Source organism: Agelaius phoeniceus, chromosome 8, assembly GCF_051311805.1.
Source record: "Agelaius phoeniceus isolate bAgePho1 chromosome 8, bAgePho1.hap1, whole genome shotgun sequence".
Lineage (NCBI taxonomy): Eukaryota > Metazoa > Chordata > Aves > Passeriformes > Icteridae > Agelaius > Agelaius phoeniceus.
In genome coordinates, this window is record NC_135272.1 from 31800023 (window position 1) to 32044207 (window position 244185).

Sequence of the window (244185 nt, forward strand, 5' to 3'; positions counted from 1 at the left end):
AATGGCTGGAATCTGGCACCAAAGCTATGGAGAAAATGGAGAGGTGGGACTGGAAGGGAATTAAGTCACCCCTTTCCAAAATTTTCAAAACTGCTCGAAAGTATGGACTGAGAGATCAGCTATTAAATGGAAGTTCAGCTATGAATGATGATAACCCAAGGACTCTAGCAGGACTTGCAAGGAAGCTGTGAAGCAGGAAGTCATTCAAAGACATCTGCAGTTAGTTCTGCCATGCATCTCTGGCCTTGCTGTAGACTCTGCAAGCATGGAACCAACCTATGCCTGAAGAAAAACCCTCAGTCACTCACTGAAATTCAAAAGTTCAGTTATGTGAGTGACGAAAAAAAAATCCTGTTTCTAGATTTTGGTATAGAGGCAATGTCAGAAAAACAGGAAGCTTCTGGTTTTACCACCACCTCTTTGAGACTGATATTCCAGATCTGATCCTTGGAAATAGGTCATTAAAAGACTAGAATCTGGGATGGAGATTTTGAGGATATGCTAATGTCACATTATCTTTAAAATGCTCACAATTGCATGAGAGACATTAGCCTTGGGAAAGATGTAAAGTTACCCTGTAAGAAAGCTGCAATGCCATCCAAATGAACAAGATGAACAGTAGAAATTACAGCCTTACGCTTTTGTTTTTCAGTATCTGCCTCTGATTTAAAAGATCTTAAGGCATTTTTACCAAGCAGGGATAGAGGAGGATAGAAATGCACATTTCAGAATAAAAACTGTGTAGAAATACTTGCAAATTAAATGCCTCTTTTTACTTTCATCAGAGCTTTCTTTTCAAAAAAGAATCAATAAAGCTTCAGAAGAGTAAATCATGTGCAGTTTGTTCTTCCTGCATCAGCATCAGTGCCAATTAAATTCTGAACCTTAAATCTTTATTGTTTCCTATTAGCTGCTAAGTAGAAGGAACACAGTGATTTTCTGAGATCCCAGGCTGAGACTTGCCACAGCAGCAGTTAGAAAAAAAATGATCTTGTTTTGACTTGTCTGCTGGGTAAACTTGACATTGAAGCTCCATGGTGGAAAATAAATACATAATACCAAGATGTTAATTTTACAGCAACACTTAACTCTTGTGACCACAATTAACACTCAGGGAGGGGAAAAAAAAAGAAAGCCATTGACAGGTCTGCCTGGCTCCTGCTTCTGCACTGCTTCCCAGGCTCCCTCCCAGCAGAGGCTCAGCTCCTGCACAAGCCAGGCTGGCACTGACCCCAGGGGCTGCCTTCAAAGCAGCACGAGGGGGGAAGAGGGGAGCAGGATGGCAGGGAGGGAAAAGCAGCTGTCAAATGACATTGGCTCCCAGCTAGGATCCAAAACAGAAGCCTAAGAGCAAAGGGCTGCTGAGAACAGCTCATCCTCTCCTCCTCCCTCTCCCACCCTCAAGCTCTGGGAACGCCTCTAGAGGAGGGCAGGACATGAGTTCCAGAGAACAACAGTTTTGTGGGAGCTACCTCCTATTTCTGAGGCAGGACTGGTGGCCTTAGAATGATGATGCTTCATTTGTTATAAAATGACCAAAATGGTGCATTTTGGGAATAAAGCTACGTTTGTTTTGCATCAACACTGCTCCAAATCCCTCACTCTACTCCCTGAGAGCACAGAACCACTGTTGCAACACTGAACTCCTCCAAAATACCATGAACCTCATGATACAGTACTCTTACATCTTTTCCAGAACAGTCACATTTATCACTACACTGGAAAAAGAACTAAAAGAAAACCCCAACAAGTCATAATTTTAACAGTGGAAGAACATGGATAGCATGGGTAGAGAAATTAATAGTGTGAGCATGTTTCTATTTATGATATGAATACTAAACTTTCTAGTAATTTCTAATGTATCAAGGTATTACTTTCTAGCAATTCCTAATACTACATTTAAATTGCCAAGCAGTCAAAGAAGAAAGTGTAAAATAGACTTTTTTTTATCCTATTCCAATTGCATTACAGTAAGCTGGCAATGATTCACAAATGGGAGAACAAAAGTATGCAAGGAATTAACTTTTTTTTTTTTTTTGTCTGTGGAACCATCCAAAGTCAAAGGATGGATCCAAAGTCCTTTTGGTTGAAGAAGAAAGTCACCATGGAAAGAAATCCCTGAGGGGACACTAAAACCTTGAAGAACAAGCCAGCTTTTTTTACTTACTCACTATCAATGAAGATAACAATTTGCTACATGAAATCAATAAAGACTGTGAAATCAAAATGGCAGCCTCAAGAAAGGCCAACTAACTACTGACCAAACCCAACCAGATCCAAGGACATAAATGCCTATCAAACCTTAATAATTAAGTAATAAACCCCTTTAAATCAATATATTTGGAAGACTAATTCAAAATTACTTAAGAAACAGATAACACTCAGAATTAAAATACAGAGCACATAATGTGTAAACACTAAGCACAAAAGTTTATTAATTGTTATATACTTCTCATGTATTTGCACTACACTCATATTTCAAATGCAAATATTAATTTGGAGAGAAATACCTACTGTATATGCACACACTGAAACAGTTTGCTCAGCTATACTGCATCAATGGTTGTTTGACAAGTTATAGCATCACAAGCTGCTCATTTACATATTCAGCTACTCTCTCTGGTTTTTCCTTGAGAATAAATTAATAAAACAGATCCATACTAACAGCTTCTCCTCTGAAGCACAAGGATATTCTTAGTTATGCAAATTCAGTGTATAAAATTTATACCAACAAAATGACATCAAAAATGTAAAAATAATTCCTGTCTAAATCCTAAGAATGTGTAATATTTTTAACTATGACAATTAACACCTGCAATAAAAATTTAGTTGATAGAAAGAATTTCCATTACATAGTCACATAATAATTAGTGAAAATTCAGTCTCTGAAATATTAATGTGCACTATACTGACACACAAGCACAGCTTTCAAGTATAATTCAACACACAAACATTCTGCAAAAAAGCATAAAGAACAGTATTTTAAAAGTACTTTTCTGACTTACAGTATTTTTTTTTCTGTATTGCATCATAAGGAGAAAATAGTACTTAGAAAAGTTAGGCCAGATATTGATATTTCATTTAAACAAGTAGAAATTAAGAAATTCGTAAAAGCTGTTTTCATTAAAACCTATAAAATTCAATAAAACAGAGGATGAAAGGCAAAAAAGAGAAAGCAGTACAAAAGAAAACATGTATGTGAGCAACCAAAAAAATTAAAGAAACAGAAGGGAAAAAAAATGAAAAAGAAGATGAAAAAAAAGAAGAGAAAAAGACACAGTTTACTAAAGAAGCAAAAGGACCTATAGAGTTAAAAGTAAGTTGGGTGACTGTCAGATTTTGTAAGTCATATCTGAGTGATCCTAGATCTGACCTAAAAACTGACACAAGGCAAAAGACACAAAACGAGAACTGAAATTGATTTTCAGTTCTCATCTGATACCAATGTCGTGAGACAACAGATGCTTATTTCAGACTATGCTAAAATTATCCTCTACTTCAGACAGTTTGCACTTAGGCTGCAGAACAAACATTTAATCTCCAAGTTTTATTGTTCCTCACTTCAAACTGATCTTAAGAAAGAAAATTAAAAAAACACAATGCTAATGTAGTTCTCTAAGAGAAAAACTGTTTCTTTTTTATTATTAAAAAAGCTTGTATTAAAAAGCTTGTCTTACTGCTCATGGTGACTCTTTGCATGGCTGCTCTGCAGTGAGTTGAAAACACCCACATGCACTTTCCACTCAATCTTTCATTTATTTGTTCCTATTCCAGAAGAATTCCACCACCTCTGTCTACAAAATTATTTTTAAAATGACACTGTTTCTGCTACAATGGAGGCTTCCCAATGCTGCAGGATTTTAAAATACTGATTTGCACCAAGGGACTGATGTAGATCCAGCCCTTATAAAATGGAATTGCATTGGTGTTTCACTTCAAACACACTCCTAATCTTAAACCTCCCACCTGCCCAACTTACTGCACACTTCAGCTTGGAGGATGAAACAGCCTGAGCAGGCAAAACAAATAGGATTAAGAGCAAAGTGAAAGAGAACATGCACAATTTTGAGATTTCAATTAATAAGAAGCAGTCAATCCACAGGACCAGCTAGAAATGGACACTGTTAAAATGCCAAAATAGATAACTATCAGAGATCTTTCCCATAAATAGGTTTTCTCTGCAGACCTCTTATTGCACTGTCCTCTGTGCTAATGCAGCCACAGCTGTGAACTGCAACTTGGTCTGTGGGAAGATTTAAGGAGGAGTTTCATCTCAGTTTATTGCTCTTAGCACACCAAAAAAAAAGAAACTTTCAGCTCACCACAAACCTCAAAGAATGATCTAGAGAATTTACATATTTTCCACTGGCCTCACAAGAGGTATCCTTGAAAAATTGATGTGGACCTGCCTGATTTGGCAGTTTACCTCCTGTGTCAGGGTGAGAAGTTTCACTGTATTGCTTTGTACTACCAAAAAGTGTCCTCTTCCACTCTTCTGTTGTTGCTTTTTGTGAATATCAGAGCTTCTCCATTTTGTTTGCCTTAGTCCTGGCCTAGGCTGCCCTGTGGTCAGAGCTCTCAGCTGCAGTCTGGTCTTTTCTCTGCCAGCCCAAGGTCAATGCAAAGAATAAAAAAGAGCCAAGACCTTTTAAGCAGAGTGGGTGACAGAGACTGTTAGTTGTAGGTGAAATTGTCAACACACAAAACCCTCTGCAGATTAATCCAAGCACTTCTTACACTCCCCACTTTTGAATTATTCAGGAATAAGTCCTTCTTGCCTTAAAAGAGGAACTTTGTGAGTAAGTGCAAACAGAAGTTCATGCAAGACACAGAGAGGAGATGTTGAACTGAAATTCATCTTACAGTTACAGAGAAATTAATAACAGGACACAAACACAGCTCACAATGTTTCTTATTTAAGAGTCCCTGTGTTACAGTTGCTAAGTTCAGTAAAAGGTAGCTTGTCATCAAAAATGAGTGAAATAAGACCAATATAAAACCTTTCCCTTTCTCCTAAAAGAAATGGCAGAGATATTTGGGGTGCCGTGATGCTGTGAAGAAAATATCTGAAATTAAGTCAGTCCTTGAGTTGTTGGGGTTGGAGTAGGATATGCACAGCTCTGCTGTGTGATACCAGACAGACAGACTCACTGCTATTTTATTACTACATATTTGTAAGAAGAGCTCTCTTTCTTAATAGAAATTGTAGAAAAATAGCAAAAACTCCTTGTTCTTTCTACTCCTCTTTCCCTTTTTTTTTCCTTTAATTGGTTATTTGTTTCCAATACTGTGAAGATCCTCAGCTAGTTCGTACTTCCAAATTACATCAAAATTTCCAAGAGACCTACTGGGCATTAGACACACCAGATAACAGCCACTAGATAGAATCACCTTCCTGGGGACGAAGGAGTGTGAGAGTTAAAGTCTTGTACACCAAGTCTCTGTTGTTTACACCTCCCTCCCCACTTTTCTGCACTTCCCATTAATCAGAGTTTGACCAAAAAAATTCTGCCTTCTAATCAAACCTAAGCCTTTTTCTTTTTAACCTGATGTGATTAATGAACACGTTCCTGGTCATTCACAAAGTTCTAGTTCCCTAAATATGATAAGAACAAGCAACATAATAAAGCAACAACAAAAAGCCTTTGGTCATAGCTCAACCCCCTTTCCAGGCAGCACCCACCCCAAAGTTCTTTTCCTCATCTTTTCACAGGGCCACATAACCAGGCCCTGCTCTGGATGGCATTTTCTTGACACTGCTGGTTGTCCTACTTTACTACCTGGTTCTTTGGTTTTTAAATAATTTTACCAGTCAAACAATACTTTATTTAACAGTAGCAACAGGAATCTCAGTGTGATTTTGTTTGGGGCAGTCATACACGTGTGGTTTTGGGGTGAGAAACCAGCTGGTTTGGGTCCCTCTTGGTCTAAGGAGAAGCACATCAAGCAGAAACCACTGAAGCCAATGGTTTCATCTACATAAAAATGGCAACACTGGACATACATGTTGGGTCTTTTGGGGTTTTTTGTTTGGTTGATTTTCCTAGGGTGGACATCAAAACATTGCTTACTTAACCCATCCTACTAAGCACAAAAGATGCAGAAAAATTATCAACTGATTTTTTTTTTTTGCAAGCTCTGTTGATCTTGAGAAACAGAAGAGGGCACTGAACACAGAGCTCCTCTCCTTCTTCCTGTGGACAGGAGCAAGTTCTGCAGAACTGGGAATTAATCTTTGGTCAGAAGATTGATGATCTGATCAAAAATGGGCAAATTTCATAGAGGAAGACACTTATGGTGTGCTCATGTGCTGTGAACATTGTCCTCAGAGGGTCCTTAGAGTGTTCAAAATCAACTCTGCTGATCTGACCTGCAGGTAACCCCAAACTTCACTCAAGCTGACAGATCTTGTGGCAGCTGCTCCTCTTCTGGAAGATTTGGTTTTCCTTTCCATTCTTTCTAAGCCCAGTTTGTCCTTATGGCTTTGTCTGGCTGTGTTTTAATTAGTTTGCCTCCACCATACCCAGAGGAGGTTCAACTTGAGGAACATCTGTAAAGTATTTTTATTTATTCCTATGTGACCCCAACAGTGGTCAGTCTCAAATAATTTCTTGTGCCATGCCTACTGTGATGCTCCTCTGGTTGGAAACTGGGCAGTTTGATTTGCCTGTACATTAAATATGGATATTTTCACTACAAGGTTGTATCATTTCTGCTGTTCACCATCATCCTCATGTAACTTCCACCATCACTGCTTTCAAAACAAGGTAAGAGTAAGTTCACTTTGGTCTGCTAATCTAGGCAGGGAAAAATAAAAGTAGATTTGAGGCTTGGTACAAACCCAAAAATTGTGATCAAACTATATAGTTAATAAATTGTTTGTCTAAATCTTTCATGTGTGATGAAAGATTATTATCATAATTCATTAGCAAATTACAGACTTTGTAATGCAGGCAGTCACAAATTTGGCTTTGTATCAATCAGTTGAGACCAGCTGGGTAGAAATTAACACAACTCTGGGATACATAAAATGAAGTGCTCTTTCATTTTCAATTCACTGGAAACTTTGAAGGAAAGAAATGGAAGCCCTTTCAAAAATGTCAATTTTCCCTGCTTTTTGTAAATAATTCCATTCCACTGTAGAGATACAGAGATACAAATAAACATACATGGGATGTATGTAACTGAACACCACAGAAACTGCTCAATCAAAATAAATTTAAAGTATATGAAAAGCAGTGCAGTTTAAAAAGTCCTTTCATTATTTCTGAGACAGTCATACACATTAGAATTATTAAACAAACACAAAAGCTAATAGCCAAGCTACTCACAAGATACAATATTGTCAAAATTCCTGCTCTGAGCTCTCCCAGTCTGCCAAATGACCTTGTACAAAAATGCTTGTTTTGATTATGTCTCCTTTGCCTAAGCTACAAGGCTGTGTATAGTGACAGCTGCATTTGGGAGCAACTTAAAACAAATTTTATTTTAGTGCCACCTAATCCAGAGACTGGTACAAGCAGCATGGAAAAGTCAGTGTCAAAATTAAACAATGAAGGCTTTTCTAGGAACAGATGCTTTTTCCCTGCAGCTGTAAAAACCTTAAAACAATCCTATGCCCCACTGTCTGGTCACGCAACTACCACAAAGCAAGGCATAAATTTTGCCACTTATTGCAAATATTTGCTGAGAGCTGCTATAACCCTTTTTAAAAACAGTAACAGGGATTTCTTGTGGGTGATTATGAGGCCATTTTATCCTTTAAATGAGTGCAAGGCTCTCCAATTTATGCCCACAATTCCTGGTACAAAACCAAAAGGATAACTTTTCAAATTCATGTTTTACACAGATAGAGGAACAGAACTGAAAAACCCTAAGGAACAGGTTTACTACAGAGATGGTGCCCGTGTCACTAAGATGTTATGGATGGGACAAACATTATTAATTCACAGTTGGAACAGCAACTGAGTGTTTTCTTTGCATAGTAATTACAAAGCAATGTAGTGCAGCACCATCATTATGCTGCAATCAAGATACTTGTGACCATTTTGGTGTTGTAACTCCACAACCACTACTTTAAATATCCTTATCCCCACAACTATCCAAAAAATTACCTCCTTCTATTCAGTGAATGCAGAGATAAACTTCAAGCTGAAATAGCAGGTCTTAGGAAACAACTTCTGTAACTTAATGAATATAAGTAAATCCTCAGTTCCCAATTAAGTGAGCAATTTACAATGTCAAGCATGTAGTTACGCTCCATATGAACTGATGGGGATTTTAGATTAGCTTCTGTTGTGTATTTAAAAGTGATAGCACCAACATGATTTACATAAGTAAAATATTTTCAAATATTTTCTCACCAAGCAAGCACTCTAAAATTGTGAAGTGTTTCCTTTCTTACTCAAGTTTAAAAAAAAAAAAATCAACTTTTCCCGAACAACAGTTCATTAGCACCTCACTATTTATAAGTATAATTGGGTTGTTTGATGAGAAAACATGAGAGAACACTGTGCCTACTATAATTTGCACAAATACAAATTTCATTGTTTGAAAACAAATCAGCAATTCAACGAATGTGTTTTTTTAATATAAGTGTATATCATGCAATAATAGAAGTGATCATATTATAGTTAACACGGGATAGAAAGGTTAAACCACGTTCTAAACCACTTTAATTTACAAGCTGTAAATTAATTTTTTTTAATTGCAAAAAAAATTGCTAACTTGAATTTTTCATTTGTTATTCAACTAAATATAATTCACACAGATAACAGCACTGAGCTATTTAGCTACAGAGTGCTGCTTTCCCACTCTAAATAGCACAAGAGCTGGGGAGAGAGCTGTTTAATATGTTCATAAAGCTGCTTAGGTTTTCTTGTCATTTCATGCTAACACCTTTTTAATAGCTAGCATTATGATAGAAGCCTTGCATAAAAATTCACCAACCCGAAAGTAAAACACAGCAAATATTCAAAATCAGAATAGCAAGCAAAGGTTTTAATTGCAGTTTTTAAAAAATTCAGGGTTTTAAATTAGGTCTTGATCCCCAAAATCCTTAGCATCCTTAAATTACATGAGCAAAGCCATTCAATTCAACATGATTACTTCTAAAATAAGGACAACTCACATGACTGAGCATTTACAGAGCCAAACCCATAACCAAAATTATAACAATGACTCCTCATTATTTTCAAATTCAAATAAATTGATCCTTATCCTTTGAGAGTTTCTCTCCAACCCAACTTACACTTAGGGATGGAGGGGAATAGAGACAGAGAAGGAGAGAAAGGAAGAAGAGATATAAACACACACACACACACACACTTAACTGAGTGCTGACAAACTGAACGTTAACAGATGTGTGACTTCTAATTAGTTATAATAATCTGTGCTATTGGAACCTGCCTCGCCTTCCCTTGCAAATCAAACAGCCTCCTTTAGAGTTTAAAACTCTCTGGGTGCTTCTAAATTTATGCAAGGGAAAAAACCTTGCTTTCAGCAAATTTTAGATAAACTACAGTGATAACTTTATGAAAGGAAAATATTAAATTATAATTATCCTAAACAGACACAGTCTTGTGAAACTAACCCTACATTCATATGAAAATACAAAGCATTGACTATAATGAATTTGATTCATCCTTGGACACAAAGCTTTACCACAGTAAACTCAGTCAACTGTTGCTCTTGCTTTTATATTCATAGTACTTAAATAGCGCACTTTAAAACAAAAAAAACTCCAATTGGCTTTTCATACATCCACCCTCCCCAAAAATAACGCACTTGAAAAACCCAAATGATATGAAAAGGCTTCAAGGCCTCTTTTCTCCTTTTCACAGCACTTTTTTTTTATTTCTGTTTGCAGTAATCTGCCTTTCACTTTCTCATTGCTACAGAACAAACGAGGAGGCTCAGCACTTTGAAAAGGGGGCTCAATGTGTAATGGGTCCACTAGAATTAATTTAGTTGCACCAAATCCATTGAGCAGTGAGGTTTTTTTCTCTTCTCAAATCATTTTGAGTCGGATGCAGCCCCCAGCCTTTGTAATTCTAGTAAAGCACTTAAAGTGCACAGTAGGTGTTCATCAGGACCATCTGGTCAAAAGCAAAACAAGCTGCTGATTTTGCCTTTGAATAGAATGAAGCAAGTGTGAATTAGTCTCTTCAATTAGCACTATTACAACCTGTCAAGTGCATATTGTAAAACAGGATTATTACAGTATTGGTCACCAGTGCAATTATTTACTCTCTGCCTTTTCTTGCATATAAAAATGTCCATGTTTACTAGTTTTTAATAACTGAAGATCGTTTCTTTAATGATATGCACGTCCAAACCTACCAAAATCAAATTACAGGTTATGAAACATATTCTGTCAGGAATATATTAGGTTTCATAATTAAGTGAGAAGTAGTGCCCTTTCTTTATCTCTTATTGCTGTTTCTGTTGCAGAAAAAGAAAAGTAGTTATATATATTTTTCAATGAGATATCTTCAAAACAGATCTCTTCAGTCAGGCATTAAGATATTTTAAGTGCCTAATAAAGTTATCACTGTTGAACAGGTACCTAAAAGGTATTTCCTCTTTATTTCCCAAGGAACTTCATCTAATTCCCAACACATGACCACTTACAGAAAGTTTATCCGGATTTCTTTCAGGTTCTAAAACACATTTTACCTTCAGAATGTGCTGGTTTTCTATTATACAAAGGCAAAAAACAAATCGAGAAGTTGATTTAGCTTTTTAAAAATTTTTCTCTCCTCACTGAAAAAGTCAAAGCCTGGCTGGCTAGCACATCCTCATTTACCACTGCAGAACACTGAGGCTATCACAGTCATGTTTAAATTATGTATAACGCGGTCGCAACTTGCAATAAATTGAGTATAATTTTAAGATGACAGATTTCTTTAAAAAACAAACTAAATGTTCACATTTCACAAAAACATACAGGTCTTGAGTACAATGAGTGTAGCAATGTATTTTAATAGCTTCTCTGATACTAGGAGTTATTTGAACAATAGAACGTTTGTGCAACTCCTATTAAATCCAAAAAGTGCTAGTTACTGATTTTCACTACAACAGCAGTTTTCAACAATTTTAAAGCAAGCACAAAATGTCCAACACAAAACAACTGTTTCTGAAATTATTAATATATGTACCCTATTTGGGTATGTCTATTTCTGGTAAATGTGTTTTATTGTAATTATGTAGCTACAGCATTAAAAAGAGTAACATTATTTATCCATGCATTTCATGTCTCCATGCCCGTGTCTCACGTTTACTTTGAATGATCTCACTCACCAACAACTGTCTTGAAAATATTTTGTTCAGACACAAAAAAACAGATCTGAAAAAGGTACAAGACCTTCAGCCAGATTATTTTTCTGCCTGCTGCAGGTAATTTCTCAGCTTACCTATATTTATATATTACATTTACTAAGGCCGTTTAAATGAGGCTTCTGCCTGCATGTTTATAGTGGTGATTTTGCATCTTGCTTAACATTCATCCACTCACGAAAAAAGTTTAAAGAAATTCATCACAAAGGATGTGATTGGGGTCTGTCAACAGAGAATTTACAGTTTATCTCAGCCCAGGCAGTTGTGTGCACAAATAGTTCCTCCTCCTGCCTGGAGGGCTATTGGATACATTGCTTTCCATATTCCACCTTAGCCAGCGAGTCTGTGGGGAGCAGAGAACAAATATATTACCTAGCACAGGTGACAGGGATGCTGAGCAGGCAGCCCTGCTTAAGTTATTGGCTAAAGGAAGGGAATAAAAATCAGAGGCAGTTATGCAGAGGCAGCCAGTATTTAAAAACCCATCTTCTCTGCATTGTTTGCACAGATTTTATGTTCTACCAAGAATTCTAGTGCCCACTACTTGCTTTACATAGTATTCTCAACTGGAATTTCCAGCAGTTACAAACTAAGATCACCAATCTGTGAGGGGACTGAGCGTTCTGCATATTTAACTCATCCACTCTTTAGCAGCCACAGCTTGTATACACTGGATATTTTTGCAATCCTGCAGGTAGGAATCACAAAAAGGCTTCAAAATCTGTATCAAATGAGTAAAATAGACAAATGTAAAGTCCTTGTTTTTAATGGAGCAATCCAGTTTGTTAAAAATGTTTGATTTTTTTTTTCTGTGTCACTGATTAAAACAAAAAGTGTAGAGCACATTATTGTGACAAGAACTCAAGCCCATTAAGTTTTTCATGAATTAGTTTGTCTGCTCCAGGATCAGAACACAAACTTGCTTTTAACACAGTTTTAAATATTCCCCGTTCTGAAGAAGGCTTTCCTTCATTTCTGTAAAATAATAAAACTACAACATACAAAAATGAAAAATAGTAGAAATGTTCATTTCTAAATGGAACAAGCTGGTAAGTATAGACAGAAATTATTTTTAATGTGGCAATGCCCTGTAATAATTTAGCACAGAGCTTCTCAAACCTGAAGTTAAAAAATCTCTCCAATTTCAAACAGCCTCTATAAATTATTGTTGCAGAATAAAGAACAAGTCTTCAGACAGAAAACTCCTTTTAGTCTTGTATTAGGAGTTCAATTTGTCAAATTGTCTTTATATAACCATGTAATACACTGGAAATGTATTCATTAACAGTCTCCTAACCAGCATAAAACCTACCAATTTCCAATTTAAAATGCAGATCATGGAAAAAACTAACCATGATATTTCCCAGAACAGTATCTGCCCAGAATTAATTTAATACTGCAATTTTACAAGAACAAACGGATGACAGAAACCTGTGACACAGATTACCTTGCAATTTAGACCATCATGTTATTATTAACTTTCCAAGTTAACTACTCCCCTGCCCAACTAAAAAAAAAATTTAAATTGAATATACAGAATTTTTGAGAAGTTCCATTTATTTTTTTATTTCATTTCCAAAGATTCTGTATAAGTTCATGATCACAAAACAATATAACTGAATGCAACTTATATTTTTTAAGATGACAAAACAGATCTTAATACGTAAAGAGTTAGATATTTTGGCAAAGAATGTTAAAAAATAAAACAAAGGGATTTTCAAGTACCCTCCAAAATCCAACTGTTAAAGTAATATGCAATCAATTTTGGAAGCAGACATGAGCACAACGGCACCAGGCTTCTCTCAGCTAATTTTTTGTCACATGGTTTCCCCATTAAACACCGTGATTTCTTTGAGAAAACAATTCATCCAAATATCATTTACTATTAAACATGCATCCTAAACAATAAAAACAAAAGAGAACTGCAGAAATAGTAGTTTAGGAAAGCACAGTTGTGAGCTCACTGGGTTTTGCATTTAATGCACTGCAAAACATTTCTGCCTTCTGAAAGGGTGGTGGGGTTGAGTTTTTGGTGCAAGTTTGGGGGGTTTTTGAGACCCTTGGAAAAAATATCTATTCCTTAAAATTCAAAGTACTAATAACAACAACACACTGCACCAGTAGCCCTTGAGAGACAGTTGCACCGAACTGTGGCAAGAAGTAGAACATTTCTAGAATCTTAAATATTTCTTTTAATAATTGATGTAGTCATTTTGAATCTTTCTGCATAGGATATGGCGTGTGAGTAGATTGCATTAACACTGCTTAAACATTTCAACTTGTCAGTATGGCCAAGTCGATTTCTGAAATATTTGCTGTATTTTCCCATCGAAACAGTAATAAAGGTAGAATAAATATATGCCACTGCTTTATAATCACTGAACATTAATGAATATTTTATGTCTTTTTAAATCTCCCTGTTTAATTTAAAAGGGTGAAATTAAGTCTCCTCCCTGCAATATGCCAATTATCTGTAAATCAAACAATAACTTGGCCATTATAGTCCTTTTTGTTAATATACCAGAAGCTAATTTGAAAACACTGAGCAGCATTTTTAGGTAATAATTGAATAGTCCTTCCTGCCCTCTTGTGGTTGGCAACTGCATCACTGAGCTTCTCCACCGTTACAAAAATACACCAGGAGGAAAGTAAACTATTAATTTGTTCAAGTGTGAACAAGAGAGTGAAGAGGAAAAAAAAATCTAACAGTCCCTGGAGAGGACAGAGACAAAGGAGATGAGGAAAGATACCACTGATTCCTCCAAACCACAAGGACTGCCTAGATTTGTTACAATGATTACTCTGTGCTAAAAGAAAAAAAAATTAAATTAAGAAGCCATTAGGGAGTTAACATTCAAAACAGTGCTTGTTTTCTATAATTAGACAAATGTTCAGCAACCCTTTTACCTCAGCAAAATCTCCAGAGATTTCCAGGAGCCTTTGCACAGTTCACCTGTTCAGCATCAGCTGCACAAGGGCCAGGGAGCTCCTTTCATTTTAGCCCCTTCACAATTTTATACACTCTATTGAGTGTGACACTCAGATACAAGAAAGGCAAAGAAAGGTTTTCTGCTCATGCTGGTTATGTGGTGATAGGGTTTTTATTTTGGTTGTTTAAGGGAAAAATCATAATTAACTTTTAAATTATGTTTATTTCCTACTGCAACCTCATGACTCTAACCTGCCATTACCAACAAACAAGAAAACTTCAGTGGATGGAAAGGCAGCTTAGATCCCCCTGTCACTGCTTTCTGGTTCCTTTAAGCCAGGTAAGACCCACCAGCAAAGTAAATGATACAGCATTGATAACAGACCAAACAGACAATATATATGTATGTGTTTTCTTTTAGAATCTCACCATTTTAAAATTAAAACCACATATTTGGATGATTTATTTCCATTAACACGTTCAAATTCTTTATAATTATAGAGAGTCAAAACTCAGCCCTTCAAAAGTCAAACTGCTTCAAGTATGTGTATTTGTATTACCAGGAAAAGCAAAACAGAACTTACTATAGTAGATCTAAACATAAGAAATAGATCTTAAGATCTTAAGAATAGATCTAGATCTTAAGAATAACAGGATTCACAATGAAAACAGTTAGTGATCATTTTTCATTGTTGTATGGAATACTACTCCCATAGTTAATATTACAGAACTTAAATTAATTCTGTCTACCATGTCAGCATGCAACACAAAAAACTTCAATAAAATCCGTTCAACCCTAAAAGACTGAGAGAAGTGTCAGACCAATAATAGCAAACATACATTTAATTTGAAAAGCAAACATTTAATCTTAATATTTTGTAATGTGAATTCTGAAGATTCACATTTCTAGGTTGTTTGTCAAGTTTCCAGAAGGCAGTGGGTTATATGGAAAATAACATCCACAACATCTGGCATTAGATACACCATGGAGCACTAGACAACAACCTTTGGGCTTGGAAAGGAGTTTTAAAAATATGCAAGGGGTTGCTTATTCTGAATTCAGAGAGTCCAGAGTCACATCAGAGATATTTGTTCCTTTAGGACTTAATTCTGCCGAAGTTCTCTCCAACATCACCCCTTGCTGGCCGTTCCACAGAACGGCAGCAACGTCCATTTCACACAAATACCAGGCCAGTAAGAATTACAGCACCCCAACAGCAACCAGCACAGGGGCTGAGGTGCCCACACAATGGAGACAGAGCTGGTTAAAAGAAGGGAAGACAGAGGGAGCTTCAAGGGGTTTCAAGTAAAATGAAATTTGAATAACTCAATAAACTGTTTGTGTATACACAACTGTTTGTGTATTTTGCTACTACAATACAAAAAGAAACATCCTTTCTGTATAATTTAATAGAACACCTTTTTATAACTGAATTCTTTAATCAAATCTTGATGATCCAGCTGATGAAAATAAAAAAGACTAATAAAATACAGGAATATCCATCAGGACTGTGCAAACCCCCTTTAAGAGAGCTGGCATTAGCTATAATGAGCTACATTTATTCTTCAGCTGTGAAACAGCACTCACCTCCTGAATGGTACTGCTTCCTGAGAAGTTGAGGTTGTACTCCCGCTGGACTTCTCGATGGGTGACAATCAGCATGAAGTTTTGATTTAATGACTCCTGCAGGGCCCTGAAATGGTTGAAAGAAAAACAGGAAAATCAGGGATAAGCATGTTATAGCTTGTTTTACAGTCAGATGCAGAAACCCCAGGGTACCCTAAACTCTGCATGGACAAGTCCAGGCACAACATTATCATCTCTCTTTTCACTCTTAAATGCAAGGAAGCATGCTGAGAATGACCAAAGGCCATTCCTGAACTCCTTCCTTAATAAGGTGACTGCAGCCTTTAAAGCTCATCTAATGTTAAGTATTTTCAAAATGGAGAGTCCCATTATCTTCACAAACATCAGGTGTATTTAGCACTCCTAATGCCATTAATAATAGGCTTGTCAGCATATTGATGGCCAGACCAAATATCAAGCTATGATGCACATTAAGAACTGATGGTAAATAGAATAAGGCAAAGCGTGCTCTTGCTTCTCAAGGGTTACCTGAAGCAGAAACCAAATGGAAATTCTTCTGCTTAGATTCATTTAAAGCACACAAACCCAGCTAATTAGAACTGGAAAAGTAACCACAGCAAAATTTCTCGTGTAGGTAATGAACATTTAGTTCTGCTCTCATTGTTTTAAATGTACATTCACAGAGGGTTTTAATAAAAATAAAAACAGAAATAAAAATTAAATTTAAAAAAAAATCTTAAGATACAGTTTAAACAGGGCAACCATATCTTCATGTTGTAATAAACTTGAGGGTTTTTTTCTGATTTTCCTGGTAGTAAAACTTCTGGATATTAAAAAGGCATCCTGATTGCTTAATTAGGTACAAAATTATGCAGCTAACTACTTTTCAAAGCAGAATGTAGGAGTTCTGTTACAGACATGGCAATTATGGCTGTGTGCAATCTTGCACATGCTACAAAACTGCAGCAACACTGCACCACACCTTGGGTTTCTAAACAATATTTGTGCAGACTTGACTTATTCAGTGGCATATGAAATTTAATTGTGCCTATTCAATTATTTTTTTTTCTTATCACATACACTTAAAAGAATGACAGATGTGGTTTTTTTTCCTTCACATCTTCACTATTCCATGACACTTCAACAAGGCATTCCTCTTAGCACTAAAGGACAAATTCTGAACGCAGACCAGCACAGCTGTATCTTATGAGACAAGAAGACAAGAAAGACTCCTCCATCATTTGAGACCTGATTTGTCAGTTTTAGCTCCTTCTGGAATTACTGATCTGCTGGTTTGCTGCTCAGATGGGAAGGAACTCATACAATACTCACTGGATGCTTTAGCAAGAGATACACAATTTGCTTGAACATCTCAGGGATATTTAGCTTACAAAAATATCTTCACTGGGAAACCTAATTTGGTTCCAGTCACATCTCAATAATCACATACTACAAAACAAAATCATGAAGTGCTATTTCTTGTCTTTAATGGTTTTCCAATACAGAAAATAAATATAACCCATTGCCAATGCTAAGTATGATCATGTGCATGAGAGACACTACAAATGTAACAGGAGTCATTGATGCTGAACATGTAGTTTAGTTTCCTGTACTTTCACAAGATTTTCAACAAAAGGCCTAACAATTCTTTTAATACCTAACAGTCCCTCAAAAGAGGGGGGAAAAATAAAGAGTCCTGAAAAGTTGTAAGCCTATTTTCAAAGGTAATTCTAATTTGATTGTTAGTAAGTTTTGCATCCCCATAACCATATTTTCTATTGGCAAATGTTCAGTAGCAACTAAAATATCCTGCTGTGCTTTTTCAGATTCTGATTTTTTATTTGTTTTCAGCAAATACTGGAGGCAAATGACATATTTAATTGCTCTGAAAACATTAATTACTGCATATGTGAGTGGCTCTGGATTCCATACAGACTCACACAAGGTTCTGTTATAGCTTATTTTGACTCTATCTGAAAATCTGCAGATGCTAACTGATAATATGACTCATGTTTTCATTCTGTATTTGATATAAACATAGAATAAACAGGCCAGTCTGATCAAACCCTCAGTCTCTCCAGTTATTCATGATCCCCTCACTTCAGTACAACTCAAATTACAGCTTGCTAATAAAAAGCATCCACTCATAGAAAAAGTTTTCCACTTGTGAGAGCAGGAAATATTTTAGAAAGGAAAAAATACTCTTCAAACAAATTTAAATGAAGCGCCTAAAAATTAAAAGCTTTAATTTTTGAACTAACAATTTTGACACCTCTACTTTTGGGATTTCTAAGCAACACAAGCTGAATGTTGTTAACAAGCAAATTCTCAGCACATATTCATTGACAAACAGAGTGAAAAAGAGGCTGAAAATTAAGCTGGCTAAAAAAAAAAACTGAAAAAAATTGAGGAGAAACTAGGTTTGAAAGTGTCAGCAAATGCAGTGCATGGTTAATTGTTCACTTTTTCTTCAGAAAAATAACAAACTGAAGAACATTACTTGTGCTTACACAGAAATGCACTGGTCAACTGCTCCAGTTCTTGGAGCTCCTACATCAAAATCCCACATGACAGCTGTAAAGCTTGGACAGTGTCCTCAAGAAAGAGGGAGGAGGAATTGATGGCACAATTGATGGGCCACTGGTGCCAGCACTGGTGCCCACCCTCCTGTATGGGATGGGGTTGATGTGAACACACAGCCAGAGATCTCTGGCCCTCCCATAATCATTTCCTCCAGCAAAGGGGGACACAGATTACTTCAAATTACTTGGACCAAAATACACCTTGCCCAAAAATTGTATTTCAGCCATTAAGGTAATGATGAATTTTACAAGGTGAAAATATTTATGGGAAACTTCTAACTGGCAGTAAGATGAAGCTTATTTCTATTTCTCTTTAGGTCCACATAAATATATTGAGAAGATTGACTTGGATTATAAGGAACATCTCTAAAATTTTGGCCTCAGTGTTTGCAGTTTTTAAATTTTCCTACAAATGTTACAGTTCACTACAATTTCCCAAATGAAATAGCTATATTAAAAGGGCAAAAAAAATCAGGGTCAAACTGTAGGTCCCATTAAAGACAAGACAGATTTTTTTTCCTTCTTTTTCTTTGTTGCCACCAGTGCTAAGAGAATACAATTAATCTGAGAATTAATTAGTGGAAAAAGAAAACTTAATTCTGGAAAGAGGACTAAAGTAGGCCACTCTTACCAGAACATTTTTTCCCAACTGCAAACCCCAGCTTTGAAGAGCATTTGCTGATAGGTGACATACACCATTACAACCTTTCTACCTCAGCTGAATGATTCTGCACTCACTGCGCAGCACAAGAGGCAAGGGAATCTGTATTTTTGGGCACCAATCCTCCAACTGAGGTACCCTGCCTACACCCAAAAAAGAAGTCCAAGAACACACAAAAGAAAACAGATCAGAGCACAGTCATTGCTCTGACCAGTTCTAGCAAGAGACTTGGATATAAAAAACAGATTGATTCTATCTGCTGTTAAGTATGACATACATGCTCTGTTTTTTTTATGTAATACTTTGCTTTTCAACAGCATTTTTCTTGGAAATTTTAGTAATATTTCAGAATTTGATACTATAAGTAAATCCTTAATCAATAATATGTAAATGGTCCTTTTCATTCCTTGTATTTTTATGAAATACACTCAGTATTTCCCACGAGGCAATATCTTTCTCAGTCACACAGAGATTTCCCCCAAAACCTCTGATTTTTATATAAACAGGTATGACACAAGGTAATTAACATTTCCATTTTAAACTTACAGATTTATATAAGCTCATGTCAACAGAAGTCCAAATTTACTGTAATTACAGATTATTTACATTAAAACAAAATAAGAAATCAGTATGTAAATGTAATGTTTGTTGTAGCTAATGCAGCAGGAGGTGGTAGATTAGGTTCAAACAGCAATCAGTTAGCAAATCTGGCTAACATGTAAATGAGCAGAAGCCCTTTTGTTTACATTCTATTTCATTTTAAACTTCAGGATTTTTAAACTGTCTCATGAACAGATGGGAAAATAAAACATTAATCTTACCATTCTTATGGAAGCTTTCAAAGTAACTAAAGCAAGGCACTGCTCCTGTCCAGCTAAACAGACAGGACTAATAATTGGAGTTGCAGGTTACATCGTTCTTAATTAACACTCTGCTACAGTTGATAACGTACAACAAGACACCACATCACCACCACTGCTCTGCAATCATCTAAAGCAGAGGCATTCAGCAAGATATGGACCTATTGCTTGAAAAAAGGCATCTGTGGGTTTTTTCTTTTCCACACAGATGATTACACTTGTTAAACAACTTACAATCACTTAGCAAAATTGCATTATTTCTAATAATCTCCATGGTATGCACCTGGGGTTTTAATGCTTTTCAACTTTCCAGTGATTCATCAAGTATAATAAAGTATCTTTGACTTTCAGCTATTTAGCAAGGGAAGTATAAAATACATTATATCCATTATAATGACAACAGCAACAAAAAATGATAAAAAATATCTGCCAGAACACACAGGATAGAAAGGAGAGATGATCTGGATGATCCAGCTCCATGGCCAGACTCCCAAGCTCACACTTTTCATCTTCCCTCTTGCATTCTCCTAAAGCTATTTCCTCAACTGAGTATTCTCAGCCTTCAAGAAGCATCCAAGGCAACAAAGGGAAGGAATTGCTGAGGAAGGGATTAGTCTAATCTGACAAAGCTGGTGCAAGGGATCTACCCCATGGATGCTGAATGATGGACATTCTTTGGCATCTTTCCTTTCAGGATTGCTTTCCAAGGGAAATCGTGTTCTTCTCCACCCGCCTGGTAAATTCTGCTCCCACCTGGTAACTTTTGAACATAGCCACTGGTTTTAAGGAGGTCTCAGAGTGTTAGAAAGGTCTCAAATACTAGGTGTAAATCAACAGCCAGGAGGAGGAAGGGGACCCAAATTACCACCCACCTCAACAAAAGGCTGCATTAAAAGTGCAATATTTTATATTCATCCAGTGACCCCTGGCCAGTGATGTCAGAACTACCCACAGGACATGATTTCTCCTTTCCTTTGGTACTACCTGACTGTGAGCTGGAGAGCAGATGCAGGACAGGCTGATACTCTGTGCAAGGGGAAAAATATTACACAAATGCTACAAAATATTACACAGATCCTACAAAATACACAACTGGAGGCAGCATCAGAGGTAGGTGAGATGATGGGAAGTATGGAAGGAGAAGGCTGATTTACTGCAGCTGCTGGGATGAGGCAGGAATTCACTAGAAATCAGATTTCATTATGTCCACAGCTCACAGAACACATGGTTATTGTTCTGGATATGGTGCATGGATAAGTATGGCTTTGCCAGCTGAAATTGTGGTAGCAGGGTGGAACAATACATGTGGTATTTGACATTTAAATTTAATCTTTCCACCTCAATTTACTAGCATGCAGTAGTAATTCACTGGGTTTCTATTACCTGTAAAAACTTTAGGTAGGCCACTGATGAACAAAGATACCCCAGGAGATTTTTGTTTGTTTAAAAGGCAGGATCACTTTGCCATTACATTTAGATGCTGGTATTCAGTCAGTTCTGGGTTAAGCCCATTCAGTCTGTCACAATAAACTTCAATGCCTTCATACCAATATGTTGGAATAGGATGTTTCAGACACTGTTCTGTCTCACTATAAAGAACAGACAAAAACTGGATCTTACACAGCTGAGGCCAGACTGTTCCTTTTAAGAAGGGCATATAGATAAAATATCACATACTGGAATCTCAGGCTTTTCAAATATCACTTTCTGGAGATATTCAAACCACGACTATTTATCTCTAGTTCAAAACAGAAGGCATTTGAAGAAAACAACAGATGAACTCCCAGAGCAAGAGGCAAAGTTCCTCAACATCCATTAATAATAGATGTGAGCATGACGCTTTCAAAAATTGTGGGTAACAAACTAATCTGAATAATAACTGACCTAACAGTAGGCAGTAAACAGTGTAACTGGGTTTGGTACATTGCTTCAATTAGATGTGTTTTGATCTGCATTGATGCTTTAATTGGAGGCAAGCCTCCCCTTTCATCTAGAATTTATGACTTCAGGAAGATGATCTAGCCTTCAAATTATCCGTGTTTAAATAGCCACTAATTAGACACCATTTGCTGTCCCAAAGCTACCAACTTTTATCTTAAAAATATCCAGAACTAATCTCCACTATGAAACAAATATAAACTATAAAAGGTAACAACTACTTTGATTTTACTGTCAAGTAAAGTTCTTTAAAACCATTAATCCAATAAAAAAGGCTAAGAACTGTTTTTAAACAGTTTGTTGTTATATACTTTACTGCAGTTGCAATAAACAACTCTCTTCAGACTCCAATTTTCTCTCCAGAATTAGAACATGCAAACTACAATATACAGCAATACCTGGGTAGAAAATTTTGGAATTGGAAATGGAACAATTAGCAGCTGTAGTGTCTTTTCACTGTTCTTCAAATATCTGCCAAGGTACAATGGCTTATTTTCCTCACACACAAATACAGCTCCTGTTTCCACATACAGTTCTTGTACACCACCCTCTGTTCCAGTGCTACTCTTCCCTCTCTTAATGCTCCTTTTCTTATAATTATTACTTTTATAATTCATAGCAGCATTCTTAATTCCTCCACAGACTACACGCTGATGTGCACAAGTACCTTTCAGTAATATACAAAGTACTTTCAGTCCTTAGGAAGGCAGCTACAAATTTCTATTGACTCTCCAAGAATTCCTCTCACCAGCAGAATATTCTCCTATCACCTACAAGGGCAGAAAGCCAACTCCCTCTCCGGACCAGCTGAAATCCGTGCATTTTTCCCCATTCCAAAGGCATCCCTGAGCTCGCCGCTCCGGAGCAGCTCCCTTGGCAGGCTCAATTCCCTCGCACCCTCTAGCGGCTACCGAGGAAAATTCCCATTTTCCTGGGAAACATCACATACAGGGCTGCCTTCGGGAAAGGGAAACACACAGAAGAAAATTGCTAATTACGTTAAAAGAGTGTTTACCATAGAACATCATTTCATTTTCAAACCTTCGCAATATTCCCTGACAGCAGAAAGAGACCTGGGGGTGCTTCTGGCCAGGGGCTGAACACGAGCCAGGGGTGGCCAGGTGGCCAGGAGGGCCAGTGCCACCTGGATTTTATTTTAGCAGGAGGGCCAGTGGCACCTGGATTTCAGCAGGAGGGCCAGTGACACCTGGATTTCAGCAGGAGGGCCAGTGGCACCTGGATTTTATTTTAGCAGGAAGGCCAGTGGCACCTGGATTTTAGCAGGAGGGCCAGTGACACTTGGATTTCAGCAGGAGGGCCAGTGGCACCTGGATTTTAGCAGGAAGGCCAATGGCACCTGGATTTTATTTTAGCAGGAAGGCCAGTGGCACCTGGATTTTAGCAGGAGGGCCAGTGGCACCTGGATTTTATTTTAGCAGGAGGGCCAGTGACACTTGGATTTCAGCAGGAGGGCCAGTGGCACCTGGATTTCAGCAGGTATGGTGCAGGACCAGGGCAGGGACTGTCCCCTGTGCTGCTGAGGCCTCACCTCGGGCGCTGTGCCCAGCTCTGGGCCCCTCAGCTCTGGAAGGACACGGAGGGGCTGGAGCAGGGCCAGAGACGGGAATGGAGCTGGGGAGGAAAGTCCTGAGGTGACTGAGGGAGCCCAGGGTGCTCAGCCTGGAGAAAGCCTTCAGCTCAGAGGTGACCTTCTCACTCTCCAAACTCCTCAAAAAAATGAGTCTGTCTCCACTGCCATGTCCCAGGTGGAAGGATGAGAGGAAACGGCCTTAAATTGCACCACAGCAAGTTCAGATTAGGTATTAGAAAAACATCTTTCCCTGAAAGAGTGGTTAAGCACAGGATTAAGTTGCTCAGGGATGTGGTGAAGTCAGGAAGTGTTCAAGAGATGCCTGGATGTGGCACCTGGGATATGTTTAGAGGTGGCTATGGTGGGTTGAACTAGATAATCTTGAAAGTCTCTTGCAGCTTTGATGATTCTGTGACATATCAACACTCACTGCTTACTTCTTGAGTGTTCAAATCAGTAATAAAATATACTCTTCTCAAGTCAAGGAAATAAATTCTAATTAATTATTAATCAATAACTAATTCATTTATATTAATTATTCATCTACACACATCTTAAATGTACAAGATAAAATAATGTAACAAACATTTCATAAAGAAAGCTTTCATCAGATGGGAATGATTTATACAGATTTATAAGATACATTAAATGGACCAACATAAAGCAGCAACTTATGCAAGGCCAGCTCTCATTTTCACAGGGACTAGATTTCTGTTGAAGTCATCACATCTGTGAGATGTAAAATTCTGTATGTACCTAAGAAGTTTATGTACCCCACCAAACTTTTAAAAACCCCAACAAGCTTCTTTTCATCCCAACAGCCAATAGTGTAGTCAAAACATTTTGTATTTACTGACAGCAGATTCCTACAAATACACATGTGGCTTCATAAAAAAACACAAAAAGAAAACCCACACAAAAACAAAACAGACAAAGAAAAAACCAAAAAAAAAAAAATCCCAAAAAAACCAACCCAAACCCATACAAATAGAATTTATGGCCAAAAGACTTACCCAGAATGACTTGAAGAAGGAGGAGGCAGGTCAGGTGTTAGAACATAAAGACTATTATTTTTTGGCAAGTGTAGACTTTTTAAAACAGTCTGAGGGGAGAAAAATAAATATAAAACATTCACCAATTCTGACTCTTTTTCTTTTTTTTTGATCATAGGTATGTATTTACAGTATCAGCAAATATTTTGTTTCAAGATACAATTCTTGTTACTTTAAAACATCATTTTTGTAGGTGGGTCACATTCTACACAAACCAAAGACCAACTGATTTGTCCTGATTTTATTTTGCAATGTTTTAGATTAAGAGTTCTTTGTGTGCCACCCAAGACATCTGACACTGTTTGAAACTAACAATTCTTGCATTGTAATCCCCACCCACAGATGCTCAGTTTGAAACTGAATTCAGTTAACTGAAAACACAGTTGAAAACTTACACTATCATCTACATCTCCAGTCTTCCACCCTTTTAACAGCATTTTAGATGCAGGAATCTGAAGTTCATTTTCTAGAATATGTTTGATATCCCCTAGAGAGAAAAACAAAGAAAATATATAAAATACACACATTTACTGCTTTATTTCAAACAGCAGTGAGTTGAACTTAGAAAACAAGAGCAAGGAAAAATTTACTAAGAGAAGGATTTTCAGTCCAGTTACCCTTGTAACATACTCTTCAAACAGTAAAGGACAAATGAAGTTTAAAAAAATAATCACAAAGCTTGAATGATTGGAGAATCACACAAGGATTTGATGATTTGGACATATATACTGATAATTCTATATTCCATATTTATTAGACACACAACTGTGTGCTATCTGGAGCACCAGACTTAAAGAGGGTGCATATTTCTGATACCAAATTTCATTAGCATTAGTCCAGACCTAAGGAACTGGAATGTTCATGCCACTGACTGCTCTGACAGCTTTTCCAATGTTTTGTACATGTTGATGCTCTTCTGCCCCTGTAGTTATTACAGTCACAAAGTAACTCAGGCTGGAAGGTACCTCTGGAGCTCATGTGACTCAAGCCTAACTCAAAGGTCTAATTAAACTAGTTTAGTCAATGACTTGTGCAACTGGCTCTAGAACATGTCAGGATGGAAGTCTGACAACTTTTCTGGCCAACCAGTTTCAGTCTTCACCACTCTCACAATACAAAAAAAAAAAATCCTTTTATTTAATGTGAATTTTTGATGTGTCTCATGCACCTCCAAGACAAGCTTGGCTCCATCTTCTCCAGCAGGCAGCTGCAGACAGAGGTCAGCTCTGAACTTTTCCCTTTCCTCCCCAGGCTGGACAAATCCCCTTCTCCCTCCTCCAGTTAGCCCAGAGCTCCAGAGCCCTGACCAGATTTATTGCAGGATGTCATCATCTTTCTTCTTGTGAGCACCTCCAAACCCCACACAGTGCTCCAGATGCAGTCTGGCAAGAGCTGGATAGAGGGAAATAATGATTTCCTGAGATCCACCTGCTACACTCTTGCCAACAAAGCCTGGGACATGGCAAGTCTTCTTCACTGCAAGAGTTCATGGCTGAAGCACCCAAGATCCCTTTTCTTAAATTGTTTTCTAGCCCATCAGCCTTCAGCCAGGTATCAGGTGGGGATAACATGGAGTTATCCTATGCCAGATACAGGACTTCAACTTTATTTTCTTGGAACTCCAGGAGGCTCCTGTCAGCCCATTTCTCCAGGCTGTCCAGGAGCCACTAAACAGCAGCCCTGCCCTCCAGAATATCAGCACCTTCTCTGAGCAGATTAAGATTTATTTTGATCAGTTTTTTATCTTAACATTATGGATCGAAAAATACAACAGCAGAGTACATCAAAGGCCTTACTAAAGCCACAGTGACACTCTCTCCCCTTGTCAACTGAGCCAGTCATCAAATTGTAAAAGGCAAATAATGCTGACTGATTAGGTACAATTTGCCTTTAGTAAATCCATGCTGGGTGTTCCAAATCCCCTTCTTTTCTCTCCCATGCTCAAAAAGTGCTTCCAGAAATATTTACTTCATAATCTTCCCACAGACCAAGCTCAGCACTCACCACTGAACACAGGTTCACATTTGCCTTAGCCATTCTTCTCCTGATGATGTACTTACAGAAACCCCTCTAACCCCTCAGTGGTTTCACCTTCAGCTGAGATTTGGTCTTCCAAAACTCCAAACCTTCACCTCTCTGTGCTCCTGCTGGGCAGCCCTTCACTACTTTCCAGCTCTGGCTACTTTGTTTTTGAATTTAGTTCAGCCAGAAATGCTTTTTTCTTCTGTGCTGGCCTTCTGACATGCTTGCTTCTCTTGCATGTTGGAGGGAACTGCTCCTGTGCTTTGAAGAGGTTGTCCTTGAAGATCAACCAGCTCTCTTGGGCTCCTCTGCCCTCCTGGGCACCTCTCAAAAGCAAGCAGATCCCCATAAAAGCAAAAACTATTATTCCCTCAAGTCCACAGCTGAAGTTCTAAAATTGGCCTTGTTCACTTCTCCAAGGGCTTTAAACACAAGGCTGCCCTCCATCTTTATATCCCAAAATACAGAAGTTTACACAAACTGCCTTCTGCCCTACAGCTTTCAGGTAAAAGCCAACTATTAAGAAGTCAATAAGAAAAGAAAAATCAAAGCAGCACAGCTGAAAAATTCCGAGCTGATGAGATTTTGATGTCCAATTTCCATGGGCGTAACTGAGCACAAAGGAAAAGAGAGAACACCCATCGATAATTCAAACCGATCACCGCTAGGTGGCGCCACCCAACACCAAATCCATTGCTGAAAGGACAAGTCAGGATCAAAAGTTTCAAAATTTCCAAATTTCATCCCAGACAAAAGGCTGCAGCACGGAAAATTGCTTTCATCAACTATTCCTTCACGTATCTCCTTATTTGCATCTGTATAAGCTCTTCTGTAAAAATAAAATATGAAAATACTTTTCTTCCTTAGCAGAAGTAAATTAATTCCCAATTTGGGGAATGTAAAAAATAACATGCTCTGAAACACTAGCATACTTCTAAAATACTGCTTCAAAATGCATCATTTTTAGGGAAAGACAATAAAACTGACAGAATTAATCTTAATTTGAACGAAAGAGTCAAATAAAAATTGAACTATGAAGAATGCAATGATGTTCCTCACACCAGGAAGAATTCCTCTAATCTTGTCACTAATCTTGTGCAGGAAGAGATGCCATACAGATTCAAAGAGGAAATGCCAAGATCATCCACTTATTAATAGCTTGCATCTACAGTAATCCTATCCCAAATTACATTTTCATGCCTCAACTTAATTATTAATCCTCATTTTGTTTCTGAAGCAAGTTAATAAGAAAACTAGATTTCAAAATAAATATTTGGTAGATCACTAACCTTTACCATGGATTAGTGAAATTTTGCTTTTTTAAAGCTGTAAAGAGATTTGAGAATGGTTAGTAGCTGTGGAGGCTGCATTTTTGGGGGGATCTTTCTTTTTTTTTTTCTTTTTGGGAGATTTTGTTCTGCTTTGCTTTAGGACTTGGATTCTTGGGGTTGAATCTTCTTCATTTGTTTTTTTAACAGTTTCACGACAGCAGCTTTCATTTCATTTTTACAAATCCTTACCAACTGTGGAGCTGTCTTCAAGTACTACATCCACATTTCTGTCTCTGTACTCAACCCTGAAGTCCAGCATTCGAGGTTGTCTTTCCACTATTTGTCTAGATGGCACTACATGGCGAAATGCTGAGGAGGAGGAAGGAGCTGAGGAAGCTGCAGCAGAGTGGCTGCTGGGGCCGTACGCTGGTCCATGCAAAGTCTCTACACCGTACTCACTGAAACACAGGCAAATGAGATGATGTCAACAGAACAGCTTGGCATGTCTAGCCAGAAGTTAAGAAAATAAAATGACAGTATTATTCACTTACTACAGTCCAGCACACACCTCTTGAATCATTGCTGTTGGATCTGAGAAAAATGCTTATTAAAAATGAAAAAATAAATTCTGTATTAGCAATTTTAACCTTTCAGGGCTCAGGAGCGCCATAGAAGATCAGCATTGGTGACAAACAAATATTTTAAATCCACTATGTACCTAATACCAGAATTATCTTGAGGAGAGGAATTGTTTCTTGCTCCAGGAGTGTTGTGGCCATATAAAAATTGGCACCATGGCAACGACCAGCTTTCTACATCATTGGGCTAGTATCCAGTGGAAATGAGAATAAGAAATACAGCTCAAAATTCTGCACACAGATAGGTATTTTCTCACACCAAACTAGTGAAAAAACAAGTCAGATACGAAAATAGATACACATTTAAGGTAAATAAATTAAGATAATGAAGCATGTGTTTAAAAAGAAAACACCTAGAAGTACAACAGCAATGCAATGCTGAATTCTAGCTTGCCTTCAAGTTCAAATTTCTCCAAGGCTCCTGGAGATTCATATAAGGATGTCTCCATACCTGACTCAAGGATACCCACAGCATTACAGGTCAGAATAAACTGGAAAACCCTCACTACCCATAAGCACTTCATCTTCCTCAGTGAGCCTCTCCACAGGAAGCACATAACTGGGATTGGAAACAAGTGTAATAAAACATGACATTTCAGGAATTTTACTCCATGCAAAAAAAAAAACCCCAAAAAAAACCTATGATGTACAGAAATCAAATTTGGAAGGCAAGAAACTTCATCAGGTAAGCCTGGGGTGTTGCCTTTCAGATGTTCTTACCAGGAAGATGCTGGGCAGTTACAGAATCTCATGGTGGATTTCAGAAATGCTGCATCATAACTTGTCTCATTTCCATTCCTTATCAGAACTTATCTGAAAAATGCCTTCTGCTCTCTAAGATACCATGAGATTCTCAGTGGAAATGCTTCCTAGAGCAGGTCAAATCTGTCATTTAGAGGAGGTCTGAACTTTAGAAAGTGCAAATGTGGATGGCATGCATGTCACAGAAGTGCAACAGTACTCAGCTATTGCAAATCCCATCATTGTGCCTTTCACATTTGAAACAGAAAAACATGTTATGCTTGTAAAACAAGGGGCTCCTTCACTTCTCACATCAGCATGCTCAGAAGGATGAATGCCCAGCTACAAAGACCCACACTCTCAGACCTATGGCTCAAAAGTCAAAGGCCCACGTCAGAGCTCTAAGGAGCACAGGAAACAGCCTAATTTTCAGTATTTAAAAAAGTAGAAATACCAAGTGATATGTTATTTTCTTCAGCCTGGTGGACAAATATGAATTAAGTACAATTAAGTAACAATTCTGTTAGTAGACCCAAGAAGCAATGAATATCCCAGTTCTCAGGACTGGATTACAAAACAAGCAACTGAATTATACAACAAAGTGTACTTTTTTCTCTTCAATAAATTAACTTGCTTCAAGTCCAGTTGCATTAATTCTATTTGATTCCACCACAAAAGGCATCCTACATATCTGACCAACAACCTCTAATAGAACATAAAAAGCCCCACATCAGTAAAATAAGCCTTATCTGAAAACCACTGAAAAGCAGGTTTCTAAATCTTCTGAGCTTCCCTTTAAACCACTTCCACTGCAAGAATACAAAACAAGACCAAAACAAAGGAACAAAAATACCCATTTGAAACACATTTGACTATCTAGTAATTTCTAAAAATTATTAAATTACTGTGAAAGAAAATGTAAATTAAATCACCTTGTGATTGAAGACAGGCATTAACTACTCTAACTATTCCCCAGCTTCTTTTACCCAATCAAACTTTCTGGGATTTTGGATAGAAATGCCTGGAGGTCACAACTTATATGCAGAAAGAGAGCTCCACAATCAAGACCTGATCTCACATGGACTAAACAGGCCTTACAGTAAATATATGTTTAGTAACTTTACTGGGCAGATTTAGTTTTATCCTAAATCAAAACCTGACTCTGTTGAATTAGGAAGTACTGACAGGGATGTCAAACACCTGTATATGATATTATGTATCATATTTCATTTCATGGAAATTTTTTAAATAGTACATTAAGTATTTTTCTGAACAAATTTTTAAACACTGTTTTACTGCCTCTCTCAGGTAGCTTAATTCCTGATCTGCTGTTTTCAATTGCCTCATCAGCACTTAAAAGATCAAATTTCAGTGAGTTCAAGATATCCAAGCATCAGTGTGTAAGCCAAAATTTAATTCAGAAGCTGAAAGAAAATCAGTAAAACTACTTTTAGAAGGGAACAACCTTACTTTACTTTATCTATCACAGTTTCTCCTGCCTGTAATTCAATTTAAAAAAAACAAAAAACAAGTACAAATGGTTTTGGCCAGAAATAGGGAAGCATGGAATATCAATACCTTTATAAATGCATAAGGAAAAAGAAACACTTAGCCAGAAGCATACCAAAACACAGTCTTTGTAAAGAGACAACCCTGCAAAGAATGACCCTACCACCAGTGAAAATAAAATAAAAGTTAACTATTTTGAACAGATGTTTGAGCTAGTCCTCTATCAGTATGGGAAAAACTGAATGTTAAATCAGCTTTGCCAGGAATAGAATTTGTGGCTCCAGAAACAGCTTTAAAAGGAGAATTATGTCATCTTCTTAGGATTCAGGAAGGAAAAAAAAAAGTAACTGTTACCCAGCATCATCCCCTGCATGTACTACTCCAGTCCTCTGTGCTTACCTTTGTAGAATGCCATTTTCTTGTGGTATAACACCATTTATAGCTGCCTGAAAAGAGAAAACAAATTTTGAGTCAAGCATGCAGAACAAAAATACATCAGAACTTTTATAATATGTTTTGAAGAGTGATTAGTTTGCTTCAAAACATGCCCTAAAATGCTCCCTATTCAGTGAATATTCTTGGTGAGCAATATTATCATTATGGGATCTACATAAAATAAAAACCATACCCATGTGAACCATAATACATAAATACATAAAATAAAAACCTGACCCATGTGAACCATACCTACTTCTAACATCCATCCTCATACATCAGATACACCTGACCTGCTGGCCAGAACAGTGGGTGAGTGAGTGTCTGGTGCCCAGAGAAGAAGGGGACACTGATGTTTAGCAGTTCACAGATTCCCTGGGACTCCAGGAGGACAAAGTCAAACCCTGTGACTGAGCTATTGACAGTCATCACCTATCAACACCATTTGTACAAACTGACATTAAAAAAATGTAGCTTAAGTAAGTGCTTAATAAACACAAAAATAGATGCAATCAAGATTTAAATGCTATGGTTTCTGTTTCTCTGAATAGATAAATATGACTTTTTAAAAATTTCTATTAATAGTTAAGGCTACATGAAGTCATAATGTTTTATTGCTGAACTCAGCTAAGTTACTGTGATACTGCAATAAGATTCATCCTGCATTTAGAAACAAATATTACATTAATAATTATTTAAAAAGCAGAGAAGAAAAAGGTCAGAGGTACCCATAAGCTACAGCAACAACCCATGAGGCTGTATCAAATTACAGCGAAAACAAAGTTCCCCACCAGATCAGGTTTTAAATCAGTTTATCCACTGTGCATGGTAATAATCAGTGGTTTCTTTCTAACAACGTGTCTAATTTATCATCCTTGTGGTTTTTGCAGTCATACACAGCTCTTGATGGTGTTCATCTAATAAACCTCCAGGAAAGAGTAGGAGGTTTTGGTTTATTTGGGTTTTTCTGGATTGGCTTCTCCCTCCCATACTCTTCAGCAATATACATTTAATTCATGTCAGTCAACAGATAAAGTTGGCTGAGAGACAAAATTATCCTTTATTTTGCATCTGTAAGATACAGAGAGCAAACACAGGGTCTGTACCATAAAACCTACACTAATAATGATCTGCTGGTGCAACAAAATTCTCTTTACTTGGGGAAAAGAAGCTGCTTCAGCTGTGAAGAAATACAGCAATGTGGAATTTTCACACTTCTGTCAAAACTCTGTCTCAGAGGATTAAATCAGCTCAAACTTCTTCTGAGCCTAGTTAGAGGGGTTAAATACAATAGAGGCTTCAAGCTATTTTCTTTTAAACTGAATAACTCACTTGTTCATATATGCCCAGTTTTGTAAACTTGATGACATTTAAGGGGCACAGGAATAAGAAAAAACAGCAGAAGCATTATGTGCTTTTTTGATGGAAAGACCTCTATTAACCACACTGTAAAACTGAAGAGTCCAGACACTGTTTGTTAAGCAAGATGGAAGACTAAAATAATGTAGACAGCAAATGGTAGCAGTGCACATGTACATACTGCATAAATATTAAATATCCATGTTCTAACAAGACAGCTATAAGTAGACCCTGCAGAGAAAAAAAGAAAAAGGAACAACCATCTGCTTTAGAATTTCATTGGGAGAAGGTTGTGACTATAAAAAAAAAATTAAAACAAGAACACGTTACTAAGGCAAGATCTGCTCCAGGCTGTTCCTCCCCAGTGTCAGCCCCCTTTGAAAGAGGCTCACATCTCTGTGGTTATGCAAACATTTCAAGATATTCCATTTTTTTTGTCTCTCCAAACAGGGATCTTTGATCACCAAAACCACCCTGTGTGGCTAATCTATAGTCATGAAAAATGTGTGCTACTCTCAAAACAATTTTAATAACCAGTGCATTAAATCTATTTATGGGTTATTGATATAAAGAAGCCATGTCTGGATCAGAAAGCTCTTTCAGCTCCCAATAACCTGCTGCTGAGAGTGATGCCAGGGGAGCAGCACTCTGTGCTCTCACACTGCTGGATCCAGGGTACCACAGCTTGCTAATGCTATCACTATTTAAACAGTGAAGTTCACCTTAAATGGAAAATTACAGGGACTTCAGAAGATTTTTCCCAAAGCCAAGAATCCTAGGTGTGTCTCAGCACTATCCATACACTAATTCTGCCATAACACTGTCCCATCCTGAAACAGAATAATTTCTGTTTTGATGACAACCTTCAAACAATACCAGGCCCCCAGTTTATTTCATTAAATTATAAATTGAATGTGGCTCTTCTTGATTTATACATTTTGTTTAGGGATATCAATCATATAGCCAGGAATTGGAACAGCTTATTTAAAAATTCATTAAGTACTGCATAACCTGACCTAATTGGACCTACTTTGGGCCAGAAAGACATCAAGAAACAACTCCCAGTCTCAAGCACCTGTGACTCCACCATCTAATAGCACAGTTTATCTTGATAAAAATACTGTGAATCCTGGGGTTTTTTAAACAAAAAGGATGTCAAGAATGTGACAACACTGGACTGATAAGTGCCCGTTGAAAGGTTCAAAGTAACAATATTTTTGGTGGGTTTTTTTCAGCAGCACACTTCCAAGTTACAGTATTGAAATATATTCAATCCAACTTTTTGTTTCCCAAAACCATAGGGAACAATAAAGCATCAGGGTTAATGAAATGTTACCAAATTCATTAACAGTTTGGGCAACATAAAAAATCCACTGCATTCTGAAATTATTTAGGTACCTGAAGAACACTGTGAAGCAGACTGAAATTTTAGAAAACTTTTCCTCAAGGGAATTATTAACTTCACCAGATTAGTCAGTTGTGATTAATTGTGACTATCTTTTATGACTACAAAACAGTGGTAGAAAGAAAACCAAGAACCACCATTCCTTAATTAACTATTGAAATTACATCAATGACTTTCTTCAAAATACACAATTTCCAGTGCTAACCATTTAAAAATAATGAAGCACATCTTAGAGTGACTCTCATCCCAGGGTCCCATGAATAATGTGGGGTTTTTGATAGCACAAATATTCATCTCACAAGCTGTAAATACTCAGTGGTTTTCACAAAGTTTGAAGATGGACTGGATTTACCAATCATATTATTTAAAAGCAGAAGTCTACAAACACTGATTGAATATTCAAATGAGGCAAGGGGTTCCTTCCTCTTCACGAACTACAGATGGGAGGCAGTTTTTAAATTTCCAGAATTTAAAAGGGATATTTAGATTATTAAGAGTTAAAGGCAGTGCCAAGCAAAAGAGCAGTTAAAGGCTTTGCACTGGGTGAGGAGGGAGCTTTTCCTCAGTGGCCACCTCGTGTTCCTCCCCTCTCCTTCCCAACCTCCACAGCACACCATGGTTTTGGCTGACAGATACAGACCCCTGAAAATCTCTCCTTTGCAAGCTCCACCCCAGTGAAGAATAAAAGGTTTCACAAAGCACAAAGCAAGATCAACTCTCCAAAGCAGGGCACCATAAAACACACCCATAAGCAGAAGGAGAAAGCAAGTTGGGGCAGCACAGTGCTGGAGGAACAATCCTTTCAGAGGAGGAGGCTGGAGAGATGTAAATAACCTGCACACCTGAGAGATGCACGAGTTTCACTGGGATAAATAACCAAACCAGCTCAACACAACCAGCACAAGCTGCTCCCAGAGAATTCCAAAAGCCTTACTGAGGTTTGACTGCACTCAGCCAGTGAGACCACTTGAGCCCACTTAGCAAAACCCTCGCAGAGCTTTACATTTGTTTAGGTAAAAACTGAGGAGGTTTCCATTAAACAAACACAGTACACAAATGAGACCTCCAGACAGGGTAATGGGAACTGTCACAGTAAATGATCCAAAACCCAAAGGTGTCCAACCAAATGGCATCAAGGGCTCCAGGAAGTCACAAGGAATTATAATGGAGTAACTTGCTCATGGGGCATTTTCTTCCAACCCCCCAATTTTCTGACATAGTCAGATTTACAGCATTAGTAAATTTGTCATGTATTCAACTTAAGGCAATAGCCTCATAAACCACATATTTAATTATTTCTGTGAAACTCAGTAAAAGCTTTTTTGATGAGAAGATTCATTTATTATGACTTCCAAAAATCTACAGTCTCCTCCAGATGCTACAAACTCAGATTTTATTTTCAGTTTAACACGTCTGGCAAGCTAAAAAACCAAAGTTCTGCATTTTGTCTCTTTACAATTCATTTTGCCTCTCCTTCCTATTATACACTTAGTATCTTCTCGATATAAAAATGATTTCTCTCACATCACAAATGCAGAAAGTTTACCCCATGCTGTTTTCTACATTAACAGAGACAAAGATAGGAAGAGGTGTTAGCCACTTGTAGGACAGAATTTAAAATTAGAACAAAAAAAACAGGCATTTTGTTGTTTCATACTCAAAACAAATAAAACCTTGTTTTAATCTTTGACTCTTTCAGCATTTAATCTTAGATTTATTTTTCTGATTATTTAAGTGAATATAATACCAAAACTTACATACAAACCCTCACTGCAGAGGGTGAGATGACACACAACACAAACACACTGTGGTTTTGAGTTCTGCAGAATAAAAAAACTCTAGCTGTTATATTTTGGAAATATTAGCCTGTATTCATCTGTGCTTGAGGATTTGCTGAATTTTAAGAAGTGTAACAAAATACACTAAAAAGCCCTCATTAAGAATTCATCATAAATTTTTAAATTTTTTTTTGTATTTTATTATATATTTCCACAGCAAAAAAGGGGTCATTATAACACTGTTTACAATTGTCAGTCCATTGCAAATCATTCCACTCCTAATTTGGGCTAAATGTGATATTCTCCCTGACATACAATACTCCTACTCTAATTTTCTGCTTTCACATCATAAACATCCTAAAGATTTAAAATCCATTTTTTATTTGATGTTCAAACAAAATAAATGGACAATATAATTCAAAATGCTTTCTACAATGGAGAGGACAGGTTTTTTTAAAAGAAAGGAAACAAACCCCAAAACTGAACAAATATTATCCAGACAGAGGAAAAACAAATAACTGAATGATAAAGGAAAACATTAGTGAGACAAAGTATCCATGAAAGGACTGAAAAAGCAAAAGTGAATTTCAAACTACTTCCAAACCATAAATCTAAGTGACAAAGGAACATATTTTTACATGCAACAGTAAAGCAAAACAGGAGAAGTGCAAAGATTTATTAGTTCCTTTTGAGCAAAGAAATACTTCTTAAAATGAAACTAACTCACAGGACTCTGCTGCATGCAAATATCCCAGTAATAACAGTAAATGTGTTGAAATCATGCTCCTCTAATAATTTTCTTTTTGCAAATACTGATTTGGGCTGATTTTCAACAGAATTGGTAATAATGGGTACTGCCAGGTACAGACACATCAAAACATTTGCTCTGACCCTCATACTGTGATTTTGGGAAACTGGATAAAAAGTAAGACCACTCACAGACTTCTCTTGCAATCAGTTTACAACAATAAAAAAGTAGAAAATTCCAGAATAAACAGCAGAAGTTTTAGTCAGTGGTGCTGACAAAATCATCCTGTAAGTATCAGTCAAACCCTGCAGTCGGTGTGGATTAATACAACAAAGGTTTACTGAAAGCAACTGTATTAATTAAGTCATGCAGATTGGACCCTGAGATTCCCAAGCAGAGCAATGAACCTTCTGAACAGCTTCATGCAACTACCAAACCTCACCTGTTCCAAGCAAGTCTGAGATGTGTATTTTAAACAAGAAATTCCATGAAACCTTCTGCAGAAATACCAATCACTTTAACCAGAAAAAGGCTTTTTACAAACAAGATCACCTTACTACACATTTACTTTGAAACCATTACTTTCAGAGGTTACAAAAATTGACTGCTATGAGTTGAAGTAATAAAAATTATTATTCTGTTTAGGTTTTTTAATTAATTCAGTAATATTTAAATAACAAAATTACTAATTGTGCCTCAGTAGTAGGAGAAGCAATCTCTACCTGTGTTATTTTTGGCAGGCTTTTCAAGGCAAAGGAATGAGTCAGCTTTTTCCTGTAGCTTATGTTATACTTGCTGGCATCTCCCCAGCTTTGCAAGTCTCCAAAGTATTTCCAAGTGCTAGACGTGAAGTTACACCCACAAAGTTTATACAGAATGACAACATTTGTCCCCATCGTGGTTAAAATTTAACAAAAACCGTAATTGAACTACAATGAAATGTCTTCTATGCATTCTGCTTTATTTCAGCTTGCTTTCTTTACAACAAATATACTTCATGAAAAGCTGCAAAACAATAGGATTGCTAATAAAGCAAAAAATTAACATTTCATCAAAAAATGCCACATGAATACATTCATACAGATGATTCACTTCATCAGCAAGAGAGCACGCGTTGAAATAGTTTACAATTAACACTCTAGATGTGGGTTTCCCATTTCTCCCTACATCTTTGGTGGCTTCAGCAAATTTTTTCCTGTCACTCCTACAACATGCCTAAATGCACTAGGAAGCCTTTCAGCAGTTAGATATACTTCTAAAATTCAGAGGGAAGGAAAACCCACTACATTTTGAAGAGTTCCTTATATCTATGTTGTCACTGCCTAATTCCCCAAACAAAGTGCAACGGAAATAAAAAATTCATAACTGAATGTATTTCCCCAGCATAGTGAAAGTAAAGAACCTGTACAGATTCCTAAGAAGCTTAAGGATCAGCAGGTACCTGAGCTGACTCTAGCTCAGCAGGAATAAAGGAAAACAATCTACTCTCAACAACCCACTCAAAACTCATTCACATAGAAAGGGAAAGTAGCCCATGAGGTGCCTCTGCTTTGACACACACACGAGTACCTTGGTCTTAGTCATGAATGTCACAGCTTTGACATTAATGCTGCTTCTATAAGAAAGGAATGCTTATGCTTAATACCAAAACATATTTTATTACTCCTTAAAACATTAATAGATAGAAAGTAGGAGAGTCAGATAAATCAAAGGCTATGCCTTGATATGAATATTGGAAAATGTTCTGAACTCCCATATTTTTACCCCTCTCCTAGTAATTTTATGTAAATTTGAATGGCAATGCTAAAATGCAAATTTTAGGAATAAAATACCTCATGACAATATATTTTTTGTTCAGTCTTATAAAAAAAAAGAGGGTTTTTTAAAGTCATTCATTGTAACATACTAGCTCTTAGAAAGTACTACCAGGGAAATAATTTCAGGGCACAAGAACTCAGGACACAAAAAGTCACAGAAGTACTGGCAGAAGCCTAAGGTCCCTCCACTGAAAAGCCATAATAATATGAAATATCAACAGTGTTCCAATGACCCCAGCTGTAATCAGCCAGCTGCCTAATTACTAATCTATAATCAAAAAAATAGTTATGCAAGATTTAGCTTAAAAGTTTGGAAAGCAGAAAATCCCAAGGTGAAGTAAGTAACCTGCAAGTTGTCTCAGTATTTCTCCAACAGCCTGTGCAGTTCTGCTGGGGGGCAGCAATTCAGGACAGGCTAAGGAGAGTTTATTGAAATAAAACTAGAAACTGTTCAGATATTCAACAGTATTGTAAGTAAATCCATTTTTAAGACACTCTGCTTTGAAAGTCTGATGGGTGTAGATGGCTCCTGGCTTTTGTGGTAAAAATTTTCTCAAGTAACGTTCACTTCCAAAATAGCCACAGCACTGGCACAGATGCTGTTCTTAAATAATTTACTTAATTTTTCTCCTACTCACACAGTCCCAACATGACTCAATGACAGACTAAACACTTGTCAAACACATGTTTATAAGATGTGTGCAATTTTTAGTTCAACTAAATAGGTCACAGTCACAGGGTAATAAACTACAGATAACTCATACCAGCCAATTCACTATTAATATATTCTAGAAATTTGTTCTGATATTTAAATGTCTCAGGAGAAATGAATATTAAGCAATCTTTGTAGAAACTACCAATAAGAGGTAGCAGCTCTAAAAAAGAATTTGTAAAAGCTAAGGTAGGTGGGTGATGCATCCACAGAGCTCCAGCAGTACTATGGGGCAGTACTGGGATCTCAGGTGCTGCTTTTTATTTATTCTCAGAACACAAAAGTCTCTGTTAAAAGAAACAAGAGTCTTTCACCATGAGCAGAAATCTAAATGTCTCAGTCCCATTGCTTGTATGGTCACTGTACAAGAAAAACTTTAGGTTATTTCTTAACAAAAACTACATTAGTAACTAAAAACCTAAATTATTTAAGTAACTAAATTTCATCTGTTATTTGAAAAGGAGAGACAGAATTTACATTTTACTTTACAATATTGCCAGTAAAGCTTTACCTAAAAATCTTCTCCACTCTCTTTCTGGTCAGAAAGAAAACTAAAATTTCATATACATCATCCCAGCAACAAAATACAGCCATAAAACACATAAAGACAACCCCTTTTTTACCCTCACATGAATAAAGCAGATTTTTGGGGGTTGTTTTGAGGAGTGGTTGGTTTTTTTTAATGGATGAATGTGCATACAACTATGTGAAAAGCCATACCATGATTACAATTGCCTACAGACCCACACATTTCATATAATCTTCCATGAAAAAATACATTAAAAGGAAAGGTGTTTTATCAAAGATTAAGGCATTTGAAAGAAAGTAAAACCAATTCATTTAATACTGTTTTTAAGAATCAACAAGTCTTCTGTGCAACCACTCAGCTGCATAAAATACACAGCATCCATCTGAGCTTACTCAAAGACACACAAATGTCACTTTGAAAGCTGCAAAATGCTGGAAATAAGGAGAATGAGAAATACAACAATTTTTGCAAGCAGGGATCCCTAATTTAAGAGAAAATACATTAAAGACTTCCAAAGGGGATTTCTATAGTCCTTTGTAAAAGACAAGTTCACATACAATTGTGTCCTGCTAGGAGAGATTAATGCTGCAGTTGAACACACAAAAACCCCTGCAACTCCTAAATTTCCTGGAGAACAGGCACCATGCCCATGGGATGCCTGCACCAATGGGATGCCCATCCACCAACACTCCTTGGGATTATCTAACCCAGGGCTTTCTTCTTCCTTCCCTCTGCTGGCAGCAAGGTTGTGAATGCTGGACAGGCTCCTCACTGCAGTAACAGTGAGAACAAACCTGCTGAGCTGACAAGAACATGTTCCACAGGACACCCAGATCCACAAGAGAGCACCTGTCTAAAACAAAACTTTAAATGCTCCTTAAAAAAAAAAAACATAGATATATATATATACAAACCTCTGGTTCCAGTAGGCAGATGAGACTGTTCATCTGACCACAGGGAGAATGTTATTAATACACAGACAAGCCCATGTTCCCAACAGTGAAAATCCCTGAGATTTAGTCCTAATGAGAGGAATATACCCTGAACTTCTCACTGTTCCCACACTGAGTGCTGTCAAACCTGTGCCATATTCAGTATGCAATTCTAAAGGAAAGAAAACAGCAGGTCAGCAATACAAAATCAAAGGGCCAGTGTGATGAAGACCATCACCATAAAGTGCAGTCCTGGTTCCCAGGCACTGAAGCACAGCCTTGCAATGCAACAGGAGAGCTGCTGAACACAGGGCATAAACATACACTGAACACTGCCCCACATTTAAGGAAAAGAAAGGGCTGTGTGCCAAATTCAGATTAATCACCTAGTTTCTGGAGGCAGACTAATTCAAATCAATCAAAATAACATACAGGGAGAGACCACATCAAAGCTGTAGCAGGGCAAACCAGAGCAAGAGGGACAAAATACAATCTAAGTGTATCAGTTTTACCAGCTCCTACTGAAATTTGCTACACCTTATAACAAAAGGGTTGTTACTGGTTAGAGCACTGGAAGATACAAATAACAGATTGCTGATAACTGTCAAGAGCCTATTCTTTGTCATTCCCACCTAAATGGGCACCTCCAAGAGAAATAAAAAATTGCCAAGTCCTACCTGATTTTTCTCAATACAATTTTTTTGTCTGTTCAGTTACTTTGTTCCAAAAGATGTTACACAGATGTAAATACACATATACAAAATTGGTACTTAGAGTAAAAAAAAAATCCTGTCTGAGAAATATTCTTTTCCAAGAAGTTTACAAGCAAGATGCAAAAAAACCTCCATCTGTCTAAGTTATCCATTTTAAATTAAAAGTTCTAGTTGAGAGCTGAAGCTTTATAAAAACAGATGTTCAAAATATACAATTTCTCCTTCCAAGACAGAGAATCACTTCTTGTCAGGAGATTCTTGGAACCTGAGGATGACAGGAACTGCAAGTCATCCCATCTCCAGGTACACTAAACTGCTGGTTTTACTGAAGTTATACTGTGCTTTGTTCCTCTACCAGAATACAGAATAATCAAACCAAGTACAGCAGGAAGGCACAAAGGTAATTTTGAAAATAAAAATGGGAGGGGGTTATATATGTACAATCATTATACACATATTTACAAGAAAACTGAATATTGGAAAATAAACGCCCCCCTCCCCCCATTATTTTGATGAAATTTATTTTCTTCTTAACACAATACTAAAAAGTACCCATATTACAATATCTCTTGGAAAAAAAATGAAATAAAAACTATTTAAAACCAGGGAACAGGAGTAAAAACAGAAATGGTCATCCTGGAAAAAGCAGAAAATTAAGTGTGGTGAATTCTGCTTTTCATTCAAAAAACCTGTTCTGATTACCAGTACAGAATATGAAGTCATGCTGCATATGAAGGACTTGAATTTTTCATTAAATCTGTGAAAGGCAGAGCAGACCACTTCACTTACTTTCATGCACAGATTCAAGCACTGGATCTCAAGAGAGCAAAAAGCTCTCACCTGTGTCATAACCTCACCTATATAAAGATCCACACTGCATAAGGTCAAGTCACTAATGGGTGATTTTCCTTTAAATATGAACCAACATCAGAAACATTTCAACAGACACAGAGGTGGGATTTTTCAAACTTTTATTTAATTGTTTATACACAAAGTTTAAGATGCCTTTATCTGTCATTCCTTACCTTCACATGCCAAAAGAGAAGGTCAGAGTCTAAATGGGCAAGCTATGAAACCACATTGGACAGAAATTCCTAACTTCTGCTTCCTCAGATGGTAAAAATTACTGTAAATGAATAGAGCTGAAAGAAATGACACTCAGGAAATAACATACCAGCAACCCTGGGAGGCTTAAGAGAGCTGCATCCATTTATAGCAGAATGCCTGAAGAGATCATTATATTATCTATGTTGATCTTCTGTATCTCACAGAACATCTGAAACGTTTCATCGCCCAGCCTATAATAAGCCCTGTAATTAGGCTACAGTGTTCTAACACAGAAAAACCCCAAGCTGCTCTATATGCAGCAGACCACCACAAAGGCCAAGTCATATGCAGCAGAGGGGAACTAATTATTGGCAAAATTAGGCTTCATGATCCCACCAAGCAGTTTTTACACTGTTGCTGCATATGAATTCCTCTGCGGCACTCTTGTGACCAATTTTATTTTGAGCACTTGAGCAAAGCCAAGCAACCAAACATTTATGAAAGACAGCTTCCCATACTGCTTCAAGCAGCTACTGCAAAACATATACAACTGCTTTGAGCACTATAAAACATATACAACTCTGAGACATTTAAATCCAGTTTATTTAGTACCCAACTCAAGATAAATTAGAGGTAGTTTATATTGTCTTAGAGTATCCCATAGAGAGGATTAGAGATAAAGAGTTCTAACTGGGGTAAGTAATATTTTAAAGTTCAAAAATAGGAAGCTGACGTTCCAGTTCTAAACTGAAAAGGAATTCTTTTTAATTCTTAACAAAAACCAGAAATGACTATTAGAAAAACTAAACCCAGAAAGGAGAGCCTTACACTTAACCCAGGTTTAGCTTTGTTTAAAGGTAAAACCAAATGTCCAAAAGATACAGAACATAGTAACAGTAATAGGAAAGATACTGGTGACATTTTGACACTTAATAATAAATTCTAGCAAGACCAGGGGAAAAAATACAGGGACAAAGTCAGCAGCAGGAATACTTCTTCAGTGCAAACAAAGTAATCCTCAGAAAAGCTTACACAAACACACAGTACTTGTAGCACAATGTAAGGAACTTGTTTTGTGAGCCTAGCAACCTCTGCTGTCTGTGTGCATTTTGATGTACTTCTCTGTCAGCCCATGTCAGTACCTACTTCTCTGTTTCTGTTTGGGATCCTTCTGCTTTCCAGCTCACCAGGGCTCCTTCTCTTGGTTGTTTTGGCTGAAGTCCCAGAGAAATAACAAAGCCCTTGAGCTGAGTGTCAGAGAGTTCAAGAAGCAACAGGTGCCCAAGGGAATCTTCAACCTGGGTCTTTAGCACAGCCTCTGATAATGCACAACTTTTTTTTCCCCAAACAGGAACATGGAATTGAGATACAGATAGGCTGAGTGAAAAGCAAGAGTAAACAATCTCTTTGAGACAAGAACTTCCTTATGTTTTTGGTTTTTCCCCCTTTTGCTGCAGGAGTGCCTCTGAACTTTGGTTGATGATATCCAAATGGGATTTGCTTAGCTTTCTACTTATTAGCCTGGGTGCCTCACAGAAGATTTCCTCATCAAATACTGACTTCTGATTTTACTTCCAACATCACAGAAGTAAAGGAATCAACATTAAAAATCCTCTGAATCAGATGCAGAAAACGAAGTGAAATTAGAGAAAACAGAAATTGTGTTCTTCCCATTTACCCAACACTTGGGGTCAAAGGATGGCAGAGGAGCCCTTACCAAAATCATCACTACTTCACTATTGTCTTCATGAACTGTGAACCAAGTTCTTCAAGTTTGGTTTTCCTTAGAAATCAAAGAAAAGTTTTGCTCTGAGTTGAACGACATATTTAGTGCCAAACTAAAGGATTTCTTTCATTTCTCATCTCAGCTAAAAAAAAATCCAGGACCTTTTGAATGAATTAAAACAAACCCTCCCCAGTTCCTAGGCACTAAATATGTACTTGACTACTGAATTTAAGGTATTAAAAAAAAACCAACAAAAAACCCAAAACAAAACAAAACAAAAAAAACCACCAAACAAACAAACCCCACCACATGTGGATCATGCACTTTTAATTCTAAAATAAAAAATGCTACATTTCTCTTAAGTCATGAGCCTTTCCTCAAGTTCTTCTGAAATGCTAAAAAACCTTGCCTAGCAGAGATAGTTGATCCTCTCACACCCCAGGAACTCCTTTTCTTCACTCTTCTCTTCCTTCATTCTTTTGTTTCTACCTCCTTGTTAGATTAGCAGGATTTGACTTTCACTCCCACTCCCTTTTTTATTCCAGGGCTGCTTTGAATAAAAATGAGCCAGTGTCCTGTTAAGGACAGACCCTTAGGGCATCTCCTTCACTTACAGCCTCCTCATCATTATTTTTTTTCTTCTACAACTTACCATTTGCTTTTCATAGACATACCTCTCATTCATCTTCTGCCTAGTTCCAAAAATTATGTACCTTCCTCAAGTACCTCTTGCATTCCTAATTTTCTACGCTTTCTTACTTTCCCTATGCCTTTTTTAAGCTTTCACATTTGGGTCACTACTTCTTTCCTCTCTATATTCTACTTCTAGATCATCTAGTAATCATTAATAAATTAAGTATTTAAAGATGTCCTCATAGCTTTAAAAACTTCATTCTGCTTTCTGCTCATTCTGGAGTCTCAGAAGAGACTTGTTCTGACCATTTTTCATGGCACTGCCCTCATTTAACCCAACCTGCTGACCATTTATTGTAATGCACACAATTTACAAATCCCAGAAAACCACAACCAACAGATCTAATGGATTGTATTGGGAACTTCACAACCTGAACAGAATGAACAAGGCTACTCCTTGTCTTCCAGTAAACACTTGAATTTTTAAAAGAGCTCATGCCATGTCACTTCAAACAACTATGACAAAAGGTGTTTTAACTCCAACACTCAACACACATCTGGGTTTTTCTGTTTGAAGCCACTGATGACAGACACTCCCTTCTGCTTGCTGGTGTCTCACTCTTGCTCATACCTTGACATGTTGCAAAATACAGACTACAATGTTCATTTTAACATGTAGTTTCAAGTGTTGGGAGTTTGTACTGGTTTACAATAGGTTACAGTTCAAACTACATCCCTAGCCAATTTTGGAAATCTAATTTTTTTCATAATAACTTTCTGATATTTTGGACTGGTCCAAAGGTCACTCACTTGGAAAAGAGAAAAAAAAAAAAAGGAGGAAATCAAATGTTTTACAGTTGAAAGGAAGACCATTCACTTTTTAATTAAGTTTGTTGTAGATTATACTTCTAAACCTTAAGAAATTGGATTCATAGTTTCTTTATTTACTACTGCTATGAAGGGTCTTAAAACACCTAAGACTATTTTGCTTGGTTTTATTGGTTTCCTCCTACTTGTCTGCACATTGAACCTTGTGGCAAAATAGATGAGAGGTTTTTTCAGGATGAGTGTTTGCTGGATATTTTGTTTGTACTTAATGGTCTCTGGATAGCACCAAATCTAAATAAAGTTATGGCTTTAATCATCTGACTCAATCCTGCACAACCACCAACAGAAGAGCAACAATCCTAATTTTAAATTAAAAGCAGATGAAAATTTGAAGAAGTTGTTTTATCTTCCCTTTCTTCCACAGGAACCTAAATCCTCAAAACCCATGTGTGTACACACAGGTCTTCTAAAAACACTACCCTTCATAACATTTCTTACACAATGAAGCCAAGAGGAAACTAAAGACAATATGAAACATGGCTTTAGAGGACAAGAAAGAAATTTAAAAATCCTGAAGACAATCACAGCATAGCAGGGTTTGTGCAACTCAGGATCACATTTACTTGGAGATGAGGCTGGAACAGACCAGAAACAGTCTGCACATAACAGCCTGTTTGTCCCAGCCACGAGACACCCCCAAATTTGAAATAAAGCTACCAGCTGTCTTAGCAAGATGCCATGTCACTGTTATGTGGGGTTGATCTATGAAGTCATTTTCTTAGAATACTTACCACTAAATCCCAGTTATTTTGTTCAAGCAACGTTATAGCTTCATCAATATTTTCAATACCAGTACATGCCTAAAAATAAAAAGAAGCAGTAAAGAGAATTAAAAGCATTGATCAAAATCAGGGTATTAATACTTATAATTCAATTCATTTCAGCAGGATAACAGGAAAAGTATAGGTTTTCCCTTTCTGTTACAAAAGGGTAATCCAGAAATCAGACTTTAAACATCAAACATTTAGATATAATTCCCTGTTCCATCAGAGGACTCTTGTGTAACCTTGAGCAAGCCACCTAGGGAAGTGAGACCAAGCAGTTATTTGTAAAATTAGGACAACAGTGCTGTCCCATAAAGGTGTTTTACCTTCAAAACTATGAAGCACTCATATTACTTTAAAAGGGAGCACAAAAAACCTTGAACTTCTATCCCTGTACTCTGGCTTTACCTAGTTCAACAAATCTAACACAATAGCATTTTTAAGGTTAACCCTCATAAAACCATATTTGGAACTGAGCTTAATTGCAAACACAAGAGCACCTCTACTCAGCAAAACTGAGATGCAGCAACCTGCTGCCTTTTTTGATACCCAGACCTTTTCAACTATTCAACTTCAGCAGGCAGAGCATTGCTATTCATTCTGCCACATATTTGCCACCATTCACATTGAAGCATATCAGATCTATTTTACCAAAAGGGAAAAAAGGTAACAGTTAAGTTTCTTTCTGGAATTATCTTTCATCCTAACTGTATTCAAACACACAAGAGGAGTTCAGAATTTTACAAGATCTGAAACATGATCATGTTCTTTCTGCTCTACCACACAGTTTTATATAACTGTGGTATATAAAACTGCATCCAAAAAATAAAAAAATCAAACCTTTTAACAGTAATAACACAGAGTTAGATAGCAGCAGCAAACTATCAGTTTTCCTGATTTCCTTTATGTTGTAAGAGAAGAAGGAAGCTAAGCAGACACTTTTTTTCCTACCAAGACATAAAGAGCCATCAGGTCATATATTTCCCAGGTTCTTTTTTTCCAATTTACAAGCATGAAAACATAAAAAGAAGAAATCACGAAGAAATTCAAGGCAAATTCTCTCTTCCTAAATTCAACCCTAAAAAAAATCCACACTTACAAAGCACTACATGCAGTATGTCAACACAAAATGGACCAGTCTGAAGGACCACAAGAGGAAATTATGGAGATTTTTGCCTGCAGAGGGGAGGCAGCACACTGCTTTCATCACCACATCGATCCTCTCTGCAACAAAACAAAATTTCTTCCACTTCAGAGCATGCTGTGTTAATGCTGAATTTCACCCACTTCACATTGGGAGTGCTAAAAAACCACCACTTTGCTCCTTAGAAGCATCATTTTGCCTTCTTTTCCATTATTTCTTGCAGTTATTTCTGAAGTTAAAAATGGAACAAAACTTCAACACAATCCCCAGCACATGCTTCTACATTTATATACACTTAAGCCAGGTAGGTTTGCAGAGTACAGGGCTTGAGCTTGTCATTTCTGAAATCACAGGATGGTTCATACTCCCATCAACCTGCCACTGGAACTGATGTCAACAGATCTGCTGCAAAAAATCCTGCTTTGAGAAAAAGCTCTGCAGAAGTCTGAGATTCTGTTTACATCCCAGTGAAATACATTTAATCTGGTCATTACAGAAAAAGTTACTATTTCTCATTAGTCAGCCCTGCAAAATCTGCATGACCTTTTGAAGAACTACCTTGTGTTCCAACCTACAATAAGAACTTGACCAACAATGTGTTGTTCTCACCCTGGGCTGTGCAGGTGAAGCTGAGGAGATGGTACCTACAATACAGGATTTAACAGTGGTTTTAGTTGTCCCCTCTTTTTATCATTCCTGCAGCTCTGCTGACTTGCCACTGTCCTCTCTTAGCCCATACTAACTGCAAATCAGTTCAGCTCACTTTGGCATACTCTCATTTTGAGATAAACTAAACAAAATTAGCTTATCCTTCTGCCAGAGCACACAGTGGAAGGAGTCAACTCATGCCAGTGAGGGCAGAGTAATTAAACAGCTAATTCACCTGGCGTGTGCATCCTTCCTGAATCATCCTTCTGGTGACTTACAATGTAAAACAGAAGCCTGCTCTTGGTCACTCAGCAATGCAGAGTCACTGGGTAACAAGAACAGACAGGTGTAAACACCAGCTGAAAATAAAGATCATCAGAATTCTTAATAGCCAAGACAAGCATTTTTGGTCAAAATCTTTTCACCATTCTTACACTCCTTTGTAATATTTGATTTTTGAGGAGCTCTTAAACAAAGATTTCATTTTCCAGATGGATCATTTTTGCTAGCTGTCAATAAAACAGAAAACAAACATTTCAGAATTGCACCAGGAAAGAATGAGTGCTACTTATCAATGTAACCAGAAAAGAGGCATTCCCAGATCTTCAACACACTGTTAATGTCAGAGTTGCAGAAAATTAAGATTATTTAGAATCTTATTATATTGCACTATTTCAACATTCAAACACTACATACAACATACAAATCCTTGTATCAAGTCAAAAGCCATCAGTGAGACCAAAACCCCCCAGCAACCAAAAGCTGCTGCTTCCTTGTACCTGCATCATGTCATGCAAGCTAAACTAAAGAAAATCATCTGGTTTGCATGTCTTTGATTTTCCCTAAGAAATTAAGCACACAAGACAGGCAGTCCCTCAGTGGCAAGCCTGACATGACGTCAAAGGCTCTGTGGTGACAGATCAGTCCCAGGACAACCTGGCTGCTCCTGCCTTTGTTTCCTTTAGGGAAAGCACACAGGAAACCAGCAGGTTCTGTGAGCAACAAAATTAACAAAGTCTGGTTCCTCATGGGTTTGCCTCTCATCCCTAATTGCAAGGGCTGATTTCAGCTTTTCCTATGGCTGGAATATTTAAAAGAGCTTCTTCTAATGGAATACTTCCCATATTACCTGGTTGTATTTTCATTATATTTGGAATAGTTTCATTAGTACAAGTCCAAGGGACACCTGGCACCTTAGGGCTCTATGCCTCACTTATCTAGAAAGGCACACTAGTATTCACAGGGTTTAATTATTTACAATACATAAAAATGTTTTCCTCATGTTTATTCCTTTTATTCTACGCAAGCAAGAAACAAACAAACAAAAATTTAATGGGAAAAAGAAAGTTAAATTTGTTCAGAAAAAAAGTGAAAAAAACCTTAAAAATATAGCACAGCAGATGAGTCCTAAAGATGCAAAAATGCATCTCTGAACAAGTAGCGAGAGGGGCTGAGGAGACTTTTTTTATTATTCACAGATTTTTATTCAGCTTTATTTTCATGAGACATCTGCTTAACAGAAGGCATTAAATATTTTAAAAGAAAATTCCTACCTGAATACTACTAAATCTTGTTTCAGTGAACAACCAGCACATCCTCTAAGTCATCAAAAGATGAAAGGAACAAACCACCACAGAAAAGGTAAAACCTTGAAGGCTCACTGATTTGTAAACCTTTACACATCAGAAAGAAACCAAAGAATTTTTTTGGAGGACAAAGGAGAAGAAAAGGTAGAACAAGTTCCTCCTCCTCCCTGCATTTCCTGTAGATCTAGGATATCATTTTCAGACTTCACAGCAGCTCCAGAGACTCTGCAATCACTTCTGTGCTTTTCCAGACCACACAAGAGGAAAACGAATGCAAAGATGAAAAAACTTTTGTTGTGTGCTGAATACATAAACAGATTCTGAAGATAAAGTTACTGAATGTTAAAACAACTTTTTTAGCATCCTGCTTTTTCAGGGCAGGTAAGTGTTTCCACCAGGCAGATTGAAATTTTCACATAATAAAATTTCAGAGTGTTCTCCAAATTTTTTTTCCAGGTAGCTTCATATCCCCACAGCAATGGAGACCTTACCCTTGGAGTGTTTCACAGGTAAACATTAGGGTGCTAGCCTTGCACAGTAACATCAACCTTAATAAAAGAAGCAAAGTAGTTAGTGAGGAAACAACTCAATAGGAACAAGTTGTGAGGGCAGACAGACTCCAAGGCATTTGAGACAAAGCGAGGAGCTGCTTCCAGAAAGCTGTAATGCAGGATGACAGACTGGCTCTCCTAAATCCCTTGCAGGGTGGGCTGACCCCAGCAGCTGTAACAGCTGGATCTGGGGCTTGAGACCCTCTGGGACACCCCAGCCCAGCAGCCCAGGCTCCAGCCCACCTCCACAGCCCAGGGAGCAGCTGCCCTCCCCATCTGGCACCGGCTGCAGGGATGCAGGATCCATGGCAGAGCTGCCAGGGCCAGCTGCTGCTGCCAGCACAGGGCTGGGCTGCTCCTGCAGCAGCAGCTGCTGACACTCACATACAGCCTCACATGCTGCCCCCCTGCACAGGAGCTGCCAGGACATGGCATTAGCAGCAAGGCAGGATGTCTCTCACCTGTGGCACCATTCCCCCCCTGGCCAAGGCAAAATGCAGCAGGCAAAGCATCCAAAAGGCCACTTTTGGCCTAACAGCAGTAGCTGGATATGGAGGACTAAGTCTCAACGTTCCTTTTGAACAATTCCATACTTCCTGTGGATACTAAGAGTAGCTGTATTTTCTCCAAAAAGGGACCATCTAACCCAAATTAGGCCTAGAACATTTTGTACAACAGGTTCAGGCCCATTAAAACCAGGGCTGTAATTCACAGACAGCTGTGAATTGCACTGGGTACCACTCACTCCTCTAACAGTCAGATTAAAAACAAAATAATCTATAGCTCAGTCCATCATTTCAATGTTTAGCCAAATGCTACAATGCCCAAAGAAACAACTGCATGAAGGCACCAAAAGATTCAACAGGATTGCTTAGGAAGAAAAGCTTTCACCCTCTGGGATCCCCTACAAAAGCTCAGGAAGTCAGCACTAACACACCTGCAAGTGCACAGACAACACCCTAGGAAGTGCTTACTTTTGAAAGCACCAAATAAATTTTTATCACTAGATAGAGCACAGCACCTAGAGTTAACTCCATTCCATAAATATATATGAGGGTTTCAAGAGACATAAGAAACGCTGCCAAAGAACATAAATTGTCAAAAATCAATTCACTATCCCTTGGGTAACTTACTCTTCAAAAATTGAGAGATACTAAAAGCATGAAAAACTCTTTGAGTCCAGGCCACAAACCTGCTCAGGACAGCTGAATTACCCAGATCAGCAGCTTAAAAACAACAAACAACTCAGAGCTGTTCTGAGTAGCATTTGAGCTACAGCAAAGGATATTACCTATCTCCTTGCATACTTCCTGTGTAAAAGAATCAAGATTTACCTTACTGCTTTATTCACCTCTTCAATTACAACCAGACAGTTCACAGACACACTTCAACTCCCTGCCAGGTTTTGCATATCTCCAAAGACAGGGAGTCTACAGCCTCTCTGGGCATTTTGTTCCCGTGCTTTACCACCTTCACTGAGAATTGCTTTTCCTTATATTTAATTATAATTTCCCAAGCTGTAACCTATATCCATTGCCTCTCACCCTCAGACTCCAACTGCAAGAGAAATTTGATTCTGTATTGTCTGTTATCACCCACTGTACAACTGAGACAGGAACTAGATCCTCCTGCAGCCTCCTCTCCCAGGCTACACAATGCCAGCTCCCTTAACATCACCTTTCACACAAAAATGCTCCAGCCTCCTCCCTTCCTAGGTAACCCTTCACTGGACTTGCTCTGCTTTGTCAGTGCAGTGACTGATGGCAAACTCAGTACTCCTGGCAGCAGTGGTCTCCCCTGAACAATGAGAAAGAATGGCCTCCCTCAGGCTCCCAGAACACTTGTACAGCCCACCGAGTGGCTACTACTGCTTCTAGAAAAATCCTTAAGCATTCCTAACAAATCCTTAAGGATTCCTAACAAAAATCAGGTTCCTAGATGCAAGATTTTTAAACAACCCAATCCTGAGTTTCCTCTTTCTAGAGTCAAGCATAGGACTTTGACTCTAGCATAGGACTTCTTTTTCCCAGCCATTATGAGGAGAATGGCTCAGTAATCAAGGATAAATACCAAGTCTCTATAAAGAACCAAGGCTAGCTCCAGATTGTATCAGCTAGAAATCCACTCAAACCCAGAAAGATTTAGGATACTAAATCACTCATGGCATGTTAATAAGTCAGAAAATTTTCTTTAAATTCACACATACACTGTTGCAATAGTGATTACGTCAAAGCTACTGAAACGAAGTGTAACACTTCTTCCCCCAAACCAGGTAAAGTTAAGCCAACATGCCTAGCCAAGCAAGTAAAGGCTTTAGTACCATAATATCAAATTTAAGATGCCGTGGAACTCCCTTCTGGGCTATTAAGAGATGCAGCACATTCAGACACTCAGAACTTAGATTTTTTTGGTACCTCAGTTCTTCTCATCCCAGAGTCCCACCAGTATCAGGATCACCTCCACAGACTTCAGCAGCTCCACCCTTCTGTGGCATCCATCCCTGCTCATTCTAACCCTGCAACAACCCTAGCAGTGTATCGAGACTGTTCTTAATATGAGTCATCCGTGGTTATTAAATTAACTTTTACTTCTGTTTCAGACAAACACTCAGAAAACAACATCCAGGCATATCGACCAAGACACAGACTGAAAGGTCACCTACTGCAAGCATCTAACTGAAAAGATAAGAATGCTTCTCTGGTTTTTTTTCATACTCAGAAGACCATCTGGTAAAAATTAAGCAGATTCACCAGCTGTTCATTTAGCAAAAACAAGCTAATTTACTTACCAGCATCAGAAATCAAGAAAAGGTTTAGGCAAATATGCCAGAATAAAGTTTGCCCAACGCATTTCAACTCCCACACCCAACTACTTACAAATTTCATCATTCTCCTATTTGAGCATCTCCTTAAGCAAAACGAGGTGGGGAGGGGAGAGGGGAGAAGGAAAAATAATATTTATGAAGGTCACAGAAGACATTTCAACCTGTAGCTACCAAGCAGACAGGAGTGAACTTTGCCCATACTCTGAGATGACTGCAAGCCTTCCAAACAAAGCAAGCTGGGGACAAAGTCTAAACTGGTAGCATGAAGCTCTAACCACTTCTCAGCAGAACTAACTAACTCAGCACCACACTAACCACGTTCAAATGGATTCCAGCAGACTGTCAACTCTCCCAAGACTCTGGAGCAGATTCTGATTCCAGAATACCACGAAGGCAGATCCCTAGGAAGCCCATGAGCTGAGCCAAGACATGAACTCAAGCCTCCCAAGCCCCATGCTAACACTCCAGTGTTTAAGCCACACACGTTACATACAAAGAGCAGTGGTCAAACTGAATTAAAACACAAACCAAAAGTCAGTACCCATTAATTGGTACCCTACGCTACCAAACCCATTTGTCTTTCCTGAGGACTGAAGACAGCCTTTACCCAACAACTACAAACATGTTTTAGTTAGGATTATCCCAAAGTTTCTGTGTTTGTTTAATACTTTTATTAAGGATGTCAGTGAAAGCAAAACCCCAAGGTTTCCTGAATCATTTTGCCCTTACAGTATCACATAAGAAAAACTGATGGAAAAAAGAAAATAATTGCATGGGTCAAACAAATGCTTGCTGCACATTTGCACTCATCTCCTTTCTCCTCATTATCTCAAAAGCAGCAGAATTTTAAAAACAACTCAACAATAAATAAAAGCCACTTTCTAGATAAGCACACAAAGGAAGAGTACCGATCCATACAAAAGAATATTTTAGTCAGCATTTTGCAAACACTCTTTCTAATTTTTTGTGAAGAACAGGACAGCAAGAAACAGACATACTCTTCAAAACCTGGAAAAGGCACTGGCATGGTTTAACTCCAGCCAGCAGCCAAGCCCCATGGAACTGCTCACTCACTGCCCCAGCAGTGGGACCAGGTAGAGAATCAGAAGGGTAAAAGCTGGAAAACTCACAGTTTGAGATAAAGACAGCTTAATAGGGAAAGCAAAAGTCACTCACACAAGCAAAGCTACAAAAAGAAATAATTCCCTGCTTCCCATGGGCAGGCAGGTGTTCAGCCACCTCCAGGACAACAGGGTCCCACCACGTGTAGTGGTTACTTGGGAAGACAAACACCAACACTCTGAAGATCCTCTCTTCCTCTTTCTTCCCCCCACTTCATACACCAAGCATGATGTCAGATGGTCTGGAAAATCCCTTTGGTCAGTTTGGGTCCCCTGTCCCAGCTGTGTCTCCTTCCAGCTTCCTGTGCACCCTCAACCCCTTCCCAGCGTAGCAGAACAAGAAGCAGCAAAAGCCTGGGCTCTGAGCAAACTCTGCACAACAAAAACAAAAACATCTCCTTATTATCAACTCTGTTCAGCACAAATCCAAAGCAGAGCCCTGTAACAGCCACTGGGAAGAAAATTAACTCTACCCCAGCCAAAACCAACAGGCATCCAGAGCAGGGAAACAGCAGCACATTCAAACTCCAAGCACAGGTTATACCAATAGCACAGGCCAACAAGGGCTGAAAAGAAAAAAAAAACAAAACAAAAACAAAAAAAAACCCAAACCAAACCAAAACAAAACAAAAACCAACAAAAAAAAAAAAAAAAAAACAAAAACAAAAACAAAAACAAAAAAAAAAAACCAAGAAACAGCTTTATTAATATTATATAAGCTTTTAAAAGCATCAGGCAAGAAAGCCTGACAGGGAGTCAGTGGGACCAAAGGAAGAAAACAGTAAAGAAGTATTCAAAGAAGGTAAAGGCATATCAGAAAAGCTACATGAATTCTGTGCACTGATACCCACTACTGAGGAACTTGGAGACCATCCTGTAACACAGCTGACCTGTACAGAAAACACTCTCATCCTAAAATGTCAGCAGAGACAGACAGAGCAAACCACTAGATTTGTGAGAGTTCCCAAAACTCTAAAGGAGCTTATATTTAAGTTTTTCACAGCAGACTCCTCTTTAAATCAGTTTGATTAAAGGTGACATCAACACCACATTCCCTGTGTTGTGGTGCAAACTATTAGGGGTTAATATTTCTACAGCTCAAATTTGACTTCTGTACTAATAAGAAACAGCAGAAATTCCAATAAACTACATAGAATAGGCTTAGTATGTACATGTATACGACACACTGAGGAAAAGTGAACACAGCTATAGAGCAAACTCACATATCACAAAACTACTCAAATGTCTCTCAAGAACTCAGCCAGTTGAAGAACACAAGACTAACTCAAGCTGGCACAGTTTATTTCCAAAGTTTTACAACAAACTCATCGAGCTTTACAACAACATCATCAAGCTTTCAAAATGCTGACTTCCAGAAACCAGGATGAGGTAAATCCATTCACATCCTGTTTCTTTCAGCTCTTTCCTAAGGACCAGCCACTGCTGTAGAAAAGACATTAGGTCAGCTGGGTCTTCGATCTGAGCTGATATGGCACCTTTGGTATTTGCTCACACAAACAACCTGACCTTTAGAAAATAAAAAAAAAATTATAGAAGTGACTCAGTTTCAGTGTTCTTGTCTTTACAAATTGTTTTCTGCAATAGTTAAAAATGAAACGTATATAAAATAACCCAAGGGCTAACGTATTCTGTTCTAGTTTCAAAATGTTTCTTAAGAACTTCAGCTTTAATGAATTATCTTTTGAAAGCATTAACTACTGCTGTGGAACAAAGACCTGCTCAACCAGTCAGACATAGAGGACCAGTAGATGACTATTTCAATAGACCAAACAACATGTCATGCATACATGAAGGCCTTGATTTCCTCTTTGAGCAGTTTCTTTTTACAATTGCACATTAACTAGCCAACTCTAAAAAATGGGCTTAATTAGTAAGTATCAATCCAGCCAGTAAGAATGTCATTTCCTTTCATCCAAATAATGAGGGACGAGTAAAATGTTAGGTACTTCCCCAGGCCTTTTATTCTAGTTCCTACAGTAGTTAAAGGAAAGGACTCATCTAATGGCTGCCCCACGTATGCACAAATTTATTCACTGACTAGAAAAATATGAGATCCTGTCAAAGATTTGCCATGCAGTTCCTCTAAAAAGCTACCTTGTACTTCTAGTATGGAAGTGTGTGAAAACTAGGCTTGCAATGGTAACTGAACCATAAGAACTGCCCAAATACAGAGGAAAACTCTGCCCTTTCAGGCTTTCCAGCTCCAACACAATATTCTCAAGATGGGAGATTCTCAAGGCCCCTTAAAGACATGTAGCAAATGGCTCAAATGCTCATCCTCTCCCACACCTCCTTCCACACAGAAATATGAACTCAGTAAGTGTAAAGTTTACTGTAATTGATCCCTGCTTACTAAGACATATTAGCCATGTGGTATTTTCAATATGACAATTTGCACAGTATCTTTCAATGAAAGTCCATTCCTAGCCTTTGGGAGTACATATAATTATTAATTTCAATATTATAATTAGTACTGGTTGTCATGGCATTTGAAAAAGGATCCTACAGCTACCACCTCTCAATCTGTTTCAGTGACCTACTAACCCAAATACCTATATGAATGGGCTGATGGAAATGGTGACATGATTACTATGATGTCAAGAGTCTTTTCAAGGTAATTGAATGAAAAAACCAGAATAAACCTCTTTCTAAAGACAAATTGGTGCTCCAGTGGTAAATTATTCAGGTTCCTACAGCAGGAGTGTAATGCCCACAAATCAAAGTCAAAGTAGCCTCTTTCTTTTCTACAAATGTCAGTTAGTATTTCTAATTAACTGTCTGCCCTTTTATCAGAGAAATTAACTGGCTTTTCCATGAAGAGCTATCAGTGAGACTATCCAAGTTATGTCTCTAAAAGGACACCACTCTTACTCCAACTTCTTATTTGTGACTCTGGAACCCACTTCACCTTCAGTTTAGAGGCCAGTAAATCAATTAGCCTTGTTCTGATGAACCTGACCTTTGTGATGACAACTGAGCCTAAACGTATCTAAAGAAATGAAACTCCAAAACCCACAAGGAATAAATTAATAGAAGTGATGGCAGAAGTGACTGGTAGCAGACAGTGAAAATGGCAATAACCAAGAAGAACACACTAAGCATGCAGTATGTTTTTATCATGTCTCTTGGCCCTAGGGCCATTTACAGCAAACAAAACCAACTGTGTTCCAAACCAAGAGGTCCAGCTACCAGTTCCAAAGGTGTTACTGACTGGGTAATATAAAATTATAATGTGATAAAATCCAACAAGGATTAAAAGGAATTCTAATCAAAATGCAAATTAAGAGGCCTCACAAGTATGAACTTCAACATCCTACAGTGTCCTAAAGGCCTCTTTTTTTACACTGAAAAACAGTCCTCTTATCTATTTTAAAATTTAACTAAAGATACAGTAACCTATATCCATTAAAACAGGTCAGGTGAAGCAGTGCAGAGCATCTGGGCACCTGACTATGAGATACACAGCAGAGCCCACTTTTAACTAAAGACACCCAGCAGGAGGTTTGGTTAAACAAACCTGTCTATCCCAAACCCTGATTTCCAACCTCTGGAGTTCTGGATTTCCTTCCAGCTACTGTGCAGAGATCTGCAGAGCTCAGTTCAGCACCCACTGCAACTCCACATTCTAGAGAGGCCACACTACAGAGAGGTTTTGGTTTGAGTAAGACTGAGCTTTAAGCTCAGACAGATCTGAACAAATGTACACCCAGGTATATAGGGAGACCTTCTGATGAAAATGTAGGCCTCCAAGAACTTTAAATCTTTGGAGAGAATCCTCCAAAGGATGTTTAAACTTTGACTGGAACTCTCTTCAGCAACAACCTTTTGTTGAGAGCCTTGTTCCAAATTCCCAAACACTCCACTGAAACCCTGCAAAGAAAGCAAGAACAGCCCTTTCTGCCCCAGCACCTTAACATGTCTTTTTCTTTCAGAAATTAATATTAAGGACATCCACCTTGAGATTTGTTCAGAACCCACAGTGAGTGGTTTATCCTTACAGAAATGTTTGAAACACTTTCCAGCCCCCACCCTAAGTCACAGTCCAGGGCCAGAATCAAGGGTGTGAACTTGAAGCTATTCCTGTATCTGCCCACCTTTTCCACCCATCAAATCTTTATAGTGGCAATAAATTAAAATGACAGAAAACCTGACCCACCATGCCAACAAGCACAGAGGAAAGCAAAGCTCACTTAGCACCCTTAAAAAAATATATATACAAATGTCAATTCTGCACACACACACAGACTGTTGGACAGTGAAAACTGTTCACAACTGAAATAATCTCCTACGGGGCTGAAGCAGACAGGAACAGAAAAAAAACAAACCAAACCAAAAACTTTATCTTGTCAGTTATTTAACAGCACTGTGTTAACCTCCAGGTGAAAAGATTCTCCAGTTTCTTTAATTTTTACCATTCCAGAAGGAAACAAGTAGATTGAATTAGAATTAAATCTTCAAAAACAAGCAAAACAAAAAGTAATAAACTGATGTATCACTGTCATTTTATAATTTAAAACACAATCATTTAGCATGCTTTCTCACTTTGCTGCAAACTGATGGCAATGAGGTTCTCTCTTCCCAATTCCCCCTTGCTCCTCCCACAACCTGTTTTATGAAAGAGATTGACACAAAGTTGAAGTTTGAAAAAAAAAAAAAGGACATTTTTATACACAAGTGTGTGAATCACACAGAAGTAGTCTACCATCCAGTTTTTAAAAATTTTGGAAAAGGAAAAAATAAAGCACATACCTTGGTTTCACAATGAACATAGATGAAAGAGGGAAGAAGAAAACTACTAGAAATCCATTGTCTCAATGAAAGCAAGGGTTTTTGAGTTCTGTCATTTCACTCTGAAATCCTCCCACCCTGACCAAATCCTGACCATTACTTGGTCAATGAAAAACGTGAATTCTTTGAAGAATTTCCTCCTGAAGCTCCAGAGTGTCAGATATTCTTGTAATACATGGACACACAGGAGCTGGCAACCCCACAACACTGCAACCCTTAGGCCCACTCCACATTTAGGATGTTGTGAGGACAAGCACAAAGCATGAATAAAGGGGTCCTACAGAAGAACATAACTTATGAGGACAAGAAGATATTCTTGCTAATTTTAGTTCCAATCCTAAGTGAAGCTGTAAAAAAAAAAAAGCAAAAGTGCTAGTGTGCAAAAACATCAATATCTGACACTTCTGCCAATACTCAAAGTTAAACTTTGGGAATGAAGACCAATCTATGTCAATTAAATGAAGCTCTGTGTAACTAAATTTTACAATTTAAAAAGAAAAAAAAAAATCTGTTTTCTTTATAGTGAAAAGCAGAGCCCAAACTGCAAGAGATCATGAGTGTATTTGTACCATGGGAGCAGCTGGGTATCCCACTGAAGATGGAAGCACGCTTTGCACTTAAACACAACAAACAACAGAACAGTTGTTAAAAAATTGGTATAAATTATATGCCTTTATTTCCCCCAGTATGTGAAGTATGTTGCAGCATCACTTACCAATTCACATGCAGCTAGCTACCTTTCTGAAGAATTTATGCTACTAAAACAAGCTGGTGTGCTTTTTCCTATGGAGTTTTTCCTTTATGCCAATGACACTTTGTGGAGAAGTTCTGAATTGCATTTAGCAAAAAAAGCTAAAACTTGTTTGTGCACTGAACTCCACATCAGCTACTTCCACTGAAAACAATCAGGCTACTCACACACAAAGCAAAGCTTCTGCATAATCTTTCCTAAGTGTGGGCCTAAGAAGGAAGAGTTAGGCAGGTTGCTTATACAGCCCACATGCATGAATACGTATTTTGTGCTCCCTGGGTAGCACACAGTAGCCTCATTAAAAAGGAGAGGAAAAGAAAATAATTATAAACCACACAGAACAGGCTTAAATTGTTTTGAGACATTAGGCAAAAATATTTTGGTAGATCACTCACTGTGCCTTACTCTACACTCAAAATATTTCATAAAATACCATGGGTGTGTGTGTGTGTATATATATATACATGTATAAAATATATAAATTTAAACATATATCCAAAATACTTTCTAAAAAGAAGTAATTCTCTTTAGTACCTCCAAATGCAGAAGTAACCTGTTACTACAATCAGAGCTAAAAAGAAAAAAACAAATGCAATACAAATTCTTGCTCTAGTTGAAACCCAAGGCAAAACCCCTAATAACTCTGGAAGATACTAAATAAATCCATGAAAGCTTCACAAAAGCATCAAGCATCAGCACAATTATGATTTCATTTCTTCTTTTTTTTTAATGGGGAGAGAAAAGTTTCAGTTTCAGAAGTTTAAAGATCACTACTCTATCCCTTTAAACACAACCTGGGAAAAGTGAGGGTGAAATGGTGATGGAAGTTTCCTTCCCAATTTAATTCACCAAAGATTAGCTGAACTAAACTACAAAGAATTGCTTTTGAAATTTTCACTGTGTGCACCATTCTTCAATAAGACACCTCACATAAACATAGAAGATGGCAGCAGAACTCTGAGAAACATATTTATTAATTAAAAGGTACAGAAAATATAGGAGGGAAAATCATGCAGAATTACTTTGCACATAATGTTTTATTCTCCATTTTAAATTCTTAGTGAATGAGTTGCAAATTCCACCAAGTATTTAAAAGACCCAAAAACCTTGACTGTTTTGTAACAGCCTACAGATTCAAGGCCTAATAATGACTGACATTGTCCTTTACTAATCTGAATCTTTAACAGCATGACAATTAACAGTTCAGTACTTCAAAAATCAGGTAGACACTTGATATAATCTTAAAAAGAAATACAATGAAACAGGAAAACACAGTTGTCTGCTGAAATACAAGAGGAAAATGTTTGGGTTCTTTTTAAGCAAGGATTGGTATATGATAAAATATTTCCTGTGTCCTAGGTTCAGACACATTATGTCATCCACCCTTGATCTAAAACTGGCTTCTGTGACTCCACCACCCACCTGCAAGTTTGCAATGATACTTACTTGTCTTCATGGTACCAAACACTGCAGTTGCTCTTACACTTTTATTAATATAAATACACTTTTATTAATTCAAAATCCAACAATACTGCAAAATAGCAAAAATCACCTGCAAAGTCTAAATCTGTATTGAAAATTCTGTTAAACAAATAATCTTAAGTTCACCAGCCACTGATCTGATCTTCTGGGATTTCTGATTGTAAGTTCAGGTAATAATGTGGGATCCCATAAGAATCTGTTCCCACAGGTATGAATGCAGAATTGGGGTCCCAGTTTCCTTTCACACAGTGTGCTGTTCCTGGAAAAACTCCTTTGTGAAATCCCAGCCCTAAAATTGGGATGTCATCCCTTACATACACAGAAGTACCTCCAAGCACAACAAAGTAGTGTCAATATAGTAACATTTGATAAGCATTTTAATGAACACAGGTGTAAGATATGGGGTACAGGAGGGGATGACAGTTCCCTGTTACCAGCTGGGAACTCCATGGGTTACATCAGTGAGATACCTGGTACCTTTTGCAACAGAGGAATTACTTAATTACATAATACACAGGAATTATTGTGCACACCACAGTCACCCTACCTGTAGCTCCAAAGAAACACACGCACAGAGTGAATTGGTGGGATTATTTTTTTTTCTTTTCAACTAAATGAAATAGTTTCACTGCATTTTAAGAAGCTGAACATACAGATGGCAGTTTTACAAATCAATCCAAGGATATCCAGGTGCCAACCCATGTAAGAACAACCACTGCAAATGGACAGAGCTTAAAAAAACCCAGATGGATTAAAAAGCAAATATTAAAAAAGTATATTCAAATATCATCTGATTCCCTTCCCAGATGTGTTTGGCTCCCCCCACTATTTCAAATGCAGGTATCCTCCACTTTTTCACTTGGTCTTAGGAAAACAATATAAAACAAGCAATATCAAGAAATAATACATGCTCCTAAACACATCACTTTCACTTACAGAAGGACTTTATTCTGGGGATAAGATATAGAAGTCTGAAATTAAATTACAACCCTTTTGTAAGGGAAGGAAAGGTAACAAACAACTTGGAAGAGGATATTGCTCCCTTCCACACAAACACGCTGCTGTTTGGAATGGGGTGGGAAGAGTTTTACCGTCATCACAACAGTCATAGGCTGAGGCAACCATGGAGTTTAGTGTTGATGCTGGAATGGAAACACCTCTGTTCAGCACTAATCTGTAGTACCAGCAAGTGATTCACTACAAACACTGTGACAAATCATGTGGACTGATGAGTTTTGTATCCTCCCTGGCATTTGCCTCTTCCAAGTGAGCTGCCTCACAGCTGTCCCAGGGCCTGGGTGGTTGCAGTGGGTAGGAACGAGCAAAGTGGATGAAAAAGCTTTATTTTATTAATTAAAAACTGAAACTCTCTAAGTTAAAGAAGACATTTTGTTCACGCACCTTGAGAGAAGAGGGCACACGCTCCCCATTTCTGACAAACAAAAAAAGAAGGAAAGAGAGAGCGGAGGCTTCAGAGGGTGGGCTTCACACCCACCAGCCCGGACCTCCCCACAAAGAACAAGCAGCACAGCAACGAGGAGAAAGAGAAAAGCAGCGAGAGGCCACGGCTGTGTGGCGGCGGCTTGAAATTTACCTGGAAATCAGCCAATATCATTTCTCGGTCCATGTTGGACGCCATTGCAGCCAGCTGTGTCCCGGCTCTGCTCGGACCCGCGCACCTGGAGCCGCTGCCGCGGGGAGGACGGGGCAGGGTGGGAGCTCAGGAGCTCATGGAGGCGCCGCGCTGCGCTCGGGCTCCCGCGGCGCCCCCGGGCTGCCCCTGCCGGGGCCGAGCAGGGGAGGAGGCAGGAGAGCGGCGGGCCGGGCGCGGGGCCGGGAGCGGGCAGCGCTGCCTCAGCCGCTGGCCCGGGAAGGAGGAGGAGGAGGAGGAGGAGAAGAAGGAGGAGGAGGAGGAGGAGGAGGCAGCGCCGCTCCCCGCCTGCCTCCACAGCGCCTGTGTCGCACATTTTGCCTGTCATTGAGGTCGCAAAGAGGCGCTTTGCGGCCGCCACGTGACTGCCCGCCTGTCAAGCGTTCCCGGAGCCGGGGGCGGGACCGAGCCGGGACCGGGACCCGGCGGCACCGGAGCGCAGCGGGGAGCCCCGGCCCGGCCGGAGCTGCCGCAGCGAGGCGGACACAGCCTCACGTCCCGTGCCGGGGTTTGGCGGCTCCCCGGGCCCGGCCGCGACGCGAGGTGTCCGGGCTGGGCTCCGCCGCCGGCTGCGGCCTAACGGCTCTGAGGGGAGCTGGCTGCAGCCGTCCCCGGGCGGCGCGGGGAAACGCGGGCCGCTGCAGCTGCCGGGCGGAGCGCGGCCCTGCCTCTCTGTGCGGGAACGGGGCATCCATCCCTCCCTCCATCCATCCATCCATCCATCCATCCATCCATCCATCCATCCATCCATCCATCCATCCATCCGTCCGTCCGTCCGTCCGTCCGTCCTTGCCCCTCTCCCTCCATCCGCGCCCCGTGACCGCGCTGGTTTCGCTGGATGCAGCGGTTCGCGTCCCCTCGGCTCCCCCGGGACGCGGTGCCCGCCCGGTGCCCCGCACGCCCGGCAGGGCCCGCATCGCCCGGCGCTCGGGGTAGCAGCGACATTTCCCCCGGGTTCCGACTTGGCTCAAAAGAAGAAAATGCATTTTCCGCAGGTTTTTCTGAGCCAGCACACCGTGATCTGCACAGCGGCCCTCGCTCAGGCTTAGCACTCCAGCAGCACTGTAAGATGCCATTCTATTATATACCGCAAATAAACCTGCTTTAAGTAATGCAAATCTAACTGATGCTAAGTCTGCCTCCTACAACCTGATGTTCGTGTACCCCCTTAGCACCGACACAAAACACACTTTTGGACGCCAATTTGCTAATCCTGTTTTGCTCTGCTTCTTTAAGTGTCCTGTGCGTGTTGTAGCTGAGGTCACGGATTCATCAAGCAGCTTTCTGTCAGCTAACAACGCTACATTATGATACCTTTGAATCAAGATATTGATTCTGCCGGGTGTAGGAAGCAGCGTTCTTTATTGTTTCTCTGGTCCATCCGCGGGCTCACAGGGGGTTTCGCAGACTATCCCAGCTCCCTGCCCCGCCGGCCCCGGGGCGAGCTGCGGGGGGAGCCCGGCGCCACCGCGGACAAGCGCTGCGTGCGGAGAGGGGCGCAGGGCAAGCTCGGCTGTGCCTTCAGGAGGCTCCGTGATCCCCAGAGAAGCCCTGGGGATGGTTTAGAGCCTGCTGCGGACGCTGCTGCCTGGGCTGAGTTCTGGCGGCGGCGGCGGCGGCGCTCCGGGCGGGCTGAGGCCGCATGGAAACGCCACTTAGGATGCAAAGCCACAGTGCCAGAGAAGCTGGGTTTTTACGTTTTACCGTGTTCCTGCTCTAGTTTGTGTTGGCAGGGCTCGCCAAAAGGTTTTTATTGCCCGCTGACGTGAGCTTAACAATGAGAGCTCCCCACCACCGACCGGAGGGATGATAAATTAATTGCCCTCACACCTGCACCTTTTTTTTTTTACCCCCCAGTTTGATGTTACAGACAGTTCTGTACTAAGTAGAAGGTATGGTGCAATGCCAGGGACAGCCTATGCTAAATTACAAACAAATCCACCCACACATTACTAGAGAGTAACTATAATAAAGGCTGAAAAGCGAGTTTTAGCAATTGGATTAAAGCCAATTCATTCCTGGCACAAATTGAAGTTATAGGTATGTTGTCAAGATTAGTTCCACGGCGTTCATGTCTATTACAGTCATATTTTAAATAATGATATCTATATTAGATCAAAACAGGAAGGATCTGATCCAGAACATGAAGAAAAGGTGAAAAGCTGCACGTGCCCCACATCTCAGGAAGTTCACATTCAAGTCACAGCTAAAGTTTCTGTTTGCCTTCTCACAGCCTCTCTGAGCCATTAGAGGTGGGTTTTATCCTCCAACGAGTGAGAGACAAATTAGGGAGCAGATTATTTTACTCCTTATAATGCCCAGTGATAATATCTCCCTCCAGAATTTGTTTCTGGCTGGTTTCTTGGGGTTTTTTTCTGCTGGTTCTGGAGCCGATCAGGACAAATCTCTCTGTTTTAGGCGGAGTATCTTTATCACTCGTGAGAGGAAATGATCAGGATTAACAAACTGCTTTCTGCAAAGACTTTTGACAGACCTGCACAGCAGAGGAAGTTTGGTGGCATTTTCTGGCCAGGCAGCTTTACTTGCAGGAGGCCTGCAGCACTCCAGCTACACTTTACTTAATTATTTTGCTATGTGGTGTGATTAACAGAAGATGGAAGCTTTATTCTGAACCATAAACCAACAAAAAAATAGTGTGAGACTGTTGTAATATTTGCAGGTCTAATTTTGCACTAAGTTAGCAACAGGTAACACCACCAAAGCCTGTGGATTTTAGGCAGTAATTAGTCACAAAATAAGTAATTTATAAGCCATCTGACTGAATAATCCAAGTTTTACATATAAATTCCCTCTTTATGCAGAAAGCAACTGTATTTGAATAAACAGATGCTACTTGCATAGATATATTTCTGGAGCTAACTTTGAGGGAAGTTATCATTTACATTTTCGCTTTTAAAAAATGGGAAAAAAGAAGGGGAAAAAAGCACTATTGCTTCTGGACGAGAATTACCACAATGAGGCCCTTAAAATACACGTGTTTTTTCTCTCCTTTAGTGGGAATAGGAGTGGAGGATCAGTTAGTAAACTGAACAAAGCTGTTTTCCCTGCTTCGTGTGTAGGCAGCTCACACTTGTCACCTTTGTAATACTCGCAAACAAGCGTGGATGGGGGAATCAGTACAGGAAAATACAACTGCAAAGCAAAAAGCAACCGAAGCTGAGAGGAAAGCCAGATACAGAAGTCTGGCTTCGTTCAGCTGCAGATCCACGGCTGTAGAACCGGCTCTGTCTGACGGCGGCGGCCCCGACTCAGGCCCCGGCCCGGCTGCCAGCCGCAGGTTCCCCCCGCAGGGCAGCGCTGCAGGAGCTGTAACCACCGCAGGTTCCCTCCCTAACGCACCTCCCCGAGCTGTCTCGCCTGTTTACATTCAAAAATCACTTTCCCGTGGCGTCCACGCAGAAAACAGACGTGCAGATTGCCCCTGCGAGCGATGGGTTACGTGTGCTTATCAGGGAGCCATGACATCGCTGCTTACCTCTCGGAGGGTTCGCTTGGCAGAACGCAGTCCTCCGAGGGTCCCTGAAACCTAAAGCAATCCAGCCATTAAAGCACTTTAAGACACTAAACACTGTTAGGCAGAGTGGCGGTGACATCCCCGTCCTGTACCATCCTCACTTCTTCGCCCTGGGAAGGAAAAGCGAAGTCCTCGCGTCTTCTTGGTGCCCGGGCGCGGCTCCCCTTCAAAATGGCACTTCCGAATCAATCAAGGACACCAGAAACGCGGGAAGCAAGGAGCGCTCTCGTGGACGGTCGCCTTCCACCGTTAAGACAACTTGACATTGACCCTTCATCCTTGACCTTGTCCTCGGGATGGGAGAGGAGCCCGCGCCGCTGCCGGGGCGGCCCGAGCGCGGAGCCGCTGCCCGCGGGGCGCCCAGCCAGGGCGAAGGGGCCGGGACCGGCACCGCAGCCGGCTCCGCTCCCCCCGCGGGCAGGTGGAGACCGCCGGGGAGAAGCTCGGGGCAGCGCCGCGGCAGAGGCCGCCCTCCCGCCTGCCCAGCTCCCCCGATCCCGCTCCTCCCGCCGGGGTGCGGCGGCTCCCGCTGCTACAGCCTCCTTTTCCTTTCATTTTCACCCCCTAGGCCTCAGCAGCGCTGCTCCTAAAAGCAGCCGGGCTGCGCTGGCCGTGGCGGAGCCGTGCCCGGGCTGCGCGGCGAGGGGACGGCACCGGGCGCCGCGGAGCTGCGGCGGCGGCCGGAGCGCGGCGGGGCCGGGCGAGGGGCGGGCGGGAGCCGCTGCAGGCCTTCCTGCCCGAACTCCGCCGCGCCTCCTTAAATCTCTGCCGTTAAAATGTGGGCGGGTGTTTCAACTCAAAAAGCGCTCAAATTTTTTTTCTTTTCAAAAAAAGCTGATGAGGTTAAAAAAAAAAAAAAAAAAAAAAAAAGAAGGGGGAAAAAAAAAAAAGGAGAGAGAAACCGGCTTCGTGTCCTTAGGAAACAGAAGTAGCGATTGTTTGCGCTTAAAAAAGGGGGAGTGCAAAGCCGCGGGCGGAGACGGCGGCCGCAGACCGGCAAGTGCAGCTTTATTTGCGAAGTTGGAAGAGGAGGCGAGCGGGGCTGTCAGTGCGGCTGCGAGCGCGGCCGGGCCGGGGCAGCGGCGGCACCAGCGCAGCCCCTGCCCCCGCCAGGAGCTCTGCCCGCGCCCCGCGGCCGCGGCGGGAGCAGCGGCTGTCCCGGGGAGCGCCCGGCGGAGCGCGGACAGCGGCGGAGAGACCCCGGCGGAGAGACCCCAGCGGAGGGACGACGGCGGAGACGGCTCCGCGCCGCGGCTCCTCCACGCCCTGAGCGCGGGCGGCGGTTCGCGGCAGCCCCCCCGCGCCGCCCGCCGCCCTCCTGGATGCTCCGGAGCCGCCGCCGCCGGGGGCGGCCGCCGGCCGGGATCGCGCCCGCCCGCTGCGCGGAGGCTGCGCGGGGCCGCGGGAGTGAAGCTGCTGCTGCTGCTGCTGCTGCTGCGGGGAGCGAGAGCACCGAGGGAGCGAGCTGGGCGCCGGGACAGCCGCCGCCGCCGCGCCCGGCCCTCCGCGGGCGCGGCTCGTCCTTCCCTTCCCTGCTGGGCCCGGACTAAGCCGACGGAGAGGGATGAAGGGGGGGATCCCGAGCGGGAGTTGGATGCACACTGCTACAGGAGACCTTTCCTCCGAGCTGCTGCTGCTGCTGCTAAGTTTCAGAAACCGACTGTGAACAGGGTGGGTTGTCTTCTTCTTCCAAGATCTCAGGTCTGAGTGAGTCTCCGGTGTACGTGTATATATGTTACCTATAACATATACAATATCTTGCCTAGCTGTTAATCTATTCCCCCCCTCCCCCCGCGAAAGTGGCCAAAGTCTTTAATAAGAGTTACTCTATATGTGGAAGCAAAGAAATCTTGCTTCAAGTGGAGCTGCAGTTTTGCTGAATAATCACGTGTGAGTTAGGGGCGGGCTCTTGGCAAGGAGGTTTTTTACGAGTATTTACTACAAGGTCTTACTCCAGAAGATTAACCATCCCAATCCTTCTGTCAGTCTCCGATGCCATGCCTGGTTAAAAAAAAAAAAAAAAATCTCATCTTTTTTCCGATCGTCAGTCACCCTAAAGAATGGCCGAGCCTTCTGGGAACGAGCTGGCGTCCGCGGCTGCCAAGGGGGACCTAGTGCAACTTACTAATTTGTTGCAAAAGAATGTAAACGTCAATGCACAAAATGGATTTGGGAGGACTGCGCTGCAGGTTGGTATCCAGAGAGGGAGAAAATATTTCATCACTGGTACCTACGTGACCCGGGTTTCCAAAAAAGACAACGTTTTAAGCAGGCTGGTGGATGAAATTCGAGTGGTTTTTCAAACTCGTTGGATGCCATATTTTATAAGTTTAGTGGCTCCAACTCCCTAAAATGACGTACTTGAAATAAAACTGGTCAAAACCATTCTTTCAATCGGGGATCACCCTCAATGTCAAACGGGCTACGAGTTTGCTAATATTTGCTAACTTCGTGGGGAAGAGGCAAGGAATGAGAGAGCTGAGATGGAAAGAAATCAGCTTAGGTGAGCAGGATTTCATAGCAGGTCTGTAAACACAAATGTTCTGTTCTCTGAAGCTTAGGACTTTTATCTTTTTTTCTTCCTTTTTTTTTTCTTTTTTTTTTTTTTTTCCCTGCAATGTGCTTTTAAAGCGTGGCTCGTCTGGGTTCTGGGTTCTGCTGTGGATGGTACTTTTCCTTTATGCTCTGTTTGTGGGAATGACCTTTCTCATTGGGAATCATGCTGCTCAGAAGCGAGGACCTCCGATGTACATTAAGAGCTAGCCCTGCGAGCCAGGGTTCCAGCTGAATCACTTGCTTTTTCATTCATATTCGAAACTTTAATATTTGCTTTTTTCAGATCGGCTAGCAGGGCACTGCTTCTACTTATTCCCTTTCTGATCGTATAGGGTGCTGTGTCCTAATTTTTAACTGTGTAGTTGTGCAGGCAGGAGTTGGAACTCATCCAACTGCTAAGTATTGTAGCTGATGAAAGATTTTGCTTTTAATATTATCAGATAATGATGGCAAAAAGGCTAGAATACCTTCCAAATAGTGAAAGATGTGATTTATAAATCCAGAGGGAAAATAAGTGTGGTTATTTTTACTTAAGTTATAAGTAATGCAATGTGGAAGTGGAGCTATAGGTCTTTTTCATTTCACACATTAGTAAAATTGTTTTTTAACCCCTCTTCCCCCTTCCCCCAAAATCATGGTAATAATTTCTGAAAGTGGATTTTTAGACAGCATAGAACCTGTGAGTGTACTCGAGATATTTACAGCTTTTTGGCTTAACATCAAAATGTTAAAGCTGGAAAATAAGCACCTCTTGCTGATAATGCAGGAATGACCCTTTTTTGATAATTTCGCTGAAGCTGGAGATCTGTGAGCTCCTCGCTGTCCTGTTAACACCTAAATAGGGTATCGCATGGCAGTGCAGGCACTTGCAGCAACTTTTAAGAGAGTGAAAGGGTTTAAATTAAAAACTCAGACAAGGTAAATTCTTTAAGAAAGCAGGAAACATTTAGCCAGTTGATTTATCCTCTGGACAAGGGCTGAAAACCGATTTGTCCTACAGGAATGCTGGATATTTTTTCTAAAAGCAGCTAACTGTCCATATCCTGAATTAAGGTATATTTTACACAATTACATAGCATCCAGCTGTATTAACCATGCATCTGTGCCCTAACGATACTTCTTAGGGATTATAGCAACCGAGCTAATGAGCCATCACAAAAACCAAAACAGGAGAATCTGCCGACTTATTTTCAATATGTATCATCCTAAAATGTGCTGTGGGTGCCTGGCCACGCTCGAAAGACTTCTCTCTCAGTGCACTCTGCAAGAGTGAGATAATCTCTCTGTAATCTCTCTCTCAATTACAACGGAGAGAATGCTCCTATATTAATGTCAATGAATTTATATTTTTCCTCTGCATTTATGTTTAATTAAACAACTACTCGGCTTGTCTTGCTCTGTCCTTTTTATTTCTGGTGAAGTGTACCTATGCAGGCCTCAAATACATCTCCTGCCTTTCTGCTCTTCATCAGATTTATTAAATTAATGCTTTTTACTTCTTCTCCTCCCTCCCACCTAACATTATTTGCAAAATATAGGAGGCATTTGCTGCTCAGTTGTAGCCCACGGCCAAAAAGCACCACCTTTTTTTGGATTTTCTCCCCCTCGCATCTTTAACTGAAGCCTTCAGTCCCCTGGACTGAACACTGAAAACTCCCACTTAACCCAAATATATGTTTTGAATTCACAAATAATACAGCCTGGGCTCTCAAAAAGAGATCAGAATGTCCGGTTTTTACTAAACAAAAAGAGATCACAATGATCTTGTTTTCTTTTACATCGCTTCCATCTCTCTCAGAAGTGAAAGAACTGGCTGGAAGTCGGGAGCTGGAAGCCTTGAGGCACAGAGAGATCTCTTTCCCTGAATCCCAGCCTGTCTTATCTGCACTTTTGCTCCTGTCTGTGGTTATAATGTGCTGGGCTGCTTTACACTTCAAACGCTGTACATAAATGTATTTATTATATCTTGTTTTTCTTAAAAAACTTGGTATGTATTTTTCGTCAGGAGAGATTTTCAGCAAACCTCTGTAGAAATTGTGCCTTAAGCTAAATCGCTAAATCTAATGCACTGTAATGCTCGTTTATGCTGATTTTTTTTAATTATTCAAGATTTTCAAATCAATGTGTGAATCTCTCTCTGAGGAAATAGAAAAGAGTTGGGGTTTTTTCGAATTTTGTACTTACAATGAGATTAGTTACAAGGACAGGAAAATACTGCCTATAGGCTAGAGATTACACAATATACATTACAGTTTCATTTTTGGAAAGTGTGCAAACAAAAAATCAGGAATTGCAAGGAAATCGGTGCAAGCAGTTAAGTTACAAATAAGAGAGATTTGTGTTCTAATTATGATAGTTTTATGGTGCAATTGAGAAAATTGAAAGAAGCTTTTTTTTTTTTTTTCCTTGAGAGAAACAGTCAGAAAATCCAATTACTGTTGTTGTTGTATTTTTTTTAAGGGATGTTTTAACGACAGAACATAGCCACAGTTTACTTATAGAAAGGTTGTGAAAGTATAATGTAATATACTGATTTTAGAAGACAATTTTTGTAATTTTGAAACATTCCTTCTGACTTTTCATTTTTGGGTGACCTAATGAAACACAAATATTGGGGAGAAGAATTTCTTTTAACATTTATGTTTCTCAACAGATAGAGCTATGGTATAGTCCAAATATTTGTTTTATGATAATGCACAGACAATGTAAACACCTGAAAGCTTGTAAAAACATATTCTACATTTGCTGTTGCTTAGGTAAAATATCTGTTCTTCAGAGACCCTATATTTGCTGTTTAACAAGATTAAACAGTAATGCAGAGGTGTCTCAATACTTAGGCAAATAAAACCGAACTATACTTAATTTTTATATGTTCAGAAACGGAGATGACCCTCGTTAGGGAAAAAAAAAAAAAAAAAAGAAGTTGTTATATGCCATTCTGTGCTATTTCAGGCATTAACCTCTCCGAGGCAGAAAGCTATGACCACCGAAATGATAACATCTCTCACAATTTCACCGAGTTCAGTAACAAATACATGAAAAACGAGAGGTTCTGGTGTGTCATTAGCTCTTTAGGGAGTCTCCTCTGTCTGCTTTAAATGAGAACTGGGCTCTGACAAAAGCCAGGGCTGAGGAGCGAGGACGGGAGGCAGTGCTGGAGCAAACCCCCACCCGCGGTATCCAATTCTCCTCTCTCTTTCCCAGGTGATGAAACTCGGCAACCCCGAAATCGCCCGGCGGCTGCTCAGTAACGGGGCGAACCCCAACCTGAAAGACAGTACCGGCTTCGCTGTCATCCACGATGTAGCCAGGGAGGGCTTTCTGGACACTTTGCAGACTCTGCTGGAGTTCAAAGCCGACGTTAACATCGAGGACAACGACGGCAACCTGCCCCTGCACCTGGCGGCCCAGGAGGGCCACGTGCGGGTGGTGGAGCTGCTGCTGGCGCGCTCCGAGTGCAAGGTGAGCCACCAGAACAAGCGCGGCGCCACCGCCTACGACCTGGCCAAGCTCTACCGGAGGGCAGCCGTGGTGGAACTCCTGGAGGCCAGCAGCTCCTTCCCCCCCAGCATGGACTGAACCCCGCCAGGACAGGACGGGGGCTCCTTTGGACCTGAGGGTGTGCAGACTTCTTGGGGTGTTTCGCTCCTTTTTAACAACATTTGTTGCCACATTTATTTTTTTTTTCCTTCTGAACAGCTGGTAGTGTAAGTCTCAAGAAATTCCAGAGGTGGGTTTTTAGACAATGGAAACGTTTTAAATCCGTGCTCCCAGCAGTTTCCTATACCTTTCACTTTACACAGTACTCCCAGGCTCATCCGTGTGTATGTTGGTTGCTCATATCTAGTTTTCCAGTATCAACTTTTACAATTTATTTTAGGTCATTCGTATCAAATCATTAATACAAGAGCTACTATTCACTTGCTTAACATTGCTGGACTTTTAAGAAAAGGAAATAGTTTACTGTGATTTCTCCCACCTCTCAATGCACCCCTCCCTTCTCCTCACTCCCCCCACCCCTTTCGGTCAGGCTCAAGAGTCTGAGGTCCTGTTTTAGCTAAAAACATCCTTTTAATAAGGGGTCACCTGCAGCCCCTGCACAGGCAGAGCTGGAAGTCAAAGGCTGCGTGGCCTGAGGACAGGGGATGGCGCTTAGATGCTTTAGGCAGTAACTGTATTTTGTCACTAACAAGAGCTTGTAGAACTAGGTCACTTACTTTCTAAATTTACATGACACTTTTCCTCTTTGTGTATTTAAACTTTCACCAATCTGGTTTTGAATTTAGTTACCAGAAACAGTATAAGTGGTGTTTCTTCGAGTGCCAGAGGTTTTAAACAGCTCAGTTTAGTAGTTCGTGTTTACTGTGCACTGCAGAGGACCTTTTTTTTTCTAGTTTCAAAACAAGCAGCAGAAACCATTGTCAAAGAGGACACGAAAGCTGCAATGCAACACTTCTGGTCGCTTCATCTGCTGATTGCAGTTTAGATGTTCTCTAAGTAATATTTGCTTTCCATCAATATTCTGTTTCGTCTGGAAATAAACTATTTTAATGACAGCATCTCACAAAACAAGAACATTTGAATAAGGTGACATTTAGGAAGCAGCACTTTTGATATTTGTGAAGTGAAGTTATTGCTTGCACCTAAAATACAATATAACCATTGGAAATTTTCTATTGCAACACAGAGTTGAGAGTATTCACCAGACTGAAACTCATTTGCCTCTCCAGCCCCAACAGGAGCTAACGATGCTCAGCACCGTGTCGGGAAGAGTCTATTATGAAATTTTTAACATTTGTACAGGATTTACTTATGGGGCAGATGGGCAGTTTAAAGTGCTTCATTTTGAATAGTCTACATTTCAATCGTGCAAAATAGAAGGTTTTAAATCAATGCAAAATGAATACTACTTTAAATAGCACTTAAAAGAGGAGAGGGAATACTTTAGTTTAGATTTAACTTTTTTTTTTTTTAATTAGCCCAACAAAATCAGTTACTACATTTTCAAGTAAAAACAAAATTGCTGAAACTGTCTGTCACATTTACTATAAGCTCTGTCACACTGCTGTGTTCTGATTAAAAACCTCTGTGAAATATGAAAAATTGTGCCATGATCATTAATCGGAGCAGCACAGCACATAAGAAGCATTTTTGGGGAAATAACCCCAAAATTCCCGGTAGAAAGAGCACTAAACCACCTGAAATATTAAACCGAGCAACACAATCCACAGGTCCCTGAGATGAAGTGACCCAAATCGCTCTGTGTTGCTCTCCATCTTCCTTTCCTCGTGTCCTGGAGGATGCTCCAAGCTTTTCCCTCTCCATTCCTCTCACAGAGAGGAATTCCGTGCTACACCAGAAGGTAATATCCATCTTTCTCACGTTTGGTTTTTTGTGTTTTTTTTCACCCGTGCTACTAAAAAAACATCATTCCAAACCCGTTTGGAGCTTCATCAGCATTTAATTTACACTAAGGCGAAGTTTAAGCAGTGGCTTAATAAGAACAACTTCTCTTCCGAGAAAAATGCCCCGCCTAGTCAGAAATAGCGGCTTTTATTGCGTGCCAGGAGTTCAGGGTTAAAGCCAGGACGAATCACCCCCGGCCATGCCCAAAGCCTCGGCGGCTGAGTCACGGCTGATAGTCTGCTTTAAAGGTGTGTTTTATCTGATTTCGCTGCTGCGCTTTCTCTGTGAGCCCTCAACGAGACGATCAATTGAAATTCCTAGTTAGATACTTGGAAAGCAAGAATTGCTCTCTATTGTCCCAGGAAGGTAATAGTTACTGCAAAGAGCCTCTAGGAAACCAAAGAAAGCAGTCAGCTGGTGGGTTACACGCACCTTACAGGGCTTGTCAGAGACATAAAGGTGCCTGGTTGCTGGGGAATGGCTTTCCTCCAGAAGTCTTTACATTTACTGAGCGAGGAGAAAATAATATAATGCGAATCTCATCAATAGAGAATCTGGACACCTAAAAAGGATTGTAATATCGCATGTGGTTCCAGAAATCGCTTTGGCGCTTTTCCCCCAGTATTTTGGCAACATCAAAAAGTCCCGTTTCAAAAACTCGCATATTCCTGAAAATGTCGACAAACATATTTATCCAGAAATGCAAAACTGCAGTTTGTGAGATTGAATTGAAGATTTTTGAGAGCTTTTATTGAGACATAAACCAACTGCCAAGTAAGTCTCCAGGCAGGAGCAGAGATCGCCCTGCAGCAGCCCAGGAATCGGCAGCAAAGAGTGCAGTATCGAGATGAGAGGTATAAATAGAAACAAATACAGCAAGCACAGAAAAATGTGAAGAAACAGAGCATAAAATGTAGCTGTACCAGGATTCACAGTGACCAGGCTGTGTGAGGACACAACTGTGGGGCAACAGCCCTCTCCCCTATTTCAGTTACACGGGTGAGCAAAGCTGTTACACTTGACCTTTGTTTCTAAATTATCCTGGGAACAACGGCGGGGGCTGCTGGGCTTCTTTTGGAAAGGGGCAGATCCTAAAGGAATCCTACAGGGAACGAAGAGAGTTTCATCTGTGGCAGCAGCACCGTGAGAGGGTGAATACCCGGTCTGTGAGTGCTGGGAGAGAGGGGCAGAGGTGCAGGGCTAACCCTGCCACTGCCCTGCCCTTAGCGGGGGGAGAGTGAATGAGAAGGTATTTGAAGGTGAATTTTCCTCAGTCTCCAGTGCAATAAGCCACGGCACATTTAAGTACAGAAAAATACTTTCTTTCCAGCTTTCAGTGTGGGGAGAGGAAAGGAATCAATGGTTTATTCCATGGTGGGGTAAGATATTAGCTCCCTAGGAAATGCCATTGCAGTGTTCACATGAAGAAAGAGTTAACACGGGAGAAAACTACCACTTTTCATCTTCTAAAAGAAATAAAAGGTTTTCTTCCACAAATGTACCTGGGAATTCACTGGGCAGCCAGAAGCAGCCAGACATTATTATCTCCTGACTAAAGTGCTGAAATTCCCTCGAAAAAGCAAGGGGAGGAAAGCTTTTACGTTTATCCGTGGGGACTGTTATCCTGCTCATGGAGGGGAGGGGGGGGCGGGGGGGTGGGGAATAAAAAAAAAATTTAAAAAAGAGAGAAAGAAGGAGAGAGAGAGAGAGAGAGAAAGAAAGATTTCTCACCGGCTCTCAGCACAGCCTGCCCCACCACGCAGGCACTCAAAATGTCGGTGCTCCCGGAGGGCTCGGCAGGGTCCCCGGGGAGGAGGGAGGGTCGCGCCGGCCGAGGTGCGGGCAGGTCGGGCGGCCCCCGGGGAGCGCCGGGGCGCGGGGCCGCGGGGCGGGGGGGGGCCGCGCCCGGCTCCGAAACCGTTACTTTGGCTCCTGCGGCTCCGCTCCCCTTGCTCTTCCTGTCCAAATAATTTTAAATTTACGCGCCTTAAATAACAGTCTGATTTTATTTATTTAGTTTCCTCCGCGGGCTCCGCCGCCGCTTCGCTGCGCCCCGGTCCCCGCCGCCAGGCCCGGGGCTGCCGCCGGCCGGGCAGCGCAGCGCGGCCCCGGGGCTCGGGCACCCCGGCCGCCCCCGCCGCCTCTCTCCCGCCGCCGCCGCAACTTCCACTGCGCCCCTTTTTTTTTTTTTTTTCCCCTGTCTTCTCCTTCTTCCTTTTTTTTTTTTTTTTCCCCTCTTTTCTCTTTTCCCCTCCCTTTCCTCCCTCTTCCCGCAGCCCGGACTGGAGTCTCCTCAGCGAAACTCCGGTGCTTTCGCGGCCGCGGTGAGTACAGAGAATGGGGACCCACGTCTCGCCGGGGGATGTTTCTAACGCATCTTTGCGGCCGCTGCCGGGCGGCGGCTGCGGCGGGGCTCCCGCTGCTGCGCCGGGCTCTCCTCCCCCAGCCCCGCGCCCAGGGATGCAGAAGCATCTTCTCCCACCGCAGCTCACGTAGAAGGCAAAGCCAAGCAGGTTTGTCTCCAGGTTTCCTTAAAAAAACGGGTAGCAAGGTGTATCTCCCAGCCGGAGCTTTTCATGCATGACCTTGTGTCTGATTTTAAAATCAGACAGGAGAGAGAGGGGGGAGGAAAAATCCATGCTTCTTGGCTTCTGTGTCACAGAGGCGAGAAAATTATCTTCGGATGTAAAGTACATGGCACATTTCTGAGAGCCACATGTGCCAAGCCTGGCTCTGGAGCCCTGATCTGCAGAGCCCCACTCGGAAAAAAATAATAATTCACTTCTGCCATGGCTCTGAGTGGTAAAATGGCTTCTGCGTTTGGAAGAAGCACTAAGTACAAATCACCAGGGACATTTTACAGTGCCAAAGGTTCCTGCTTGTAATTTTGTACTTTTCCCCCGTCTGAATTACCTTTCAGCACAGTATCAGTTATAATTGTGCGAAGTTCAGCTTAAGGATCTACGAGAAAGAGAACTCTCCTATGCCGGATACTTCAGAATAACCTTGACCTTTGATTAGTGCTTATCCCACAAGATAAGTCATGCAGGGAAAGCATGGAATTGGGCAAGGCACCTGCAAAAGCACAAATGAAATGGCTCTATTTTTAAACTAGTGTTAAAATGGCTTCTGAATCTGACCAAACAAGGGGCACTCAGGGGCTAAAAGACAAAATCTGGAGCTCGGTGGCAAATTTCAGTTTGACACACAGAGGACCCCGAGCCAATTTCCTCATCCCCAGATACATTTTGGGCTGTTAGTGCAACCAGACTCAAACTGCCAGAAAGGGTAAATTCCCTCTGAAAGAAAATGAATCAGCCAAAAGTATAATCAGCTTTTCAGGGAAGTACAAGACCACTGAACCATGTTTCCAGTTGCATTTCTTTGTTCCTCTGTAACTGTTTTCTGGTATTTGCAGCAGTAATTATAAGGGCCACTAGCATTTATCAATCTTTTAAATTAAAGAAGCCTAATTCGGGGTAGGAAGCTTGAAACATTTTCTTCACAGTGCAGCCACTAAAAGGTTAAAGTCGATTCACAGCTCCTCTGAAAGTTTTCCTTCAGCAGATAATGCCTATCAAGATGGTCTTTCTCCTGTTACACTCTGAGAGGAGGAAACGGGGCAGCATTTCTACTGCAATACAGCCCTCTTCACTCCTCAATATTAAGATTATTACCAGCACAATGATATTTTAAGGAACACTTTTACATGCACGGAGCTAATGAACATTTAAAGGAAAAGATACACAGCATAAACCACAATAAAATGCGATGCCTTGTAGGAACACTGAGTATTCAAAAGCTTTTCAGGGTTTGACCTTAATGAAACACAAGAGCAGTCCTGGGTACAGATCACATTTATATGCAGAGTATATTGCAGGCTCGAATGAGGGCTTCTGCTAAAGTTAATTGTAATTTTCTAGTGAGGGAGGATCCATGTTCAGGCCTGAAGTTATTAACATCTATTCTGATGGAAATAGGGACATTGGGATAGACTTTGTCAAATCAAAAAAGAGTACTTTCTGCTTCAGATCTGTTACCCTAGAGGTGATGTACCACCATTTGAAAATCTGCACTTCCAAATCAGGCATGCCAGGATGGGACTGAATTGATCAGTCAGGAACTTTTGCTTGCATCTGGTAATGCTGGAGAACAGGCAGAGGAGATGTTCAGTCCACACTAGCTAGAATATACACAGGCCTGGAAACCAAGCTGTTAATTGTAAATGCTTCCTACAGAATGGACTTTTAAAATTTTTCTGAAAATAGAAGTACACTCTGCTAGAAAAAGCAGGTTTTTTTCTCTGTACATAACACAGTCCTTGAGGGTGTGACTGTAGGTACACAAACAAAGCTGTATTTAATCTCCCTAAGAGAATTTTATAGAGAACATCTGTTAAAGAGAGAAGTGTATTTGTTTCAGGAGAGCTGTAACATTTAGTAATATCACCTCCTTGCACCAACATACATGCTTTAAAATAGTGTGCTGTCTGTGGATTTTTCAGATGTAATTTGTTTTAGCTCCTGTAAAATAAGGGCTGCAAAGCTGTGCTACACTTTGATACAGCCACAGTATTCACAACCCAGCACAGTATGCATGTATTACAGGGAACACCAATTTCCTTCCTGTACGAGCATTTTAATTTATGGAAACATACTGTTTTGTGTAAAGAAGGTAGTAGATAATTAACAGTATTCATTTAATCTAATTATAGGCCTCTGAGGCAAAAAGCTGACACTTTTCATTGTGGTATATTCAGGGAAGTTAATTGAAACAACATTGCAGCCACAAGGCATAACATGCCCATCGTATATTTGATACTAATTCTTTTCTCAAAAACGGGACCAATCCGATGCTCGCTAGAGATAAGAATTGCTGTTACTCACTCGAGTAAGGAAAGTCTGGGGAACCTCATTATGCAATGCTGCATGCACTGCAATATCTCTGCAATTCCAGAGCTAACCACAGACAACTTAATTTGCCAAATTGCGAGAGGATTTTGTAATGTACACAAGTATCTACTACAAATTAAGAAAAGATTGATCACGTTTTTAGCCAGGACGTAGGTCAGAATCTGAACAGAGATCTGCCTCAAGAAGCAAGAGGTCAATGTACCAACTTTTAGCTCTGTTTAATCTTTAGGAGGAACCAAGCAGTAACAGCAAGCTTCTCCCTAGGAGTTGTTATGAGAAGTGTAGTTTGTGGATTTAAGCTATCAGTATGACAAACAGATAAATAGACAGCAAATCAACACCTGCAGATCCCAAGTATGTATAAAAAAATGTCAGACCATGTGCAGAGTAATTTTTTCTATCACCTGATATACACCAACAACTCAATCTTCTGACAGCAGTGCTGCTTTCATTCTCAAAGGGAAAGTAAGTCTCAGTTCTGCAAAGTTTGCCTTCAGCTTGCAGAAAATGTGACAGACCAGACACACTCTTTGTGGGGAAGCATTTGCCATTTATATTTAAAAAATTGGAATTTAACATAAATGGCAAATACTTGCAAGCTAAATCACCATGCTAGGGGCAAATTTCAAAGTTTCCCCCTGTTTTGCCACTGGAGGAGTAGAACTGGTGTCTCTGCAGCTCCAGCAGAGAGAACATTTAAAAGGGGGGCAGGAACACCTCCCACTCCCCTCCCTGGCTGCTGCTCAGTGACCTCCAGCTCTGCTTTGCCTGTGGGCAGCACCCAGCCCTTTCCCACTCTGCTCCTGCATCTCCAGGCCGTGTTGGGAGGCAAAATTGCCAAGGCAGGGCTGCTGACCCCTGTGATGAATTGCACACAATGTAATGGGGATGGTGCAAGTCCTCTTAGAGGACAAACACCCACAGTGAAAGGCCATCAGGCTGAATGTAGGGCCTTGCTTTGCTCTGCCAGGGAGAGACACTGCTGGCAGCCCTACCTATCATTTCAAAATTACTTGTAGCATTTTCAAATGGATTTTGCAGAAATACTTTTTACTGTGTTAAAAAAAAAAAGCTGTATATTGCACTTTAGGCACTTGAATGTTTGTTAACAAAATCAGAGAGAGGAAGCCTGAAAAATAAACAGATAATGACACGCGGTCACCTTAACTCCAGGGCTCTGGCTCACGAGATCCAGAACATGCGATAAAGATCTCTAACAAGAAAAGAAAATGTGGCTATAGATGTTAGTCATACCTGATTCCTGTTCCTATACCATTACAGATAAATCACAATTTGCATTTATGTCTGACTCAGAAGATCAGCCTAGTCTCAGAGTTCAGTCTGTACTCACACCCCTTCTTTCCCTTGATGCTTTTCCTTCTGCCTGGCTCCTGCCTTCTCTTTCTCCTCTGTGCTGTTTTAAGGTAACTCCCAGCTCTTTCTCTTCCACACTCTTTACCCATCTCTCCATTCCTAACTTCTTACACACCTCACACTCTATTTTCATCTCCTAGCTTCCCTTGCTTCAGCTGCACATCCAACCTCTTATTTTTTCTTAATTATTTCCTCTGGCATCTTTATCTCCATGATGCTTATTAATCTCCTTACCCATGGCATATTCATACCTTTTCCCATGGCATAGCAGAATCTCTTAATGTAAATATGTATAATCTTTTTTTTCCCTAGTCATGCAGAACTGCTCCCACAACTGATTTCTGTCCATGAGGTCCTAGGAGAATTATTACTGGTCAGCAGTAGTTGTCTTGGACTCTGCTGTCCTCATCTCCTCCTTCCTCTCACTTTCTGCTCCCTGGTTGCAGGCCTCCTCCCAAACTCCATCATCTTTGTGACCCATCCTCCTTTTCTCTGCAGGAGAAAGGGAGGTGGTGCAGGCAGGAGAGGCACCCAGCTGTCACAGGAAGGGAAGAGCACCCGTGGAGCACTGCCTTGGGCATGGACTGTGCCCCACTGCTCCCCAAAAGCCCCCGAATGCAGAGCGCGCTCCACCAGCTCGGTGGCCTCTGGAAAACTCAGCAAAATGACAAAAATCAATGGTTCTTAACCAATCACATGCAAACTGAGATTTTCTTTTTTTTTTTTTTTTTTTTTGAGTCTTTTAACGTTTTTTACATTTGGATGCACATCTGTGAAACCACAGCAGCAGTGCTGCCAAATTCCAAGTTGCTGCTTAAAAGGTGCATGGATGAAAGTAGACCAGTGACGGTGTTCCATTTCAAATTCCTTCTGTAATGGGGATACCAACACTTCTGAATGAAGCAACCAGATTATTATTTTTTAATATGGGCAAAATATTTTTTTAACCTTGTTCTTGAAAATAACTACAGTGGTTTAGCTGGCAACTGCCAAAAATTAAACCTGAGGCAGATGCTTGGCTTGGAAAATACCAGCCCAAACAGTGACAAGCAACTGAAAACAAGATGTAATTATGAGGCACTGGACAAGGTTAAGCAGAGCAGTGGAAGACTTTTAAGTGACCTGCAATGAGTTTCTTAATAAAAACTTTATTGAAGTAAGCAGAATTAAGTCAGATTTAATCTTTTTGGGTGAAGATATTTCCTCTGAAAATAAAAATGAAAATAAAGGAAAATAATTCCCTAGTGTTCTGATGTGAAGAAGGAGAGGGGAGTGTGCTCAATTGAGACTGGGAGCAGTATAGTTGAGGACTGGACCATTCTCTTTGGCAACAAAACCAACTTGAAAGATCTACAAAAGTGCAGAAATAAATGATCCAAAAGTATTCTGTGCAGATGAAATTTTACAGAGACAGCAGAGTGAAGGGGGAAAGGAATTGCTTCTGGTGGGATAATGACAAAGCAACAGAAAGGGATGTCCAAATATTTTGTTAGCTTTGGGGTTCCTAAATATCCTCATCAGTGCAGTTTACCATCATCACATCTCCCACAGCTGACTGTGAAAACTGAGGCAGCTCAGGAGTTGCTCCCTGTGTTGAAAGTTGCAATTCAGGGCACGAGAATTGTGAATTGTCATCCCATTCCTCAGCTAGGGACAAAAGTAAGAGGGTCACAGAAGCCCCTTCCAATGTACAATGAACTGCCTGTTAATTTGCAAGTACAAAGAGTTTTTGTCTATAAAATTAAGACTTTTAAATACTTCTAGTAGATTTAGTGGGTTCTCTGTCACTTGGCTGTACCATTGCCTAAAAGATACGTTCTTGCTTGAAAATAAATTAATTCAGGAGGTCCTGTGGCCTTTGTTTTGCAGGAAGTCAGAGGAGATGAAAATGTTGGTCCCTGTGGCCATCTCATCTCTATCAGTCTGTTTGTCTGGGATTTTAACAGCAAAATTACACTACTGCTGTAAACTTTCTCTGAAGTAAAAATAGCCTGAAATATCTTGCACAGACTGTGTTTGAAAATTTTTCATTGCATTTAAGCAAAATGCTTTATTTTAATGGTCATGATTATCCAAATTATGGTAAAAATGGTGACCTGTGGTAACACTGGAGGTCAGTATGAAATGAAAACTACTCTAATTTAAAAAAAAATCTATTTTCATAAACTAAAAGTTGAAAATTTTTGCTAGGTGCTGTTGTTTGGCATACAAATTCTTTTGCCTTTTTAAAATATGCATATGTTTGTTCTGTTTAGATTTCTTTTGGGTTTAATACTAGGCCTGGTCTGGCAGTGTTCAGTTCTGGGACCACTGCAACACTTACACAATGTACCTTACTCTCGAAGGTATCTTATGCTTAGCACATTCTTCCTTCTGATACACTTTCCCCTTTAGAAAAAAAAAACAAACCAAGACAAAAAACCCAAAAAACCTAGGAAAAAATTGAGGTTTAAGGATTGCAGCAAACTTGGCCTGACAACATGATCTAATGATCCACAAAGCAGCTTTCAAAGAGCAAAAGTAGCAGGAAGTTCTTTCATACCGGGTATTAAAAATAGACTGCACCAAGTCCCGGAATGCACACGGCAGTTATGTAATGATTTTTCAGTGACATGCATTAGGAAATATTCTCAGTACATGTTTTTCCTTCCTAGCATCCAGTTTACTTCTCTGAAGTTTGGAAATTCTTCACATGGATGCTTCTAAGAAGTCTAAAATTATAATGTTCATTTGAATAACCTATCAATTAGCCAGCCACATAATGACAACATCTAATGGTACAATTGAAGTATTTGAATTTAATATACCATTTTCATAATGGTACAATATGAAACACATGATGGAATCCAATTTTTTTCCCCCCACAAGTTAGGCTTAATTTATTCCTGGCAATGTAATGATTTTGCACTGGAGACACTAAAAGAGAGAAATCATTTTGGGTACATATCATAAATATTGAGAACACCAGCTCCCTTGGAGCACAGAGAAGTTCCCAAACATTTCAAAAAGGTTTATATGTTTTTGGGTACTTTCTATAAATGGAAAGAATGAGGGGAGACAGAACAGCTCTATCTAGTTTCCACCATGCTGAGGAAACTAAATGGTAAATTATTTTGAAGAATGCCTTCCTCAGACTTCTCCTTAGAGATTTCCCACAGGTCTAGGCTCTGGATCTTTGCAGTATAATTTGAGAAGGTAACAAAGGAGTTGGAAAACAGTTGAAATCTAACTTTTAGGCTTTCACAGTTGTATTGTTTTCTTGAATTTCTCAATGTTCAGAACAATCTGCAACATCCTCTGCCTATAGCAAGAGAATCACACAAGGAAGGCAGCATTACTTTCTTGTTTGCCAATAACCTTTTCTGCCTTTTCTGTTAAAAACCACAACCCTCCCACAGCCTCTAGCCTTCCATGGCCACCATGAACTTAACCACTAACATTTTTAGTTTCAATTTACACTTCAAACCCAGCAAAATTCCCTAATGGGAAAGCTCACACATCTCTCCCACCTGTGTCACACACAGTGTCAGGATTTCCTAGAATGCCATGTAGCAGGATGTACCCAGAAGCACAATTACATATATTTTTCATCACCCACTTATGTCAGTGATGGACAGTGATAGGGAGCATTATGACAAGTGAAATTTTGTCCAATTTTGCCTCCTACTTACAAGTTTTTCCCAGTTAATGTAGTGGAGATTAAATACCAGGAGATCCTAAATGGTCATTTATGACCATAGTAAAACAGTGAGAGTCTTTTTAAGATGAATAGAACTCCAAGTGTTGGGTCTGGCTTTCCTGAGATGTCTTTAAAATATTTTCAGAGCTAAAAATGCTTTTTGTGGAGCAATTGAAGCTCCACGCTGTTCTTTCTGAGAACAGAGAAAAACCTGATCAAAGTACAATCAGATAAAACATCTGATTTATTTTCTCTCTTTACTGTTCTGGGGAATGACAGAATTAAAATATCCATGTTTGACATGTGAACAAACTGTACCACATCCAAAATACTTCATTTGGGAAAGACATAAAAAACACCCCGAGAACAAGTCAGCATCTTGTAGGGAACCTGTTTGTTTGATAAAATATTAAGAAACATCTTAATTGGCAGTCTGAAATAAAATAAAAAGGGGCATATTGAATTGACATCAAAAATTCATTTTAGAAGAGGTAGGAAGTGAGCACCAGAGCAGAAATGACAAACATGATTTTATAAGATCAAAGTGTCTTTAAGGCCATAAAATGAAAGAAAACCTGGTTATTAACACATTCATTTGCTTCTAAATGCTGTTATACAAATATATTTCTGGGAATCCAGTGCCTAAAAAGTAATTTGTGAATAAGTCAATACTTATTTTTCTGCACTGATACATAGGCAAAGCTCGAGCTGTTTATGAGGGGAGGAACAGGGTTTCATGCATAGTATTCAGCAGTGCTCCCACTTACAGGAAGATTCATCATCCAGCCTGATTAATTTACAGGAACTGAAGCAAACAACAGTCTGTGTTTTCTTACATATTTTATGATTATTTTCATATAAGCAAAAATCAGACTTTGCCCTTGTTATGGAAATTTTAGAGCAAGTGGAGAATTACAGCCTCTTGTTTAATCCAACTCTTCTGGAAGCTTGGCTTCACTCAGTCACTTCTGAATATTTCTGAGTTGCATTTGATATATTAACTTATTTTTCTATGAGATTTGTTGCCACTTAATGTGATATTCAAGGTCAACACTGCAAATGTATTTGTAAATGAAAGTTTCTGGTTTGGCTGAATTTAAAACCTCAAGTGTTTTCTGTCTCCAAGCAAACATGGGAGGCCTCATTTGCATATTTAGAGAAAAAATTCCCCCCCCCCCAAATTTGTGTTACTTCGCTTGCAATTTTCCTTTTTTTCACAAACTTTATTCTCTCAATTAAAGTTGCTGATGTGTCTAAATTAACAAGTCTTATTATATTCATAAATGGGGCAAATTTGAGCTCACCTCTGAAACCCAAAGCAAAGCTCTGCCACACCACATTTTCATCTGCTTTCCAGAAAGGCAGGGATTATCCTGTAGCACTGAAGCTCTGCTTTCATAGTGGGAAGGAATTCTGGATTTTACACTGTTTGCTGGCTGTGCACAACAGAAGAATAGACAATACCATCTGAGCTTGGGACAATTAACAGGATGTCTTTAGAATATTTTTATTACGTTAATCTTTTCTTTTGCTTGAGCCAGCATTCCCCTCGAGAGGAAGAGAAATGATGCTGAGACAACTTACTATTGCAAATTAATTGTATGGTCCATTTCCCAAGCATTGAATTTGGCCACAGCAACCTGTTTAACTCAAATGAGTTGTCAAAAAGTGACACAAAAGAGAGGCCAAGTTCTTTAGAGGTGGCCAGTAATTCTAAAGGATGAAGGGAAATGGCTGGCATTATTGCTTTGGTCCAAGTAAAGCCTCTTCTAAACAGGGTGAGGGAAAATCAAGTGATTTGGCCTCACCAAGATTCATGCTACTTGAGACCTTTCAGAATTGCTGAACTCTGGACTGGAACAGAAAATAGCAAAACCATAGGAAACATAAAGAAAAAAAAGTGTAGCATTTCTTACTTCTCATAACAGATAAGTCTGACAATTGGGATATAAGTGTGGGACAGGAATTGGGATGGGTGCACCTGCTCCAATCTGAGCCACCTGCATGCAAGGCAGGTCTCTGTACCTGCATGAGAGCAGAGGTTGACACTTGAGATCTCTTCTGCTTCAAAGTCAGCAAGCTCTGATCTGATCTTTTCCAGCATGGCTTGTGTTCTCATTCTTAGCTCTGGAATTCTAGAAGTATTTCCATGTGTGTAGCCCCTGCCTGAGTCCACCCTTGGTATGTGGACCTCTGTGTTTTAGCCATCCTGGATTCCTTAACCCATTGCTTCCAGTTTTCCCAGCCTCCTGCCTGGGTGCCTCTCTCACAGCTGTATGGATTTCAGCTTCTCAAAGTACAGTTTGATTCATTCTCTCAACACAGGAACTTATCTTCAGCATAAATATTTTTGGAACCACAAAGGTATAATTTTATAGTTAAATAATCACATTTTCCTGGGAAAGCTTCGAGGCAGTGGGTAATGCAGATTAGGATTTGGCACTTTGTCAGACTCTCAAGGAATCTCTCTTTCACTGGCAATATTTATTGTTCAGGAAGCAACACTTAAAACTTTCTTTGCCATAGAAGAAGGTGATCTATCACGTCAAAGACGAATTCCACCAGCCTGGTCACTCTCTATAATGATGTATCCCTCTTCCACGAAGCAGATATAACCAAATACCTCTGATAAGGAATTACTCCTTGAGACTAGGACATAGATGCTTCAGTTATAGGGAGTAGAAGACTAATAGACATGAATAAAAATTTGGAATGGATGGAATACTTATAATGCTGCATTTTGAAGATAACCAGTTCCCTTTTTTGTTTGCATGTCCTAGAGATGACTTCTTTTCAGATAATTACTTTTCATAAATTTAGATTCCAGAGAAGTATGATTCACAGAAGTGCAGGGATTGCTTTTACTAAGCTGACCTTGAAGAACAGATCTGTTTCATTCTGTCCTTAGTCTCTTCTTTCCTGCCTCCTCTTATCACTTTGGAGCAGCCAGAACCATCAGTGATGTTCCCCCTGCAGGCTCCGTGCTCCTGCAGATGGTGGCCAGGAGCAAAGCTCTTTGCAGGGTCTGGGCACAAACTCCTTCTAAATGTTACTCAAAACCCCTAATCTCATTCTTGGTACCAGATATCCATTCATTTATTAAGAAAAAACACAGCAGACAACTAATGCTGCACTTTTTCTGTTATTCAAACCTGCTGCTAACAATGAGGAAGATGATGTCATTCCCTGGATGTGACAAAGGACTAATATTATATGCAGTAAAAACAATGAGTCAACAGTTTCTATTCCCTTGAGGTCAAACCATTCAGCAGTTTTGAAAGTAGACTGTTCTTTTTTGTGCACAGAGCTTGTAGTCTATTAACACAAAATGTGTAAAATCAAGATATAATTTGAAAAAAAAAAATTTGTCCTTTGAAGGGGAATTTTTCAAACCAAAAGGCAAATTGAAATATCTTACAACATAAACCAACAGATATTTTTTTCCCCCACATACACTAATCGTAATATTGCAAAAGTATTTTCTTTTTTAGGTCAAAGATAGATTATCCATGTTAAGAAATTATTTGTATGATTCTGAGAGGCACTTTGCAGTTCCCAGTAACAGGAGTATGAACTGTGAGTATTAACGCATAACTAAATAAAATGAAATTTTCTGGAGATATTTTGTAATGGTCTGAAGATAAGAAAGACCTTTAACATGAACAGACAACTGAAAGTAAGGAATGTAACAATGAAAATTTCCCAGATTTTCTGGAACAGATGAGGAATTGACCAAATCCTGGCCACCTCTAACCACAGCTGTACCTAGCTCAGGCTGGTGCAAGAAATGTTGTGTTCATACAGGTCCTTCCTTCAGCAACTCTCAAACCTTTGTGGAGGATTATTATCCTGTTCATACAGACTGTGAAACTGCAGCACAGAGAAGTGACAGCTCAAGGTCATTTAAAAGTCAGGAGAGTTTGGAAGAGAATTCAGATTTCTCAATCCCTGTCCAGCACTCTGCCCACTGGGCTCCAATGCCTGATAAAGCTCCTCTTTCAAACTGGACAGAATTTAACAATTTTGAGGAGTTTCAATTCATAATGTTGTTGCTTTTAATAATTTTATTTGGTGGAAAAATAGACTTGCCTAATTATATGAGGTTCAAGTGCCAGGGAATCCTAGGCCAGCTGCAGTCTCCATTCCTGTGATCCTTGCAGACCAAATCTGGAGACAGGAGAGCAAACTGGATTACATCTAGATGGGCTTTTATGTAGGAAGAAATACCATTTTGCCTGCATTGACACTATCTGACCATGTTTTAGATTAAAATGAGCCTTAGAGTGGAATAAATAATATTCATCATTCTGACAATTAATTGAAATGAAATCTTAGACTCTGAATCCCAAGGAATTTCCTCTGGCATGCTGTCAAAGTGCTGGATAAAGTCTTTTGAGCTTATGCTGACCACTTTAGCATGTCACCTAAAATAACTGCAAATGGCTTCAGGCATAGCCTGTCCAGTGGATCCCTGGCCCAAGTGATTACTTACCCAAAATGTGGAGGAGTACATCTGGCAGCCCAGCTGGTCAGTGTCCTGACAGATTTATTGGAGAAGATAATGCAGGAGGCGTGGCTCAGGCTGATCTTCAAACTCTGTGTCTTCTGATGCTTAAGGAACTCTTACCTTTTCAAGTATTTAGTATAATATTTAAACCAAATATCTAAGACCTAAAGACATCTCAGTTGTTTTGGGTGTTCTGTTACAGTGCTCAAGTGAGACCAGAAAGCTTGTTAGAGCACTTCAATAGAAACACAGACATTTCCACTAACAATTGCTCTTATAAACTCCAACAAAAATCAGACACGTTTCAGAAAAGGCAAAATAAAGAGACTAAAGCAACTTACAGAATTTCCTCTGGATGTCTCAAATTAATTGCAAATCCTGTGGCCTGGTATTTTCATTTCCATAGTCACGATTAAAGGCACAGTGATTTTGATGTCATGTAAAGAGGGATGAAATAAATTTCCCATATGAAATTAGAGTCTCCTTTTCAAGTTGTGTGGTATTTTTGCAGGCAACATGTCTTACTGCCTAATGAAAGCCAAAACCTGAATGTACTACAGGAAGAGTCACACACGCTGCAGCCATGGAGATGTGCTGTTTGACTCCAATGACACACAAAAATATAAATATATTTAAGTTATTATTGTCTATTTAATAGACTTAAGAACTACAAATAAAAATAGAGACTCATATCCTAGTATGTTCTAAAAAGGATCTTCACCTTATCTTTGTTTTTACAGGTCTCATCCCAGCAATCAGCTGTGAAAACTTGCCTAAGTACTCTCATATGACTGAAGCTGCTCCTTTGTTAAACAGTTAAACAAATTCAAACTAGGAACAGAGATTCCTATTCAGGAAAATAGTGAAGAACTTAATTAAAATTAAATATATCTTAGCATTACTTTGTAAATCAAATCTTAAGCAGGTGATACTTCCAAAAAAGACTGTAATGAGGCTACCCCAATGCAAAGGCATATTAATATCAGGAGGCATCAGCAGGATTATAATCAGCAGGATTATTTATAATTATAATTATAATTATAAAAAATTCAAAATTTTGTAGGTATGACATCTGGAAAAACTACTTCTGTTCAAAGTTAGTTTGACTGTCTGCACAAAAATTTCAGACCAGTAGCATTTAAAATTTATAAAGGAAAAGATATTCTCAATGTTAAGTAATAAAGACAGAATACAATAAAAAGTTTTTTCATGAAACTGTGAAACAAATCATTAGGTTTTGGATTTGTTTATGTATGTGCTTGTCACCTCTTATTAGATGTTTTTACTAGATCTGTTTTATTATTAGATCTGTTAGTAGGTCAGGCCTTTATTATATGTTGCAGTGCCTGTTTCAAACCTCACCCATAACTGTCACTGCAACAAATCAATGTATACAATATAGCATCAGTACAGCATTGTATTATCGATCTGCAACACTATTGCAAATATGAATATCGATTTAGTTATGGTCCATGGGTCAATATTTTTGATGTATTAATTTCTTTTACAGTTCTACTGTTACTTTTCTCATCTATTAAAGCAGGCAAGAATGTTTCATAATATTAAAAAAAAAATCCATTGAGCTGGAAGGCCTTTCTAGAGAAAATCTCCGTCTTTCTCTCCCCTGGTAATTTTCTATTATTGGAAGAACAAGAAAGAAACTTAATACTAATTTTAATCTATTTTCCCTGCCAAAACAAAGTAAGAAATAGGCACAGCATGAACAATATGTTACCTGTGTTCTGTCAGTCTGTGCTGTCTGTGGAGAATAAGCTAGCACACAAAATTTGAAATGGTGATTGCATTCCTCTTCTGAACAAATCCATATTCCCCTCCAGGAGGGAACGTGGGTGAGCCTGGCTGGGTCAGTATTTTCCCTGGGTGCACAGAAAGTCTGAAGCCTACACTTTTCAAGAGAAATGGGGAGAGAGGCTCTGAGAGGGGCCTTGACACACACTGTCTGCAGCTGCAGAGCTGAGGGTCAACCCATATCCCACATCCTGGGAGCAGCAGCAGGAACAGATTCCTCATTCCACACCAAGGGTGGAGGCAATGTGTTCCTGAACAAGGCTGGTTTGGGCATGTAGGATGGAGAACAGACCTGTTCCTGAATCCTAAAGTTAGACAAGGATGCAATTAATCAACATTGTAAGAGCAGCTTCAGCTAAGTGGGAATGGTGGGCTTTCTTATTGAGCTGAAGAAATAGGGCAAGATTTTGCCTGGGAATATTTATTTTCTTGCAGAATACATAATCTGCCTATCAGTTAGATGGAATTATTACCCACTCACAGCAACCTTTACAGCTAGAATGGTATTACTCATTCTCCTTAACAGAAACCTAGCACTGTGGTTTTGGTGGCACACTGAAAACTTATTTTGATCTTCGTTGTGTTTCAGATGGCAATGCATTGTCTCCTTCCTGATCTTGGATTGCAGTTCACACTGAACAAAATAAAATAAAATAAAGAGATTAGAAGTTTAAGTGGATTTATTTGTAAATGCTGGTTGTGGCCTTCCCATAATGAGTCAGCTTTCTCCCTACAAGTCATGCTAAGTACTCATTAGTAAATTATCTATTTTCTCTTGCAAACGCTGCATTATATACAAGAATAAAATATTGCTTTTTAAACGGGAGTGGATGTTATCACTTCAAATGTGCTTATATGTACTTCCTGTGCTGAGCTCCAGCCCAGCAATAACAATACCACAATTACCAGAATGTATAATCTATAATGTGGCCCTGTGTAAATCAAGCCCCCACTGAGCAGTCACACACATCCTGCAGGATACCACTGCCATCCTCGATTGCTTCCGCTGAGCCCTGCATCTGCAGCAGGATTTCTGAGCCAGCCTCACACCAGCTCCTAACTCACAACACTGCAAGGCACCTCCTCCCAGGAAGGTTCAGACATAAAAATGAAGCAGGTTTTGGTCATGACTGCTTAAATGGGTATCCTGCAGGATACCACTGCCATCCTCGATGGCTTCTGCTGAGCCCTGCATGTGCAGCAGGATTTCTGAGCCAGGAAACTCACAACACTGCAAGGCACATCCTCACAGGAAGGTTCAGACATGAACCTGAAGCAGGTTTTGGTCATGATTGCTTCAATAGGAAACCAGAAAATCAGGCTTAGGGGAAAAACAGTTTTGATCTTTTGAAAATACTTACGGGATTTCCAATAAAAGCAGAAAATTGTTGCAAATATTGCAAGGGAGAGTGTTCAGGATTTCAACTCAGTTGTTAAATTGCTAAAATAATGCATACCTGGGGTTTCCACACTGTGGAGACTTAGATGTATGATCTTAGATGCTGTCATTCATTCCCTTCAGAATAGAGCATCATTTTTCCTCTGTGCAAAATATCTGAAAAGTAAACATTTTTGAAAGAATTGTGCAAAGTCAAAGAAAAAGCAAAGTCCAAACTAAACCAGAAAAATGTCAATTTAATTGCAAGACACATTGCAGCCATACATTCAGAACAATCTTACAGGAATACTCTGACAATGTCAGTGTCATGATTCAGTTAGTTCAAGCTAACTCAAAAGACTGACTCAGAAATTAAGTCTACTTGACCTGTTCATGACTTTATATTTTTAGTTAGTTCTCAGGTTAGATACTGACTTTTTCAAACAGATATTGGAACCAATACAAAGTTTCAAAATACTGTAAACCACTTTAAAATATAATTTATAGATATGATCCTTAAAAACAAAATAGGTGGCCAGTGTGTTATTTGACAACTTTTATAATTGTACTCAATAAGCTTCTAACTCTCATTCTGCTTTGTAACTGGGGGACAAACCATCTTTCCTGGGTATACATAATTTCCACTGAGTCTCTTAACTAGCCAGAAGAATTTTAATATGTTTTAAAATAATAATGTAGCAATATAGAGGAAACATTATGCACACCCTGTTATTTTTCTCATTCTGATACAGGCCTAGCAAAGAGAGATTCCAGCTGGAGGCAGGTCAATGCTTGTCTGAATGGTATTTTAAGGTATCCCTTTTTCTTGCTGATTTTGGTACAAAAATATGTAATGAATAAGAGATTCAAGCTTCACTTGTCCACTGCAGAAGCTGACAGGGAGTATTTCTTGTGCTAGCACAAATACCTGGATTGCAGAGGCCACTGAGGGGAGCAGGGCAGGGGTGCAAGAAGCACCATGTGGCCAAGGGTAGCTGAAGAACTGACACACACCTTCTGAGGGCACGGCCAAATCCTGCTGCTCTTCTGGGACATAAAAATCAGTGCAGTCATCCAGATCCCTACAAACAACTTTTCCCTGGAAGCTTTATTGTCTTTTCTGTACTGGACACATGACATTCTACATTCCCTGTTACTGCCTTGTACCTTCCCTAGTCTGATCTTTTCTAGAAAGATGCTCAGAAACTTGAGCATCTGTGCAGGTCCCTCTGTAAGCACTTCGTACCCTTTGGAATTAATAATCAGCTGTAGATTAGCATAGGACAGGGAGCCTGGACATCCCTGGCTCTAGAGAAAACTCAGGAAATTCGGGTCTGATGTGCCATAGCCTGCCCAGGGTAGGTAGAAGCTGTCTTGGCTGAAGTTGTGGATGAACTATTCTGCTTATTCAGGCTGATTCCTGCTGAAGTGACCAGATAAAAACATGAGACACACGCCAGTGTTGGCACAGGTAACCCTGCTAGGAAATACACAGCTCTTCATCAGCCTGTCAGCTAAACCCTGAGCTGCCTCTTCATTTCTGTGCAGGATTTGGGACAGTCACAGGCGTGTGGATGCTGCTCTCACTCAGCAGACAGACCCACCTGAGCTCACACAAGGGGTTTAAAAAAAGAGCTGCAAACCTGTGATATTTGGCTTATGAAATGATTATTAATTCTTTCATGATGCAGATACTTTAGTCAGTTACAAAAAGCAGACAGAATTATCAAATTACTTTTGCCTTATTTGTTGCAAACTTCTTAGCTGTGGCACCACCTTGTGGACATCGCTATGTGGAGGGAGAACTCGACTGGTGGCAACAAAAGCAGGCAAACCAGGCATTTTGGAAAAAACAGCTGTGGTCACACACGCTTTGCTAAAGGAGAGTAAAATAACTGCATTTTAAAAACTATTCCTCAAAATCCACCTACGAAATAAAATATAAAATAAATATCATCATTAAGGTGCTCAGCTGTCTTTGCAGCTCTTACCAACTCTTCTGCCTGCCTGCTAAGAGGAGAGGCAGCCTTCAGAATTACTTTTGTTCCTTCTCAATTGACTCAGTAGCAGCATCCACGGCCCAGTTCTGTTCTTGCTGTACATGCAGACATGACTTTTACACCTATCCCAAGCAACAAGACTTGCAAAGTCAAAATCATAATACTGAATGCTTGGAGAAAACCTTGGGTCCCACTCCATAAATGTAAACTCAACAATGAGATTGGTGTCCAAGCTAAGCCAAAAGAAAAACAATCTCTGACAAAGATAAACTGGAGGGTCTTTTAAATGCTTGCTGAAACACAAGCCAAACAAAAATAAATTTAAATTCCACTCTCTTGGCCATTAGATTCTCACAACCATTTGCAGCTGAGGTAACGGGGTTCCTGTTATAAACTCTCTTATCAGCTATGGCAAAGCAGGAAAGCACAGGGGAGCCAGGATTTCTAACACAGATCTCCAAGCTGAGTGCAGCACACATTCTCTCTGGGTGTGTCTGTCTGAGTAAACTTGGGCAGCATGAAATAAAACATTGAATTGTACTTTCTACTTCTCTCTCTTCAATAGCATACAACCTGGTGCTTGCAATAGAATAAAGTGCAGGAGGAGATGAAGACTTGGAGCAATCTCAGACTTGCTAAAATGAAATACTGAGCACAGCAGCCAGGGAAGCCAACTCATGTCCAATGGAGCTCACCCCTCACTCTAGAACAGACACTACTCTTGCTGCAGCTGGTGTCCTTCCTCTGCAAACAGCAGCATTGTACCTGTTTTATGAAAGAACAGAGAGTAAAATGTCATCTTTTTTTTCATTATAAAATTATCGTCTAAAATATGACAATGACAGCACTACTTCCACAATTCAGATATTTAAAAAATGGTTTTTAGAAATGCATTTTTATTTTCTCTGTTCTTCATCTCAAAAAGATGAAGGAGTTTATGCTGGTATTTTTTTTTCCTTTGGCATATTCATACAGTAAGCATTAAAGTTATTTTATTTTTTTGTGCTTGGAAATTCCTTTGTATAAGTGCAGTGTTTTGAAAAAAATATAGAGCTTTCAAACTCTTGGTGATTATTCTCAGGCATCAACCTTTGTTTTCAATTCAACTTAAATATTTGTTTTGGAAAAAAATCAGGCATTGGCTATCCCTTACTCACAGTGAATGCAGAGATTCTCTTTCTCCTTAGGCACCATTAATGTAATTTTGTTCCTCATTGCAATTAGTTGCATAATGCATTCTCATTAATGGCTCTGGATGGTTCTGCATGGAAGTTTTCATCCACAAAATTGCAGAAGCAGTTACTGTAAACATGGGGTGAGTGACACAGAAAAGACTGAACCAAGTTTATTCTTATACAGAACTCAGTTTTAAAAAAGATCTTATTTCTTATTGTTTTTTGAGCACATGAAAATGTCATATTTGTGTCCATCACATTCAGCTTATTTGCTTTCAGAAAAGAAGCTGAGGAACTGAGGCAAAAATAACCTTAAATCTCCAAAATGGTACTTTTCCCACAGACTTGGATCTCCCTTGAATATTTTAGTTATCTCTTTCCTAAAAGCCAACAAAGTAACATGGCACTAGATTAAAATAATTTTCTTTGCATTTCTGCTAGAACTGATTTCTTGCTGAATTAGCATATCAACTCCAAAACCAATTTCCACAGCATCAGTGACCTTATGCCACTTTATGTATTACAGCAGCAAGAGAGAAATGGTTTCAGAGGGCTGTAACAGTTTAAAATTATTCAGTATAAATCCACTTACTGAACTGGTACACGCAGGAGACAAAGCCCTGAAATTATGTTGCTAACCTGTATGGCCTAAAGTCAGATTTCTGCATTTTTAAGGGCTGCAGCAACTGACACAGAGCTGTGGTGGGTATTATCAGAAAATGGGATGGAACAAGCAGAAATCTGTTCAGGCTGGAAAGTCCTGGGAGAGAGAGAATGAATGAGGAAGCAGCAGCACCCCCAGGATGAGATCATGGGGGACACAGCCCTCTGTGGGAACAAAGGGACAAGTGGAGAAAGGGACCAAACCCTACACACAAACATTTCAGGGGGTCCTTTAATAAGGAGAATTTTCCAGGTGAAATTCAGTAAGTCTGCAAAAAAGGATGGATAAACCCAGACTCTCCAAGCTGAAATGCAGAGCCAGCTTGGTCTGTACAAAAACTAAGGGCACAGCTCCCTAGCAATCAAAAGACAAGGTAATATTATTATGTTATTTAATACTTTTTACAGGGAATGAAGGTTGCATAAGCCTCTACGCTTATTAGACATTAGATTTAATTTCCTGTATTACTGAGAAATGGGTGACTTGGAGCTCAGCCAGCTTGGATAGATATAATAGGTTACACATTTATAAAAGGAAACCAGTACAAGTAGGAACTGCTGCTAGAGGTGTCAATTTAAAGTAATATCTCCCCCCAAAAGCCCCATCCCACACAGGACAGAGGAGACTGAATCAGAAATGTGCTGTAAAAGCATTAAGTCAGGGGAAAGTGCTGCAGAGACAGCAACCAATGACTAAGTACATTTGACCTTCATGTGTTATTTCCTTCTAAAGTCTTAATTTTGTGGTTTCACTAAGGGCTTATCCCTAGCAAAATTTGATGTGATAATTATCACAGGTGTTATTTATACATTTATGCCTTGGTCTGCCAGACCCAATGTGACTCCATCTATTGATAATAAAGAAACAGGTTATTTTCTTATTGTTTCACTTGCTGAAGTGCAAAACCAAAATGAAATAAAATGCTTTATAACCTATTTATTTCCTAATTACTTGTGCAATGTTGGTCAATTTCTTGTTTTCCAGTGTGCTTTCCTTTTTCCTTAGGAGGCAATATAAAAGACAAAGAATTTTCAAAAGAAGGAGAAGCTGGGAATTCTCAGTACTGCAAGTTAGCTGCTTGGCATTTTCATAAAGAAAAACCACAGGTGAATCTTCCTACCACTATTCAGATGATTAAAATAAAATTATCTTTGCCTTTCAGCATAAATCTTGTTTCAACATAAATATTTTTAAACTATGAAAGCCCTTTTTGAATTTCATCTTCCTTCTTATTCTGAAGATACTGTAAGAATAGTTACAAACTAAGTGCCATAGAATATGCAATGTAATTATATATTTTGATTTTACCTTGCTCAAATTAGGATATTTTCAACTCCTTGAGACATGGTATGTACATGGTATGTACATACCATGAATATATTCAGTTTGATATATTACTGAAGTAATATATCAAAATAGATTGTAATTTGTTTATATCAGAACTAGAAAGGAAAGAAAGTGTGGAACAAACAAGCAAATAAATTCTGCACTGAAAAGCACCAAGCATCAATTTCTAGAGTAGAATAGATGTTAAGATTTTACAGAGCAAGATTAAACTAAAATAAACATGTTCAGATAGGGAGAGGTTGTTAGCATCTGCAGTCCAGCTGAAGTGAGAGAACATTATGGGTATTCAGTGTCATTAAGACCCAAGTAATTTCTATTTTGTATTTTCAAGTGAAATATCACTCTGATGAGACATTCCGAGTACTTAGCAGCTCCCATTATGCCTTTTCTGGGCCTCAGCCATCTGGATGAATTTCTGGGGTCACAGCCTTTGCTCTCCTTAGGATTCCTCCACAGCTGAGTTGCAGCTAAAACACTGACAAGGCACAAGCAAACTGCCTCAAATATTCCCAAATATTCTGGAAGCATCTCCAGGCATCACTCAGCCCAAGCACAGCTCCAAGCTGGATCACCCAGGGCAGGGTGCTCGGGACCTTGCTCAGCTGAGTTTGGAATTTCTTCAATGATGTCAAATTCAAACCTCCCTGGGACCACAGGACAGATGCTCCTCTTGTCCATCCTCATGGCCCTTTCCTGCCCTCCTTCCAGCATGTCCAAGTCCTTCCTGCTGTGGGGAGCCCAGAACTGGGCACAGCTCTCCCACTGAAGCCTCCCCAGTGCTGGGCACAGGGGAATGATCACCTCCTGTGACTTCCTAGCAATGCTCTTCCTAAAGCAGCCCAGGATGCTGCTGGGCCTCTCTGCCAATATAGATGTTTACAGATGTAACAGAATTTTAAGGACATGATGAGTTATGTATTTCCAGGGTCTGCTCTATATCAAGGAAATACAAACTATATTATTTTGCTAATACATGTTTTATGTCAGTATCAGGGATTGTATTTATGTTCTCATTACATGATTTCCTAAATAACTGGCCCATTAAAACCATTGTTTGGGACGATTACAGAGTGCTTTGTAAAAACATCTGTGCACAGATTTCTAAAGGTAACTCTGAAAATCTCTAAATGCAGACCAGGGTATGTTCACAGGAATGAAGGCATCTTGGAAACTGCAACTCTAGAAGACGGGAATTCTCAATTTCATTGTGTTGTTAGTGTTAAGATCTAAAGATAGCAGATTAATTAGTATTCTATTTAACTCACAGATAACCTTTTGTAGCAGTAACATCCAGCTTATAAACTTCCACAGTTTCCAAAAGCACTCCACACTGTTTCAGAAGCCAAAAATCCAGTTCTCCCTAATGTATTCCTGAGAACCTTCCACTTCCTCTGCAGCTGCCACAGTGTAACTGTGGACAATACACTTATGTATTGACAACACACAAATTTTCTGTGGAAAAAGGTCCATAGACTTTCCAGTGGGTCCTCAGGCAGCCTAAAGCAATGAGATGGTCTATCAGATTTGTTTGTCTTGGCAAGGAAAACAGCAACCTTGTTCTTGAAAAATCTACATTTAGTTCCCCATCTATAAACAATTTTCATCAGTTCTTCCATCTGCAGTATAAGTCTTTGTTTGGCAAACAATTTGCAATGTTTCTTGTTATACATGTCAAATTGTTTCTGTTCTGCATGAGCTATAATGACTTAAAGGACCAAAGTTCCATGTGGTGGAAGGAGTTTGTTCCCTCTGAATCCAGGGGTACCTTTACTGCCCTGGTTGGTCCATGATTTCTTTGCATTTCTTACAGTCTGTGGCTGCAGAAAACAGGAATAAAATTCCTTCTCATTAGTGACATAGCAGTACACGAGCCAACACACAGCCTAGCTAATGTCCTTTTACCTTCTGGAATAGTTTAAAGCAGGATGCAAAATATTCTTGCAAAAATATACAAAGTCCTTTCCATCCACTTTCCTGTAAAGCTATGCCAAAAGCCCTGGGAAAGCCTTTTGACTCCAGTCTACATGCTCAAAAGAAATCTGGGAGACTGGCAAAAACCCACAATATAATTAGGACAATGCTGGGACCCAGATTAACATTATGGAAAGCAAACACCTTTCATACCACTCCCAGCTCTCACATATCCATGCTGAAGGGAGATTAAAATTCAGATGCTCATGAGCAGAGTAGCTCTTCCCAAAACAACACTAGATTGGCCCAGGTGGCCACAACCTGCACAGTTTTTCATGGACTGACTTTCAAACTGCCTCATGGCTGCCTTAGTCTCAGAGATGTTGAATATCTTTCTCAGCTTTTTCCAATGCAGACCAGATGTTCTATTGTGATAATTCTCTCATGGGCCTTTACCATTTTGACTCTCCATCAGCTAGGGATCCAAAGAGACATTACTTGAAAAACAGGAACCATAAAAGAGCCAGGAACTTATAAATTAAAACATAAACATTAATTTGTTTTCCAAAATACAGATGTCTTTTGTCAGTTCAAGCCTTGATCTCTCCACCAGTTAAAGGCAGCAGTTGTTCTGTGGAGGCATGCACTGGAAATTAGCCAACGGGCATTAACTTTTGGTTCTGATTGAACTGAGGAAAATTTGAAACAGAAACACAGAATTAAAAGTTGTGATAGCAATTACTGCCTGATAACATTTAAAAATGCTCACGACAATACCAGAAGAAGTGTCCTGCTATAAGGAACTGTAAATTCCAGAACCTTTTTGGATGAGGCTCAGGAGAGATTTGGGGTGTCCTTGGTGACAGCAGGGCTCTGTCCTTCTCCTCTCCTGGCTGACACAGCACAGGGATCAGGATCCATCCCTGGGGAAGGGCAGCCTGTGGTGCTGACAATGGGGTCACAGCAATGTGCCACCAGCACAGCTCTGGACAAAGGGACTGGAAGAGGAAGGGACACAAGACAGAGACAGCTTTAAAGGAACAATTTTATACATTACAGACACACGTGCTCAAGGTGCAACTGCAGAGATTTAGTTTTGTATTGGCATAACACATCAAGCCTTGTTTTCAAATGGCCCCTGAAAATCTGTCTTTTTTAATGTTAAATCACTTGATATATCAGTATTATTACATCTCTTAACATTTTTATCTCAATAAAATTTTGAGAATATTTAAAATAGCAGAAAGGCTACAGGCAACCAAAGAAAACATCTATAAAAATGTGCATAATAAAGAGATAAGGACGAAAAATTACTTTCTTTTTTTAACATGACCTACATGTGAACTAATTTTTTATCTTTAAAAAGTAGCAATTCACAAGTCACACCTCTTCATTCCCTTTGAAATCAATTTTATACACCTACACAATTCTTCTGACGGTGGATTACTGCAGGTTTACACTCAAATTTTGAGTTTCCAGTTCTCCTGTATTTTCTTGAAAAAAATCTATGAGAGATAAACACTACTCTGCAACTTTTAGCAAGGAACCCTCAGCAACTGAACATTTTATTGTACCTAAGCAGGGAAGGTACAACAAATTGCTCTTCTTGATCAGTAATCAGTTCCCTTCCTTCTCATAGGGGTATAAACAAACACCTGTAATTTATAATACAATCCAATCCAAGAAGCAACACTGAATGACACCTTTTTCTTCTACTCCTTCAGAGACTTTGCTTTTACCAATAATTACTTTTTCTAGAGCCTTCTGCTCAGAATAAGGCAATAGTCTGTCCTTTACACCAAGACCTGTCCTTCCCCTGTACTACAATGCACTCACCTGGTGGAGCAGGGATTGAGCAGCCCTTATTCCCTCTCTCAACCCTGCTGGAATAAATCCTTGCTTTCCAACACCCTTTCAGGATAAGCTTTACATCTTCATTTTCTTTCCCTAGGCTGCAGCTCCTCTAGATTTCTCACCATACTAATATCTGTCTGTACTCCTCTTGCTGAGTACACCCCTCTTGCTGAACTGTTCCTGCTTTATTATTGAAGTGCAGGGAATTCTAAGTAGCTGTTCCCACTTCATCTGCTCTTCCCTTGAGGGGTCAACCAGCATCTGCTGTTCTCTGTCTCCTGAGGAAGGAAAAACTTCCACAGAAAGGAGCTGCAAAGATCCTTTCATGGCTTCACTTCACACTGAGAAAGATTTTGATTGCACATGCTGCTGGTTCCAGCAGAATTTGCTCTCAGGTAAAAACTGTAGTTCTGTATATTGCTAAATTTTTAATATTCTCTTCCTTAAGGAGAAGACTGAGGTAAAAATTTGGAATATACATTTTTCTCAAAGGTTTTGCACTGGCTCAGATAATACATCAAAGATACCCTTCATCAAAAATGTGGGTAGAATATGAGAAGCAAAAGGAGTCAGATATTTCTGTGATTTTTTTAGTAATATACTGATAATGTGCATTTATAGTTGTACCTGTTAGCTTATTAAGGAAGGTGATTTTTTCAGATCTATATATGTTACAAATGAGCCATTTATAAAATTCCCAGACTACAGAATGATTCAAATCTAATTATTTCAACATGAAACAAAGTTATTTTAAACTTAACTGTGAAATGGCAGATGTTCACTCATTTCTAAGGATAATTTTAAATAGTAAAATGTATTGCAACTGGTATGTCTTGAAAGTGAAGATTCATCCAGACTACTATTGATAAGGACTAAGAAATTATTTCCTGGCTTTGCAATGACCAAATTCTGAACTTCTGCCTCTGTTAATCCCCTTGCTCAGTCAGACACCCACATGCAGGAATAGCAACCCCTGTCCTGCTCCCATCCAAGGGGCTGCAGTGGCACCCTGTTCCCATGCCAGAATCTTCTTTACTCTTGGCATCCCTTCCAAATAAACCACTCCAACCAAACTTTCCCTGGCTACACCACCTGAAGTGGCCACAGTTTCAGCTGGAGGCACTTCTGCCAACCTTTCCCTAGATGTCGCCACAATTTCTGGCTCCTTCATTCCAGCCTTAATTACTACATGGAAAACTATCATGAAGGTTCCTACTTTCTTCATATGGAAGAAACAGAAAACTATCCTAGAGCAACCCAATTTCTTCAGAGCAACAAAAAGACATTAGAATTATATGTATGTATTATTCTATTTAATAGAATATATCTAATATATCCTACCAAGGTCACACTGAAATCTGAAATTAGCTTTTATCACAGGCTTGTTTTCACACTCTTTTTACTTCCTACTAAGTGTGTTGACTCACTGAGTCTGAAGTTGCTGACCTCATCCAGTGTTGAAACAATCTCCTTAAGGATATTTCCAAAGTTTCCAGATTCAGTTTTTCATGCATACTTTGCTATTCTTTCTCTCTTAACAATTTTTTCAAAGGCTGTCCTTCTGCCCTTATATAATTTTGCCACTTAAAGACTCATTTGTACTATCCAAGTTCTACAGGACACTATTTTGGGAATTCAAGGCAGGATGCAGGCTTGTGTTTTAGCTGATTTGGACTTAAAACAGGGTTCTGAGGGCACCATCCTTGGTTCCACCCCAGTGTTAATACCTCTCTGCAATTCTCAATTTCTTCCTGTGGAAATAGTCTTTGGAAAGCACATGTTGATTTCTACACACGAATGAAGTTTCCATATTTTCCAGAAATATGAAGACTCTCCAGTCTGCAAAAATTACCAAAATGTACCAGATATTTTCTAAGTATTTCAAATTTCAGTTGTGCTGAAGTAGTCATTGATTGGTTGTCCACAAGATGGGGCTTCTACAACAGAGATCTTTATATACAAATTTAAGATTCTGATGTAAAACCCATGAATGGCACCACAGTTGATAGGAACATACTTTGAAATTTTGGCACAGGAATGGTCCTCACTGCATTCCTCATTTTCTCATGTAAAAACAACAACTCCTCAGGAAACCAAAACAGCAGCAAGTGATTTTATCTTGTCCTTAACCCTTGCATGGTGCTGTGTACAGCTTGTAAGCCAGAGGCAAAATGCTCCTCTGCAACCACCCTGTGTCTTGCAGATTCTGTGCAGTCCCCATGTCTAAAGGGCTGTTTGTGGGACAGCACACAGACCAAAACACCAAACGGTGTGCCTGTGGCTTTTGACACATTTTCTAAGTCAATAAGCCTTCAGAATTTCTGAAGCAGCCTACAAGTCCACTGCTAAGATGATAATGCCTCCAAATAAAAGTTAAAGTAGCTCCACAGAGTGTGCAATTTTTGTAAACTTAACTGAAAGAGGGAACAGTTTGCTGTCACAAAAGATAACTTGGCATGCATTTCACAATAAATGAAAAGAAAAATAACTTATTCTTAGACACAAAAATTTCTAAACATTACAAAAAATAAAAAAAGAATAGACTTACAGTACCTTTAGCTGTCTTGTTTCACTGTGGTGTTTGTTTAAACAGTATGTTCTGCTAAAAAAAAAAAAAAGGCCTTTCTCCTCTTTTGTCATGTAAGTAAACGAGCAAGATTTTCATGTCTTATAGGAATCTCCACACACCCAAAATCAGAACAGACTAAGAAATTGTACATTTACCTTCCTGTATTCCTTTTCATACTGTCAGAGGTTTAATTTATGATAACTTCTGTTTTCTGCATGATATAGTTGTTTTCTAGAATTTTTTTTCAGGAAGCACAGTAGCGTTTGAGCACGCAAAAGCAAATACTGGTACAAATTTCCAGCCTGTCCCTCCAAGAGGAGGCTGTACAAATACAGACTAATCAAAAAGCAAAACTAAATGTTAAGAAGCAACATTTCTGGCCAGAGGATAAAGTGAATTTCCCAAGGGCAGTCATTCACAACCACCTGATCCTTCTAGTACAAAATCTTCAGTGGTTCCTTCTCACATTCCTTCTGTTCAGTCTCCAGTAACTTGTCTGCTGCAATCCAGCCAGCTAAGCTGTCACAGACCAGAGCTTCAACAGGAAGTGCAAAACAGTACCCTTCAGAATAATCATCTGGAGAAGCAGAAAATAAGAAAATGTGAGTAGGCAGGAATTACATGGAGAAGGATAGGGAGTGACAGGAGCTACAAACTGCAGGCAATAAAGTACTGGGAAAAAGGAAGGACACTACATTTGATCAATGGCATTTTTGTACACACTAGGTAATATTCCTTTATTAAACACTGAGGTTTTAATTGGATCACTGTGCAGCTTGGGGTGCCATGCTCACTGGAAAAGTGGACCAAAGAATGAGGCTGCAGGACAGTGAAACATCTCAGAGAATTAAAAATCACGATTCATTAGGAAAAACTGAAACAAAGCACTGTAAGACTTTTCAGATATCTAAAATTTCTTTAACAATGCAAACAGAATACATAATAAAGAGTTTGACTTTCAGCAATATTACAGGAAATTTTGTGGAGCAACAAGGGATTATAACACAGTACCTATAGCCATCACTCAGCATCCAGAAAGAGTTTCAACAGTTTTCTGTCAAGGAATGACAAAGACATAGGTGATCTTGGACTTGGGCAGAGTTGCCAACCAGAGTTGACAGGTCATACTCCACAGGTTCTCATGAATCTATTCAAGTTTCATTTTATCACTATTTTATTGAAGAAGACCTACAGTTACCTACAGGAAGAAAACAGAGATTTTAGGCTACTGGGAAAATGGTGGAAAAGAAAAAAAACAGGAGGAGTATGGAGAAGGTGAACGAGAGGTGTTTTAAATTTTGCAGCAGAATGCATATTTAACTAAAAAAATTAATACCTAAACTCTGTTTCAAAGAATTACAAACACTTTGGATACTACCTTACTGCTGCAGAGAACTGGAGGAACAAGAAGTCTAAAATCTGGCTTCTGTGGATAGAGTTGACTCCTTGCAAATTCAGGAAATACTTGAACACAGCAAAAAGTGAAGCTCCAATTAAAATTTAAAATTAAAATGTAAAACATTGATTTCTGGGTATTGACTAACCAGTCACTTTCAGCACTTGTTGAAAGCCAAGCCAGCCCAACACTTGTGTCCCAAAGCCTGTCAGGAGGACAAGCTGAATGTCACACATGGTGGATGTGACATGTCAGCATGTCACACTGTGCTGAAGCACAGCAGCTCTCCTGCAGGAATTGGGATTTCTTAGTACTCTGCTATTGGGAACGTCCCCACTCATCCTACTTACCCAATTTTTTACCTACTGACATCTTTTCTTCCTGGCATTTTCTGAGGATATAAGGAAGAGTGAGAATCAAAATAACACAGCGGTAAAGCATCTGTTCTAAATCACCTGAGAGAAGCAAAACATCATAAACCAGCCAGGAACCTTTTGGGGTTATCTCCATATAATCTACTGCAACTAAAACCATTCCTGAGACATGTGACCTAATCTGCCTTTCAAAGCCTTCAGCAAATGAGATTCCCAGATAATCATTTTCACCGCCAAACTACATTTTCAATTTGAAAGAATTTCCTAATATCTACTATAAATCTCCAAGTCCATCACCTTTTGCCCTAGACCCACTGAACATAAAGAAAAACTGATTCCTTCTCTGTCTGCAGAGAAAAATTTTATATATTTGAAAGATCATTACCATTTTTCCCAACACCCTCCTTTTCTTCAGACTAAACAACCCCAATTCTTTCAATCTTCCCCCTTAGATCATGCTTTATAGGTCTCTGATCATTCTTGAAGTTGAGACTATGGCAACATGTGCTACAAGGAGAAAAAGAAAAATTGATTCCTACACAAAATTCCCCAGGAAGCTGGGTAACAGAGGGTTGTTTTGAACAGGTTACTTTTGTATGATGACTGTCTGCTTTGTTGCTTGGGTGTTTTAGTCCCAAAATACACGTTTTTTCTGTTCTTTGCAGCTCACAGTGTAGGTGTCCCACTACACAGAATAGGCAGGCATTACACTCCCCACTGAAAAAACATTTTGGACCTGGGGAAAACCATTATTATGGAAGGCAAGTTATTCTTGCCAGTCATGGAATACTTCTCCTTACCAAGATGGTATCTTTTGGAGAAATTGATATAAGCGGCATTTTTGTGATACCAGGATAATTTAGGCAGAAGTTTAAGTAATTTTTAGAAACATGAGTAAAATCCTGCATCACAAAGTCCATTTCAGGGAAATATATTAGTTCCATAATTGCTTTCTAGTGCTGCATTCACTCTGTCTCAGAAAGCAATATGCAGTTGTAACATACACTGAGAAACATCTACAGTTCAGCTAAAATCAACAAAACTAAAAATAATCATGTGCATTTTAGAAGATGCCATGTCCTTTATAACCAGATAAATTAATTCCACCATCCTCGTAATCAGATTCACATACATAATGGAAGAATGTAATTTACTTCCATTCTCCAGAGGTATACAAAGTCTTTTTTTTTTTTTTTTCCTTCCAGAAAAAGGTTTTAAAATTGCATTGTGTTCTATTCACCAACATTACCCAAGCAAACAGAGTTATCTCTGTACCTCTGGGTACCATGGCATGGAAAGATTGCACTCAGAAGTCAACTGGGCTTCTGGGTATGAATTGGGAAAACAATCCTATCCAGAAGAAAGATAAGACCTAATGAGAGATGATAAGTGCTGGGAAAATAAGCTTGATGGAAGAAAAGGAAGTGAAAAAACTTTTCCATGCTGAGGACAGAAAAGGTCTTTCAAAAACTTTTGTTAAGCATGACATATTAAACATATCCAAAATGTCATCCAACAATAACATGAACATGGACCATGTAAAATGGTGTTATCAAAGGGTCTTTCATCTAAAAATTAGGCAATTTATGACGTTAATTTTGTAGAGGAAACTCCTAACAAGAAGGACTTTTTATGTCCTCAGTGAATTTTAGATTTTCAACTCAAAAGGAAATGGATTTTTCAATAAAACAGTTCATCATCTCTAGCTACCTCATATGAGCCTTAAGAATACATCAATATGTCACTTGCTTCCTCTCATATCAAAAGCCTGTAAAATAAAACATAAACTTTCTCTGCACACTTTAAAACTTTTTTTTCTTGAATTTCCATTCTGTTTTGAAAGAGAGAAGATGCCAGCTGCCAGAAGGTGGTGAGGACAGACCCATGTGTGACATTGCTGTACCAAGGTGTACCAGAACAAGAATTCTGTACACTGGCAAACTTCATAACATAAACATTTCCACCCTGACAACAGATGACAGCCAACTGTTTAAATGTCTAGAGGGGAGAAAAAGGTTCATTGACTTGTGTTGCCAGTTCTGTATTGATATTAGTCTGACACAAATTTTTGTATTTGCACGATCTTTTCCATCTGTAGTATTTGTGCAGCCCTAAACCACAATGAATCTTTCTTCCTCTACAGGAGCATTTGAAGGCTTTAGAAAATCCATTCTGACTATTACTTGTTCCCCAAACTAAGTAGAGGAAGTAAAAACCAGAGAGAACTGAAGTAAGCAGTTAAACTGCCCTATGGTTCTGCTAAAACAAAGAAACCATACTCATAAATCCCATCCTCTGAGGACCCATCTCTCTGCTTCCTCGTCCCCAACCTGCAAAAAGTGTGGTAGCAAAAGGAGCAGGCTCACAGCTACACCTCAGCAAATGCAGGGATATTAAAAGACATTTATGAACACTAAAATTTTTCCAGTTTTTATCTCCTGGACCTTTGTACAACTTTTGAGCCAGTGGTGCAAAGCCACTACTAATGACCTATCTGACAAAACAGGAGTGAATGGCCAGGAAAAGCAGTGAGTGCCTTCAACCACCCCTACTTCAAAGAATCCAGGCATGACTGGTAGCAGCTCTTCCCCTTCAGAGCACTCCCAGGTGCAGTCTGTCTTGTTGCAAGGCCAAACACGAACCTCTGCTTCCTCTTTGGTCTCTGTGAGTCCACCATGGTCTCTTCTGGCACTTGACAAGTCTGCATTTTTTTTTAAAACATGCCCAGATTTGGAGCATCCTCTACCTACTAAGGGGAAAGTTGTAACTGGGATTAGCAGCTATTCCTTCTGGAGATCGGCCTCAAGGTAAATAAATGCAACATCTCTACCATGAGATGCAGAGGAAATCCCACCTATGTCCTGACTGCCTGTCAGGATGAGACCAGTTTGCACTCTGGTTTCCAAAGAAAGGCTATTTTGGCACGTCAGCCAGCAGGGAGGCACCACAGGTTTCCATAGGACCTCCTCACTGTGGAGGATCAAACTGTGATCACAGCCTCACACACAGCACGGTGTAACCTGTGGTTTTCACTGAACTACATCAACGACACGGGCCTGAGCCTCACAGAGGAAACAAAACATGAGAGAGCAGATAACTCAGTCTTTTAGCTGCCCATAATCTCCTTCCCAATGGTGCCACTGCACAACTGAAAATACCAGTGACAATGCTGGAGTTTCATCACCAGCTTCTCACAGCTCTGACATTGCCTTAACCTTGAAATCACGGCTGGGTGAGGCAGTGGTTCACTGGATCCCCTCCAACAATTGCTTGCCTAATTCTATTAAACCAAGCCAACAGACTCATAGGATAAACACCCAAATGAGCAAGCCATGTACAACAGTCATTATTTACAATGCACCACTGCAAAGCCTCTCTATCTTGAGCAACAGTCACAATCCTGCCCCATTTTCAGTTTCAGTTTCCTTGTTGGTGAATAGAAAACCCTGAAACTGTGTTAGAACACCATAAATGGCAGCAATCATAGGCTTTACACCAGGGTTGTTTAACTCATGCATTGATAAGCAGCAAAACAAACCACCCTAAACAGTAATAAAATCAAATATACAAGAATGAGCTCATAAGGATAATCAGCAAAAACTCTGATCCCAGATTGAGGTCCACCAGCAAAAGTTGTGGGGCCAAATATGTCACTGTGAACAACAGGTCTGGAGATACCGTGACCCAAGAGGTGCAAAGCAGGCGCGAGCTGTATCAGCAGAGAACTCAGTGATAAGCAGCAGCCACGCTGTACTGCTTTACAGACTGGACTTTGCAGCTGCTCTCTACATTTGCTTCATCTTAAAAACCACTTCACTTTAAAAATTGGATTTCAAAGTATTTTCCATGGTGTGAATCTGAAGGCCAAGGGTGCATTTTGGGGAACCAAAGGACCATCGTATATTCCACTCTGTGCGGGTCAGTGCTAGCATACTAACACAGGGACACAGGAGCATTCACTGTCCTCAAATTTGCATTTATCAGTACTTACCTATACTTACATCCAAGTAAGGATATATTTTTATGAAGGGGAAAAAAAAGGAGCTAAATATAGTACCTGCTCATTGCATAAAAAACCTTTAGAAATGCAAAAGCCAAGTGCCTGCTGCTGGTTTTGCTCCACTCCGGGATTCACTGCCCTGTGCCTACCCTGACCGTGCCCTCGGGTCACGCCAGAGACCAGCACGGGGAACCCCTTCCCTGCCTGGGGACCCGCCCGCGGGGGAACCCTTGGGAAGGTCCCTGGTCCGCACAAGCCCCTCAGCCGGGCTGGGCCGGGAGCTGCAGGGTCCCCGCTGCCATCCCGCCCCGTCCCGCCCCGCCGGGCCCGAGCGGCCGCCGGCTCCGCCATGCCCGGAACACAAACAAACACCGCGCTCGGGGGCGGAGCGAAGCGGCTCCCACCATTTTGGGGCCGGGGGAGCCCAGCAGGCGGCTGGGTCCCCCAGCCCGTCCCGTCCCGCCTCGTTCCGTCGAGGGCGGGCAGGGCTGTCCCCGCGGCGGGGCTGGGGGGCGCGGAGCCCAGCGAGGCCCCGCGGCTGCTCCCCGCGCCCGGCGGGGAGGGGTGAGAGGAGGAGCCAGGGCGGCCCGTGCGACAAAGCCCAGTGCGCAGGGAGCTGGTGACCGGGAAGCAGAACCGCGCCGGGCAGCCGCGGGGCGGGAGGACCCACCGGAGCCCGCTGCCCCACGGGGGGTGGGAGGCCCGTCCTGCCGCCCCCCCGGCTCGGGGGTCGGGGCGGCTGCGGAGCGGAGCGGGAGGCGGCCGGGCTGCAGCTGCTAAGCCGCTTAGGGCCGGGGCTGGCATGAGCCTCCCCGGCGGGGCGGCTGCGGGCTGCGCGCTGCGGCGGGGAGGCTGAGGGCGCGGATCCGGAGCGGGAGGAGGCGGAGGGGGGGCCGCGCTCCCCCCGGGAAGATGGGGAACTGCCTCAAGTCCCCCACCTCGGATGACATCTCGCTGCTCCACGAGTCCCAGTCGGACAGAGCTAGCTACGGAGACGGGGCTGAGCCGGATCAGGAGCCGCCGCCGCCATATCAGGTAGGGGAGGGGGCGACAGCGGGGCCGCGCCGCGGCTGCCGGGGGTCGCGGGGCCGCTCGCCCGGGGGCCGGCCCGCACCGCCCCGGAGGCCGCCGCCTCCCCGCCGCCGCCGCTCCGGCGCTGGGCGGCCCGAACCTCTCCCTTTCCGCCCGCACGTAGCGCAGGGGAAGCCGCTTTGTCTCGGCCGGTGCCGGCGCTCCGGGCGGGCGGGAGGCGCGGTGCCGCCGGCGGGGCGGGGGGCGGAGGGCAGGGGCCGCCCGGCCGGTGCCGCGTCCTTTGTTGCCGCCGGCGGTGACATCACCGTCTGGCGCGGGGACGCTCCGGGACGGGGACCGCGGGCCCTGCCCGGGCTTTGCCCGGGCCCGCTCGCACCGCTCCCGTATTTTTAGCAGCATCTGATCCTCGCTGAGTAACTCCCCCAGCGCAGGGGATCCTGTTTCCCTCCGTCCTGTGGGGCACCGGCGGGGAAGTGTTTCCCATTGTTCGGTGCGTTTTTTGGGTTTTCTTTTCCTGTCTCTGAGAGAATCTGTTAATTTACATCTTGATGACGAATCAAGGGGGAAAGAAGGAAAAGGCCCGGTATTTGCTTTGGTGGCTTTGCTGACAGCGGAGGATAGCGCCGATGTGGAGGGGGGATGGCGATGGTGTGAAAGCCTGCGCTTGGCCGCCTCTGAAGGGATGGACACGGAAAGGGAACCTGAACTTGGGGTTGCACTTGTCTGCCCCCGGAGATCTCCACCCCCACCTACAGAAATGTGTATTGACCTAAACAAGCGGTCTGCAGCACTCAAAAATGAAAAGGAAAACCATCCAGCGGTAGAACTGCACGTTCTATTCAAGTTTTGAAAGTATTTTCCTGCCTGGGATAATCGCGTACATACATAGCAGAGGCATCTGCAGAAACGGCAGTCGAGACACACATTCTGGGGGGGTGACTTGAGAGCTGTATGTTTTCTAGGATGGGAGTCATTCCCTAATTGCAGACCCTGATGTATAATTAACAAAATTGCAGGAAGTATTTAACCGGACAGGCGTGTAATCTATAAATGCTTTAGCGAGTTCAAGAATTCCACCCTGGTAGGAGCCCCGTGAGTGTTGAAGAGAAGCCCTGCACGTAGCAGCTTTTGCTGGTGCCCTGAAGCTGCACTGATGTTTCTTGGCAGTGTGTGCCTGATTGTTTTGTTTGGGTGCAAAAGCTGAATGCCAGAATAAATTCCGTGATGTGAGGAATTTTTGTGTTCTGATTTCTGAACTATGTCTGCTGAAGTCCAGTAAATAGAAAGGGCTTGGTGGCAGATCAAGTTTTTTAAAGGTTGTGTTGTTCTAAATTAAGCCTGAATGGTCCATGAGGTTTAGATGTTCATTGTATTTTTGTCAAATCAGCATAAAAAGTTTGACTGTTTGTGCAATTATTGCATTTATATCTCTGATTCTAAGAGGACTTGTGGAGGTTTTTGTTTTCTTATTCTTCCCTTTGAAAGCAACCTGTTAGCTCTTGTGAGAGTCACCAATCAGGTTTATACCTTATGCAGGCCTTCTAGTGTGGATGTTGGCATAGATAAGGACTCTTCCTCTGTGGTCAGAGGTTTTTAAAAAATTTTTCTTGATGAAAAAAAAACTTGTCTGTAAGTGTGGATGGTTGACTGAGAACCCGACAGACAGTAAAATAAATGAACCCACAGGTGTCTATTATGGAGTAAGTGTATTCATAGCAAACCTTGCCTCAGCTGAAGAAGCTGTGCAGCATCAGGTGATGTGCCCACAGGCGCTTGGCTGTGTCAAACATCACTGTCTGTCCTGAAAACTCCTCCACTGATCCTGGCAGCTCCTAAAGCTTCACCTTAGGGTAGCCTTTAGTGTCTCATAGTCAAAATCAAAGCTACTCTCTCCACAGGTTTTGAACCACAATGGATTGTGACTTAAAAAATGATAGATAGGCCTTAGCTACAGTATTATGCAGCATTTTGTGCACTTAAGAGGTTGAAGGGATTTATCATTTTAAATTAGTTAATGTTTACAAGCTACACAAAACTCTTAAATACAAACAACTGCTGATGCTCCAGTATTACTTTTGTGCTAGAAGTAAGTCACCCATTTTAATTTCAACTTCAACTGCTCAAAGTTACAAATGGGAAAGTTGTGCCCTTCTTCCTGGTAATTACTTCTTTCAGTGTCTTAGCCAGAGTTAGTGTATAATGTTTAGACATTAGGAATCAAAGCAAGGAAGGGGATAAAACAAGTTTGAAAACTTGTGGCAACTAGCCTTGAGGAACTGGAAGGTGAACAGTTTTGAAGCCAACTGCTGAAATTTCAGCGGCATATTTTAGAAGAGAGTTAAATCTGATGTGTCTGTTGCTCTTTGGTTTGCAGCAACAGTGTGTCATCTTCCTGAACAGCTCTTGCAAGGTATGCAAACTAAGGGAAGGAGGTTTGCTGGGGGAAGATAGACAGTTGCAGAAAGAAGATGACTTCTGTATTATTTTGACATTTAAAGTACTTTTTTGTGTTCTAAGAGGATTGTGCCAGGGGTGTTCGTGTGGGACTCTTGTTATGCCTTAGTGTTTATTTACCTATTGAGTTCCAACTGCAAAATGTAACCCCAGTAAAAATTGCAGTAGAGCATGTCACATTCCTTTGATCAGTGAGTGCTATTAAACTGGCTGTGTAAAATTCCTACTTCCAAAAGTCAGGTTGAGAATGGGATTGAACAGTATGGACACAGAATAATGGGGAATAACTTCCATTGAGAGGCTCTGCAAATACCTGTCTCTTGGTTCCTGTGGCAGTACCTGTTACCAGCTGCTGCAGAAAGGCCTCAGAGAGGAAGCATCTTTTTAAACAGGTGTCTGAATTAATAAGAAAGTGGCCCATTAAAGCATCAGATATTTTCTAGTGCATTGAGCTTAACCACTAACACGAGAAAAAAATGAAAACACACCAAAAAAAAAAGAGTGTGTTTTCATAGCAGGGAGGAAGGAAGTGATTTCAAGAGTGGACCAACATTTTCATAGACAGACACTAATTTTGAATGCCTCCATTTTAGAACCCAGAAATTACAACTGCTTTCCTAAGTGTTAAGAACATGCAGCTCCATTTTTAACCAGGGAATCTGTGATTAGGAAGGAGTTAGCTTTGGTTTTGTTTTTTTTTTCTCAAGTCCTCAAAATTGAGTATGCTTTCAACTTTGTTTTCCTTTTTGGTGTATCACTTCTTCACCATCTGTTGGCAATATGCCTTCTGCTGTTTTTCCATACAAGTTCACGGGGGTTTTTTTCAGTTTCTCTTATTCTAGTAGTTCTCCTCAAAGACTTTTTTTTGCAGAACAGATGTGTCCCTTTTCTTAAGTCTCATATTTCTGTTGTTAAATAGTTCCTTAATAGCTGTAGGAAATAATTTGCTGTTTTATTAAATTTTGGAATTTTTATCCAGTAAAGTACAAAATGCTTTGCACCTTTTCTCCCTAAGTTTCTGTAGAGTATTACTGTGGACAGAATACACTGCAGTCTTCTAAAAAGGGTGTATGGCACTTGCTAAATTACTTAGCTAAAAGCATGAGAAATAGGCACAAGATCTTGGTGTTGATAGTAACCTCATACAAGCTCGTTTGATATGTTGATGTGGCAGATGGACTGATAAAATATTTTACCTGCAGACCTCCAGAGCACCCTCTGGTACTTTGTACCACCACCATGTGTTGCCTTACAGGCCAAGATAAAATGTTTCAGTAGATGTAGTGGATTTTTTTCTTTTTTTTTATTTGGAGGGATTAATTTAAAACCTTTTGGCCTGGATACTCATTTGATTTGGCTGTAGGCACAAAATGAGACGAGAGATCACAAACAGGAGCTTAACCCAATGCTGTGCTCCCATAATCTTCCAAAAGCTGTTGGGGACAGCAGGTTTTGAAAGTGTAATTTAGGATGTCTCATGGCTTCTCCTGAAGCTGAGGTTGCTGCAATAGCCTCCTTGGCCTCCTCTGAGCTGAGTGTCACCTGTTCACAGTGTGCATGTCCTCATCCCTCTGGCTTGTCGTGCCTCACTCCAGCTGCTCCCAGTTCAGCCTGTCCTGGCAGTGCCACAGCGAGGAGCACAGCACAGCAGGTGCAGCCCTGGAGATGCTGAAGGAGTGCCCAGTTTGAACAGTCAGAGAATCTTCCTGAAAGAGCCCACTGCATTTCTGTGTGAACCTTGCCCTCTGGATGGGAGTGTTGGATGTTTTCTGCTCAAGAGAGAAACCAAGCCTTTGTTACTCTCTCCTCGTGACTTAAGTAATATGTTGCATTGGTGTTCTGATGCTGTCTTTTCAAAGGCACGGTAATTAATATAATTAAAAATTGCTAGCCAGATGAATTCTGATCTAGGAGTTGCACCTATTTATAGAAAGAGCTGAACAAAAAATTCCCTTGGGCCCTGATGGAAATGATTTATCATCTGTGACTGCTTGTATTGTACAAGAAAGGAGACTGTGGTAGTGTAACAGGTTATAATCTACCATGGAGTGGCTGTAAAAAATCTGGAATTCTTGATCTATGTTGGAACAGCATAAAAGGGGGAAAGATGCAATTGGAAAACGTTGCATACAGAAAGCTCTCAGTGAAAAAAAGCAAACCAGATAGTAGGGTTACTTTCATATAAGATGAAGCAGCATATTTAAAAGTTGCCTATGCATGTCTTGCCCTTTTTTCTGCTTGTCCTCCACATCTTGGTGATGGTGTATATGAATTACAGTTGCACTTGTGGATGTGAGCTGAATATCACTCCAGTCCACAACTCCTGAGTCTGATGGAAACTTCAAAGGGCTTCAAACTCTTTGTTTTTGTTGCTGGTTGGTCCCTTCTGGCAGCAGTGCCCAAGGTGAAATTCAGCTGCAATGAGGAGGGAAAGTGATGGAGGAGCTGAAGTTGAGAGTTTGCTGCATGGATAAGAAATGGTAGAGTAGCCAGTGGTGTTTGGTGCTTCTCCTCAAGGATGACATTGAATTACATAAGGTCTCTCAAGCAATCTCAGAAATGAAGTGTTTTAATAGTTTTCTGGAATAACATTTTATCTGTGAAAGACTGAGCATTAAGTGATAAAGTCACTCCTGATAAATAGTTATGATGTAGTTTAGACCTGCATTCAGAAAAGCTGTAAGTGTTACATGTTTTATGCAGCAGTTCTGGTAAATTATTTGTATGTGCAATGCAATAAACCTTTTTTTAATATCAGTATAGGGCTATACAGTTCACTTTCCATACAGAAATGAAATATATGTATTATGAATGTCATTATAGTAGCATTCAAGATTATTTGGTTAGTGAACAATATGCCATGACACTTCTTATTCTTTCACAGCTGAAGAATTTAGCAAGTTGTCTCAAGAATTGTATTGCTGGTAATCAGTTCTAGGTGAAAAGTTTCTTGAGGGTACTAAGTCTAAACTTCCTTTCTAGACAACAGTTAGAAAAAGCCTGCACCTGTATTTCCTGTCTCAATGCATGCTGGTTTCAGCATAGCCTGCCACACTGCCTGATGGGGGTGTCTTTCATTTTGCTGGTGAAAAAAGCTGGTGGGGCAGAGGGAGAAGAGAGGAAGGAAAACAGACCTGAAAGTAAAGGATACTGGATGGTATCACAGAGTTAGGTAACTTCAGTCTTGAAAATACCCATTCATAAACAGTTTAAATGAATATTTTAATTAATATTGGTTGAATATTGTAATGCTTTATCTGCTTAAAATAGATTTTAAACTACAGTTGGTTAAAAATGTGTTAGGCATGGCTGGAGGAAGTGGGAAGAGTGCGCTAATGTTTGAGTTCTCTGTGTTACCACCTTTCTTATAAAATTAGAGCTGGTTTCTAGATTCACTGTTGGTGAGTTGGCAGTTGGTAAGGATCTGTTCCAAACCACCCTGTCCAGAAGATCTTCCAAGGGGCATTATGAAAAGAAGATAATATATTCATAATCACATTTAACAGAGTATTGCTTTGTGCTTCACGTGGATTTCTGCAAGAAGCGTCTCAAGTTGGCTCAAGGTGCTCTGCAGAGTCTGCCCCCATTGTTGTCCTGTGTCCTTGTTCATCACTTCAACAAAGGAAGGAAGCTCAGCTTGATGAGCACTTCTGCAGACCCTGTTAATGGCTGCAGTCAAACTGGTTGCAGAATGTAAGGCAAAGAAACTAAAAATAACACCTCTTGCTTGTGGCAGACTTGTGTCTTCCAGTTCTTGTGCTTGTCCTTGTTTCTGCCTCCCCATATGCACAGGGAAACATATTTGTATTTTGGAGAATTCATAGTCTGTGGAGCAGACTAAAGCAAATCAGCCATGATTCTTCTATGAGAGAATGAAGCAGTTCCTCAGAGACCAAAGAATTACAAAATGAGCAGGTTTTTAGGGATGTCATGGTTGAGCAAGAATGAAACATTTTTGGGAGAAAAAGCTGTAGAGTCACTATTCTGTGGACTCTGAAAGGCAAAGCAAGCTTCAGTCTCTGCTTAGACGACAAGAAAAATTGGCCCTGACATTATGAAGGTCTCAGAAGCAAAGATATGTCTTGCTCCCCCCTGAAGGTAGGATGTGTTTTTGTAGAAGATGCTGTGATGTTCTGCCTGCCTCTTGGGGGACAGCCATAGCAGTGACCTGTCCCAGCAGAGCTAGAGTTGTGTAACTTCTTGCTGGGTAAAACTGCACTTCAACCAAAAAAACTCCCAGCCCCAAGACTAAACAAAACAAAATCCACCAAAAACCCCCACTCTAGCAGCCCTAGGGTAAGCCATCATCATCCTTATTTAATGTCTTCTGTTTGTAACTTCAGCAGACCACTTAACTGCTCTGTGCTTTAGTTTCTTCACTGTAAAATGAGGAGTGAAGGAGTAATAAAGTTTATCTTTAGTGCAGGCATGCTTAGTAATTTAATTCAAGTTTGTAAAGTGTTCAATGGTAATTTGATTTTAATAAAATAATGTTCCTCTATTACAAAAGGAACCTCTGTGGAAATTTATGACAAAACTGATGCTGGAGAAAGGGAGCTTTATCAGAAGATCTGTTTAAGGCAGTAGATAAGTCTCCTAAAATCTGTTTTGGAATCTGATAGTTCAGCATTTATTTGGCAGCCTCCATTCCAGATGCTTGATTAGTAGGATGAAGAGTCTGTGGAGATGGTAATAAGAAATCTTGCCTAATCAGGGTGATGAATCTTTGCTGTGCTGGGAGATGATGCATTCTTTTGGACAAGCCAACCCAAACATGCACTGCCACCCCCCCTAAAATCTAGGACCACCATGCCTTTAGGAAGCTCTTCCCGTCTGTTTCCCGTATGTACCTTGGGTTCAGTGCTGTGATCAGCTGTTGCTGGCTGTACATCTGGAGTCAGTTTCTGACCCACAGAAAATAAACCCACTTTTATGTTTTGGAGAGATAATGATCTGTGGAATGGACTAAAGCAAATCAGCCGTGACTTTCCTATGAACTAATGAAACAATCTCCAAGAGACCAAACAGTTACAGAGAGCCATTATTTTATTTACCAGCCCCTCCATAGGAATCTGCCAACCACTCTGTTTCTCATCAGTGAAGGAGAAGGTCAGAACGCTGGTGGCATAGAAGCTGCTGGGCCAGGATCCACACACGGTGACATGGACAAAGAGCAGATGCGTGCGGCGACCGGAGGAGGAGATAAAAGCGCCATCCTTGAACCGCGCTTGCGTCAGCCAAATCACAACCAGCTGGGTTATGGGCTGGGCATTTCTGCTGATCCACCACAACGCTCACGCGTGCTCTGTGCACGTTTGCACACCCTCTGTCAAAGGCCAGGCTGGTTTTTGAGCCTTCTCGTCCTCCCTCTGTTTTTAGCCATTGGTTTAGTTGAGGGATGATGTAGAGCTGAGGTGCATGGGAGAGGACTGAAACTGTTGGAAGGATGAGAGAAACTGTGACTCAGGAAATTCAGATCCTCCCTTAGTCCCAGCATGTGGTGATGAATGTGCAGACTATTATCCTTGCAATACTGAAACCTGTTTCCCTTGGTTGTATTTTTGGACACTGGAGTGGCCTCCATGTCCTCTCATCTGCTCTTTACTCAGAGGGAGCAATGTGTATTTCTAGAGGCAAGGTTCAGGAGCAGTCCTTGCATGTAGTACCTTCACTCCAAGGCCAAAAGCTCATGCAGGGACATCTTCATCTTCACTTAAAAACAAGTCTCAGCTGGCTGACAGGGCTGAGTTTCCCAGAGTTTGGGACTGTAGCTAGCCCACATGCCAGTGGAGTTTGGACTGCTAAGAGAGGTCCTAGAAGCATCAAGGAAAAGCCTGGTTTATGACTAATAAAATTTAATGAAGCTGCTTGACTATCCAGTTGTAAGCAAAAAATGAGTCAGTCTGTGCTGGTTTGGACAAAAGCAAGGAATTGACCATCTTGCAACCATGATTAAAACCATTACATCTACCACATGCCGCCAGTTTCTAATCTGTGTCATGGCAAAACTGCATTAGAAGAGAAAATCAGACTAGAATATATCCCACAAATATATTATAACATAACTACTGTCCTAGTATAAATAGCTCTGTGGAGACTATAAAGTGTCCCTGTAGTCCTCACCACTTTCACTCTGTGTGGCTCTCTGGATGATTTGTGTACAAGCTCTAGCCAGAAGGAAATGGAGCAATATTTCTCTGTATTTATTCCCATAAGATGTATCTTGGTAGTAGGGATACAAATCTCTTACGACTCTGTGTGAGCATTGCAGAACTGGATGAGGTTGGGTGCTCTTGCCCTTTCTGTTTCAGAGCTGTGGGAGGCTTATCTAAGAGATCAAAGTGCATCAGATTCCATTATTTTGGTATCTATGGGACAGTATAATGCATGAATACTCTGGGCCAATGCCTGTGTCTGACTTTTATTCATTGCTGTAATTAAAGCCAGATCCAGAGCTTGTTCTGTGCACTGAACGTTAATCACAGTGTTTTATTAACACAGTTGTCGAAATCTTTAATTCAGACATCGTGTAATTTTGCAATATAGATTAAGACTAGTATTTATTTTGCCTGAATACATTAATTTTATTTAAAGTTCAGAGAGAGAAGAGATTGCTCTCAGGTTTTGAACAAATGAGTGTAAGCATTGCTTGACTGCAGACATACCAAACTGCTAAACTGGTTTGGTCTGCACTGTTGCTTAACAAAAAGCAGTGAACTGCTGTATTCATTGGAAAATACATAAAAGGCTCAGCAAACTAGTGCTCTAAATTCAGATTTAGTTAAGACACTGAAATTAATGTTTTAACATCTGTAGACTTTATTTTATGCTATGTAGTAGTACTTGCTTAATTGCCATTGCCAGTTTCTGATGTTTTGGGATTTCCCTTGGTTGTTTTCTGTTTAAATATTATGATTTGGATTGCAGTTGCATCCATTTATCTTCAATTTAGCTTATGAAATATGACTAAGACATTGCTTTAGTTTCTGCTTCACAGAGTTCTTTAATGTTGCATCTATATACTTGGAGACCTTGAGGCAGTTGTGGATTGTCCCATGGAGAATGGTGTCCTTTAAAGTATATAACTCTTCTTGGAAGGGAAGAGAATCAGTTTTAAAATTCAAGCAAATACTTAATGTTAAATTAACTGTTAATTTTTTTCTTGGTTAGTGCTTTTTCACCTTCCAGTTCCTGGCTCTCCAAGTCTCTGTGGGCTGTTTTGATTGTGCTCACAAGAGCTAATGAAATCCCCTCTGTGGTCACTAAACTGAAATACAGGCCCACACCTCTCTACTTGACACTTTTTAGGGATCTGCTGATTGGAAGCAGGCAAGGGGCACTGCACGGGTGGTGCTGCACTGAGGTCTCTCCGAGCTGAGGAAACTTTTCCTGCCCTGGTCACCTCTTCAGGTAGTGGCACCTTCATGTGCTGCAGTGGCTGAGCTGGCCAGGTACCCCAGGGGCTGGGCTGACTTACATGGTGGCCCTTGGCCCAAACCTGAGTGAGATGCTTGCTTATTCTCCCACTTGCCCTCAGCTGGAAGTGGGAATGTGGTATTTAATCCATCGGAGTGGATTCATATGAAAGCTAGCCTGGGTTGTGTGCAATCATCCCAGCCTCATGTAGGAATCACAGATAAAGTGCAGGGAGGGATTTTATATTATGTCTGAATATAGACAAACTCCCTGAAATTTCTGAGACCTGAAGTTGTGTTTACTGTGTGGCTAAACTGCAGAAAGTAAGTTTACTAAAGAATGCCCATTCTTTCTGTAAATATAGTGAGTTTCTCAGTTTAAAGTGATGGAGTCAGGTATTCAGACAGTGTTTCATGGCAAGTTTTGTTTTTCAAAGTCCTTTAGGAAACAAAAAAATACTATCCACACAAGATTTCATGCTCCAAGTAATCTTTTATTTCTTTTATAAACTGTATTCTTGTTCAATGAGTAACCTGGTTTTTTCTGCCTCCCAGAAGAAGCAAGATGACCTAGATCTAGAGGTTCCTGGGAAAAAGTTCACCCTATATATAGTGTCTCCTGAAGTGTCTTTATGTATCTGTCATTTACTCTGAGCTGATGAACTGAAAAAGAGCTGAAGTTTTAGGCTGAGGTAGGAAAGGAGGGTGTTTTATCCCTGCTTTTTTGGGGAGGTCTGTCTTATGCACATGTCATGACTGGATTGCAGCCAGGTGAAGGCTGGACTGCCCAACTTCCAGCTGTAACACTGAATTTCGTGTCTCTGGGTCTCCTGAATGTGCTGCAGCTGAAAAATGACCAGCTACCTCTGTTAAAGGAGTGAATTGGATCCTGCCTGTGTGCCAGGAGGAGTTTCTGCCCAGGACTCAGAATGTGATATCCTGGGGTCACTGTGTTCTTTGCTCCGGTCAGATCACGCAGATGGAGACTCCTGCAAGCGGCACTGGTGGCACAGTGGTGTTTTTATTGGAAAGCAAAAACTGGGAAAATGGTAGTAACAACTACACAGCAGATGCTACCAAACAGGCTGTTGGTGTTGAGGGATCAGGCAAGTGTTTCCACCTCAGGGTGATGAGTCAATGGTGAAGTGTACTGCAGGCTGAGGGAAATCTGCCCATCCTTTTGTCAGCAGAAGGCTTTTTTTGGTGCAGGAGCATTTATCTGAGTGCATCAGCAACTTGAGCAGTTTGGACTTCTGCAGCCTTTCTGGGGAGAGAAGGGTACTTTCCAAATCCCTACAGAAAGTGCCCCTGCCTAAGGACACCACACACTCCTCTCCTGGGGCCTTCCCACACCAGGGCCAGTGCTGGTGGAAGCCATTGGTGCTGCTGTGGTGGGCTGTGTACACCTCTGGCCTGTGGAGAAAGCAGCATCTGTGTTTGTTTAACTCGATGGCAGGATCCTGCTCCAGCACTTAAAAATAATGACTTCAGCAGGCCCAGCTCAGGAATGAGCACAGCCAAAGCCTGAGGAGGGGCTCAGAGGCTGTCTCAGTGTTCAGCAGGCCATTGGCTGAAACCAGACAAAAATGAGGTGTGCCTTGTGCTCAGTGCTCTATGTGTAGATGTTTCTGGGACAAGGAGGTCTGATCTAATCATCCACTGCTGCCAAAAAGGCATTGTTTAGCTTTTCCCTCCTGTTTTCCACATGCAGCCATGTTCTCTGCAGTCACTCCATGGTGGCTCTGGTGCTTGGTGGGTCAGCTCATACCATTCGTGTGTCTGAAATGGGTTGTCTTCTTCTTCTGGTCAGTTTAGTGAAATGAACTGACTTTGTGGTGGACATTTGATTTATCAGCACTCTTTGCCACCTATAGATTGCATTTTACTTAGTGACATCTGTGGAAAGATCTAGAGGTGTCAGATATTAGATGTGGGCTATTGCTACTAAGTATTAGAGAAGTTTTGGCTTTTCCATGTTGAAATTAAGGCTGTACTTGGACTCAGCTGTGTACCAGAGCATGTACAGGATAAGTATCTGGTACTGGTTTGGGCAGTGAGTGCATTTGGGAACGGTCTGTGCATGAAATGCAGTAAAGTTGCCATTTTTAACTTCAGTAGGGTGGTGATTTCAGTTGAAGTAATTTTACTGCTTCAGGACAAATGTCTGATGTGGACAAAGCCTTAATTCTTTATTTCTTAAATGTGATCTTTCTACTTTAAAAAACCTCCAAAACCATTAAAAAAATAAACAAAATAATCTAAGTTTGTCTACCACAACCACCTTTAAAGATTCTTGAGTTGTTTTCCTTGCTATTTTTCTTGTTAAAGAAGTTTCATTAGTGTTACCTAACAGTTCATGAGTAGACTTGGTCAGTGCAGGAGTGTCTGAAGACTTGGGCAGCCTGTTCATATTGTGCAGCAGCCTGTGCTGTCCCTTGGGCACAGCTGACCACAGTAACATCATTGATCTGCATCGTGGCTTCTGCTCTGCCTCTTTCCTCACACAAACCTTCCAGTTACGATTCCATGGATGCTTTCCAAAGTCTGAATGTTGCTTGGCAAGCTTTGTCACTGCTGTTAGGAGTTTGATTACCTTTGTGCATATGTATGTGAGGGCTGCCAGTGTCTGTGGCTTTTAATAAAACAACCTCCTTGTAGTTGAAAATGTTTAGAATTAAGAAATTATATAATTGTGCAAGAGCAGGATCTAGGCTGGCTGCCTCCATTTGATTGTCCTGTTTTATATGTTGTGTCTCCTTATTCTAGTTTGGCATCACTCAGAGGAGGCCACTGATTTCCTGTTGAAGTCAGTCTTACTTAAGACAAATAAAGGGACAAAACTCTGTTTCAGAAAATAAATTTGAGAAACAAACCTTGCTGATTCTTCATGCATCCACTCATGCAGCATTACCAGTTCTCCTTGCTGGAGTAATGCTGTGCTCTTATGTAGCTCAATCCCCCTTGCTCAGACCTTTCTGTTCAGCTTTCTGAATTCAGAACCAGGAACACTGAACATGAGCAATAAATACCATCTGTACACAGTTTTTTTGCATCTCATTAACTGTGTTGGGTCAGGCTTAGTTTTTGACTTGGAGACCTACCAAAAAAACCCTCAAAGCCACAGGAGATTGGGCTACTGGGGCAGAGAGGACACCCTTCCTTGTCAGTGATATTCCACATTGCCATGGCTGTGGGGCACTGCAAAGCTGCAGAAATCGTTTTCTGAATGAGACCACTAAGGTTCCTTGGATTATTTCACAGAATATGCTGGCCAGGTTTCAGTTTGAATACAGTTATGCATTTCAGTTATGCATTCAGGACAGAATGAAACTATTTAAATTAGAGCAGTAGCTAGTGCCCTTTCTGCCTTAAAAAGACCTTAAGTAATATAGCAAATAAAGTAAGACAAATACTATTTAAAATCCTAATTGCAGAGTGGTTACCAGCAGTAAAGTGCCTGTGGATTGACACAGATTGCAGTAATGCCATGTACACTTGTTCACTGATGGCCTTAACATTTTGCTTGCCATGGGCCAAATCCTCACTAGTGGTGCAGCTGCCTGGTGCTACTCAAGCAACACAAGTGGAACTTCCAGCTAGCATGTGTTCAGCAGAAAAAACTTTATAAATGTCTTTTGTTCAGCCCTGCCTTCATTCCTGCTGCTGCCTGTAGATTGTGCTGCAGGAGAAGGGGTTTGGCCAGGAACATTTGTGCTCCACTGTAGGTATCTTCCACCAGTGGGCTATCAAAACCCTCCCTGAGATCTAACCAGAATTCCTAATGGAAAGTTATTTTGCCCAAAAATTTATTTTCTCAACATCTAAAGCTTTTGTTTTATTAGTGTCTTAAACTTCCAAGTGGGCATGGCAGTGTTTGCTGACTTGGCTTCAACAAAATGAGCCTTGGATTTAATGAGCGTTATCTTTTGTATTTTATTTAAATTAGCTTTGGGCTAAACATGACAAACATTATTGCTAGTTTTTACACTGCATCAGAGACTATATTAATGTGGATAACAACTGTTTTCAGTACAGTCTTGAAAATTGCATATTAACAAGTCTGTAAATTGGACTGGTTTCTGGTGTCTGGACAAGGGGATATATGGATAATTTTGCATACACTCAGTGAAGTTACTTTCTGCAGACCATGGGTGATTTTGAAAGACTTGGTCAAGCTTTGCCCTGTTGCCCCTACAGGGAACCTCTTTAGATCAACCAAGAGCTAAGGCTCAAGAAGCTTTTTTCACAATTCTAGATTATTAATGTAAATTTGCACCTGTTATTCTTCTACCAGATAGGTCTTAGTTGTTTCTCTGATGTTTACACTCCTGATTTATTTAGAGATCCTATATCCCTTTCAGCCTTTGTTTTTCTGGGCTAACACTTCTATTTTTATTTTGTTTATTAGCAGATATGATATTCAAACAACTTGGTTTTCCTGAAAAACAAAATGTCTCATCTACAGTCAGTGAAACCAAACAAAAACAACAGTGAAAAAAAGAAAATATTAAAATAGGGCATGTGTTAAGTGATGGAGGGAGCATTGACTGACCACTCAGCATCTTGCAGTGAATTTTTCATGGGGACTCATGGTAGAAGTTAGAGACAATACTGAACTCCAGATCTGCAGAAAGTGCAGCTCCAAGGGGTGAGCACCTTTTCATGTGCTGCTGGATGTTATCCTCTCTCACTGGGGTAAACCATTCCATAACATGAATGAACACCTCACCAGGAGTGCAGCTCTACATGGAATAATACAAAAAAAAAAAATAGAACCAGACCTGTAATGTATTTCAAGGCTAATTTCAGTATAAAGCTTGAGCAGAGCAAAGAAATTTTCTTTAACCTCTGATTTCGAGTCTGAAATTATTCTGCAGGGTACTTGCTTATGGTATTCAGCAGACTTCATTTGATGAACACTGGACTCCTTTTTGCCAAAGTTCATGGAGAAGGCCATGCCAATCATTTTCTGCCCCCAAGGAAGAACACAGAGCTGCCCTTCTCCCAGAAGGATCAGTTTATTTCTGTTTCTACTGTGTGATTAAAAACAAGTGACAGAACAAAAAATTGTTTGCTGCAGTAATTTCTACTCGTATCTCTACTGCACTGGAGATTCACCCATAAGAAAGGTGGTATCCCATTCAAAGACAGGAATTCAGGTTCATCTTGTCACTTTGCCTGTTTGGTTCAGCAAATCTCCTGGTGTTCCCAGGGAAGCACATTCCCTGACTTCACTTGGCTGCAGCTGACCATGAGGAGACAGAGTTTAGTGCTGTAGCCTTGCAGGAGTGGCACTAAAGGCCATCTGCTTCCCAGGCTGCACCCTCTGCCTCTTGGAGAGGTCTCCATTCAGGGATCAAAGGGTGAGCTAGGAAGTCTAGACAGTTAAATAAAATGTTTCATAGTCATTGAGTCATGATATTTCTGCTTATGAAGTTTGAGCAGTAAGCTGCTTTTTCTCTTGGGGCTTATCTAGGTACTACAGTTACCTCTGTAGTTACACCCTAATAACTCCCAAGGTAACAACTCTAGATGTCCAGACTAAATGTCGTAAATTAAACGTAAAGAACTCACAGGTTTTCTTGATAGCTGTTTTGCTGGGGCTGTGTGTATTTTTCTTTTTTTACCTCCCAAAAAAGCTCAGTGTTACTCCATTCTGGTGTTTTGTCGTGACTGCAGTTTGTCTGTGTGAGTATAAACTGACAAAACTTATTTTAGTGAGCGTGTAGGTTGCAGCAGGACATGGTTATTCCACCCTAAACATTAATGCAGGAGCATACAGTGAGTACGAGTGTTTCTTTATATTTTCATAAAGCCTGAGAGTGTTGGTAGCATAATGTTCATGACATTGGGCTCTCATTTCTGACTCAGGGGGACAGCAAAAGTAGCATGAACCTCACCCAGAGTGGTGGAGCAATGCTTCAGTGCAGGACCCGAGCTGTATCCTTGTATGTGTGTGTAAATGTTCTTGGTAAATTAGAGCTTTTAAATTTGCACAGACAAATTTTGTATTTCCATGAGACTTTCTCAACTCCAGCTGTAACACTGCCTCCTGTGTGTCACTGTGTGTAGTGTTCAGGGTTTCTGATGTTCCTCACACAACGTGAACGACGGGTTGTTGCGTATGGATGAGCTGAGGCTGGAAATCTCCAGGCTTTGCAGCTGCCCTCATGTGGGTGTGTCAGGGTGAAATGGGGCTTTGTCTTCCAACCAGTCAGTCCATATTCGGAAAAATTACTCCTCTGTTCTCATGTCCCTCCTCTCAAACAGTTTTCTGTTCTTCTGAGATTTTGTGGCAGCCTGAGCCATAATTCAAGCAAGTACTTAAGTACGTGCTCAAGTGCCATGTCCCTGGTAGTATTTGAAATCCTTACTAAGTGTGCTACTGGGGCTGTAGTGGGGACATTGGTAGATTTTATTGGTCCATGCAGATGAATCCATTGTGGAAACTCCCAAGTTTTCCTTCAGAAAGGCAGTTGCATGTAAACAAAGCCCCGTCCTCCATGACAGTGGGTGTAAGCAGGGGAATGGTCTGACAAAACAGGGGTTTTTCTTCATGCCATTGCAGCTGAACAAGATGAAATGGGAGCTGCAGAGGCTGGGTTGGGCTCTGTGCTCCTCATCTCCCCACTCACCTTTGCAAAACCTTGGACCTGCTTCAGTTCCTCCTTCAAACCGCCTACTCTGAAAGCACCTGTGCTGAAACGGACATGGGTATTTTTGGTGTGAAACCAGCCCAGGCAAGATCCAAAGATGAGGGTAAAAAGCCCCACTATGCCATAGATTGAAAAGTCTGATTAGCCAGGTGTTTGCATGTACAGTTAGTGGTGGAGGTTTTACCTTATTTATCTGTGAAGCTGAACGTTTACAATTTGTCCTGCTTGCACCAGCAACTGGCTGTTTCATACATAGCAGTGAAATGAATCCGTGTTGTCCGGTGACACATTAAAGGGATGACCAGGTGCCCATTGAACTGTCTCTGTGCAATTAAAACTTCAGAATAGTAGGAAAAATGTGTTCTGGAAATATTTCACTTGTATAACCAACTCCTGAGAGAGCTATTTATGATTTCTCTACCTGTTCTTGGCACAGGCTTTTTTTCTGTTAGGAGAGGTTTGACAGTTGCATGAGATCACACTTGGATTGGTGCCCTGCGAGCTGAAAACGCAGAGTCATTGCTTGCGAGGACAAGACTTAGCTGGAAAAAATAGAAACATTGCCCTTGTGTTCACTGCTAATACTGCATCCAGAAGTGGAGCTCTGTCAGGCTTTAGTGTGCCTTGATAGTCATGCAGTCATTATTTGCTTATAAATAGAGAACTGCTTTAAAACAAAGCCTAACAACCCAAGAGATTTAGAAATATCCATTTAATGCCTGGGACGTTCCTTTAAGATTAATAAATGACTGGATGAGATGAGCTGATAGATAGGCTGTCTCTGTGCCTGTGGCTATTTACAGCTGCTGCTTATTAACTCAGAGATGAAATAATTAATGTCATTATCAAATGATGCTAAACAAATAGATCACATTTTTTGTGTGTGCTCATTCTCCCTGAAGTGGGAGATGGCAGCGAGTGGGCGCCTGGGGGAAGCGTCAACGTCCAGACTATGGAGTGCCCTGAGCTGTGCCACTTGTGCACAGCCCAGCAGTTCAGGGTGCTGCTGGCATCAATTCAAACCCCAGTTCCAGCCTGAAGATGTGGCTGAAATCACAGAAAACCCCAGCCAGTTTCCCAGGATCTGGTGGAAGAGAGAGGGGCTGTTGGCTGGGTGGATGGTAGGGAAAACTTCCCCAAGGCCCCTCACCACCAGCAGCACACAGAGACTCGGGCTGTGCTTGAGGTGCCCCAGTGCATGGCAGGTGTATTTGAGGCTTTCCTGCAGGCTTATGCACAAACATGCTTAAAAAAACCCCCAAAAAAGCTGTGGTTATGCTGTTGCAAAATGCAGCCTTCATGTATCCTTTAACTGGCCTCAGGAAGCCTCCTGGCTGCCTGTGCACAGTCCCCTGCTGCACTGAGGCTTCTCACACACCTTGATCTCAGGGGTATCCACTGTCTATTGGAAATTCAGATGCCAATTAGAAAATAAAAAGGCCTGTGGAGCTGAGTGTACCATCAAACTGCCAAGGTGTGGCAGCTTTCTGCTTGAGCAAGCATTCGTAATTGAGGATGGCTTTGTTAAAAAGGCAATTAAAATATTTCAAATTGAGTACAAAGTTATGATGCAGTGAAGTATAGCACAGATTCCTGGATTTTGGAACAAACCCTGCTGTCATGGGCTGCCTCACTGACACAGGCTCACAGCAGGTGCCCCACACCAGCAGTTTCTCTGCTGCAGGTTTCCCGGCTCTGTGGTTACACAGACCCAGCTCATCACCAGCCCCATCTGCTTTTTGAAGCTCTTCTGTGTGGACTGACACACACAAAGTGTGTGGACTGCTGCCCCTTTTTCCCCCCCAAGTCATTTATCCTTAGTAGAGCAATCTGTTTTCTCTCCTTTCCTTATGCTGTGCCAGAGATTTTTACTGCATGAGATTCCCATTCTCCCGAGTCCCTGTTTGCTGTGAGGCCTGATGGAAAATTCTTCTGTCAGGTGTGGCAGAGGTTTGCAGTGTGTGAGAATCCTGCACTGCAGAGTCCCTGTTTGCTGCTTGTCCTGATGGAAAAATGTTGCTCAGGTTTCTGCTTGGCTTCCCTTGCTGGGGGAGCCATTGCTGTCCCACCTTCCCAGGCTCTGGCACAGCTTGGCCTCATCAGCTGGGCCCCAGCAAGGGGAAGGTCCCTGTCAAGGTTTGCAGCAGCCCTCTCCTGTGTTGCCTCTTCTGTGTATTTTGGTGAGGTAACAGACTATAAAAAGAACAGCTGTGTCCTCTTTCAGATCTCTCTTTGGTGCTTGCTTCCAGCTGGGTGGCTACAAAAAGGCATTTTGTGTCATGGGCTAGGACAGTGCATGAATGAGGGGCAGATGGTCTGAGTGAGCTGCTGCTGTGCCTGTTTGTTTGTGTTACCTGTGTTACCTCTTAGCTGAAGCTGAACTGACACCTCACAGGGACTTTACATAAGGGTGATGTTCTCAGTCTGGCTGGGACTGTTGTGTCTGTTCAAGTCCTGTTTTAGGAACCTGATGAAGGAGGACCTGTGGTCCTTGACAGGATGCTTTTGGATGTCTGTGGAAAGGAGCTTTAGGCAAGGCTGTTAAACTGCATTCTGGAGAGTCCTCTTTGCCCAAGGAGGGTGCTTGTCATGTGTTGAACAGTAACACTCAGCCTAGAGATGAGATAATTTGTCACTTGATTTCTCCGATCCTTTGATATCCTACTCAATCTTTTTCTAAAATCCTTTCCTACTTCTGCATAATATTTCTCTGCTATGTGCTGTGATGTTCTCATGAGTTCAGACTAGCACCCTTAAATACACACATATACATGTCTGTTTACATACTGAAGTACAGCCTGTATTTATGTCTCCCCTGATGGATTGACTGCTCGTGCCTTCAGCTTATGTGCATTTTCATGTTTACCCTCTGGCTTGGCCCCTTGTCCCCTTGTCCCCAGTCTGTTCTCTTGGCTAATTAGAACCAATTTCCATAATTTTGCTATCTTGTTCCTGAAGTCCTCAGAAGGGCTGTTTTGTTCTTAGAATTGCCATCAAGCTGACCTAATTCTTCCCAGAAGATATATTTTAACACTGCTATTTTTTAAGTGTTTGGAGTCAGGTTTTCACGATTGGCTTGAGTCCCAACAGGGGCACTCCTCCCATTTTCCTCTTGTGTGCCTGTCCCCAGCTTTCCCAGCAGCTGCAGAGATCTCACTGGCAGTGGCCATGGCTTGTTTGCTTTCTGTGAGGGGAACTCAGAGCAGTGTCCTTGGAGCCATTGCAAGGGACGTGGCAGGACCCACAGTCCTGAGGCAGTGCTGTTCTAGACTCAGCTGTGCCCTAATCCCCAAATTCCCTGAAATGGCACCATGAGCAGGGGCTGCATGTGCTTACCCAGCTGCACTGAGTCTGTGGGTTCAGTAGCAGTTCAGGGCACGGTGTGCACTGCTGTTCACTCTTAGTGCCTTACATTCCCCACCTGAAGTCCCTTCTATCCCTGTACTCCTCCCTGGGAATGCCTGTGCAGTGATCCATCCCCAGCCCTTCACACAGAGGACGTGCACACGCTTGTCAGAGTGGTGCAATGCTGGGAGCTTTGGGCCAGGCCATGTGTGGGGTGGCAGAAGCACGTGTGAGCTTTGTGTGCCCGGGGGTGAGTCACAGCCTCGGGTGGCTTGGGGTGTCCAGGACAGATCCCACGTGCCCACATCCGGGAGCAGGGCAGGCTGTGAGCAAAGCTCCCACCTGTGCCACATCAGGGAGCAGGGCAGGCTGTGAGCAAAGCCTGAGTGCGGCTGCACCCAGGGCCTGGCTCGGAGAGAGGCACGGTTGCCTGCAGACTCTGTGTGTTCCCAGGATGATCAATACTGCCATTTTTTAGCTGTTACCCCTTCGATTTATACTGTAAACAAGTTGCACTGACTGATATTTACCCTTTGCAGAAAGCAAACATCTCTAGAGGAAGTGTGAACTATTCTGTGATGTCTGTGTGGACTGCTCGTGTTCTGTCACCTTTTCCATCATAGATTCCCCGATCTCTTGTGCTTGAATGCAGCCTCCAAAAAACATGTTAACTCCATTCCTTTGTTTGGGGTGTTCTTTTTAATTTTTGCTTCCTGCTACCCAGCAGTTCCACAGCAAGAAGTGGGTGGCACTTGGTAGGTTCACTTCACCTTTCAGCAGAGGAGACAGTCTGGGGTATTTGTTTTCAGCCTTTTCCACCTCAGAACTGTTTTCTTTCCCTAAAAACTTCAGGCTTTTATTTGCTGCTTAATCTATTCTCAGTTTTCCAGCAGCCATCTCACTTGAAGAACAAGTGCTGTGTTTAACGCAGCCATAGCACTGTAATAACTGCTCTTGTCAGGCCTACGGAGGGGTTTCTGCAAAGAACCCCTTGGCAGAAGTGGCAGAGAACATGTACCAGTCACACTCATGTAGGGTTGCTTATGGGGCAGGGTGATCCACATTCACATGCTGGTTTTCCACCACCAGCTGCAGAATTGATTGCTGGCCCTTCCTGCTAGACTTTCTCCCTGGCCAGCTGCTTTGCTTTGTAGTCCCTGGGGTTTACCAGTCTCAGGAGCCTGCATTTTGTGCCTGAGTGCCCTTAATTTAATGTTTAGGTGCAACTGTTCTTTCCTGGCTTTTCTCACTGCAGCAGCTTGACAGAAAAGTGTGAATTTTTATAAATTGTTTATGTATCTTTTCCTTCTCAATAGAAAAAGAAGCCTATTAAAATAAACACGCTGGGAGCTGTAACAAGAGGGCTTTGTTATCTCTCAGAAGTTGTGGCCTGATGCTGTAAGTTGAGCTGTCAGTGAGGTTGTCTGGAGGGAAAGAATCAATTCTCTGGTGAGCAATTTACTGGTCTGGGACATGTTTGTGTATAAGTTACTGACTTTCCTGAAAAAATTCACACTCTGGTGTTTGATGGGATCTCTGGAGAAAGGAACAAGGACACCTAAAACTGACACAAAGCTGGTGAACAAGAAATCAGCAAGTGGAATCATCAGTAGCCAGTGTTGACGCCCTTGAGTCAGAGAAACCTGCTGTGCAGCCTGGAAATGTAAAAACTGGCTGTGTCAGGAGATTGTGCTTCCAGGGAGTAATTACTGCTTTTTAATTACTGCTTTTCCCCTACAACTCTTTCTTGCTAGTCTTTTGTATTTAGGTTTGCCTTGATGGTTAATCAAATTTCAGAGCAGGTGACTCTGCAGAGCTGCAGGTGATTTCCATCTGCCAGGTGAGGCTGGGTTTTCTCTGGCCAGGCTGCACGGGCACTGCCAACTGTTTGTCTTGGCAGTAGTTGATAGCCTTTTTGGGTTTGTGTGACAGCACAGGGATGAAACTTGAAAGTCCTTTTCTCACAGCCCTTGTCACTGTCTAGGAAAGCAGCAGGCAGGATACATCTACTTTGTACGTCCTCTCTCTGTCCCAGCCCTATTTTTGGTAGCAAAGCTGAGCTCAGGGACAGGTGATATTTTAAGAGTCAGCAGTCAGGAGTCACTTTCTTTCATGGTTGCTACTCTTTTCCAACTCTTCAGATACATTTATTTCTCAGTCATTTCAGTGGAATAATTGTGAAGAATGCACAAGACAGTTTTACAGTTTTGGTTATAGTGTGAATGAGGCTGTGCCATCTCTGCAGAACCACCACGGCTTTCACCAAAAAACACCTCTCTGAAGTGTGATCCATGATTCAAAATGGGTGTTGCTTCTCAACTGGAGTCAACAGCTGGAGAAACACAGCACAGATGCTGCAGGTTCCTCTCTTGTGTGCAGAGTGGTTCCTCAGTCTGTGGTATTAATTACCAACCGTATTTGCAGTGCCCATTTCCTACAATGCCAGAATTCTTAATAATCTTTCCTTAGGAGCACCCTGGTGGGAAATGTGTGTACACATGTGTCTGATCTGTGTGTCCCAAATGGGACCCCCCAAAAGGGAGGGGGACATGAGGGGATTTTTCTTTCAGAAGAACTTTTCAGTCACTCATACTGAGTGACTGTTTGTAAGCAGAAATATAAAAAAATTGGGTAACAATTTCATTACATGATGTTTTATAGCAACTGCTATTCACCTTTATAAATTAACTGCTCTCTTCTGTATGGCAGAAAAAGGCTTTTATACTTGGCAGGCTGCTCATAATATTCTAAGGATTATTAAAGTAAGCTGTAGTTGCTGTATAATGCACTTTATAATGGCACGTGGTTTTACACTAATGTGTCTTGGGGGAGGATATTATTTCAGAATGTGTATTCACATATGGATGGAGTTTGAGTTTTTTCACCCTGATCAGAATGACATTCACAGAAAAGGTCCCTGGACCATCATCCCAGCAAGTTCTTTGTAATAAAGTGGTGAGAAGAGAAAATTTCATCAAATTCAGCAGGAATTTTTGAAACAGACCTCAAAGAGCGCAATTTTTTTTTTTCTCACCTCCTGACTTTGCATTTATAAAGTGGGGTTGTTCATGTTTAGGTGAGTTATTTGAGCTCCCTGCCCTCCTTAGAGGTGAGAAAGCTGGGGAGCAGCCAGGCTGAGCTGTGTGCAGGGGTGATGAGGCTGCACTGGGGCTGCTGTGTGTGAACCAGGGCAGCTGCCTTCAGACATCCTGCTCCAGGCAGGACATTTGCAAGTCGAAGGGATTTCAGAGCAGAGCTGTGGGAACAGCTGGGGAAATGCAAATGGAACTGTTATATTTGCATTCTTTAATTAGGCAGCGACCGCAAGGAGCGTAAGCGCTACAGCTGCTGGTTTAAAAAGTGTGAAAAAGATGGAGGATAACATAGTTAGGGAGGTGTTTGTCTCCTCTGTTGGACTGAATTAACAGATACACCGTTGATCTGGTGATAAAATGCAAATTCATAAGAGACACACAGAGAGCACTGGATTAGGTGAGGAAGAAATTTTCGAGATGGAAACAGGGCAAAGCAATCAGTAGAGGAAAGCAGGGGCTGTAGACAGGATCTCAGGGACAGCAGTGAGGCTTTAACCTTGAACTATTCGGTGTTAGGAGTTATTCATCTCACCTTTGACCATCATGAAAGGATAATTTGGGCATGTTGGTGCAATTATAAAAACCACACACAAAAGCCCTGATAACATACTGCTGATATGTGGCGTAGAGGGATCTTAAAATAATCTTTATCCAGGGATTAAGAGTTTCTGATCTACCACTGACCTGTTTTCAGAGTATTACAAATTCATGGTACTTGCAGAAACAAGACAAAAAGGCTGTAAAACAAGAGAAAAGCAGATTTACAACAGCATAAGTTACTAAAGTAAGTTGCATTGATGAGGAAGTTTCAAACTAAAACCCATGCTTGTTGAAACCTTGTTTTTCTAGTCAAGAATCCAAAGTGTGCTTGGAAATCTTTTTGTAGAAAGTTTCTGGACCTTTTAGGCCATGTGTGAAAATGGTTTTTTTTCATTGGAAGTGAGAAATGCAGACCTCCAGATGCCCTCTGATTTTTTTTTTCCCCCTAAGAGGAGGAGGAGCTGGGGTGAGATGGAGACACAAACACTGCTGTAGTCCTTGAGTCTGAATTAATGCTGCTGTTTTTAAGGGCTGAATAAACATTGGGAGTGAATGATTTCTGTGCACAGAAAGCCAGGGAAACTTGTGCTGATACCACTGACTTTGTGAACAAAGAGAAAGTTGTGTGTCTCCAGGATTATGGGCATCTGAGGTGTTTCATCATTACTAAATTCTTATGGGGAAAAATAATTGACTAAAGCAAATTAAGTGCCAGAAAGTGATTTTTATTTCATTGCCTGACAGCGATATGTGGATTTGATTATTTGTTTTGGCCTTTTCTAGGGGTTTTTGCACGAAGTAATAAAGTTAGCATGAAATTTCATCTTAGTTCGAAGTGCCTTACATCTTTATCAAATGATAAATAACACAGACTTTGGCTAGAAGTTCAGTATTTTGTAATTTTGTCTGCAAAAACATTTTCCATGGTCGATAAGAGAAATATGAGACACCAGAGCAATAAATTCATGCTTGTCTTTGGAGTAAAATAATAATTACCTGGGTAATACAATCTTTTTTATATACACCCATGTCAGGGGACCCCTGGCTACAAATGTGAGCTGAGTGAAGTCTCGACTCACTTGAACACCCACCCTGGAGGAGCAGGACCTTGGTCAGTGAAAGCAGCTTTTATAAACTGTGAAGGATTGGCAAAGGGGTGATAAACCCACACAGGACCAGCAGCTTGGAGTTATTGTGTTGGGTGTTTTAACTCCCAAAATCGCTGCAGAGATTGGGATGGGGAGAAGTGCGGGGCTGGAGCTGCGGGCTGGGCCAGCTGGGTGTGTGCCCAAGGGGCTGCCGGGGGCAGGAGCCCAGCTCAGGGGGGCTGGCCAGGGTCTCCTGAGGGAGCTGGGGACGTCATTTTGCACTCAGAGAAACCCGGGCTCTCAGACTCTCGTGAATAAGTAGTTCCAGATAGTTTTAGAATCGTACGGGTATGAACACACCTTTTCTTTTTAGCTGTTGGAGGGGCAAGGGCTGGTTTGAAAGGGTCAGTGCTGATGTACCCTACAATGTGATGCTGCAACGTGTGTGGCTGTGTTGTTCATTTCCCTGGTGCATTGATGTGCAGGGCTCGGTTTGGGCAGGCTTTTAGCAGCAGTCGGGAGGGAGTGATCAAAGATCAAAGTGCCACCAGGCAGGGTGTTCAGTGCCCGGGGATCCAGTGGTCTCTGTGGGTTATTTACAGTAATTTGTTCTGCATTTTTCACAACAGCCACACCAACCCCAGCTCTCTGCATTCAGCAGTGTGAGGATGTCGTGGTGAAAGACAGCACCATTCTCACCCGGTTACTCCTCTGACAAGAGGTTCTTGTCTAGAATGTGAAATTGTAGAAGCCCCCAGCTGGCGACTGTAAATTCCTGCCTTAATGGGCTGTGTCAGACGCGTCGGGGTGGCTGTGCCGGGAGGGAACCTGAGCCTGGCTGCCAAAGGGAGGAGTTTCCATCCAGCCCAGAGTCGGGAAAGCATTGGTGTGCTTGGAAAGCATTGGTGTGCTTGGTGCCCAGCCCCTGTGCAGGGAAGGTGACACCCAGGGGAGAGGGGCACTGCAATAATGCACAAGTGGCTTCTCCAGCTGCAGGGTCCCTCAGTGGTCACTCACAAGTGCCTGTAGAATATTAGAACAAGGAATGAGGTTTTGTTCTTGTCTGGCCTATCATAGAAGGTTTAAAAGTTGTGTTGATTTCCTGTCCAAAACTTATCCAAAGCAGTTGTTGACTGGGCAGTGTGTGACTGTTGTTCCCTTCAGAGTTGTCCAAATGTGACTGTTCTAACTCACAGCAGATTCTTACTTAAACTGTAGTTTCTTTTTGTTGTATCATTTTTGCTGAGATCATCAGTTTGCTGTTCCTCTGCTACAGACATTCACCGTCAGCTTTCATTGCTACTTTCAGACATTTTGAGGATTTCTTGGATCTTTTGTCCTCCTGTTTTTGCCTTTCATTGAATTTTTCTGCATTATCACTTAGAGCCATGGCTTCAGCCATGGGAGCTGTATTAAGTTCAGCTCCCTCCCCTCCTCCTGCCCATGTTGGGACCAGCCTGTGCTGTGCCTGTGGTTTGTTGTACTGCTCCTCCTCTTTTCCTAGATGGGAAGGAGGGTACATCCCTCTCCAGTGCTGATTGTTCTCTACATCTGTGTAACCAGTGAAGGAGGTAGCAGTAATGTCCTGCTATTGCTTCAATAACCTGTTCAAAGAAGTACAGCAAAGCCCTGGGGGAAAAAAGTTACTGATAGTTTGTGGTGTTAAGTTCTTGAAACATAAAACCAGGACCAGGCTGTGCTTCGAGCTGAAGTGTTCAGTGCAGAGGGTCTGCAGCATTTGTCAGGGGGAAATGCTTTATTTGCTGGCACCAAAGGTTGCAGTCACTTTCTGAGTACTGTTCTATCTGACAGGCCTGCCCTAGGTTCAGCTGGTGCTTTTCTCTGTCCAAATGATGATTGGAGAATGCTTTAGATAATTTAAAACACTAAAAGGCAGCTAATCCAAAAGAATTCTGTGATTCTGTGAAATATGATTCAGAGTAGTAAGGAAATTAATCACTTGGAGAACCCCTGGCATTCTGTCTTTTGAACCTTCTCATAATTCCTCTGAGTCCTGCCAGGAAATGAGAGGGGGAGATCTTAGGCTAGCTAAATTAAGAGATGACTCTGAATTTTACCCCACAGCTGAATTGCCAGTGGCAGGCACTGTGTTCAGTGAAGAATTGCCAGGCAGACTTGTGTCTGTAATTAGCATTTCTCACCATCAAGGGCTTCTGCTGCTGGGTGGCACCAGCAAGAGCTGCTCACTCCTGGGACAGCTTTCTCCCAGCCTTCCAGGAGTCCTGTCTGGCTGTCCACGTGCTGTGATTCCTGGCAGTGAAAGGAGAAGAGCTTTACTGGGTTTGACAAATGCAGTGTTACATGTGGGAGGTGACCTGTGCTGCCTCAGCTGCGCACACCTGCCCTGGGCTCAGCTTCCACCAGCGTCCTCTAAAACAGCAAATTTGGCATTTGCCAAACAGATGATTCTGTGCATTGTGTGTCTGATGCAGCAGGTTTATTTTCAGACACATCTATAAGTTTAATTTTTTTCTGCTGTGTAAGAAGAACCATTAAAATGGGTCTCTTGCAAGAAATTGCCTCCCTGATAATAGCAGATTTGTGGCTACTGGCCAATACTGTCCTAATAGTGTATCCTGTTCAAAACTGGTGTTTATGTACCCAAAAATGCTTTAAAAGCAAGTAAATTAAATACCATGTTAATATAAATGTTAGTGAAAATATCTGATCTAAAGTTCATTAATATTCAAAAGAAGCTTCTCAGAATGTGGTTAAGGAAGGACTATATAGCATAATGGCTATATGTTTCCTGTATTTATTTTGAAAATATATACCTCAAACATATCCATAGTTGAATCCAGCTTGGGAGAACTTGTAAAGTCATATTAGTGTATAAGAAGAAACACAAAAGTTGGATTACTTACTTAAGCTGTTGTTTGTGCTGTCCAGGTTACATTCTTTTAACACATGAAAATTAAATTTGCAGTTCTAGATTTAAGCTTGTGTGGCCCAAAACAATTCACATACATTTTAGTTATTGCAGAGGAAGTAAAACCTTCCTCTCTAAAAATTTTGAGAGTAACCAGTATCCTTATCTTCCCAGAGAACTCTTCCTTAATGCAAAAAGAAGATAAAATTTATAGACTCTACTTTCAGATTTGCAGATGCTGGGGGCTCTCCCTAAGCCCTTACAGTGCTCAGTTCTGTACCTTAGCCCTTCACCAGGTGCCTGTAAGGTTCATTTGTCTGCTGGCTTGTGGAGTTTCTTGTCCACGTGTCTCCTGTATGAACAATTCCTGGAGATCAAAAGCTTTTGCAGAGAACAGCCACGAGCAGCTCCTTGCTCAAATACTGCCCTCAATTCTCTCTCCTGTTCCCATTACAATTATAGCCCCAAAACTGCCAAGTAGGAGTGGGAGTTCATACAAATATTTGTAGGGCTGTGAACTGCACTGTGCTGCGGAAGGCTGGGAGAGCTCTGGGTGGTTTTTCATGGCCACATTTTGCTTCCAGGAGCAGGTGCCTGTCCCTGTGTATCACCCCACGCCCAGCCAGACTCGTCTGGCCACGCAGCTGACGGAGGAGGAGCAGATCCGGATCGCGCAGCGCATCGGCCTCATCCAGCACCTGCCCAAGGGCGTCTACGACCCCGGCAGGGACGGCTCCGAGAAGAAGATCCGAGAGTAAGCCCTGGGACAGAGGGAAGGGATGTGGCTGCTGTGCCCATGGTTTGGGATGCTACCCTGGGAAACCTGGGCTTGCCTTCTTCTCAGGGACTGTGATTTAATGGAGCTTTTTTAAAAAGAAGGCTGATGTGGGGAGTAGCATCCCTGCCGAGGGCAGAGGGTTGGAACTCTGTGGACTCCAAGATCCCTTTAACCCAAACCACTCCATGCATCTGAGGCTCTTTCCTTTACCTTACACAAGTATCTACAAATACTAAAAGCATCCAGGAATAGATATTATACTGTTTTTAATTTCCAGGTTGGTAACAGCAAGTTTAATATTTTATTTTTCCTCTCCAGATGTGTCATTTGTATGATGGACTTTGTTTACGGGGACCCTATCCGATTTCTGCCGTGCATGCACATTTACCACCTGGACTGTATAGATGACTGGTTGATGAGATCCTTTACCTGTCCATCCTGCATGGAGCCAGTGGATGCAGCACTGCTTTCATCATATGAGACTAACTGAGCCAGGGTTTCTCTACTGAACCTTCGAGGAGACCATCCACTTCAATGGGTTTGATCCTTTTGTCATTCAGCCCAAAGAGCCAGGAATTAGGAATTAAGATCATGCACAAAGTATACATTTCCTAATAAATAAATAAAAAAATATTCCTGAATGGCTGCAAATATTGGAAAACATAGTATTTTAGAGACTATAGAAAAGTAGGTTGTTATTTTTAATGTAAAGCCTTGACCCACCATTGTCTTTTAATGTTTGTTCTTACACCCATATATAGGAATTGTGTAAAGTGTTACAGCAACTGTAAATGTTTAAACTGCGTGTATCCAATTTTATTAGCAGCAAGATAAGAGTATTTTTTTCCTAAATAAAGTAACCAGTTTTGTTCTGATTCTTTTCACAAGTCCTGGCATTTGGGTCAAGGCTTTATTGAAATCTACATTTTATAACACTGGCACAAAGAAATAGTTTTAAGCTTGTTTGCACAGTTCTTTTTCTTTTTCTTTTTCTTTTTTTTTCCATTGGAGATGGAATTCATTGCCTTAGGTCTTTTTAATAGTGTATTGTTATTGTTGGGCTGGCTCTATGCTTGAAAACCAGTTTATTTATAACCTGTTAAAAGTGCTATATTTTGTTTGCAGTTAGGAATATGCAGACTTCAAAGTGATCTCCTAGCTTATAAGCAAACTGAGATGCATTATCCCTTTTCTACAAGTGATGCAGATTATGAAGAGATGACACAAGTCCTGCAGTGAAACTCTGGTTTCATGGGGGTTTTTTTATAACTTCCTTCGGTTTTGATGAAATAACAGTCCTTAAACCTTAATATGTGACCTTTAACTTGATCAGATTAAAAGTGGGCCAGATGAACAATAAATAGTTAAGCTGCCATAACTGGAAAAAAAAAATATTTGGAACTAATCTAGTGTTAGCATTGATCACTTATTCTATTTTTTTCTCCCTAAAATGGTTGTCTTGGATAATAGCAAATGGATACTGCATCTCTCGTTCTTGTAGTTCTTAGGTTATCAGAAGTTAAGAATAAACATACTGTATCTCAGTCTCCTGTATTAAATGTATCTGTTGAGCCCTGCTGGCTGGCACATCAGTCCACCAAACAGGAATGAATGCAGAGAGGAGAAAAATAGACTTTGTTCTGCACATAAATGCAAAGTTTATATAAACACAGAGTGTCAGGGTAGCAGTGGAGGGGCAAACAGTCCTGCTATAGCCAGAATGACACAATTCCCTGATTTTTGTAGCAAACAGAACGTGCTTGTTAAGAGAGGCTTCAGCAAAGATTGTAGCTGTAAAGACCTTTTTCCACTTAGCATGATTTTCTCCTTTTTTCTTCTCCCCCACTCCCTTGATCTACCTTCTGTGACTTCTGTGCATTCAGTGCCACCCTGACACAGTGAGAAGCCCTGGTCTCATGAAATGAAACACAATCTCAAGTTAACCACAGCAAATTGGGGGATATTCTTTGATTGTGTTTCAGATGTAGTTTGAGTTCTTGATACAAGAAGTTGTGTTTAAAGACCCAGGTCCTTTGAGGACTTTTAGTGCATTTGCAGTAGAGGAGAATTGTAATTCTGTGGGTTATGGGTAACTGGTCAGCACAATGGAGAGTCAACATTTGTTTGTTATTCCTGCAGCTGACAGCACCCTGCTCCCTTAGAGAAGAGCTCCAAGGAGCAGTCAAAAGGAACTGAAAACACTCTGCAGTTCTAGATTCACTCAAATGGCCACACATTTATCTGGACACAACGTTTTGCTGAATTCATACATACCTAATTACATGGATCCAAATCTGGGAAGAGAGACCTGAAGTTGTGCAATATCATTGTTCCTTTTCATCATTCCATGTGTGTTCCTTTGTGTCCTCCTTTTTGTCTGTTTGTTTCAGGGGTTGGGTTCTTTTTTTTTTTTTTTTTTTTTGGTAAAACAATGTCCACATTAAGTATTCATTTCTTTATCTTGTTAAAACTGGCAAATGAACAATTTGAAAAAAACAGTGTTGTCATGGTGGTATTAATCTTTATTTATTACAAGACTTGATTAAGAAATATTTAAAAGAAGTAGGAAGTGATGGATTACTGAGCTGAATGCTTTCCTAGGCAGCTGACACCTGAGCAGCTGAACTTCTAACACTGATACTGACTGGGCTAAGGGAAGAAATTACTTTTATTAAAATACTTGTTAAATAGCAAAAAGGTGTGAAGGGCTAAAACTGGAGCTGATGACACAAGACCATTCCAAAAAAGTTCAAATTTTAGCTTAAAAACAAATGTGTAAATATAACAAATAAATCAAATTATTTTTCAAGTGTATAGGTACAATACTGTTCTGGGTGATTTCTATTTCAAATGCAAAGAAGAATTGATCTAAATTTAATGCAAAATAATGCATAACCTGAAATTTAGCTAATTGTAGAACCAGATCTGTGTTTTATTTCTACCATCTATAAGATGAAGATATATTTACCTCCTGTCCTAGAGGTGTCTAACAATTACTTGCACTTCAAACACATTAAGACAATCCAGCACAGCACAGCTATTCCCAGCTGGAGTCTCCTGCAGCTGGGTGAGGGGAAGGAGTTGGCTCTGGCTCACCTGGACCTGTTCACCCAAAGTCCTTCTTATACCAGGCTGGGCAGGCCCATAGAAAAATGTCTGCAAAGCAGTTTGAAGGAAAAAACAAACAAAAATCCTCTCTTAGAGCCACTGTGTGCAGGTACCCAAGTGTGGGGGTGCTTGACAGCCCCAAGAGCTGTTGCTTTGAAGCATTTTCCTAGGGCCTGTGCCGTGGATGAAAACACTGCCTGCAGTGATGGCATTTGTGATTTAGGGCTGGAAGTGGCACAGCAGCCCTGGCACAGCCCCAGCTGGGCTCAGGGATCACCTGGCTCCATTTCAGCAGCACAAGGGACAGGGGCTGTGAAACCCCCAGGCCCCAGGTCAGTGCCACCACATCACTGCTGTCCCCTGCACAGAAACTGCAAGGATGTGCTGGGGTTCCACTTGCAGATGAGAGTAGGAAATGGATTTTGGCTCCTGCATGACAGGGAAACTCTGACAAACCTGCAGCCAGAGATGTAATGACAAGTAAGGAATGCTCAGTTTTGTAAAGACCTTCATGCTTAAAAATTCTTGCATGGTACAGGAATTACCACTTTAATCATTTTACTTCTGAGGATGGTAATCCTTACTACTGTTGCCAGTTCATTATGTGAATCTGGGGGAGAATCATACATAAACAAACAAACCCAGCCCAGAGCATTTCTTTCTCAGGAACATGAGCCACATAAGGGTTTAAAAGCTCTTATGGTCTTGCAGCTTCCAGGGCTGAAAGCAGTTCCATGTTTGGAAGGCTGACAGGCTCCCTTTCCAGTGGCACAAGGGTACATTTCTGGGCTGAGGGATTATGAAATACCTGAATTTACTTCAGTTGCCACAGTTTCAGGACTTTGACATTTCCTGTCCTTGTGCAATTGTGGTAAAGATGAAAATTCTTTTCAGTCAGACTGCCAGTGAAATAAATAACAAGATGGCTGAAACTAAACATCCAGGGTCTCTCAGCAGTTAAATCATGGATTAAAATGACTCAGAAAAAAAGTGGATGCTGCTTGATTACAAATACAGTTTGTTACAGATACCACATTTTTAATAAAAACATACATTCTAGTTGACAACCTATAAAACACATGAATAAAATCTGTTCAGAAGAACCCTTCTTGACTTAATACCCAGAATAAAAATTAGCTTCAAGGATTAACTTTTCCTTTTATATAGCATTTAACTTTGAAGAATATAATTTATGCTAACCATCCTTTGCAGATTATCTTGCATTTAAACCTGTTCTGGGATAAGAGTTCTGGGCTTTGGAATTCTTGGTATGAAATGCAAAGTTAATGCTTTGTGATAAAGAGAACAGTCTAAATGCACTCTGCTAAAGCATCTTTTTGATTTAAGCAGAAGAAATAACTGTACTTTCACGCTAGCAACTGATTCATTACAACATCCACTCTGCTCTGACACTTTGCTAAGTAAAAGCTGCAGAGAGGAGTTTATAATGAAGAAATCCTTTGTGCAGAGCCCTTTCTGTGCTCCCACAGCACCGAGGTATTTGCTTGCTCAGCAAGAGGGGCCCAGGCACACGGAGAGAGCCCCCAGCCCTTCTCTGTCCTCTGGAAAACAAGCAGCAGAAACTTAACAAACCTGCTCTTTGCAGCACCAACCCCTACAAAACATTCCTCTTTCTTTCCAAAAAGGCATTTCAAGAGCTCTGCACACAGCAGTAAATGTTGGATTCACCACACACACTGCACAGGCCCTGGCTGCCCACACTGAGCCCTTTCCCAGCCTCACTCTGCTCCCTGGCTGCTCTTTTGCCAGGGCCCTCACTGCACCATGACAGACAAACTTCTCCTTTCCAGCCTCTTTTGCCCACACTTCTGCCACGTTAGCAGGAGCTGCCTGTGTAATGCAGGATTCACGCTGGGGAAGCAGATTGAGGGAGGCAGACAAGGCAAGAAGTCAAGGAGGGAAAGGATGAATCACTCCAAATCTCTTTTCTGAGCAGGACAGAGCCATCCCAGGCACTGTCCCCACTGAGGCAGAGCTCTGCTAGTCCAGAGTGAAAAATGATGCCTTCAAATCTAGAGCATAAAACTGCATTTTTGTGAGGTTACTCCACTGAAGGGCTCTTGCTAGATTGCCTGTTTGCCTTGGGATTTCATCTTCTAGAAGGCTGCAAACTGCCCAGTCCTGCAGTGTGATCTACTGCAAACCATTAGTAAAGGCCTTTAACCTCTGCATTTTCCTCAGCCACCACCAAAGCTTTCTTTTCTTTTTAAAGTATCTTGCCTTTTCTAAGTACCGAATTTAATAAATAGTTGAAGCAGTTAACTTTTCAAAAAGCTTTGGCTCCAGAACCTGTTACCTCTGTGTGTGAGTATACATACATAGATGTTTTATGTATATTTATATATGCTTTTCTTTATGTATGTGTGTGTGTGACAGATCAGACAACAACAGAGCTGTAGCAAAGACACTGTGCATGGAATTCCTGCTGTTCCTTAGAAATACCAACATTTGTTTGCATCAGTGATGAGCCCAGCCAGCATCACTGAATGGAAACCTGACTTTGGTATCCACAAGCCATAAGAATGAAAGGCAAACCAAATTTTTCACAAAATTGCATGAGACACTGGAATAATCTCCCCAAGCAATGTTAGCTCTCCCAGCACTGGATACCTCTAAGATTCAGCTTATAGGGTGCTGGACAGGGTGCAGGGCCACCTTGCCTAGCCTCTGCCTTTGGCAAGAAAGGTTGGGCCAGATAATCCTTGAGGTTCCTTCCAACCTGACATCGTATCTATGACTGAAATATCAAAACTGTAACTGGCCCTGACGTTTGCATCTAAAAACCTCTGCAGCTGCACAGCCTTAGTGGTGGTGAGAGCAGTGCTGTACCCACATGAAGATGACCCTGAACATGAGCCATGTAATTCTAGGATCCTCTGGAATTAACAGCCTTGCTTCACTCCCCAGAATGATTTACAGAACTCCCCTGAGATACAGTTCCTGTGCCACATCTGCAGAGCAGAGGCAGCTGCAGGCATCTCACAGCACATCAGGGAAAGCACCACACTGACAGAGCAGCAGCTCCTCCTGGGACTGCCCCTGTGCCACAGCTGACACCAAGCATGGCCCGGGGCTGCAGCGCTGCAGACAAACATCCCACACAGCTCCAGCACCAAGGATGTTGCTCTTACCTTCACACCCTGTGCACTGCAGGATGAAAGAACACGAAGAGGAAAACTGTCCAGAGTACTGCAGCTTCTGCCTATCTTCTCTTTCCTCCACATCACCTACATTACTTTTAGGCCACAGGCCTGAAAGTGCTGTTCCTGTACTTTGCTAGCAGAAGATAAACTTTTCTTTCCCTTTTTTAACATTGAATCAGCCCATAAAAAGAGCATGCAGGGGGTTACAAGTGCTCTATTTTGTATTCTTCCTGTAAAATAGCCAAGGAGAGAGAAAGCAATAGATTTCCCTGCAATGCATAATTCTAAATAAACATTTTGCCTATGCTTAGCCAGCAATGAAAATAAGTAGGTCCTGAGGTTTGAAAAAAACACAGAAGATAATGGAGCACAGCCCAGTCCTACAGAGCCATGACTGAATTTGAGCAAACACTATGCAGAACTTTACCACAGTGCAATGCAGGTATTTATTAACCCTGTTGCTATTCATAAATCTTGGAGACAGGGATTGACTGGGCATGTCCTTAAAAGAAAGTACTTGGATTTTTATTTTTAAAACACCTGAAGCAAACCTAGATAGCATCTTTAAAAAATATTCTATGATGACAAATCATTCAATTAAACACTTGCTGGTACACGCTTTGCACATCACCTGCCACCAAAATGTATTTGCAGAACATAATGAGAAAAGAAGCAAGTTCTTTTCTAGCCTGTTCAGGTTGCCCAGTCTCATTCATCAGTGATGTTGCCAACCATTACCCATTTTCCTGTAGAGCAGTAAACAACATGACTCACCTCTTTATCTTCTCCTCTTCCTCCCAGAGGGGAACAGTGTTGAATGCATTGTTTTGGTCATTTCATATACATTTGCTTTGCTGCTGTGTTTTTATGCTTGAGAAGGCAAAGAAATGCATCTTGCAGCTGGAACTGGAGGCTGAGTGTTGTATTTAAACTCTTGGGAGTGCTTTTTGCATTCTGGAACTGACCTGTAGGAAAGCTTTGTCTCACATGGAGAAGCATTACTTGTTGCCTTTGTTGGGCCAGAGGCACACAAGCTGTCAGCCTGTGAGCTTTTAGTGAGCTTTTAGTCTTGGACCCAGGCCACAGATAACTAAAAATACGAAAGCACTCAATACAGAATTTAATGCCAAAACCAGTGTGAAATGGGAGGAAATGTTTGATATGATCCTGTTCTATGCTGCTGTATTTCATAAAATGCTGTTTCCTAAGCCAAGCTTTGAGATGTAAACAGCCTGAGGCCAGGCACAGTCAGGAGGGGACAGTCCCTATTCCACCCCTCCCTGATGGCACCTGTGAGCTGTGCATGGCAACTGAACTGCAAGCAAAGCAGGCTCCTATGACACAGGTGGAGTTGAGCAACCTTAAATGTGTGTTTCCAGATCACAGTATCGTGGTTGTGACTTCACCAAATTCTCTTCTAGCCATCCAGAAAAGCTGTGTCCAGGTTGAGCTCCAGCCCAGCATCCCTCACCCCACAGTTTGTATCCAATCTCGTGTTACTCACAAGAGCTGGGAGCTGATGCAATTGCACCTGACCAGGCCTCAGCAGGAGCTGCCTCTCCTCCCTCAGTTCCCTTGCACTCAGGGATTCCACATCACTGAGCTCATGCTAAAGGGATGCCCCTTCTATGGCCTTGCCCTTCCTGCCAGCACCACTTTCAGGTGACAGCATTGTCCCATGGGCCACCATGGCTGCTGCTGCAGACATCCAGGAAACTGAGGAGGAGTTTCTACCCCTCCCTGGTTACTGCAGGAAAACACTTCCTAGTTTAAAAAAGGACACAGAAGAAGAAATCAAGTTTGTGGATTTTATGATGAAAGTCCTACCAAGTGCAGAAAACTTCTGCTGTCTGAGTTAGTAATGTTTGTCTTTGGGTAACATCTCTGGCTTTGCTGAGGATGGGCAAGAGCTGATTGCAGCAGTTGTTGGCTAAAGCTGGTGCACAGAGTGGGTTTCTCAAGCATTGCTCAGACAGTTCAGTGTTTGAATGCAGAGGGAACTGCTCTTTCTGCAGTTGAGGTGTGGACTATACCCATCTGCATCTCCTGAATCTTGGCCCAAGCTTCAGTCTCTGCTGTGCAATTCAATGACAATATCTGCTATTTTCTGCTGAGTACCCTGAGGGGAGAGCTCACACCTTTGTGCTTGCCCTGATTCACTGCATTTGGGACTCCAGACTGATGAAGCAATTTACTGTCCTGCAGGGCTGCTCCAGGCACCACACACAGCTGCTGGAGGAGCAGTGGAAAAACCAGCCCAGCATCAACCTTCCAGCCCAGACTGACCCCATGGAGTTTGGATCCCTGCCATGGAGGAGCACCAAAAGGAAGGAACTGATGAGCAGAGAGATGTTGGGCAATTGCAAATGTAACACATCAAAAAACTTACACAGTGACAATGTACCAGACCTTCCATTCATCTTCTCCTCAAGCGAATCCATATTATTACAGCCCATAAATCCTCACTGTATAAGGAAGGTGATTATTTGCTATGGCTTGGGAGCAAATTGGGAGCCAAGGAGTCAAACATCACAGTGAACTACAAAGCACTCAGCTGAAGCTGGACATCAGGCCCACAGTGTGACTGGTGCTGGTGTTTGGAGATGACTCTGAAAATCTAAGGAAGGTTATGACAACCTTAGGAAAATCTTGGGATTTTCATTGCTGCAAAGCATCAGGGAAGCTGGCTGAGTATCACACAGTACATCCTTTTGTAATCTATCTAAGATCAGGCAAAAGCAAGTTGTGGGTGAAATTTCAAAGATGAGAAATTAATCTACACTAAGAAGGATTGTTCACTTTCTGCAAAGTACAATTTATGCTAATTTTTCACGTGGCATTACTTGCTTAGAAGATGCTAAGGCTGCCAAAATATTTGAAAAGGACACAACTGGAAGAAGAGGCGTTATATGCATGAAGTAGAACAAGAAACTTTTTTTATTCTATACAAAGAATGACTGAATTTTTACACTGAAGTTTTGATGTGCAGCATGTAAATAGCATAACTGTTTATATTGAATTTTATCTGAATTGAGAAATTTATCAGAACTGAATTTATCTGAGAAAGTCACTTTAAAAAATGCATTCTTCATCTATAATTTTTAACTTGCAAAGACTTTTATAAAGGGCATCTATTTTTAAGACAATGCAAGTTCTCCATGTTGAGGAACTGGTGGTTCTGTCTCCTTGCATATTAATCTACAGTTATAAAACAATTTTATTTCCTTTGAGGAGCCAAAAGCAGAGCTATAAACTGTCAATTTTCTCTTCTGCTGGGAACAATCACTTTAGAAAGGATATGCACTGTGAGGTACATAGATATGAATCTTCCTGACAAACGTCTCCATTGGAGAGAAAGGGCTGTCAGAAGACCTCCCATCTCCACCCATCAGAATGGGTAATGGGGAAGAAGCTCTTTCAAAAGGGAGGTAGAAGTGTGCCCCAAAACCCCAGAGGCATACAGACATGGAGCTAGCCTGGAGAAAGCAAACACGAGGCCAAGCTGTGGTACCACTGACTTCAGCAGTTTTCTAGCAAAGCAGGGATTCCATGGCAGCATTGGAAAGCAGACCCAGCTCACTGCTCTATTCTCAAAGCCCCTGACACAGAAAACCTCCCAAAAGATCAATAAAGAGCAGAAAGATAAAGGGCTTTGTCCTTTGTGCTGAGGGAGCCTGCTCCAGCCCCAGCTTCCTCCCACAGGGAACATCAGCCCTGTGCAACAGGGACATCCCAGCTTGGGAATCCTAAGAGCAGCCACTGCAGGAGGAGCTGCACTGTCACAGCCACTCCTGGGTTGCTCCAGCCACTGCAGTGTTGCCATCTCCTAAATGACCTTCAAGGACTTGTGCTTTCAATTTGACATAAGCTTCAGATCATGTTCATTCTGACAAAAGACGTTTCCTAAGAACCTCCCATTGTCAAAGAAGTAGTGATGCAGTTTTATGCCATCACCACCTTTCCCCTTGCAATCCTCAGTAAATTAATTCAGCTGCTACAAGCAGCAGACTTGACAGGAAAACCAAACTCAAGAAAAAGTCAAGGTACTTGCATAAGGGAGACCATTCTTTTCACCAGCAGGGTTCTTACAGAAGCAAAAATGGGAAGAGAACAGCTTCTCTTCTGGTAAAGAGAAGCTTCCTGTGCACAACTAGACATGCCCAGGATCCAGAGCTCCTCCCTGCTGTGAGATTTTCTCCCATCATTCCAACTAAGCAGGTACTGGGAAAAAGCAATGCTTCCTTCTCAGCTGCTAGCAGTATGGATGCAAACAAACATTTAGAACTAACAGATTAAATCTGGAAATCTTTAAGTTTTGCTGTTTGGTTTGTTTTTTCAAATGTTCCCCTTTCACTAAGCAAGCTACAACATAATGTTGCAAATGCAAGAAAAAGGCACACAATTGAAAAATTAATTACACAGATGGAGGTGTGTGCAAGTGTCAAAAAGCCACTGTTGGAAAAACAATATTTTTCAGGGTTATGGTTGGTTTGAGAGATTTTTTGCCATGTTATTACACTAGATTAATGTTTTATGCATCACCTTTGAAATTTTAAGTTATTTGGTTTTTCACTGACTTGAAAGAAAAGAAAAAATAATTCTAAAGTGTCAGTAATTTTCTGCACCAAAGTTTTCAACAAACAGAACATCAAAGAAGAAAAAGTTACGACACTGCCGAGGCTCCACAGTGCATTCCATTTTCTGGGGCGGATTTGGCTTGGTGCAGGGCAGCTTGAATTCTGAAATGTGTCCTTGTTTCCATGGAGTAATTCTTGTAATTTTGTCTGAAACAAAAGAAAATCCACTCCAATTAATATATATGTTAAAACCATTTCTAAGTTATCCTTGTATTACTGTTTTAAGCAAAACAACAGTAGACAGCAAAAAATTCTTTCTTCACAAGCTCCTTTGTTGCCTACTCTAAAATACAAGGCATGTGTTCCTGGCCAAACAATGCAGCTCTTTGTTCTTTATTTGTAGTTCCACTGTCTGGCAATTACCAGAAAAATATAGCTTAGTAAGAAATTGAATCTGGTCCACTCAATCAAAATATTGAGTCCACATTAATTATCTGTAACATCCACTTAGTTTACATTCAGAAATTAGAACATTTTTTCTCCCTCTCAAAGTGTAACAGACTGATTTGAATACAAATATTTTCAGCATTTAAAAAAATCATTTTCATAAGAAAGACTCATTTCAAGAAAGTAAAGAGGAGGGGAGAAAAAAAAGAGAAAAAAAAGAGAGAGAGAAGGGAAGCTGTCCTGATCCAGAGGAGGGAAACACCCCATCTCCATCCTATGGTTGCCAACAATGTGAATTCTGTGTGTAGGAAATGAAGGCAGACAATTTGCTGCTCCAGAGCTTGGAAAGAGAAAGTGGGCACACAGCAGATCCCATATCAGCTTTTGAGGAGCAACTCAGCATCCCAGGGAAAGACTGGCAGGATTTCCACCACACACATCTAGTGCCTAGCTCCACACTGTCATCTGCCTATAGTTTCCTGTGGTTCTGCCATGCCCTAAAGAATTACTGGAAGATTCAAAGAACCTGTACTTTCATGGAAAAGCTTACATAAAAAAAAGGAAAATTTGCCTCAGGACCACATAGAAATTGCAGATCCTACTTAGTAGGAATTAACATGTCAGCTCCTACAGGATGGCTACAGAATCCAGATACAAAAGAGGATTAGACCATGCTAATTTTCTTGTAGAAGATATCTGTCATCTTTACAGAAACATAACATGAAGTATTAAACTCTGTGTATCTTAACAGCATTTCAGTTCTAAATTCATAATTCAAACCAAGCATGGCAGCGTGGTATCTGCCTGTGGCAGTGCCAGTCTCTTGGTGAAAATAAGGAATTCCATGCCCATCCTACACCAGCTTATCATTTTATGTATGCAACACCCAAGAGGTTGACTGAGAAAAGGAGGTGGCCAGGTTCTGCTGTGTGCTGATCTGAAACCCCTTGGAGTTTTCCTTTTAAATGAAATGGATTTTGTTGTGCCGAGCCCATATTTCTCATGAGTACACTGATATTCTTGTTTGTAGTTTACAGTCATACAAATAGAAATATTTCCATGCATGACCAAGCCAAAACTGTTTATCATCTCATCCCACTCTTTCTCCCAGAGCTGAGGATCCAAGCCAGCAGCAGAACGTGGATTTAGGTCAGGCAAATCAAATGTCAGGCACCAGCCAAGCGCTCCTGCCAACTGCAAAGTGAATTCTGCAGCCCCAGCCCCACCAAGGCTCTGCTCTCCCTCTCCTGGCTCCTGAGACAATCAGTGTTGGTAGCTGAAAGCTCATAAACCCTGAGCATTTTAATGCCACAGGTGGAAATGTAAGAACTGCACCTTTATTCATGACTGACTGAAACAAGGGGGTTTGTAATGAAGGGAGGTTTGGGTTTTTGTTTGTTTTTTTTTTCTGGTTGCTTGTTTGGGTTTTTTTGGTTGGTTTTTTTTCCCCAGTCATTGCAGTTTTCAAGAGTTCTTTGAGCACAGCAAGTCTGAGTAGCAGCTTTCATCCACTGGGCACAGCACATTTTTCAGAGCTGCTGTCTGTTAAGCCAAACACCTTCTCCTGAGAGGACCTGAGACACTCAGAGCTACCAGGGAAAGATGCAATGGCCAAGCAGCAATGACAGAAGTTCCAGCTGGAATCAGCAGCTCCAAATCATTCATTTCTAGATCTCTTGTTAAGAGAGATTTGAACAAAGGAAATGGGGACAGGAGAGGTGTTTTGAGGAACATGAAGCCAATTGAAACACTTTCCACTGCACTTTGGTAATGCAATTTTTGCTGCTCTTAATACCTTCCCTGAGTCTACAGAGAACCAGGCTCAGAAGCACAGGAGACTTAAGACTGTAATATTTTAATTTTTGTGCTGACAGGCTTTTGGCATAATCTTTGGTAGACTTGATTTGCTACTCTGACTTGCAGAGTTGCCTGAGTTGGACAAAAAGCAACATAAAACCTCCATCTGACCTCTCTGAGCCAAGGGCAGGCATTGGCTTTGTAGCTGCTCACACCTGTGGCAATGACTCTGCACATCTGGCCTCATTCAGGACCCAGGCAGAGGTGAACTGCCTTGCTCCTGCTACATGCTTGAAGAGGGACTTGTTTGGGTTGGATTTCCTCCCTCCCCATCTCTGCCAAAATTTTGCAGCAGAGAAATGAAGGTTTCAACAGAAGCAAAACCTGTATTTTGTTAATTTTATAATAAAGAACACACATGAGCAAGTCTAACTTCCCATAAACCTACTTTGCTAGAAAAATTACTCACACAAAACAGTAAAAGCAGGTGTTTTAGTTGCCTTGATGCAGATGAAACAATACAAAGATACCAAGCATAACCTGAAGTGTTATCTTAAATGTATTTCATCAAGGAAAAAAACAGATACTGCTGGCCATCAGTTTAAGTGATGCTATTTTAGCCATAGCACAGAGCTTTGATTAAATTTAATACATCTTTTATATGAACAAGAATAGACTACAAAGATTATTACATTTTGTTACACATGGATTATTTCTTATGGAGCCTTTGACATTCCTATTAAGATACTTAATTTTTTTTTGGCTCTTTTTTCAAGTCCAAGACTGAACAAATGCAATACCTACCACTGGAAAGGTCCAAACCAAAACTAAGGCTTGCATGCTGCCATTGGAAAAATGAAATGAGTTTCCATGATATTAATGAAATTATTCTGCTTCCTGCTAACCAGTGAAACACCAAACTGATCCACCAGACACCAACACAGGCTTTTCACTTACTTTGCTTTTTCCAGAAGTTTTATTGCTTCTTCTCTTCTATCCTGGTCCAGATACAGTATTGCCAGCTCCAGCAGGGCATTTGGAATTAGGTAATGGTCATATTTTATCTTCTTCTCACTGCATTGGAAAAGAAATAGCCTAGAGACCTTGAAGTGATATATTGTTTCCCTCATTTAACAGCTCCAAACACAAATAAATAGGAGATTAGCTAAGATCAGAAGGAGCAATCAATCTCTATTACAACACTTGTCATGTTCTCTATCCAAAGCTCCCTTCTGGGTTATTAAATGTGTATTTTGCATAAGCATCCTACACAGTATGTATAATCTCAGGATCAGAAAATAATGCCTTTATTATCAGGGAAATGTTACAAAAGATGACAATATCATGAGCTCTATCCATGTGAGCTGACAAAAAGAGATGCCATTCACCACATGATGTGCAGAAGGTCCCAGTGTAATCATGCTCCCACCAGTCTCTGCAGAGTGCATTTGTATTTTTGGGTACAGCTTCTTCATGACTGGGAAGAGGAAGGGGGCAATAAAAGCTAAGTGGTATCTGAAAAATTTTGTGGACCTACAGTCCCCCAAAAAGGAGAAAATACCTCAATTAAAAATTACTTTAAAACAAAATAAAAATTGAAGATTTGAAATTCTTCAACACATGGCTAATAACAGTGGAAATTAAAATTGAAATACCTTAGAGCAAACACTAAAGATACTGCAATCCTCTCTCCCTTCTATTCATATCATGGTTGCATCTCCTCTTACTTGAAACTCAAGAGCTCTCCTACATGCCAGGTATGAAAACTTACTTTAAATAGATGTAATTAAAGTGGTCTTCTGCTTCTGAGATCTTGCCCAAATGCTTGAAGCATAATCCCTTTAACAGCTTTATCACACACCGGTCATCTGCCAGTAGTTCTGTAGCTGCAGGAGGAAGGAATTGGCACATTTTAGAAAACTCTGCAACAGAGAAGACTTTCCTGCCTGTAGGGAAACTTTTCAAAGGTAAGTGTGAGTACAATCCATCTATGGAAACACAGGAAAGAACCAGTTGGTGAATTTAATTTAATGCAGAGACAAACACACCTCAACCTTTTCATAAATTGATTGAACTTTGTCCAAAATTTGTTGGGCTGTTTTTTCCCTCCCTGCTCCCACTGAACAGCGATTCCACAGTCTTACTGCTCTAACACCTAGAAAATAATTTAAGTTAGTATTTTGTATTAGTATTTAGACTTTAGTATTTTGTAAACACTAAAGTCCAATTTACATTCTCTCAACTCTTTGCCTTTATTGCCCTGTACAGCTCTTTTGCTCCCTGACTTGTAGACACGAGGCCTACTCATGGGCAAGAATTCTGTCAATTCTCCACCTTCATTTGGCTAAATAAAAATATGTGAAACTTTGCTACCTGTACCTCACATCTTACCATACCTTCTTTGGAGTTTATACTTCTGAGAGCCCAGAGTCTTTCCAGCTTCACCTAGTTCAAAATCCTTACTACCAACAATCTTTCTCCATCTGAAAATTTCTGCATAATGCATATCAAAGAAAACTGCAGGGTTTTTCATAGCCAATTCATATAAGCAGCTTACTCTTACAAGTTTAGAGACAAAATCTTCAGTTTGGTTGCTCATTTCCAATTCACTAAATATGCCTGAAAACAGCAAGTCAATATTTTGAACAGGCAACACTTTAAACTGGTGGCATATTTAAAATATATCCCACTTTTCAATTACATGTCCTCATAGTGTTCTACAAACATGAATCTGCTACAAATCCCTGCAAAATGCAGCCTTAGCCACAATTTGCCAACTAAGAAAAAAAAGGGAACAGGGAAATACTTCACTTTTTTAAAATGATGAAACAAAATGGGTGACAAAGAAGATGAATAGGTCAAAGGCCTTTTTCTAAGATGTCATATTCACTGAAAATATTTTCCCATTCTCTTTTTCAATTAATTAAAAATAGATAGTTTTAGCCAGTCTTTCAGGCAACCCTTTCAAATCTTGTGTAACTCACTGCACAGAAGTCCAAGGCCCTAGAAAAGACTGCAATGCAGTGTTTTAGCCTATATTCCTTTGTCAACAGGGGCCTGATCCTTTTGCAGGAAGGTTGTATATAATAGTAGTAAGATCAAATATTGGTCAAGGAAAAACTGACAAATGCTGTGCAGACTGCTTGCACTCCCACAGGAACTGGGAAAGACTGACAAGAAATAAACACCAATTCAATTTTCTCATGGATTGCTAATTAAGAGACTGACAGAAAATGTAGTAGCAGAGGGTGTTTCAGTTCAATCCCATATTGTGCTCATTGACAGAAAGGCCATCCCTGGTGTCCTGGATTTCTGCAGCACTCTGGTGACACCAGAACATTCAGCCCAGAGATCACATCACAAACTGACAGCACTTCTAAAACAAAAAACCAACTCCTCTCCTATTTATCCTTCAAAACTGAGGATAACAAAATCTGAGGGTAACAGAGCTTCAGGATCCAAGTAATGAAGTCAATGAATATCCTGATGACATCTAACAAAATAAACAGACCTTTATCACATGTCATAAACCACTCCTAACACACATCTGTGGATGGAAAAATCACTTACTATTATTGTAAATAGTTGCTACCTTAAAAATAAAAAAATTCCTATCTGCATAAATGGTTCATGGTTTCATTACCTATGTTCCTCCCGTGACCCAATTAACTTTACTAATGAGTGTGTCTCTATTCACAGATAGTATCTCTAGCTATTGCAGTGTAAAATAACTGCTTAAACCCTACCACTGGTTACCTGAACTTCTTGCCAATGCTTCTTCTGCTTCATTTAAAGTCTCTAACATGCCTTCTGTTAAGTTGGGACATTTTCCAATTACAGCATAGCCATTCCAGATATACATCATTTCCTGGGGTCAGGGAGAAATGACAGCACCATTAATTACAGCACTGGATAAATGTAGTTGTCAAATACTTCAGTTTATCTCTGTATGATGAAAAAGTTACAGGTTCGTTAAATAAAGTCAGTTTGTCAAAATGTATTTTCATTGCAACTGAAAACTTGTTACACTGTTTATCAGAACAAATTAGCCCTGGGAGACACCTCAAGAGCCACTTACTGAAAACAATGCAAAGGAAATTGCTTGAACAGAATGCAAACACATTCTCACTTATAGAAGAAGGCAAGTACCAACAAAACAGACTTTAAACGTTCACGGCACATGGCTAATTGTCACTTCATTAAGGTTTCCTCTTGTTTTTCAGTTCTATCCTAGCAAAGGCAGTAATACCCATAAATAACTGCAATGCACTGCTTCCACAGAAAAATTATGAAATCTCAGGACAGCAGAACAAACCAAAAAGAAAACCAAACCCTCAAACCTTTAAGCCAAGTGTCAAACAGACAGAATTTTAAATCTGAACTGTAAGCTTAGGTTCCTCAGGTTTGTTTGATGTTCCCAAAGAAAGCAACTTTATTATTCAACTGTCCGTGGAGTAAGTTTTATTAAAAACTATTGGCTGAATTCCTTTTTGCTATTGGGATTCTTAGAGTATATCACCAAATGTGCCCATTGCTACTACCAATCACAAAGGGAAAGATTAAAATATTATACAGACTTACAACTGGCCTTCATGACCTATTTAATCACAAAACCACAGAACATCCTGAGCTGGAAGGGACCCACCAGGATTGTTGAGTCCAGCCCAAGAGCACCCCAAGAACCCCACCCTGTGCCTGAGAGTGTTGTCTAAAATCTTCTTGAGCTCAGTCAGGCTGGTGCTGTGACCATTCCCTGGGGAGCCTGTTCAGTGCCCAATCACCCTCTGGGGTGGTTGAACCTTTATCTAATATCCAACCTAAACCTTCCCTAACATAGCTTCATGTCATTCCCTCAGGCTCTGTCACTGATCACCAGAGAGAAGAGATCAGTGTGTGATATATTTATTCTATTTATTTACATGACCTTCTCTGTGGGTGATAATTTAAAGCATTTGGATAAAATTCCTATATAGAACAACTGAATTGTGGAACTGTGGCACAAAAAGCTGTCAGGCTAGAATAGCTGAAGCAGCATGTTAACCACAGTCACTGTTGCTTTCACCATCTGGTCTCTGTTGATTGGAAAACCTGTGCTGAGCTTACTGGTACTAGTACAGATTCATTAACATGGTTTTCAAACAGGAGTATTCAAACCACATTTATTCAAGCTAAATCTCTGAGCTAAGACTTGCTTAAGGACTCACTCTTTCCAGCAAGCTTTCTGATCATGAAAAGAAAAATCCTGGAGCTGAGATTCTGTCCCCAGTTCCAGATCCATAAAGTGCTTTTGTCTGTTCAGCTGCGGCATCTGCTGCCTCGGAAACGCAACTGCACGGCAGCCAAGGACGGGGGGAGCTCCTGCTACAGAAACCTGCTCTGCCAAAATCCCAGCAGCACAGCCCAGCCAAACCCCAGTGTGCACTCCTTGCTCTCTGAAACCTGAAAGGCACATCAAAGTAACCTAATTATTTCTCTCACTTCAGTCTTACTAGTGGAACACGGCCCCTGGTGAATACCCATGCTCTGCTGTAACAACTATTTCAGTGTCACATACCCCTGCTGGGCTGGGGAGTGGTCTCCAAGAGGCTCTCCCTGTTCTGGCATTTTCTTAAAGAATATTTACCAATTCTCCATCTTCTTCTTAAAAACACAACAGCTGAAAGCGCTGCAAGTGTTAACACCACTGCACTTGGCAAATCCCGGGACTCAAAAATGGTTTATGTTCTTTTTCACATGTTCTTTGCAGACAGATTTTTGTAAGTGCAATGGGTGCCTCATGCAACTGGCCACAGGGAACAGGCCAGCATTACAGGGAAAAAAAAAATTAACTGCAGTGGTTTTCTGGGGTGGCCAAAGGAGTCAGTTTTTTCTCCCCAGCACCCATGAGCTGCTCTGGAGAGCACCAAACTGCAAACATTCAGGAGCACATTCAACAGCTCCTTACATGCAGTGCCCAAATCTTCCATTGTTTCCTTGACACCACCCCTCCTTGTACCTTATAGTGCTCTGTTAGCAAGTGACACGACAGAAGAGACCCAGGGCAAAGTTCCTCCAAAGGGGACCAAAAGAAAGCTGTTGGGAGCACGCTGCTCTATAGCTGGAATAATGAGTTACACATGCAACACATTTACGTGTCACAAACAGCTGGCTGAGTTCCCTGTGGCTGGTGCATGCCCCAGTTTTACAGCATTCCTTGCATTCATCTGGCTTTGCTTTGGGAACATTCCAGTCTCCTGCAGAGGGTTTACCTTAGAAACACGGAAAGATACTATTCCAATTATCTCTGGTTTATTTCTCTAAATTACAAAAATGTTGAAGAAGGGGTGTGTGTGGATATTTCTTACTTACCAAAGGTGGGACAGGCAAAGGAATGGGGTTTGAAGAAAGATACCGTCGTGCTTTCCGAATTGCAAACTTTTCTGTGGGCAGAGATTTCCCTGCAATTTTCAGTTTCAGGCTGGGAACAATCCTGAAAGTTTAGAGGAAAACGTAAGGAATTTTTCCCCTGTGAACCTCTGAGATGAAGACATTCAAACTTCAAAACCAAAAAAAAAAAAAAAAAAATCAAACCAAGGAGAAGTTAAAAAAGCTGTTACACACTGGGCTATTGCTACCTCGGGGAAGCTGAGCAATACATACTCACAAAAGCTGTCTTTATGCAGGGCACGTTTATCTCTAGGCTTCCTCTTTAATCAAGCAGGAGGAGAGGGACTCTTCCCCACTGAAAGATTAAATTAGATGATGCACCTGACTTATAAAGGGCTCATCTCTCTTCATAGACTATGAAAGAGGCAACCTAGCTTTTGTCTCCCCATTCTCCCAAAGACTAAAACTATTCACTTCATAATGGATTCCAAATTCAGTGAAATCTGTTGATAATGATTACAAAAAGACAGAAAACTTGAAAAGATTAATGTAATCACATTTTAAAAAACTATACTTCATATAAAAATTGTAAACCTAAAGTAACCAAATTTTCTTTGCCCCAACAAGCCTTTTGAGCTTAAACATTACATTAACACAGTGAGGTTATCTCACTGTGTTTATAATGCATAGATTCACCTGCACATTTAATTATTTCTTACTTCTCTGAGACTCAGAACCCAAGAATCAAGTTGTGCTGATGTTCCCACTTAGGAAGAACACATCTTGCAGAAAAATCTATTGAAGGCTTTCACATCTTACATTCCATTTTGATTAAAGGAAGCAACTGAAAAAGAATGCATTACATGGAACAGCAGCAGCCACTGTATGGCCAGGAGAAATCTGCTGTCTAAACTCAGGGTCCACTTTAGTCCAAGGGATGGTTAACTCTGCAATTTCTTACCAATCCAATGCTATTTGCACGATAATTTTCACTCTGTTCCCCCAACACTGTGACATGAAAAGATAGTAAATTGTTGTAACTGTGAGTTTGCAAATTTTACCTAAATAATTCAACTTCGCTGTCTCCAAAAGGACTGCAGTCATCTGGTCCAAACATACTGAGATAAGCAGCTTTCATGTAAATGTAAGTAGCCTGCAAATGCAATGAAGAATATCTATATAGAAAAATGAATTTACAGCATCACCTTTATTCATATAAAGCACAACAGCAACATAAAGGGAAGAAGTTGCTGCTTTTGCTCACAGTTTTACAAAAATTTAAGTAAGAGATAAGTATTTTAGAAAGAGAGTACAGAATATTGTTTTTAAATCATGTATGTGTTTGCTTAGTATCTATAAGTTTATAGTTTGTGTCCAAATTCCAAGAACAAATCTCATGCTTGAGTAAAGTAAGTTTTTAATACTGTTAGGAACACGTGCTAGAAAACCTAAGATAAGGTCATGCTCAGAGAAAAAAAACCTTATAATACACAGTCTCTGTGTCCCATCACAACTTAGTAACATATCCCAAATAGTAAGTTCTAGGAAACAGTCACTGCCTGGAGTTCAGGAGAGCAGACTTTGGCCTCTTCAGGGATCTGTGTGGTAAAGCTCCAAAAGATAAAGCCCTGGAGGGAAGAGGGACCCATGAAATCTGGTTAATACTCAAGGATCCCTTCCTCCAAGCCCAGGAGCAACGCATCCCAAAAAAAGAGGAAGCTGGGCAAAAACTCCTGGAGGCCCATGTGGGTGAAAAAGGATCTCCTGGACAAACTCAAAACACAAAAAAGGAAAACCTACAGAGGATGAAGGGAAGGACAGGTAGCCTGGTAGGAATACAGAGAAATTGTCTGAATGGCCAGGGATCAGGTTAGGAAAACTTAAGCCTGATGTCTGGCCAGGGATGGAAAGAGCATCAAGGAAAGACTCTATAGGTATGTGGGTGATAAAAGGAAGACTAGAGAAAATGTGGGCCCTCTCTGGAAGAAACCAGGAGACAAGTTTACCCAGGATCTGGAGAAGACTGAGGAACTCTGACTTCTTTTCCTCAGTCCTCACCATCAAGTGTCCCAGCCTCCCTGCCCAAGTCACAAAAAGCAAAGGCAGAGAATGTGACATGAACTGCCCAGGGCAGGAGAAGTTTGAGTTCAAGACCATCTAATGAACCTGAAAGGGGCAAAGCTCATGGATTCCAAGGGAAGGGGTGAATGACACTGCTGAGCTCCTGCCCAGCATATCTGTGAAGTCAAGCTAGCTCAGGAAAATTCCCACTAACTGGAATAGGGAAAATATTTTTTAAAAGGCAAAAAGGGAAGAGAGAGGGAAGAGAGCTACCAGGGTTCTGGATTGAAGAGCTCCTCCCTTCCAGACGCACAGGGATACAGGCGCCACTTCTAATTGTATTTATTACCCTGGAGGCACCACCGTGGCTAAGCTCACTCACCAGCAGAAGAGCTTTTACCCACAGCATAATGAAAGAAATGACAACCATTAATGGCAACATCTGATGACACAACCAGTCAATACACAGCATCTTTAACAAGTTGCTCTTCATCTACCAGTTGGGCCCAAAAGATTTGTGCTTGCCCACCATCTGTTCAGGTTTGGACATTTGGAATTCACATCATTCTGCAGCAGCCACAGCGGGCCAGGTTTTACTTTACGCTCTTCACCTTCAAAGCTACAAAAAATCAACTCAATTTACTTGAAAGTTTGTAGATAGAGGCCTCCTGCCCTCCTGTTCAGCTGAACTTACCTTTGACCAAGTGTTTTCCTTGCTCAGCAGGTCTGCATAGAAAAAAGCCATTTTCCACTGGCGCTTGTAGGTGAAGCACCACATCAGCTCCCAGTAGCACATGTGATGAAACTGCTTCCAGTACTGCTGAGCTTCACAGCATTCCTCGTACCTATGGACTGCCTGCACACAGAGATTGCCAAACATTGCCTTAGTCAGGTGTAAATGCACACACAGTGGAGCTGTAACACACACTGGGGCTCCAAGATCTGCCTGCATGGCTCCAGTATTTCCCAAAATCACATCGCTTCACCCAAGAGATTCTTGGCTCCACAGTCATCCTGGTGCTAGCAAGTTTACCCTGCCACAGAGCTCCACATTCCTTAAAATTATGTTTCTAAGCATATTCAAAATGAATGTTTGTGTCTTGGGAAATTAGAAAACTGAAGGCAGAGGACAGATGCTCAGCTGACATTTATTGCTGCACTTCCATGGATTTCAAGGGAGCTACTGCCCTGCACACCAGCTGATACTCTGTCTCAGAGTGTTTTGGGCATGCATTTTTCATCTTAATAATTTTTTCTAGTCTTTTATGACTCTGTTCACACTGAAGGCAAAGGATTACCACTGGGTCTCATTAAAGATACAATCTGCTGCAGGATGGGAAAGACAATGAAAAAACTGTGTCATTAATCCTGGTGGGCTACATTATCACCAGAAATTGAGAGGGGTAGCAAAATGAGGTGGAGAAACAAGTCAAAATAGTGTACAAAATTCCTGTTTGTAATTCAATAAACTACGAATTACATACAGGCCAAAGCCAGAGGAAGCATTAGCCAAAAAGGAAATAACATTCCTGGAGGAATTTTTCCAAAGCTTTTGAAATTTACTTTCTCAAGAGCAAAATGATTACTTACCGCATCAATATTACCCTTTAGTGTTTCTATCCTCCCTGCAAAAAACAGGAATATGGCTCCCTGTAATAAATAATAATAAAAACACAAGTATTCTATAACAGTTTTCAATCTGGCCAAACAGTCTAAATCTTTGATTTTTGGCATGAAAACATTAAATGACCACACCAAATAAATTATGATTCATTTTACCTTTGGATAGCGTGCCAAGTAAGGCTTAAGTAGTTTTTCTGCCTCCTCAACATTTCCTTTTCCTGTCCCTAGAATGTGTAAAAATGCAAGTGATAAAAATAGTTAGAAAACAAAGCAAAAAAGGAGAACAGGAATGCAAGGTACTGATTTTCCATCCTCAACTGGCCAACATGTTGGTTCCTCTCTCCACTAAGTAAAGCATAAATACAGGTTGGTGCTGCCCTAAGGCAGCAGCAGGAAGCCCTGAAAACATTGTGCTTCCTGACTTGAAAACTCAGGCACAGACAAACATATTTTGTGGAATGATTTAGCAGGAGATAACACAGAAGTACACATTAGAGGGAAGCTGTTACCTCCCAAAGAAAATCCAATGTCAACAAAGCAATTATCACTTACAGCCATTATTTTAACCTCCCCAACAATGCACCTGGCTAAAACAGATTTCAGTTCTCACAACTTTCTTGGTCATCCCCAGTATCTCCCTTCTCACCTGCTAAAAAAACCTCCATCTTGAAAATTAAAACACACTCTTCAGTTATTACTGTAAAATGGCCCACAAATGACCTACATTTCATCTGCTTACAAACAGACTATTCACCAACAAACAGGTGATGGAATCATCTTTTTCCCCTTTGTGTCCCACAAGAACTAATCAAATCCAAGAGTTATGATAAACAATCTTACCTAACACAAAGGTCATGAAAGTATGATAGCAAAGCAACAGCATGGTACACAGCACCGACCTAAAGCTGTATGAAGATGCTCCCTCTTGAAGCTGCAGCAGACCATGTTCCTGTGAAACACAGGGAGGGGGACAAGGTGTTGGGAAAGAACCAGGGCTGTGTTTTGCTGGCTTAACTTCTGCAGGGTCAGCTACAGATTGCTCACTCACTAAATTCCCTAAAAGGCACCGAAAAATTCCTCAAAAATTTTTCAAAAGGCACTAATTGCTTATACAGCAATTAAAGATAAAAATACACCTACTACTTTATCTAATAGCTTTTCTAATAGTTACTGCTTAGCCTGGAAAACACTTGGTGACAGAGTAGCAGCTTGGGATGTATTACATGGTTAACATAAAAAAAACAAGAGACAACCTATCACTGTGATCCAAGTGCTGCTGAACAGCATTCCAGAAACAAAATACAGGGTTTTGAAAACAAAAAACCAAAACCCACACATCACCATTGTACAGAGTATTCTTGTTTGCTGTGGTTCAGTGCACAGAAGAGTTAAAGGTATCAAGAAAATAAAATCTGCAATGAACAGAGGAAAATATGTCAGGGCAAAAAGACATTTTAAAGTATGCCAAGAACAAAAGGAGCTTTGCAATGATGTTGGCCCACTACCACCAGTGGAAAAATATGATGAAAAGAAGAGAATTTCTGTTCCCTTTGGGAAGCAATCAAGGATAACACTGTGTTCGTAGCCAATGACAGCATGATGGATAACCAACTTTAGGGATTCAAGTTCCTGAGGCAAGAGCATTAATCAGCCCACTCTAGGACTAGTTCCATGATATCAACAGCAAGAATATAAATATGCAAATGCATCAAACAAGAGATCTGCCCACTTGTAAATATGCAGAGTAAGACATCCACTGTGTGCTGGGACAAAATCTGTGTCCAAGTTACTCCATCACTGCCCTGGAAGGTTGCTGGAACACGATGTGTGTGACTACAAGGACACCTTTCCAAAGCAGCTACACTATAAATAGGAACCCTGAGGGAGGTCTAGCAGAGGCACCAGGAAGGGCATCAGGGAGAGCCCTCAGAGCACGATCCCAGCACAGATTTACATCTCCTGTGTGTCCTTGTTGACTGAGGGGTGTTGCACTACCGCGCCTTTACTGCTTACCATGTAAGCACTGAAGCCTGTAATCATATTCTCATTTTCCTCAGACATTAACTAGTGCAGTTAATTGTTTTTCACATAAATATAGGGGAGGTTGTGATTTTGCTTCTCTTTGTTTTTATTTTGAAAGCTCCTTGTATTACATTAATTACTGCTACAAGGAAAAATATGACTCATATTTGCAGATCAATTATTATAACATCTAGTTGGGACAAAATAATGAAAATACTGACTTGCATGTCACTACAGAAGAAATAAAAAGATAGTAAAATCATTACAGAAAATCAGTGACTTAATGGAAATCAAGTACTTAGGAAAATAAAACCAGCTTCATTTTCTGCTGAGAGGAAAAGTTTGATTGATACAAATAAGTAACAAAATATTATATATTCAGCTTCTTTAAACACCCTAGATGAAATCCACAAACATTTGTATTTTTAAAAAGTAGCACTTCAAGGTAGAAGTAAAATAAAACATTCTGTGGACTGAATTTTGGCAAAAAAATTTTCCAAAGTATATTTCCAAAGTACATTTTTTTGCAATGAAAATCTTCAGGCTGATATTTCACTGAGCCTTTACTGGCACTAGACTTTACAGCATTTGGTATCTGCCATATTATATAAAAATAAATATAAAATGAATGTGAATAGCACTAATAATGATTCAAACAGACTTTGTTTGTCATATAAAATAATGCAACCTTTGTCAAGTTGATCTCAATTATGTTTTAGTCTCAAAAGCATATTTGAGTGCAGCCAAACTCAAAGTTATAATCTGTATAAACAAGGAATGAACCCACACCCATTTTACACAGGACTGCATCCTGGATTACAGTAACTGGATTAAGAATATTGCCCATTCATCAGAAGAGGGCTTCAAATCTGACACCCTTAATTCTAAATTCTTGAACTGAGTAGTTACACAGGCATGAGGAGCTCACTGAGCAAGTTAGTTCACTCTGTGGAATGTCCAGAAGCCTATCCAGTCCAGCAGAGGTATTAAAGGCTCTTTACTTTTCACTCTGCCACCCAAATATCCCAAACTTTCTGTATTAAAATAATAACAATCAGTAGAAGACACAGCCTAAATAAAAGAAATCTAGAAGCAGTTGTTACTAGTATTTTAATTCTTGCTGGTAGAATACACTGCAGCAAAGCTGCTTCTCCTCAAAAAACCCTCTTGCACACTGCATCTCTCAGAATGGGATACCCAGAAAATAGGACTATGAAGGGTGTCATGGGAGTCATGTTTTACATCCCACACTCCCTAGCTGGCCTCCCGAGGCTCCCTCTGAGCCAGGCTGGGGCAGGGGTGCTCCCCAAGGAAGAGTTTGGCACAGCAGCCTGGGTCAGGCACATGAATCACCTTTTCAAGCACCACCCTTTCTCCACGGGGAGCCTACAGGGATTAGCCAGCAATCCCCACCAGCCAAGGGAGTGCCAGGAGCTGGGCAATGTAGGGCTCCCTGGGATCAGACTGAGGATCTGGGAACCAAATCACAAGAAGCTACTTGAGCCTGAGGAGTAACTCTGCAAACACAGTGCACTCACTTAGGCACTGGCACCAGTGAGTACATTATAGTTAATTGCCAGGACACACCTTCTAACCATAAATGACCATAACTACCTCCCACACCTATGTCACAACTGATAGAAGCAATCCCAAAACACCAGGAATGAGTCTCCAAACAAAGTCCATTACAGGGCATTTGGTGACAATATAAGACAGATGTCAAGGCAGTGAGTGTTCATAATTTTTCCAGAAAGACATTTTTGTAATTTCCCTAATTGACATTAACACATTTCAGTTTTATTTTCACACAAAACAAACTACTCTAAAGGATATAAGGTAGAGCACAGAGCAGACATGATCCAGTGTGGTAACTCAGCATTCTGTGCAAATTCCTCGTGACATCCCACAATCCAATTCTCAAAACTGTCACTACATTGTATTATATCAGCATCTCATTGATTCAGTTCTTGTCCCAAGACACCCACTACTTCATTCAGGACTCCCCACGTGAGCTCTGGGGATTCCCACAGCAACAAGGACAATGCTCAAAATCATTATCAGACAACACTGAGACTGGTTCATATTTATGTCAGCTGTTACTGACTAAAACCCATCAACTTTCCTGAAACAAAAGTTCTTGGATGTTATTTTTAAATAAATATTTTAATTAGGGATCTTGACAATGAAAGCAAAGCAGGGTCATTGTTCATGTCCCATGGCCTGATCACATTGCTGCAGGTTTAGCAAGGAGGATGGATACTACTAACAGCTTTACAAAGAACTGACTGATTAAGCTGGTAGGGTATTTCAGTGTATCCCATTAAATAATATTATATTTAAGCTTCATTTAAAATTTGAAGAGACTAAAATGCAATTCAAAAGAGATGCTTAGTGAGAAACTGGAATTCAATTTATTAGAAATTGAGACATCAAGAATATTCTTCAGCTTTGGGAAAAATGTCCTCCCACATTAAAAAAAAAAGTATAATTTGAAATAAATTGCTTCTTTCTGACAGTTTTCCTGCCTGCTCATGAAATCACGCTGTCATCTGACCCCCTGACAAATTGCACTTAACATATGGTAGGCTCATGTCAAACTGTTCTACGGTTTAGCAGCACAGCATTTGTAATCACCTATAAAATAAGCCCAGGAGTAAATATTAGCCTGAGAGCTGGCAGAGGAGGCAGTGGGGAGGGTTCAGGCTTCCAGGAAGACAGAGCAAGGAGTGTCCTGCTCTCACGTCACAGGTTTGTCACGTTACACACCCGAGTGCAGATGGGGCACACGCTCCACCTCCTGCCCAGCGAGGCTGCCGTGCTCCCCAGCACAGGGGGCCTGACTCCCCTCTGCCCACGAGGCTCTTCTCTCAAAACTGGGCAAAACTGCACCAAACTTCACTGCCCAGATGTGGGGCCTGTGCTACTAAACACAAATAAGCCCATGATTTCAGTACTGATGCAAGGGAAAGGAGCCTGAACAGTGCAAAGGGCATAGCTGGCACATCTTGGACTGGAAGGGAACAAACATGGCCTCAGGCTACTTTTTACATTTTCTTGATCTTATCCCACCTACTATTCCAGACTGCTGTTAAGTTGATCATGATGTCCACAGTGCCTGTAAATGGCTTAGGAAGTGCTGGAGCTTTGGGCATGTCCTCATTTGCTGTTCCCCATGACATGACTCAGAGATAAAGGAGAGTCCCCAGGGGTAAATGTGCTGGCTTTGAGGTAGGTTGGTATCCTGGAAGATCACACAATGCAATTTATATCCAGTTTTAATAAACACATCATCCACACCAAAATCAAGCTGTCCTGCAGTGCACTACAGCTCTCCCAGGTAATCTACAAACAGCTCAAGGCACTAACCATGACTCTGCTGCACAATCTGATACTCAGAGTAAGCATGTAAAGGGAAAGACTGCAGCATCGAACACAGGTGTATGAAAATCTCCTGGACAATTGAAGCACAGATGAACAAACTTTCCTCTCCTCCTCTGTCACTGTTTCTTTCACCTTCTAGACTCCTGCCTACTGTCCTGTTGGAAACTTTGGAAAACCACCACTGGAAAGGACTGCACATGTAATTGTAATTTTGCTTTTGGCTTTAGGCACCTGACTCACAAATGTTAAATGCAGAAAGAATTTTTTAGGGTGTTAAAATAAAATTTTCAACAAATAAATTCATTGTTGATCAATGAACTTTGATCAACATGTTTAAAATGCTCCTTTGTATGGTGTGCAAACAACAGGGGTTTTGCTCAAATTTATGGTAATCTAGGTCATGCTTGAGTGAGTTAAGGAACTGTAATAGGAGCTGACTCATCAACACAAATATCAGCCCACTCACAGCCATGCAAGAAATCCCAGGGCCAAATGAAAACTCAATTGCAGGGACAATTTCCATCTGCAGGAGTAGGATGAGCACTCACCAAAGTATTCTCAGAACTCTGCTGGCACATGAATTACCTTTACATTTCTAAGAGAATATTTGCTTTAAATGCTCTCTTGTTGAAACTGACAGGTAGAACTATTTGATTTTTGCCTTTACTGATGTGAAATAGCTCCTGGTCAGCTCCTGGAAATTTCTAAATTGTAATCCACACTCTGCTCCTTGCTTTTAAATAAGACATTTTATTTTCAGATATAAGATCCTTCCTGTAAACCAATAAAATGGTGATGACAGTAATCCACCTGCCACGTAAGGCTTCAGTTCTGATTTAAAAAAGACACTTTTCTCCTTAAAATTTGTTTTGTAAATAGAAAGTATTATAAAAGAGTGAGTTTTCTGGTGCTCCATTACTGAACTTCCTTCCTTAAACATATTGCTCAAACAACATAAGTCAGACTGGTTACTCTACAGTCAAAAAAGCCCTTACTCCCTTAGGCAGGAGAATTTAGGTGCCACACTCAAATTTCCAGTTGCTATTAAAGCAGAAATAAAATAGATTTTTGTTTTCCCCTACCATGCAAGAACCTGTCAGGAACATTCAAACCCCATAATGACAGTGACTACCAAGGAAGCTATATAAATATATTAAAGGCTAGGAATACACTTTTGGCTACAGATTTCTGAGCACAAGCTTACATCAAAAGACCAATAACTAAAAACCTAAATATGTTGACATCCCTGTATTAGGCATTGCCTCTACCATGTTTCACAACTGTTTCAAAACTGAACAATGGTACTACAACCTTTGAAGTGCAATAATTCAGAAAAAAAAAATAAAGTAAAACTGAGCTGCATGAAAGCAACAGTGCCACAGTGCACATGTGTGATACCAGAGGGCTACAGCTCATGTGAGGGAGAAGAGAGAAACTCCTGCCTCTGTTTTTTAAATTAAAAGTGAGGGAAACATACCAATAATATTTAGTTCACATTTACCTTATTCCCAGAAAATCCAACAAACTCCAGTAATCTCAGAATGCGTGCAGGAAACATGGACAATGTCTAGAGAGAAAAATGTTAAGAGTTATGCAGTAAGAGACTTTCTGCCTTTCAGCTACCAATGGCCTTCTACAATTTTTTCAAGCGCAAGAAATAATTAATAAAATTACTAAAATCACCTCTATATGACATTTTTCAGGGTAAATGTATACACCTGCAGTATTTTACATGCAATTTAAACAGAAATATGTTTAATATAGGCACCTTGTGTCTCCAGGATGCCCTACACAGAAATATGTTTACACAGCACATGCTTAGTAACTCCAGTACTTCTTGGATGTTTCAGAAATGCTGGGTTCATACCCTGCAGTCCATATTTGTTCTTTGTGCAGTAAATCTGATATTTGGGCACGTGCCAGACTCATGCAAAGCAATGCAAGCAAAAGGAAGCTCCAGGCACTTTCTGCAGCCCATCACCCCTCACCATCTCTGGGTCAGTCCCCTTCCAGGAACCATCCTGCACCATTTGCTCATCTGCTTTTTGGCCAGAACACAAGCAACAACAGCCAACAGTGGCTGGAGCAGCGCCTCAAACTTTATTCATGTACCCCACCCCTTCCAACTGCCCTGCTAACAGCCTAGATCCTGCTAGTTTTCCAAGTGTCAATAAAGAGTAAGTGGAATTCAACAGGCAGAGGAATTCAACTGGTGCTCCTGGGCAAGGCTTCTCTGGGCCCTCACAGCACATTGTGGGCAGCAATCTCTTTATTTCTGAAGTGCTATTATCTGCTCAGACCAGCACTGGGATCCTGCACTGTCAGAGCACACACCTAATTTTAAGCACATGATCAGTATGATGCCAGTGGAACTTCTCAGGAACTGAAGTCAGGGTGATTTTCAGGAGGTAGCAGGGCAGCAGCTCAGGATGGGAGTGTTGGTACATACCAGGTTAAATGCTCCAACTCCAAGTTTTACACCTCCCTCAAAATGAAGATGGTTCTCCCCTTTGACATAATGTGGGGACTGTATGAGACTGTCCAACTCCCTGGAAATACACAAGATTCTGTTACAGTGTCAGTAAATAACATGATTAATTATAATTCAGTAAGACAGTAACCCCATTACCCTGAACTACAGAGCAGTTTGAAAAAGGCCAATTTGCCCTCTCACTCAAGTGAACAACATCTACTTTTTGCTGCATTTATCAACAAATAATTTCTGTCACATTACTATCAATTAAAAACCATGGAATCCTGGAGAGGAATTCCTGCCAAATAGGAATTCAATAGTCAGTATTCAACCACATTTCAGCCTGAAAATGTTTCAAGGATGGCTGTTGGGAGCATCACCAAACTTTGCCACTGCAAAAAGAGATGATGGAGCAGTGCATGAGATTTAAATTTAAATTAGCAAATTTGACTTTGACTTTTTCCTAATTTGACTCCCTAATCTAGGGAGGTTCACTAATCCCTAGATTAAGTGCATGGTCAAAAGATTATTTTGTTTTATATAGGAAAAGACAATCATAACAAATATTATAAAATGGGCAGATGCATCAGAAATTACTTTCACTCATTTTTCTAACTTTTACAGGTCTCAGTTTTGTAGTGTCCCTTTATTTCCCATGTAATCCAGCTCAGCTTGAAATCAATTTGCCTCCAAGCTTTCTATAGCTATGTGGTTTTTACACTACTGTTTTAGTTTATTTTGTTAAGTATTGGGAAAGAAAAAACATTGGAAAATGGAAGCATGTATTTGTGTTCAGGCTGCCACACGTTTTTGATTGGTTGCTGCCAACAGACTCAGCACTATTCCCCGTAAGTGTGATCTTCTGGACCTGCTTTTAGAGCCACCTTCAACCCACACAAACATGGACACTGTCATCTCTCTCTCCCTTCCAGTGGCCTTCTGAACTTGAAGCTGTTTTGTGTCTGCTGGACACAAGACATTTTGTGCCCACTCTGAATCAAAATTTATAATTCTAAAATAAATAAAATGTGATGCATATTAAGCCTTCACTTTTTACTGTGCTTCAGCTACTGGCATTAAATGCTCCAAAAAGCTGCAGCTGGTACTATAAAGAAATGCCATTTCACTATGCCTAAAGCCTACAGATCCTGCAAATTCTGCTATGCTGACACAATGAACAGCACATCATTTAGAACAGTTATATTTTGGACATAATTTCAAGGATACAGTACTTGAAGTAGGAAAACCTTGGGAGTTAACAGAGCTAGGGTCCACTGTCTCCACAATCCAAATAACCATAATGTTCATGTCCTTTGTTATGCAAAGGAAGATTCTGTAGATGTGAGGCCCATAATAAAGACTGAGTAAATACAACAGTAATGAATTTGTGAATTGGATAATTTCACCAGCAGCACTTTTTACTGGTAGAGTGCACTTAATGACATCATCACTCTGACTCACCTGTAGGTTTGGTAACTGTTTCGGACTTTGATGCCTCCTTTTATGAAGCTGACCATATTCTCATCCTGTTGGAATGGAAACACAGCAGCAATATGAATTTGCAAGCATTATAAAGGGCTTTTGTCTTCTGAAGATGAATACACACCTGGAACATAACCAGCATGACAGACAATATAAGCCTCTAAGATATATTATACATGGATTTAGGATTTCCTTTCTATATTAAAATACTTTTTACTCTGCTTAGACACAGGCATTTTATTTTAATGCTTTGTGTGATCAGTCTAGCCCTTGTCACCTTTGAACCATCTGAATTTGCATTAATGAACACTGGGACTCAGCTAATAGATGTCACCTAAGGTACATGCATTTGTGGCTCTCTCAAAAAAATAGCTTTCTCTCATTTGTACTTGAGTGTAGTTAGGATGTACCTGGTGCTGAGCCAGGAAATGTTCCCAAGTAAACTGCCTGTCCTCAAGAGTCTGCAGAATAGAGTTTCATGTCCTGAGAGTGAAGCAGGGTCAGTAAAATTATGCAGGATATGCTCTTTCTGGTTTGAATATTCATATATATATACATGAGATCCATACTAGGAAGATAACATGTTACATGATAAGCTATAACAAAGTGATAAATTACAGCCAAGTATCTGGGGGACTATTAGTTAGAGGGTCTTTAGTTTCATCACTTTTTGAAGGCACTTTCTTGCCTCACATATATAATCTGTCCCTCTGCTTTGTTTTGATGTCTGCTCTTGCATTAACTCAGAGTCTACGTGTGTTTTAACAGAAGATACCATCACAGAAAAATCATAAGAGGGCATTGTGGAGAAAATACATGGTTTAGATGAATTAATGAGATGTACTAAGTACAGCATATTGGGGGGTGCAGCACACCCAGCCATGTGTAAATGTTCAGTTATATTTTCCTTTGAATGGACAGTGGAACAAGGACAGAATATGGCTTTAAAATGTTTACACTCAGAATGATACCAACAACAGGGAGAGAGCCAATGTGAGAATTTTTCTCAGCCCTTGAAAAATGCTGAGAGTACATTTCATGTGTTTTCAACTGGATTTGGTCACTTTTACTAAGCATCAAAACTAACCCACTTCAGTAGCTGTTGGAACCAAGTGCCTCTGTTTAATTTTTCAAACTGGTTCATGTGTTCATGAAAAATTAAACACAGAACAGAACAGGAAGCAAAGAGACTTTTGCAAAAGAGGACAAGAAATTGTTTTTGTACTCTTAATCCTCATGTCTCCATAAACATTTTCATAAACAGATATCTGTGAAAAATAGTGCTTAAAACCAAGAGACACTGCTTTAAAATGCTCCTTTTCTATAGACAAAATAGAAAAGTTCTCAAAAGTCTTCCTTTCATAGTTTCAGATCTCACCCAAACTGGCTACTCATCCCAAAGGAAAATGGAAACAGCTACACCTTGGTCATATCAAAGTCCATCATCAGCACTCCAGAAACTACTAGAAGCTCCCCTGATTATGGGTGTTGCTATGAAGCAATAGTTTCTAGCAGAGGGACTTAGCAGATGGCTGAAAAAGGTTACACGGTTCATAAACTCTAAGCAACATAAATCAGAGCCCACCTGGCAACTCCCAAACACTATAAAAGCACCACCTGCATTCCATTTCCTATCAGCACCCTTGCGCCAAGAAGCAGCAGCTTTTTTCTGACTGTGGCTTTTATTATCCCCTTGGTGGATGAAGAGGCCCACTTTCATACAGCAAGTACAGCCAAATCAATTAAAAAACCAGTATTTCAACTGTGACTAACAATTAAAATTGAATGCTGGAGCCCTAGCAAGTACTGCTAATGTTGCTCCATCAAACAAATCAAGCTTCATTAGGACAGGCAGATAAAATCCAAAGAAGAGGGAGAGCTCCCCTTTGTTAAAGACAGACAGCACTGTTAAGGAGAAAGCATGTGTGGAGCCTAATAGCTACACAGAACATAATTGCTGCTCAAGAACAAACCAGTGAGAAAGCAGCCTTGGGAGAGTGAACACCAGCCAGACTCAAACAAAACTCTTGCTTGTACTCCAGCACAACTTCAATGACCATCTCACCTTTTACTCTTTTTTTAATCTGACACCCCAACACATCATCTAAAAATTGGTGCTTGCTGCAGTTACATTTCACACATCCAAAAGGGAGTGGGGAAAGGTGTCATAGGGCACTCAGCACTATATGTCTTGAGATAAGTATTTTTTAGTAATCATGAGGGAAAACGAAACATTCTAATATCCACCAGATAGCCCAGATAAAATCCAGACTTGATCCAGCTGAAAGATCCATTAGGTCAAACTATAGTCTTCTATCAGTCCATTTAGGAAAATAAACCTGTATGATATTTTTCCCCCCAAGAGCCATGCAGGAATCCATACCTGGAGGAATGTGAGTGCTGCTCTCTGAAGTAAACATTCAGCATAACAAATTTCTGCATGGATTTCCTCTAACATCACACAGAGAGAAGAAAACAAATCAATCAGCCAGAAAGTAATTAAAAACCACTTAGCCCATTAATGTAGGAATAAGATCACAGAGCTCAAACTGAGAAAAATATTTTCCAAATTTGCTGTGGTGTTTCAGTTCTAGACTACTGATGTAACTCCAAACAGAAATTACACACAGTCAAGGAAACTTTGCAGAAACTTTTCTGGTGCTTTCCATAAATTTCTGGATCTAGAACCTTTACAGGCACTTCAATACTTCTTTCTAGATATTTCCTTACCCAACACTTCTTTCTAGATATTTTCTTACCCAGCAATTTTTGGGAGTGCTGAGCCAGAAAGCAACAAGACCAGTGATTTTGGATTGGTTACACTGCAATGGCCAAAACACTCACATTTGGTCTAGCAAATCCAGATCAGTGATTTTGTCAGTGAATCCACAATTTGCAAGCACATACTGAGTGAACAATTCTACAGGACTCAAACTGCATAAATAAAAAAGGAAAACATTACCCATGTGAAAGATGTTACCTTCAGTGAAGTGTTCAAGGCTTTGCCTATGCACAAGGTTGTTGATAGAATCAGCTACAGTAGATTTCTTCCTAAATCTGCAAGAAGTCAGTTTGGTCATTCTGAAGAAGGAGCATCAAGAACAGAGAACCACATCTTCCAGCCAGCCACCCCCACAGTCTCCAATGTGCCTCCAGTGCTCACCAGCCCCCTGTTATCTCACCACACACACAAACTTCAGCACAATCCACAGAGAACTTAACTTAGCCAACAAGGTCCTCTGGGATCTGTCTCTTACCCTTTGAGCACAGAAATCTATCTTGATGAAGGAGAGGGATAAGGGGGTGTTTTGATTTATTTTTTGTGTGTATGGGTGAATGTGGGTGCAAAAGTGGGAGCACAGTTGACTCAGACAAATGCAGTACAACCATCACCCATGGGAACATCCTGCAGTGTTTTAACATTGTAAACAACTTCCAGACACTGCAGAACCAGGACTACAGGTAGGACAAATTCTAATTGACAGGGAAAATCAGATATTGTGGTAAACTGAAGTTTTCAAGACTAGACTGCTGAACACCCTCATTTATGTGCTGTGATCCTTCTCTGAGCAGGAGGCTGGACTAGATGACCTCCTGATGCCCTTCCAACCTCAGTTTTCCTGTGATTTCTGTAAGATTACATTTCCTTTTGTATCCAGTTGCCTTTCAAAACTTTCCCAAGAAGGAACTATTTACTGACAGAATTGCTGCAGTCTTACCTTTGACAGGTGGCTTGAGCTTCCTTCATTGTGTTCCCTGCGTTCAGTATGTCCTGAGGATCAAATGTCATCATAGCTTGCATCTCCAGTATGGTGGCATAGGTCAGGGCATGATACATGCTGTCTTTAGTTCTGCAAGAAAACAAGGTGCAAAGCACAGCTGATTTGATTGTATTATTGCTTTAAAAAAGCAAATACAACCCCAAATCCAGAAATGCATCAGCCTCATGGCAACAAGGTCTAAATGAATTAGAAAAAACACAAAGAACATGCAAAATAATCAAGAAACAGTAATAGATTGAGATTTGTACAAGAAATTGTGTCTACAGTTCTCCATACTCTGCTAAAATGTATCAATTCTGAGCTGAGGATAGATATTTAACAAACATAAAGCACAGGAATTAACCACATGGCTCATCATTCAGAAACAATAGAATCATGGTGGGGTTTATTTTGGTGGGGGTTTTTTATTATCTAATGAATGCTCCAACATTTGACACAAATCCAACTGATATTCTTCTAATTTGGGACAGTTACTCAGTACAGGCTCAAGGAGATAAGTAACACAACACTAGAACCATGGCCAAAATAGAATCTCCTTGAAACAGATCTTTTCACCAGAAGCATTAAAGTCTGTATCAAAAAGTACAGCTTTTTTTTCCTCTCCCCTTCTGCCAAACCTCCACCTCAATCTGTTAAACATAAATATTATTCTCTAGGGGTTCAGACAGTGCCACGTTGGCAGAAAGTAAAAAACTTTGGCATCAGTGCAAGGAAAACAATTAATTCCTATGTGCAGCCATTGCTGGCACCTTTTCTCTGACAGGAAAGAGGGTTTATATATTGCACACATTTAGAGCATTCACCTGTGTCTGGTGTAATTCCCTGCAAGTGAATCAAAATATCTTCAGGCACAGAGGTCTAATAAGGACGACTTGAGAAATATGTTGAAGGGTGAGCTCAGATAAATTCCTGACACAGAAACTCTCTGTAGACCTTGCTAATCCACCCTGACAAACAGCACAACTTAAGACAAATATTGTTAAGGAGCAACGATTGCTATGTCCATTGTTTACACTCTGGAACAGATCAGATAGCTCTGCATGGCAGGGAATATTCAAAAATACTTGCAGTCAAACAAGGATATCCTTTCAAAATCTCCACCCTCAGCACACCTGTTCTCAATGTGTTTACTTCAGGTGCTTCTTCATTTTCTTTTTCTTTCAAGGAGAAAGGTGTGTGCCAACAATGTGCTCTTGACAAAGACAGGGCTGCATGAAGAGGAGTGTTGCTGCCAGCAGGATGAGAGAGGGGCTCCTTCCCCTCTGCACAACACTGGTGAGGCCCCACCTGGAGTGCTGTGCCCAGCTCTGGGCTCCTCAGGGCATGGACACACTCAGGAGCAGGGTGGGGAAGGTGATTAAGGGACTGGAACATCTCTCCTGTGAGGAAAGGCCAGGAGAGCTGGGACTGTTCTGGCTGGAAAAGAGAAAGCTCAGGGCATTCCTATAATATCCAGAAATACCTGAGGGGAAGAAGCAAAGAGGATGGAGCCAGGCTGTTTTCCCTGGTGCCCAGGAACAGGATCAGAGGCAATGGGCACAACATGAAGCACAGGAGGCTCTGGCTGAACATCAGGAAACAATTTTTCTACTGTCAGAGTGACCATGCAGTGGCACACACCACCCTGAAAAGTTGTAGAGTCTGTAATCCTTGGAGACATTCAAAATGGCCCTGCTTGAGTACATGACTTTCTGAGGTGCCTTCCAACCTCATCCCCTCTTATTCTGCAGGGGGTTTTTAATGAGAAAAGCCAGACTTTAAAGACACCTCAACTGATGTAATTACTCACCCCAGAAATACACTTGCCTCCCTAAGTTTTGGTATCTGGACTGGATTGAAAAAAATATTAATGGATAACTTCAGATAATCCTACATTAATCAATAATCTAATAATTCACTGTGGTGACTTGGGCCTGCTGCTTCCCAGCCCTCACAATGACAACAAGGGCTGCTTTTTCCAACACACAGGGCACAGAGCAGGATGGCTGCACTGAAGGAATTTGCAGTGCACATCTTTAAACTTCACTGCAGTCTGTGCTCTGTGGCTGTCCTTAATTCCTACTTGCCCTCACCATCTAAACCAATCTAGCAGAAAAGCTGTTTTGGGAAATATCCTGGTGCCATAAGTGCTATGAGACCCAGACTGTGCTACCATCCATCTCATTTGCAAGCTAAGAAGAACAGATAGATAATGGAGAAATTACTTTAAAATCTAGTGGAGTTAGGACAGCTCCTTCTTGGCCTTGTAAATCATGATTCTTTCAGCAGACTGATAATGTAAAGTAGAAAAAAGTGAACACACTAAAATGCCAGCCTGATGAAGTGTTTCTGTTCATTAGATTATTCATCACCCTCAGTGGGCACAGAAAAACACACTTCATCTTGTATTTACTACACTAAAACCCTTCCAGAGGCTCAAATTCAAAGCACAGGGAAGTGACTGAAATAGTACGTTTTCAAAATGACAGAAATTTGCTTTCTAAAGCAAAGCAGATAAACATTAAATTCACTGCACTAAAAGGAAAATTGGTACTTTTCACATACATGTGGTGAAGAGGGATTTCCCTCTTCAGTAATTTGTTTCTGAAACAAAACCACCCCTTCCCAAATCAATGGTTTCATCTATTTTACTTCTAATATTTAAAAGAGATAATAATTAATGTCTATCATTAGCAAACTGGTATTTAGCAACATTCAAATTTGTTCTTTTTATTTCAGGGGTGGAGATGCTGGCAGAAATGCAACTTATCTGTGCTATTTCTATTAACCATTCAATTAAAGTTGCCAGCTAGATCCTGGAATATTCCCAGGAGTTTTAAGGCCTGAGTTTCATATGGATGGATACAGAATGAAACCTGTTATCTTTTTACTTTTCTTCTTTTGATTCCTCAGCAGCAATTTCCTCAGGACTTTGTTGGAGTTAACAAGCCTGTATGACACGAATGCAACTAATATTGTGATTAATGACTTTTCCCAGTAGTTGGTATCACATGACTGAATAAGAGGATTATAAGTAATATCTTTAGGCAGTTATGGAGTTCTGCCACATGCCTCTTCTCCAGCTATGGTGCAATCATTGTCATCTTGCAGCACTATCCTTTCTTGGAGCTGCTGGAGAACACTTTTATTCCTGCTCTAAAACAAATGCTTAAGTGAGAACAGTCACAGCTTTCCAGCTGAAGTACGAAAATCAAACATCTTGGCTTGGTTTGACCTCAGAATTAACCCAGGGTTAGTAATCTTTTGTGAAAAATAGCACTCAAAATCTTTTCTGCAGATCCTTTAAAGTAATCCAGCAGACAGGACATGCATTTCTAAATTACAGAAACCTCAGATTTAAATCCATATGTTGATTTAGTACCAAGATGCTTCCAACACTTAAAACAAATCCAACAGCACGGAGGGAGAAAGACTCTGCACAGAGCAGTCAAGAGCCTGTTCATCCAGGAGGGCTCAAGAGTGAGAGATCAATGCCCAAATCAAACCTGCATCAGGAGAATGTGGTCACAAGGGCCCAAAGGCTTTCCTCATCTTTGATCCCAGGTTCCACCAACGTCTGAACAACCCACTAGACCTATGGCACAGGCTTTCACAGAAATGCTCACATTTGATGAACCAACATTTCTGATAAAAACCCTTTTCCTGCAGGACTCCCCAGTAGCAATAAGTTAACAACCAGCAAGGACCTCTCCAGTCAGCCACCACCACAGCTCCCTTGCTAGCACAAACCACCAGGATGGCCCAAGACAAAAAGCTGTGTGACAAGACAAAAAGCTTCAGCAAGAGAATCCCTGAGCCTTTTTAACCAAAGCCATTTTCCAAAGTTCCGAATCTGCTAAGTTCTTCCAGCAAAGAGGCGAAACCAACAATTTAGCTAGGTTTTGCTTGCAATTAATTTATTTACAAAGACTGTAAAAGTTGTGTTCTTCCAGACCTCAGGTATAGAAAAGACAAACTCCCTAGAAATAACAACCTTGCTCTTGTTCATGACATTCCTTACAATAAATAGCTAACCCAGGCTTTGAGGAACACAATTATCCATTCACTGTTTAGAGCTTGACTCTACCTGGGTGTGCTTCCCCCTGTTCTTTCACCACTCTCCATTTGACAATCACATCTGATCTTTGAGAGATCAGCTCCCAGGGAAAGCTTTCAAAGCACACTCATTCTAGAATTAATATTCCACCAAATAACACCAAGTGCTTTTTGGAGTCTATTTTCAGAATAAAGTCAACTGCCTGGAACTAATCACTGTCTTATTATTCCTTTAATATTGCAAGCAGCAACACATGTGGTGCTCTTCATCCAATGGTCCAGATAATTCTGTCACAAATTTATCTTATTTACCACTCTCCCAATGGATCTGATATCACCAAACTATCAGGTGATTATGCCATGTTTTCCTTCAGGATAATTATTAAAATATTAAGCATTTGTCTTGGAGAGGAAGGGAACATCTCACCAGAATCAACCCTTAATTTATTATTGTCTGTTTGCAATTACACAAGGGCTAAAATCCAGTCAGCATTTAATGGATTTACTGCATGTGTTAGGGCTGAGAAGGAAGATGAGATTTTTTTCCCCTGCTCCAGTGATTGGACAGTTTCAGTGTTATGCATGTTAACAGTTAACACATTACATATTGAAAATCACTGCTGTGCTTGGTGACTGAACTCTGGGAATTTCTTAAGAGTTTTTGGATGCAGTGTGAGTACTCCATATAAAAGAGAAATTTAATTAAACTTCCTGCAGAAAGCACAACATAATCAGAACCCACTATTGTACAATGATTGTTAATAATAATGAAAACTGACTCTAAAAGCTAAAAGGTAGTTCAGGAAACAAGAAAAGTTACATAACATGAGGCAAAAACACCAGATGTATTTTTTCTATGAAACGAGATCTCTTCTTTATAATGGATTTGTTTTTCTTTGTGATGGATTTGCTTTTCTAACAGGAAAAAAAGAGCTTTACCTCAACACAAGTCTAGACACCATCCTCAGATATTTATTTTTAAGCTTCTAGGAAAGCTCTTCTGATTTTAAGCCTCACACATTGTGCCAAATCTGCTGTCAGTTTCACATGGTACAAATTAGTTGAAAATACTCTTATTGTGGAAGTCAAATGTGAGTAATTTAGTGACTCTGCATTAACATAATACAGAGCAGAGTATCTCCTACACCAGAAGCGTTAGAGCCACAAAAATCTAAGATACTAAATTTTCCACAAGCATGTAAAAACTGAGAAGCATTTCTCTAAACATTGATAGTATGTTTATGGACTGAGAAAACTATTTTCAAATCTCAGCACATCCAAAAGGAACAGTGAGGAACTGGTGGCTCTGAAAGAAAACACTCAGGACTACCACATGTGCCCACTCTCCAACTCTTCTCATTCCTAAAGAGATGGAGTGTGTCCATAATGGATTTCATCTGTGGGGGAATTCAGCATCCTGTTTCTTCACCGCACTCACAAAGATCATAAGTCTCTATTTCCTTCAGTGCCAAAGGCAACAGGAATAAGGGCCTCCTCATAACAACGGGCTAAAATGAAAAATTAGTTTCAAAATGGTTTTGCAGTGTGGGATAGAGTCAGGTACAGAAAGAGAATCAGCTCATGAAATAATGTTCTGCAGAGCCCAACAAAAGCTGAATGAAAACCATATGCAACAGAAGAAAAATGGATTTACAGAAAAAAACAACCCATAGCTTTTGCAGTGTTTTGGAAACCTGCTGCAATGAAATATCCCCTTATTTTATGCTAAGCACTGAGTGAGCCTTCCCAGATGGGCAGAGAGGCTTTACTGTCAGGATTTAATGAAAATACAGTTATTCTTCTTACCATTTTTATTATATCTTCTGATAATATATAAATGCTAAACAACTTTGCTGTGAATAAACCCAGCATTACTTAAACAGCTGATGCTACAATTTATCATTAATCTCTTTCCCAGAGTGCACTTACATGGCTAAACTACAGATTCTGGCATCAAATACGAGACTAATACCTCAGCAAAGGAGATATGTAGCATTCATTGTAGTTACCCCTGGTGTATACCAAATTCACACTATGAATTTTACTTCTTTCATATTCCGGTGTCCTGAAATAAGGCATGATGCAATTTGCTGGTGGCTCAAAAATAAATGGAGCAAATTGTGTGGGTGGGGGAGAAATTTAAATTAACCACGGACTTCAACAAGCCAAGAACACAGGTAACTTCAGGACAGGGTATGACAGATCACAGACACTGTAAAGACACAACAATTTTTAGGAACTATTTCATGACCTCATTGCTTGCAGCTGGGCCACTCATTACACGTTGGGCTGCAACATAATTAGGAAACAGAGTGCATGACCACAGCACTGAATTGCAAAATAAGCTGTGAGAAAGTTTCTGCAAATGGTTACAACAACAAAGAAAGAGTTGATACCTAATGTTTCTCAAACCTTCAAATGATGGTCAGTTACTCATTTAGAGACATAACTATAATTATTCAGATTCTCACAATGTGCAGAAAAATATGGGAAAGAAGACAAAAATTAAATGTGACAGAAGATGGTTTTTACTCTTCCAGGAGGAAGAATATCACATACTGCATTACAGCTGAGGACATCAATTTTAGAAGACAAATAAGTGTTTTACACTTGTGTGAGTAAATAACAAGATTTTATTTACTCACACGAGTGTAAAGCACTTATCAGTCTTCCCCAAAACTTAACACATTAACTTACCCCTCCCTTCTGAACCAAAACCCTACAGACTTATCAACTATTAAGAGAGAACCAGCTGTCTGGTCAAAATCTCCTGAGAGATGGTGAAGCAAACTCAAATAAACAGAGAAAAAGTATCAACTTACTTTGCTTGTAGAGAAGCCAAAGCATCTGAGAACTTGTTGTTAAGAAATAAATCCAGAGCTGCCATACATTCACGCAGTGCCACGTTGAGGTCTGACGTAGATGACCTGCCAGAAGAGATAACAAGCTCAGCACATCTGTTCTCCTTCTACCACTGCATTATTGCTGCACTTGAACCCCCCTTCCTCAATTCCAGATTTATTCCCTTGCATAACCTACTATTTTATCTTAAGTGATTGCAAAAAGTAAAAGTGACTGCTATTATGTTTGTGGATTTGGGGTTTTGGAGGTTTTTTTAAACTATGCTGTCACCAAGTAAGATGTGAAAGAGACTGAAGGTTTTTTCTGAAAAAAAGCCAAACCAAACTGCACATACTTTGTGGTAAGAACCTGGACATGGTGAATTTGCCATGTGGGAGCATAGCAATTTGATGAGCTCAGGTACCAAAAACACAGAAGCACTGGGTGACAACGCACATCTCATTGTAAGGCTGCCAGACTCCAGCTGGTGACATCATGATCACGTTATCACTTTAAGGATGAGACATTGTCAATCTGCATCAGAATATTACACCAACTGCTGCTGGAACATCTGCCTTCATTCAGCTCATGTTCAGAGTGGTGCCTGAGCAACAAATCACTACAAACTCACAGGTGGGTTACAATTTCCCATTGTGCATATTTGTGGGAACGTCACTGTCTCTAAGAAGTGCCTCTGCACTCAGAATAAATTACTGTGGTATCTCAAAGTCAGAAGACTCTCAGTGACCTACTCTGGCTGTACTTTTCTCCTTTACAACATTCAGATGTCAGCCTGACCTGTCACAAGGCTTCTCAGCTGGTCTTTAGGGTTACTGGCAACAGGATAATACAGACCAGCTGAGTTAGTTTGGCCCAAGTTCATCACCACCAGAACTGCCGGACAAAAAAAAAAATCTACAAAAGAAACAATAAAGCCCTGCACTAATGAAGTTAAGGTCACCTAGCCAGTGTTAGGACAGTTGAAACATCTGCATCTAATGATCAAAGAGCTCCACTGCACTAATATATTGTATACAAGCATGTACAAAACATCCTCCAAAATACAAACAAATCCTCACCATGTTCCTGATTCTGAACAGCTCTAAATAATGTGATCTATCTTGTGACTTAGAAACTGTGTTAGTTCCTTAAAAAGTAGCACAACACAGAATGCTGAAAGGAAAACCAGAAAGCAAAGTCCTGATAACATCTTAAGGAAAAGGCAGGGGAGCACAGCACAAGTAGATAGCATCAGTAATAACCACCCACTGCAGCAGTGGTTTGGTTTTGGTTTCACAAATAATGACTGCAAAGAAATAAAGAGTTTATATATACAAAAAGCAGGACTTTAAATTTGAGAGAAACACTATGTGACACTGTTCCTAGTGGCTTTGTTATCACAACTTCAGCTACACTGCAAATCCTTTTGCACCCAAGACACTCTGTGAGTGCTTTGCAAGCATTGATTAACCAAGTTTTGGCATCCGCCTCATACAAAATGCAATATCATGTCTGCCTACTCTGAGCTATTCTGAGCCCTGCTTAATAATTAAAACTTGGTCAATTATTGCTTATTGTATTAAAACTCCTACCTTCCTGGTTTTAAATCTGTGTCCCTGAACCAAGTAACATATTTAACAATAAAGCACACCTTCACCTGTTTTAAAATATTTAGACTTACTAGCATTTTACCTGAGTTTTTTGTTTTTTCATTTCTTGTCATGCACCAGAATTGCCCCATTCAATACAAATAAACCTTTTCAAAATGTTCCTTTGAAACAGAAAGATGACAAAGAACAAAACCACTGCTGAAGCTCAAAGCAGAAATAAGATACTATAATTATTGGCATCTTTTCTGGAATAACAATACACACTGCTACCCACAGCAGCAGCAGCAACACAAGCAGCACATTTCCCTCATACTCCAAGGAAACCTGCCACAGGATGCAGCTCCCAAGTCAAGGGCTTAAGACCTGGGTAAAATACACACCTCACATAAATGCTATGAACCATCACTTGCTCCTGTTAACAACAGGGCAGAAATACTTTAGGCTCGAGGGTGCTCAGCATTTTAGCAAACTGATTAGTCATGCTTCAGTGGGCTGCAGATTCCTCCTGCTTCCAACAGCAGGACCAGAACTGCCTCTAAGCCAAACGCAAAATGCTGCGTGCTGCTACTCACCTCTCTGCTGAGTGTCCTGCGCGTTCTGACATAGTCATTGTAAGCCCACTCACAGCTTTTAGGCTCGAACATCGGCAGCACTCGGTGCTCCGGAGCCAGCTGCGAGCGACAGCCCCGGGGGGAGCGCAGGGCAGCGCCTGCTGCGGCACCACTCTGCGATTGGACCCTGCCGCGGGAACGGGAGCACCGCTAATGCACCGGCCACATCCTACAAACCCTGCTCCGGAGGCCAGGCCTTGCCACAGCAGGCTCGTGTGCCACAGCGGGGCTCGTGTGCCACGGGATCCAAATGCAGCTGGGTACCTCCAGCGTAGGAGGGGCTGGCGGCTGCCAGCCCATCTCTGATCTGCAGACCTGTCTGGAATGAGCAGCAGCAGCAGCAGCCACCTTTCCTCCTGTCCAAACCAGGCAGAAGCCAAATCCCCTTGTAATTACAGACCTGAAACAACAAGAATTACTGCATGTGGCAGTGGCCCACATCAGAAAGCTGCGAACCAGAACGGAGAGCCAAACGAGAGCAGCTGACAGGCGGCACTCGGGCAGTAATTGCTGTGAATGTGAGAACCACGCAGGCGAGAGACACAAGCAAGTGCTTCTTCCCAGCAAGGATTCTCCACAAAACAGGCTCCAACCCCGCAGCCAAACTGCTGCTTCTCGTTAGTTCCTGTACCTTTGGGAGGAACTGAGACGTTACACGCTCTTTGTAACAATCTCTCTTTAATGCCATGGAAAATGAGGCGAGTTGGCACTAACAATTTAATCAGGGGAGTGAGTGCATCTGGCTGATTTTGCCCAAAATGCAACAGTGAATTCCCCTGAACTGCTTTGCTGGCACATCAGCTGTACCAGCCCTGCACACAACTACAAGCAGCATTACCAGTCCTTCCACTCATTACCAGAGCTGGACTGTGGAAGTTGATCAGCCATGATCTACTTACATAAATTAGTTTCTCCAAGAGCATCTAATGGCAGAAATTATCTGTTTGCTAGATTACCCAAAGCAGAACCAATAATGAAGACATACACTGCAGAAGGAAGACCCAAAAATGATAAACTAGCAAAGGACAATTCCAGGAAGGTACTCTGAATCCATTAACATACCTGATTAAATCTCTTGCTGGTTTTATGGCATCCTGTACAGAAAAGCCTGTGCTGCATTTGGTAGAAAAATTACTGTAATAGATCCACAGGCTGCCCCAATAATGACTCCATTTCATGTTCCTAACAGCATTGTGTACCTGGGCCACAGCAGGCGATAAAAGACATTACTGGGTTTTTTTTCCCTAGTAGGAAATAACTACTGGTTACAACCCAAAATTAACTGGCTGGTTCCATGGCAGGATCACAGGCTACTCTGCAAAGGTTTTTCATCATTCTCACTAGATGTTTGTACAATTTCTAATTAATATTGTATTCTCCAAATAGTCCTTAAAGCCCTGTACGGTGAAGGCTCTAGCTGTCTCTGCCAAGTTCTTCAAGACTTGATTTGGCAGGTTTTTATTTGAATACTACTTCTCTAGAAACAACTGTATGCTCAGACAACCTTCACTCTGCAACCTCCCCCTCCCCACATACACGTATGTTTTAAGTAAAGAAAACAAATGTAAAAAACTCAGATCTGAATTATTTCCACATTTAGGCCATTTCCCGGCTGGTTTTACAAGGTTCTTTCCTTCCTTGCTTTTGGGCAGCAGGTTTTGCAAGGACAGTCATACGGTTCTTCTTGTGGCTTTGTTATTCATGAAATCGTTGTCCTCTGCCCCAGGGACCACGAGTGGGGTTGCTTCACAAATCACAACCACAGCACATCCTGGGAGTTGCAGCAAGAACTGCTCTCCTTACTCTGCTGCATCCCCATTGTCTCTAGCTGCAAACACAGGTCCTTGGAATATCCCAGGCAATGCCCCTTTTACTTAAGCACCAGATCCCTTCTATGTCAACAGCAGTATCAAACAAAATGAATAAGCAGAAATAAGAAAAACTAAAATCTGGAATACTAATGAATAGTAAAGCATCTTAAAAAAAATGTTTTCCATTGTCAAAAGGAAAGAGACACACGGTTTTTGAGCATGGGAGTTACCATATTTATGCATAATTTTATTTCACTGTCTGCATGATGTTGGCTGGTTTCTTACTATGACTTTGCAGTGCATAAGCTTTGTGATTTGTCACTGGGTTTACAGACTTCTTCAATAAAAATAGCATCTTGAACCTTTTACTGTGCAAAATTCTAAAGTACTCAGCCTCAGTAATTACCAGAACTTTACAAAGAAAGGTAAGTCTGAGGTTTGTGCCTTTGTAGTAATGCTTTTAATAGTAATTCAAGAGCTCCTTCAGTACTGTGAAACATTAAAAGCAAGTTAAATCAGTGATATCCTAAAATATGGATGCATTTCTCTGCCAAATCTACCTTATCTGCATAAGTCAGCTGCGGTTGCGTGCATGGGTAACTTCATTTGGAGGAGGAGGGTAAAATACAAAGAATCAAACACCATTTAAGCTTCACCAGTGCTAACACTTCAGTCATTCCCAGACGTGAGAACTTCCCAAAGCACATTTCAAAGGCCTCAGTTTCAGCGTTAAGGAAAGTTCCCTGTCTGAGCATCCAGGAGCCACTGGCAGTCACACTCCCATCACCTGAGCTGGGGCCAAAGCCCCTTCACAGCTGCACATCCCACACAGTGACACAGGCTCTGCCTCAAGTTTCCCATAACAGAGTCTCAGATGTCTCAATCCTTCAAATTATTTCATCTTGGTGCAATAACAAAATAACAGCTTCAGCTGGTGCCTCTGAGGAGGGACTCTGAACAAAGGAACCCCCAGGCTTTTATCCCCTCACAGACTAAGCAGGGAAAAGTCTGGGGGTCTTCATCCCCTGCTGTGTCCCCAGGTGTTCCTCCCTGTGCCCTTTGTCACGCAAAGGCTCAGCAGTTCACATCCCATGGTACCAGGATGTCCTTCCCACTGCCCGTTTTCAAAAAGATATAGAAACATGGAAATTCTTGCCATGACACCATTTTCTGTCCTCCTAATGCTGGATAATCACAGGGACATCAGGAGATAGCAGGGTACACCTTTTCCAGTTCTCCACATCATTCCTAAACTCGCTACTACTTTTCTAAATAGTTGACTTTGAGCAACACTGCACTACAAGTTGTCAGCCTGAAAAAAAATCTCAACATTCAAAGAGAACAAAAACCACAACACTTGGGAAGAATTCTTTTCTTCTGCAAGCATTTCCAAACCCACAGGAGATCAGAAATAATCTTGCATGAAAAGAACAAATAAGCAGTTCTCACAATAATTTGTTACTATTCAGTTTTCAGACAATACAGAAATATCTTCATAATTCAAAAGCAAGTAAGTTAATGCAAGAAAATTAATTCTCCCATATCCCTTCCTGTTCTATGTGCCAAGCTGTTAATACCTCAGCATTTATCTTTCTGTGTTCCTGAACACTTTTCTGGCCCATGTCTAAGACTCCTCAGTGCTGCAGAAATGCCATTACTTCAGCAACAAAAGTAACTGGAAAGATTTCAATATTCATGTTCTCCAAATATTTTGCATAGAGACACAACAGTGATACAACTCTGGAATTCATAGTATTTCAAGTTGTACATGGAGTATGACACCATTTATTTTTGAAGTTAATTCAGCTCTCAAATCACTGAGTTATTGATGCCTCAGCAATGTCAAAGGTCTTTTAAAAAGCTCTTCCATTCCAGCAAAAGCTCACAAATCAAAGGGTTGTGACAAAGCAGTGCAGTGAGCAGCACAAAGACCAGGGAATTGGCAGAGAATCGTGTTCTGCCCTTGGTCCCATCATGTTTAACTTGGACCAAGCAGGATCTAGTTTGCATTAGGCTCACAGTTCTCATCCTGTATTTGAATGGGCAAACAGTGCAATAAATTCATTAAGATAGGTTTGTTCAGACAAATAAAATGTCGGGGGTGTCATTTCTACTGTTCCCTTTCCTTGTTGTGCTGCCATGGCTGCTCAGAGGGTGAAATGCACCACCGTGGGTGAGCCCTCCCAGTCAGCAGAACTGCCTGCATCAGACAGAATGAAAATATAGAAAAAGACACACAATCCTGTCTGGGATATTACAAAAATAAGCCCAAACATCCTGCAACACCACTGATCTATTGGAATGTTCAAGGAAAAGGTTACCTCACACAGGATCAACACTGAAATAAAACAAATATATTCAGCATTACAGAAATTAACAGTATTGCTGCAATTAGGAGTAAATTTTCATCACAAATCACACCACAGTAATTTTAGCAAGCTTTAATAGCTCCTCTTTTTAAATTCAGATGATCTACAATCTTTGTCACTGTGAAGGGTAAGTGTGATTGATATCATTCCTTTTGGGGATTTTAAGGGTCTTCAGACAACCTTATAATACCCACTTGCTCTTTTTTCTAAGTCCTCTGACTTTTCAGTTTTCCTGCCTCTGGTCCACCTACACTTCTGACATGGTTACTCTCAATTTTTAAAGGTCTAATTTTCATCTCACTAAAATTAATGAGAAAAAAAAATCATCAAGAGCTGCACTAGACCACTACCATGCAATGGTACTGAGCACATTTAGGTACCCAGCTAACAAAAAAAATAAAGCATAAAGCAAAATGCAAACTTACTCTGCTGTGTTCATGGTAAGAAGCCAGACAAAATCTGTGAGATTTGCTTTTCCTAGGGACTGCAAGGTCAGGGTAGAGATCTGTATTACTTCTGAAATCAGACTGGGTGAGGCTTAGGAAGGGAAATCAGGTAATTCCCTCTTTTGGTTGGATTCTGCACTGATCAGCAATGATAAAGGCTGGCTAGGTAACAAGAGAGCTACCTGGGCATGTCTGGTTTGTACTTGTTTATGCTGACTTACACTTCACTTCTTTCAGACTTCAGTGTGGTGACCAACGTAGAAAGGATGAAACACACATTCTGGCCCAAAAAGCATTTTCCTGCAGTACTTCATGTGAGTTGAAATGCTTCCTTGTTTGGTTTTATTTCATTTGGTTGGATTTGGGGTTTGTGTTTGGTTTTTTGTTGTTTTTTTTCATTAAATCTAAGCAAAGTTTTTTCAAAATAAATTACTCTGTAACATGTTTTGCTGCAACTTAAAATCATGCTTTTTAAAATCATTCCACTGCTGAACAGTATCTTAAGCTCCCATAGAAATAATATATAGGAATGACACAAAATACTTGAACAAATAGGGGATTGCTGCTTTGCCTTTAATCATTGCTTTATGTGACATTACAGATTATGTTTCCCTGAGAGCTTCCAACAGCCTGAGTTTATTCTTCAGAAGTCACCTGCAAAGCATACTTCACAGCACCTTGATCACTAACAATGGCACCTGCTCTCCAATTCAGTAAAAATTCAAGCATGGCACTTCAATACACCTTTACAGTTCTTTGAACCTGCCCACTGAATCAATACTCAAGAACAGAAAAAGAAGTACCGGTAGAAAGTTGCCTTGGCACTCAGCATTGCCAAGGCCTTTTTGAAGAGTTATTCTTCAGCACAGTGGCTTCAAGAAGAAAATAGTTATTATTCTTTCCATTTCAGAGTGCAAAAGCAACTAAGCAAACCACCTGAGAGAAAAAACAAAGCAAACCAAAATAAGCAAGGCTGATGCTGAACTCGGATTGACAGATTCAGTGAGACTGGGATCTTTCTGTCAATTTTTCCCTTTCTGACAGGAAACAAGGGTTGGTAAAAAGTAAGTTTTAATGCAGATGCAGTGAGAAGATTTCATCCGTTCAGGATGGCAATTTTAGTTAGAAAGAAATGTAAAATGACATCCAAATTCAGTACTGCATTCTGTTTGATATACAGCTGAGGCTCCAGCCACTGAGTCAAGTGTATCTGAATGACCATCCTGAGGTTGAGACTTTCTTCTGACAATTGCTTTTTCACAACAGATGACTGAAAGTTTTACTATCAAGTTGAAGACAACAGCTGAAAATCTCTAAAATGGGAGGTCATTTTTCATCACCCCTGCTCAAATACCTGTTTACTTTTCAGTTCCAATCATTCCACTAGATCATTTTTCCTCCAACTATGATCTGATAATCTCAATCTATTCCCAAAACACACATGATACCTAAAGAAACCACAAATTCAGATCTGTGGAAACACTGTCTGGGAGCTTCATTGGGATTTTAAAGGACTGATTTAGTAAAATGTGGGCTACTATAAGGAAATAGTAATTTTTTCCCACAAACTAGCCAAAATCCTCATGGATCTCTTCAACACTTTGTAGCACAGTACTGGAAACACCTGAATCCCTTTAGATCCCAGTGCAGTATCACCCTGGAATGGGAGAGCTGGTTCCAGCAGATGGAGCTCCAGAAAGGCAATGAGGAGCCAGCACCAAGAGCTCCAGCAGCTTCAGTAACGCAGACTTTCGGGACAGCCTGCCCGACCTGGAAAATTCACCCAGCTCCCTCCTGCTTCTAAATATTTCTGCACACTTTGTTCCCCGTGCTGAGAACTTCCTGAAACACAATGCAACTGCAGTCCCTCATCCTGCTGCTACTGTCAGTGCAAACACAGCACCTGGAGGTCATTTAATGGTATCATTTAACATCATTATTACAAACACACAGCCCACCTCTCCAGCCTGGAGTTAAAAAATATTTTTAAACTTCCTGGGCCATCCGTTAAAGAATTATGAAGATAGAGCATGGCAATAAAATTATATAAAGCTCTTAAAAACTACAGAATCATAGAATTCACAGGGCTGGAAAGGACCTTGAAGGTTCTCTCATTCCAAACCTGTGCTGTGGGCAGGCACACCTTCCACTATGCAAAGTTGCTCAGAGCCCCATCCAACCAGACCCTAAGTACTTCCAAGTAGGGGTTATATATAAAAATACTAATAGACAGGTCATTTTTGATCATTGGCAAGTCTAGCACTCTAGATTTTTAAATCCCACAGGACTTTGCTGCTTTAAATGCCACTAGACCACCTTCTTTGATCTCTGTAATAACTCTAACATTAATATCAATGCCACCAAAAGGCACTGTTGTACTAAAGCTTCTGTAATCTAAAGTTCAGGAAATGTTTTTTCCCATCATGGTTTTTTCAGCAGAAATAAAGTCTCAGGTAAATGTTTGCTGTTTTCAACTTTAAGATAAAGGGAAAGTGTGCAGCCAGAGAGAGCACACCACTGCTCCAAACACCTGATGAAGAACCATGAACAGAGCCATTACCATTCTTCTAAGCAGCAAACTTCTCCAACAACTGCACTTTTAAAAGCTTCTACTCCTGCACAGATGATTATAAATGTCTTATGTCAAATACAGAATCCACAAGCTGACCTTGAACGAAGCCACGTCTAAAATTTAACACACCATCATCATGGCGGAAGAATGTTATTTGCAGACTGATTCAGCTTTGAAGAAACAACTCTCACACGCACACAAGGGAAGTTTATGTATTTTAGGGGCAGTGGGAGTGCACACCTGGAATGGAGAAAGTTATCCACCTGCAGTTGCCTCTTGAGGGTGAGCAAGAGGATATTGAGTTACAGGGTAAAGAACAGCCTTTCGCTGTCAAGGTGTGTTGCAAGCTGCACAAACAGGAGCTCAAGCAAAAGGACCTGGTCTTCCACAGACACGGCACGCTCTTCAGCAACCCTTTGAAGCCCAAAGGCAATTTGCATATAACTACTGAAGGGCTGCTGCGCAGGTATGTAATTAGCTCAAGCTGATGCTCTTGTCTAAGCAAAAAGAAACCCCCCTCAAAGTGCAAGAACCAGCTTGTGCCCGCGCAGTGGCTCAGCCGGCACAGGTGGGCACGGTCCCTGCCCACATCGGGGTCAGCCCGGTGACCGGAGCGGTCCGCGGCATGGCCCGGTCGGTCCCGGCCCGGTCGGTCCCGGCCCACGGCCGCAGGCGGCTCCGGCCCCAGCCCCGAGCGGCGGTCGGGTCAGCCCGGGGGCCCGACGTGCCCTCAGCGGCTGCAGCGCCCGGAACCCCACCGCCCTCACACCGTCCCGCGGCCGGACCCTCCGCTCCGGCCCCTCCGCCCGCCCGGGCCGGAGCATCCCCAGAGCCCGGCGGAGGCGGCGCTGCCCCCGGCGACCCCCGGCCCGGCCCCCCGGCCCGCCCCAGCCGCGTACCGAGCACCGGCGCTGCCGGCCGGCCGGGCGTCCATGGAGGCGTCGCGACGGGCAGCGGCTGAGGGCAGGGCGGGAGGGCGGCGGGCACGGCTGGCGCTGCTGCTGCTGCTCCCCGGCGGCCGCCGCAGCCCGCTCGCATGGTGTGTGTGGAGCGGCGGCAGCCGGAGCCTCGGCGCATGTTCGGGCAGGGCCGGGCCGGGCCGGGCCGGGCGGAGGGGCCGCCCCCGCAGGTGAGCGGCTGCGGCAGCGCCCGCCCTCCGCCGGCGGCGGGGATGGGGTAGGAATGGGAGGGGAGGGCACCGGGGGAATGCGGTGCTGCCCCCGGCCCCACCGCAGCGCTCGGGCGGGACCCGGGCGTGTCGCTCCGCACCGAGAACGGCCCAGAGGAACGCGGGCATCGCTTCTGTGTGCTGGAATTGAGAGTCATTAATTCCTCTCGAGAAAAAGCATGAGGAAAACGTAATTCATATTTCGCCAGTTTATCAATTAGCTGCACCTGCTGCCAAGGCAGGGTTTGCCAGGGTGCAGCCGTCCACCCCCAGCACAGGGGTCAGCGAGTTGTAGCACAGGAGTAACACCCCAAAGGGCTCACACAAGTTATGACCAAATTACATAAATAAATAATTAGATCTAACTAATTAAATTCTTTAATTTGTTCATTAACATAAAATTCATAAACAAAATAAATATTTACAATTTTAACTTGCCTCTTCCATTAAAGAAAAACAAACCCACTGAAATTGCAAATAGAATATGCAATACTGAAAAAAATTGCATTACTTTGGCCATTATTTATGTTATAGTTGTATCAATCACGCAGCTTCAGGGTTACAGGGATAACAGTTCAGAAGAGATTAACAAAAGAAAGGAGCCTGTGGAAGGAAATGAACAAGGCAAAGGAAGGCAAAGGTATACACGGCCGAGGGTGTGGCAGGACAAACAGAAGGACTGGGTTGACATAAAGAAACAATGGGCACATTAACGGGAACAGTGGGTGTATAAGGTTAAAAAAAGAAAGAATTTATTAGCTGCACACTGACAATGTGGCTCGTGACGCGAGGAACCAGGGGTGGGTGGCAGGACGGGCTCACGCTCCAGCGCTCGGGGTGCAGCTGCTCCGGGAAGAGAGGCAGACATCCAATGACTGAAGGACGATTCCCTCTTCTGACACCAGCCAAGAAGTCATGATTGTCTCCACTAAATCGAGCATTTTAGCTCAGTGAGGGATAGCAAAAAGAGTTGTGACAAGCACCTTCCCGTGCTTTCTTTGCCAAAAGAGCTGTTTTGGTACAAAGGCAAGCCCACGTTTTCCAGCATAAAATACCTGTTTACATACATTCCATTTTCTGAATTGTGAGGCTCATACATTCCAGCTCCCAGCGTTCACAATGAAGCCAGACTTTCTGTGCAGTTCTGCACTTCAGCCCATTGTCAGCAGCCAGTCACAGCTAACTTAAAGAATATTTTTATTAATAAACACTCCAAAATATACTCTAAATTGCTTTTTACAACTTTTAGAATTATATGTTGTAGGAACAAAGTTGAAAAAGCTAAAACAGAAGGACAAATTTGCTCCTCTGAGCATAGTATTGTATGTATGAGAAGAGCTCTGCTTTTAATATCTGACAGTAAAATAAATATTTTAAGTTAAATGGATAGGATATTAAAGAAAATTAGAGAATTTAAATATATGAGTTTAACATTCAACAAGTACTTTACCTTTTTCAGGATTCAGGGTCAGTGATTTAAACCTCAACTGAGTTATTTATTCAGTAAAAATTATTACTGAATGTGGGCCCAAAATGAGATTCACTCTCCAAAATCCTCAGAACTGTTTGGAACTCAAGGACCCTAATTTTAAAAATAAGGAGGTATAAGCAGAGTTTCAGTAAGTATTAAAAAAATTCTATAAGGATCTTACCTAAAAACCCACCGAGTCTTTTAAAATGACTTTTTTCTTTGTAAGTGACCACACCTGTTCATGTACCATCTCAGGAGAGGCTGCATTCTATGGAAATCAATCCTAAAGACCTTCTGGCTTTGAATACAAACATTTCAATGCTACATAGTCTTAACAGAATAAACAGTAACTCTGGCCACGCAGGAAAATCAGTTTGTGTGGATCAGAGTGAGTCTGGCTCATGCAAACCTGAGAGAGCTGACAATTTGCAGTGTCACAGGAGCTCTCACCAGGACTTCAGACCTCTGAAGTCAAAGGCAAGAATTTCTCCCTGTATTACCAGCAAACTAAACCCTCAAATTTCTTGTATAAAACAGCACTTCTGTTAAATTCTTTATTTATTTCCAGTTATTTGTATAGTCCTGTACAGGACTGCAACTGGCTGCTTATACCAACAGAGAAAACACCTCATAACTTTGATCCTATCTACAGGATACAAAAAAAAAAAGGATAAAATTCCTTTTACTCTGCTCAAGGTTGTCTTTCCAGATTAGGGCAGTTATGTAATAACTGTGAGACCTGTTATCACTTACAGAACAGGAAATGGCTTCGCATGAAGTGGTTTGTCCATACTCACTTATTAAATCAGCAAGAGATAACTAGAAACAACATCCTGACCTCCTGAACACACATCCAAACAATGCAGCATTTTCCCCCTCTATCACCTGCTCTAAAAACTAATGCTCTTTGTTTTCAGTTCAAGTCTAAAGTCCAGGCAGCTCCAGATGTCTCCATTTTGGCACCACAGGAATTCTCAAGTATTCTGAGCAAGGAATGGGAATGCAGCTGCTGTTATTTATATGTGTTTTGCTATTCCTCATTTCTTTAAAGAGCTTGAGGATAAAAATGACTTCTGTTTCAGGATATTACTGACTGATGGCTTGTCAGCTGAGGAAGTACAAGTTCCTTCCCACCTTTTCTGGGATAACATTATGCTGTCTTCCCTCCCTTCCTCTTTACTTCTGCACCTTTTCTAATTTAAGCTTCAGAGGTCCCTGCAAACACAATTCTGCAGAGAATTCAAGAGTTCAGTAACATTACCACGGGCAACTAAACTCCACTCTGCCGACCACAAAAGATCAAAAAAGATTTTTCATTAGGGAAAATCACTGTTCTCTTCCTTCTTATAAGAAAAAATTGATGCACCTGAAAGCCAATCTTCATGTTCACTCTGGTTAACAATGGAATTAAATTCAAGAGTATTCACTGACATGATACAGAATTCCATAAGAAAACACAGGACTTTAGTTGCCAATATTTTGAACAATTATGTTACTTTCCCAATCTTACCCTCTGCTATCTAAATCTGGTATCACCTAAATTACCATCTGTCAGTATTGCAAACACAAGACCATGAAGTTGCACATCCCCGTACACAATGACGTAGAAGATTCAGGCTAAAGCATAATTAAACACTCATAAAACTTCCTTAAACTGAAGTCATAAATTTACTAAATATTCAAATTCTGAAACGGCCAATTTAAACTTAGGTAGGTAAATGAACCTGTTGAGAAGTTCCTGGGGAAATAACACAAGACAACACAATTGTGCCACTGGATCCTGTTCCTGTGAGGGTGACCCTGGCAGGTGTGCAAGGTGGCAAAGGCCACAGACACCAGGCTGCAGTCAGGACACCTCACACTGCAGTACATGCACACAAGGCTTTGCATCTCACAGCACCCTCTTGAAAAAACAGGCAAACAGTTCACATTTATGTACTTAAACTTTATTTCTTCATAATTACAGGCTATTGTTAGAATTTTTAAACAAAAGGGGAGTCTATAAATAGAGGCTAATCCCACCTGAACAGGTTGTTTAAAAAAAAAAACCAACAAAACAAACAGTTAAAACTTCATAAAGTAATGCCATTTAGCTCACAGCAGTGGTTTGTTGGTAGTCTGAGTAAAAGTCCTATAGTCAGAGTCAGTAACATGAAATGTAACATCAAATGACTCAAAACTTTAAATCCCATAAAGGAAAGCAGGAATATATATATAATATATACATATAATATTGTGTTGGTCCACTGAGTATACATTTTTAACAAAAGATAAGAAACTATGTAATCCAGTTAAGCATATGATTTGCAAGATTAGTGTACACTCATTACAAAGATGTATAAGATAAGTTATAACTATTTAATACTTGCAAAATTTTAAGTTACTTTTTTTTTTGAGCAGGTGTTTAAATGCTCATCTCCCAGTGCAAAAGAAAAACCATCCCAGTCAGGTTACTCATTTTTTCTTGAAAAATTGAAAACCCTCAAACTCATGCAACAGCAGCATTGACAGGTAATGGGAAGAGCTTAAATATACTGAAGTGTGGCTGAGTTCTCCCCCTTTGCCCCAGTGCTTTGTGTTGAAACACTTCAATTTCCTCAAAAGAAATACCACAGGTTAAAAGTGCAAGAAAAAAAACCCCCTTCTAGATGTTTATGCTGCTGCCATCCATTTTCCTTAGATAGGGTACAAGATTATTGGTTTTGGAATTATTTTAATGAAACTGATTTTCCAAATAGAATTCATTCAAAATGAACAATAAGTTATTTTCATTAAGTTATTTTCATTAAAATTCTATCAATCCTACTCTGACTCAGTGACCATTCAGAAATCATTCAGTTTAAGGTGCAACTATCAGTTGGCATTCAATAAATTACATATACAGAAAACAACTGTGGTTAAAAAAAAATAGAAATCAGACTACCTGTTTTTTCTTTCTATTTTCAATCCTATTTCAAATGGAACTCATTAACTTGCCAGTTCAGCTGCATATTTCACAGGCAAATGTGGCTCAAATAGCAGTGGGGTCTCACAATTTGACAGTCACCTTAGCCAACAGCAAATGCACATGAATTTTCAGTTTAATTGCTTTATAAAACAAAATAACAGGTCTGTCTTAAAACCTATGATCATGCAGGAAAAGCAACAAAGGTTTCAGAAAGACATACTCTTTCTGATGGAGACTTCATGAAGATTATGTTAAACCCAACATAAAATCTTCAATGAGGAGAAAAAGAATCTATATGCATACATATAAAATAAAGCACTCTCCAACTCTGGCATTACTAAAACCCCTTCAGAAGAATAAAAGGTTTCCAGTGACTAACTGCTTGATGGGAGACAGTCAGCCATGACAGAATAATTGCTGTGTTCACTTTTTGCTCAATTACCAACTGCTGATAGATTACAGTCAAACCCCAATCTCTCTAACTGCATTTTATAAACTGATTTGCTTTCAGCTGGGAAAAGTACTTTGCTCTCCTGAAAACTTGAGAGAAATTGAATGCTAAACTTAACAATTATTCAAACAATAACCAAAAGGATTAAATTTAGCAGAAACATTCACATCACTTTCAGAAATTAAAAACCTTTCATAGTTTCTTGTATATATGCATTTTCTGATTAACATTTAAATAGGTTAGGTACTCAGGAAAAGGGACAAAACAGTTTACATCAGATAAATCTTATTCTAAACTTCATGCTTCTGATATTTCAGATTTACTGAGTGCAATAGCCAGTTCCAAGTCTTCTTGCTCTTGCTGTTTTAGTCTTGCCAATCTTTCTTTTTCTTCTCTCTCACTTTCTCTCTTAGCCCATTCAATCATGTCTTCCTCAGTAGAATACTGCAAGTTTAAAAGACAAAATAAGACAGATTAATAATACAGTGATAATTATTACTGTCCAAACAGTCAGTTAAAGGGACAATTAGTTTTTCAATAGTTATACATATTCTAGTCTTCAAATATTACTTGTTTTGTAGTTGTAATAGACTAAATTGGATTAGTCTGAGGTTTTACTATTAAGATGCACTGAAGCCATCAAAAGGATGTATTTTAATGAAATATGCCATGTTTGAAATTTCAGTATTAAGTTTCTAAAATGTTACTGAGCAGAAAGTGCTATAATTTAAATACAGTTTTATTTGGTTAAATACCAGTCCATACAAGAAAACCTTTGAATAAATCAGGAGAACATTTTGCAAAGCACACTCCTATTCACACTGTAGGCCGTCCTGATTTATCCTGATTTCATTAGGGATGACTTTTCCAGGTGAAAATGACTGCAAAAATTTAGCTCTAGATTGACTGTTTCTGAATGTGTAGATGACAAATACTGCTGCCAAGAAGCAGCAAAATGATAAGGGTAACTGTAGAGTTAGAAGGCTGGTAGTAATACAGAGAAAGGTCAGCATGATATTAGAGAGGGGAAAAAGAACAGATTATTTCCATGTATATTGGTGAGAACTGATTGTGAACTAAATACCTCTGGTACAATGATTATAAATCAGAGACAGCTAAGGGTATTATCTTAAATAAAACACAAAAGATTGTGCTAAAGTTTCTTCCTAGCAAACATGCAGAAAAATTAAGAGGTAGGTGAAGCCCCTGTGCTCATGGATGTCCCAGCATTAACTGAAAGGGTTAGAGGTTAGAGACTCCAGGGGTCAGCTTTAAGCTGCATCCTGGAGAAATAAAAGCAGAAACACCTGAGTTTTCTCCATGGTGCACTCAGTATTTTTAGTAACTGCAGCTGGAAAATAACACTATTTCCTTCACAAAGATAATAAAAAATTTTGCCACTCCTCTCCAAGTGGCTTCTCAGTCTCCCTAACCACTGCCACAGATGGATAACCACATTTCAGGAGTTACCATGCTCCAAGACACACCAACCAGTGCAAGTCTACTTTGAGAGCCTGACAATCCTTAGTTTACTTCAATCAAGCATGTAGCTTATTAGGCCTGAACAGAGAGAGCAGTATGGTCAAGATACTGTAAATGCAAATTGCATTTAACAGGATTGAAAGTGAGATGGTGCCTTTCAAAACATCTATTTGCAAAAGCTCAAAAGAAAAAAAATAATATATAGGTATGCACAAACCTTTAGATTTGCTTCTACTGCTTGGACACCACGACTTCTATGAAATGAATTCTGGTTATAAAGAGACACTTACTATTTTACTTCATTGTGCATAAGTCTGGAATTTACTAACCATTCAAAACTCATCAAATTATATTTCATTAACATACACTGTTATGAGGCTGTTTATCAGTATTTCAGTACATTAAAATTATGACCACAGTTCAGTGGCAGTTAAATTACAATGACATTTTGGGTTTTTTTTTAATTGGGTAGTTAACAGTGTGCTTGTTATAGGTTTGTAATTTAAATCTGCTGCACACATTGATACAATGGATAATCCCTAGAACATAGATATTTTTGAAATACTCTCCTCTAAAAGCTAGAAGATCTCTATGAAAAAAGGCATAAAACCAATGCAATTTAAACGTTAACTACAACATTTTGTAGCATTTTGTTTTAGGACAGCCTCAGCTGTAAACTAAATGCAAACACTGTTTTAACTGGAAGCAATATCCCTTGTGTACATGGGATATGTTTTAATAATTTAAATAAGACTGAAGACTTCAGTGTGAACATTTCAAAGCTGCCGTTATACTGAAACAAATGGAAAAAGCGTTTACTCACAGTACTGAAGTTTGCAAAATTGTTGGGGTCAGCCTCTTTACTGATGCTGGTGGGAGCAAATGGATCACAGAATAGATCTGCTTCTTGTTCTTTGGGAATGTCTGGGGTGGGGAAAGGCTGAAATGGGTCGCTCGACTTAAAGGAATCTGAAGAGTCTATTTGATTGATAGGTCTTTTCCCTTAGATTAAAACGAATTTAAAATGAATTTCAGATAGCAGGTAATAACATGCCAAAACTAGTAAAAAAAAACCCCATTCAAAAGCTACTTAGAATGCAACCACTTCCCACAAACTGGTGGAGCTGTAGTTTCAGGGGAAGGGTTGCCAATTTAAAAAATGAGGGTACAGCCCACACTTTCTGAAAGGGTAATCAGGTAAAAAGGAACACATGTATGTTAATGAGTCAGGAACACAGTTTATTAACTGTTTTGGAAAGAGAATTTCTAACAGTTTTGAACACCTATTCTGTCAGCACAGTATTGTTTTCTGGTTATCAGCTGTCTTTGATCATTCCAGCAAGGCTCTTTTATTATTTCTTTGGATCAAGTTAGCACAGTTTTATTCAGAGAGCAGAAATACATTACATTTATATGTTTTCAAAACACTATGGTCCTCTCCCTAAGCTAAGACCAGGAATTTCTGCAGTTTAAAACAAGGAGTATGATAACAATCACAGGCTGAGCTGCTTTGTTAATTCTTGCCTAAGAAGCTGCAAAAAAACAGAATCAGGGACAAACCCTCACTTATTCTGTTGGGGTTTTTTCAGCTTAACCCCAGTCAACTTTCAACACCATTGAGGACATTAACCCAATTACTTCCAAGAAGAGCTGAGCTGAATTTCACCCCTCCACTCCCTCTGTAGGTTACTGTTTACACAAGAGGTTTCAGTGCAGTTTCCTGAATTCTGCTACCAGGTTCTGCAAGTGGTTCCACACTTGCAGTGGCTGTATTTTAGAACTTGCTTCTGTTTCCATTTAAGATTAAAACTACAGAATTGAACAAAGGTGCTTATTATTTAAAAAAAAATTTTGAAAATTAACCTAAAATTATTTCATAAGAGGAAAAGAGATTCTCATCTGGCAATGATTTAGAGATTTGGAGAACATCCCCTGGGAAACATATTATTTACTTAGACACTTGCCAGCTAACCCAGCTGTCTCTCTCACTGATGATGTTCTATTCATGTATCACTGATGATATTGTGCTCCCCCATCCCTGGAAGTGTTCAAGGCCAGCCTGGATGGGACTTTGAGCAACCTGCTCTGGAGAAAGGTGTCCCTGCCTGTGGCAGGGGCTTGGAACTGAATGATCTTTAAGGTCCCTTATAACCCAAATCATTCTGTGATTTTACAGTTCTGTTACTCACAAATAATGCCTGCCTATTTCTTAAAAAATGTGGGAGAAGCATCTCCAAATGACAACCAGGGAATTTTATTTCTGCATGGGAAGGGTTAATAATTGTAAGAATACAAAATACATAATCACCAAATCTTCCCCAAAATCAAAAAAATGGGAATGTTTATCAGTATCTAGAGAAGCAACAGAATTCAGAGGCAACAGCCCTTCTACACACTTTCCAGCAGAGAGAAGAACTACAAGAAAGATTTTTGGGTATTTCATTGAAAAAGCATTCCATTGTTTCAAATCAAACCAAGGAAGTAATTAGAAATAATTAAATGTAAGTGCCTCAGATTTTATTTCCATTAGGAAAATAATTAATTGGGAATGTTTATCAAGATAATCACATTTTTAGTGTGCATATCAAAACCACCTATTTTTTCCCAATTATCTGTTGCTGAGGAAGCTGCTGCTCCACCCCTACAAGCTTGCCTTCCAAAAGTGCACCACGTCACAGCCACTCCCATACAATCAAGTCAGAAATCCTTTTTATGTTTAAATAAGGACCAACATCAAACATTCAAATTATCACCACTTGCCATGTCAGCTGATTTAATATTATTTACAATGGAAATGATGACTTGCAAGGCATTAGCATGAACCAGATCTCACACCAACATTAAGAATCAAACAGATGAGTTTAAACTTCAGTATGAGCACTCCTGTATCTACTGTGCTCCCCTTCTTTTGAGGAAAAGATGAATACACATTTAACTTTCATGCCAGTTTCTCAAAACATCTTAAGACTCATCCACTTAGTGTAACAGTGAAACAAATGATGCAGTAGAATTTTTAAAGACAATGAAACAGAGGACAGAAATTTTTAAAGGAATACTAGAAATATATATTCTATATTTGCAAAACCAAACTGAGAGTGAGGAGCCTGTTGTAATATGGCCTTGTTGCAAGCACAAGAAGGTGTTGTTATGCATGATAATCATGGCCTTTTCTGGAAAGCAGAGTGGTTTGTGCCATGGAATATCCCAGAAACTCCACTATCACTGAGGGGAAAACAGCCCAGGGAACTTGGCTTTATTACTGTTACTGCTACAGACCTCTGGCAAGGCCACCTAGAAAAAGTTAACCTGAAAATCTAAGCCAGTTCTTTAACCCTATTTAATTCATTTTCCATTAAACCCATCTGTGTTTGCAACATACAAAGCACACTAAATTCTCACTTTAAGCATAATTTAATTCAAGATTCACAGTGTAGCACATTAGCAACTATTTAACTTGCAGCTATGCTGTGTTCTTGCACACACTTGTAACAAGTCTTTTTTCCTGTTTTCTAAATCCTTTGTGTCTTCAAACTCCAATCCCAAACACCATGCAAAACTTTGAGGAAATGATCAGGAATGGACTTGTTTCACATCTTGCTCGTTTATTTTAAACTGAGACCCTTTACCCTCCCCTCGTGATTCCTGTTCCTCTGCCAACATGAAGCAGCTGATTGTGAGCACATCTCAGTGTCAGCTCTTACCAGGTGGTGGTGGACAGGGCCTGGTGGGAGTTCCTGTCTTAGGGGGCAGTGCAGGAGGAACATCCTCATTTTTAGCTGGTGCTTCCTCAAACAAGTTTTTAGTTATGGTGACACTGCTGACAGAGCCTGATATGGAAGAGCTAAAGGGATCCTCGTTGTTGGCCTTCAAAAAACAAAACAGCAACACACACATTTTCAGTGCAGTGCTACCAGACATCCTCTTCAATGATACAATATTAAATCACAACTAGAAGTTTGGACTAAGACTAAAGAAAATACTTTTGTTTGTTTTTACACATATCCACATACTCCAGAAGATTTGAACAGAAAGAAAAATCAGGAATGGTTACTGTGCACAGCACTATAAAGTTGAAAGCAGTTAAACATGCAAAAGTAATACTTTTGCTGCTAAAATCAGCAAATTTACAAATAAATAAATAAATTATAGCATCACTGGAAATCACTGGAAATAGAGAGAAAATACTTATCAAGCCGAAAAGATTACATTGCATTCTTCACAGAATTTCAGGACAATTTGCTATCAAGACCTCTTTTTCAAGCAAATCAGCCATTATAAATGTTTAATAGTGGCAAAACTGTAATGAAACTGAGTGTGCTTTGCCTTGTCACTGCAGTTTCATGCATTTTCTGTGAGTAGCAGCAGCTCCACATTACCTTGGACAGTGTGCTGAAGTCAGCAAAGCCACCTTCAAAGGATTCACTTCCAAACAGTGAGGCAAAGGGGTCTGTAGCTAAATACACAAATCAAGCCAAGAATAAGATTAAAAGTTAAATATAAAAGACTGAAAAGAAAAATTCCCTCTACTATTATTACTAAATAGCAACCATTACATATTTTGCAACTTCAAGTAATTTCAAGTGAAGTATTTTATGTGGTGAGCATTTCAAATTATTAAGAAACTTTTTCAAAAATTCTAAGTGTCAACTTCCAATTAAGAACAATAAATCTGAAGGAATTAATTCAAAAGAAATACTGGTAAGTTTTCCTACATCAAAAACATTTAAATTCCACTGAAAGTACCAAATAACCATACTACTGGAAATGTTCTACCAAGATACATGTATGTATACACACAGAGGTGCTTTTTGTGTGCATACACCTATACATATACAGACATATATATATATATATATAAATTTATGTGTGTAAATATATATATATATGAACATGAACCAGAGCTCTTTTCTGACTGCAGACCCACTTGTGGAATCAAATACCTGAACCTCATCATCCCAGTCTAATTCAACAGTACCTTTGCATTCCCATGTGCCTAAAATGTGTGAAAACTGCAGTACAGTAGAGAAGGAAGTGCCATACTCATTTCTGCATCTCTAAAAAACACCATTTTTTCCCTAGAACTAAAATTAGTAGGTTTACAATACAAAATCACACACAGGCTCCTGTTTTGGATTATCACTTGCAAGTGCAGTTTAGGAAAAGAGGAGTTAAGAGCCTTCCCTAAAACATCTTTAGCCCTCAGATGAGAGAGGGGTCACAGATGGAGCAAACTTGAGCAGTAAAAAAAATCTCAGTGGAGGAGTTACTGCATTCCACATCTACTCTTGTGGTGCAGAGCTATCCTGATGTTACTTACACAGTAACATGAAATCCCTGAAAACAACCCCACTGGGAAGCAGTACAGACCATCCAAACAGCCCAAACACTTAGATCAGGAACTGCCCCAGTTTTAGTAAAGCAGAGGAACAGTTTTTGTGGAATCAGTCTTCAGTGATACATACTGCAGATAAAGTCAGTTTTGGGTTATAAACTTCCCCCATGAAAACAGGTACCTTATGTCACACTTTTGGGAAAATTCAGAACACAAGGGAAATCCATATAATGCCCTGTTGCAAATTCAGTTAAAAGCCTAGAAACAAAAGCAAGCAAAAGCAAAAATAAAACCCAAGAATCTTGATATTACAATCTACTTTTACCTAGATCATTTGATGTAGTGACAGTGGTTCCACCAGGAGCAAAAGGGTCATTCTTCTTTGATATCTCTGTCTAAAATAAAAAATTGCTTTGGAGGGAAATTTGTTTTCAGCTTAAAAGATTCTTCAATCTAAGAATACAGTCACCATTTATTTTAGTTTAGAAGTTGTAAGATAACACATTCTGGAAATAGCTTTTATCAGCATCAGTAAACAAGCCTATTAATAGAAACCCTTCCTCTCTGTTTTGATTAATATTTTGAAAGGATGGAAAAAAGGTACAATATGTGCAACATACTTGGTAACAGCTAATGCAACAGTCAACAATATCTACTGCTCATTTTGGTCTCAGATTTCTACAACCAGAGCCATCTTCAAGGAGGTCTGAGATTTTGACACTCCAGAGAGGTGTGGTAAAGCATTTAGGATGAATGTATAACTTCAGTTCTGAAGTACAGATCTCAAGAATCCACTGCTAATCCCACACCACAGCTCTGACCTTCCTGGTTTTTTCTTCCTTTGGACTGTAATAAGACCAAGAGCTGATTACATTAGAATATCATGACTTTGGAAAGGATAGTGTGCTAAGTACTACAAATTGTAGAAATCTAGTTTTTAAGGCTGGAGGTGTAGGCTGTGGTGTGTAACAGGACCTTGAGATCTGCACAATGTGCACACCATGGGCAAGGGCAGGACCACCACTGCCAGGTGCACTGATTTCTCACTCTTGGCTGCTGTGGGTCCACCCCAGGCACACTCTACAGCCACTGAACTTGCTTCTTATTCCACATGTATCTGAGTTTTATTTATGTCTATGAATGTTTTATGTTTTACACAAAGCTGGAAGTGAGGCATGAACAGAAGCAGCATTGAAAACGAAAGGAGATGGCAAAAGAATGGAGACAAAGTGAATGGCATGAAGAATTTCAGCTGCTTCAATTGTTTGTCTATCAGCTTTAAATATTACATATCCAACAAGTTCTATATACCAGAGAGAGTTTTATGCCCAACTCCACCTTATTAAAAGAGTATTCAGTCACTGCTCATTTATAATGTGAGCTAAAAGCTAGACTGAAGTACCCCTGAAAGAGGGACATTCAGTAGGCATCTCCACATTACAAGAGACCTTTGGTGATTCTTATTAAAAAAAAAAACAAATCAGACCAAAACCTAAACATATACCTATAGAAAAATCTGACTTTTCTGAGGGGAAACCCCACACACCACATCAGATTTCAGATAAAATACAGCACATAGTTCTTGCCCCTATAGCGTGTGGAGGCAAAAATCAAGTGTCTGAGCATAACCTGATGAGGTTGATCCTGACTTTATTTCCATTTATTATGTTCCACCAACTAACAGAGTTTTTGGAAAGCTCTAAAGCTTAACAGAGCTTAAGTCATTGTTAAATAATGACAGAGCTTAAGTCATTACTGTCAAATGCTCTTAGCTGTGGAGCAATGAAGATCCACAATTAAATACTTTAAAAATGTTTTTATTTTTACTTCTATTTCACCTGTGACTATTTCTAGAAAATAGGACACAAAAAGACAAGACAGAGCCAGGGGATCAGAGGTAACCTTTATATGATTTCTGAATATCAATTTTTTAAAGCATGTCTAAATGTACAAAGCAGGTTATTTTGTCCAAATCACACAGAGAAAGCAGTAAAAGGTGTGACACCAGACTTACTGTGGTATTATTACTGTTGTCTGCAGAACTAAATGGATCAGTGCCAGCAGTCACAAAAGGGTCGGTGGAGGATTGTTTGAAGAAAGAGTCAGCTGCAAAAGGGTCTGAGCCTTTGAAGGGATCACCACCAAAGGGATCTAAAAAGTAAACATCTCCCTAATATTTCTGCTTGCTTTACTTAGCTGATATCTTAAAAACTAAACAATGTATCACCTTTTCTCATACTGCTGCAAAGTGACACATTTAAGGCCAAGAAGCTTTGAAGTAGGAAATCTGCCTGTGAATAATTTGTATTCTGTGATTCAAAACATCAGACAAGGCAACGTTTTCTGCACATCATGGAAACAGCAGTTCCAGAATCATCTCAGCATACAGGTTCTTTAACCAAGCCCCTAAAAATGAAGCATTTTACAAAACCTAATGCTCCTAAGAACTCTCCTGGCACTTCCCAAGCCCAACTGATGTTTCTTATTTGACACTTGGTGCTCTACCCTATTTAACTGTTGCTTTCCCACTGGTTATTTGGCTTTTTTGCCACCAGTAACTTCACTCAGGACCAAGCAAACAATTCAATGACATTGCCTATACAGTTGACCTAAACAGAGACTTCCCACCTGTTCAATACTTGATTCTAAAGGAAGTTGGTATGTTAAGAGCCCTTAAAAGAGCACAGTTCCAATACTTTGCAAATAAAACAGGCAGCAAGTGTTTGGGGTCTTCTGTTCATCACTTTCACATACTTAAATCCCAGCTAAGGAATTTCCAACAAGAGCAAAATTGACTGGCACTGGACTTCTCTGAAAAGCTTTTACATAAGTGGCCAGGTGCTAATGTCACATATATTCTATCACAACTTTTTGTGGCATTTCCACCTACTTTTTTTCTCTGAAAGTGGTGACAATTTTCCCCACTAGCAAGAACCATCTAGAAAAACAAAACCATTATGAGTTATAAAGCTACTTACCAATTTTTCCAAAAGGGTCATCTTTGAAGGGATCATCTGTTCAAAAGAAAAGCAAATATTCATTAAAGAGCTTATTACCATCATGAAACACCCAGAGAATCAGCCATCCCCAAGCTGCATTTCCGTTGGCTGGTGTCCACAAACACCCACATTCTGCAGTATTACCACTGCAGTAATCCAGGCCAGCTACTGAGATGAGTCCCAGGTTTGTTTAATTGCCACAGACACTGTGGATGGCAGCTCCTAAGTGTTCACTTCAGTACTGGATGCATGATCCCAACTCATTTCTACTTTCTCATGTTCATCTGAGAGACAGATATCCTGTCTCTTAGCTGTGGGTATCTACCCCTAAGGTTTGGTTCTTAACAGACAGACCTTTTCTCTTCTGAAAGAAAAGCCTTGCTGTAAGATCACTTCAATATAAACAAAAATCAAGCAGTATCTACACAGAAACATTGCAACTGTTTTAAATTAGTTTAATTTATTCATAAAATATTCAATATTCACTGACATTCTTTCAGAAGCCAAGTGATCTGAAACAACTTTAGCTTATTTTCCTTTCAAAGCAATACAAGCTAAATTGATCAGACCATGTTGATCTGCAAGGGTGTAAAATCATATTAATGTGGCTGAAAACATCTGTTTCAGCAGTTAATTCAAAATAACTCCCCTTTCCCTATTGGCTCCATATAGGCAGATCATTCCTTCCATAAAAAATAAGAGCAGAGCAACATCATTCGTCAATGGCAAGTTCTTAAAATAAAGCCCAGCACTTCCACAAGATGAACAGATGGTGCAGCTCCACATTACCTTGTTCTGAGAGCCAAACTCCCCAGAAATAGGCCACAGCCATTCATTGTGAACCACCCACACCCTCCCCACAGCAGAGCCCAGAGAACCCTCTGCTGACCCCTTTGTGGATGGGGGCTGTCAATCAGATCACTGACACCACACACATCACAAGCCTGTGCCCACACCTTTACAGCCAAAATGCCACCAGGGCAGAGGCATGGAGGGCATGGGGAAGAGAAGCCCTCAGGAGGAGCAATGAGGGAAAGGAGCAATTTTCAGAGCTCATTAGGAAGTCCAGATGAAGGAAGGAGAAATACCCCAGAACTCTCATTTCTATCACTTCTATTTCTGTAATGCTATTGGCTTCAGGCTCCTGTCACCCACACATCTTCAGATTTATCCTATAAAGAGCAGTCTTAAGGTGAAGATGAGTCTGATGCATTCACACAAGACCTGTTTCTGCAAATCTGCACTTAGAGAGAAATGTTTACTTACTGCCAACAAAAGGGTCAGACTGGAAGAACTCTAAGCTGGCTTCAGAAACTAGATCAGGCAAGGGATGAGACTCAGCATCAAATGGATCTTCCTGGGCAATGCAGACAGAGACAAACATATCAAATTTTTAAGACTTGCAAGGATGGAAAACAGTTATGTCATCTCCTGTTACCATTCAGTGGTTTCTTAAAGCTTAAGGCAAAGAGACAGCCAGAATTCTATATAATTCATCAATGGAGATCCAAAATATTGTTCAACAACCTGCCTGCTACAGGAGATGTTTTCAAGACATGACACTAAATAAAACCAGTAGGAAGTGACAATTATTCCTCTATTGTTGTATGACCATCATGCAAGCCTGAAACAGTTTAACCAGGATTTTTTTTAACCTATTTTTTCCTCCCCCAAAGCTGAATAAACTCACTTTTTTGGTAACAGTTGCAGCTGGGGTCTCTTTCTCTTCTCCTACAGAGACTGCTGTTTCAGGACTATTCCTTATCTGTACAAGGGTAAAAGCAATTCACCACAAATAAGTAAATATAAGACTGCACAATAAAATTTTAAGTTTTAAATAGACTCACACAATATACAAAAGCATACTTCAAGAGCTTCATACTTATTATAGCACATACTTTAGTATTTCATAAACCCTGTAAAAGTTTTTAAAAAAATAAATCAATCACGAACCTACTGAGACATAAGGAGGAACATTTAAAGCAAGACAGTTTTAGATTTTCTGTACTTTTCCTTATTCTGTTCTCATTGCACCAAATGGAGACAGCTGCTCTCCTTTAATGTTAAGTCTGCTATTCAATTTATGATATTTTGCTTTGGAAATAAATACAGGAAAAAAAAATGTTACTGCTACTTTCCAGGCAAACTAAAATTACCTCCTTTTCTGCTTATGAACTTTCAGATATGTGGAAACATATCAGTCCTTCAGAAAAACACCCTGAAATTTCAGTTGTGCAAATGTTTAAAAACATAATCAATCTTGGTACATTCTTAACTTATTGCAACTTCACAGCTGCAATGCATCGTGATCAAGCAGGCAAAACACTACTCACTGGAGACACACAGTTTGTTTGTTCCTCTTCTGCTATACTTTCCCTCTCAGCATTCTCATTAAGGTTTGCAGTTTCACTGCTGCTGTTGCTAAGACTAGAATGATCCACAGTTCCATTAACAAGTGTACTATGGGGCTGAGAGTGCCAGCCAAATTGGTTATTTTCCAGTTCTTTCAGCTCAAGAAGCTTTGTCTGCACCTGTAAACAGAAATAAATTATTAGCAACAGTATGGCAGCACATGGAAGCCAGTAAATGGCCATCCCCTCCTAAATATAAGGTGGGTGATATATGTCTGAAAATCTTATTTTCAAAAGCAAATATAATAAAAACCTGTTCTGTCAATCAAAGGGTGAAATTTGAGAGATAAGCAGAAAACTTATTTAGCAGAAGTGCAGACTGGTTGAAGAACACACCTTTTGCCAAGGAAGAAGAGACTCTGTCACTGGCAACACCAAGACTTGTCGCTATTCAAACTCATCAGAAAAGTTGCAAAGGTCTCAGGGGTTTTTTTTGTTTGTTTAGTTTTGCTGAGGAGTTTTGGTTAGGTTTATTTTTTCTTATTTTTAGTTTGGACTGAGGTTTGTGTGTGTGTGTGTGTGGTTTGGGTTTCTTTCCTAGATTATGTATTTGCAATTTCCTTAAACTCAAAATTAAAAAGGCTTTATCAGAACTCCCATGACTTCTGAAGTCTACAAAAGCCAGTATATCTTCCTAAGCAGACACTTATATTCATCTTTTATTATTTCAGCAATATGCTTAATGCAGTGCCTGACAGCAAACATTTACTACCAACCTGCCAGTTATGAAGGAATTACTGGATCTGGTAGGTTATGCAAAAGAATAAACCTAGTCCAGATATTTGGGTGCCCAAATCCCATTGAACTCTGCTAGGTCAGAGTTACTAATAGAGTTACTGGGGTGTCAGCAAAGACACCATCAGGTGTCTTTCAAGTTAACTGACCTCAGACCAGCCATTAGATAATCTTGCCTAAAGCACCAAAGCACCTACTGTTCCTTATTTAGGAGTCAAGAGCATAAAGTCAGAAGTACTGTTATAAAACCCAGTGAAAAAATAGACTACAGTCCAGCACAACCACTTATATTATCAGTCTTGTATCTGTTCATGGCTAGCACCTCTTGCCATATAAAAACACTCTCCACCTGTGATGAAATGATGAAAAAATCCATTTGTTTACTTCTCAGTTTCTAAACTAAAAGCCAGATTTTGAACTTAGGAACGTTGTAAGACTCGTTAGCAAGTTACAGATGTGAATTGTGTGAAATGACCAGCCCTGAGGTCAGCCATTTCTAGGGCTCAAAGGGAGGCTTTGCCTTTTCTTTTCAACTTGGTACCAGTGTGAGTGGCTAATACATAACACAGCTGGCAACAGGGAAGGAGAACCATGAGGAAAGGGTGTGCAAGCTCAGGCATCACCAGAGTTCTAACAGATCCCTGATTACAGAGAGGAACTGAAAGTGCTCGTGCAACAGCAGCCACTTCAAAGCACAGGCTCTCTGCCTCTCAGGGTCTCATCTCAACCCAATTTCTTCTTCTATCCACCTCACCTTCCCACCTCAACAATGCAATAAGTAAATGCTATCAGGAATTTTATACTGACTTCACATCAATTAAAAATAGTGAGAGCATGCCCCATGCCATGGAGGATGAAAACTTTAATAACTACTGGACACAGAGAATTTAAGTCTGCATCAGCCATTTTTCACTCATTACATTATGACAAATTATTTAAGGACTATAATAAATTAATCCCTTTAATTAATAAAAGACCATGAAGTATTTTGAGTGACTTAAGTCAGCCTCTAAAAATCCTAACAACTACTAGCCCAGAACACATGTGTAAGTAACTAAAGACATGAGCAAGCAGTGAAGAAAAAAGGAAACAACGCCTTCCCCTTAAGGCAAACCACACTAAAGATTTCCAGCTCAAAATATTTTTGGGGGGTGGGTCTTTCACACTGCCTTACTGAATTGATTTCCTGTTGTGAATCCTGCAGATGTTGCTGAAGAGGTCCCAGCTGTGCTTTCCCAGACTCTATGCAATGTTCAAGCTCTGCAGTTTCTTGCTGCAGGCGACTCAGCTCCTCTTGGGCTTTGGTCAGTTCATCTTCATAGGCTGAAATCTTTGATTCCTGGCTTGTTATTTCAGCCTTCAGCATGGCAATCTAAAGCATGAACAGTATTTCAAGTCAAAAAAAAACCAACCCCAAAACCCACAACCAAAAACCCACACAACATTTCCAAACACATCCAAATACTATTATTTATGACCAGAAAAAGTAAAAAAATCTCATAGCTATTGCAGAGATTATAGATCATACCTGAATAAACAGTTAATTCTCTATTGGTCTCAATAAGAACAGAGCATTTTAGCTGTTTTTCTGACCAATACAGACATTTCTGCTTTAAACCTTATTTGTGTGCAAGTAGATCTCAGTATGTTTGTTGACACACTGACACTAAATTAGGAACACTGAAGCAAGTGATGTATTTCCTATACTCTGTTGGTCACAAAACCTTGACACTCAGGCTATTTATTCATTAAAGCTTTTTTCCTGCCCCTACAACTGGAACTCTGCAAGGCTGAGTTCTTCAAGACAAGGCATTTATGCTTCCCAAGGGCACTGGCCACCAGACCTTACCAAATGGGCCTCCTCTGCACACTTCTGCCTGATGTCATTAAGTTGTTCTTCCAACTTGGCCTTCTGCTCATCAAGATCATTAAGGGTTTCCTGTGCTTCCTGTTTCTGAGCTTGCAGCTTCTGCAGATTACTGCTCTCCCTCTTTACTTCATCCTGGAGATCCTGAAATAAAACACACAGCTTGACATTTGTTCCCTCTCTCCCTTTAACCACTGAATTCCACAGTACAAACTGCAGTGCTAACCCAGATTTCAAAGTATCAACACATTATCTTCTAGAAGCCTGTATGGATACCAGACAAGCAAGTACTCTGAGATTCTAATTCAATGACATAAAAATAATCAGCTTGTTGGCCTTTGCTCTTCTCCAGTACAACAAATCTCACTGAAGTGTTGAGATCATCCACCAACACACAGATGAACTGTGTCCCTCACACAGAGGACAGGTTTTCATTTGGAAGTTCAAAGTTGTCTTTATTCAGGCTGCTACAGTGTCTCTGTCCTGTGCTTTAGCACTGTGTCTTTAGTTTTATGTTTGAGTTTCTTATCAAGAACATGGACCTGCTGGAGGGAGCCCAGAGGAGGCCATGAAGATGGTCAGAGGGCAGGAGCATCTCTGCTACCAAGACAGGCTGAGAGAGCTGGGGTTGTTCACCCTGGAGAAGTGAAGGCTCCAGGGAGACCTTAAAGCACCTTCCAGGAATGAAAAAGGGCTCGCAGGAAAGTTGGAAATGGACTTTTTATCAGGACATGGAGTCACAGGACACTGGGGATGGCTTCACACTGACAGAGGGCAGATTTAGATGGGACATTAGTAAGCAATCTTTGCTGTGAGGGTGGCCAGCCCCTGGCACAGGCTGCCCACAGAAGCTGTGCCTGCTCCATCTCTGAAGTGTCCAAGGCCAGGCTGGATGGGGCTTGGAGCAACCTGGGATAGTGGGAGGTGACCCTGCCCATGACAGGGGGCTGGAATGAGATGGGCTTTGAGGCTCCTTCCAACCTAAAACATTCTGGGATTTTGTGATAATAGAAATCCTTTATTCTGCTCCTTCCCCCTTCAAAAACACATGGCCAAAGATAGGAATTGTTTTTTGGAGCATGGTGAAAGACCATTAACCCAAATGCAATGCCTCCTAGGGCATTCCTGCCCCAAATTTTGCAAGGATCAGCCAAAAAGTTATTTTCAATGTACCAGTAGAGGTAAAAAAATGCACATTTCCTACACAACAATATGGAATCTTCTGATTTATGAAAGAGCAGCAAATATGTGTCTTGTGTTTTAAGTACATTAAGTAGCATCATAAAATAATTACTTTATTTCTGAGCAACAGGAATGGTTATACTTCAACAAGCTGCAGAGACAACACTGAAAAACATGTCAAGGAAAGAATTTAGGAAGAAGAAAGAATCGTCAAAGTCAGGAGGAAGAGACAAAACAGGGAGATCAAAAAGGATTAATCCAAAAGGAAAAGTATTAGATGAAAAGAGAAGATTGCAGCCTTTCCGAGAAAATACAGCAATTTCAGGAAGAATCAACAACAACAGTAAAAAATGAACAGAGAGAAAAAAAAAATTAGGGAGGATAAGAAAGCAAGCAGACATGAAATTCTGATTAGATCTTACATTTGTGTGCTGCTCTAAGCTACAATCCTGCTCTCCTTTTCTAGGGGTGTTTTGTTTGGGTTCTTTTTGGTGAGGGAGACAGTTTATCCATGTGTTGTGTGCTAACACCTCCACATAAGGAGGACAAAAAGCCAGATAGGAATAGAAAGGCATATGATGCAGCAGTCAGATGCTGGGGAATTAGGTAACCTCAAGACAACTGGAGGGCTACCCAAAGATACATCACAGATGGTTTTACCTTAAAAATCAACCACAAAACCATGCAAAAAAATCTCCCAAACCAAACCACAAAAAGCCCCCCCCCAAAACTCCCCCAAATCAAATCTGAATTTCAGTGAAGAGTATGTCAGTATACAGCAGTCAGACTAGGAAAAATACTGGTTATTTCTAACCCAGGAGAGAAAAACCAGTGTGCACACAAAAAGCTCTCAGAGCAGCTACTGACTTGGATAATTGGGACACTCTTGATCCATTCATTTTCACATGGCTTTGAAAAGCAAGGATCAGCTGACAGTTAACACAAGCAGTGGAGGAAAAAAGTAACAGCTTAAAGAGACTTCAGCCTCCTTTTTCCTAGAGGAAGCAAGAATTCACATCCACACAAGCTAAATATAGATCATCTCCACTTTTTTCTGTCCTAGGCACAGCAGTAGAGAAGCACTGAAGAGACCTAACTAAGCCTGATGGCTGCCAGAAGAGAAAAGAAGGAAAAAAGCCCAACCAAACCCAAAACCTGTGGTGGTTTTTGTTCACATATGCACCTAACCTCTCCAGAATTAAAGGCTACAAGAGATACAACACACAAAACTGGCTATCATACTCAAAGATGCCTCTTCATGAATTAAACCAAGCTCCAATTAAGCTTCAATTTCAAAGAACAGCCTTCAGCATGGAAGCAGCATCTTAATGATCAAGCCCTAAATGAGATTTTAAATGAAAACCCCTAAGAAACTTGAGGTGTTACAAAGTGCCATTCTGATGGTAACAATCCTTGTATTAGATTTCTGATCATTGTAACTCTTTATTCCAATAAAGTGTAGGATAAGGAAAGTTTAGGAATCCATTATTCCATGGACAAGGGATTTAATAGTTTGCCAGTCTGTCTTTCCCAAGACAATTCATGTGCTAGAAAGTGTCAAGCCTGCAAGAGGACAGAAAAGTAAAACTTCACTGACTTTCTAATGGCATTGGGGCACTGCAATAGAGAAAAAGCAAATCCAATTCTGAGGGATACTCAGTGCATGTAACTTTGAGGAAACACCCTTTAGTCTCTGCTACTAAAGAGCTGATATTTTAACAAGCACATTAAACCCCATCTAGATGCTACATCTTCCTTACAACTTTTTCTGCCTTTGCTTTTTAGTACCTATTTACACAGTTTTGAAATTATTTTATAGAAGCAAAAATGTCTGTCATTCTTTCCCTTCAGCTATACAAACCAGTTTGATTGATCACTGGCCATGGCTCTATTTGAGATTACTCACAGGTCTGTGGAAGGAATTCTGGTATCAGAAACCCTGAAATGTCATGCCACAAAACCAGCTTGAAACAAGGAGGCAGGTTAGAGCAAAATGGTTTTTTTGTTAGACCATCTTTAGAAATGTCCTCATTAGAATAAAACCAGAAACAAAATGCATGAGGAAAAGATATCCTTTATCTGTCCTATTCTCTTAAGTTCTAGAAAGTTTATTGAAACATGCAGGTCCTCCACCAGCCAGGAATAAGAAAAGATAAAGGGCCAGAATATTAAATAAATGCTGCAGCCATTTCCTGTTTGATCCTGGAGGTTTCTCCTTTTTCTGACAAGCCCATAATAGATTGTTCCTTCTCTGCAGACTGACACAAGTCTGTAACTATATTTAGCAATAGCTTGTGTGACCACTAACAGGTTAAAGACCTGAGACAGCTGCTCCCAGCAGCACTGCCCAGGATGCAGAGACTCAGGGGATTCTGCTACCTGTCAAACACACATGGATGACACTGGAACACTCATGGTAAGGTTTTTATCAAGCTTACAAACCTTTTGTGCAAAGGCACCAGAAAACTCAACCCTCACATGAGCCAACACAGGTTCCAGAAGACACCAACAAAATAATCCTGTGTGCAAAGCCAGGAATGCCCCTGAGAATCGTGTGAACAGTGGGAAAAGGGAATCTGCAGGGTGGGGAGGGGAATGACCGTGGAGCTCAGGCATGGGCAACTTCCACACGCATTCCTGCAGCTGCTGGAGCTGCTGCCAGCACGACCAACAGGCCAGCATCTGATTATCTCCTCAAAGGTCACACTATTAATTATCATCCAGACTCCAAGGATATTAAATAACCCTGCACAAAATTCACAACTCTTGTAACACATTAGCTCCTTTTCAGCCCGACCCAAATTGAAATGCTGAAATCTTGCATTATTTGCTCTTAAGTAAAGATTATGGAAAATGATAGATTCTTAAAATAATTTTAGAAATAAATATAAATGGTCAGATATCACACTGAAGATTTTTTTTTTTTAAACAGCAACTGAGAATTTAACTGAAATATTGCTTTGCAATATTTAATTCAGAGCTTGGCTAGTCTGTCAGCACTCTAAACACTGATGCTGACTGCATAATTTTAACATCTGCAAAACACTTGTAAATTTAGATTTTCAGATATTCAAGAAATTCAATATCATCCTTTCAAATAAAAATCAACAGATTCTTTATAAAATTAACTTAAATTAGGCAAAATTAATTTGAGGCAACATTTCTCCCTAGCTGGTAATTACTGTGCCTCTTAAGAAGCAGCCCGATACACAAGCCCTTTTAATTCAGCCACTTAAGTTTATTAAACAATTTACACTGCTACAGTGTCCTCTTTAGTTTTAATTACACAGTAGATAATCTTGCTTAAAAAAAAAGAAAGAAAAATCTAGTCTTTTGTAATATTTTTCATTTAAAACCCCATGCATGCTATATATCCTATAGGAGCTAGCACATTTATATAAATATACACACCTACACAAACCCAAAATTATATTTAAAATACACTTCAAAGTACATTATTTTTCTTGGCTACCAATTTTTTTCTTTTTACTGGATAAGTGACGTGATCTAAAGACTGAGAAATCCCACTGTCATTAAAACAGCACATGGTGCAATATCAGATGTCTGAACCAAAATTTAGTGGTTTATTTACCTGGACCTCACTTGTCCTCTGCTTGATGGCATCTTCTTTCTCCTTCAGATCTTGCTCTACATTATTCTTTTCCCTGGAAGACCAGCAAACAATGCAAGAATACTTAAGAACATCAGCTACAGCAGGTACAGTTATCCAGCCCCCTAAGCCTGTATCTCTCTTTAAATACATAGTGAAACATGAAACAAAAAAGATGTGAGGGATTCCTGCTTTCCAAATTATTTACAAGACAGAAGCCCACAGAAGTGTTCTGCATAAACCCCCCTGTCTTTCCACCAACTGCACTCCAGTGATAAGAATGGCTCAAAAATGGAAGGGGGCGGGAGGCAGAAATCAATGAAATACTGTCTCCAGTGATCTCACTGTTGCTATGGAGCACTTGTCTAATGAAAACTGCTAGGAAAAGTGGGAGGGATTGCATCAGATTCCATCTATTAACCCCTGCAAACGCAGCCATGCCCGTGCTCACAGCAGCCAGGGAACACTCCCAAGGGCCAGCAGAGCCCGTGAATGCCCTTGGCCCGTCAGATTTGGGATCTGGCTCTTGGGAAGCTCAGGCAGGAGCAGGAAGGTTGGCTTGGCTTGCTGGAACCACGATCTGCTCAGACACTGCACACAGAGTGATTTGCTGTGTCATATCAAGGCTGCCTCTACAGACATTATTCAAGTTTAAGTGAGTGCTGATGACAGGGGAATTATCATCAATAAATTCTCATCAGTCAGACACAACAATAGCTTTAAGAAAGGGAACCAACCCATACAACTGAGAAGTGTTACTGTTATTAAAAATGAGTGTTTCTCTCTAGACAGCATATGGAATCTTTTCTCCTTCCATATATGCAGGAAAACATTAAGCATTACAGTTTTTACACAATCTTCTGTAGACATATACTTTCATAAGGACTCTGTTAATAAACCAGCACACACAGGGAAGTTAAAATTTGAACAATAAACCTAACATTTCTAAATGAAATACCATAGTGAAAAGTTATTAGATTGTATTACTGGTATAAACTGTCATTACAAAACTTCATATTTTAATAGCAGCAGATTGTTAATCAATCTAAAACTATTTATTTGTTTACTCTTATTTAATACAGAAGAAAGCATTCTGTATTGAAGTAAAGCAGGTCTACTCTAAGCTCTTTACTCAAGCTGAGAAAGTTTTAGTTTATTGCTAAACCACACACAGTGGAAAATAAAAAGAACCCAGATATTGGATCTTAAATCAACATTTGCTCTGACAAACAATTACTATAGATTATACTCTGCTATTATTTTTCTCATTATCTGAGTAAAGAGGAACTTCCTGATTATGCCCAAAGGGGAAATTTAAATGGAAGGAAAAGGAAAGATGTGGAAAGAGGAACTTTGAGGATCAAGGCTATTTATTTTGTTAAGTGTGATCCTTCAAAATAAAGGATCACACCTTCATAAAATTCATAAAATAAATTTCATAAAATTCATAAAATTCCTCACTTTCCATTCATCAGAAACTGGAAATTCTAAAAAAATCTTTACTTTTTCAATCAAAGCTACAGCACACTCCTCTAGCTCATTAAGCATCTGTAGCATAGTTGTACTTAGATATTTAAAGCATTGCAACACAGGCTTGAAACAAGCTCTGTTGCTTTGCCTTCCATAACTTCCCATGAACAAAGGTCTCAATAAAGCATTTCTACAGATCTATGTACAAATCAGGCTGAAAAATACCTTCAAGCCCTCAAACACCCATTAAGCACAGCCAACATTCATACATATTTTTCCTGATTGATGATAAAAAAGAGGAGGAAAACAAGCACTTGTTATTTTTCCTGCTAGGGTGGGAAAAATGAGCAAGAAATAGAACTGCAAGCAGGCATGTTTGGTTAATATACAGCATTTCTACATTACTGTCACAGATGTGCCTGAGACTGTCAGAGATGCAGATCACTTCCTTTATATTTCAACACAAGCCAGGTACCTAAATCCTTGCAATCTGGACTAAGCAACAGGATACAACACCCACCCACTGGCACTTCCATGAGCCAAATCAGAGCACAAACAATGAATTGGAAAGAATCAAGTGAAAGAAGTATTGTCAGGCAGAGAACAAGAAAAGCTTAGGCAGCAGTCTCAGGCAAAGGAAAACAATCTGAGTGCATATAGTCTGCACATAACACATCCCATCCTCCCCCCAGAAATGCCTCTTTGTTTCAAAGAAAAGACAACACAGAACTACTTAATTCATTAATTCTTCTGAATACCTTCATTTCTTTTACAAACTATCTGCTATGCCCCTTTAGGAATGTTCAGCAACTGAAAGAAGCAAAAACAAGTAACAAAATTGATTTGTTGGATATGACAGATTTCCTTGATCATAAAGTCCCTTACTACATCCAAAAAGCAACTCCAAAAGAACTGTGGCCTTGCCAACAAAGGACACTTGTAAGCAATTCAAGCCAATTTTTGAAAGCAATACAATTTCCCTATGCATTTTAATAGCAGTCAGGTTGGGAGAACCTCATATCAAATAAATTAAAAGCAATGATGAATATCAAATAAATTAAAAGCAATGACAAATTGATGGTTTCTCCCATCCAGACGCTTCATGATTTACCAAAACCCTAAATTTAATACTAATTTGTGAATGGAGTCATTTATAAATAGGAGCCAGCACATTGCAAATATCTGTCATAGCTGAGAACTGCAAAGTCCCTGTGTCAGCAGAGGTGCTCAAGCCAAACATTCAACCCATGCCAGGCTGAATCACCTTAGATACAAAAATAAAAAAATCATAGCTCTTTCCCATAATAAGATGATGACTACTCACAGAGCTGGTAGTATTATCTACACTCATAGTTGCCCAGTATTTCTTATTTTCACATACATCAGTTGTTTTGGGAATCCCTAATGTAGTAATAGTTCAGTTTGGCAATACTGAAAAAAATGCCAAGGGTTCTTCTGACATTTGTTGCTCACAACCTCTTCTGCTGCAACAGCTCATTCCAAACCAGAGGCTGAGAAGAAATGATCTATCCTACATTAAAGTCCTTTGCTAAGGTGATCTCTGAAATTTGAAACAAAGGTTTGATGCAAGTGTATGGCAGGGAGAGATTGTCCTGTTTTTCTGGAAGATGTTTTGCTCTTCCATTGCTATTGAGAAACGAACTCACCAGCTTTATGGTCCTTTTAATCTGATTTATACTTCAAGATAATTTTTAAATGTTGCTATCCAGCATATGTGAAGGATGACATCTCTGGTGAGATATCCCAAGTTAAGCTCAGCCACTCCTCTGCTTAGAGAGGAATGGAGTGTCAGGAAAGCTTGAAGAAATTCTGTGAATTTGTGGGCCATCACTAACTTTGAAAGCAAGAAAGCAAAGCTGGGTTTGTTGGGGAAGAAAAAGGTTTTGTGGCATGAAAAAGAATGGTCCGGCCTCCCACCACGTTGATCAAGAAAAGCTTCAAATAGCTTTCTAAAAATACAGTGCAACTGCAACTGCAACAGAATTTAGAGACAGCAGTGCTAACAGGCTCAAAATGATGCAGGTTCCACAATGTCCAGAGGCAGATCATCCCCCCACCAGAGGGGTATTATCCTCCCTAACAAGTGTTCTGCATTTCATTCTTCATCTGATCCTCAACCCCCACCTTCCTGACACTGTATTTATCAAATTAAGATTAACAAAGCTATTGGCCACCAGACCCCTTTCCCACACAAACTGCTGAGCCACAAAGACATCACCTCTGTATTCTTTGCTCAGTCTCTCCAAAAGCTCTTCTCCACACACTGTCATTCTTTTGGCCATTTCCTCTCCTGTTCTTTTTTTTTTTTTTTTTGTGGTTTTGTTTTTGAAGTGCACTTCAAAAATAGATTCAAATTCTATTGCTGGGTCTCAAAAATGCAGCTCTTGGACACTTCTCAATGGAATCAGAGATTAGATTTCTTATATATTGAGTCCAACAGCTGAACAATCCATCTTGCTTAATAATGAACAAAAATAACTTCAGTTTAAATTCCATTTTTATATGACAACTATCAAGTCTGAAAGTGTACTTGACCAGTTGTAATAGAAATGTGGATTCACCAAAGATTGAAGCACACTGTTAATCCCATTCTGTTCTGAACCTCTAAATGATATCAAAGTAAATTTCCCCTTTCTAAAAACAAATACACACTAAGAGTTGCCTCTATCCTATCTTCAACAATCTAGTATCATTAAATTGAAAATAATTGTCAATGTATATTTGCCCCTCAAGAAATAGTGACTTTTTCAGGAAGTAGTGACTTTTTCAGGTTCCTTCATAGCTCACAGTAAGAAAAAAAAACCAGACACAAACACAGCCTGACTTGCATGTTAGGCTGCAAGCCCACCTACTGAAAACCAACTTCATCTAAAAATTCATGCCAGCCAACAATTTATTTCCCTCTAAAATACCAACAGTAAATATACACAGTTGCAAATCCTATTTCAGGTTAATAAATATGAGTGTCCAAAAATGGAATTATATATAACCTGAAGAACAGTGGAGGCAGAGCAGAGAGAAGCAAGGAGGCAGTGAGAGTAATAAGAGAGAATAAGCAAGTGAAATGAAAAAATATTTATGCATTTAGGAAACAGATTGTGCTCTGACAAACTGCCAAGTTAAATCATTCCCACAAGTGACATGAATTAGAGAGGCAGATTTCATCATGACAAAGCAGCCACACTTAAAAAATAGGAAAATTTACTGTTTTTAATAGAATTTTCAGTGGATTTATGATAGTAACAAGGAAAACACTGAAGAAAAATACTTGCTGCCTCAAGAGCATTACCAAGACTATAGAAAATATATGAATTTGATTTTCTTAGTCACTTGAAGTCATCTTAATTACCTTAGAAATAATTAATGGAACCCAAGAGTCTGCAGACATCAAAACAATTTTTCTCAGTCCAGCAGTTTATTTTATTACACAAGAGCAGCATCCCCATCTTTACCCCCATCAAAACCCAGCAGAGGTCCATGCACAGTCATCTTCCCACTCCCTACCCTGCACACTCACTGATCTTTTCCATCTCACTTCCTTCCTGCCACCAAAAACAAGTCCTTGGAATGCCCTCTACAAATAAAAGGTAACTCACACTGGTTATATATGGTTCCAGCATCCTAAAGATTTGCTCCACTCACATCTGCCCATAAAGATGAACATGGAGAACATTCCCATGTCAGGCTGGTGAGACACACAGCTCTCTGAAACACACCCTGAGGGCACAAGGGACAGGCCCTTCCCAGTCCTGCTGTCACAAAGTGACTCATGTGAGTGAACAGAGAGCAGCAGTGTCACACAGTACTACAGGCATGCTGACCCTTTACTCAGCAGAGCACTACCACCTGCTTTTCTCTTCTGCACTGAATTGTTCTTTAAAAAACAGTAAATAGCACAACTGAATCCAAGACAACTCTGGCTATTCCTCCCTCACATACCTCTGCAGGTCCACAATTTCATTGTTTAATGTATCAAGTTCTTTAATTGCAGAAAAATCTGCTACAGAATTCGGTCCTTGAGTACTCTGAAAGATAAAAAATAAACACTGTTAGTCTGGAGCTTATGCTATTCAACTACTACATTCAATTTACTTTTTGTGGCAACATGAGCTGTCCTTTTGTAACAACTGCTGGTAGCATTGTATTTCAAACCTTCAATCTTAGGAACCCCAAAAGAGTACAGATGCTGGATGAGCAGAACACAACATACAGCCAAAGCATGGAGACAGCTCAATTCAAAGAGAGTTTGCTTCCACAAAAGCACAGGACTAGCTAATCATACAAAAAAACATAGAATCTTGTTCTAAAATAAGTCTTATGTTACAGCTAATATTTAGGTGGTTTCCTAGCATTGATTTGAGAGAGGTTTGCTTACTACTTTTATATTTCTTCACCTTGGTGATCCTCATGTTGCAGAGTAGACACTGACTTGCAAGGATTTAAGGGAGACTGAGCTTGTTTGACAGGAACTTCCAGAGTACTCAATGAAACTTTGATAATACAAAGTCACAGGGTAACTTGCACCCATGAGTTCCCATTTGCTTAATGTCTTTGTAAGACAATGACTGTAATACAAATTATTTGTTTCAAAAGAAGTACACATAAATGGATAGAGAACAAATGCTGAAGACAGAAATGCTGTAATTATTCTTCTGTGCCTTGTCACAACATGAACATGCTTACAAAGCAACAGCCAGTGTAGCTACCTCCTATAAATACATCCATTCCTTCAAGTCTTGAATAAAGTCATTCAGGACAAACACAGCACTCTGAGGACAAGTACATACATATCATTTTAAAAGGCAAGTGATAACCCCCAAAATAACACAAAAGTTTTTAAATGCTTAAGTTTCTCTACAGATAAAGCAAGATATTATTAACTATGTGCTTGCTCAAACTGATACTCTGGGGAAGAAAAAAACCAAGAGCTATGAACCACTAAATTGGGAGCACACTGGCTGAGAATATTATTCAGCAGAGCTACAGACTACTCATGCATATTTTACTAGCACAAATGGTATGAACTGGGAATTAAAAAAAAAAAAACCAAAAACAAAAAAACCAACCAAATTCTATTCTTAAACTGGTTAGTGTACAGCTTCCCAAATGGGCAAACTAGCAATGATGCTCAATCCTGCTCTACAGGAATTACACAGGAGTTTTGCACAGTTGATCATGGCATTCCAATGGGGATTTTTACTTCTCCTATGACAAGGATAGAAGGAATACATGGAAATATTAGCTGCAACAAAAATTTTTTCCAGGCCTCCTTCTTTCACCAGTTAAAGAAATTCTGCACACTAATGCCAGCATCAAACTTGAGGAAAATGTAGTTCAATCTTATTTTCAATTGTTCAGGAGAACTGGTGGGGGGCAGGAACATAAAAGGCAACATTTTTTAGCTTCAATACACATGTTAACAAGGACAAGTTAGAACCATAGGCTGCCATCACTACATTGCAACATACATGCAAAACAGCACCTCCAGTTTTTAACTCGAAGTCGTAGTAAAAGGAAATTCCCATCAAAATTCTTTGAGAGGACCTTACAAAAAAGTTTAATTTTTATGGCTTGTGATGCAAATGGTGACTACAAACAGTTCTGGGACAGGAAACACAGCAACAGGTTTTAAACCACAATGAAATACCATTTTACTTACTGATATTTCTGCTATCACCTTTGTATGGGTCAACTCAGAAGATGAAGCCTAACATGGTGTTTTGGGTTTTTTTTTTTTACCATGTACACCACATCAAGAAAACCAGCAAAAAGCCTATCCCCTACTACTGACTCAAGCCTTTGAGTTCAAATCTTGAACAATAATCTTGGACAAAAAAGTTCTTTCATATCAAAAAGACAACACAACAACTCCTTTGAAAAAGCTCAAAATGAGCTTTTTGAAGGTTCAGCTCAATTTAGTAAAAAACCCTCTTGTTCAGGATTTACAGAGCTAATTGAAAGCTAACTTACCTTCTTACACAATATTCTCACTCATCATTTAAGTTAGTAATGAAATAAAAATCACACTGATGTCTTTGAGAGTTTTACAAAATCAATTTACATCCACAGAACAGCAGCAACCAACATCTAATGCTTTCTAATCACTCCATTTTCTGTGCTATCTTCAGTAAAGCCATGGGCATTAATCCTAATGATAAATGCCAAATGCCACACTGGGCTACTACTGTGTCACCACTTCCCCTGCAATTTCACCAAAAAGACACAGAGTTTTCTGTTTTCACTTTAAGCAACCCACAGGAGCTGCCCCAGAGGTCTGGGCTCAAGGGAGAACCCCAGGGTTACTCTGGATGAACAACACTGGAAATCAGCAGAACTTGAGCAGAACTTGACACCTGAGAGAAGTGCTGAGCTCATTCATGACTGTGGGAGAGTCTTAGAAGGATGCTCATTATTAAACCAACAGACATAAAAAATATTAGAAAAGCAAAGTTTCTCTAACCTTGAGAAAGCAGAGTTAACAAACTGACAGAATAATAAGGATGAAAAGCAGAGTGGTGCAGAATGGAAAAAACAGTCCAAACTAGAAAAGAGACATAGAAAGGAAAGCAAACATACAAAAAAGATTAGTAGAGTTGCAAATAAAGCAATTACTTTTTAAAAACAGAATGTAAAAACAAATTAGGTACCAGTTACAGAAACTCAAAAAAATAGTGCTAAATTTTGAGTTTCATTTTTCCAGGTGTGAATTTTTCATTCTGTTTAAGAAAATTGTAGAATTAGGTCAATGTATTGCACAACCAAGAAAAGATAACTCACATCAGACTTCATGATGTGTAAAACATGTAAGAATTTGTGATGACCTCTACCATTCTGATAGCTACAAGTTGAACTGCTGAGGTACAGCTGACTGCTGGATTAAGATAGATGGCAACCAACAGGCTATGGAGATATCTAAACTATTTGTGAGGTATAAAATGGGGGACCATTTACTTTTAAAATTTTAAAATTTTAAATAACTCCAAACTTTTAGTTCACATTGTTTCCAAACTTATTAAAAAAGATTGATGTAAAAAAGGTAACTGAACACATTAGGAGAAAAGCACAAGTGAACTTGTGCATGTCACTTCAGATGAAAACTCAGATTTCTTTAAAATGGCAGCAGAAGGATTATTCTTTCAAAAGAGAAAATAATGCTTTCCCAACATAAGATCTCTCTGCTTGGTTGGCAGGTGTAATAAATGGCAGCTTCATTTTGAAATATGGATGGAATTTTTTTGTCAATTCTTTGCACCTAAGATTTGTTTACTTCCTGATATTGTGATAAATTTAAGGTATGCCAGCACTTGAGGTTGCTTCTTGCGTAGCCTTTGAAATTGACATTATTTGTTTGGGATGCACACCAAAAATGCCAAACCCATCCTTACCTTTTGTAAACTGACACCCCTGTCTGAAGGTGGAATCATCTCTGGAGTCAGAGCCTGAGGAGGATCAATGCCCTTTGTTAACTTCTGATTAATTAAATGGAAAGCCAAAGCAAACTGTTCCTTTGAAAGCTTCCCGCAGTCCTTGGTGTCACAGAGAGCCCTGCACAGAGATGCACATGCAATTTAAAAAAATCCTCATTTCTCCAAGTACAGCCCTATTTAGTGTCGTTGCTGTCATTTACAAATGTGAAAATTGCTAGGGTGTATCTCCTCTTCTAAAGCAAAACTAGAGGCATAGGAAACATCACTCAAATACACACAGCCACTTCCACTTTGCATGTTGGGGCCCACAGCTGTGCTCTGGTGAAAAGCACAATCAGGCCTGTAGGACACTAGCAACACCTTCAGAACCAACACAAGTTTATTTCTATTTTCCTAATTTAGCAGTTGTGTTAACCATAACTTGAGGGAAAGAAAAGTTGCTCCTATCAGTATGCCTGCAACAGCTCATAGCACAGAAAGAATTAAAAAGCATTGAGTGCAATGAAAGCTTTTCTGTAATGAATAATGCCAAATAAACACATAGCTGTAAGGAAAGACAGGTTGTAGAATAAGGTGGGACATAAATCTTGCATGCTAAAAATTTTATGGAAACAATTCCCTTTCCCAGTACATGAGTAGGATCAGTGATCAGGTACCTGTGATGATGTGATGTCTTAAATACACAGGGATAGCTGAAGTGCAGCATTTGTAACAATCTGTGTTCAGGCATAAACCTGATTTCCAACCATTTCTGTCCCAGAGCAGAAGCAAGTTCTCACTGGTTATACAGTGATAGATAAAAGCCATGCTATTATATACAGAAATGTCACTTTCAGAAATGCCAGCATAGCAAGAAGTGAGAACTATGCCATCATCTACACAGCTGTCACAGGAAAAAAACCTACCAGATATGTGCAAGGAGAGCAGAAGGCAGTCCTGTTTTCAGGAACAGTTCTTTGGCTTCCACACCTGACACAAATCCATCCATGTCCTTGTCAGTTTTCACAAAGATCTCATCGTACTTAATTTTGTCTGCAGGCGACACAACCCACTGAAGGGGGGTGAGGATGGAAGGGAAAAAACCAAAACCACAACACTAAGATACAGGCAAGGTCTGTTTCCAGTTCAGATTTACATAATTCAAGGACTACAGCATAGATTTTTAAAAAGTGACACAGGTGCCTAGCTCATGAATCAGTTTTATCCTCCCAAACAGACACGCAGAGATCCTCAAGCAACTGCAAAAGTAGAAGCTTTTCCCTCAGGAAAGCAGCCAGGCTGCTTGGTGCTGCTCTGCCCCCCAACCAAGGCATTCCTTGGAGGCTGGATCTCCTCCCTCATCCCTGGCTCAGTCACAGTCCTGCTGACTGTCTGGCTCTATCAATTTTATTCCCCTTTACACAGCTGGGAAGCTTTAGCTGGAGGGACAGGAGAGCTGCTCAAGCCCAGGTTGTTAATAGCTGGGCACGTTCTAAACTGAAGAATTCACATCTGAACAAGGTAAAGATGGGAATTAGAGCCACTTCTGTTACTTGAGCAATCTTTCACAACATTCAGCTAATATAAAGATGTCTGGGGTTTTTTGAGTGAGAACAGCTTCAAGTGCATGTACGGATGCTAATTAATTTCAGTGCACACAGACAATTAACAGATGACTCCCAAATGGTGCTGTACACAAACTCACCCAGAATGGCACTGCTTTGAAATACATACAGCAAGATTTACCCTCAAGGCAAGGAAATTTCCAGGTTAAAACCTTGGCACCTCCAAAATTTAGATGCCAGTTTCTTACTGATTACTCAAATAAGGGTACCCAAATGTCCAAGCTGCATTAAGTAGCACAGTTCTTATCTTAAATACCCTTATCAATGTTTTTTTCTTATTTTGAATATAACAAGTTATATATAAGCTACTTGGCAAGACATTTCCCAATTTTTGGACTCTAAAATGATGAGAAGTAAATAAGATGTCTGGGGAGGGTAAGAGGCATCAAGTTGCCTAATAATCACATTCAGAACAAAAATCAAATCTCCTGTGTCTAGGTGGATGTGCTGCACCTTTTGTTTTCTTTTCCCATTGCTTGCATTTATCTATTCCATTTTTAATTCATGTCTTCTCCAAACTGCACACATGCACACACATACATGACTGTGTACATGCCACAAACTGTTCTAAGAATGTGTCCACATTCCAATCAGTCCTCATCCAGAAAACTTGTGCTCTGCAGATGTGTACCTGGACCACTATTTTTTTTTGAGCTTGAAATAATTTGTTCTAAAAATATCTTCAAAATCTGTATTAAACAATATTTTTTATCCATTCGTTTATATCTGAAGACATTTAGGAAAAGTAAAACAGGGTAAATTTTACACCTCTCCATCTATTCTTCCCATCAGCCTCCTAAAACGAACCAACAGGGCAAGAAGCAAACTAAAAACCTGTATCAAGCCTCTTCACACAGGCAGTCTCTGAAGCACAGAGCTAAGAGCAGAAACCTTCTAATCCCCAGGAACTTCAGAACTGTACCTGTGTTAGTGGTGTTTTGGCAGCTAAAATGCCCACAGGTGGCAAGGACTGATGAGATTCTTTGGTTGAAGATGGTATTAATGGCATTGCTCCTGGAACACTGAGAGGTTTTCTCTTGGATGGTGGCACCAAAGCTGCAGGCAAGGACATTGGCACTGGTTCTTTCTCCAAAGCACAGTATACCAAAAACATGGCCTGAACAAGAAAAAAAAAGTGTGTGGAAGTAAATATATCAGAAATATATATACATATATATAGAGAGACTAAAGAATTCATTAAAAAATAACTTTGTAGCATTTTTTCATTATGTTTCCCCTTCACAAGCCCCTCAATTGATGCAGCTCATTGCCTTCTAAATTGTGTTTTTCATTACCACTTTCTTTTGAGGATCAGTGCTGAGCACGTGAAGTTCAGTATCTTTTAGAACATTAAAATAATCTTCCAAGCTTGTGCCAGTACTTGTGGAATTTTATTGGAGAGAAGACTTCAAACACTTTAGTTTATCGCCCTTTTCCCAGAAATTGCTCCACTTAGCATTTAATTCTTTTGTTGTGGCCATCTCTAATTTAACACTTCTTACTATTATTTCACCAGTCCTGGCTTTAATAGTGTTAAAATTCTAACTTACTACAAACTTTCCTCAAGGATGCCTTGAGGCATTCAAGCTCTATAAATACTGAAGGTTAAGGTAAAACTCAGTGCAAACACTCAAGTGTCTCATGGGACAGCAGATCTCAGGTGTGAGTTTTTAATGGCTCATCTAACCCGCAAAGAAAGTTACTGCTGTGTACTGAGACACATTCAACAAACTGACAGGAACATTAAACAGCACTAAAACTTGATTAAGGACTCTGAATAAAGATAATAGATGAACCACACAGTCAGAAATTAATACACAGTGCATCTCTTTTAAACCCTGCCACCAGGCTTTCAAAATCCCAAGAGGCAGAAGATACTTACAACTGCAAACTCATCTCGATCCAACATTCCATCACGGTCAATGTCACTCAATTCCCACACCTACCAATAAAAAGCAGAATATAGGCATCTTTGGCTAAACTGCAGCAGTTTCCTACTTAAATCCTCATTAAAAACAAACATGAGAACAGCCTCCCCCCCACCATAGCTCCAGTTCTACTAACAGCATTAGTTTGCAGTGAGCAATGTAAATTCACATAAACCACACAAAAGCAGAGAGATTCTTAAGTTGGAGACAGGCACCCAGCCTGAGCCAAGTGTTAAAGAGTACACATAACTGATAAACTGCAGCTGGAGGTCATCTATCCAAATAGCAAAACAAATTTTATTTTTCTGTTCAAAAGTTCACACTCCATAAAATCTAATATAAAAGTTAGGTTCATTACTACAACTCTTCAATTTGAAAAACAGGTATTGCTGAGTGCAGCACAGGTATTAGTTGTGAACTGACAATTAAGAAGAAAGATCTTCTTACTCGTCCTAAGATATCCACTGGCAGTTTTGAGTTGAGGAGCACAGGTTTCACCTTATCCCCTGACAACAGTCCATTCACTGGATTCAGGCTGTCAAAAATAGAATCATACTTGACCTTGTCTTCCAGCTGCAGGGGCAGAAGAAAAATATTACTTATACAAACAGTCACATTCATAGCATAAGAAGCAGAAGTTCTTTCAAAAGTGCTAACTTTTTTTAATAAAGACACATTGCAGTTCCTGATGCTTATAAGAAAACATCAAAAAGATACTATTTTTAAGTCAAAGACTCATCAAAACCCTGTGAGATTTCTTCTTCAATTATTTTCATGACTTCATGTAACAATCTTTTTTTTTTCTTTATTTTAAATTTCTAAACATGAAGATATTTCCCAAGAGTCAAGTGTTCTTATTAAATTAGGTCTATTAGCCCAATTACGAGTTTGATAGGAATGGTAACTATCATACTTTAGAAATGCAGCATTAGATTTTTCTAAGAAAGACAGGTTTTCCTGCAAACCAGATTAACAGTTCTAGGTAACAGCTACTATTTAGTTTACCTTTACAGCCCATGGTAGATCACTTGATGCTGTTCCACTGAGTAGCAAAGGACTACCAGTATCAGTCTAAGGAAAAACAAGACAAAAAGCCAGCAGACACATTAAAAGAGATGTGATTCTGACTTTGCAAAACCACCCCCTTATTTGAGAAGCTGCTTCTCAAAGCCAGAACTGCATTTTAGTCATTCATACCAAAATTTAGAGCAAGAAATTTTAAATGTTTATTCCATTAAGGACAACACTAATAGAACAAATACCATATATCTTCAAATTATACACAATTTTATATTCAAATCCCCACTAGAACATGTAGCAGCTTATTCCATACTGCTTGATTCTTTTCCCTGTTGTAGGGCCCCATTGCCCTACAACATCACCCTCTGAAGTGTTTGGCATTTACACCAAACCTTCCTAATTTTTCACTTAAAAGCAGTTCTTAATAATGTTCAATTTAAAATGAAATCTTACAAATCTTGGTGGAGGAACAGGCAAGTTAAGACTACTCAGGGAAACATCCAATCCATTCTGTGCACAGGCTACAAGTCTCAGAGCCACAAAAAATTCCTACAGGGAAAAGAAATTTTGAAGGGTTTATAAAATGAAAAAATATATTATATATGAAAATAGAATTTTAAAATATAGTAAAATTTCAGAAGAATGAAGAGCTTTTCTAGTGTGACTGTATAGATGAAAAGTTGCACATGGCTTCAAAGGGGGACAGAAAGTGACAGAAAGCAGCAGCCAGCAAAATGCTGGATTCCTTCTGTAAGAAAAATTTTGCAATTAATTTTCCAAGAATTAAGTAACTTTCTGGCCAGTGTAGTCAGTTCTCAGCACTCAGTTCTTCTGTAACAGAACATTGAAAATTTGAAGTGTAATTGCAGCTGTTTATCTTGGAGGAACTGAGCTGATCCCACAGATGGTTGATGGAGCAGAGAAAAACAGAAAAATGAACCAAAAGAAGCCCAAAAAACCCCAAAATTGTTTGGTAGACATTACAGCCTCCTCCTCTTCCTACCATGGGAAGAAGCAGTTCCCTCTCCACAGACTGTTATTTATATTTCAAATCAAACAGCAACACACATTAGAACCTGTGGTAGCACCACTGAGATGCAAATTTTGTCCCCACACTGCTCATTGCCACAGCTTGGGAAGGACAACTCCAAACAGAATGTACCAATGCCAAGTCCACCATAATTAAAGTAACAAGAATTTTTAAGATTTTACAAGAATTTTAATTTCTGCTTTGTTTCCTACGAGATTATGAGGAAAAAGTCACCTTCTTCATAAATGCAGTACTTTAAACCTTAAATTACTTCTAAGCAAATTGCACAGCTACACATCAGCCCATTCTGCAACCTGGAGAAAAGCTGATGAGGCAGCTGAAGGCTATTTATTGTAGCTTCCACTCAAATGGGAATTACATAGCCAGTCAAAATTAGAAAAAATCTGTTAGAAAAATCTGTTAGAAAAACTGCTTTCCTGAACCAAAAATTTCAACTTTCATCTTGTTTCAAGGCTGGGTAATGGTTAGTGATACACCACATAAATAATCATACCTGTTTGTTCAGGATACCTTTGCCATCAGTATCAGCTAGGTCCCAAATCTGAAATATAAAATTAATAAAGGGTTCAGTTCAGTTCAGGTAAAGTGCTTCAGAGGAAGCAAGTTCTCCCTCCATTTATAATGGACCCTTGGAGGAAAGTTCACATCTTAACTTCTATGATAATACTTAATTGTGATGACAAATTTAAATATTGCAATAATTTCCATGACTGAATAGAAACTATTGGAACTATTGGATAGAACAACTGAAAACACATTAGGGAAGATCATGTATCCTGTAGTGCTACTAAGTATTTTAATTTAAAGAGAATACTATCTGAAGCAAGAAGACAGGATAATTAATAAAAAATTGCCATTAAATACCTTTCCAAGTACCAAATCTGTCAATCCAGACTTTTTCAAGAAAACAGCTGCATCAGAAGCTAACACTCTTCCAGCATTAGCAGAATCAACCTGGGAGAGAAAAAAATCCTCACATGACAAACTGGCTTTTGAATTGATGCCATCTCTTTACTCAGGCTCTCAAAAAGCTACTGAAGGAGAATGCTCAAGTTAACAGTCACTCTGAGGACTATCTTCTGAACCTATCTAATTAGTCCCTCCTAATCACAGGCTTTTCTTCTTGATGCCATCAAAACATGTGATTTTTAAGAACAGAGAATTCCAGGGTTTGATTACTTTTCATTGTCCAGCTCTGCATTCGTTACTGTTAGGGTCTGAAAAAGAAAGCTCTGCTTTGAAGATACCTTTACCACCACAGCAGAGGGAAATACTCCCTGAAGTGAAATTTATTTACACAGTGAAGAAGTTGGTGATACTGGCAGCATACCAATCAGCATGCATTTCTCCCTGGATCAATAGAGATCATTAAAATAGAGAGTTATTCAACTTCTTAAGTGGAAACGGTACCTAAACTAAACCTTTTCAAAAGGAAACCTACAAGGTGATGGTAAGGGCTAGGGAAATAGAGGAAAAGCTGAGAATCCTTGAGAGCCTAAAGAAAAGAATTCTTCAAAAGGGCACAGTATGGAGAATAGAACTAGGTGTATCTTCAGTCCATTCAGACTGTCAGCCTTACTACACACCACAGGTAGGGTGATGATGATGATGACAACTGCACCATTCCAGTCTCACAGCTTTGTGTTTAAACAAAGGCCATATTCAATATTGTGTTTGGAACACACGACCAGCTGCCCAAGCTCACAGCTGCAGCACACACAAGGTGCTCAAAGCTAACAGCTTCCCAAGATGGGATTAGAGCTGGCTCCTGAAAGACTGTGGGGAATTTATCATTTGGAAGGAATGCTGCAGCAGTTGTCTGTAGATACTTCTGAAAGGGAACAAAACACTCTGAAACCCCCAAATCGTAATTTAATATGCAAGTGAAAACAACTATTGTTTTTAACATAACCAGTATGATTTTAATTAGGAGAGGGCTTTTCCTGTAACTGAGGATGCCCTGGTCAGAGCAATAAGGCTGCAAACACTACAGTCCAGCAGTTGGGCTGTTATGGGAGAGCTGTTCATCTATAGGCACAAAGCTGCCAAGACAGAGCATCAAACCCCCTTTTAAATAGTGCAGTTGACCTTGCATGTAACACAACAATCTTGGCATCCACTCAGAAAAGCTCCAGCCTAGCACTCCTCCTTCATGCAAGTCAGAGAACACCACAGTATCAGCTGTGTTTACTTTTTAGTTCCCCAAGTCCAGGCCAGAGGAAGGTGACTTTAAGGGATTTAAGCAGGATTCTTACTTAACCCAATACTGATCTAGTTTCTTTTTGTACAATTAATTATCAAAACCTTAATAAGTGTTTTTTTAAAGGGCTGATTTCAATTTCTGTACAAATTACTGAGTCTCGAGTGCTGGGGTGGGGTTATTTATGTTTGATTATTGCCCTGGGATGATGGCTGGTGTTTGTCAGTTATACACCAGCTTGGCAGAGCTTTTCCCCTGATGTGTAAGGAGCAGTTTCCACAGCTGCATCAGCCAACACTCCCCTTGGTACAGCCTGTCTCTTGTAGGACCAGGAATTACCAAAAGTTACAAACATGCATCTGATGTGATTAGGGCAGAAGGTTACAGTGAGAAGTGCTTCAGTTCAGGACTCATCAAGAACTCAGCACTGCTTCCCTGCTGCACTGCATCATGTGATTAAGTAATTTCCAAGTGCTTTATGACAGGTATTTAAGTTTATCCTTTAACCTCACCCTGCTTTGAGTCAGTCTATAAAAGGTTAAACAGAAAAATATTTATTTGAAAGAAAAGAGTGCCTACTGAAAGGTTGAGGTTCCAATCTCATTCTAAGTACAAAAGGCAGGATTTACACCCATTTCACAACACACCTTTTGCCAGATGAATTCCTTTAAGTTTGTGATAGAACTGAAAGTGTAGTCAGCATCAGAGCTGTTCCAGGTGATGAATTTATTCATATAAAAGCACACTCCACCAGCACCATAAGACAAAGTGGGAAATGTCTCTCTGAATTTCTGTTCTGAAATCTGACATCTCCTTATCTGAGGAATGGAAGGGAAAAGTTCCCCAGTGGAACTGAAAGTCTTCTGACATGTTTGAAAGCTCCTCTTTAGGAAAAATCCTTGCAGCAAAGAGTTCATCTGAGCAAGTCAGAAAAATAATCCTCTGGGAAACAAATCCACTGGCACCACTTCACTAACAGTAACATCATGTTTAAGGAATCCCTGTTCCTGTACACTACTGAAACCACTGGACAACAAATAGTGCTCTAATTTCACTAAGCTATGTATTCCAACAAATGGAAGACACTGACTTAGCAACCAGTATCACATTTGTGCTTCAATTCAGTTCCTTTATCCAAGTTTTTGCTCCACACTTCAGTGGTTGAGCAAACGGGGTCAGGAGGAAGAGACAGGCACATGGCAAAGTCCTGACAGTCAGAGTCAGGACTGAGCTGGCAACCACAATGTGCAGAACAACCAGTTCCCAGCCTTTCTTATATCTTATTATAAGGGACTCTCCTAAGGCTTTTAATCCAATGCCTGGAGATAAGCACACAGTGGATTTGTCCATCTGAAGGAAAACTTTATGAGGGTGATACTATCTCCTTCAGCCATCAGGAGCCACCTGAACTTTGATCAAGGTAAACTCTTTCTTCTTGTTTAGCCATTTCAAATCTGCTACTGTCCTGCAGTGGAGAAAATCCCTTACTGAAGGACAATGGCAAGCTCAGACTTCTGTTCTCAGACTGCTGTTTTTGCACTTGATAATGGGACTGATCTTCTAAGCACAATCTGAAAATAGGGCATGGATAGAAATCATGGCCTTGTCCCTTCCCCAGCACATAGTTTACATTCTGATGTTGACACACAGAGGAAGCTCCTATATAAGGAGGCCATATACACCTTAACCTTAGAGGAGCATTACCAGTTGCACAAAGGTAAAAAAAAAAAAACTTGGTTGGTTTTTTATAGGGTTCATCAATTACTCATCAGGTGTATTACAAAACAAAATTATTTTTAACTGTTTTATACAGCCAATAACTTTTTAACTTCCTTGAAAGTTTTTACAATACATTTGTACAATAAAGTACATTATGTACATGACTGAAAATACTGTTATTACAGAAGAGGTGAAACAGCTATTTTTGAAAAAAAGTTGTATTTATAGGAATCAAAACGTCTTGGTGTCAAAATATAGAAGACAAGTGATAAATAATTCTTATATTTTATTTATATGTATTTTTCATTTTTGCCTCAAGTAGTCAAGAGATTTGCATCTGTTGAGTGAAGCTGCAAGAACTTATAGGCATTCTTTTTGCATTCAGTGGCCTTCTATCCAAATTTCACTCCTTACAACATCCTGTGATTAACTCTGGGGATATTCTGAGCGAGAATCAAGTTTTACATGACACTAACTGAGCTACAAATGCAAGAAATTAATCTTCACTTGTAAAAAGTAACCAAGGACATATCAATACAGCATTTTTAAAGAATTTACTCCATCCCAAGACCTCACAGTCTGTTAGAACAGTCAAGTGATGTATGTCATATACACCTGGCAGTTCCCTAGAAAATAAAGGGATATATTAATAATAATAATAAATATAATATTAATAATATTATAATATTATTAATAATATTTATAATGTTATAATATTAATAATAATAATAAATTTAATAATAAATATTAAATTTATACTGATAGAGCTCAGACCTACATGTTAGCTACTATAAAAATACATTTTAAAGCACTATTATTTTTCTTGAACTTTTATTGTTTACACACTGTTGATCAGGCTGAGTCCATAGCAAAAGAATATCAATTCTTTAAAATCCAGATGAGGTCTGTCCTTTCAGAATATACATACCTGTCGATAGAATTTCTCATACACAGGATTTGCACTCGATAGCTGTAAAAGAGACACAGAGGAAAAATGAGCCCTGGAGATCCATATTTCAATTTCCCTCTCCCTGGACACATAAAGACATAAAACACACTCCACTGGTCTTCAAAGAAGCATTAAGGATTTATTCTGTACAATGATGAGGAACTAGGACAGCTCTTCATACTTTTACAAGACTGACTTCTTGTTTTGCAGTCACTGACACCACCCCAGATCAGATTTCCCTCAGCCAGGTCACCAGGTGAGGCTGAGTGAAACAGGAACTCTTAGGCAGCATTGCCTGGGGGCAAAAGCAGAAACCTGAACCGACTCAGGCTAGGAAGTGCTCTCTAATATTAGAGTACAAAGCAATATCGTTTTATTTCACTGTCCTCTGCATAGTTCTTTAGAATTTAGTGTCCTATGCAACCAGCCTGTAAAATTTTCAGTTACCCAAATTAATCCCTGGATTCAAAACTAAACCCACAGCAACAGTACCACATTAAAATAGAATAATTTTCTAACTTTGGGGTTTGTAACTTGAACTCTTGTTGGGGATAACTTTTGCCTTCATTCCACTGCCCTCTACCAGACATTCGGGGCTCACCTAAAGTTAAGTGGACAAGGATAAAACAGCCCCTTTGGAAAAGGCTCTTTCTTTATTTTTAAATTATTCTTAAAAACGCCAAAAAAATCTAAGACCTGAAACAATGCAAAACCTCATCTCTTGGCCTACACAAATAACCTTGCCCAACAGTCTGCCAAGAAATGAAGTGTTAGGGTTACTTCTCTTCCCCAGTATAAGAACAGGTACAAAATCAGATTCTGCTTTCATGAAGTGCACGTTGCCTAAACCAAAGGCATTTAGGCAGAGGATAATCCTAAAATTCAGAGTGTGTTGCCCTCACAAACCCTGTGGGAGCAACTGAGCATAATACAAGCTAATTACACACTACTTACTAAAAAAGCCCAGAGCACATAACTTCAGATATCATCCAAAACCAGAGTTCTCCCCCTTAAGAGGAATAATAATGTCAAACCTCAGGGTTTGCAGACCTTTGTACAAATGGAATCCAACAAAGCAGCTTCTCTGGATTTAAAATTTAGACCTTCAAATGGAAATATGGAAACCAACAGTATCATGGATGTTGTCAATCACATCTTTGTAAAAACCTTTACTACAGATTGTATAAATGGTTGTCAGTTAAATAACACCACATCCATTTTCCTACAGCAACAGCAGCTCTTGTGGTTGAGTACTCCATGTTCACAAGTGCTGATAATCAGAAAATATTACTAAGAGAAGATGTTTGGTAGAAGTTCATTTAGTTTGATCTTGTGCAATTACAGAAAGTGTGCAGCATCACCAGAATGTCCTAAAGACAAATTAGAGAGTACAGCTAGAAATAACAGGTAGAACAGCTAGAAATGCCAGCTAGAGAGTACAGCTAGAAATAACAGGAGAGCTTCCATTCAGAGCTGGTTCAGCAAGTATAGTGCCCCAGAGACTCAGCTTCTGGTTTTCTAGCTGGCTTTGGGGTTTTGTGTTTGGTATTTTTTTGGTGGCTTTTGTGTTGCTGTTTGTTTTGGCTTTTTTGGTGTTTGGGGGGAGGGAACAACAACAGGGGCACACAGCTGGCAAGGTTTTATTTGATTACTAGGAGGTGGGTGGGAAATACCTCTCCCAGAGCCAGACATGAAAGATTACATATGCTGGGAAACCATCATTGGTATTCACTGCAATACCTCCATTTTTATAGCTTAACCTTGCTCTGACTGCTCTGGTACCCAAAGACTTTTACTATTTCAGCCATCAACTGAACATGCAGTTTCACATCCCTCAAAATAGCCTGACACAATATTTTCAAGTTTTGCCAGCCCTCAGACTGCCACAACACCGATACAACAAACACCTTTCAATCATTTCCCAGCACTTCACAGCACACTTTATTCTCTTACCTAAACCTCACATGCTTTATTTACCCACTCAGACACACTTTGCACAGCAACCTACAGGGGTAGTTCTCCCAAATATTCAAGTATTTGATTTACTAAGTGTTGCTTCATGAGAAAGTGAAAGTCTAGGCACAGGACAAAACTAAAGCTGTGAGCAGAGAAGCAGAACAGAGCTGGCCAGTGCATCTGCTGGATTCCTGTGCATCATCCCTCTTGCCCAATGTCACCCTTTGTTCAGCCAAATGTCTCCTTTTTACAGCCAAACTGATCACTGTCACTCCTGGACAGGAAACATCATGCTGAAGTCCTGCAGTGGAAACACTAAGTGCAAATAATCTTTTCATTCAGTACTTAAGAGTATGAGCCAATAATTCTTTACTTCATTAGTGCTTCCAATATCCATTTTAATATCAGTATGACTGAAGTAACTGGAATTTCCTGTGAATGGAAAAACAGTAGTAAAAAAGTTTCTCAGACTATTTTACTAGTAATAAACTTGTTTTTCCTTCAAAGTTTACCCCGTAATAAACAAACAAATGCAAATATGATCTAGGATATTCTTCTGGGATAAGAAAAAAAATACAGTTCAACACCTTTCCAAGTGCTGCCTTAGAATTTACCTGGCAAAATTCTTTTCATGGGATTTGTAACAACCATCTGTAGAGTAAATTCAGCTTGTTTTAAATGCAAAATGAGGGAGGGAGGAAAGGTCAGATTCCACAGCATATAAAAATAGAAAGACATTATTATGGCTCCATTTCAAAGTTGATCACTTCATAAGGGTAATGTGTGTTGTAGTAATTACAACCTTTGATACAAACCTATGAACTTTAGAATGATAACCTAGGAAATAAAAAACACCTTCAGGGACACCCGTCTTTTTCATCTTCTGTTGTCAGTCAATCCCCATGTTTTCATGCCTCTGGCACATTCCCATTTAGGTGTAATAAGATATCATTACCAGTCTGCCCACCCCATCCAGCCACGACCTTCCTTCCAAAGAGGCTTAAAAACACACAAACAAAAGCTGTCCATTGAGAAAAACAAAAAGTCATTTCCCCTTCCAACCCCAATGAGGTAGCAGGGGAGAAATAAGCTATTCTATCCTGATTAAAATCCAAAATACCTTATTCTATCACAACAAAAAGCTCCAGGACTCATTTTAAGAGTTTCCAAAAGACACAATCTGGCCTTAAATGTTCTTCCTGTAGTTAGCCAGCCAAAAAGCAGGTAAGCTCAAGGCAAGCTGGTTTCCTTACAATGCCATTTCAAAACAATAATCAACCTCTCTCTTTTTCCTCTATTGCTTTATTGTCTTAGCTGAAGTGTTTCAGGGTGAAGCTTTCTACCACTTTCAATTATATAACCAGGTATATCTCCCACAGCAATAACAAATGTAAAGAAAATATTTACTATAAATTTCCACACAATTATTACCAAGTACTCGAAAATGGAGCACTTTCTTTCCCATTGAACAGCTGAAGCAGGCACAAGAACTGCTGTCTTCTCTCTGCAGAGATGTCTGTCACTGCATAATTAGAAATGGTTCCATTTAATTTTCAAATTGCTACAGAAAATCTCCACCATCTTCTAATCAGTACTGAACAAAGCCTGTGCAAAATGAAAGAGTAGCTGCACTGCCTTTTAAGAGGCAGCTTCTCTCTAACATGGTGGATGCAATACCAACCAAAAAAATTAGGTTCTATCTGCTTTAGGAGCAGTCAGTCCCCCCTATGTGCAGGTTAAAATATACACATGCATACTCTGGTTTCTTCATCTGCAGGACAGAAAGAGGAACAACAGGTTCCTCATTCCACTAAAAATGTCAAACTCTGATCTTTATTTAACAATTTTGCTGATTCCTTTAAAAAACAAAAACAAACACCACGAGTTTGCCAGAGACCTCAAAATCTCTGGCTCTAGATTATACATAATATGTTCATTAGTATGAGGGTATCATTCATACTGCAAGTATTTGGATCCTGTGTATTCCAGTAACAAGACCTTAATCCTGGCAATGTGTGCACGAGACAGGAATCCATCCAGCCCAGCCTCAGTGCAATACTCCGTGTTTCCCTTCAGCAACACAGCACAGCATTCTCAACTCTGCAACACAATGCTCAAGTCTAAAATGAGACTTGTAGCTAATTAGGATACAAATTGATACTACATGATTTTGTCTCATTTACCAAAGCAGCTCGTAAGTACTTCAAGACAATTACCACATTTCTCACAAAAAGCATTTCATCAGGAAGACAAACACAAAGTTATCTTCCTTTTCCTCCTGAGTACCTTACAGGGCTTCCCTGAGCTGTGAGCTTACCCTTCAATCACAGCCAGTTTTTCAGAATAAACCACAAGTTCTATTTTCAAGAGCAACTAGAAGGTCCTGAATGTCCATATTAACCCACCTTTCAAGAAATACCCCTGCCCCATTTTCCACATCTTTAGTTCTCTGTTCTTCCTCTAAATTCCTCATATGAAATTGAGCAACCATCCTTGGAAGGTCAAAACATACAACCCCTTATACTGATTATAGCTTAATTTGACTTTTCCAACAACAGATGACAACCTGTGAGATCGGTCAGTTCCTTCTCATTGCTGTTGTTTGCTTGTTTCCAAACTAAAGGCAACCACAACAAAACACTCCCATGGTAAAAGTTCCCTTAGAAGCTCCACATGAAATTCACAGTCATGCGTTGAGCAAACGCAAGTGGCAACAAGATGTTCCAGAACGGGTTCAAAATGGGGAGATTAAAAATACTTCAGATATTTACTATTAAAGGGAGAGAGGAGGGGGAGATAATCACCTTCACTTTGCAACCCTTGTTCAAGCATACTTGGTGTAATAAATTCCACTACGGCTACACAGTCCTGAAGTATTTTTACTAATCAGTGAAAAGAATACAATTAGCCCAGAAAAGTTTCAAATTACTGAAATTACAGCTTTGATATTCAAATAAAGGACGTGCAGCCCTCTCAGACACTGCAGCTGCAAAGCCATCTGAAAACACCCTCATCTCAGCTGGAAATACCCAACGCCCCAGCCACGCTAAAGCAGTGTCAAACCAAGCACAGGAAGGGGAACAGAAAACCGGACCCAGCAGCGAGTCTGAGTGCAGGTTCATGCGCCTCCTGCTCCCTGCATGGGACCTGGAGCAGATCGTAGTGATCTGCACAACTTCACTGCTGCTGTCCGTAGTGATCCGCACAACTTCACTGCTGCTGTCCGCAACCCATCTCGGTGCAGCCACCACTGCCCTGCCCACCCCCGTGCCCTCATTTTCACTTCCTCACGCTCTTCGACAGATTCTGGGCACTTCAACACTCGTGAGGACTTTTTATAACCCAAAAATTCCGCATGTTAGAAGCTACGTTGAAAAGAATTATCTTCAGGCTTGCTTGACTTCCTAAGATGATTCTTATGCAACACAAGAAGAAAAAACAAACAAGCCAAAAAAAGAAATCCCCACACAAATGGTCAACACACAGAAATATCTCCCTCAGTTTAACCACTGTTGTAAGCTGCAGCCACAATGGTTTTAAGGATACTGGCAATTTTTCTGCTTCTGTCAACATTATCACATTTGTATTTAGTCCCCCATCCATGTGACTAAAAAAGTAAAGAAATTCTATAATGAAAGGATTACACAGCCTGTAAGCAATAATGTCTTGCTGTAGAACACACCAGAGCCGACACTCCACTCCTCTTCCTAAATCAAGAGACAGAGCAGCTCTGTGAAAACTTCTTTCCCTTCAGTAAGCAGACGTTTAAAGCTTTTTCATTTACTTGAAGACTATTAAGAGACTCAGACAATGCTAACTTAGCCATTTTAATATAAAGCAAGCTTTCACAAAAAGTACTATACTTCATAACTCTATACCTTTAGACTCCTAAAGACATATTTGTTTTCTCCACATTTGTTTTCTCCACATATTTGCTCACCTTTTCACTGAACCACCCCTTCTTTCCTTGAAATGCTTGATATTCTCAAAAGCAAGCTGCGTAAGTAACTGCAAACTTGTGCAGCCCTGCTGCCAGCTTTTTAAGTTTACTTCCATTTGTGTAAGCAATTCATTGAGCTCATTGACCCGCTTTGCCTTCTGTAAATGTCACAACTGGCTATCAGATTGAAGCATCCCAAGCCAGGAGGGTGAACCAATAGGCCCACCTCAGCCTTATGTCAGGCAGGAATGGGAATTTCTCATCCCACTGCTAAATGAAATTAAAAAGTACCAAAAAGTGCCGTTCATTAGCTATTGCAGCTCTAGGGAATAAGACATGATCCTAACGGTATAGAATAACCTGTGTGAAGTGATTCCATCACCGCCAGAAAAAAATGCGAGCAACAAGGATTGAGGTGAACTGAGATGACACGAGCACGGAACAGTGCCAGAGTCTCCAAGTTTTGGGGCCATCACCTGCACAGCTCCTCACTCTAAGGCACCTGTATGGGCACTATGTGACAACAGTGTCCCCACACCACGGGGCCCACCAAAACCAAGGTAAAACGATACTGCAGGCAGGATCTGCGGAGATGGGTTTCTGTTAAAACAAGGAATTCGTCTGTCCCTCGCAGGGTCACCTGCCCACGGTCTCGCTGCCCCGGAGAACCCCTCGATGCCGGGTGTGCCGCGGGGCTGGCACCGGGCACGGACACCTTAACCCGGCGCTATCGCCTTTCAGCTCTGCGCGAACGCTCCCCGAGCCCGCCCGCCCTCGGCGTTCCCGGGACGGGGCTCGCTGGGCTCCAGCCCGGCGCCCCGAGTCCTACGGAGACAAAAGACGGACCGCGACCGCCGCCGGCGCAGCCCCGCCCGCCCAGGGCCGCTCCCCACCGGGTCTCCTCAGCCCCGGGCAGAGGCACCTGCGGCCGGGCGGGACCCGTTCCCCGCCCGTGGCACCCCCGGGTCGCGGCGCGGGGCTGCCCGTCCGCCTCCCCTCGCCGCCGTTCTCCCTCCCTTTCTCCCTCCCGCAGCCACGGACACACCCCCGCCCCGCCGCCACCTGACAGCGGCGGGGCAGCGCTGCGGGGCGGCGGCGTCCGCACAAAGCGCGGGCCCCCGGGCAGCCCCGCGGCGCCCGGCCGTGGCGGCGGCGGCCCCGCGGGCGGGCCGGGCGCGCAGCCCCTTACCTGAGCCAGGGAGAGGCGCGCGGCCATGCTGTTCCATGCCCCCGGCCGGGCCGCAGGAAGGACGCGCCGGGCCCCGCCACTCGCCGCACAACTTCGGCAACTTCCCCAGCCGGCCCCGGGCAAATCCCGGCACCGGATCCGCGCCCGCCCGCCGGACGGAGCCGGAGCCTCCCCCGCCGCCACACGGCAGCGCAGCCGCGCGCAAAACCGGGCGCGGATTGCCGGAGCCGGAGCCCGCTCGAGGCAGCTGCAGTGAAAACCCGGAGCCGGAGTCCTTGGCCTGACATCCCCCACTGCCCGCTGCTGGCCTCTCCCTCACCTTCCCTGTTGGCCCTGCTTCTGCTGGAGATGCTTCCAGCATGGTGAATGGTTGCCGTTCTCCAGTCCGGTCATGACACGGCAGGGGGGAGTCCCAAAACAGGAGGTGAACCAGGTCCAGGCTCAGTTGCAACAGAATTGGGCACAAAGCCCAGGAGGAAGCGGCACGTGAGCCCAGCAGGATGTCCTGACCCGACGCATCCTCACAGCGGTGAGGAGCAGCCCTGGGCTCGGCCTCCTGCTTCCCTCCACTCACAGGAAATGGGATGCCTGTCCAGGCAACTCATGGTTGTACACATCCTTCTGTCTCTCTGCTTGGACTCAGGGCAACACTGGCTCTTCTGGGGCAGGTAACCAGAAGAAAGGGATGAGCAACCCTTATGGCAGGAGAAACTATGAGACATCACAAAGGAGCAAGCTGGAGTGCGGAGTAAACTGCACCGCATTCTCCAAACCCATGGGAAACAATTGTGTACAGACTGGCTGAAAACAATACTTGTGTCACCACTCATTCTCCTGCTCCTCCTGTACCTGCTCATCTCCTCCCACTGGCTTATTTCCACTCCTACTCTGAGCTCTGCACTACCTCAGCACACATCAGTCACTGAGGGCTGAGAGAGAAAATGTTCCTATTTTTATACTTTAACC

At 40.6% G+C, this 244185-nt stretch overlaps 5 protein-coding genes and 2 long non-coding RNA genes across 12 annotated transcripts in view; 3 read left to right on the forward strand and 4 right to left on the reverse strand.

The window, feature by feature from the left end:
* Positions 1 to 63086, reverse strand: part of FAF1 (Fas associated factor 1) — a 147438-nt gene extending 84352 nt beyond the window's left edge. Inside the window, exons 1-7 of the mRNA XM_054638072.2 lie at positions 62716 to 63086; positions 46173 to 46241; positions 31119 to 31165; positions 28081 to 28289; positions 24934 to 25025; positions 24500 to 24588; positions 15855 to 15960 (exon numbers count right to left, since the gene is read on the reverse strand). Of these exons, the coding sequence (XP_054494047.2) occupies positions 15855 to 15960; positions 24500 to 24588; positions 24934 to 25025; positions 28081 to 28289; positions 31119 to 31165; positions 46173 to 46241; positions 62716 to 62760 (657 nt within the window). The 5' untranslated portion in view covers positions 62761 to 63086. The remainder of the gene's footprint in view (positions 1 to 15854; positions 15961 to 24499; positions 24589 to 24933; positions 25026 to 28080; positions 28290 to 31118; positions 31166 to 46172; positions 46242 to 62715) is intronic.
* A 617-nt stretch (positions 63087 to 63703) lies between these two features.
* LOC143694662 (uncharacterized) lies at positions 63704 to 65635 on the forward strand. The gene is made up of 2 exons (XR_013183313.1): positions 63704 to 63836; positions 64887 to 65635. It is a non-coding gene; the product is annotated as an uncharacterized LOC143694662 (long non-coding RNA).
* A 396-nt stretch (positions 65636 to 66031) lies between these two features.
* Positions 66032 to 73983, forward strand: CDKN2C (cyclin dependent kinase inhibitor 2C). 2 transcript variants are annotated; one of them, XM_054638234.2, is made up of 3 exons: positions 67840 to 67978; positions 68356 to 68496; positions 72068 to 73981. In XM_054638234.2, exons 2-3 carry the CDS (start codon positions 68368 to 68370, stop codon positions 72440 to 72442), a joined length of 504 nt encoding a protein of 167 aa, XP_054494209.1. In that variant the 5' UTR covers positions 67840 to 67978; positions 68356 to 68367; the 3' UTR covers positions 72443 to 73981. The 2 variants fall into 2 exon arrangements, with proteins under 2 accessions (XP_077038622.1, XP_054494209.1); XM_077182507.1 differs by lacking the exon at positions 68356 to 68496 and having other exon boundaries at positions 66032 to 67978; positions 72068 to 73983.
* A 9351-nt stretch (positions 73984 to 83334) lies between these two features.
* Positions 83335 to 109617, reverse strand: LOC143694663 (uncharacterized). The gene is made up of 7 exons (XR_013183314.1): positions 105196 to 109617; positions 104461 to 104647; positions 103434 to 104026; positions 99846 to 102719; positions 92009 to 94694; positions 85540 to 91185; positions 83335 to 83857 (listed from the first exon to the last, which is right to left on the reverse strand). It is a non-coding gene; the product is annotated as an uncharacterized LOC143694663 (long non-coding RNA).
* RNF11 (ring finger protein 11) lies at positions 109613 to 140056 on the forward strand. Its single transcript, XM_054637964.2, has 3 exons — positions 109613 to 110254; positions 138319 to 138488; positions 138831 to 140056. The coding sequence occupies exons 1-3, from the start codon at positions 110132 to 110134 to the stop codon at positions 139000 to 139002; spliced, it is 465 nt and encodes a 154-aa protein (XP_054493939.1). The 5' UTR covers positions 109613 to 110131; the 3' UTR covers positions 139003 to 140056.
* An 854-nt stretch (positions 140057 to 140910) lies between these two features.
* TTC39A (tetratricopeptide repeat domain 39A) lies at positions 140911 to 192184 on the reverse strand. 5 transcript variants are annotated; one of them, XM_077182509.1, is made up of 18 exons: positions 191990 to 192184; positions 181653 to 181757; positions 174733 to 174864; positions 173994 to 174070; positions 173397 to 173464; positions 170993 to 171057; positions 169508 to 169607; positions 168560 to 168625; positions 162496 to 162604; positions 161812 to 161879; positions 161623 to 161682; positions 160727 to 160888; positions 159033 to 159124; positions 157954 to 158074; positions 155362 to 155473; positions 153377 to 153491; positions 152563 to 152679; positions 140911 to 149568 (listed from the first exon to the last, which is right to left on the reverse strand). In XM_077182509.1, the coding sequence occupies exons 1-18, from the start codon at positions 192022 to 192024 to the stop codon at positions 149448 to 149450; spliced, it is 1725 nt and encodes a 574-aa protein (XP_077038624.1). In that variant the 5' UTR covers positions 192025 to 192184; the 3' UTR covers positions 140911 to 149447. The 5 variants fall into 5 exon arrangements, with proteins under 5 accessions (XP_077038624.1, XP_054494073.2, XP_077038623.1 ...); XM_054638098.2 differs by lacking the exon at positions 191990 to 192184 and adding an exon at positions 184293 to 184485; XM_077182508.1 differs by lacking the exon at positions 191990 to 192184 and adding an exon at positions 183854 to 184252.
* A 3469-nt stretch (positions 192185 to 195653) lies between these two features.
* On the reverse strand, positions 195654 to 243506 carry EPS15 (epidermal growth factor receptor pathway substrate 15). The gene is given in 27 exon segments (XM_054638616.2): positions 195654 to 197571; positions 199433 to 199611; positions 202311 to 202473; positions 202986 to 203062; positions 204267 to 204336; positions 205956 to 206092; positions 206920 to 206955; positions 208207 to 208297; positions 208631 to 208705; positions 209274 to 209471; positions 211261 to 211458; positions 211936 to 212097; positions 216728 to 216800; positions 222176 to 222261; positions 225622 to 225781; positions 226569 to 226714; positions 228190 to 228384; positions 229150 to 229209; positions 229643 to 229768; positions 230201 to 230266; positions 230669 to 230764; positions 231760 to 231807; positions 232131 to 232220; positions 236114 to 236155; positions 243220 to 243300; positions 243302 to 243394; positions 243396 to 243506. Coding segments are annotated over 27 exon segments (3006 nt in total). The 3' UTR covers positions 195654 to 197424.
* Positions 243507 to 244185: the final 679 nt, after the last annotated feature.

Bases quoted from the DNA above. Each gene is read 5' to 3' on its own strand.
- CDKN2C (XM_077182507.1), top strand. From the start codon at position 66,479: ATGGCACTTCCGAATCAATCAAGGACACCAGAAACGCGGGAAGCAAGG. The intron at 67,979-72,067 runs GTGGGTTGTCTT...TCTCTTTCCCAG, and splicing joins AGAAACCGACTGTGAACAGG to GTGATGAAACTCGGCAACCC.
- RNF11 (XM_054637964.2), top strand. From the start codon at position 110,132: ATGGGGAACTGCCTCAAGTCCCCCACCTCGGATGACATCTCGCTGCTC. The intron at 110,255-138,318 runs GTAGGGGAGGGG...TTTTGCTTCCAG, and splicing joins AGCCGCCGCCGCCATATCAG to GAGCAGGTGCCTGTCCCTGT. The intron at 138,489-138,830 runs GTAAGCCCTGGG...TTTCCTCTCCAG, and splicing joins TCCGAGAAGAAGATCCGAGA to ATGTGTCATTTGTATGATGG.
- TTC39A (XM_054638098.2), bottom strand. From the start codon at position 184,333: ATGTGGGCCACTGCCACATGCAGTAATTCTTGTTGTTTCAG. The intron at 173,465-173,993 runs GTAACATCTTTC...GTGTGATGTTAG, and splicing joins CCTTGAACACTTCACTGAAG to AGGAAATCCATGCAGAAATT. The intron at 161,880-162,495 runs GTAAGATTGTTT...TACACATTCTAG, and splicing joins TTTCATGACCTTTGTGTTAG to GGACAGGAAAAGGAAATGTT.